Source organism: Tenrec ecaudatus, chromosome X (assembly GCF_050624435.1).
Source record: "Tenrec ecaudatus isolate mTenEca1 chromosome X, mTenEca1.hap1, whole genome shotgun sequence".
Taxonomy (NCBI): Eukaryota; Metazoa; Chordata; class Mammalia; order Afrosoricida; family Tenrecidae; genus Tenrec; species Tenrec ecaudatus.
In genome coordinates, this window is record NC_134548.1 from 128,508,245 (window position 1) to 128,796,602 (window position 288,358).

Here is a 288,358-nt window from a genome sequence, read left to right on the forward strand (position 1 = left end):
CTATACAAAGTGAAGATGGATCAAAGACCCAAATATAAAAACTAGAACTATCTAGATCATCAGTGACAAAATAGGGTCAAACTTAGGGGCTCTAACATATGTTATCAATACAGTATCAAATGAAATATACACCAACAAAAGGCAAACTAAATGACTACAACCTCCTAAAAATTAGATACTTGCGTGAATCAAAAAATTTTCAAAAGAGTGTAAAGAGAATGGGAAGCATTTTCAGTAATGGCATATTGAAATAGGCACTAATCTTTGAAATTTAGAGAAAACTTAAATACATTAACCCGAAAAAAGCAAAGAATCCAATTTAAAATCGACAGAGAACATGAACAGATATATCACAAAGGACACATTCAGGCACTCAAAAAACACAAGAATAAATACTTGTGAACATTAGCCACTAGGGTAGTGGTTCTCAAACTTCCTAATGCCATGACCCTTTAATATAGTTCCTCATGTGGGGTGCCCCCCCAACCATAAGATTATTTTCATTGCTACTTCATAACTGTCATTTTGCTACTGTTATGAATCAGGCGACCCCTGTGAAAGGGTCATTCAACCCCCAGAGGGGTCGCGACCCACAGGTTGAGAACCCCTGCCCTAGGGAGAAGCAAATCACAACAATGAGATATGTCACTTTAGCATTTATCTCAAAGTCTCCAAAAATAGAAAACAAATGTTGGCCAGGGTGTGGAGAGACTAGAACGCATTCACCTCACCTAGGACTGTAAAATGATGCCATTGCTCTTGAAGACAATATTCTGCTTCCTCAAAATGTTGGAAATAGAAAAACCACAGGACCGAGGAATCCCTTTATTTGATATGCATCCTTGAGAAGGTAGAGCCAAGACATCCATGTTAATGTCAGTACTAGTCACAATAGGAAAACAGGGAAATTATTTGAATGTTCATCAATGAATGTGTGAATAAATAAACTGTGGTATATACACATAATGGAGCATCATACAACTTTGAAGCACAATGATGAATTTGTGACATGTCTCACAAAATGGATGTGAACCTAGAGGACATTATGCTGAGTGAAAATAGTCCATCACAAAAGGACAAATATTGCACAAGGCCACCACTGAAAATAGTGAAAAGAATTTCATACTAAAATAAATATTCTCTTATGGTTTCTCTGAGGATAACCTAAGTGCAGAAAAATACAATATATAATAAAAGGAAGGCTGGTAAAAATTATGGTGGCAGAGGAAGACATTGAGAGGAGTTAGTAAATTACTGAGTATTAAAGACACCAGAGGTAAATACTGTTATACACACAATTCTTCAATAATGGTGATCTAGGAGTAGATGCATGGATAGGCTGAATGGGTATGGGAGTGAGAGTGAGTGCATACGCATCAATTTTTATAGATTTGAAAGAGGATATCTGCACATGCATATTTACCTTTGCCGCAAATATATCCATGAATGTAGTGGAGCATAGAGAAGGGAAGTTATGAAAACTTCTTAGATATAACCAAACACCTTGAAGGACTGAGTTGCTCAGGCAGGTGCTTAAGACCGTAGTCTCAAGGGATATCAAAGTCAATTGGCATAACAGTTTACAAAGACAATGTACTACATTGATGAATAGTGACTGGAAATGTGAAAGTTCACGAGCAACTATTGGTCCAAAAGACAGAAGAATGAAGCAACATGGAAGGTACATGGAAGCAATGAATCAAAGGAGCTGATGAGCCACATGAACATTGTTCTCCACAACCCTGAGAGCAGATCTCCATGGGGCTGAGTTATCATCACCAACTGTTCGGAAAAGAATCACATTAGAAAGTTCTGGGTAGTGGGGGAGAAAAATGTGGAACACAATTCAAATTCATGAGAAAGGTCAGGATTACTGGTCAGCTCAAAACTAGTGAAACCACCAGGATTATGGAGTTAGTAATTTTTCCAGCATGGAAATGAATGTATTCCATGCCTCATTTTCCAGCCAAGGAATAAACAGTTCTATAAGGGCATGCACCCCTTAGAACAATTCATCATTTGAGGTCAAACTCAAGGACAGAGTTCAGAAGCGTTAGGAGAGGAGGCATGAAACAGGAAGCGCAGGTAGGAAGTGGACTAAATGATGCTAAATTGCGGGGTTGTAATCGATGCCATCAAGCAATACGTATATTATTTGTTGAATGGAAAATTGATCTGCTCTCTAAATCTTCAACCAATTCATACTAGAAAGTACAAAAAAAGAAGTAAATTAAATACTGCCTGAGTTACATTTGATGCAGAGAGAAGGAATTAATGTGTGGCTAAGAATTGCTGACAACAATTTGCAAAATTTACCCTCTTCCTTTCACATCTTTCTGTGATGTGTCATGGTTTCTCCTACAAGAGAGGACCCTTGTACATTTTTTGTGTGTAATAAAGTGCATTTTCCCATAAAAATTTTGCTGCCTCCTCACATATGCCACATTTTACTTATGCACGTATCTTCTGGCCTTCTGTTTGTTAGAGTTTAAATTAGCCTGTGCTTGCAAAGGAGCCCTGGTGGCATAGTGGCTTATGCATTGAGCTGCTAACCACAAAGTTGCAGGTCAAAATCATCAGTCATCTCTTGAGAGAAAGGCAGGCCTATACAGTCTCTGAAACACCTAATGGCAGTTCTACCCTGCCCTGGGTGGGTTGCTATGAGTCAGAAGCAACTGGATGGCAGTGAGTTTGGTTTGGGGTGTGTTTGGAAAGTCAGAGGCACCTGATTTGCAGCTAGACATTCGTGGACATTCTGAGTTAATATGCTAATGATTGATGGTTTGAAGAATAATATTATAGTCTCCTTTTGCATTTTGTTGCTTATAGTCCTTTTTACAGCTTATTTTCCTGAGATCACCATTTTCAACTATGCGACACCCATATAAACCAGCCTCTTCACAGGATATCATTATCTGAAAGACTGACTACTGTTTCAGTGGACTTTCCAGTTTTGTTCAGTAACATGTGGTTGAATCCATGCTACTCAGACTTGCGATCCTCAACAATTAAATATATATATATATATTCTGGCATCTGGCCTGCCCCCATGGGTAAGTGCGATTGTTCAGATTGTGATTGTCATATATTATTTTCCTTTCTCTCTACTTCCATAAACTGTGTGTGTTGGCTAGTGAGGAAGTGGAAGACCTTGAGATAGGACAGGAAAAATAGGAGAAATCAACAATTTGCATCTTGGCTTCCAAGGATTAAAAACAATTCCAAAGAGAGTGAGTTGTTGGGGTGAAATCTTCCAAACAGTGCTCAAAAGAGCCCAGCCAACTCGAACTGGGCAGAACATTGGTGTAGGTCACTGGGCAGCGAGGATGTTCGGAGTCAGGCAGAGTTGCTGGTTAAAGGAAGCAGCCCCATTTCCTGAGGGAATGGCAACAGTTAAGTTGCAAGCGAGTAAGCTGGGGGTCAGGACCGGGGTTGAACTGGAAATTGAGAAATGGCCACAAATGAAGTATTCAAAGAAGCAGGCCACTTTTCCAGATTGAAGAAGCCTAGTAGGAATTAGAAAGGTCACTAGCTCAGGATTCACTGTAGGTATGCCAGTTTAAGAATTTACCATCAAGTCCCTAAAACTACTACACATTGGGTTATTTTTTGCATGGTGAGGAGCCTTGGGGGTGTAGTGATTGCAAGTTGGGCTGCATTAGCATACAACACCAAAAGGTTAGCACCACAAGGTCTGCAGTTCAAAACAACTAGCCACCCCACAGGAAAAAGGTGAGGCCTTTGACTCTTGTATATAGTCACAGATGCAGAAACTCACAGGGGTAGCTCTACTCTGTCCTATAGGGTCACCCTGAGTGGACATTGACTCGATGGCAGTGATTTGGTTTTTTGTTCTGCATGGTTTGAACTGCCTCATGGACTAGCAGGGCTGAAACGCAGTTTGAAAGTGATTAGTGTGCAAAGCCTCATGGGACTAGGTAAAAACATCTGCAAATATTCTATTTATATAATCATTTCCCAGGAATATCACGATGCTCAAGAAATATTTGTTGATGGATCAGTTGTCTCATATGACGTTTACCTGCGTTTTGCTCCATTGCTTATGTTGTGCTTCCTTGTAAATATTCCATTAACAGCACCTCTCCTCTGCTTCCCTCATCCCCTGGTTCTAGCAGAAGGCAAACAGAAAGAAATGCAGTACAGCTGGGAAACTTTCTATTAACTGCATTTTAAAACATCTTTGAAGACCTTCTAGCTTTCACTATGAAAACTCGACTATAAACATAATTTGTGGGAAAGCATTGACTTGAAAATTAAATGCTGACCCTGGAGGAACATTAGAAGATATTGCATATGTATTTGTTTGAGTCCATATCAGTTGTGAAAGCTTTTTTCAAATGACCAGAAGGGAAATACAGCAGTGTAAATAGTGATCTCATGCTTGACCAAGCCTTCCTTCTGGCGTCCTGTGCAACACAGCGCTGTGTACTTGCTTTTGGTTGTGATTTCTCATGGGACATACATTTTCTTTTCCAGTTATTTATTTTGTTAGCTCAATACTGATTAATACTCAAATTCCTGTGTGGTCTTGGCAGTGGTGTCATGAGAGTTGGTGTTACCTAGTGGGGAAATTCATGTTATCAAACCCACCCTCCCCCGTGGACCTTCTCCAATTCCAGACCACACAGAATCCTAAGTAATGTCTACTATCAACTTAATCATAGAATAATGTGATCAATGTAGTCATAATCACCTAATTATAATTTTTCTGAGATTACATGAGCATTAATAACATGTTTGACTTGCAAAATCTTTCTGCATTAATTACAACATTATTAGTAACTGAATGGAAGCCTGTTTTGGTTTTTCTCCATCTGGGGTTTGGAGCTAGGCATTGGGATGTTGACTGCAAGATTAGTGGTTCAAGTCTACCAACTGCTCTGAGGGAGAACAATTGTGGCTGGCTGCTGGTGGAAAGATTTACAGCCTCAGAAACCTTCAATGGACTGGATCTCTATGAATTGGAATCTACTCAATGGTATTGCCTTTTCCTTCATTTACTATTGATACTCAAAAAAAGTAATTGCTGTAGGTTCACAATGTAATATTTGTAGGGTGTTCTTGTAGGGTCTGCAGATGAGATCACATGATTCAAAGCACCATTGTAATTGGGTAATCAGACAACTCTGGCGCACATTAAATGGTTCAAAAAGTAAACGAGTGAAGTTTGATAGCCTTGTAGATGTATTAATACATGCAACTTGGGCTTACAAAAATATTTTTGTTGTCATGACTAAGTGCATGGATATTTTTATAGAAAATACATTTCTGCTGAAACACTGGACAAAAATTTTAGACAGTCATTTTGTTGTCACCTCCCTCATTCCAGGTGACAGTGTCACCCAGTGCAGTCCATATTCCCCCATCACCCAAGTAATGTCACTGGATCTTCATTCTAAAATGCTTTCTTATCCATCACATTACAAACACATTCATATAACTGAGAAATAGATGAGTTTGAAGTAACTTAAAATAGGAGCAGGCATCCTGTGACTTTAGTTTGGTCACTCTCTTAGTAACTAAGCTGTTAAATGTTGAAATCCCTTTCCCCTAAAGGCATTGAAATCATCAGTCGGGTTGGCGGTCTTCCTGGTGGGTGGAAGCTAGTGACCGGGTATGCTGAAAGCCTTCTGCTCAATCTACTGGTGTGTTTCTTTCCTCTGTTTTCTCACTTGTTCTTTCCACATGCTTATGCTTGTATCTTTTGTTTTCTACAAGTTCAGTTGACTTTAACATGTTCAGTAGAAAATTTGGATTGCTTGCATAGAGAAGGCTTTTTATAAAAACTGTCTCATGTGTATGAAATGAAAAGTGTGCTTTTAAACCTAATTTTCATTTGCTTGTAGTATATTGATGATGTTCTTGTATAGGACACATATGCAACCAGTATCTAGAACAGGGCTGGAGAAGATACTCAGCAAACATGTCAGTGAATTTAATTGATAAAATCTGAACAAAAGTTTTGGTTAAACAAACATGGCAAACAATGTCAACAAATGTTTTTATTACACCCCCCCCACACACACACACTTACTACTCCAAAATTCACACAAATGTGGTTTTGCTGATTTAGCTATACAATAAAATTATAGAGACACTCTCTTCAACAAATGGTGTTGGAAAAATTGGATCTCTATATGCTGAACAATGAAACGGGGCCCATACCTTGCCCCATGCACAAAAACAAAGTCCAGATGGATAAGAGACTACAATGGTTATGGATAATATCAACTAGACACTCCTGGGTAAGGGTGGGGTGGAGCACAATCTATCAATCAGGTCACAGCCTGATGACAACTTCTTATAAGAAAGAGATCAAGCAGAGCTGAATCCTTGTTAGCCTCCTTGCTTCTGCTGGAATTGGATCTTTTGTCCGCTTCCTGGATCTCCTGTTGCATTGCTTGTTGATCCCAGGAGCCATCAGCAAAATGCCAGTGGAGGATTTATTCTGCTGACTTCATATTAATTTACCTCTCCATCTGCTACCTTGTGCCCCTCTTTGCCTCTGCTTGGTCATCCTGCTTCCTGTTCATCAGCTTCCATGAGTCAGGAGAAGCCTGACTTGAAACTGACTTACCTACTTCTACAATTATCAAAGCCATTTCTCAATCGCGATCTCTTTCTATATACAAACACAGACAAGTGGCACTGGTTTCACTTCTCTTGAGACCCCAACCGAAAAAGAGACCTAAACCCCAGTGCTATAAGGAGTATCAATGAGAAAATTGGGACCACTTTAAGGGCCCTATTGCAGGGCATACAGAGACTACCAAATATGTGGACAATTTTGTGTCAACTAGAAATGCCTAACTAGGAGTGGAGTCAAACCTGTCAATAAAGTTATAGTTTGATGACATCTCCTTGGGAGTTTGGCCTTTTGTATGAAAGCAAAGGACTCTGGGAAAGCCTCTATCTCTGCAACTTTCATTTCCTCCTCTCTGGGACTTCACTGGGACCCTTCGTCTGCCTCCAAGGGTGTCAGCTCCTGGTCATACTTCCATTGACCTTTCGATCCATGTGACACGCTACACACACTGGCCTGTGATCTTTTTGCTTCCTGGTTCGCCATTCTGTGTTACTGACCTGCAACTGCATGAGTTGGAAGAGGGGTTCTAGATTCGCATTGGACTTCTGGACTTGAGTTGGATTAGACTAGGATGTCCTTCTTGATATAAAGTCCTTTCTTAGGTAAGGATGAATGTAACTAGTTTTTTCCCCTCTAAGACAACCTGGCCCAACACAAAATATAATAAAAGAAGCATATGCAGTGGAAGACAAAATAGATAACTGGGACCTATTACAAATAAGACACTCATGCACATCCAAATACCTCACCAAAAAGAGTAAAACAAGACCCCATAGATGGGGGAACAATATTTATCAGGGACACAGCAGGAAACCAAAAATCTTATAGCCATCGAGTCTATTTCAATTCATAGTGACCCTATAGGACTGGATAAAACTGTCCCTGTGGATTTCCAAGACTATAATGCTATATGGGAGTTGAAGGCCTCATCTTTCTCCGATGGAGCAGCTGGTGGTTTTGAACTGCAGACCTTGTGGTTACCAGTCCAATTTGTAACCGCTATGCCACCAGGGCTCCTCATGACACAACAAAGTAACTAATTACCAAAATCTACAGAACTCTACATTTCAATAAAAACAAACAAATAATCCAATTAAAAGGTGGGCAAAGGACACGAATAGACAATTTACAAGGGACAAATACCACTCAAATGGCTAACAAAAACATGTGGAAATGCTCACAATCACTAGCTATCCAAGAGATGCAAATCAAACAACCAGTAACATGTCACCTTAGATCCACAATGATAGCCTGATTAAAAAGCAAAAATCAGAGAACAGAAAATGCTGGAGGAGATGGGGAGAGATTGGACCTCTCACACATTGCTGATGGGCTTGTAATTATGTACAATCATTTTGGAAACAATGTGGCGCTTCCTATAACAAGTAGGAATAAAAATACCATATGACCCAGCAATGCCTTTGCTGGGCCTATACCCCAAAGAAGTAAGAGACAGAACATGAAAAGACACATGCTCTCTCATGTTCACTGTAGCACAGTTCACAATAGCAAGAAGCTGTAAACAGCCCAAATACTCATCAGTAGAAGAATGGATAAAGAAACTCCGGGATGTATCATATACACAGTGGAATTCTGCGCATCCGTATAAAACAGTGATGAAACCATGAAACCCCTCAGGACATGGATGGAGCTGGAACCATTAAGCTGAGTGAAGTTAGTCAATCGCCAAAGGACCAATATTGTATGGGTGCGCCACTATAAGGAGGAACACCAAGACCAAAGCGGGCTTCTCCTCTCAAGGCATGCCATCTTCTTATCTAGTCCCATCAGCAAAGAGGTAGAGAGCCTGTCTAGTGCCAATGAACCATCCATCACCCTCTTTATATGAACATTGTAAAAAGCACTTTGATAGAGGAGACCTCACCTCAGCTGGAGTCAGTTTCTCAAGATGCAAGAAGGGGAACACAATTCTGTTGCTGTCATACAACAGGGAGCTGAAGTCACCTCAAATCAACCGACGCTCCGACTACAGTGAAAGCAAACTTATTAGAAATTCAAGTCAAGATGTGAGGATTGGGATCTGTGTGCCTCAAAGAAGGGATTGCACGTCTCTTGGTGAATAAACCAGGTGGAACAACCTCTAACCAGAAAAACCTGCTTCACAGTACTTATATAGAACCCAAGAGGAGATTGTGCCCAGTATTATGTTTCTAATTGGATGTGCTTTGGACCTAGTTTCCATCTCTAGGTGACCCAGACTCTGTTCCTTTGAGGCACACACTTCATAGAAGACAGAACTCAATGTGGAAACCACACTCAGTGAACTTGGCTTTACCTCAAACTCACTGGTTGCAGATTTAAGGAACTGACACATGCTCTTGGACTTCAGGCTGAAACACCCTAGTGTGAGAAGAAGCAGATGATTGCTATCCCAAAGTTAGGGAATTTGTGGTTGTTAGACCTTGGTTCAGAGCTCTTGCTTTGAGGGTGCTCAATGAATGGTGACCCGGGACTACCATATATTTGTTATTTTAATACATTCCTTGCTTTTTTATGACATACATGAGTCTGGTAGGTATGGTTCTGTTTCTGGGAATGAGTGGTGTTTACACTTTTATGGAAAGTTTTGCTCTAACCCACATTGTACTTGCAAATAGTGTCCGGTCACTTAAGATTTTAATCTGTACAAGTCAACAATTCATGTATTGCAGTCTGAAAAGCTGGCTTATATTTGTATGATTTCCTTTTTCTCAATGGTGCTTTACATTATATGCTATTATCTAAATTAACGACAGTATCAAAAGAATCGCCTTATTCCCAGGGGGATATTTTTTATGTTCCCTCACATAAAATGATAATGATGTCTCTAAAGTTATATATATATATATATATATATATATATATATGAATGGATTTGGGCTTACCACTGAACCCTAGAGCTAATCTAAGAACAATTAGTTCTTGTGACATGACTCTACCCAACACTTGCCTACATGAAGACATCACTGAAGATATGGGTGCTACAGCAAAGTGTGGAGAAGAAACAAGATGGTGCCAAGCTATTGGAATGAATAGTGTTTGAGCCCTTAAAAGTGTGTCTTCAAACAAGCAGCCATTTAAGTGAGGAGTCAAGTAAGTCCATATAGAACCTTCCTAATGTCGCGACCTTGTAATGCAGTTCCTCATGTTGTGATGACGCCCCAGCCATAAAATTATTTTCGTTGCTACTTCATAACTGTAATTTTGCTACTATTATGGATTGGACAACCACAGTGAAAGGGTTGTTTGACCCCCAAACGGGTTGCGACTCACAGGTTGAGAAGCGCTGATATAGAAGAAGCCACAAGCCTGTGTGATTCAAGGATTCTAAACAATAAATTGAAATCATAAAGAAGAAACAGTAAAGATCTGGTTTGCAGAAGGCTATGAATGACAGTGGAAGCCTCAAATTCATTTGCAGCATCCGCACATGGATTAAGCCTCTGACCTTATACCAGAGATGTGAATGACCTTTCTATCAGAGAGCGAGCATTGTAACGTCGATTATGGCCGATGTCAACCAGAACAAAACATAACACTCAAAGATCACTGCCAGCGAGTCAGTTCTGATACATAGCACTCTTATAGGAGAGGGTAGAACTGCCCCTGTCATTCTTTACAGGAGTAGAAAGCCTCGTCTTTCTCCCTTGGAGCTAGCTGATGGTTTTGAATTGCTGACCTTTCAATGCATAACTAGAACATCACTGTGGCAGATATAGTTAGGTCAAAATGTAACACATTTATCATTTGCTCTCCCTGTAGACCCATTTTAAAGTTGTTTTCGTTTTTAATATTTTTGAGTTCTTTTAAAAATAGAGGAACTTTTAAACTGTATATCAGTGTATTTATTTTGAACCCTGTGGAATGATTTCTTATTTAAAAATTGAACTTAGGGGGGAAAATCCTATTTAAGAGATATTTACATGTTATCCCTTTTGACCCATTCTAAAGTTGTTTGATTTTTTTAAAAAAAGCTAAGGTGAAGTAAATGTGGATAATGCCCCTGGTGACCATAGAGCAGGGTTGGGAATAGCCTTAGGATCATGCAGCATGCATGGGAAAGTGGATTATTGCAGATTCAGGTAGGTTATAATTTAACACCTTATTATTTCATCTCCAATTTGATTCATTTTAAATTTGTTCGAGTTTTTAATATTTTCTACTTTATTTTCATTTGAAGTTTTTCTCTATTTTACTTTGTTATTGTTGTTAGCTTTTTGGTGTTTTGTGTTTTTTAAGTGTTGTTCGGTAAATAAAATCCAAGGTAGAGATTTATAAGTATACTTATACATTTATAGATATATAAATATATAGCGGTAGTAAATGGTTTAATGGCTCTTTGACGATATGGCAGGGAAGGTTGGGGTGTAATGGAGAGCAAATAACAATGAGTATAAGGAGGAAGAAAATGTTCTAAAATTGATTGTGGTTATGACTGTACAACTCTTCTTAAGTTGGTGGAGTTATTGAATTGCACATTTGTGAATTATAGGCTGAAAAAACTGCTAAATTATTATTTTTTAAGTAAGCCAAGAGAGGGATAAGTAAAACACATGACCAGAACTGGAAAAAACATTTCATGGAAACCAGTATAATAAAATATTGTGTACCCTTTTGAATGAGGACTGTTGCTATCTAAACGCTGAAAGAGGATAGAGGCATATACATATATTATTATTATTATTATTTATTATTATTATTAAGATAGAAAACAGACTATGGGTCTCTACTCAAGGCCTCCCTAAACACAAAACACTTTGTTCTAATAACCTGGCACTCTTCGATACTCATCTTCACGACATGATTGCTGAAGACAAAATGTGTGCATAAGCAAATGTGGTGAAGAAAGCTGATGCTGCCTGGCTATCAAAAGATATAATCTCTGGAGTCTTAAAGGCTTGAAGTTAAAACAAGTGGGGCCATCTAGCAGGGAAGCAAATAAGCACACATGGAAGAAGCACACCAGCCTGTGTGATCATGAGGTGTCAAAAGAATCAAGTATCAGGTATCAAAAGATTGAAAGCAATTTTACCGATGTGATGGTTGGAGTGGAGACCCAAAGCCCATCTGTAGACAATTGGACATCGCCCCACAGAAGGGTTACAAAGAAGGTACGATTCAATGAGGGTGTAGTATAGCACTGACGAAGCCTCTAGTTCCTGAATGCTCTCCCCACCCCCAACTAACATGACTCAGTTGTACCTTACAAATCTGGCTAGATCAGAGTATACACACTGGTACAGATAAGAGCTCTTGACACATGGCATTCAGGAGAGATAAAACCCTCAGGAACAGTAGTGGGAGTAGAGATATCATGAGGGGAGAGGGAGCGTGGGGGCAGGGGAGGAAGGGGGACCCCTTCATAGGTTGGATATCTATCCCACCTCCAGGGGGATGAATAACAGAAATGTCAGTGTAGGGAGACAACGGACAGTGCAAGACACGAAATAACAAAATTAATGTATAATTGATCAAGGATTCACAAGGTTGGGGGCAGAGGGAGGGGAAAAAAGAGGAGCTGATACCAAGGGGTCAAGTAGAAAGAAAATGTTTTGGAAATGTTGATGGCAACATATGTACAAGTGTGCTCAATACAATTGAATGCTGGATTGTCATAAGATTTGTAAGAGCCCCCCCCCAATATAATGATTAATACAATAAAAAATAAAAGCAAAAAGAGAGAGAGATTTACAAATGTCTTCATTTGTAATTTAGCCATCAAAGCAATTGAAATCCACCCATTTGGAATGGTGCGTTCATATATAGCAACTCTATTATGATACATATCGTAAAAGATAACTAAGGAGCCCTGAGGCTACCGTGTGAAAGTGCTGATGGTGGATCAAACTCACCAGTGTGAAAGACGATGCTTCGTACCGCTTCGGTAAAGATTTACAACCCTATAGGGTTGCTATGAATCAGAATCGATTTGACGGCAACCGGAGTAACTAATGCTAATAAATCTGGAAATGATCATTAAGATACTGTACTGATGAGATTTTGAAATCTACCAATTTAAACTGCCTAAGGCACCTTTGAATGATTTTATGAAATATAACTGCAATTAATTTAGATATACGGTAATGTACAAATTTTGATATACCTTTAAGCTTATTAAAATGGGATTCTATTTATAGATCTGTCTAGGTTACTTATTTCTGGATAACAAACTGCCCAAGAGCTGTAGTGGCTTAAAGCAACTTGATTTGCTCACTGTTATGTGAGCTGGGCGCGGGGCTGCCTTTAACTGGGGGGGGGGGAGGGGCTTGCCTCTGCTCTACTTGGTGGGTGCAGGGCTTTCTCCTGGGTGGGCTTACACTTCTGTCTGGCCGTTGGCTGGTGGTCAGCGGGGGTAATGGGGGTAAAAGGACCAAGTGTCACTCAGATTCCATCAGGCTAGCCTGATCTCCTTCACATGGTGTCTGCATTCTGCCAACAGCCTGAGAGAGCAAACTCCAATACCTAAGTGCTTTCAAATCTCTGTGACATGTTTTTGGTCAAAGCAAGTCACGGAGTCAAAGTGGGAGGCCAAGTTTAGAATCATTGTATTAAGCTCGACATGAGTACATGGGTACAGGGACGTGTGATTCAATGGGAGGTATTACTCTAACATTTAAATTTTACCCCATCTTTTTCTAAACATTTACACTGTTCTCTCAAAGTAGTGACAGCAAATAAACAAGACACACAGCCCGGCAATGTTTTACACAGTCTTTGACGTGCACTTGGTGATCTTGAAACTGCTCTTGGGTCAATTTGGACTAATGCTATATCACAGGAGAACCCTGTTCTGTATGGTTTTTAGTGGCAGAGCTTTTGGAAGCAGATCACCTGACCTTTCTTCCGAGGCACCTCTGGGTGTACTCAAAGCCCCATCTTTTGGAATAGAAGCTTGGCACATTAAAGATGTGGAGTCGTATACCACCCAGGTACTCTTGTGGGAAGTATAGCTATTGCGGCATTCAACATAAAGGTTTTGGAACTAATCCATATGGCCACCTAAAATCTTCCCATGGCTGTTTATTGCTGTTACACTATACCCACATTTCTTGACACGACTAACTCTGCTGATTCAGTTTAGTCTACCTTTTTTGATCTCGTGCCCTACCACAGTGCGTATAATTTACTATCCCTCCTAGAAGTGGGCTTTTCTTTTAGTCCTTTAATGCATCAAACGCATTCCCACCTCCGGGCTTTTTTACTTGCCATTCCTTCCCTGGAATGATTCTCCCTCAGGTATTTATGTGGGTGGCGTTTTCTCCTCATTCAGGGCTCAGGGAAAATTTTACTTCTTAGGTTAGTCTTTCTTGACCCCGGTTTCAGAATTCACTGACTTCACCCTTGCTGAAGTCACTCACTCTCTCAACACTTAAGATTAGTTGAATAACCTTATTTATTCCATAGTGTACTTGATTACGTTATCTGAGTCCTCTTACTGAAGAGTCCTGTGGCTGCAATGGTTAAATCGCGCAGCCGAGAACCAAAAGGTCAAGAATTTCATATCCACTAGCCACCATTCAGGGGCAAGATGGGGCTGTCTGCGTCAGTAAGATGACAGCCTTGAAAACCCCATGGGGCAGTGCTACTCTGTCCTACATGGTCGCTATGGTTTAGAACAGACTCCATGGCATTGGGTTTGTCAGGTTTTGGTTAATCCCTCTGCTATGATATAAACTCCTTCAGGCCTGATTCAACTCATCTGCAGCACCTAGAACACATAGTATGTTCTCAATAAAGATGTGAAGAATTAAATTCATTATGTAACCAAAGGAGTTCTTGGTATTGGCAAAGGAATGTGTGGGGTTTGACTAGAATCCGTTACTGAAACAGATTGACATCTGAAGATGACACTGGAAACGTGGTTGGTGTTGATGAATTGGAGAAGGAATTTTGATCTGAGGCGGTTCAGATACCTCTTAACAATAAGAGGCAAATCTTTAACAAGCCATACTTGTTGAACTGGGGTTCTTGTTACCAAGGAGATCCTCTGCATGTGCCTTCCTTGCAATCAATCTCTAGGGAAGCCCCCAAGAATGAAATGTAGGATTGTATCTGAAGAGAGTCAACATGAAGAAATAGAAGCTAAGCCTTTTTACAAAGCTTTTATGTTCACATTTCCTATCACCAAGAATTAAGAAGGCAAACCCTGTCCAAAATAATTTGCTATTCTGAAACACTTTTGATCAAAAGATCTTGAAGTACCTTATTAACATTAACTCAATGATTACAATTGCTCCCTGGATTGTTGAGTAAAAAAAAATCCCTGTCAATGAGTCAATTTTCACTCATACCAATCCTACAGGACAGACTAACACTGGATAAACGCCTGTGAATTTCCAAGACTGTAACTCTTTACAAGAGTAGAAAGCCTTGTTTTCCTCCCACAGGACAGCCAGTGGTTTTGAACTGCCGACTTTGCAGATCATAGCCCAATGCTTAACTGTTATGTCACCAGGGCACCTTCCAGAGTTGATTAGGGAGTATTATTATCCCAGTTTATGAAGGGAATGGAAAAGACTTGCCCAAGTTATATTATTGTTGGCAGAGCTTACTCGCCAGTAGGAAAGGGGTTCAACAGAAGCCATTTGCAAAAATAGTTTGGGGCTATTATTATAATGGAACTAGTAGAATAGCATATTCCAACTTTCTCCATTTCGTGGCTTAACATAATCGAACAGCTATGTGATAGTAGCGAACGGCATTTATTTTAACGTATCTGCAAGGCTTACTATTTAAAGCCAAAAAATGCAGAAATTTACTAATTTGTTTTTGCAAAGACAACTCTTCTACAAATCTAGTGTATTCAGAGTAGGGAGTACTTGTCCATTTAGAAACAATGTCTTTCTTTTTTTCACTTTGTAAGTATTTCTTGTGCACTCATTATTGCCAGATAGTGACTCGGGCATCATTTCTGAGGTCAGGAAGAGGCAGGCATGTAAAATAAGACCATATTTCAGGTATTTTGCTAAAGATTAGTTTGCAGTGGAAAGGTTGATGGTTTGAATGCACCCAGAAGTACCTCGAAAGCTGGACCTGGAAAGGTGCTTCCTGAAGGTCACAGCCTTGAAACTCCTATGGAGTCATTACTTCTAGTCGGCACATCTGGGGTCACTGAGAGTAAGGTTGAACTCCAAAGCAACTAACAAACAGACTTACTGAGTACTTCCTATGTAGTAGACACTGTTCAGTGTATAACACAGGCACCATAGTGGCTCTCGGGTTGGGCTTGAGCTCGGATTTCTCTCTAGGATATCCTATGGGGCAGCTGCTATATTGGCTTGCTATGAGTCCAAATGTACTCCTTGGCACACAATATGTATAATAACTTATTTAGCCTTGGAGGAGGGGTGGCTATTTGGAAATGGTTTACTAAAATCCCCAAAATACATACAACAAATGAGCAAAAAGGGATTTAATCATTTGCTCCAGGTCACACCGCTAATGAATGGCAGAGCTCAGATCGAAAGCCAGACCAAGTTCGCGATACAGATACCGTTGCTGTGTGCATTGCCACCTGGGTGGACAGAGAATGCTGCTCAGGAAATTGGCACTTGAGCGAGTCTGGTTAAAGAGAAAGAGTTTGCTAAGATGACAAGAGGAATGTGTTCCTATGGTCTGATGCCTAAAGACCTGGCAAAAATGCTTGAGAAACAGGTTCAGGAAAGAGTTGGAGAAGTGGGTGTGGAAACAGTGGTACGACAGTCGACCAGCTGGAGCTTCAGGGATGGAAAAAATTTGAGAAGGTGGAAACCCGAAGTTGTTGACAAAGTGAGTCTGGTAGACTATCTAAGGATTAACTGACCAAAGCCCCACTATTCCCCTTTAGTCAGGCAGCTGAGAAATGTTGACTATGTATACGTCACTCATTGTATGAGCCTGGGTAAATCACCGGAATTCTCTGGGCTTCAGCTTTATCATTGGTGATATCGAGGCCCAAGGCACATTTGTGTTCCTTTCCAGGACTGACCTCATGGCTTTGCATCTGCAAAGCAGAAGTCAATTTTAAAAGTATGAGGGGCATATTTAGATACGTGTTTTAGAAATATGGCATTTTATGTTTTCTTTTGCTTGAAATGGACTTGTATGTCACTAAAGACTCCAAGTGCACTTCAGTGTTACTTTCTCTCCTTTCTTTAGCCACGCAGACCAATATTTAGAGCTGAGGGGTAAGGAATCTGGGGGGATTTTGAAGGCTGTGAGCCTTCACATTTTATTTGCATATTTTTAACATTAAAATTATGTATATATTTTCACATTTAATTTACGTATTTATTTTAGGTATACATTCCACATAGTTGCACAGCCCATCTTAATAAATGAAACCTATAATAATATTCCATTCAACTCCCATAAATGATATTCTTTTGTCTCACCTCCCATCCCTACTTTCCTCTCTCTATAATTTCTTATCCCTCTCTGCTCCTTGATGCACCCTACCTAGTAGTCTTTAACTCGTATTTCTTGGTGTAAAAACCAATGTTCATGTTCTTTGTTTTCCCTTATAATAACAATTCCATTAAATATTTATCTATATAAAATTGACTAACTGCTAAGCACAATGGTCTCTAGTTTTGTCCATGTCTTGCAGTGTTTACGAGAGTCACCATTGTTATTTTACTGATATTCCATTGTTTGAATGTACCAATGTTGGTTTATTCATTCCTCTATAATCAGAGTTTTTAGTTTTTTTCCATGTTTTTGCTACTATGGAAATTGCTGAACATAGGTGTGCCTAGATGTATGTTTGGTTGTGTTTTTTATTTCTTTAGGGCAGTGGTTCTCAACCTTCCTAATGCCGTGACCCTTATTCATACAGTTTCTCATGTTGTGGTGACACTGAACCATAAAATTATTTTTGTTGCTACTTCCTAACTTTAATTCTGCTACTGTTATGAATTGTAATGTAAATACCTGATATGCAGGATGCATTTTCATTGTTACAAATTGAATACAATTGAAGCATAATGATTAATCACAAAACAATATGTAATTATATATTGTGCAATATTTATTTCTAATGACAAATAAATGAAATTTTGTCTTGAAGCATGTTGTAGCATGGGTAACAGCCTTCATGCCAAATACTCAAATGTGGGCATATCTACATGTGGGCATACCCTCCTGGAAAGAGACAGCGGCGTCTGGTCCCTAAGACCATTGGAAATATGTGTTTTCCAATGGTATTAGGTGAACCCTGCGAAAGGGTCATTTGACCCCCCCAAAGAGATCTAGACCCAGAGGTTGAGAACCGCTGCTTTAGGGTATATACCCAGTAGGGAAATTGTAGGATCATAAGGTAATTGTATTTGCATTTGTGTAGGGAAGCACCATACTGACTTCCATAGTGGCTGAACAATTCTCCAGTCCCAGCAGCAATCTATGAGCAGTCCAATCTCTCCACATCTTCTACAGCATTTATTATTTTGTTTTATTTATTGTATTTGGCTAGAAGTGTCCATGTGAGGCGATACCTCATTATTGTTTTAATTTGGGTTTCTATTGTTGCTAATGATCTCAACCATTTCTTCAAATGGTGTTGGCCACTTGGATGTTGTCTTTGGTAAATTGTTTATTCATGTCTTGTACCCATATTTTGATTGGGTTTTTGTAAGGTTATTGTAGTTTTCTGTAGATTTTGGAGTTTATCCCTTTTTCTGATGTCTCATTGCTGTTTTCCCCTCAATCTGTGGCTTCTCTTTTAACTCTTTTGATGAGGTTTTTGATATGCAATAGTGTTATATTTTATCTTCTATATTGAGGCTATTTTTTCATTGTGCTCAGTAGCGGGTTTTTTGCCTTGTATTAGGTATAATATGAAATTATTTTTTAGGCTTAATATCATGGTAAATAAAACAAAACATTTTGCTTAAACTGATAAATACAATACCTGTCCTGGACTTTGGACATTGTATTACCTTGTTCACCATGGGAGCAAGTTTAAAAAATTTTCTCTTCTATGTTTAATACAGTGGCCTCTTCATTAATTTGAATCTTCTCTTGTTTCTCACTTGGAAATTACCTCTTTTTACCCTCAGTCTTCCTTTGGTGTCTCCTGTAGCAACTAAACTCTTCCGTGTGACGGAGTGCCCTGTCATTTTCTTCCTAATTGTTTTCGCGGTTTTAACTACCACCCATATATAAATACCTTGCAATGAACTTCTCTGGGTCTGCATCCTCAGTGCATATGGTGCCACCTAAAAATGACATAACGGAAACGTGACTCGGCATCAAAATTTCTCCCAAACTTTATTAGAAGACCGCACTTTTCCTCCTTCTACTTCATTACAGGAAAATTGGAGATTGTAGACAAGCAAGAGAATATAATCACATCTATAAGTTCGAGAAATTGACACCTAGAAAGTACCATGGACTGCCAAATGAATAAACCAATCTGTCTTGGAAGAAGTACAGTTAGAATGTTCCTTAGAATGAAAGATGGCGAGACTTTGTCTCACGTACTTGGGACATGTTATCAGGAGAGACCCAGTCCCTGGAAAATGACATCATATTTGGTAAAGTAGAGGGGCAGTGAAAACAAGGAAGACCCTTGACAAGATGGATTGACCCAGTGGCTGCAACAAGGGGCTCAAATTGAGCAACGTTTGAGTGTGAGGCTGGCAAAGGAGCTGGCAGTGTTTTGCTTTGTTGTGCATAGGCCCATTATGAGCTGGAAGGGACTTGATGACACTTAACAACAACAACATACATTAATATAGTAAGAGTGCTAATCCCTGGGGATGTGTGCTTCAAATACTTATCCTAGTGGGCACTATTGCCAGGGTTGTCTTTTTGACATCGCACAAAAGTAGCTATGGATACGGCATGGGTTCCCCTATGCAGAGGGAGGAACATTTCCCAGAGATGGAAGCAAGCACTCCACAGAGGATGCTGTGGACCAACAGATGATGCTCACAGAAATCATGCAAATAGGAAAAGCATCCAATCAGGGAAAATAGCTAGCTCTCCGAGGAGACCATGATAGAGATAGAAGCCCTGGGGCTTAGACAGGAGCCTTGGAGAATGACCTCAGTTAGGAATGGGAAGAGGAGGAAGCCAGAAGGAGCACCCAGATGTATAGGGATTAAGAGTCTAGCACTGGGATTTGGGGGAGGTCATAATTCGAGGGGTCGATAATGACTTTCCACAGGAGAATTGTGGCCCAGTTATAGAGGTGAAGACTCAAGTCAGATAAACACTTGGTGGCGAGACTGAAAACCAATTTGTATCATTCCTTTTTGAAGACACTCAATGAGGGCTCTCCATGGCAGAAAGTCTACTCTGAGCCCTAGCCCCAGACATGTCTGGCCTGTTCTCTGTCTCTCCTGGAATATCTCACAGACAACATTTAAAATGAAACTCTTTATGCACTCTTCCTCCCCCCACAAAACACCCAGCGACACCCCTTTTGCTCCAATCTTTCTCATCAGTCAGTGGTGGCACTGGCTGACTAGGCCTTTTCCTACTTGAGAAGGCTCTTCCCCCTCATTGGGAATCTAAACAGAGAGGGCAGATTATTGAAAAAAAGGTTAAAAAGAAGGTTAATATTTCAAAACTTTGGCTTCCAAAGTGGTTGGGAAATTTTTGACTCCTAACTGCTTACATGTGAGCTCCAGTAATGATTAGCGAGCTGCGAGGCAACACTGAGGTGTCAGCTTTGAAAAGTTTGGGCAGAAGAAAGCGAGCTTAAAATTTTGCCAAAGACCTCCCGTACAAAATAGAGTCAGTGGAGTTCATGGCTAGGGTCATCTGTGGTATTAGAAAATGAACACAGATTTTTCCCCCCTCTTTCTGACCTTGCAAGCTCAATCCTGTCCTTTGCTGGAAGCCCAGTTTTTAATAGCTTGCTTGTCTGGTCTACACTAGTGTGCGAGCCCTAAGGGAACAGACATGCCCTCTTTTCCTTACTCTATACGTTCACTCTGGGGAATAAGAAAGGGCCAGACAGACGCCGTCTGGTCACCCCACAAATGCTGGTTCGAGGCAGTCATGGGAAGCAGCCCTGCTAGCTCCGTCTTGAAAGTCTTTGGTTGTTCACTCAAAGGGCTGTGGCTAAAGTCTGGCAGCTTCTCTGAGGGAGAAAGATGTGGGGTTAGAGGCTGGGAAACTCTGTGGGATAGTTCTACTCTGTCCTATTGGGTCCAACTATGTTTGGACTTGATGGAATTGGGTCTGCTCTTTGGTATTAGATAATGGAACAGATGAATGTTTCGAAGAGATTTAAATTGACCAGAGAGGAAGGAAAAGTGTCATATTTGTCAATATTCCCTGGGTGGTGCAGATTGCTATGCACTTAGCTACTAATCACAAGGTGGGAGTTTCTGGTCCTCCCAAAGGCATCTTGGAAGATAGGCCTGATTATCCGCTTCCAAAACACTGAAGCCATTGAAAACCTTATGGAATGCAATTCTATTCTGACACAGGAAGACAACCAGTATATGATATAATACTTCTCAATTTATTCTTTAATTAGACTTACTGTAATGGACACATTTTGCTTCCAGATCTATTTATACACATTGTAGGCTTACACATGCTTTTGACCAGTTAGGCATCAGCCACTGGCTTGGTGTGTATAACTGTGTGTGTGTGTGCCTACATACACCTGCATCTGCTTGCAAGGTCTTAGTGAAATTCAGTTTTTAATATTTTCTCCTTTATTTTTGACATTTTCCCGTGTTTTGTTTAGTTGTTATTTTTGTTGTTGTTGTTTGTTTGCATCCTGTGTTTTGTATGATTTTCTGCCTATAACATCCAGGGTAGATAGATCTATAGAGACAGCAAGTGGATTGATAATTACCTAGGGGGCATATCAAGGGAGAATGGGGGAAGTGGGGATCTAACACTAATGAGTATGAGAAAAAAATGTTCTGAGGTTGATTGTGGAGATGTTTGACAAATATTCTTAATACGATTGAATGCCTAAATTGCATGATATGTAAAGTATATGACAACAAAACTATATATTTTTAAAGTTCCATAATACTACTCTTTCAATTACATTACATTAATTACAAAGGAGTAGAAATTTTCTAGGTGTAATTAAGGTCTTAGATCAGTCGATTTTTTTGAGAGATTATTTTAGGTACCTCTAAAAAAACAAACCAAAACAAACACCAAACCATTTCCATCAGGATAATTCTGGCACATAATAATTCTGTATATTATGGATCATATACAGAGTTTTTGTATAGGGTTTCCAAGGCTGAAAATATTTTGCCATGAAATATATTTTAATAGTTTTATTGGCACTTCTTCCACATATCATACAACTCAATAGCTCAATCACATTAAGAAGAGCTATACAATCATTACCACAATCAATTTTAGAATATTTTCTTTTTCCTTATACACGTTGTTATTAGTGTGATTTCAAAAATATAGCAAAAATATACAGAACAAAGCATTCTCCAATTCAACAACTTCTACATGATGTTTACTTCAGTGTCTTTAATTATGTTCTTTGAGTTTTACAACCATTATTGATGTCCTTTTCCAAATTATTCCACCGCCATGAACATAAACGCAATGCTCCCCAAGCAAATGCTGTTTCTCCTGCACCCATAGTAACCATTGCTCAACTTTTGTTTCTTTCTTCATGAAGGTGAGTATAGAGCTGGGCTATATTATAAGAATAAACTGTTCTTGGATTGGGGCTAGAATTAAGTGGGAGACCAGAATCCATCTGCTTGTCCATAGGTTATGGTTGACTTCGGTGGTCATTTTATGAGAAAAACAATACAAAACAAAAAGACCAGCACAACTACCAACAACAAAAACAAACAACACAACAGAAACGAAAACAAAAAAAAACTGTTGCTCATTCCTCTGGGGTATCAGATGATTTCATTGATAGCATCAATAGTTTATTCAGTGGTCTAGAATTTAAGGTACTGTTGATACGAGGAGTTTATAAGAGTATCATCTGATTTCGAGCTGCAATCAATGAGTTGTTGATTTGCACAGTTTGATTTTTTAATTGATTGATCTCTGTTTACACATGAATGGGAGCTGGCACTAAGGGAAATTTTCCTGTAACATTTCTTACAGGAACAGATCGTGCCTACCAGATTAATACCTGTCATATTAATGCATGGGGACCATTGAGATATTAAATATACAGTGGTTCTGGGTCCCCTTTCTTTGTACACTCACTGAGCCTGTGAGCTCATCCAAGGTCCAATGATTGCTGTTTCCACAGTATTGGGGTGGTCATCAGGGAAGTTCAGTCCTCAATATAAGTGCTACAGGTAGTTTTGAGATAGGGCTCAATTCGTTCAGCCTGATTTTCACATCAAGTTTTATTTTTTGATACGGCCTTTTGGGCATGCTGTGTTCCCTGTAACGCCAGCATCTCAGGTCATCATAGTTCTTAGTCCATGGCATGGCTCATCGAGGGTTGGGTAGAAACTTAGTCTCAGTCTCTATCCAGGAACACAGAACTGGGTTTATTCTCCCCTTCGGTTCCCTACAATTGCTTATTGCTTAGCATCCCTTCCCGATGTGAGGTTCCCCCACCCCCACCCCACCATTTACCCACCATACCCTGCAATAGAAAATATCAGTTCCTCCTCTGAAATGTAGATGCTCTCCTCTCTGGTTTTGACCAGTTTTTCAGTTCGATCCTCCTCTCATTCCTGTGTTTCAAGGTTACATGTCACATGTATAGCAACACGTGGATGGGCTTCTCCTTTCTCCCCCTTCTTGAAGGAGTGATCCTATCCATTGTGAGGTCTTCTTTTTCGAGGTGGTTCTGATGAAGTGCACTTAAAGGGGCTGGTAGGCAGACTTTTTAACCCCCCTTTTTTGGAGATTGGTCTCTAAGATTAGTTTTGGAAATCTTTACAGGAGCAGACTGGCTCATCTTTCTCTTATGGAGTGGCTGGTGGCTTTGAACCACCAACTCTGCAGTTAGTAGCTTGACGCATAACCCTCTATGCCACCAGATTCCTTTTAGCCTGTGTAGGCCTGACTTAATCTGATGAAGGACTGTAAGGGAGTAGGGTCTCCAGGAGAGATAGATTCACCTGTTGGCCTTGAAGAAGCAGTCATGCTATCAGCTGTCTATGAAGAGGGCCATCCTCCACATGCGGAAGGCCTTGGTCCTGACCTGAACTCTGTCAACAATTGGAAAGAGTTTGGAAGAGACAGATTCAATGAGAAAACACTCCTGTTGGCTAACACGTTGGCTGCAGCCCTGGGAGACCCTTATGAGTGAACTATAAAACCACAAAACGATAAATGTGTGTTGTTTTAAACCACTAGGCTTTGGACCATTTGTCATGCAGCAATTAAAAAGTAATACTCTTGGAGTCCAAGGGTGGTAGAAATGGTTAACACCAACAACTATGAACTAACTGAAAGGTGGAAGATTTGAGTTTATCCAGTGGCCACCCTGGAGAAAGGTTTGATGGTTTGCTTGTGTAACATTAGCCATTGGAAAGGAGACAGAGCATAGGTCTACTCTGACAATACACACATGCGATCATCGTGACTCAGAATGGAACATGATGGCAAGGTTATAACATTTGAAATGTGTACCATCAAACATTTTTGTTTTGTTTTTGTTGTTCTAATATTTTCTTTCATTTTTTTCTATTACCCTCAGCCTTTGTTGCCTCTCCGTTTTCAGTTCTTTGCAAAACCACGCTATTGTATTTGAAATATTTTTTCTTGCTTTTGACATTTTTTTGGGCTTCGGATGGAAATATGTAAAGTCCCTGATAATTATCTCCTTAGTTTTACAGTAGTCAGCAGTTCTAAATCACCAGCTACTCTTCGGGAGAAAGACAAAACTTTCAACTCCTGTAAAGAGTCCATTTTGGAAACCTCTGAGGGCAGCTGAACTCTCTCTTACAGGATCCCTGTGTGGCAGGATGGACTGACGCCATGGCAGTGAGGATGGGTTTTTGTCAGTGAGTAGTTTCAAGTGGCCAGTCTGATAGCAAAAATGTTGCCTTCCATTTAAATAGATGTCTTATACTTTACAAGGTGCTTTCTGTGTGTTAGCTTATCTGATCCTCAGAAGAATGCTGTGCGGCAGGTCAGTCTAGTATTGTTATCCCCACTGAACATTCAGGGAAACAAATTCAGAGAGGTGAGGGCACTAAGTAATGTCACTTAGCACCAGGGTGTCTTCTAGTTCCAAAATCTAGTGTTCGGTCTGCTGGGTTAACTATTTAGATGGAGCAAGATCTACAAAGTCCTGCTGAAGAAGTACATTTAAGTACATTACTCTCCGGAAGTAGTTTATTCCAGTGTAGATTTCAAAACTGCCCTTTATCCCAACACCTCTTGCTATGGACTTGAGGGGTGAGGGGTTGGGAGTTCTACTGTGGAAACACAGGATTCCCTGTGTTTCCAGCTCCTGTCCAGTGTACAGCCTCCGGTCCGGTCTAGGCCGATTTGTAAGGTAGTATTGGGATCATGGTCGTGGGGGGATGGGGGAAGGAAGCATTTAGGAACTAGAGGAAAGTTGAATGTTTCATCATTGCTACACTGCACTCTGACTGGCTCACCTCCTCCCCAGGACCTTTCTGCAAGGGGATGTCTAATGACCCTCAGATGGGCCCTGGGTCCCCACTCTGCACTCTCCCTCATTCACAATGATAAGATTTTTTTTATCTTGATGCCTGATCTCTTTGACGCCTCCTGATCTCACAGGCTGGTGTGATTTTTCCATGTGGGCTTTGATGTTTCTCAGTTTGATGGCCGCTTGTTAATCTTCAAGCCTTTAAAACCCCAGACTCTATATTTACATCTGTATGCGCCTGTATTTAGGTCTCTATAAATGCCCCTTGCCTCCTAGTTCCTTCCTCTATTTCTTTTTACTTTCCTCTTGTCCCATTATCATGCTCAGCCTTCATTTTTGCTTCAGGAATTCCTTTCTGTTACATTGTCCTTGATCCAACCCTACCAGACCTCTTATATCCTCCTTGCCACTGATTTTGGACCACTTGTTTTTCCCTTGTCCCTGTGTTTGTTAACACCCACTTCCTTTCCCCCACCTCCCCCTCTCCCATGTCCCCATGGAACTGTCATCCCATTGTTCTCTCTTCAGACTTGTTTATACCGCCATTCCTTTCCAGGTAGACATGCAGCAACAACAATATATACCCTCACAAGACTAAGTACAACGAAGCAACAACAGAAAGTAAAACAACAGCTACAACAGCAATAACAACACACAAAAAACCCCTATAAATAGATCAGAGTCTATTTGTTGTCCTTTAGTAGTGCTTTCCAGTTGAGTCTGATGGGGTGCCATTCCCTGGCCCCACATCTATCCCTGGGGACTTCATTGCTCTGTTCCCCAAGCTGTTCTGCTTCATGCCCCCAGTGGCTGGCTTTGGCATAGTGGGCTCAGGGCTGGCACAATTCCTACCTTGTGTCTCTAGTTTTGTCACCAATAGTGCTATGGGTCAGTGAGGAACGCTGTGTCCCTTGGTGGGGCCTACCCTGTGGTCATCTCTGTGCATTGCTGCTCTGAGCAGGAACATTGTCCTCAGGGCTTGGTGAGCCAGGATGAGCTTCACTCTTTTTTTTCTTTCCCTCCTTCCCCCCTCGTTGGCTCCTGTGTGCTCTGATCAGACAAGTCCCTTTCCTTGAGCTGTGAATTCTTGGGGGGAGGGTGGTGCTGTCCACTTAGTGGGTCATGGGGCCGGCCCCTCAGGCCTATCGGTTCCCTGCTTCCACATGAATCTTTTTTATAGCAGGGATGAAGCAGTGACTTGGATGTAGATCAACTCTGATTTTATTTATTCTAGTAACCTATGATCCCAGGTTTTCAAAAACAACATCCTTTCTGAAAATATTATTATGATAAATATGTAACAAAATATTTTCTATTTTAACCGTTTAAAATGGACAATCCGGTGACATCAATTGCGTTCACCATGGTGTGCAGCTATTATCACTATTTCTAAAAAAAATTGTAAAGGTGTGATGATGATAAATATATATGGATGTATAAAAACATTTGCCACTTTAATGTTTTTACAGGTAAAACTCAGCAACGTTCATCATGTTCGTCACGCTCTTCAGCCATCACTGCTATCCATTTCCAAGGTCGCCATCTCCCTGAACAGCAGCTCCGTGTCCCTAAGCAGTAGGCTTCTCTCCCCCACTCTCCTAATGCCCTCAATATTGCTAATGCATGTAAAATCTGTACACGTGGTTATTGTAAACCATTCACATAAGTATTTATATAAAGTATTTTTTCTATGGGGACTGACATATTTCTCATACTGGTTTCAAGGTTCATCGATGTTATGGCAAATATTAGTATTCATTTCTCTTTTTGGCGGAATAATATTTTGCTGTATGCTTATGGCCCATTTTGTTGATCCAGTCATCTGTTGGTGGACACTTGTGTTGTTTCCTCCTTTGGGGTATTGTAAATAAGAGTGTGAACACTGGTGTACACACATCTATTTGAGTCCTTGATTTCCATTCTTTCAGGTATACACTTGCAGGTGTGGAAATGCAAGGTCGTCTATATAGCAATTCTATGTTTAAGTTGTTTCCCACAGGACTTTGCCATTTTTCAATTCCATCAGCATCCTTAGTAATAATACTTGATAGTTTCTGTTTCTGTAACAGTAGCTTTCCTAGTTGGTGTGAAAAGTCTCTGGATAGAATAAGTGGTTTTCCCTCATTTACTAAGGTCAAAGTTAGCAGTCTAAACGCATCCAATGACCTCACAAAAACGTCCTGGACATCTGCTTCCATATGACAGTCAGGAGGTCCCTCTGGGGTAACCCTGAGTCAGAATCAACTCACAGCCAATAGGTGGCTTATTTGTTTGACAGAGTGCACAGTGGCCATCTGAAGTTGTGGATATATTGTGAAATCAGTTACTTTAATAATACTTGGGGATCTTCAAAGAGTTTGTGACAAAATAGACCTGGGAGATAATTGAATTTTTTGCAGCCCTCTCTTATTTGCCCGATGAGATTGTAAGTTTCCGTAAGAAGCACTTTCCATATTGTAATAACCATTTCGTAAGGTAATACGGGTATACAACACTTATTTGAATGGGCACGGTGGAGAAGCTAATGCGTTAAAACCCAAAACTAAAGCTCTCACTGCCATCGAGTCAATTCCAACTCACAGTGACCCTAAAGGACAGAGTAGAATTGCCCATTTGGCTTTAAAGAGGCTGTAAATCTTTACAAGTGCAGAAAGCCTCCTATTTATTCTGCCAAGTGACTTGTGGGTCTGAACTACTGACCTTGTGGGTAGCTGTCTAGTGCATAATCTATGATGCCACATTCCTATGAATAAAGATTAATTGATTAGAAAACACCAACACAAACAGGTAATTTCTATGTGATTTGGGGTTCTGATCCCTTTGCCAGTTTGATAAAGCCTACCTCTGTGGTGGTGCCTTCAGTTCACGCACATTTTCTCAGAAGCTGATGAGTCTCGGGTCTATCTAAAGTCCACGACTTGAATTTCAGCATGTGGAATTTCAAAGCTCACACCAGCAATGGCTAGATCGCCGAACCCAGATCAGGATTCCGGTAGGCAGAAAGAGAAGTACCAGGAGACATAAAGAACTGAAGTGTCACAAAAGCCTTGCTCCTCGCACACTTAAAAATAAAACAGGCAACAGATCCAGTTAGGAAACTAGTTGTTAACAGCCAGCTGCCACTATTTTTCCAAGGAGGAGTCTGGATTTATAAGTAGCAACTGGGAAGAAAGAGGTGTAAGAAGTTGGCTACAGGTGGCAGCCAGTAAGAAGTCAAAAACTGAAGGAGCAAACCGGCAAGGGAAAACAGCAGTTTGGCTAAGGTTTGTGTTAGGGACATGGGAGGCAAGAAGGGGCCCTTGAAGCACAGTGTTTAACGTGCTGGGCTGCTAACTGTAAGGTGGGTGGTTGCCGTATACCAGCAGTTTGCCTGCTGAAAGATGTAGCTGGCTCCTGGAAAGATCCTTGGCCTTGAAAACCATATGGGTCAGGTCTTCTCTGTTGTCCTGGGTCACCTATGCGTTAGAATGGAATTAGCAGCAAATTGTCTAGTTTTTAGGTTAACAGAAGGAACTCTGGTTGACTGGAGGTCCACACAGCCGCTTTGCAGGAGGAAGGCCTGATGGATCAGCTCTCATCAAGATGCCTTGGAGTTGATGTCTCTTATAGTGACCCTCTTAAGACTGAGTAGAAACTGGCCATATGGGCTTCAGAGACAGTAACGTTGTACAGAAATAGAAACTCTCCTCTTTCTTCCACCGAATGGCTGGTGATTCTGAGCTGCTGACCTTGAGGCTCGCAGCCCAGTGAGTATGCGACATGCCGCCATGGTTTCGCTGATAAGATAAATGAATAACCACTGTGACATAGTAACGCTAGAGAACAGAGTGGAACTACCCACGTGAGTTTCCCAGACTAATTTTAAGGGAGTAGAACGCCTCCTATTTCTCCCCACGCCATCAGAGCTCCCAGAAAAACCATAGGGTGGTGGTGGTAACTGTTTCACATGGAGTCCCCAGGAATCGAAATCCACTCTATGGTGCCTAAGCATGTCTTGATGCAACCGGGAGGAGACTCTCAAGATGCTGGCTTGTCCCAGCAGAGGATGGAAGCAGTGTGACTCATTGGTTAGGAGCTTGGGTGCCAGAATCACCTTGCTTTGGGAGCTGGGGATCTTGCTTTGCCTCTCACTAATGCTGCAGCCTTGGACCATTAGCTGCAAAGAACACATCTCAGCAGCCACTTGTAAAATGGGGACAGGAATCTTGCGCAGGTCCCAGAGTAGCTGTGAGAGTTAAGGGAGTTCATAGTTTAGGGCTGGGTTCCTAGAGAATGCATGGTCAATGCTGAAAGGCTGTGTTTGTGGTTGCTTTTCTTCCTCTTTCTAAAGGCGCTGAATTCCAGTATGCAAAGTGTGTGTTGGGGGCGGTGGGGGGACGGGACTGAAGCGCTCAGCCAGCTGCCAGAGTGAATGAGCAGCTTCGAGAGGGCTCCAGGCTGACTTATTTGGAGGCGAGGGTCCCACGAAGGTGAAGTGGCCCCATTTCCAGAGCTCACCCAGTCCCCATGCCGGGGCCCCGCCCCTGAGGAGACCAAGGCCAAGGCTGCGGGAGGCTTCCTCTCGGAGTGGTCCTCCGGGGGGCTGGGCGCGAGGCTGCCCTGGAGACTTGACAGTTTTTACTCTCCGGTCTCCTGGGCATAGGAGACCCTGGGTGCTCGAACGCTAGCGTCCGGGTTTCAGAGCACGCCCCCCGCCCGGCCCAGGCTTCCCCCGCCCGGGCCACAGCCAGGGAGTGCCGCTCGGACCCCGCACGCTCCGTCCTAGCCCCAGCTCCCCTCGCCTCCGCGCAGGCGCCGCCAGGGCCACCCCCGCCGCCATGTTGCCCCCGCCCGTGCTCCCTCCCCCCACTCTCCTCCCCACTGGGCTCCCGCCCCCCGCCCGCCCTCCCCTCCACCCCCTGGTGAGGTCAGCCCAAGGCTCTAGTGCTGCGGCCGCCGCAGCTCCGCTCCGCTCTTGCATTCCGGGATCGCCTGGGCGCAGGACTGCTGGCAGTTAGTGGCGCGTCGTTCGGGTCCAGGGTCCTCCCAGGGCGAAGTGACCAGGGTTAGCACGGGGTGCGGGGGCCGGAGCCTCACAGCATTGAGGGAGTCCGGCTGATCGCAGCGGCTCAGGCTTTGCCCTGAGGAGCGCAGCAGCGTGCGTGCGGACGAGCGGCCGGGACCCCGGAGGAGGCTACACATCAGGTGAGCAGGGTCGGGCTTCATCCCCATGCGTTTGCCTCCTTGACCCTCGGACCCACTGCGGCCAGGCTGTGTGCGGCGTCCCGCTGGAGTTCGCATCGGTACGGGGGTCAGGGAGACTAGGGACTAGCCAGCGTCACTCCTTCCGTGCCCCGTGAGTTTCCTCACAGCACCTTGTCACCCCCCGCCCCCCAACCAGGTCTTCGGACCCCGCTGGACGCCCGAGTTCTTCTAGGGCTCCAGAATCATTTGGCTCTGCTTCTTTGTTATCCTTCCAAGATCTTGTCCTGGCTTCCTACTATCACTTGTCCCCCAGCAGCGTAAGCCTTGTGCCTTCCCGACCATCCGCCACCCGCCCCCAGTCTTACAACTTGGGAGACTCCGCTGCTGGCGGGACAAGCCTCTTAGTTGAAGCTTTCAACTTCGCTTGGAATCTTTGGACTTCTTTGGTTGGTTTCATCCGAGTGGAGTGCCGCTTTTCTGGGAAGCTTGCAGTCTCGTCCCTCGTTTGCTGAAAGTGCTGGGAATGCTCCTTTGATACATATCAGCGAAGGACCTTCAAAGTTCCTTTCTAGGTTTCTCTGATTTAGTCCAAGAACTATAGCCAGCTCGCTCTCTCTCTCTCTCTCTCTCTCTCTCTCTCTCTCTCTCTCTCTCTCTCTCTCTCTCTCTCTCTCTCTCTCTCTCTCCCTTTTCTCTCACCATCCATCTATCCATGCAATTCCAGATTAAAACAAGCAAACAAACCGAAAACCAAACTCAAATCCTTTGCCATCAGGATTGAATTGATTCAAGGGCTATAATCCTGGAACATGCTCCTAAATCTGCTCCCCCCCTCCCCCATCCACCCACCCAAGTTGGCCTGAGAGAAAGTCTTGATGGGGCTTTGATTTCTTGCACCATTTCTTCAGTGGTTCATTGAGATTTTCAATAGTTTCATATACCAAGAGAATTTTCAGTGGTGGGGAATAAAAATACGCCCAAATTTGGGTTGCCTGCTTTCTAAGGACATTGAATAGGATCAGAGAAACGCTAGCCTTTTAAGCCCTCTCTAATGAGGGCAACAGAGAAAAATATGGAGTGGTTTCGAGAGTTGGGCTGCTAACCGCAAAGCCAGCAGTTCGAAACCACCAGCGGCCACAAGCGGCTCTGCGGGAGAAACACGAGGTTTTCTACTTCCCTAAAGAATTACAGTCTCAGAAGCCCACAGGGGCAGTTCTACTTCATTCTATAGAGTTGCTGCGACTCAATATCTTCTCGATGGCCGTGAGTTAGATTTGGCTTAGCAACCCCCGAGAAAAAGCATTTCAAAACACCAGATTTTTCAAACCACTTTTTAGTGCATTGCACTGGAATTCGCTTATGTTGATTTCACAAGATGCCAGTTATTCTCTTATCGATATCACCTTCTCCCCAGGCAATTGCCATGTGACCTCCCATAGCGAGATTTTTCTGCTCCCTTCTATGCTATAATTAACAAGTGAGGGAGTTGAATGGAGAAGCCGAAACTGAAGACAGGTATGAGTGTTGATGCTTGAGGCAGTGTTTCGGGGTTAAATTCTGCATTTAATGTTCAAACTTGAAAACAGAGGGGAAAGAAATAAGAAATGAGTGAGCAGTTATGACATCATTTTCCATTAACAAGTTTAGCCCTCTTCTCTGCAGGTTTTTATTAATATCTTCGGACTTAACAGTGATGGGATTGTTCGCTTGATACGCGAGTGGGTACTGCCATTGACACCATGTGTGATCGGCAGTAACCTTAGAAGAAAGCAAATCCTTAGAGAAGATAATGGCAGCTGTCACTATTTGGGAAGCTCATCTTTTGACAGTGACTCAGGACAGTGGATGCCGAGGCTCCTAGATGTGAATTTTAAAATATCTAGGACCCTCAGTTTCCCAGGGTAGTTAAGCTACCATTTTTATTTATACACTTTAAGAAGTGTGATGTGACTCCCTGCGGTTTAAAGTATTACTCTGAAGAAAGTGGGTTTTGCCCTAAGAGTAGAGACCATTGATTATCCATTTACGTAGTTTAGAATGGCTGCCAGGTGTTTTTTACTTTGTCCACTTCTTTGGTCATTTTAAAACTTCTTTTTAGTTTTATGAAGAATTGAATAGACCCAGGGAAAGGGTCTGTATGGAAATATTGGAATTTTCTTCAAACTCTTTGCTCAAAACGAATTGGTATCAGGCCTTCTGTTTATTTCGTGATTTTTATTGATATTAAGTCTGAATCAAAGCCATCATCAAATGTTACGGTATAGCAGAACTGCTTGGACAAACAAAAGTAAGTGTGAGTTTGTTGTGTTTTCCTGAGTCCTTTCAGTATGTGCCAGTATGTATTTGCTAGCTCACCTACCCACATGGAGGATTTCTTGCTGGATATTTCTGATGTTACTACACACAATTGTGGTTTAGTCTTAGATTGCATCTCAAATGATTTTTTCCCTTCATGTCAGTTATTTTGCAATGGTAACATGAGATCAACCAGTTCCAACTTGAGTGATTTTGTGGATGTTATTTATTTTATTGTACCCGAACTTGTGACTGTGCACTAGGTGAGGGTTTACACCCCAGAGCATGGTGTTTGCATTCAGCAACTTAAACAACTTAGCAAACTGTCCCTTGACTCTCCCTGCCCCTTATTTTCCCCCATCTTCTTCTTGTACTGCATTACCTTCCCTTCACCCAAGTTAACAGTTATCTACCCTCTTCCCTTGGTAACAAAGTCTGTTTCTTTTGGCATGAAACTATTGTCTTCACTAAAACAAAGCAAAACATTGGTCTCAAATAGTATTTTTTTTATGTTTGACTAACTTCCACTCAGCATAATGTCTTCCAAATCCATCCATGCCATGAGGTGTTTCGCAGTTTCATTCTCCAAGGATGTAGAGTCTTCCACTGTGTGTATGTGCCAAAGTTTATTATCTATTCTGCTACCTATGAGCATTTAAGTTGTCTTCTTTTCCTTCTCCTTCTCCTCTTCCTCCTCCTCCTTCTTCTAAATAATTTTATTGGGGGCTCTTACAGCTCTTATCCCAATCCATACATCCATCCAGTGTCTCAAGCACATTTGTACATATGTTGCCACCATCATTTTGTTTCCCATTTTCTTGCTAGTGTGAATTGTTCTGTGATGAGCACAGATCTCTTCTAGCTAGGTTTCTAAAAATTTCTGTTGGGTGTATACCAAATAGGACCATTGTTAGGTCAAATGGTGTTTCTATTTCCAATTGTTTGAGGAAGCACCATTCTGCTTTCAGCAGTGGTTGCACTGGTTTGGAGTCGTCCCAGCAGTGTCTGAGAGTTCCAGTCTCTGCACCCATTCCAGGGTCAGTTGTTTTCGTCATTTGGATTTTCAACTCTCCAATGGCTGGCATTCAACAACATTTCTTAACAGGTTTCTTGGCCCCCTGAATGTCTTATTTGGTAAAATGTCTGTTCACATCCTTTGCCTATATTTTAATTTTTTTTTCTTATTGAGACGTTGAAGTTTACTATTGATTTTAGAAATTAGTACCTTGTCCAATAATGGCATTACCAACATTATCCCCAGTTTGTGGATTCTCTCTTTACTTTTCGGTGAAATCTATTTTGGCTCATAAATTTCTTACTTTTAGGACCTCGCAGTCATCTTTTCTGTCTTCTGCTAGGTACATGCTTTTCATTATGTTTGAGAGTGTGTTTATACCATATATTGGGTATCTCGAGTTTGTTCCTGAGAGCCCTGTTAGTTGTAATGGTTGTGTTTTGGACTGCTAACCACAAGGTCAGAGGTTCAAAACTACCAGCTGCTTCACAGGACAAAGATGAGGCTTTCTACACCCCTAAGGAGTTACAGTCTCAGAAATCCATAGGAATAGTTCTACTCTGTCCTATAGGGTTGTAATGAGTCAGAACTGACTTGATGGCAGTGAATTTGGAGTTTTTGGAAATTTGTCCCTATCTTTTCATTGATGATGTTTATAATTCTAGGGTTTACATTTAGGCCTTTCATCCACCTTGAGTTTGCTTTCATACAGAGAGTGCACCTTGGGTCCTTATTCATTCTCCTGCAAAGGGAAATCCAATTTTTTCCACCACCGTTTGTTGGAGAGACTATCTCTTCCCCCATTTAATGTGTTTCAATACTTTGTCTAAAATTAATTGTCTGTAGGTGACTGGGTTTATTTCCTGGGTTCTCTATTTTGTTCCACTGGTCTATGTGTTTTGAGATTGGGAAGTGAGAGACTACCTACTTTATTCTTCTTTACTAGTGTGTTGCTTATCCTTGCACATCTTTCCATATACTGTTGATTGTTTTTTTCTATTGATTTTGTTGATATTTAATGTTATTTAACTATTACAAAAACCTCCTCAATATATTTTTTCTGAAGTTCCTTGGTTGAAACTTTCATTTTTATTGCTGCTAGCTAACATGGCTTGGTAGACAGCATCTTATTTCAGAACAATCTGGAAAGAAAATTGAACAGTGAATAGTCCTACAGGACACATCTTCAAACTAGAACCATTGATTCCTCTAGTTACCAACACTCATAGCAATGTGGTCATAAAAATATTTTTCATTCATTTAGTAATCCACTTGACAAATTCTAGGTTTGCCATAAACATAGTGGTCAACCTTATGTGGTCCTTAGTCTTGCAGAGCCACGCAGAACTTATAATCTCCTGGAGGATATAGATAATAAACAAGTCAACACATGAGGAAAATACCTATAGACTGTAGCAGGGAAATGTGGTCTGGAACCTTACGAAAAGAGTCTACTCTTAGCCACCATGGTTAGGAAGGTGACTTTTGAGAAGAGACCTGAACTCGAAGAGTGAGTGGACCCACCCTGGGAGGAACTGAGAGGTCATTCTCAACAGAGGGAAGAGTGAGAATCAAGGCCTTGAGGCAGACAAACATAATTGGAGCATCTGCGGAACTGAAAGCGACCTAATATAGTTGGAGCCGGCTTGGACTGTGGGCAAGTGATTATAGAAGGGATTAGAGAGCTATGAAGTTACCAATAATGCAGGCTCTGAGAAAGAATTGGGGTTTGGTTCACCAAGGATTGAGGAACGATTGAAGAAGACCTGGTGGCACTTTGGGTTAAGCCGGGGTCTACTAACCACAGGATAGGCTCTTCAAATGCACCAGCCCCACCACAAGAGAAAGACGAGGGTGTTTGTACTGGGAAGGATTTACAGTCTGGGAAAACCTCAGCAGCAGTCTGTGCCCTCCAGCAGGTCACTGAGTCGAAGCTCGATAGTAGTGACTTGTTAACCAGTTTCTCATGGAAGGTCACTGACTGAAACATTTTGTCAGGGGAAATTAAAAAAAAAAAGTTTTGCCGAGGACAAGTGAAGTAGCCAGCTCCTCGGTTGTTTACATTAAGGCCTGGGAATAAAAAATATATATTTAGTAAGTAACATAAATAAATAGTTCAGTTCCTTGATTCTATTTAGGTGAGAGGGTGGGGGAATTGGAACTCCAAGCTTAATATGTTAACAAAAAGTAGCGTATTTTTCACTCTAGATTATCACCTGTGCTGTGAGGTAAGTTATCATCAATTCTCCTGAAAATCAAATTACTGTTACAACTTTAATAATTTGTATGTCAGAAGATGCTGTTCTGCTTTCTCATAGACATATGATTCCTTTGGTATTTGAAAGTTTGTGTGTGAAAAAATAAACTGGCTTTTAGAAATGGCCATTGGGATTTTCAGAAGGGTTAACCGCTTTCTTTAGCCGTTGCCTCTCTAACATTTTAAAATTACTCCTTCTTACGTACTTTGGACATGTTATCAGGAGAAACTAGTCATCAGAGAAGGACATCACGCTTGGTCAAGTTTGAGGCAGTGGAAAAGACGGCCCTTGGCAAGGTGGATTGACACAGTTGCTGCAATACTGGCCTCAACATAAGAACAATTATGAGGGCAGAGTTTCCTTCTGTTCTCCCTAGGGCTGTCATGCGTTGGAAAGAACTTGCCGTCACCTAACACCACCAACAGCAGCAGCAGCAGCAGCAATCACATACTTTTATTCTTTGGGAGATTAGGGTTGTCCCATTCTTTGGGGTTGAAATGAGTTTAGAATTTACATGCCTTTTATTGACTCCATCCTTGGCTAGAAAGTGATCCAGCCTGGAGGGCAATTTGTCTTCCTACAGGAATCTAGGCGCGCACTCGGGTATTCTATAGTGACGCATCTTAAAACCACGGAGGAGTAACCTCCAAATAACTCGCAGTGGCTCTGGCGCAGTGAATTTCCAACTCCCTCATTCAACTCTGAAGATCCTCCACAATGGACTCTCACTCATAGTGATCATGAAGGATGGAGTAGTACTGCCGCCTGTGGTTGGTTTCCAAGGCTGCTTCATCTCTCTTGCACAATGGCTGGCGGGTTTGCACTACTAATCCTGTTAGCAGCTGATCCTGCTAACCCCTGCTCCAGGAGAGCTCCTCACGGCCCCCAACCTACCTGCCTGCAGTTCTTTATTATTTTCTGATATAAATGCTCTGCCCTTTTAAATTGATTTTCTCCAGTTGGAACTTTTGTGCCTAGCACTATTCCTGGCATAGAGTGGGTATCACAGTAAAAGTGCTTGGTGAAGGGATGCCATTCTACCCATTTGAAAACCCACCCCTTTGGCAATCCACATCCCACCACTAGTCAAGGAACATCTTCGACTCTACTGACCTCTGCTCGCTGGAGCTTCTCCTCCTATGCACGTCAACAGCTTTTTAACATTTGCCTTGTTCTGACACAGTCATATGGGTATTTATTTGATGCCTTTTGGTCTCTGGCTCCCTGAGGGTGCCGAGGAGCTTGTACGGTGTGCTCGTCCTTGTATCCTGAGCATCTTGTCCATGGGAAGCATCCTTTCAATGATTGCTGAATGATGTATGAATGCTGCCTTGCAAGGGTTTTTATTGTGTGGGATACTTACCATGTCGAATAGTGTTTCACAGGCTTATCTGGGGTTCAGGGCACTTCTCTTAGGGATAAATGAGGTCATTAGTTGGGAAATTTGTTGTTTGCAATTGGTTCTGAAAGCCAATGCAAATTTTATTTCACCAAGTTTGGTGCCCAAACTCAGGTGCTGACAAAACTGTGATTTGAATTAACACGTGAGAGTTTGTAGTTTTTTTTTTCCTCCTTAACATTAATATTTATTTTGTTTGGGTGAAAAAAGATTACTGTGTTGGATTATGGGCATAGGATGGTAGATATTAAGTGGGGATCACATAATACACAGCATAAACAAGTTATCGACTCTTGAAAAATACAGATATTTCTTAATCTGGATACCTATCTGGCCCCATGGTTTTCAGATAAGAGACTGTTGACTGGTCCAGCAAAGGGCTCCAATCAGGGCGCAGTAGAGGGTAAGTTACTGCTTCTAGTGGAGACCATTGCGATTAAGTTCATTCCGACTCACAGCAACCTCATGTGAGAGGAGGACTGTCTCAGAGCGTTGCTAGGCTGTAGTCTTCATGCGAGACACTCGCCAGCCCTTACACTCGCCAAGCCAGAGTGGGTTCCAATTTTCAACCTCCTGGTTAACGGCCGAGCACTTTATCATTGGGCCTCCAGGAAGTAAAACATATTCCTCTGACCTTCCCAATAAATTCACTCCTAATGATTCCATTGTAAATCCATGTTGATTTATTCAGGCAACAGCTCTGTAAACAGGTCTGGCCACACGAGCCTCATTTTCTCTGCAGAGAATTGAACTCTGTCAAGGGGTAATTACTTATGTCCCTGTGATAGACATGAGACATGATCCAGGTCTGTAAGTGCTCACGCACCTAGTGTGGTTAAGAGTATTTATTTAAAATCCTTTTTCTTATTTAAACTTTTTAGAGGGCAAGGTGACAGGAGCTGGGGAGGAATTCAGTTACGGATTTATTTAGTATGACCTAGTTGCATTGTGGGGTAGAGATTTGGCTGCTAACCTCAAGGTCAGTAGTTTGGAACCACCAGTCAATCCAAGGGAGAAATAAGAGGCTTTCTACTCCCGTAAAGAGTTGCAGTCTGAGAAATCCACAGGGGCAGTTCTACCCTGTCATACAGGGTCATTCTGAGTAGGAATCGACACAATGGTAGTGAGTATCACTTTTTTATGCAGTTGTTAAAGCATTTATTGAACTCCTCATATGTCTAGAAATCAGTATTAAAAGCAGGAGAAAGGTATAAATAATATGATGCGGTTCCTGGCTCTCAGCATGGGTACATGGATGCCCATTGCAACCCTTGATTTTACTGTGGAAGGTTGAAATGGTTCATATAGAATAAATAAAACACGTGAGTGAATTGAAAACTCTACTAGAAGGAACCCTGGTGACAGAGTGGGTTACTAATTGGGCTGTTAAACTGAAAGGTCAGCTCTTCAAAACCACCAGCTGCTGCATGGAAGGAAGTTGAGCCTTGCTGCTCCCATAAAGAGGCACAGCCTTGGAAAGGGCAGTTCTGTTCTGTCAGGAAGGGATTCTATGAATCTGAAAGGATTCTATGAATCTGAATTTATCCAGTGACAATGGGTTTTTGTATGTGATTAAAAAAAAGTTTAAGTATAGATTTTAAGCTCTTAACTCCTCCTATGCTACACCTACAGGTTCATGTGTAGATATTAACTGGTTTTCAATCAATTGACTCCTCTTCCTTATGTTGGATTCCATGGGTGGTGTGAATTCAGTTGGTGTCAACTCAGAGGTGACTTGGAAGAAAGGCCTGGTTATCTTCCCACAAGTCGGCTATCGAAAACTCCATGGAGCACAGTTCCACTCTGATTCAGATCTGGTTGCCATAAGTTAGGGACAAAGCAATGGTAACTTTAAATATATATTTATATATATATATAATACCACCCCCACCCTGTGCTATCCCTGTAGTGCATAATAATGTGACAGTCTTCCTTTTCCAACTAAACTGAGAAAAATTAGGCTTCTGTTGTTCTCCTATATTAATGTTTACAAATTACAATAGGCATATTTAGTTGGTAATAGTTACATATTTCAATGGATTTTCCTGGAAAGTTCTTATAGTTGTAAACTAGTCTTTTAAACCATTCTGCCAATTTAGTCAACATGTATTTATTGTCTAATCCATTCCAGGCAGTGAACTAGTTTGAGAAATAGAATCACCAAGTAGTGATTCTGCTACTTTAAACTGAAGGACAAAGACAAGACAAAACAGCTTTCCATTGAGTCAATTATACCTCCAGAGCTCCTGCTCCACCACTTTGTCAAAAGGCGCTGCCATAGATTCAATGCCATCTCATAGCGACCCTATAGGACAAGGTGCAACTACCTCTTTGAGTTTCTGAGACTGCAACTCTTTATGGGAATAGAAAGTCTCCTCTTTCTCCCTCGGAGCATCAGGTGGTTTTGAACTGCTGACCTTGAGAGTAGCAGCCCAGCTCATAAGCACGGTGCCACCAGGGCTCCTTGCTCCATTACTTTCAGCTCTCTGAAACGGAATCACATGCACTTGAGGGAGCAGGGTGATGATTTACAGTGGGGCCAGGAGCCACAGACAAAACCCAAACCTTGTGTTCCCTTGAGGCAACTATTTTAAACAAAGATTAAGGACAAAATCTTTAAGCATTTGTATACATTTAAATAAATTCTGCTGTATTCTGTTTCAGAATGCAATGCTTATATGGGCTTTTGAGATGCAAGCCCAGTATTTCAGAGAAGTCTCAGCTTGCCATTGTAATAGTGCTGGCATAGCCCTTTGTGAAAAAAAATGCTGAGGACACACTGCACTGGCCAAATTTATTCACAAATGTTCATAGCCTCAAAATCCTCTGACGATCTAGTGGGCAAGTCATAGACATAGATTTCTCCCCTATGTTGTCTAGTATTCTTTTAGTTCAAGCTGGTTGTTTGAGAATGATCTAAGTCTTAAAATGTGTTGAGTCTGGGAGAATTGTTCATGTTGGTGGTTATAGCTAAGATTGATAGTGAAGGGCCTGCCAAAGGATTAGTACCTTCAGAGGTGCGATTGTTAGAACACAGAGGCCATGAACTTCAAGGAGCAGAACTGACGGAGTCAAAGCTTTGCCGAATCCTATGCGCTCCTTCCCATCGCATTACTTCAGAGGTAAGTTTTGGTAACTTTAACTCTGCTTTAGTTTATAATATATTAATTACTTTGTGAACTGCTGGCCACTGAGATATTTACCTGTAGAAGCAAATAGTCAAAGATCACGAACCTCGAGGGTGATAAAAGGTTTTTTAGAATTTGAAATGGTCTTGAAATGGGATCAGTAGCTCCTTGGAGAAATGTCTGATGTTACCAAGCAATGGTTCAATTTGATTGAAGTGAGACAGATGGAGAGGTTTGAGAGTGAAGATGAGTGAGAGTAATGGGGTAAGTCAAACACTGGATCTTTGTGCAGGTTTTCCTTGTTGCTCTCGCAGGCCAGACATGGCTCACAGGGTCCCACATTGTTGTAATTACCGGGTTACTGCTCAAAGCTCATAAAGGATAGGTATAGAAGGTAATTAAGGGATCATCTTTATATTCTTTATGTGAAATACTTTTACAGTTTATTTCTTTAAAAAGTGCAAATGTTTTATTTCTTTATCCTATTTTTAAGAATTTATAATATGCATATTTAGAATTGTGAATTAGGTGAAGATTTATAGAATTGATTGCTATTTTTATATTCAACATTTCTTCAAACCTCCTAATGGCTTTCCCTTTTTCTCTCATTGCTTGCCCATGTCCCTCGTGTTGTATATTATTTTGCCCATTACCCACGTTAACACCTGTCTGTCTTCTTGATTGATGCCTAATTGGCTCCAATAGCAAGCCCCTAAAAAAAAAGAAAAAAAAAAAAGGAAACCTTTCACATAGTTAAACCACTGGGAGAGGGCCAATTGTGTTTCAGTAACGTTTTATTTTCTACAGATTGTGAGTTTTTATGGTTATGTTAAGGGTGGGGAACATCTGGCTATGGGCCATGTAGGGCCGAGAATCAGCGAACAGCACACCCCTCACCAAAGACAAGTGGTTCCAGCCATCGCATAGCGGGTGAGTTGATTAAATGTGTGATCACATGTAGCAGGCTGATTTTTAAGTTGATAATTTTATGTGGTCCTCAAATGATGTTATAAATATCCAAATAGCCTTTGGCAGGAAAAAGTTTCCCTACCCTTGTCCTAGCAGCACGTCAAATAATACCGTAGATATGCAATGATTGGACTTCCATAGGCCCTTTGCTAAATTACTAGATGAGTCTAGATGAGTTATTGAGAGCACCTTCAGGGCTAGCACGTGGAGGCAGCGCTCCTGCTTGTTTACACAATGCCCTCTCTGGTTCCCAGTGTCAAAAGCGTTGGAAGGTCTCCACAGAAGGAAGACCACAGAGGTCATAGGCAGTGCCTTCATAGAATTTTGTAACAATTACGACAATGTACACTTAAGTGTCTGAAAAGCCTGGATCACTATCTCTCTGCTATAGAGTCTATGTCTACTCATAGTAACCATATAGGATAGGATTGAACTGCCCCTCTAAGTTTCCGAGATTATAACTCTTTACAGGAGTAGAAAGTCTCATCTGTCTCCCTTGGAGTGGCTGATGGTTGCGACCTAGTGACCTTGCATTTAGCTGTCCAAAGTGCAACCACTACGCCATCAGTGCTCTAATGGTATACATTATTACCATTGGATGCATTTATGGATGGTATTCTTAGCATCCTATTTGAACAGGAAAAGATAGCAGTTACATGTAGCTTTAGAAAATTCAAGTTTATTCTTCCCTCAGATCATTGGCTCAAATGTAAAATAAAAATAATGCTTTTTAGTCATAGAACGCTTAATTTTGAGGCACAGTTAACTGTCCTCATTTCTCTTATTCCCATAACATTCTTTTAAGGTATGACAAAGGTGAAGTAAAAGAAAAGGGAGATTTCAGCAGAGAGGTGAAATGACTCAGAAGGGTCCCTCATCTGAGGTGGAATATAGCAAGCACCCTCAGTTTCGAACCCAGGGCTTTGCCACCCCCACCCCTTGCTACAAGGCTCTGGAACCCCAAAGGGTACTTTACTAGCTCTAGCCTTTCAGTTGATAGGGTGATACCGAAATGTCATTCATGCAAGTGGAGAAATACCATTCATAATTCTATACTTGTAAGCCCCTTTACATGCTTTGCTCTTTAGCAAGATAAGTTTTTTGGTTTATTAAGGAATTTTGTAAATGATTGCTTTCATATCAAATACACGTGGTATCCGTAGAAACATCCAGGAGCTACGTATCAAGTGTTGGCCTGCTAACCACGTGGTCAGCCAGTTGAATTCCCAGCAGAGGCTTTATTCTCCTGGAACAGTGGGTCAGTACCACTCTGTCCTATGGGGTCACTGTGAGTCTGCATAGACTGGATGACTGTGTGTGGTGGTAGTCGTAGAGCAAGGATTGAGTAAGTCCTTAGATGAAAAACATACTATCAGGAGTGAGAGCATCAGAAGTAACTTCATACTCAATGACAGTAACATTTGATGGTATTTAATAAATGAACTATTGTAACACTCGCTATAAGTCTTGCCCCATTGTAAATGTTCCACATGCATTAAAACATTTAATCCACATAACAATACTAATTGAGAAACTATTATTAGAGCCATTGTACAGACAGATGGAATCCCAGGCTGAGAAATTAGATAATCGCACAAGGGGACACAGCTGTTAAATAGTAAACTGGTAATGAGGTGATCCAAGTAGTCTGATGCTACAATCTATGATTTTAAACCTCAGACTGTTCTATGTCGTGCACATGGGACATTTCATTTTCAACGAAGATGACAGTAATAATAGATCCTTCCATTCTTTCTCTGCCTGGTTTTGTGTTTGGTTGTGAACGCAAGGATAGCAGTTCCAGATCACTAACAACTTTCTCCTCCTGTAAAGAGTTATAATCTAATAACCCCCCAGAGATAGTTCTACCCTACCTCCTAGGGTCACCATGAGTCAGAATTGACTTGATGGCAGTGATTTTGGCTTTGGGTTTGAATAACTTAAAAAAAAAGCATGTTAGAAAAAATATTCTGGAGGAATACAGAGAAATAACTTGAGTAGGGTAATTAATATTTTGAACAAAGTCTGTTTCTGAAACAGATATTGAACTGAAAAGTGAGGATAATATTTTGATTCTCAATGGTGCATATGTGTGTGTGTGTATGTGTATTTTGAATTGGTTAAAAAAACCTTCAGGGGTAAATAAAGTGAGAATCCTTTATATTGACAGTCAATCAGACTTCTGCTTCTGTGTGTATTGTTTGACTTTCAGAGATGTGTGTTGAATTGTTTATTGAGATTAATCCACAGACCATACCCATTTCAAGCACCTGGTTAATCTTGGTTCTTTTGGTTTTGCATATTCATGAGTTTTCATCAGCACAATTAATTTTATAACATTTCTAGCACCCCTAAAAGAGAAATGTGTTCTGAAGCCCATGTGGCTATTATATTATAGGAGTAGAACTGTATGCTTTGAGTACTGTTGACTCCCTATCATCAACATGTTCATAAGCTTCCTTACTAAGATCTTAGGATTTTCCCTTTTTATTGAAGCCTTGGTTCCAACTGCTGTTGAACTCCTTAGAAGTTCATTTTGATTAGTGGCTAAGATTCCTTTTTTCTATGTATACAATTATCTGATCTTGAATTCTTGATCCAAATCAGTTATATAAATTTACTCATTATGTATCTCATCAAAGTATTGATACTGGTACAAAATAGCTATGTCAGACATGTAGGCATATTTCAAAATGAAACTGCCAAAGTCACTAGTGGGAAGGGCTGCCTCCTTCACCTCTGTATTCTTCTATGGTAAAGCCAGGACCAGCGACTATTGTCCCATTGTATGTGCATATACTGGTGTTCCTGAATGTTTCTCAAGCTTATGTCTGGCCTAGGTGGCTAGTGGACGGAGGGGGTGAGGTCAAAGCAACACTTTCTCTTTGGATTGAGCTATATTGGGATTGTGTGTTAGGGGAAATCTCTAACCAAATGGATTCTCGTGATACTGTGTACAGACAGTGTGAAATCATTGCCTTTTTTTGGCAAAGATTTTCAAGCCATTTGCTTTTCAGTGGCTTTACTAAAATGTAGAGTAAATACGTACAAGCAATGATGCCTTTCTGTACAGTGGGTTAACCAGACCGGAGATCTGTGTGGGTGGGTGTGAGGAGGAGGCTGTTTTTAGTTCTGCATTACAGTGATAAATTATAGTCTGTTAATCTTTCAGGATACAATATTATTTACTTTATATATGTATTTTGTCATTATTGTGAAGACACACAACAAAGACACACACACAACATACCAAGTCAAGTTGGTACATGTGACTGTCAGTGACATTGATTGCATTCTTTGAGTTGTGCAATCATTTTCCTGTTCCTTTTCTGAATTATTCCTCCCCAATTAACATCAGCCCACTACCCCCCTGTGTTTTCTATTTCATCTTTTGATTTATTATTGTCAACTAGGCCCATGTAGATAAATTGTTTAAAAGCGTAATGCCCAAGGCAGGTAAACTAAACTATGGTGTGGTTTTAAGAAGGCAGGAGGTATTTTTACTTAACGTTTAAAGATTATCTCTGGGAGTTCCACAGACTCCAGGACTCCATTAAAATCTAGATTCCATTATCGTCTGAGATTATGTTCTGAGTTTTCCTCTTTGATCAATATTTTTCTGTAGAGTCTTTGAAAACCAACAATCTCTCTATGTATACAATCCGATGTCTGAATTGACCTTAGATGGATTTCTTTTTGCCATTTTTGATGTTACCTACTTTTTTCTTTCAAAACGATTTTAAATTTTATTTTAGAAATCCTCGGTGTTTTTCTCTGCTTACTATTTACCTGGGTTAAGTTTCTACGCATGGACCAAATTCGTTCCAGTTGTTCTAAATGTGAATTGATTTGCTAAAAATGGTTTGCTGTTAATCTAAGTGTACTTTTCATTTGCTCAAATGCATTCTTTATTTTGTCACAGGTAACAAAGGGGTAGTGACTTACCAACTAGAAGGTAGGTAGACTAGAAGATGCACTGGTGGCGCAGTTAGTCAGGCCCCAGCTACTAACCAAAGAGTTGGCAGTTGGAAAATCTCAGCTGGTTCACAAGAAAAAGATCCATCTGTTCCCATAAAGATTATGGCCTAGGACACCTCCTGGTGCAGTTGCAGTCTGTTCTATGGGATTACAGTGAGGATGGCACAATCCCGGGCAGTTTTGTTCTGGTGCACCTGGGGTCTGCATGAGTTGGAACTGACCAGAAGGCAATCTGATTCCTTAAAGATTTATAAAAACTCAGGGACCCTCGGAGTTGGGATTGACAAGATAGAAGTGGGTTTTTTTGATGTGTCTGCCATGATTCCTCATCCTGAGCGGATCATTAATTAATATTGGCTGAATGAGAACATCAATGAATGAATACATAATTTACTAATTATGACTGCTTGCTTAAGTGGACAACTTTTCCTATTTGCCACCTGGAATTGACAATGCTTAAAGAGTACTGTCCAGTAGCCAAGACTGGATAATTTTAAAATAGACATTGGTGAAATCAGTCAGTTAGGAATATTTATTACAGGATTGCATTATACAAGTTATAAGAGGTTCTAAGAAATTGAGATCTAAAATTATAGAGACATGAACACCAAAGATCACTTAATGTAACCATTCTGATTTTTAAAATGTATACAAAGGAATTGCAAAATGTTCTTGAAAAAATGGAATGCAAACAGAATAGGATTTTTCCACGAATTCCACTCCCCACCCCTCAATTTTGAAGCCCTCTCATATAACATGGTGGAGGAAGTTACGTTAAATCACTTGCTCAAGGGATTTTGTCTTTAAGGAGCTTGCAATATGGCTGGACATATGATATGTACCAACTTGGAAAAGATGAGTGAGGGAAAAGGTGCCTAAGGAATGGAAAAGCCTCGCACCGTAAAGGGCAGTTCCGCCAAGGGCCTCGGCTTCATGGAGAACCTTGGAAGTTGGGTTGGAGCTTCCTCTGCGAGGCTGGTCTGGGTGTAGGCCATGTACGAATCAAGGTGGCGAGCTGAAGTGTGCAGAGGGAGTTTGAGGACCTGTTCCGTCGAGTCGTTGGAACCGTCATTGAGAAAGCAGGAAACAGAATCAGAAATGGGAAGGACTTGGATACTATGCTGCGGGGAGACCGTTGGCAGGCTTTGAGTATGTACATGACGGGATGGCCGTGCTTTTCGCATATTTTATCTGTCTTAGAGTTTGAAGGCTGAATGGGTCACAAGACTGGCACATTGTTCCATAGGCCAATTTAAAAGTACAGGCTTAATGAATGCTAAAGATTTTGCTCAGAGTGAAAACATGATACACCAACCAAAATAACTTAATTATTAATGTAAACATGTCCAGGGTTTTCTTAATGAAAATAGTAAGCCCAAGTATCATACTTGTAATATTAGTAATATGCATGTATTAGTCATGACATACTGTAGATAATTGTATAAACTCTCCCATTACACCAATAAACTGTCAACATTCCTGAAGTAACTGAGAACAGGGTAGCAGCTGCAGCATCGGCTCCTGCGATTTTGGAGGCAAATGAGCATGGTGTGGTGTGAACCCTCCCGATGGGAGCCATTTTCTAAAAAAAGGTTTGTAATGTTAAAACCATGTACTGTATTTTGGTACAAATATGAGCCAGCATGGGAACAGCAGGCGGAGATTTACATTAAACTATCTGAAAATCAAAAGGATGAAGGAAGAACCTTTATTTCCTGTGTCTCTGAGAAAACTCTGGCCTTGCATAAACAAACCAAAAATAGTGTGCATATAAGTCATATAAGTCACATAGCTCCTGTGTCCACTTAGGGATGAGTGGATTTTTAAGGGCAATAAATGTTTGCACACGGAAGGGGTCTGTAGATGACGGTAACCTAGGTTCTTATATGTCGCTAAGTTTACAACTTCAAAAGCATATTTTGAATGCTTACTTCATTTTTGAACCCATATGAGAAGAGATTGTATTCTTTCTTAAATTTTATTTTTAATTTGGAGTTAATCCATATATCATACCATTCCATACTTCAATCACGTCAAGTGGTATTGTACAATTGCTACCACTATCAGTTTCCAAACATTCTTTTCCTTCCTGGACTCTGACATCATCTCACTTCTTAAACTGCCCCACACCATTGTACCCCCCACCAAAAAAAAAGGCCCTTATCATTTGTCGTTCTCTTAAGAAGTAGAGGGGAAGTGGCACATAAGTGAAATTTCTTTTTCAGTTGTGTTGATTTGAACTTGGCATATTTGTGAAATATTTTTAGGAAGCCTATCCAAATCATATATATATATATATTTTCAGATGTCGCATAGTTAAATGCATAAACACATATTCCCTAACTTCAACGTCATTTCAAGCTAGTTTTATACAGGCTTTTGAATATCAAATATATTTTACCAGTTACCAATGTCTACTTTTCAGAGTGCATTTCAGTGGGCAGGACAGGTACCCAGCACAGGATTGACTCATAAGGACTATGTAGATCTCAGCCAGATCTCCGGATTCACCTGTGGCTACACTACAGGGGGGCTTGACGCAGGGAGATCAGTAGCATTGGGTCCCGTGGTGCCAAGCAATAGCTTCAGGCAGCAGCATTTGGCCCCTTAGTTTTTAGTTCATTCCTTCCACAAATATCTACGGACAACTGGTCACCAGCAGCTCCTGGAGCAGTGGGCGATGCAGACAAGGCTTACACCCTTACAGACAAGGAAATATCTAAACAACATACTTACAGGGTGAGAGGCTTGATGTTTTCAATACTAGTATTTTTAGGGAACATTTAAACGATTTTAGGAATGTGATGATCATTGTTTTATGTGTTTCTGTTTCTGTTACTCATTTTTTCTCTACTCTGGTGGAAAATTAGAATCCCTGAGTGGTGCAAATAGTTAATGCACTCAGGCCACTAGCTGAAAGATTGGAGTTTGAGTCCACCGAGAGGTGTCATCGAAGAAAAGTCTGGTTATTTCCTGAAAAATCAGTCATGGAAACCCCCAACAACCATAGTCTACTCTCACACACATAAGGTCTTTAAGAGTCAGAGCTGACATGACAGCAATTGTCTCTGAGTAGAAAATCTGACTAATTTAAGCTCATCAAATACTTCTTGTGCCTGTCTATTAATCCCAAACCCACTGCTACCGAGTGGATTCTGACTCATAGTGACCCTGTATAGGGGTTTTGAGATTTTTCAGTCTTTACAGGAGCAGCCAGCCTCGTCTTCTTCCCTCAGAGTGACTGGTGGGTTTGAACCTCCGACTTCGCTTTTAAGCGCCGTGTGCTTAAACCTGTAACAATTAGTTTACCTCATCGTAATGTGCTATTAGACTTATTGTCATAATGTGGAAGGGAAATCATGCAATTGAACATGCCTTTAAAACAAAATCAGTTCTTATGATATCCTAGTTCTAAGCTATTGAAAAACATGTGTTCTAGTTCTTGTTCTCAAGGATCGAAATTCCAATGGAAACACTTAAAACAATGTGCAATGTATCATTCAATAGGATTCACTCAATATGTATAGGCACACGGACTCTTTATCCATGACAGGAAATTGTACTTAAACAGTGTGCCTTTTGAGTTACATTGTAGTACGGGTTAACAGCATGGGTCTCATTTAAAGTCCAACTCTGCTTCTTGCTTTTTGGGTGGCGTTAAGCAAGTGACTTCATTTCTTTGAATTATGCATCTCAAATGGGGCTTTCATAGGAATTAGAAAAGATAATATGATAATGAGTATTAGTACAGTACCTAGAATATAAGATTACACTATGTTAGCTATTAGTAATTTATTCAAGTAGTATCATTTGATTTTCAAAGGAACCTTTGGTTGATGTTTGTTTAAAATAGGGTTTATTTTCTTTTAGCTGTTTTCTTCAAACAAACTAATAGACAACATCAATAATGTAATAGTTATCAAATAATAAGGTGCATTTATTTGAAAATTAAAATGACAAAAAATGACCACCCAGCTTTGCCTTTAACTTCTCTTGGTAAGATTTATTTAAAATTATCCCTGGCTTATAAAATAGCCTGGTTGTTATTATACTTTCAAAAATGATTGTACTTTTAAGCAATTACAGATTCATAGGAACTTGCGAACATAGTACATTGCAGGGGTCCTCAAACTTTTTAAACAGGGAGCTATTTCACTGTCCCTCAGACCCGTTGGAGGGCCGGACTATAGTTTTTTTTAAAAAAAACTATGAACAAAATTCCTATGCACACTGCACATATCTTATTTTGCAGTAAAAAACAAAACGGAGCAAAAACACCCGGCAGGTCGGATAAATGTCCTTGGTGGGCCACATGTGGCCCTCGGGCCTTACTTTGAAGACACCTGATACAGTATCTCTCACTGGTTACATCTTTTGTAATTTTATTGCATTACCAATGCCCCGAAATTGACATTAATGCCATATGTGTTTTTAATTCTATGTCATTTACTTGTGTAACCAGACCTCAACAACAAAGCTACTGAACTATTTCATCAGCACCAATATAAGTTAGGGAATTCAAGAGAAGGATCTAAAGCAAGTCTGAAGTCTGTTGTATTTAGCCATAGTGTTTGTTTCCCATGTTCTTTCCCTCTTCCCGATAGTCTCCGAGTTCTTCTGTTTTCATTTCCATGTCAAGTAAAGAACTCCCTTTAGCTACTCTTTTAGGATAGGGCTGCGGGTGACAAATTCTCTTGGCTTTCTTTCATTTTATCTTCATTCCTGAAGGACATTTTCTTTCTTTTAAAAAAATCATTTTATCGGGAGCTCTTACAGATATTATAACAATCCATAATTCAATTAGATCAAGCATAATTGTAAAATGTCTGCTACCATCATTTTCAAAACCTTTTCTTTCTTCTTGAACTCTTTGACATCAGATTCCCTTTATCCCCTCCCTCCCTCACCTTACCACCAAGAAATCCTTGTTATTATAGTATGTATTATAATGATTATTTTATTTTGCCATATTGTACACCATCCAGTGTATCTGTTCACCTACTATTCTGTTATTTATTCCCCTCGAGTGGAGTTATATAGTCATCTTCTCTGTCTGCTCCCCCTTTCCTCCCTGTCTTCCCATACCCTCAGGGAGTAATTACTCCCATTACTATTTCTGAAGGGTTTATCTATCTTGGACTTCATGCATCGAAAGATCTCAATTATACAAATGAACATGTGCAAGTCTAACAAGATTAATGAGGTAAAGCAAATACCATATTAGTAAGGGAAGGCAACATTAAAGAACTAGATGATAGTTACATGTTTCATCAGTACTGTACTGCACCATGGATATCTCATCCCTTCCAATGAGGGACTGTCCAATTATCTTACAGGTGGGTTTAGGGTCTCCACTTTGGCTATGCTCCCTGAAGGACATTTTCATGGGATAAAGGATTGTTGGTTAGTAGCTGTTTCAGTACTTGAACAAATTTGTGGCGATTTTTTTTGGCCTCCATGATTTCTGATGAGTAATTTTCTTTTGGAGAACTGGTGGCACTGTTGGGTAAGCGTGGGGCTGCTAACTACCAGCTTCTCCTCTAAATATAGATGAGGCAGTCTGCTCCTTTCAAGATTATAGTCTCATAAACCCAACTGAGTTGGAATAGTCTCGGTGGCAGCAGGCTTGGCTTGGTTTGGTGGTTCAATTAGCAGTCCTGGAACTTGTTTTCCCCCTAAAGGTACAGTATCATTTCTTTCTGACAGCTTTCTTTGCCATCAGTTTTCAGAAGTTTCACTATGCATGGATTTCTTTGAGCTTATCCTATCTGTGGTTTGCTCAGCTTGAATACATAGATTTATATCTTTTATCTAAATTTGTAAAGTTTGTATTCATCATCTCTATAAGCATTCTTTCAGCTCCACTGAAACTTTTAAATTAGGTTCCCCACTTGACTGCCATTGACACCAGTGAGAGTGACTCTTGGGGAAGTCTTGGTGCTCCACTAGATCTACAGAGATAACGCCCTGCCTGAGAGGAGTAATAACGCCTTGTTACTACATACCACTGGCACCATGAGAAGAGTGGACTTGTTGCCCCTGAGAAGTGAGGACGATTCTGACTCTCCTCTTGGGCTCTTCTGATACTATCTCGGTAGAGAAGAGGTGGAACACTACGGCATAGTCTCAGGAGGCTGTTCCTCAGTAGGCATTTCACATATATGCATAGAGCAGGTGGACTCATTTTTGTGGTGTGTGTGTTTACCTGGAGTAGAGTGGTTACTGCTTCTGAAAGGTTTCTATCTTGCTACGCATTCTTTTTTTCCCTGCATCCTTTGCCTAACAAAGCCCAGGATTTTCTTGGAATTTGTTTCTGTTGTCTATGCCCACTGGCAATTCCCAGTTGCTAGATCCTTCAGTTGCTCTATGAGTCAGCCACCCTTCAGGAAAAAAAACAAGGAAAAAAAGGCCCAGGGCATTCACTACTATGTTGTGCCTTGGGTATTCAGGTCCTTAGTCAGGCTTCCTATTTTTCTCAGCCTTTCTGAGCTTACTTATGTTTGTTTTACATGTAATGGTGTGGCTTTTAGATTAACTTCATAGGAGGAATACAGAAAAGTATATCTATTCCATCTTTCAATAAGTCAGGATGTAGGCTCTTTGGGGCCTTTTCGACTTCCGGTAGACTAACTAAGGAGACATTTTTTGGAATGGCATTATTTGCCACCTGACTGTCAAACACAATTATTTCCAATCGTCTTTATGGAGGCGACATTTCCTTAGATGGTCAGGCATAGAAATGCACGAAATCCAAGACAAAAAGTTGATGGCACATGCCACTATCTTTTGATTCCATTTTTCTACAACCTTTTCAAAGCTCCCGCATGCAGACCAAATAAACAAGAGTCTGCTAAGTCCTTGAGAATTTCCTTCCTTAAAAAACACACACCGAGATAAGGGTAATATAAGTGGTGGACTGTACAGATGACAGAGCTTTTTACTGAGAGAAAAGTCTTGGAGACATAGAGTCTCTCTTGTGGAGAGAGAAAGCGTGGGGATTGGTGTCATACTGCATTTGGTAAACGAATTTAATCCCTGAGTAACAGTTAAATGCACATGCTATTGCAACACCAGTTAACTAGCAAGCCCATAACTCTTGTTCAAATCCTTTGGAGACATATGCTATTGGCACACATTATTGTTTTATATGCCTTCAAACAGTAAATATAGATTGGGTTGATTGAAAGGCTGTAAATTGTAACAATAAAAGTCCTAAGCACGTCAGTATCTTCGTGTGGTTTCACTTTGCCCTTTCCATTGTATTGCTCTTCAGGGAGCTGAGGCGCATGGCTTCACAGAAAGTAAGAGCAGCAGCGGCAAGACTGCGTCCTCTTTCTCCAGCTCTCAGTGCTCCCTGATACAGGCAGGGGTGGCCGGCTGCTCCACTGGGGGCTACAAAAAGAAAATGAAACTTGCGATAATAAGCTATTCGGAGAGAAATATTTCTATGTGGGAAATTCACATCCACCTCCTCAATGTACACACGAGGAAACTGACACCCCAAGATGTGACTAGGAGAGGTGACATACTACTTGGAGAAAACTGGGACTGAATCTCAGATTCCATGATTTTAGGGCCACTGTTTCTCTATGAGCTGGCATGATGACATGAGATTCAGACATGTAGCCTGCTCTCACAGTCTGGTGAGGAAGACGATAAGGACAAAATAAACTATATTTGGTACAAAGCAATGTTTCATAAAGTTAGTTCAGAGGTTCCATGAAGTTCAACTTATCAGCCATTAAAAAATATACTTCAGTGCGGTACGTACACACACACACACACACACACACACACACACACACACTCGTCACCTACCACCTTGGTTAAGCTCCAAAAACCAGATTGCTGCTATGTGAGCATCAATGTTATGGGAAATTTCAGCAACCAGATGCTTCTAAGGGTCAAGGAGTCATTCTGGAGGTGTCCTGTGGTAACGTTCCCTCCTCTGAAGCCACTGTCTATAGCTCATTCTCAGAGCTGTGACTGCTGTACTTCAGGCAGGCAGGCTTGTGTCATTTTGAATTTCAACCACAGGTAGAGAGAATTAGGTGAGTATTTGCAGTCAGGAGGGGAGCCTCTAACCCCGAACTGACTCACATGGAGGTCCTTGCTCTCCATGGAAATGCCCATAAACCTAGCATTGCCACCTGCTGACCTCAGTATCCACAAGCGTGAAAATTTTGGATCTTCAGATTTGTGTTGGAGTGCCCTCTGTACCTTCTGTCTGCACTTCTGCCACCTGGAAAACTCCAGGACGGAAGAAGCTGGTCTGCTCAAACAGCGGAGCAACCACCAGCTTGCAGACTGGCTGGGAACGAAGAGCATAGGTGAAGGTTAATGACCTTGGTTCCCCCCACCCCTTGCTTTTCTTTATTTTAACCTGATTTGTATCCGAGACTGGGGAGAAAGGTGGGGTGGGAGAGATCAAAGACTTGTTCAGTAGGGAGGCACTGGCATTCGAACCACATGAATCTTTACCTAGCTTTAAGTTGATTTAAGTAGATTTTTTACACTATTCCCATGAATGTAAAATGTTGAATAGTGAAAATAGTCAATAATTAAGGAGTAGGTCTGTGTGTTTTCTACTTCTCTATATGTGCTTTCTAGACTACATGTTGTAGATAAAAGCTGAAAGAGAGAGATGTAAGGAGGATTTTCGAATGAGGCTACTTAAACATGAAATGGGCCATCTCAAGGCATAGGGAGTGACCCATCATGGGAAGCGATCAAGAGAAGACAAATTGACTTCTTGGCAGGGGTAATGGCCAAGCGAGGGAATTAAGCATTGTATAGCTGTGGGACCCAGATGATCACTAAAGTCCCTTTCAACTTTGAGATTCTATGAATTGAATCACTTCAACTTACCTAAACATCCTCATATCCTGTTAGAATTTCACTAAATCTGTGCTTTATCACAGGTGCATGTAGGGCTACTACATGTTAATACATACCACAAGGACTGGAAAAATGTAAGCAAAAGGCCAGGCATAGCCTGAGTGTGAAGGATTGCTTACGGTAACAGGATATGAGGGTTGGGGGAAGGATTATTTGGAAAGTGGTGGTTAAAGCATCCTGATGTTGGTCTCTCTGACTTTATTTCCAGCTTCCCTCGATAGATGTTATTAATTTCTAGTAGTCACCGCTACTGAATTCTCCTTGATGATATGCTGGGCATGTCATGCTAGATCAGATCACATTGTTTCATGCCTGGGAGAGACACCTTGCCAACCTGCATTGTACTTGACGCGAGGACACGTGTCCCCAGATGTGAGTGAGCGTTTTCAGCATTGCAACTTTGAGTAGAACAAAGTCTCTTTCTGATGCTAGTCCTACTTTTTCCCCATTTTTCCCCATTTTAGGTCTCATAGTTACAGAGCAAGCTCTCTGCAGATTAACTGGAATATGTTGCCTACTTACATTGTTTATGTCTTCTTTGGCTTCTCTCTGGTGCAAAGGGCACCATGACCCCAGCTGAAATGGGAGCTCCACCTAAGGGTTTGTTTGTGAAACAAAAGGCTCAACCATAAATTTTTCCCACTTTTTTTATTCTAGCCACTCTTGCAGGATGAGGACAAACAGGTTCTCACAGGGTCCGGAACCTCTGTGAATGCATATTTATGAGCCTGACCTGGCAGCAAATATTCGTACATATTTCACCCAGCGCAAAAATGTGCTGGCCTTGTCCTGCTAAAAGTTTCCACCTACTAAGCTTTGGCGTTCATAAACTGCATTTTCTTCATTTAGCATGGAAACATTCAGGGCATTTTTTTCATGGATGGTCTCACTCCTTCGGAGTATGCCAATGCTTGGGGTTCTGCCCTATTGGAGTATCTGAGCTAGTTATGGCAAATGGACTTACCTCTGTGTTACGTGTCATGTGCCCTTCAAGGCAGCCATGGAAGTTATGGCCAGGGCAGTCATTTTCCACTGGCGATTTTAGTGTCGCATTGTAAACTTAACATACGATCATTGTACCTTCTGAAACTTGACTGTGGTAAATTGATTTTTAAAATTCTGCTACCCTCTAACTCTCTGGATAAAAACTTGAAAAGATGTCCTTCAGTTTGTGTAACTGGTTCGTTTTATTGCCTTTCTTCTCTCCTACTCCACTTAATGATCCCTCTATGCTTCCATTTTGCTTCTAGAGAGAACCTACATTTTAGGAGATGCTACTGATGGAATTCATTAAGCCTATGAACAGTATGGAGAAAGATCATACTTCGAGCATTTCTGGTTCTAGTCCCCTTTAAATGGGAAGTTCTTTAGGCAGACTATGAACATTTTGGATTCATTATCGCAGTTTCTTGCTCCTCTCTCAAGCTCAGTACACCAGAGTGAACACACATGTGTCCTTGGAGCTTACAAAAGGCGATAAAAACTGATCTCAGACTTTTCAAGGCTGTGCGCAGGAATTATCTAGGCTACACAAAGGAGAGGAGTACTTACAGGCTGAGTGAGCCACCGTAGGAGGATGAAACATGCACTGGAGCAGGGAGGACAAGGGTGATGACAAGCAGTGGGAGTGACCAGGTGTGTACTGAAGGGTTTTACTTCCCAAGAGTGTGGAGTCCCTGCTGACGACAATAGGGAGCCTCTGTAACATGTTAAGCACAGGAGTGACTTCACAGTGGCTTCCTAGGGTTATTACTCAGGCGGCACTTTGTAGAATGAATTGAAGCCACTCTTGTCCCAAGGTTACGAGATATTGAGAAGTTCGTGAAGTAATCCAGAGTAGACAAAAGAGGGGAAGAAGGAGGGGCTAGAAAGACAGTTGAGGGCTCCAAAACGGTGGAGTGTGGTATGTGCTCACAATGGAATATTACTTAAAAGACAAAGAGAAAAGTCTTAATGCCTGCGACAGCTTGGACGGACCTTGGGAACCTTGTGCCAACTGAAATAGGTCAGACGGGAAAGGACAAATATGGAATGCTCCCACCTGTACAAAATATCTAATATAGGCACATGCATAGAAATACAAGGTTAGCAGGGGTGGGAGGGAGGGGAAAGAGGGGAATAATTGCTTAGAGGATACTGACTTTTGGTGAAGAGTGATGAAAGAATGGCAAGCTCATAACGATGGTGATCGCACAGCATAATAAATGCCATTGATGTAACTGTATTTTGCATATAAAATGTTCCATTGACAAACATATATATATATATATATATATTTTTTTTTACCACAATGACAGGAGAAAAAATAACTGGGATGGCTGATGGGTGTGGAAGAGAGTGGAGAAGTTTGCTGTGAACCCCGGTTTCTGGCTTGCACTGCTTGGTGGGTGGTGCTCTCCCCAGTGCCAAAGAATCTATGAGGAGGGGAAAGGAAAGAACGCTTGAGGCCAGGACGAGGAGTTTAAATGTGGGCATGTATAAGTCTAGGCACTTGAGTGATTTCTAGGTTATCTAGTAAGCAGTGGATGCATGGCTCTGGAGATCAAAAATGAGAGCTTGCCTTTTAAAAAATAAACATTTCAAATGTTTATTTTGAAAACTGACAGGAAAAAGGGAATGTGTGAGAGAGGTTGACCACATACATAAAGTGAGAAGGCAGAAATAGGGGACCCAATCTAAGGGGATCCACAGTGTTATTGAGATATGCAGAAGGCAGAGGTGATGTGAGAGAAAGCTGTGAAGAAAATTAAGAGGCCAAGGATGACTGGATTTTCTCACTGAAGGTAAAGAAAAGTGATCTTTATTTACTTGTTTTTTAATCATTTTCTTGGGGGCTTATGCAACTCTTATCACAATCCATACATACATCCATTGTGTAAGGTAAATTTGTACATTCGTTTCCCTCATCATTCTCAAAACATTTGTTCTCCACTTAAGACACTGGCATCAACTTCTCATTTTCCCCTCCCTCCCTGCTCCCCCTCCCTCATGAACTCCTGATAATTTATAAATTATTATTTTCTCCTGTCTGACGTGTCCCTTCACCCACTTTTCTGTTGTCCGTCCCCCAGGGAGGAGATTATATATAGACCCTTGTCATCGGTTGCTCCTTTTCAACTCACCCTCCTGATATCGCCACTCACACCACTGGTCCTGTCAGGATCATCCGCCCTGGATTCCCTGTGTTACACCCTCTGGTAACAGTTTTATTGATAAAAATTTCACATATCACACAATTCAATAGTTCCATCATATTAAGAAGAGTGGTACTATCAACACCACAATCAACTGTAAAACATTTTCCTCTTTCTAGTGCTCATCGCTGTTAGCTCCCCTTCCCCCGACCTCTCCTCTCAAGAGCGGTCAGTAGGGTCACTCTAAGCGTTGCCTATTGGCTTGAATTTAGTTATTGGAGTACCTCGGTGAGCTTGGTTAGTGAGAGGACTCTCTTCTAATATACTGTTTTGCATTTATGCTTTGACCTGTCTTCTCTAATCTTTTGCTATTGTCCACGGTACCTAACAATAAATACGTTGTTGAGTAAAAAGTAAACTTGAATGTGATCTGTAGTTACTATTAGGAAGAATCCTCATTGAAGACTGGATGTGTTTTGCCAAAAAGTATTTGGTAGATGGAATAATAATATTTTCATGAAAATATCATTAAAATAAAAAACAATAAAAATAATGAATTATTAAGATATTATGCTCAATGAAAATAGTAGGTCAGCAATTCATAATTATGCTATAACTCTGTTTACATGAAACAGGCAAAGGCATAGGTATCAAAGTCTATCACTGGTTACTAAGAGAGTGGGAGGGAACAAGAGAGCGCCTTAGCTTGGGCGACATTGCATGTACGTTGCTGGAGGTGGAATCATTTGGAAATGGATCATGCTGGTGATTACACAGCTTGATGAACATAATCAGTGCCATTGAATTGCACATGTACAATGTGGAATTGACCGATGTTATATGTTTTTACTACTATAAAAGAATTAAAAAATGATACTATGCTTACCTCACATACCTAAGGCTGTGTCTAATTTTAGGTATAGTTGAGCATGAGGGGATATTAGCATTAGTGATTATTAGTATTTATTCTTTATTTTGCAACAATTTTAGTTTCTTCTTCCTGGATATGGGGAAAACTAAATTTCAGGTGTGGTTAGTTGTCCCTTACTTAGAAAGAGCAGCATAAGAAGGGAATGATGTGGTGTTTTCTCAAAGCAATATTATTTTGAATTTAATTCTGCAGTAGGCTTTTCAAAAAATATGTGGCTGCAGTGTAACAACATTAACATCACTTGCCATATACTGCTATATAGAAATTGGACTTATTTGCAACTTCTTAAATCCTTTTGAGTGCTCTGGCCTACTCAGATCTCAGTCCCTAGGACATCTAGAATGTTATCATTTAGTTAGCAATTGTCAATTAAGATGGTTAAAAATTAGCAATTAAGATTGTAAAGCTTACCTTAGATTTTTTTTCTTTTAAATAAAGAAGTGACTTCAACTGTAATACTTCCAGTAGGGAGAATCCTGAGAGGGAGAGAGATGTGAATAAAGAAAGGAGGGAAGTATACTTTTACTGTATTCTTTTGAATAATTTGCTGTCCATTTCTATTTCTGTCTCTTTCCTCTTGGTTTGGTGCTTGGGACGCTTGATTGATCCTGAGACTTTATAGTATGCATAAAGCAGGGCACCCAGCTTGGTGGCCTCTGCCTTTGAAACCAATATGGCTAGAAGGAACCCACCATCAGAGAGGTATTAGGGTACAGACTGTGACCAGTGCTGTAATGTAGAGCTAAGCAGTATGCAAACAAAATCCACCGGGAGTAATTTCTCTTGGGGCAACTGGGTAGGTTTTTGTCTGGTTCCAAAGGATGAGTCCAGTTTAGATAGCTGCTTTGTGAAGATAGTTGGGGTGTAAGATCATGTCCTAAGAGGAGGGAGAAGAGGTCTGGGACTAAGGGAGTAGGGGGTATATTGTGAATAAGGAAAGATGTTACATATTGTGCACTAGTTGCTGTTGGGGAGCGCCTTCCAGGGAAATGCCCTTGGAGTTAAATGGATCTCTGTGAAGGGATAGCTTGCTGTTTCCTGTCAGCAAACGCAGATGCACATGGATGCGCGTGTGTACAAACCCACATATAAAGGTATTTTCTTTCTTTTCCACGAGAGTTAAATTCTGTTTGGGGCCACAAGGGTTTTACCATCTACCCTTGTCTGTCTTACTGTCTGGAACGGATTCAATTTTGCCTGGCTGTTTAATGCCCCCCTCAGGGATGGCGAGAGAAAGGAAACTTGGAGGCTTGGATGACCTCTTCTTCACGATTCCACCTCTTTTCAGTTTGATGTACAGTTGTGGCTTGTGTGTTGCTGTGCTGCTGGAAGTTATGTCCCTGTTATTTCAAATGCCAGCAGGGTCACTCATGGTTGACAGGTGTCAGAGGAGGTTCGAGACAAAGCTAGACTAGGAAGAAATGCCTGGTGATCTCCATCTGAAAGCTTTATGGATCACAACAGAATGTTGTCCAAGTTGCACTGAAAGAAGCAGTTCCTTAGCTGGGAGGCATGCTATCAAAGCAGCAACAATGAATTTAAACATATCTGTGGTCAAAATTAAAACACAGGACCTGGAAAATGTTTGTTTTGTTATGTGTAGGGTCACCATGAATCCGAGGACATTTGCTGGCAACTAAGAGCATAGAAAGAAAAATGAAAATGCCTTGTTTGCAAACAACTGTGTTGACCCTGACCAGCAGCAACTACATATGCCTAACTAAAATAAGTTTCATGAAAAAACTATTTTCAATACTAATATTTTCCCTTATGACTTTTTTCATTAGTTCTGTTTCATTAATAAATGAATGCTTGTCTTGACTCATGAGTCGATTTCATGTTCTTGAGGTCAGATCATTTGAAAAACACACTGACTTAATTCTCTAGTCGGAATGCATAATTCTTACCACCTCCACTACTACATGTTACTGGCTCTTCCTCTTCTCTTACTGCTCATTTCGTGAGAATCCTACTCATATTTCCCCCTAAACACCCCCAAAATTAAGTCATGCCACCCATTGGACTGTCGGGAAGATAAAACGAACAAAACCAGTAAAGAGAATGGTCGAAATAAGTGAAAGTTATTTTCGTTGTGTGAGGACTTGACTATCTGTTCAGATGGAAATGCTGATGCCCAGCCCTTGAGAAGCTGTAGTCCTTTGGGGTCTGTGTCTTTCATTATCTATCCCTGTTTAAGATTCTTTTAAGTAGCACAAACACACTGGACCTAGCACTAGCCTAGGGGGTTGTGGGTGTGTGGGGGGGTATGTGTGGAGTGGGAGTAGGGAGGCCAAGGGCAAGGAACCTCCTTTAAAAGGACCTTGAATAGGGGGCTGGAAAGCCTCAGAAGCTTTGGCAGGCATCCTCACATTCTCTTAGGATTTTTATTTTTGGCTGCAAGGTTTCATCACTGCTCTTTTCTATGTGACTCCGTCCTCTCTCTCTGCCGGCTGACTGCTTTTCTCTGCTTCTCTGCAAACGCGCCTGCCTAAGAGTCCGTGTTTACCTCTTCTGGTCAGTTTAGCATGGTCATGCCCCAATTCTCATTTCCCAGAAGGAACAGCATAATTATCTGAGTTTAAGACAAATGCCACTCTGGTCCAGTTAACTGTGTCCAAGTGTGGTGGGATCAGAAATTAAAGTGTATTCCATGTGTTTGTCTTTGGGGGAAACAAAGGGAAGGTAGGCAGCAATGAACAAGCGTGTTGGATCTAAGCTGATGCCTTAAATGATGTTCACATACATTTTACAAGTGCTGGTTGGCATGCATTTATTTGTTAAAGTAAACTTCAATTGATTTCGTTTTCACAATATAGACATGCACACAATTATGCCCATCTAGACGGCTGGTAATAGCTTCCGAACTCTCACAGCTATGATGTTGATACCGACTCATAATGACCCTGTAAGATAAGGCAGAACTGCCTCCTGTGGGTTTTCCCAAGACTGCCATTCTTTACAGAGGTAGAAAGCTTTCTCTTTCTCCCATGGAGCTGATGGTGGTATTGAACTGCTGATCTGCCATTAGAAGTAGAATACAAAACTCACTAGGCCACCAGGGCTCTTGGTAACAGCTTCCAAAAAATCCATACTCACTGCTACTGAGTCAATGCTCACTCATAGCAACCCCCTGTGAGTTTCTGAGGTTGTAACATGGGAGTAAAAAGCCTACTCTTTTCCCCGAGGAGCTGTTGGTGGTTTCGAACTGCCCAACTCATTAAAAACCATAAACAAAAAAACCATGCTAAGCCAAAGTTAAGCAACAGAAAACAATCTCATGGTTATTGTATCTATTCCGACTCTCAGCTAAATTAAAGGACAGTCCAACAGGCCTACAGAGTTTCCCAGGCTGTAAAATCTTTACAGAAGCATTCTGCAACATCATTGTCCCATGGAGCCACTGGCAGATTTGAACCCGCCACCTTTATCGTTAGTCGAGTGCTTAAGTGCTGTGCAACCAGGGCGCCTCAAATACAACGTACAGGATTGCAAAATACTAGCCTGCAAGTATTATGCACTTCCGTTTCCTCTTTCTTTACATGATTTTATTTATGTTTGTGTTGCACATATACCAGCTCAACAATACAAGTATGATTCATTGATATTGATTGTGTTCCTTGAATTAAGCAACTTTTCTCACCTTCTTTTTCTGCGTCTTTCCTTCCCTCTTTAGTGCAAACTCAGTCCCCGCTCCCCACCCCCAGGGTTCCTGTCTAAACTGTCCAGTTACTGTTGTCAATTTGGTCTCATCAAGATAGATTTTAAAAGAGCACAATACTAAACAAACCCAAACTTATTGCCACTGCGTTAGTTCTTTTTCATAGAGACCTTATAGGACAGTGTAGCACCGTGTCTATGGTTTTCAGAGACTGTAACTGTTTACCAGGAGTAGCCAACCTCGTCTTTCTCTTGTGATGCAGCAGGTGGTTTTGAACTCATGACCATTTCATCTTAGACCAAAGATATCCTATGAGGATGCCAAAGCTTCCATTTTGGTATGGGGTAAATCATAGACCACTGACTTCATTGGCGGAAGGTCGGGAAAAGGGAGACCCTTCCTGCAGAATTGTGGAGACTTTTATGCGAGCCTACTCGACTGCTGTAAAGAGTGACAGTTTCAGAAACCCTGTGGCCCTCTAGGGTCGCTCAACTTGGAATCAACTCGATGGCAGTGAATTGGGCTGAGAAGATGTAAAGATTATCTTAGGGGAGTAAATTTTTTGCGTGTGTTGGGGGGTGTTGTACTTTATTTTTAATTTTATCATGTTAAAATATATATACCAAATTTGCAATCTTAACCATTTTAAGTGTAGTCATTTACCATATTGTGCTATCATCACATCTATGCATTTCCAAAAGTTTTGCATTCTTCCAAACAGAAACTTATTGCCCCTTCAGCAATAACTCATTTTCCCCTTTTGAGTTCCCAGCAACTAATAAGCTGTTGACTGTGTGTATTTGCCTATTATTATTATTTCATATAAATTGGATCACACAATAGTTGTTCCTTTGTGTCTGACTTATTTTACTCATAATGTTTGTGACGTAGATCTGAGTCACAGTATATAACAGAATTTCATTTTTCATTATGGGTGAATACTATTAGCTGTATATTTATGACATATTTTGCTTATTTATTCATCTGTTGATGAATGTTTGAGTTGTCTCCCATTTTGGGGTCTTGTAAACAATGCTTCAATGAATGTTGGTGTACAGTTATCTGTTTGAGTCGCTGCTTTCAGTTCTTTTGATTTGCATTCCCCTTCTCTTCATTCATTTTAGTGATTAAACTTATATGAAAATTTCATCCAATATTTTGACCACACACAACTCTTAAATTTTAAAAGACATTAGTCATTAAAACATAGAATCTCTAGAATGTCTTGTGGATCTAACAACTGAGAATGTTGAAGGTTAAAGAAAAGAAATATTTTAAAACCGCACTAAAATTATATTTTATTAACCTTATTGTTCTTGACTTGTATGAAAGCAGTTTATTTGGACAGATTTTATTTAGAAACAGGGATACATAAAAACGTATTGCTGTGAAATTATGGAAATATTTGTTAAAAACACCAAAAGATGATACTGGTTCTTGACATGTCCTCCATCTAGGTCTATACACTTTGAAGGAGGCGTCTCCATTTTCTAACCATCCTCCAAAGTTTTCTGTGGTCTTTGATTTATACCTAATCAAAATGGCAGTTTTGGCACCGTCATTGGACTGCGTTGTGTTCCTTTAAATGTACTTTGCATTTTAGGAGCAAGGAGAATTCTAAAGCGGCAAGTTTAAAGTTCTTTGGTGGATGGGTTACAGTTCCACAATGAGATTCTCACAGGACAGCCCTTGTGGTCCTACAAAAATGAACTGGTATTGTCATGATTAAAGAAAGAACTCATTCCCAGGCACAACTTTCTGGGCCATTTTTCATTTTCTTACACCATCTTCCTAATTAGCCTCAGTGGTTGTCCCTGCAGAAAATCAATCCAGATTATTCTTCTGGCATCCCCAAGTTGCTGTAACCTTCTGGGCTATCCCCCCACCCCCAAGCTTGATTTCATCTTTAAGATTTTCCTGACCTTCCTTAAAATGTTTGATCCAACTAAAAAGCTATTTTGTTTAATGTGGGGTAGCAGTCCCATAAATTGTTGTAAAGGTTAAATGATTTGGGAAGAGATTTTTTTGAGTTTGATTAAAAATACTCTATTTTCCCTGACATCAAAAATCATTTTCCCCCACAGTATAGAAAATATTCTTTTTACTTGTTGAAGGCAGGTTAAGAAGAGTAAGACAAATGTATTACTGAGAGAACTTGTCTGCAGCCATCACTGGTCTCAGAGACCGGTTTAAACATGTTTTATTTAGAATAAATCCATGCATGGAACTCTAGTACCAATATTTTAAATGCCATCGAATATTAAGATTTTAAATTTATTAAATAAGGGAGATTAGAGTCTAACATTTACTATATTTCTACTTCACCGGTTATCATATGCATTTATTAATCTTTCTAATACCACTTGTATTAGTCTGGGTTTTCTAGAGAAACAAAACAGTGGCACACATAAATGTATATGAAGGAACTTTATATCAAGAAGTAACTTTATATCAAGAAAGCAGCCCAGCCCACTCAGACTCAAGGCCATGGGTCTGATGCTAGCCACAGCTTCAGGCCAATCACTCAGAAACGTGAAGTGTGATACAGGATGATCACAGGCCACTGGGGACAGACTGTTGTAGACTCAAGATCAGTGGAAACATGCCAGGGCACCGACAGCTCTCAAGGTTGGACGCAGGGACAGAGTCCCAGCAATCAGGAAGATGAAGGGGCAGAGAGGGAGGGCAGAGGTCCCCAGTATCTCTCTTACAGAAAGGCCACATCTCCCAGGGGGCAACATCAGGCAGTGGCCTGATTGACAGGTTGTACTACAACCATACACAAATGACAGTTGGCATAAAATCTGACAGTCAGACCACCTTTGAGAGTAAGCATTATAACCCATGATCAATAAAGAAATTGAAACTAGAGAAAATAGCTAGTGAATACTGATATATGGGTCTTCTGGTATTTGAAACTCAAGTCTGTATGACTTAGAAATTTTTCTCTTGCCATTCTCCCCTCCAGGAGGATGAAAAGATAACTTACACTTTTCTTTTCTGAGGGACCTATAGGTATGACCACATAGAAGCTATTTAGCTCATCTTCTTGTCTGTTTCATACCTGAAAGAACTCTGATGATGCAGTGATTAAGCCCAAAGGAGGGCGAACATGGAGTTGGCTGTGTGGGAGAAAGATGCGCCATTTTTTTTACTTCTGTGAAGATTTCAGCCGTGGAAGCCCTATGGGCCTGCCCTATTCTGGCCTAAAAGGTTGCTACGGGGTCTCGATCAGTTGAAAATAGTTCAACAACAAGAGAGTTATATTTTCTTTTTTAATAATTAATACTCAGTCTGAGAGTCCAACATCTGGCAAACTTTTCTCCATACTTAGAGATAAAAGAAAGTCCTATCCTTTATCCAATATTAGTAACGTAAGCACCTGGACTTTCCAGGGGTCATTAGTACAATAAATCAATAATTAAAAATAGCAGGAGCTTCTTCACTTTGGAAAAATGTTTTTTGCCTTATAGTCTAAAGATTAATGCATGCTAAATTGAGAATTAGGAACAAAAAAAGGGAAAGTTGCCCTTTCTCTTTTAGTCTGAATAAACAAGGAGAGAATCGAAAAGACAGGCTATCAGTATAAGGCAGTATTTTAAGCTATATTTGTTTATCCATTTGAAGCCTGTTACTTTTCAACAACATGATTTCAATATGAAAAATCAGAATAGTATATGCTCTGGAAATTGTGTTGAAGATGAAGGTCCATAACATAGATTCCTTGTGTTTTAACGAAAATAAATTTAGGTAGTCTGTTATTAACGATGTGAACCTGATAAAGGCAAAACTATGTCCTATGCATGCAGAATGTTTACCTTCTACCTTATTAACCTATAAGGCTTTAGCAACTGAAATTAAAATGGCCAATCATTACGTTCATTGCAAGTTCAAAATTAGCTTGAAATAACATAGGGTGTCTTCCTAAAATAGCCATTTTTCATCTTTGGGTGGGGAGAATATCCATGAAGATTCTAGCAAAAGATAAGGTCAGACGTTTAAACGTGGTCCTTGGATGGAAGATGAGCAAATGAGGTCGTCCTAATTTATCACTTAAGGTTTCCTTGATGGAAATAAAATCCAGTCTAATAGTTTACCAAGGATGCATGAACATTCTAAAAACAGAGAGACCGAATGTAGGTGAGTTTGAGGATCTAGAATTTATATTGTGGTTGTCCTTCAGGGTATAAAAGGAGGGACCAAGTGATTTCCTTGAAGTTCTCTGAGTCCTTGACTATTCCTTTAGAAATTATATTTTCTAATTAAGGGACAGCATGACATACTGGTTGCCAGCAAACATCAGAGCCATCTTGAGTCTTTACCAAGCTGCTTTCAGCATTTTTGTTTTAAACATAATTAAAAATAGCTCTGAGTTACGGATTCAGATGTTGATCTGGAGTAAGGAAAACCAAATCCACTTAGAGTTAATGGGTTGAACCAGTGACCCTCTCTAGATCCCTTGAGTGTCTCCCATGCTTTTCTCATTGATATGCTTGGAGTTGATTGGTGACAGCATTTACTTTGAAAGCTAAGCAGTTGGTATTGTGTGCGCTTGACCTTTAATGCCTACCGACTTCTTGACCCCTCTGAAGCTTTGCACATCTGTGGGTGTACCCCAAAACAACCAGAATTTTCCCCAAAAGCTAGGTATTTAATTTTTTAAATTTTTACAAAACAACCTATCACCTTCAAAGCACGTTCCATTCCACTTAATACATTTGCCAAATCTGCGATTCCATTCTTGGTAACATTTTCCAAGATGACTGACAGCACCTTTCTCATTTTTCCTTCAACTCTTCTACATTCACTGTCCTTTCAGGTCTCTCTGATTCCGCAGAAATGAAAAGAAGTCACACAATGCGAGGTCAGGAGAAGAGGGTCCTTGGGGGCAAGAGAAGCATGCTGTTTCTTTGCCAAAAACGGGTGCTCTGAGATGGCTGCGTCAGCAGGTGCTTTGTCGTCGTGGCAAAACCAGTCCCCGCCACAAATCAGACCTTTTTTGTTACACACGGCTATGCAATCTTTTCAGGACCTCTAAGTAGAAAGCTTGATTAACAGTCTGATCTGGTGGAATGAACTCCAAATGCACTTTGAGTTGACATTTTTGTCTGTTTGGGAAGTTGACGGATGTCCAGAACGAGGTTTGTCATCAGTTGACATTTCACATTTTTTGAAATGAGAAAATCACTCATATATTTGAGTTTTTCCCATAGGGCTCTCTGTGTAAGATGTCTTCAACATCACAACATTTCTGTGGCATTTTTCTCGAGCAGGAAAGAATATTTCACAGCCTCACGCTGTTCTCTTAATTTGACCATCACAAAAAATGAGGTTCGAGCAAAAATGGTTTTAAGAAAAAATATACTATGACCAGAGAGAATCTTCCCTGGCTTTCCATATTTTTTGGGGGGGCTACCCCCTCATATACAGGTTAGTTGATGTACAGCTAGCCTTTACTGTAGTGGTGAGCATATTATCTGGGTCATGGCTTGTAGTTAAAGAATTGATTTATGGGTCAATTTCAGCTTCCCGACACACTTTCAGGATTGAAATTGTGATTAGTTCCTTACCAATATTCCGTTTTGGCCCCTTAATCAACCTTGATCCTATGACTGCTGCTGGATAAGATTTGAATGAATTACAAGGAGACATCTTTGCATATTCACATTTAATTATTTTATTTCTTATAAACCACTTCTTCATTAAAAACATTCTTCTTTGCTTCAGGGCCAGATTTTGAGCTCTCCTCCTGGTTCAGGACACTGCAAGTCATTTTATGTGGCCTTCAACTCAATGCACTCCCTTTAAACATGTGTCTAATGTCTGGCAACATTCTCTATAATGAACTGGAAAAATAGTTAATAGATAATTGCACTTACCTATACATATAATAAAATAAAAATGAATATAATGTATAATAAAATTACTATTACAGTATGTAACTGCAAGGATGTAACTATATTAGAAAACCAAATGAAGTGGTCAAGGCTTGTACCTGCTTTTAAATAGTAAATTCAGGTTTGAGAGAAGTAGAAGTAATTAGGGAATTTCCTATAAGGAATCCAGAGGACGAAAGAATCAGCAATACAAGTGGATTATAAAATAAAGCTGTTAGAATGAGTCATAATAGATTATACTTATTTCTTTTTTGTGATTATACTTATTTCTATATGATAAGAGAAAGAAGGAAAAAATAGAGATAACATTCCAGGACAGATTACAGACTTTCTATGTTGAGAAAATGAGGAAGTATATTCTCACAAATTATCTAAGCCATATTTATAAGTTTAGTATCATAATATTTACCTATGCTATGATATGGGATTGAGTAATTATGTGACATCACAGAAAATATATTTCTTATTTTAAGATATCAGTAACTGTCAAGGCATATTTTGGATTTCCAGTACTTATAAAAACATTGAAGACCATATTCTTCTCTAGACCCTGAGCAATAGAAGAAATATTAGAAAGTGAAACAGTAAAACAAGAAGCTATTAAGAAGTTGGGTGGTAATTGTTTCTGTTCAGAAACAATTATGTCAAAAAATAGGTAACACAGAAGTACTTTCAATATGATTTTGATAGCATGGATTTCTTAGTGTCACCATAAAAATATACAGACTAATTGTGGGAAGATGTCACATGAGCAGGTGGAGATTCCCGACCTTCCCGACAAGAACACCAATAAATGTTTTTGCCTGGGTCAAAGGGACACTGAATCCAGTTGAAAGGAATTCAGACAGACCCAAGGAAAAGTTGGGTCTATGTCCAATCTCTACACCTTTCCCTCTCTCAGGAGGATAAAGGGGTCCTGATGGCTGACTACAGAAAGGTGGACCCTCACCTGATCATTCTGTGTGGGCGTCCTGTTCACAAAGCACATGATAGACGACAAAACAAGTTTCAATAAATTTTGAAAAGAATGAAATCAAACAAATTATTTTTTCCAACCGTGATGGAGATAAATTGGAAATTAATAGCAGTATAAAAGCTAGAAAATATACAAAACCGTGGAAATTCAACAAAGAATCCCAGAAACTGGACTATTTTAAGAAGAATGTGGCATCAGGATTGGAGGAAAGCTTACTCGCAACCTTTGTTATGCAGATGACACCACCTTCCCTGCTGAAAGTGAGGAGGACTTAAAGCATCTGCTGAGGAAAATCAATGACTGCTGTTTTTATTATGGATTGTAGCTCAATGGAAAGAACATTGAAATCCTCATAACTGAATAGCATCAAGATAAGCAGAAAAGATTGAAGTCGTCAAAGATTTCACAAACAGCAGTAGTCAAGGAACAAATACTGTGTGGCATTGGACAAACCTGTTGCTGAAGACATCTTTAAAATGGTAAAGTGCAAAGATTTCACTTCCAGTACTAGCGCGCTCCTGACCCAGGTCATGGTATTATCACTTGCCTCATATGCATGTTAAAGTTGAGTAATGAATAAAGATGACAGCTGAAAACTTGATGTATTTGAATATTCAAAGAATATTGACTTTGCCATAGGCGCAGTAGCAATCAGCCAAAGGAGATGAGAGACACAGCATTTGCCTAGGGCTAAATCTCTGAAGGCAGGAAGGAGTGGGAACAAAAGGATGAGTGGAAAGGGAAAACACAGGGAGGGAGTGCAGAGTGTGCTGTTTGATACACGTGGGGACTTCATACACAAAACAGAATTGTGTGTGAATTATTGAATGGAAACGGTGCTTGTTCCAAATTACAATCAAAGCTTTTATCCAAATTACAATCAAAAGTGGACTTTTAAAAAAGTCATCCCTTGAGTCACAGTAAGTCTATGCAGGGTGGAATGTTACCTGGATCTGTGACATGCTCATGGGCATTTGGGATCCCAGAGGATTTTCATTGTCTGATTGCTTACTAGTCATTAGTCATTGTTGTTGCTAGTTGCTGTCGAGTTGATTTTCAGCACATCGCAACCCCATGTGACAGAGTAGAACTGCCTATATGTTTTTCTAAGCTGTAATCTTTATGAGAGCAGATTACCAGATCTTTGTCCTGAGGAGTTCCTGAATGTGTTTCAGTTTCCAACCTTTGATGGAACAGCTTTATGCCTAACTGTTATGCCACCACGGTTGTGTGCATGTGTGCAAATCTCAACAACAATAAGAAATCTTGACTACTAAAACTCACTGCCATCTAATTGAGTCCGACTCATAGCAGCCCTATCAGGCAGGGCTGACTTCTGATGGTGTCCAAAGCTGTAAATCTTTACTCAAGGTAGAATTGAGACCATGCTAGTGGGGGGAGGAAGCGTTTAAGAACTAGAGGAAGGTTGTGAGTTTCCTTGTTGCTACACTGAACCCTAAGTGACTCATCTCCTCCCCACTACCCCTCTGCAAGGGATGTCCAGTTGTCTACAGATGGGCATTGGGTCCCCATCATGCGCTCCCCTCATTCACGATGATATGATCCCCCCCCCCCCGCCTTTGGTGCTTGAAACCTGGTCCCCTTGGCCCTTCATGATCACATATGTTGGTGTGCTGCTTCCATGTGGGCTTTGTTGCTTCTGGACTAGATGGTCGCTTGTTTACTTTCAAGCCTTTAAGTCCCCAGACGCTATATCTCTCGATAGCTGATCCCAATTCTACCTTGCAAACCTGGGTAGACCAGAGGATGTACATAGATACAGATAGGAACTGGAAATACTGGGAATCCAGGTCAGATGATGCCTTCAGACCAGTGGTGAGGGTGGCGATACCAGGAGGGTGGAGGGAAGGTGGGTAGAAAGGGGGAACCGATTACAGGTATCTAAATATAACCTCCTCCCTGGGGGAGGGACAACAGAAAAGTGGGTGAAGGGAGACGTCGGACATTGTCATTGTAAGATATGACAAAATAATTATTTATAAATTATCAAGGGCTCGTGGACGGGAAAATAAGGAGCTGATATCAAGGGCTCAAGTAGAAAGAAAACGTTTTGAGAATAATGATGGCAACAAATGTACAAATGTACAAATGTGCTTGACACAGTGGATGTATGTATGGATTGTGACAAGGGTTGTACAAGCCGGCAATAAGATAATTAAAAAAATGTTAAACATAGAACATAAACATATGATCCAGTAATCCCAATCTCAAGTGTATGGTCCAAAGAATTTGAAGTAAGGACAGCAACAGAAACGTTTACACTATGTTCCTTGCAGTGGTATTCACCATAGATAAAAAGTAGAAACAATCAAGATGTCTACCAACTGATGAATGGATAAGCAAAATGTGGCCCATACATACAATGGAATATATTTCAGCCAGTAGGAGAAATGAAGTCTTGATACATGTTACCACATAGTTGAAGCTTGAAAACATCAAGCTGAGTGAAGTAAGTCTGTCACAAAGGGATTAAGATTGTATAATCCCATTTATGAGAAATATTTAGAATAGGGAACTGTAGAGACCTAAATTTATTAGTGGTTATGGGGTGGAGAGTGGTCAGTTGAATTTGTTAAAGGCGATGGGAAAATTTGGGAATGAGTATGTTGATTGCACAGCATGATGCATTAATAATATTGATACATATATGTGAAGAATAAGAAATGACACTTTATCATATATACATTCACCACAATTATAGGTAAATATAACATGACAGTAATGGGAAATATTTTTATTTTAATTTTCACATTTTATTGAGCTATAATTAACATCATACAATTCAATAGTCGAATCATATAATGGAGGTTGTGCAATCAGCTTTGTAATGTTTTCTCTCTTTGTGGAGCCAGTAATGTTGTCTCTCCACTTCTTCCACCCTTCCTTTCCGTGCCCCCAAGCAATCATCAACCTAGCAACTGCTTCCATATGTTTACCCATGCTGGTTTCCCTATAGAGATAAATATACAAAACAGGGACAAGCAACAGATAAAGACCCAACACCAGTGACCACATAAAACAAGGGAAGACCCCAATTGAGAAAGCAGAGAATATTTCAAATTTAGAATAAATTAACATTGGGTCCAGGATGAGATCAAATTGCAAGGTGTTACATTCCATTCTAAGTACAGCTGCTAAAATCACCTTTACAGTGCTCTTTTGGTCGGCTATTAGGGCTGCTAGCGTTCCATTGGGGATTCACCAGGGACTTAATCTACATAGGGATCCTGTAAATGGATTTTGGGCTACCACTCATAGGAAGTGTTTTAAAGAAACTTACTAAGATTCATGAGGTTCATGTGTCACTATTAATAACATTTGATTAAAGTCTATTCAACAGACACTCTAATATCCTCTGTGGCCTATTTGCAGTAACTGCACTATTATGCTTAGACCACTTTCAATGGATATGTAGTTGAAAATGTGCGTATGTGTAGGCTCTGGAGTGGATGGCTCACTCAATCAGGTGAAGATAGTCTTTCTTTGATTTACAGAAAGACTTTATCTTAACATATTAGGATTTTCATGTGACTTTTGTAAAAAAAGCTTCCTATTACTAATCTTAAGAGTGCTTCTGATATCTATATGAACAGTTCATGCCTCTTTTCTGGGACTTGAGGGCAGCTAGTTTCCTCTTGTGTAGAACTGCTTCACAAAGTCTCTGCTTCCGACCTCTGCTTATCAAACACTAGTGGCACCCCCCAGCAATTATGAGCAGTAAAAGCACCCCAACACATGTCCAAATTGCTCCCCAGGGTATGTTAGTCACTGATTGTTTTGTCCCACAGCATTATAAGTACATGCCCGTGGTTCTGAAAACAATCCCCATGTTTTCATTTGTGATTCAAAATCAGTGAAGTCGTTTTACCAAATTCTCTTGGAAGAGGGTTCTTTGTGACTACCTCTTACCCCTTAATGTGTGTTACCTTCATGTTGGTATGCTAGGGAAGCAGTGTAACCTAATGATGCAGCTCAAGATTTCAACTTTGGAATCCTGACTCATCCACCTGATAGTTGTGTCCTTGGACACATTATTGTTGTTAGATATCAAGTCATTAGATTTTTTTAAAACACGGTTGCATGTATTTAAAATATAGACCAATGGCTCTGTGGTCGGATATCCTTGTAGTTTTGTGCTGCTTCTACAAACAAAACTGTCACGGGCTCACAACTACCTTATGGGCAGAAAGTAAGAGTCCACAGAGATGACGGCCAAGGAAGAGCGACTTCAGTCACTTGTGATGAATACTTGCTGGAAAATGAAATGTGACATCATTTACAACGACACCAACATTCCCAGAAACAAAGTATCAGAGGTAAAAAGGGTTGAAATATGACGACAAAAACTATTTTCAAATTTCCCAATTCAGTTTATAGAGTTAGTCAATCGCTAGAATAAAAATTTGGCCTTCACAAGCAGAATTTTGAAGTCCATTCAGAGAAAGTGTCTGGTAGATCTTTCTGAGTCTATTCATTTGCAGATGGGAGGAGAAAAATGGAACCAGGTTCTTCATATCAGACATTCTCATTTGATGCGCCATCTTCATGTGCTATCAAATTTCTTTAAGATAAAAGGAGTGAGTCATAGCAGGGCCACGTAGATAAGAAGGTCCCCTATGGAAGAGAACACATCCTCAAGCATCATCCATTTCATTTCCAGCTTCGGTACGAGGCCCTCAATCCGAAACATCGTGGCTGGGCTTTAGCGACTTCTAGCTGGGGATCTAGGAGCTCCTCGGGTTGCCACTTTGCACCCAGATCTTGGCCCCTCAAGTCAGTTTGACTCACAGAACAAACCACTGCCCACTCATGAAGTATTTCTCCAAAGATTGGTCTCTTCAACATATCCAAAGTACATAAGAGACTTCTCTATCCTCACTTCCAAGGAATGTTCTAGGTGTTTGCTCAACAGCCCTGTCATTCACAGTTTAAATTCATTTTATGATCTCCTTTACTAAGCATCCAACTTTCACATGCTTTTGAAATTACCACGACTTGGCCTGGCTTAATGCCCCCATAAATTGATCACTGAAGATATAGGTGTTATACCAAAGTGTGGTGAAGAAAGCAGATGCTTCCCGGCTATCAGAAAAAATAGCATCTGGAGGCTTAGGCTTGTCTTAAAAACAAGCAGCCATCTAAGTGAGACGTCAACTAAATCCACACAGAAAAAGTGCACAAATCCCTGTAATCCAAGAACTGTAAAAATAGAAACCAAGCCTAGACGAGGGAACAATATTATAGCCTAAATTCTGAACACTCAGTTTGCAGAAGTCTGTGGATAACAGTGAAAACCCAAAGCCCATTCGCAAGGCCTTTATGTGGATTAATCAAGGTTCAGGTGAATCCCCTCCGACTATGCACCAGGGACGGGAAAGGCCTAGATATCAGACTGCGAACATTGCAGGTGGATGACTGCCGTTGTACTTAGGTCCAAATCTGACCTCTCTGGATCCAATAACTCTCTTTAACATTTTCTACTTCATTTTCAATCGAGGCTTTTCTGTTATTGTCTGTTATTGGGCTGTTTGTGTTTTGTTCTGATTTTGTATGTTTTTCTCCATGTGAAACCCAGGTAAGGTCAACCTGCAGAGACAACAACTGGTTTAGTAGTTTCAAAGGGACAGGGCAGGGGAGGTGGCGGGAAATGGGGAGCTCACAACAGCAAGTACAAGGAAAAAGAAATGTCCTGGAATTGATAGTAGTGACAGTTAGTTGCACAACTCATGAATTGTGATTAAACTATTGAAATGTATGCTACATGTATTTTATGTCAGCAACACTGTCAAAAATTAATAAACTAATAGAAAAAAGAAAATACCACACAGTTTAGGTCAAGCACACTTCAGTCCTCAAAGTGATATCCTTGCTCCAATAAACTAAAGATGTCTTGTGTAGCAGATTGGCCCAATGCAGTCCATCATTCGATTTCTTGATTGCTGCTGCCACGAATACATTCCATGGCCTCATTAGTTAACCTGTAGAATGAGGATGATAATACTTTCCTCATTGTTTTGTCCTGAGGATTGGGGGAAATAACCAATATAAAAATATCTGGACCATAGAGGGCTTATTATATTAATTCTCTTTTTACCTACTACCATATTAGGTGTATTTTGCATTTAAAAATGCATTCTTGGTAGATGGGTTTTTATTGTGGGAATTTCACACTGCTCATTAGGTGGAAGGAATTGAAATAAGGGGGCAGTTGAGATTTTTCAATACTTTTGTACTCAACAGTATACATTTAATCCTTTAAAGTTTCCAACAGATTTGAATACAGTATTTTAAATTTAGGGATATGTGATTCATAAAGATTAACTCTAATTGTAGCCTTCTCCCCCTCCCCCTGTTTGTCTAACTTTTACTTTTAAGATGCAGAAGACATATCCCCTGGGAATCCATTTATCTTAGAGATTTTTTTGTACCATCTCACCACAGCGTACAATATGTTCAGAGTACTGACTGTGCCTTATTTAAACTGTGTTTTCCCATGAGCTTAGGGCTTTTATTATTAGAGTAGCAATAGTTTTTCATTTATATCTGTGTCTCTAATGCCTAGCACAGCCCCTGGTTCATTATAGGTGTTCTATAAATTATATTTTTGTGTGATGCTAAGTGGTAGGTATTTTGTCTCCTTTTTATAGAGGAGCAAACCGTGGTGCAGAGAGGTTAAGTATTCAAGGTCACACAGTTCAGCAGTAGAGCTAGAATTTGACACCAGGCTGATTATCTCCAGAGTGCAGGCTCTTAATATTTTAACGCCTCTTCTCTAAGAATGGAGGGATGCCACCTGGAATATGGGGCAGGGGTTTCCCCAAAGGCAGTTAGAAGTATTTCAATGGGAGGACTAGGAGCCTGAAGCATATTTCATCTGGAAGAGACTGGGAGCGTGTGTGCATGTGTCTGTGTGTGTGTCCTGAGGCTTGGAAATAATATTATATATTAATGTATATCCTATTTTACATATAATTTCTATTTTTAGTATTGGAGGTTTAGACAATCAACTGTTCCTTTGGAATGCATTTTGTTCATTAATGTGTATATGTTATAGAAAAGTAGAGGGACCTTTTTATTGCAACCCCCCCACATTTCTTAATAGACCTATTATTGTCAACTTCCCATTCCTTTATAAAGATTTATTTTGACAGTTTGCTTAAGATAGTTGATATAATTTTAGGGAATCTACTATATTGTTAGTGAAAATCACATGTGATTAAGAGTGAAGATGTTGCTCATAACAGCGAAAATTTTGTGTCAGTAACTACTCAATTTTTCTTGAATCTTTGGAAAATGAATCTTTGTAGAATAAAAATATCCAGCAGAGTTTATCCTGTTAACTCCAATTTATTTTTCATTTCTAATACTCGGGTTAAATATTTTTCTTGTTGACTCAAAAACCATCATCATAGCTATCACTGGACAATGCTTCAGAGATGACCATAGAATCTGTTGGCATAGTGGTTTATAAATTGGGCTGCTAACCATAAGTAGTTCCAACCCACTAGCTACTCCTCTGGAGCAAGATGAGGCAGGCTGCTCTCGTGAAGATTTCCAGTCTCAGATACCTGCAGGGATAGCTCTCCTCTGTCCTGCAGGGTCTCTATGAGATGACATTGACTGCATGGTAGCAAGTGTGATTTGGAGGAGTATCGGTGGATCCTTGTAAGACTATTCCTTCTACAAATTGTAATCCTGGATTGTTGTGCTTTTCTTGAGCTGCTTTTAAAATACTTTTTTTTTCCTCTTCTTGCTCTCAGATGTCGTATCTTACTATTTTCAGTGTGCCCCCTTCTGATGTGTCACAGTCTTAAAATCTAGACTTTGTTGCCAGTTTTAATTGTACCGGAAGGATCCAGGGGTGTATCAGTTAGTAATACAAATACGCATCGTGCTTGAACTCTGGGACACATGTTGTCTATGAGGCAACTTATTTAGTGTGTGTTTGCTGTGGTTTGAATAGATTAAGTGACTATGAAATTGGCACGATCTAGACATTATGAACAGGTAAGTATTCATTTTATGTGTTAAAAAGTATTAAGTCATAAAAAGGATTATTTGACTGCATATTCAGAAGTTCAGATAAGTTGCTAGTGGAATGTGTCCGTGACGTTTCTCATTGATTTTCACTGGGAAGCACGGAAAGATGTTCTAGTGCATTCTATCTGAAAGGGGGAGGAAAGCCAATGAAGACTTCAGGTGACAATTTCATGAGCAACATCGGCTAGACACCTCGCAGGTGAGTAGACGAGCTATAGTTGCTGACTCAGGATGACAAACATTTGAGGGGTACATTGAAAACAGCAAAGGAGAGTTAAAGCTCTAGGTGTTTAGGAAAGGTTTTCAGGAAAGCTGAGAGAAAAGCTTTCGAATGAAATGAAAGAGGGCAGACTGGGAAGGTGGAAACTGAGAAGGAGAATGAAAGATCAAGCAAAGTAAAAGGAAAGTGCGAGTTTTGTGACAGAGAAGAGAAATTAAAGTGAGGCATGGGGCTGGAGCAAGGATTTCCTGGGAATCTTAGTCAGCAGGGTCATATGTAGAAGCAGAACAAGGCTGGTAACCGCTTGTTGACTTTAAGAGGCAGTCATTGGTAACACTATAAAGAATAGTGTGCCAGAGTCAACATGCAAAGTTCAAAGAAGAGAATGTGATTACATTTATAATAGGAAGAGGATTTATCACCGGACAGCTCTGGGTTAGATTTCTGGCTTCATCACTTCAGTTTTGATTGCATGGTTTCTCTGAGTCTCAGTATCTTTGCTGACATATTTCAGAAGTGATGTCTCCCTTGAAGAGCGGTAAGAATCTCTGGAAATGTTGCCTAGGAGAGTGCTTGGCAATTAGTTGGTGCTTATCAAATGCTCACTAATGTTAATAAGTAACTGTAGCCTGAAGAAATAATATTATCTCCTATTGTTGTAAACAGGTGGCATATAGTCAATTCAGATCTATAGTGAACATGTACAACAGAACGTACAGTGCACAATCAAATGAAACATTGCCCGGGTCTTGGCCATCCTCATGACTGTGGTTATGTTTGAGCCCATTGTTGTAGCAACAGGCTATCTCGTTGAGGGTCATCCTCTTTTTCAAGTAAAATCAAATCCTTGAAAACTTCAAAATTGTTTTCATTTATCATGATACTTGTCTTTGGTGTAGTTGTGAGATTTTAGTTTTCTCTACATTGAGGTGTAACCACACTGAAGACGTGGATCTCCCTAGTGACTTAAATGGTACAACTATTTTTATGCGATTTTATGCTCGGGCTTTCAGTTTCCAAATCACAATGACATGATATTTGTTGAATGGCACATCTTTAGCTTATTGTTGTTGTTACTTCTCTGGCTTCTACTTCTACTGCCATTGTAGTCTAAAATTGGGTGGCTGGATGGGCATCTTGGACATTAAGGAGTGCAAATAATACCTGTTTTAAAGATGAAATTACTGCAGCTTAGAAAAGTAATTGGCCCTATGTCAAGAAATTAGTAATTAGCGGAGTGAGGAGGACACCCCAAGTCTTTTATACTCCTCGTTCTGGTAGCAATGAGTATAGATCATTTAGTAAAGTCAACCTTTTGCAAATCTTTATTTACATTGGAAGTAAAATTAATGGGCCTTATAGAAAAGCAAAAATTCGAAGAAGGGCAACACCAGCACGTGCTTGATTTTGACCTAATTTGCTTTTAAGTACTTGTTAAAATGTTACTTTGGAACACAGTAGGAATTTGATTGTGAGTATTACCTTACCTAAGAGTCATCACTTTGGGTAATGGCCCACCAGCCATTAACCTAACAGCTAAGATACAAAGACTTAGCAGTATAAATATATATATATATATATATATATATATATATATATATATATATATATATATATATATATATATATAACCTCTGTTTCTCTTATCTTTCCATTTAGTCTATTTTATTTATCCCCTCATCTTCACTTCTTTTGCCACTATTTTCCATATTACTTTTTAAATTATTATGGGAGTCCACAAACTCTCACCTACTACTATTCCCTCTATTTTCCCATTCATCTTTCACACTGTGCTTAGTTCTCCGCAACTACTCTAACCTGATTTAAAAAAAAACAGTTTTATTGGCACTTCATCAAGGTATCATACAATTCAGTGGTTCCATCATATCAAGAAGGGTTGTACAGTCTTTGCCACAATAAGTTGTAGAACACGTTCTTATTTTGTTATTGATGTAAGTGTTCCTTTTAACTTGTGGCATAAATATGCACGACAAAACACTCTCCAATTAAGCAGCCTCTGCATGTCGAATTCAGCATCATTGATCATCCTCTTCGTGCTGTGCAGCCTTTCTCGACATCCTTTCCAAATGATGTCCCCACCAGGAACATCGACTCAGTGGCCCCCACGCCAAACTCTTCCTCCTTCACTCAGGGTAACCATCGGTCAAGTTTGGCTTCGTTTGGCAGCTTTCTTGATATAAAATTAACACACCGCACACTTCCATAGTTGAGTTCCTTACAGAGTTGTATACAGATAAGCACAATCAATTCTTGTGCTCTCTCTCCCCTCCAGCATTCACTGTTGACTCCCAATACCCCTCACTCTCTCCAACCCAGTTATTGTTTCTGTGCATCCACTACTTCTGTGTTTCATAACCTGGGGAATCTAACAGAAAATAAAAATCAAAAACAAAATGAAATATAAAGAAGAAAATAATATGAGAATATAAAGACAAAAATAAAGAGCAGGAAAGAAAAGATTACCAACAGTACTTAAAAAGCCAGAGAACAAATTCCTGTCATGGAAAAGTGAGAAATATTTGAGCTTAGAGAAAATTCAGGTTGGGTTAAGAGGGAGGTCATCTGACCATGTATCATATTATACTATAGTTCGATACGCTATGATAAAATTACGATAATCTCAGGTAATAAAGTCGTTAGAGTCCTTCGCCTGTGGCCAGAGGCTTAATCTGACTAGATGGGCTGCAGAAAGATTTTGGGCTCCCATCATCCTCTATGGGATGGAGAATGACAAATTGGGTTTTCATAATTGAAACTCTGAAAGTTTTCCCTTCATCATATGTGGATTTTGTTGTTGCCATCTCTGGATCACACAGGCTGGTGTGCTTCTTCCATGTGGACTTAGTTGATACCTTACTTAGATGGCTGCTTGTTCAATACAAGCCTTAAAGACACCGAACACTATTCCGATTGATAACCTGGCGCCATCTGCTTTCTTCATCACGCTTTGCTGTAGCACCCTTATATTCAGTGATCGCTTTGTGGAGGCGAGTATTGAGAATGGCCCTGTTGTAAGAACTAAAATGTTCTTGGATTGGGGCTAGAATTAAGTGGGATCCCAGAATCCATCTGCTTGTCCATGGGTTGTGAAAAATTCTGGTTTACTTTGGTGGTCCTATTATGACAAAAACCACCACCACCACCACCACCACCAACAAAAACAAACAGACACCCCCCAAAATACAAGAACAACAACAGCAGCAACAAACAAAAATAGAGAAACATTGTCAATCATCTTGCTAGGATATATGACAATTGCATTGATAACATAATGCATCCAACGGTATAGAAGTTAAGGTACTGTTAATATGAGGAGTTTATGGGACCATAGTCCAACTACAAGCTGCAACCCATGAGTTGTCGCTTTGCACAGATTGATTTCTTAATTCATTGTGCTCTGTTTATATTTCTTAATTTATTGTGCTCTGTGAACATGAGGGTTAGTGCTAGGGGAAATTTTCCTATAACATTTTTTTCCCAAAACATTTATTATTAGTTGGGAGATAATACATGTATCATTCCATAGCTCAGTCACAGCAAGCAGTATTGTACAGTTGCTAACACAATCAGTTTCCAAACATTTGTTTTCTTCCTGGACTCCTTGACATTGTGTCCCTTCCCCCCACCCACTCACCACAGTACACCCTTCCCACCCCCTACCCCTAAAATCCTTATTCTTTTACCTATAGTTCATCAATCCTGGGTTTCACACACTGACAAACAAAAAACATATAACACAACTTCAAGAGGGTGACCCCCAATGACATAACACCCCGAAATAAACCCTAATACGAACAAACAAAACATAAGTATAAAAAAGGCTGAAAATCAAATCCTGTCCAGCTTGCATCAAAGGCGGAAATCAGCTGACTGTGTAACATTTCTTATAACGGCAGATACTTGCCGCTCAGATTAAAACCTGTCATATTAATGCAAGTGGAGCATTGAGATACTAAACATGTGGTGGTTCAGAGTCTCCTTTCATTGGACACCACCCAGAAGTGAAGGGTCCCCCCTGAGGTCCAATAACTGCCATTTCCACAGGGTTGGGGTGACCTTCCTTTGCTTCCTCTCCCATCAGAGCACTTCAGTCTAATTCCAAGCATTCAGGTAGTTTTGAGGTGGGGTCCAGTTCATTCCATCGGCTTCCACGCCAAGTCTTGGTGTGGCCATTGGGGGATGACATGTTCCCGGTAAGGCCAGCGTCTAAGGTCACCGTAGTGGTTCACCGAGGGTTGGGTAGAAACGTATTCAAAGGGTCTACCCAGGAACTTAGAACCTGGGTAATTCTCCCCTTAGATTCCCTACAGTTATTGCTTAGTATTCCTTCTCAAGGTGAGGCTGCTTCTCCCCAGTTATCCATCATACCCACCGACAGAAGATCAGTGCCTCCTCTGAAATGTGGATGCTCCTCGCCCTTGGTCTCTCTCTCTCTCTCTCTCTCTCTCTCTCTCTCTCTCTCTCTCTCTCTAAACATCATTTTATTGGGGGCTCTTACAGTTCTTATAACAAGCCACATACATCAATTATAGCAAGCATATTTCTACACATGTTGCCATCATCATTTTCTAAACATTTACTTTTTATTGAGCCCTTGGTATCAACCCCTCTTTTTTCCTTCCCCACTTCATGACCCTTTGATAAATTATAAATTATTATTATCTTCATATCTTACACCGGCCACTGTCTCCCTTCACTCATGCTTCTGTTCTGTCCCCCTTGGGGGGTGCAGCATTCATTGTGATTGGTTCTCCCCCACCTTCCCCCCACCCTCCAGGTATTGCTACTCCCATTTATGTTCCTGAGGGACAGAAATCTGACCTGGATTCCGTGTCTCCTGAGTTCTTACCTCTACCAGTGTACATGCTCTGACCTAGCCAGAAGTGAAAGGCAGGACTGGGGCCATGATAGTGGGGGATGACATAGCCTCAAAGACACAGAGGACCATTGTCCGTTTCATCGGTGCTATACTGTGCCATGCTTGACTCATCCCTTCCTTGTGACCTTTCTGTGAGGGGTTGTCCTATTGTCTACAGATGGGTTTTAGGTCTCTGCTCCAACCCCCCTCATTCTCAACAATATGTTTTTTTGTTTTGTTTTGGGTCTTCAGGTGCCTTTTACCTGATTCTGTCGACAACTCATGATAGCACAGGCTCGTGTGCTTCTTCTATGTGGGCTTGTTGCTTCTCTGCTAGTTGGGTACTTGTTTAACTTCAAGCCTTTAAGACCCCAGACACTTTACCTTTTGATAACTAGGCACCATCAGTTTTTTTCACCACATTTGCTTATGCACCCATATTGTCTTCAGCAATCATGTCAGGGTAGGGAGATGTAAGTATCACAGAATGCCACCTTGTTAGAACAAAGTGTTCTTGCGTTGAGGGAGGGCTTGAGCATAGGCCCAAAGTCTGTCCACTTCCTCAATGTATTGCCATATAAATATAGGTACATAGGTACATGTATTGCCATATTAATATAGGTACATAGGTACCTCTATTTTAGTGAATTAATATATTTACATATGTACACACATGTTTATACCTCTCGCCAAAGCTTTGCTTTCTAGATCTTTCTTCTGTTTCCTTTTTACCTTCCTCCTGTGCCATGCTTACCCTTCTTCTGTCTCTTAGTAATTCCTCTCGGCTAGATTGCTTTTGCTCCAACACCACCAGGATCTCTATTTCCTCTTTGTGTTTGATTTTAATTCCCTAGTTGTTCCCCTGTCTATTGAGTTGTTTGCTCACCGCTCCTTTCCCCTGCTTCCTCCTTCCCCCAAGTCTTCTAGAACCATCAGTCCCATTGCTTTCTCCTCAGGCTTGCTTCCCATTCCTATCTTATGTAGGCAGGCAAAACAACAGTAACAGAAACAAAATTAAAAGAAAACAAAAGATTGAATAAAAAGAGAAAGAAAACCTAGCAAAAAACCCTGAAAAAAAAAGCGTACATAATTCCAGGTGTATTCCCTGAGCTTTATGACTATTACCCCACCAGTCCTGGGGTGTTCTGGGAACTGTCCCTCTTAGCCTGACGTGTTTTGGGGGGGGGACTCCAAAGGGGTTTTGTGGCTTTGCTCCCGTTGTTGACCTGTTATGTTTTCTTCTTGGTTTGCCCCACTGTATGGGTGGAGTGTGTGTGTCAGACCAGCCTCACTCCCTGCCCTGTGTCCCCAGTATTCTCCTCTGTGTGGTGTGCTCCAGCGAGGGGACGTCATGTATCCAGCTGTTATTGGCCCAAAAGTCCTCTCTCTGCCTTAGCAACTCCGTGCAGGGACATCGTCCTCAGGGTTTGGTGTGCTGGTAAGGGGTCTAGTTACTCGCTTTTTCTTTTACCTTCTTGCTTTATTTCCATGTGGGCGTCACAGGCCGGCCCCTCTCCCCAACCTGTAGGTTTAGTGTTTTTCTGTAGCACATACTTCTAGGGAGGGGGTCAGTTTGGCTCTGATTGGGGAAGCCTTATAGACCGCTCTGTTCATGAGTTGCTCCCTTGCTCTTAACTTGCTTTTCTATGAGATTCTTCTCTCCTTCCTGTGGAGGGCCTGTTGATGGTTGCGGCCTTGTCTCAGTGTTGTACAGCATCAAGAGAATGGTCTTCTCCCTTTTCCCCCTTCTTGAAGGAGTGACCCCAGCCAATGTGAGGTCTCCTCTTTCAAGGTGGTTTTTATGACATGCACATAAGGGGAGTGATTTATGGTTCATGGCCAGTAGGCAGACTTTCTGTTGTTTGAGCATTGGCCTCCAAGATTTGGTGTTTCTCCTTATAGTAGTGAACTCATACAATATTTACCCATTTGTGATTAACTAACTTGTACTTAGCATAATGGTTTCTAGGTCCTTCCATGGCATGCAGTGTTTCACACTTTTCATTGCTAATTTTTTAGAGATGAAAATATTCCATTATATGTATGTACCAAAGTTTCTTTATCCATTCTTCCACTGTTGGGCATTTATGCTTCTTCTACTTTCTTGCTATTGTGAACTGTGCTGCTATGAACATGGTAAAGCATGCATCCACTCATGTGATGTCTCTTATGTCTTTGTGGTATATGCTCAATAGCGCATTGCTGGATTGTATGGAATTTATATTCACCGTTTCTTTACGCAATCACAATATCGTTTTCCATATTGTTTGTATAGATTTACAAGTCTTCCAACTGTGCATATGAGTTCCATTCTCTCAACAACCTCTCCAGTGTTTGTTGTGCTCTGTCTGTGTGTGTGTTTTTTAATGGGCTAGCATTGTGAGTGTAAGGTTGTATCTCATTGTGGTTTTACTTTGCATCTCCTGGATGACTAGTTATCTCGAGCATTTTTTCATGTGCTTGTTAGCCATTTGTATTTCATTTTTGGTGAACTCTCTTGATATCATTTTCCTACTTCTTATTTGGGTCATTTAAAAAATTGAGCTGTTTTGTAGTTCTGTAGATTTTGGTCATTAGACGCTTGTCCAACGTGTCATTGGTAAAAATATTTTCCCCATTCTGTGGACTCTTGTTTTACTCTCCTGAGGAAATCTTATGATGTGTGTGCATGAGTGGTTGCATTTCAATAGAATACACTGTGGAGTCAGTTTATTTAATTCTAATTTAGCTTTTGAAGACTATTTTTAATTTAAATATGTTTTAAAATTATGTAAAATAGGTACACAATTCTAAAGACATATCTTCAAGAAAAGAAAGAGTCAAAGAAGTCAAATTTGACCCCTGCCTTCTTCTCGTATAGATAGCCATCCCACTCCCCTTTTCTTAGATAGATTAGGTACACTATTTTCTTTCTTTTAAAGTTTTATTGTGAATTATATGAAAGTTTCTAGACCAGATCATCAGTTCTCTAGTCAGCATTTCAAATATAATTCTGATTTAACTCACCCATTGCATTCTTATCAGTGTGACATCCCTTATCGCTCTGTTTCCGTCCTTCCTTCTTTCCTAATGCTATGCACTTTGTCCTTGAGTAAATGCTGCCCTGTTGGTCTTCAGTGGCTGATTATTCTAATGTGGGGGTGAGTTCAGTTCCCAACCTGAAGGGTAGAGTCCATAGTCTTTATGATTTTGAGTTTGCTCCACTTCTTTTCCTGCTGTATACAAGACCTCTGTGATCCTTTTCAGAGAAATTGTTAGTGCTAATGGGCACACTATTTTCCATTGAAATTTTTTTGGCTTAGGAATATATCCCGGAGATAATTCTGGAGCAGTACTTTGATTTATGCCCCCTTCTGTTTCGTAGCTATATCCTACCACCTGTCTGCCATTCTGGGGTTCTATGGTGTTGTGTGTTATGTGTTGTTAGGATGCTGCAAGCTATCCTACTGGTATTTCAAATATCAGCACAGTCCAGCCTGTTGCAAAGGTTTGAATGGTGCTTCCAGACCAAGACAAAGTAGGGGAAAAAGCCCGGAGATCTACTTTGGAAAATTAGGAAAAAAACCCCTCTATGAATAACAATAAAATATTATCTAATATAGTACTAGAAGATGAATTCCATGGATTGGAAGACATTCAAAACACACCATAATTTGAACATACAACAAGTATCAGGAAGATGGTACATGGACTTCTGGTAGTTTCTTTTCTATTGTCTGTTATGGCTATTGATTCATTCTATCTCATTGAGGATTCTCCTAAAATTCCTTGGTCCCCTACTGATGTCATTTTATATTGATTGATGTGTTCAAAGTAAAGGACCCCAAATCTAGCCATCTTTCCTTCAAAGCAACCTTGTATTTCTTATAAAACTGCATTTAAAACAACTCCTCTAAAGGCCACAATATATTAAATAGTCTTTGCCAGTGCCACAGTTCAAACATATCAATTCTCCTTCCATCTTGCATTATCATATCCAGCTCCAAATGGAATCCTATGGATTATGACAGAAAAGAGAGTAGTTATAAAGAAACCAAGTTAAATGCTTTGAGATGAATTTTGACAGTCCAGCTGCTTAGAGTTTAATAAACTATTGCTGCAAAAATTAATAATATTGATGCTGTCTGAACTAAAATTTTCATCATACGCTTTTGGCCTTAATTTGGATTTTTATCTCAAACATTGAATTGTCTTTTTGTTTTGATACTCCTAATGGCATAGTAATGAGCTCTGGTGGCACAGCGGACTAAGCATTGGGCTGTTCACTATAATGCTGGCAGTTCAAACCCATCAGCCACTGCACAGGAGAGAGGTATGGCAGTCTACTTTTGCAAAGATTTACAGCCCTGGAAATTGTATGGAGCAGTTCTGTGTTGTCCTAGAGGGTCCTAATATGTCAGAATTGACATGCCGACAGCAGGTTTGGTTTGATTTTTTTGAGTCCGAGGCCAGTGGTTTACTCACTTCACCCCAGCTCTGGCCCTGTAATTATACCAGATTTTGGATACAATTTTAAAACCTCTTAAGGATTCTGAAGTCGGTGCGTCTTGCAAATGTCTTTAGGTTTTCATTCCACTTTCCAGTAAACAAATCGGTAAATCATAGTCCATGCAGTCAGCATGATGGTGAGGTGAGCTTCCAAAATAATATGCCAAGATCCAATTAGCAGGACTGTGCTTGAAGAGAAAAAGAAAGCTTGGTCCAAGATCAAAAGAGTGATGGATAAACATGCATGGCATATTTTAGGTTGAAATGATAAGGAAAGTCATAAATTATTTCAACTTTTGCTTTTCTGAGTCATCAACTAACTACGGACCTGAATGTACCCCAGAAGATTGCTTCTGTGGTGGTGTAGAAAGACTAGAAAAAGCATAAAGGTTTTTGCACTGCCCCTTTTATTTTGCCTTGCTTCATTTTGTTAAATTTGCAAAGTGAATTTAGAATGATGTTGGGGACCTGGAAAAAGGATGCCTTTTATTTGGGCCCGAGTGCTCTATTCCCTTGGGTCCTTCGCGCAGTAAAAGAAGAGTGACCTAATTAGTAAAGTGAAGATTTATGTTGGAACACTGTGTGTTTGCAATGCGACTTTCTAGGGAGTTCATATTGGTGCACTGCCACATAACATTTCTCATTTAACCATATTTGAAAGTCACTTAGGAAAAATACATGAAACAAAACACAAGAAAATGGATTGCACAGATTGTGATCAGAACAGGTTTGGGTTGCTATTGTTTGTAATTTAATTAACTGACATGGATTATGACTGAATGGGGATGGCAAATAGCACTATATCTTTTAAAGAGTAATTTTGGTCTTTACAATGTAATGCTGAAGACTGTGACAAACACTTAAGGAGACAGTATACAGTTAAATAAAATTTTCTCTAAGCCTGATCATCTTTAGATTTCAATAAAGCTAAATAGAAGAGGCTTCTTAATTCAGTATAAATAAATCATCATGTAACTAGAATTCAATATTACTTTATTCTTGGTCACAACAATAGGTATTATATATAATCTAAATGCATATGCTTAATAAGTGTCTTTAGTGTGATTTACCTTTTTATTTTTCACAAAAAATCATCTAATTAAAAATACAAGGAGGCTTCACAGAGTTTGTAGAATTATTCCATTATGCTTCATTCAATTTTTTTTGAAGCCTCCTCAAATACTCACAAAAGTTTCAGGCATCTTTTACTCATATTGACTTAAGTAGTTTTTGGAATTAATGACAGTTTTGTAGTTAATGTTTTCTCATTTTTTAAAAAACCCACTGCAGTTCTACCCTGTCCAATAGGGTCACTGTGAATTGGAATTGACTCTATGGAGATACATTTTTTTGGTATTAAAATATTTTATGCCCTTTTGTTGTTTAGATATTGATGTGAGAGTAGGTTTGAGATTTCAGTTCTAGATTGAGTTACATTTTCTTCTTTCTTAAAAAAATCACTTTATTGGAGATTCGTACAACCTTATCACAATCCATCAATTCATTGTGTCAAGCACATTTGTACGTTTGTTGCCCTCATCATTCTCAAAACATTTGCTTTCTACTTGATCCCTTGGTATCAGCTCCTCATTTTCCCCCTCCCTCGCCTCTCCCAGTCCCTAATGAACGCTTGATAATTTATAAATTATTATTATTTTGTCATGTGTAACACTGTCCAATGTCCCCCTTCCCCCAATTTTCTGTTGTCTATCCCCCAGGGAAGGGGTTATATGTAGATCCTTGTGATCTGTTTCCCCTTTCTCGCCCACCTTTGCTCCTCCTGGTATTGCCACTCTCACCACTGGTCCTGAAGGGTTGAACTGTCCTGGATTCCCTGTGTTTCCAGTTCCTATTTGTACCAGACCTCTGATCTGGCCGGATTTGTAAGGTAAAAATTGGGATAAGGATAGTCGTGGTGGGGGAGGAAGGACTAAAGAACTAGAGGAAAGTTGTATGTTTCTTCGTTGCTACACTACAACTAGACTAACTCATTACCTTCCCGCAACCCTTCTGTAAGGGGATGTCCATTTGCCTACAGATGGGCTTTGGGTCCCCAATCTGCACTCCCCCTCATTCACAATGATGAGATTTTTTTTGTGGTCTTTGATGTCTAATACCTGATCCCATGAACACCTCATTATCACACAGGCTGATGTGTTCTTCCATGTGGGCTTTGTTGCTTCTGAGCTAGATGCCCGCTTGTTTATCTTTAAGTCTTTAATTCCCCCAAACACTCTCTCTTTTGATAGCTTGGCACAATCTGCTTTCTTCACCTCATTTGCTGTGCACCCACTTTGTCTTCAGCAATCATGTTGGGAAGGTGAGCATCATGGAATGCCAGTTTAATAGAACAAAGTGTTCTTGCATTGAGGGAGTATTTGAGTGGAGGCCCAATGTCCATCTGCGACCTTAATACTAAACCTACAAATATATGCACATAATCTATTTCCCAATCATCATATAAAATATTTACATATATATGTGCATGCCTGTATTTAGACCTCTATAAATGCCCTTTGCCTCCTAGCTCTTTCCTCTATTTCTTTTACTTTCCTCTTGTCCCACTATCATGCTCAGCCTTCAATTGGGTTTCAGTAATTCCTCTTGGTTACAGTGCCCTTGATCAAGCCCTACCAGGTCGCCTACACTCCCTTTCTTGCCACTGATTTTGTATCTTCTGTTGTTCCTTGTCCCTGGGTTTGTTATCACCCACTTCCTTTACCCTGCCTTCCCCTCTCCCATGTCCCCTTGGAACTATTGGTCCTGTTGTTATCTCCTGCAGATTGCTTTTCCCACCTATCTTATGTAGATAGACCTGCAGAGATAATAATATGCACCAAAAACAAGACAGAGTAAAACAAAGCAACAAAAGAAAATAAAACAACAAAAAAACAATTGACCAAAAATGTAGAAAATCCTGTAAATAGTTCAAAGTCTGTTTGTTGATCTTCAGACATGTTTCCCAGTCGAGTTGGATGGGGTGCCCTGGACCCAAAGTTTATTTTTTGGTATTCCTTTGGGACTTCCTTGCTCTGTTCCCCTGCTGTTCTGTTGCACGCCCTAAGTGTTTTGCCTTGGTGTGGTAGGGTTAGATCATGCACAATTCCCACACTTTTTCTCCAGTGTTGTCCTCCATAGGACTATGGGTCACTGAGGGATGTCGTGTCATAGAGGGGCCAGCCATATGGTCCTCTTTGTGCATTGGCTGTTTTGAGCAGGGATATTGTCCTCAAGGGTTGGTGGGCCAGAATATGCTCTGTTCTCTCTTCTTTCCCGTTCATGTGTTCTGATCAGACATGTCCCTCTCCCTGAGCTGTAGCTTTAGTGCTGTCCTCTGAAGTAAATTCTTTTGAGGGGACGGCTGGCTGTCCACATAGTTGGAATTGGGGCTGGCCCTTCTGACCTCTCTACCAGTTCCCTGCTTTATGCCAGTATGCTGTATTCACATCATGGAGATATAAACAATACCTTCCCCTTAGGTGGGTTAGGGCCCTGTTTCCCTGCTACCTATTTATTTATTTTTCCTTTTCTTTCACCCTCTCCTGTTTAGTTGGCTACCATATGTATCCCTGAATTTGATCTGGCTCCTGCCATACACCTGGACCTCACCTCAGCGTTGTTTCTATACAGTAGCTTTTTCCCTATAGCCCTATTGCATTTTTTAAAGTGGACTCATGTTGTGCTTGTCCTTTTGTACTTGGCTTATTTCACTTAGCATAATTTCCACAGGCCCTCCAACATTTGATGCTTTGTGATTTTTTGAACTGGGCTAACTTTGAGGTTGTTAGGTGGAAACTCATTGTTTTAATTTGCATTTCTCTTATGGTTAATGATTGCGAACATTTTCTCATATGGTTTTTGGGCATATGGATTTTTTGCCCTTGTGAAACTTCTGTTCAGGTCCTTTGCCCACCTCCTCAATGGGCAATTGTTTTTTTTCTTTTTGGAAGCTAGCAGAGTATTGTAGATTGTAGTAATAAGGCCTTTGTCTTATGTATCATTGCTAAAGATGTTTTCCCAATCCGTGGCCACTCTTAATACTCTCTTGGTGAAGTCTTTCGATGTACACAAGTGTTTTATGTTCAGTATATGCCACTTGTGAATTTGTGATTCATCTGTATTTGTTTCCTTCCGTATAGCATATGTTTTCCCTGTACCAAGTTCTCAGGTTTGTTGCAATTCCCTAATTGATGGCCCTAATAGTTTGGAGTCTTACCTCAAGGTCTGTGATCCACCTTGTGTTTATTATTGTGCATAGAGTGAAATAAGGGTCTTACTTAGTTTTTTGGCAGGTAAATATCCACTTTTCCAAGCTCCACGTGTGGAAGAAGGCATTTGCTTCCCAGTTGCTATTTTTGGGGCCCTTATCAAAGATCAGTTGTCTGTATGCTGATGATATTATTTCTGGGTTTTCAGGTCTTTTCCATGTGTCTGAGTATTATCTGTCATTATACCAATACCATGTGATTTTCACCATTGTGGCCGTATAGTGAGTGTTAAAGTCAGGTAAAACAAGCCCTCCCACTTTGTCCTTCTTGAGGAATTCTCTGCTAATTCTATGCTTCTTCCCTCTCCATATGAAGGTTAAAATCAGTTTTTTCATTTCTCTGAAGAAAGATGAGGGTAATTATATAGGGATTGCATTAAACTTATGTAGTGCCTTGGGCAGAACTGACACCTTTACTATATTGAGTCTTCCAATTCACGAGCATGGGATAGTCTTCCTTTTGTTGAAGTCACTCTTGGTTCCTTGTAATAGTATTTAGTGTTCTATAATTTTCCTCATATAAATATTTTAGTCAAGAATATCCCTACATATTTCAATTTGTGTTTGGCTATTGTGAAGGGTACCACTTTTATGATCTCCTCTCTGTGGTCTTGCCTGATGTGTATAGAGTCGGTAGACTTCTGTTTGTTGATCTTGTATCCTGCCAATCTGCCATATTCCTCTATTGCTTCCAGTACTCCCCTTGTGGAGGTTTGGAAAATTTCCATATATACAATCATATTATCTGTGAATAATGATAGTTTCACTTGTTTCTTTCTGATGTCTTTTCTTTGCCTTATGCTATTAGCTCATACCTCCAGTACGATGTTAAATAAGAGTGGGGACAGGGGCCTTCCTAGTCTAGTCCCCTTTTTCAGTGGGATTGTGTTCATCTTTTCTCCATTGCCTACCACGTTGGCTGTTGGTTTTTCATATATATCTTGTACAATGCTGAGGGATTTTCCTTCCAGTCCTATCTTCTTGAGTATCTTAAAAAGGACTTTATGTTGGTTGTTGTTGAATGCTTTTTCTGCATCAATCAATTTTATCATGTGGTTCTTATAGTTTTTCATGTCAATGTGGTGAATGACACTAGTGGTCTTTCATATGTTGAACTATCCCTGTTTTCATGATATGAATCCTACTTGGTCATGGTGAATAATTTGCTTTATATACTATTGTATTCTATTGGCCAGTATTTTGTTAAGAATTTTTGCATTGATGTTCATTAGGGATATTGGTTTGTGGTTCTCAATTTTTGTGGGATCCCTGTTTCGGTATCAGAGTTATACTAGCTTCATAGAAGGAGCTCAGGAGTTTGCTGTCTTTTTCCTTTTTCTGGAAGAGTTTATGTAGGATTGATGTCAGTTCTTCCGAGAATGCTTGGTAGAATTCTCCTGTGAAGCCATCTGGTCCACAGGAGTTTTTTGTTGGTAATCCCTTTATAACCTTGTCTATTTCTGTTATTGTTATGGGTCTGTTGAGATTATTGACATCCATCTGGGATAGTCTAGGGAGGGATTGTTTATTCAAGAATTTGTCCATGTCTTCCAAGTTGTTGAATTCATTGGAGTACACTCCTTCATTAGGGTCTGTTTTAATGTCCCCTCTTTCATCCCTCATCCTTGCTTTTGAAATTTGTTCCCTCCTTTCTTTGGTTAGGTTTGCCAGTAGTCTGTCAATTCTGTTTATCCTTTGAAAGAACCAACTTTTAGCAGCATTAATTTTTTCCAGTTTTCTTGTTTTCCCGCTCCTGAATCTCAGCCCTCATTTTTATTATTTCTTTTCTTTTGCTATTAGTAGGATTGTCCTGTTGACTCTGCTCTAGTTGCTGTAAATTTTGTGCCAGCATATCCATCATAAGTCTCTCTTCCCTTTTCAAGTGTGCATGTAGTGCTATGAAAGTTCCTCTGATAAACTACCTTTGCTGTGTCCCATAAGTTTTTGGTATATTGTGTTTTCATTCTCATTGGTTTCTAGAAATTTCCTAATTTTATCTCTTATCTGCGCCAGTATACACTCCTTTTGTAGATAGACAGCTATTCATCCTCCAATTATTTGTCCTTGTTTTCTTCATATTTCTTTTGTTGATTTCCAGCAGTAAGGCAGAGTGGTCAGAGACAGAGGTCTGTATGATATCAATGTGAATAAATTTATGCAGATTTGCCTTATGCCACAGCATGTGGTCTATATTCGAATATGTGCCATGTGGACTTGAAAAGAATGTGAATTTTTTTGTATTTGGATGAAGAGTTCTGTAAATATCTATTGGGTCAAATTGTCCAATTGTAGTGTTTAGTTCTATGGCTTCCTTGTTGAGTTTCTTTCCCTGTGATCTATCTTTCTCAGAGAGTGATGTATTGAAGTCATTTACTATAATTGTTGAGGTGGTATTTTTTCATCTTTTGGAGAATTTGGTTGACATATTCAGTGGGTCTTTCATTTGGGGAATATGTTTTCAAAATGCTTAGTGGTTCTTTGTCTACTCTTCCCTTGAGAATTATACATTGCCCTTTCTTATTTCTTTTTATGGTTTGCACTTTGAGGTCAGTTTTATCCAAGATTAGGATTGTAACCCCTGCTTTTTTTGAATTGCTGTTTTGCTTGGTATGATTTTCCGCAGGCTTTGATTCTCAGCCTATTTTTGTCTGTAGTCTTGAGATGTGTCTCCTATAAGCAGCAGATTGATGGGTTGTGTTTTCTAAGTCAGTGTATTAGCCTCAGTCTTTTAATGCCTGAGTTCATTCAATTGATTTTCAGGGCTATTATCTCCATTTGTGGACTCTGTGATGTCATCTTATACACTTTTTGTTTCTCTGTGTTGCCCTCTGTTGCCCTCTAGTTGGGGTTGTTCTATGTAGTAGTCCCTTCTTTATCCTTGGTGAGTGTTGTTCTTCTGCCCATACTGGATCGGCAAGAATCTTTTCTAGGGCTGGGTTTCCTCTAACATATTCTTTGTGATTTTCCTTGTCTGGGAATACTCCTACTTCTCCATCTATCTTGATAGAGTTTGGCTGTATAGAGTATTCTTGGCTTTGCATCAATTTGCTTCCATTTTTGGAATATGTTACTCGACTCGCCCCTCTTCTTCATAGTGTCCACTGATAGGTTTGAACATATTCTTATTTGGGAACCTTTATATGTGATTGTTTTTCCCTAGCTGCTCTCATGATTTTCCTCAAAGTTGGATAGTTAAACTATTATGTGCCTTGGTGTTGACTTCTTGGGATTAAGTCTAGCTGGTGTTCTTTCAGCCTTCTGGTTGCCTGGTTTTCATTCTTTAAGCTGGGGAAGATTTCCTCCAAGAATTCTCTTGCTATTGTTCTGTCTTCCTCTGGTAATCCAATTATTCTGATTTTGTTCTTCATAGCATCAAACATAGCTCTTAGGTTTTCTTTGCCTTCTCTGATGATCTTATTAGATTTTTATTTACATCTGTTTAAGTCTCCTTGGCTGTCCTCTAGGTCAGTAGTACAGTTCTCTGCCTTCTCCAATTGATTAGCCAAGTCCATGAGTCTGTTATTGGCTTTTGTTATCTCGTCCCCAAGCTCTTGTATTTCCCTTGGGTGTATGGTCTTTATTTCCTCTATGATTTCATCATTTTTCTGAATTGTTTCCCTCATATCTTGTATGACCCCAAGCAGCATTCTGAAAATTTCTTTTTGTGGCAAATCAATGTCTGCTTCTTTTATTCCTGTCATTAGATTCAGGACATCTTCTGCCATTGCCTTTTGTCTCTCCTGGTTTTTTTTTTTTCCATTGAGGTCGGTCGTTGGGTCTGATTGGTGTTTGTGTTGCATTGTTTTAGAGGAGCCAGATGCCATTTTCCAGGGAGTCAAAGAGCACTCCCTCTCTCTGGGAGACACATAGGAATGCTTCCTCGAACTTCCTACAGCTAATTTCACTATGGAATTGGCCTACCATTTTATTCTCCTGTGAGTTCACTCTTTCCCTATTCAACCAGTAATCTGTTATTTGGACTGCAAGTTGGATGGTCCTCTCGGGGGACGCTGGTTGGGTGGTTGTGGACCCTTGAGGATGGTGCTTTACTGGGTGATCTCACAAGAAGCTGTGATGGTGTGGCACATGGCAGCTTGGGGTACCACAGAGGGGTGCCTGCTGCAATTGAAGTGCCACAAAAGGCTGGAGAGTTTCCTGCTTTGGTGTAGAGCACCGAAAATGGTGGATGGATTTGCCCTGGTATGGTAGATCGATATGGAGGTTGGGAAGAGGTTCCTGCAGTAACATTGCACATTGGCAAGTTTTGGCTCAGTTGCCTTAGGCTGTGTAAGACACTCTGGAAGGTGACAAGAAGTTCCCTCAGTCACGTGAGACCACGAAGGACAGGTAGGAACTCCCCCAGTCCCACAGGCAGTATTTCTCCAGAAGATGGTGGATGGGATTTCCACGGCCACGTGTTAAATACTGCAGAGGGTGGTCAGGTGGAATTTAGACCAGAGGAAAATTAGTGGGATTTCCCCTTGTGGAGGGTGGGCGAGCTTTCCCCAGTCTCAGGTAAAGCTGCAGAATATGGAGCTCTTCTAGCTGGGTGGAGGGCAGGCATAAATGCCCTATGCTAAGGTAAGTGGTCTAGAGTTCAGCAGTGGAGTTTAAAAGAAAAGGGAAGAGAAAAAGAAAAAAAGTAAGGGAAACAACAACAACAAAAACTACCCTAAGCCCACTGAGACTGTGGGGGTACTGAGAGAATAAAGGTAAGCAAAAGTAATAATATAGCTAAGCCCTGATCACTAACCGTGGCGCTGGAGGGGTTTAAACCCTTCTTCAAGGTGGCAGCAAGCCGTGGCTGTGTTAAGGTAAAGCCCCTGCACTGGCTCAAAATGATCCCTGCTCCAGCTGAGACAGTGGTGGGGCTAAGGTCAAACCCTAGTCGGCTTCCACTGTGGTAAGCCAAAAGCCCCAGCTCCACTTACCTAGTGGATCCGTGCCTACTTATCTTTATGATGCACCTCCTATGACCTGGAAGTATGGAATTTCCCTCTTAGTAACTCCCCTATGCTGATTTCTGTGGAGTCCCTCTAGTATGTGTTACTCAGTCACAATTTTCCGGGAAGTTCCAAGTTACTTGTTCAAAGGGTGTCAGTATTCTCATTGTTTGTCCTATTTATTCTATTTCCAGCAGTCTAATTTCCCTGTTCTCTTTGTCTTCTAATCTTAGCTTTAGTGTAATTATGAACTTTTGTTTTCATATAGTTATATTTTAACAGGACTCTGTACTCATTAGTAATATAATTTATTTATATTAAATTATATATATAAATTATATTAAATTAATTTATTTATATTAATTATATTAAATTAATTTATAGTAATTATAATTTATATTAATTATATTAAATTAATTATATTATATTAAATTAATTATATTTATTATTAATTATATTAATTATATTAAATTAATTATATTAAATTTATATAAATTATATTAAATTAATTTATTTATATTAAATTATATATATATAAATTATATTATATTATATTAAATTAATTTATTTTATTTGCCGATCTATTATTGTGCTAACATGATCTGCGGATAGTTTTGGTTCAAGGCTTAATGGATCCCTTAAGTCAGGAGTTAAATAAGAATTTTCTCTGATTCTAGCTGGATCCAATTGTTGCCCTGATCAGAATGGCCAATAGAGGTTGCCTGGCACATCAAATTCTTTTGGTCTCAGGGTAGATTAGATTATAGCTTGTGTAGGCTATTAGATCTGCATCTAGTGTTTCCCCTGAAACTTTAATTTTATTCTTTCTTTTGTTTATAATGTGACCAATAGTTGTATCTTAGATGGACACTCTTTAGAAAGGAGGATGAACAGACATGGCTTTATATACTTTGAACATTTTAGTAGGAGAGACCATTCCCTGGAGAAGGATGTCATACTTGTTAAAGTAAAAGGGAATTGATACAGAGGCTGCAACAATGTGAGGATGGCGCAGGACCCAGCAGTGTTTCATTCTTTGTCTGTGAGGACGGAGCAGGCCACCATGAGTTGGGACTGACTTGATGGCACCTAACAAGAACAACCACAAAAAGTGAGATTACTGGAGTTATACGGGGCTTTTATTTTAACCATTTTATTGAGGGTTCTTATAGCAATCCATACATCTATTGTGTCAAGAACATTTGTACATATGTGGTCATCATCACTTTCCATCCACTTGAGCCCTCCCTCATGAATCCTTGATAATTTATAAGTTATAATTATTTTCATATCTTACACCAATGGCTATCACCCACCTTCTCCCTACCCTCATGGTATCACTACTCCCATTATTGTTCGTGAGGGGTTTATCTGTTCTGGATTCCCTGTGTCAAGAGCTCTTATTTGTACCAGTGTATATATTCTGGTCTAACCACATTTGTAAGGTAGAACTGGGGTCATGATGGTGGGGTGGGCGGGGAGGAAGCATTAAAGAACTAGAGGAATGTTGTATGTTTCGTCAGTGCTATACTGCACCCTGACTGGCTCATCTATTCCTTGTGATCCTTCTGTGAGGGGATGTCTAATTGTCTGCAGATGAGCTTTGGATCTCCACTGCACTCTGCCCCCCACCCCACAGTTATTTGTTCTGGGTCTTCTGATGCCCGATACCTGATCCCATCGACACCTCATGATCACACAGGCTGGTGTGCTTATTTCATGTGTGGGCTTTGTTGTTTCCCAGCTAGATGGTCGATTGTTTATGTTCAAACCTTTAAGACCCCAGGCGCTATATCTCTTGATAGTGGGACACCATCAGCTTTCTTTACTACATTTGCTTATGCACTCATTTTGTCGTCAGTGGTTGTGTGGAGAAGGTGAACATCACAGAATGCCAGATTATTAAAGCAAAGTGTTCTTGCATTGAGGGAGTACTTGAATTAAAGTCCAATGTCTGTCTACTAAGGTAGTTTTATTTCTAGCTTTTGCTTTATTTTAGTAAGTGCCATACCATTTTTTCATAGAATTATGCAATTTTATAGCCCTATTCAACCTTTTTTGGTTAGCGGTCAAGCACTTAACCACTACAAGATCAGTGTTCTTGAGATAAAGGGATGGGCACTGTAAAAATAAAACCAACCAATGTTGAAAACTGAGTGGAACACTAACTGAAATGAAAGTTGCAAGGGAAAGATTGACCATCTTATGTAGTATTGGTTTTTCACTGTATAAATATTAAGTCTTTCAAAGAGCATGGATTGTCATTTCATTTAAGTCAGTCTTTTTTATTCTCTGTAATAGTGTTTTCTAATTTTTATTTTTATGTATTTCATGTCCCTAGTTAGAATTGCTTACAAGGAAGTTTGATGGTTTGAGTTTATCAAGGAGTACCTTGATTTTGCCCTCATTCTTGAAAGATGCTTTTCCCTGATTTTATCTTCTTGGTTTAAAGTTCTGTTTTTGCAGTTAGCAGCCCAACAGATAACCACGACACTGCCAGTGCTCTGGACAGTTCTGTTCTTTTTTGAACTTTGTGTTATTCTATTGCATTCTCTGTCTGAGAAAAAATATCATATTAGGAGCCCAGGTGGTTTATGATTAGCTGATAATCTGAAGGTTGATCTTTTAAACCCATGCATGAATTATATGCTTTCATAAAGATTACAACAAAGAAAACTTTATGGAACAATTCTACTTTGTAACACATGATGTTACCATGGCCAGAATTGACTTGATGGCAACTAACAAAAACAACTGCAGCAGTGTTACAGGGGATTACTTGTATATGATTTTTCTATTTTCTCTTCCTTCTTTCAGCATTATCTCTGTCTTTACTTATAGAGAGCTTAATTATAATGTCTCTTGTGGTTTTGTTTATTCTATTGGAATTCACTGGCCTTAGAGTTATAGGTTCATTTCCTGTGTCATAGTTGGAAAATTTTTGTCATTATTTTTTCAAATATTCTTCCCCCCCTTTCTTTCATCTCCTTCTTCAATTATCAAGATGTGCATTATAGTTCTATATTAGATAGAGTTCTCTAGAAAACCAAAACCAGAATGCTAATATTTTATATATATATTTATATGGATAGATAGTTATACAACATAAGAAATAAACATTTAATTAATCTATAAAGAAGTACAAATGGCTGAGTGTAACTCACTCCCATGATATAGCTGTGATACACTGGCAGTCCTTCAAGTCTTGTGGGCTGCCAGTAGTCCTCTAGAGAGCAATTCAGGTGATCCGGCCACAGGCAGCAAACAGCAAGGCAGGTCACCAACAATCAGCCAGATGACAGGAGCCGGCAGTCCTCAGATCAAGAGATGTAAATTCTAATAGTGTGGTGAAGCAGGTCTTGAAGGAACCTCAAATTACAGCAACACAGTCCATGGGTTAAGTATCCCACAGGTAGTGTAGCTTGCAAATTGAGGCACAGAACAAGCAAGGCAGCCGCACACTGGTCCGATGATCATAGAGCAAGATACAAGAAAGGCGAGGCTCACCAAGCCATTTATCCTGCCACCTTTAAATTAATCCCACATGTGTTCATTGGCCATGTTGGCACAATAAACCTAACTATCACAATCCTCCCCTAGCAACTTGGTACCTGTACAAATTCTTTAGCCATATATAATTTCTAGACATTAATGAAATCACACTTATACTTATCATCAAACATCTATCATACATATAAATGAAAACACACCGAGTCCCATTGTATCTGATATATCACACATGAACAAAGGAAAGATATTCAATAAGCATATACACTGACAATCACAAACCACGCTTTTGCAATTGATCACGTGGTCATAACTGATAGGTAGAACTACCTTCTTCTACTACCGATTCTGTATTGCCTTTGCCCTCGGCAAGTACATCAGCTGGCTGTGGTTTTTTGCCTGGTGGGGTGACCCATACCTTCATTCATGGGAGTTTTGGTCATCAGACATCCTGTCAGGATTGGGTTGCTGTAACTTGCCATTTACTTTAGTCACAGGGCATGGTAACCGTAAGAGTCGGCCTATGGAATCTCCTGCATTCTGGACACATTCTTCTTTACCTCCATTATGTTGCACCAGTCCAATTTCTCCTTGATAATCAGGATCAATCACACCACTCAGTATAGTGACAATCTTCCTGATCTGTTGCTCAAAAGACATGAGAAGCTCAAAGTGACTAGGGAGCATTCCCAGCTGCCAGTTAAGTGGAATCCATGCTGTGTTTCCAGGTGGGAGAGTTCCTTCCTTTGGGACCAGGACCTCCAGGCCTGAGGAACACAGGGGTGCTGGGACGGGAAACAAAATGCTGCAAGAGGATCACTAGGAGTAATAGTGAGTGGTGCCGCTCCAGCTTCTACCCCTTGGTTCCTGGACCCATGAATTCTGGCTATTGGAGACACATCTGCTGGTTGGGAGCATATACAGCTTCCTGGAGAACATTGTCCCAGCCCTTCAAGTTGTTGCCATCTAGTTGGTGCCGTAATTATGTCTTTAGGAGCCCATTCCATTGTTCTGTCAAGCCAGCTGCTTCAGGATGATGTGGAACATGATATGACCAGTGGATTCCATGGGCATGGGCCCATTGCCACACTGCATTTGCTGTGAAGTGAGTTCCTTTAGTTGAAGTAATGCTATGTGGGATGCCATGCTGGTGGATGAAGCATTCTGTAGGTCTATGGATGGTAGTGCTGTAAGAAGCATTGCATGCAGGGAAGGCAAATCCATATCGAGAGTAGGTGTCTATCCCAGTAAGAACAAAACACTGTCCCCTCTATGATGGAAGTGGTCCTATGTATTCAACCTGCCACCAAGTTGCTGGTTTATCTCCCCAAGGAATGGTCCATATCTTGGACTTAATGTTGGTTTTTGCTGCTGGCAAATCAGGCACTCAGCAGTGGCAGTGACCAAGTCAGCCTTGGTGAGTGGAAGTCCATGTTGTTCAAGTGCCCATTGGGCGATAACAGGAGTGGCGTAGGAAAGAGGAGGACCAGTCTCCACAGTGTGTGTCATCTTATCCACTTGATTGTTAAAGTTCTCCTCTTCAGAGGTAACCTTTTGGTGAGCGTTCACATAAGACACGATTACCTTTACTTTCTTGCCTTATTCAGAGAGATTCATCCACATAATTCTTTCCCACACCTTGTCACAAATTTTCCAATCATGTTCCTTCCAATTTCCTGACCATCCAGCCAAGCCATTAGCCACAGCCCATGAATCAGTATACAGTCTCACATCTGGCCATTTTTCCTTGCAGGCAAACGGAATGGCCAGGTGCACTGCTCGAAGTTCTGCCCATTGGGAAGATTTCCCTTCACCACTGTCCTTTAGGGAGATCCCAGAAAGGGGCTGTAGTGCTGCTGCTGTCCACTTACGAGTGGCACCTGCATATCGGGCAGAGCCATCCGTAAACCAAGCATGACTTTTTTGGTCTTCACTTAAAGTATAGTAAGGAACTCCCCAGGAGGCCATAGGTGCAGGCTGGGAGAAAGGAGGCAATGTGACAGGAGTGGAGACTGTGGGCATTTGGGCCACTTCTTCATGCAGCTTACTTGTCCTTTAAGGTCCTGCTTTGGCCCGATCCCATATATACCACTTCCATTTAACAATGGAGTGTTGCTGTGCACGTCTAACTCTATGATTCTATATGTCAGACTATATCCAGTTCATAATGACTAGTTCAGGTCTCATGGTGACTTAATGGCCCATGGTGAGGCGTTCAGTCTCCACCAAGGCCCAGTAATAGGCCAACAGCTGTTTTTCAAAGGGGGAGTAGTTGTCTGCAGAGGATGGCAGGACTTTACTCCAAAATCCCAACAGTCTATGCTGTGATTCACCAACGGGGCTCTGCGAAAGACTCCACCCTGCATCTTTATCTACAACTGACACCTGTAGCATCACTGGGTCAGCTGGATCATATGGTCCCAGTGGCAAAGCAGCCTCCAAAGCAGCCTGAACCTGTTGAAGAAGTTTTTCTTGTTCTGAGCCCCACTCAAAATTGGAGGCTTTTAATGTCACTTAATAAATATGTCAAATTAGAACACCCAAGTGAGGGATATGTTGCCTCCAAAATCTGAAGGGGCCCACTAGGCGGTACGCTTCCTTTTTATTTGTTGGGTGGTGGTGGAAAATACAATAGCTTATTCTTCACTTTAGTAGGAATGTCATGACATGCCCCACACCACTGGACCCCTAGAAATTTTGCTGTGGTGGAGGGTGCCTGAATCTTCCTTGTGTTAATTTCCCAACCACTTGTACACTGATGTTGTACCAATGAATCTAGTCTTTGATACATTTTCCTTAGTGGGTCCAATCAGCATAATGTCATCGATATAATGGACCAGTGTGATATTTTGTGGAATGGACAGGCCATCAAGTTCCCTTTAGACTAAATTATGGCACAGGGCCACACACTGTTCTGATGATCAAAGAGCAAGAGACCAGAAAGGCGAGGCTTGCTGATCTATTTACCTCTGCACCGTTCAATTAATCCCACATGTGTTCATTGCACATGTTGGCATAATAAACCTACCTATCTCAAGTTCATTTGATGCTATTTACGTTATGCTATCACATAATTACATTACATTGAATCTTCTTCTTTGCTGTTCTTCGCTTTCATAATTTTGATTACCTTATCTTGTAGTACATTGAGTCTTTTTCTGTTTGCTCAAATATCTTGTTCAATCTTTCCAGTGTATCTTTCATTTCAGCTACTTTTTCACTCAGTTTTCAACATTGGTTGGTTTTATTTTTACAGTGTCCATCCTTTTAGCTAAAGAACACTGATCATGTCGTGGTGAAGTGCTTGACTGATAACCCAGAGGTTCATGGTTCAACTCACCTTGTGGGAGAAAGTTGTAGCAATCTGTTTCCAAACATATTACAATCTTGGAAACCCTTTGAGAGGTCAGTTCTGTGTTCTATAGCGTCATACCGTGTGTTGGAATTGACCCTGTAGCAATGGATTTGGGTGGGTTATCTATTTATTTAAATTCTCATTTTATTCATGCGTAGTTTTCCTAATTTCTTTTATTTTTGTGTGTTTTCCTTTAATTATTTTCATTTGCTTAATATTGTATTCTTCTTAGCTCTCTGTCATTCAAGCTTCCATAATATGATTTTTCTCCCATCATCTTGTTCACATGCAGGAGTCATTTCCAGTTTGTGTGCTTTGTGATGTTTTACGGAAGGTAAGGTGCTATTATTTTTTAAGGTGTTCGATTTCTTGATTCTCTCGAGGATTTAGGGGTATTGAGAATGCCGCTTTCTGTACTCTATCCTTTCACTGCCTGTGATACCTTTATTTCAAAAATTTCATATCAATTTTTTCAATCTTCAGTGGTTCCCAAACAGACTTCTCTAAAATGTTCATCTCAAAAGATGCACAATTCTTTTGCTTTGATTATTGCCCCTCTTCCCTTCATGTCTGCAACCATGTTTTCCATTTTTAACAACTTCTAACATGTTCAGAAAGGGCATACCAAATGAATCATCAGTGGGGCTGTTTGCAGACCTCTATCCTTGTTCACTGCCATTTTTCCTTCTTTGTAAAGGCCCACTTCTACCAGGACAGAACTGGGACACTTCTCATGTTCAGGCAAGCTCTGGGCTGACTGGCACTGTGGGAAGTTTCTTTCTTCCACACTGATAGTGATAAGGGCAGGCACACATTGAATGGAATCCCAGAGAGGTCTTTAATATTAATTGGAGCCAGTGTTGGTGGCTTTTCCCTCTACACAGCTAAGAAGGGCGTTGGTTGTAGGAATAGCCTTTGTTGAAACTGTCAGTCTGCGTGCCTCCCAACCATCTGTCAGTTCCTAGGACCAGAGATGGGAGGGGTGGGAACAGGGGAGAAAGCATTTTTTCCTACAGTTTTGAACTAAATCTGTCTGTGGCTCCTTGTCGTTATCCTCCACATCATCCATATCTATTTAGAATCCTACAGGGTGAAGCACACAAGTCTTGTGTTTCTTGGTGTCATTTGGGGAGAGTCTGCAACTTATCTGCTTTGGCTGCCATTTTCTCAGAAGTTGGGTATAATTTTTTGTTGGGAATCTAGACATAGAAGCAACTGTTATTATTTATACTACTATAGGCTACTAGATTTTACTATGAGATGCTGGTCAAGGAAAAACCAGACAGGCTTATCACTTAAATAACATGTTATGTCCTCAAATAAAATTAGTTACAGACATAATACTGTGCAACTGTTGTTGTTCATAGTTATAGATCTTGGTAGAGGAGTAGGTGTGGGACCTTACCACATAGACCGAGCCACTTTAGATTAATGTGGGACACAATCAAGACTTATTCAATGTAACATGATTGCAGGAGCATGGTATCCTTGTAGACCCATTCAGTGTTACATGATTGAGGGAGTATGGTATCTTTGTCATATGTGGAAGCAAAATGATTCGATAATCGAACACACTGTGACATTTTAAAAACTCAACTTTGTACACTATATCCCAGAGAACACAGTTCAGATAGCTTGAATCCAAATTTTGTGATTTTAATATGATTTTGAATTTTCAGTGATACTGCTATATATAGCTTGATGTAGGAAGGTCAATTATGTCCAATTTTGCCGTTTTTTAAAAAAAATTTTGTAGTATATAGTACTTTTCACTGATCATTTCTGCCAGTTTTCTTTTCTTATCCCAGTACCTAACAGAATTTTATTTGAAGACAGACTGTTATAGAAGAATTCTAAAATTTATTTCATACAACATTAGTTTAGTTCACAAATTGAGCTTACCTCATGTGGATGAAATTGGTTAGGCATATCTCAAATCTCATTAATTTTTAAGCCATGGGCTCTTGGACAGGATCAGTGAGATGATGGGTTTTAATTAAAGCTGTCATAAACTGTAATCTCTATTTGAAATATAACCTAACTATAGAATAGATACTTGAGAAGTACTAGGTTTGTGAATCGAAATAAATTTTTAGGAAAAAAATTCGTTTAATTCACGTAACATAGCTCAAATATTAGAAGTAGTTTAATCAGTTTTATATCTGATGGGCTAAGTAGAATGAATATGTGTAAGGGCAAAAACACAATTATGTCTCTGTCGGTATTTTTTTTAATGTGAACGATGATGATTAGTTTCCCTTTTTATTCATGCAGGACAATCACGCATCTTTCAAAATAATATTCTTGTCCGGTTTTGTTTTTGTCTTGTGTTTTCTTTTTCCTATTCCTTAAACATTTTCCCTTTTGATCCGGTTGCTGTCACTGTTAGGTGCCACTGAGTGGCTGACTCAACATGACACTATGTGCAACAAAATGAAACCCTGCCTGGTCCTGCTCCAGCCTCGCAATCTCTGCAATCTTTGAGCCTCTTGCTAATGCCACCATGGCAAGTCATCTTTATGAGGGCCTTCTTCTTTTTCACGGACTCTCCACTAAGCATGTTGTCCTACTCCAGGGACTGGTCCCTCCTGATAATATGTCAAATCATCCTTACTTCGGGGGAGCATTTCGACTCTACTTCTTTCAAGACTTGTTTGTTCTTTCTTCTGGTAGTCCATAATATATTCAGCATGCTACATCAGCACCATAATCCAAAGAGAAGGCGAAGTACACATGTATGCTAAAAACCAATCTACCACAATAGAGTATATCTCTTGGCATGGTTTTCATCACTCTGACTGCCATTGAGACAATGCTGACCCATGGTGATCCCCAGTGTGTTTCCTAGATTGTAACTGTTTACCAAAGTAGAAAAGCCCAGTCCTTTTCCCCAAGAGCTTCTGGTGGTTTGGAACTGCCAACCATGCAGATCACAATCCAACATTTGACCACTCTTCCACCAGGGCCCCAATTTCTATTACTAAGACCATATTGTCCAACTACTGATTATTCTTTGTTTCCAATTTTTACTTTTTAATCACTAGTACTTATCCATGCATCTTGATTGCATGTTTGATCAATTTCAGATTGCACAAGTAGGTAGAAATCTTCAATTTCTTGATCTTTGTTATTAATGGTTGGCCATACTCACTGCCATTGAGTCGATCAATTCTAACTCATCGAGAGCCCATAGGACAGAGAGAAGAGTTGCTCCGTGGGGTTTCTGAGACTGTGAATCATTATGCGAGGAGATAGCCTCATCTTTCTCCAACAGAGTCACTGGTGGATTTGAACTGCTGACTTTGCAGTTAGCAGCCCGGTGAGTAACTTGTGATGCCACCAGAGTTCTCCTTTATTCATTTAGTACACTCATGAAAAACCCAAGTAGTTTTTATGTTGGCTTATCTACTCACATAGTTCCTACAGCCTCAGAGGTCATATCTTATATTGTTTTGGTTTTTAAATAAAATATTTTAAACATACCGTAAAACTTTTTAAGAAATACCCATGTAACCATGTAATGCTATGAACTATGTAAGAAGCACATATGTAATTGCTATGTAAAATACTATCCATTTGCCATGGATGCATCACATCATTAAAAATAATTAGACACAAATGAAGCTTCTCCTGTATCCCTCTCTGAGTGCATTCTTCTCACTTCCTTTCTTAAGGTAGCTGCTATCCCAAATTTGGAGTTCATCATTTCCATTTATGTTCTTATGCTTTTTTACATTCATGTACATATGTGCACATATGTAATATGTTTGTTTCTTATATATGAAAGGGCTTCAGAAATTTGTGGGAAAAATTGTGAAAAATTTTCATTACTTTTTAATTCCATTTTTATATGAAGTGTTTGAATTCACTGTACATATTTGAGACTTATATAATAAATATTGTGCTTATTCAGTTGACCTTTTTTTGCTTCATGTCATACTTTTGAGATTTGAGTTTTATATTTCCAAGGATAAAAACTCCTTCTACTGTATACCCTTCTCCAGGGACAGTCTATTTTTCTTCTCCTTATGAAAGGCAAACTATTTAAAGAGTTCTGTCTACTTGTCTCTGTCTATTCCTTTTCTCTTGAAACGATACAAATTAGCCGTTCTCAGTGTCATTTCGTACACCACGCTTATCAACGTCTCCAGTGACCTCCATGTACCGCATGCAATGTTTTTCTCACCGAGCCTCTCAGCAGCATCTGACACACTGCATTATTCAGTTATTAATATGACATTCATTCAGAATCCCTTTCACTAATGGAGGATATAACCAAATCCACCCCACCCCCATTATGTCAATTCGGACTCACTCTATGAAGGTTTCAAGGCCGTACAATTTTCCAGGAGACAACAGCCACATCTTTTCCCTGAACAGAATACATAAACAAGCTTTCTATTTTTCTATGTGTTCTCCAATTTCACAGCCAAAAACTTGTGCCTCCTTTTAAATTGCAGTTCTTTGTTAATTAATGATTTGCATTTATTTTATGTGCACTCTTCCTGTTTCTAGTATTTTCCGTGGTTTTCTCTTGGATTATATATATTGCTTTATAGATCACTTCATCTGCGTGTGAGTGAAAATTATTATCCTTTTATTGCCTGTCCTGTGTGTTGTAGATAATTCTTCCCCCTAGTCTCTGAGTGCTTTTTGATTTTGTGGTATTTTTAAAGCACTGAGTTTTAATGTTTTCCTCTACTCAGATATAACACGTTTCCTTCATGATTTGGGGTTCTTGAGCCCTTTCTGTTTCTTCTTTAAATAATTTCAAAAGTATTTTATTCGGACACCCTTTTAGCTTCATTTTTTACTTTGACCTACTGTGAATTTATTTTAGTGTCAGAACTGAAATTATGTATCACCTTTTGATTTTTTTCATCCTAAATGGCTTTCCAATTTTCTCCAAATTCTTTTCCCTTACTGGTTTAAAAGCTCACTCTCACCATACAATAATCACCTGATGTTTATTTAGTTCACGCATGTTCCTCAAATGAAGAACTTATTTTGTTTCTTTTTTACCCCATTGCAATCTTCACCCCCTTCCCTTAGCACGTTCTTCAGATGAAGAACTTATTTTGTTTCTTTTTCACCCCATTGCAATCTTCACCCCCTTCCCTTACGGAAATTGCTTTTAAAAAGGGTTACAGAGGACCCTGTAACTGTCGTATCAAGTTGCCATATTTTCCTTGATCTCAACAGAACTTAGTACTGCTAAATACTCCCAAACCACTCTTCTTTTAAAATTTTTACCTCATATTTCTCTTGTGTTTCCTCTAAAATGTTCTCTTTTCTTTGTAGCCTTTCTTCCTGTTCCTTTGTTTTATTTTTGCATGCAGTGTTCTTTGGGATTCCAATCTCTCATGGCCAATATTCCCCTGAGTAATATCTGCTAGGCTCATCTTTTTAGCTTTCACTTAAGTGGCTAACTAATCCAATATTTACATTTCTGTTCTCAGTGTAACTTCAGCTGTATCGTTCTAAATTTCTATTAGGCGCTGTATGTTTGCCCCTGTGGTTTTCAATATACTCGTATCAAATTCTTGTTCTCCTTTTAATATTTTTCTTCCTTTGTCTACCCTGCCCCACTTGATGCCATCACCATTATCCCAGTTACCTAAAAAAACTTGTCTTGACTTGTCTTTGATAGCTCCTTATTCATTTACCATCTGCTAATGACATGCCAGTTACTAAGTTCTAGTTCTGCCTGGCTAGTCTCATCGCTTTTTCCAGCACCCTTAACTCATGCCTTGACTATAGAAGTAAGTACTTTCTTGGTCTCTGTTCTTTTAGATAAGGGGCTTTGGTAGCAGAGCATGTTAAGCACGAGGCTTTCTATGCACGCTCAGTAGTTCAAACCCACCCGCTGCTCCAGGGGAGAGGGATGAGGCTGTCTGCTCCTGGAACATTTACAGCCTCTGAAACCATAAAGAGCAGTTCTACTCTGCCCTCCTGGGTTGTTACGAGTCAGGCTCCCGAGGGAGGGTGATGCCGCACAGACAGCCACTTGGATTAGAAAAGCAATGGGTGTGGTGACAGCCACATGGGACAAGTCACAGAGCTCCTCAAGATTTTGGGGGCCCTGGGGCCCTGAGACAAGGAGACCAAGGCCTCTGGGCAGTGCCTCTGAGTGTCCCATAGTGGAGGCTTGCTTCTCAATCCAGACCCGGTAGGATGACACCGTAGCTTACAGTTGCATGGGGCATCCCATCTTGGCCTATTGCTTGAAAAAAATACATTTTGATTCCCAATATAAATAAGTACATTTGAAATGAAAAACGCACTCTCTTCAATACACTATGACATTACTTGCAAAGTGCACATTAGATTCAGTTCATTTGATCACACCTTAGATCCAGTTGTTGAACCAGGGTGTGGAAGATTTATTTTTCACATCGCAAGATTCCTAGTGGGAATCTAGCTCTAGTAGTTCTTTTCTGTTTGCACCTCTAATAAGTGGAGAAGCCTTGCACAAAATAATATTTTTAGAAGCAGCTATGAATCCTCTCAAAGGTTGATCAAGTTTGAAATGTTGAGTCAGCTGTTTAGGCTAACTTGGTTTCTTATAATAATGGGGTTTTAGGGAGAAAAGGGTGATTGCACAAATAAGCCAAAGCGCCATATTGTCATTTTATTTACTTCTTAGAGGTATGTAATCAAGAGACATGGAGTCCTCCTCCCTTTTCTATTTTCTTTTGTATTACCCCTAAATTCAGGGGGGTAGGAATAGGGCTCAGGACAATGCAAAATGCTTTCTCCCCACTTGCTGAATTATTTATGATCTTCACATTGCTTACTAAAAACCATAATTTTATGAACAAAGTAAACTCTATATACATATGAGGGGGCTCCAAAAAGTTTATGGGAGAATTCCATTATATTTTTCCTTTTTAACGTCTTATTGGCATATGGTTCATGTATCATACAATTCAATAGTTCAATCATATTAAGAAGAGTTGTCCAATCATTTTTAGAACATTTTTTTCTTTCTCAAACTCTTTATGAGTTCCCCATCCCACCCCCATGCCCCATGATCCACCTCCTTTTCCATGCCCCTAGATAATTATTGATCCAGTTACTGCCTGTTGATTTATGTATCCTCAATTTCACTTAAAGAAAAATCATAGAAAACAAAAAGAAACAAGACAATATCCTGTAGTTTTATTTTGCAATAAGCTTTCTGAAGTACTCTGATAACCTTTTATCTTCTCAATGCAATAATTTAACATCATTAAAAAGGAACTTACCATAAAATCCGCATTTTACATTCTCAGTTCAGTGGAAAAAACATTTTAAATGAAACACGGGTTCTCTCTCTCATGCAATATAACATTACTTATGTATTAGCTATAGCTCCTCTTATCACACCAACACCTGCTGCTCTTACATACATCAATAACCACCAAATCAAAACATTCAATTCAGGTCAACAGAACAACATTTCTATGTCAAGACCTATTTCATGCCCTTAATATCTGGTTGTGTTGGACTCAGGCTCGCTATGAATTGGAACCGACTCAATGACTACTAATCCAATTTCCTGTGTACTTGATTGTTTTTCTACAGTTATTGTTGAAGTGAACAATTCCACACTAACTGTCATAAGTATTGTTTAATGATTTAGTAATGATTATGGATACATTTTGGTTATTGCAATTTTACAAAGTTTCTGTTTAATTTCCATAATATAACATGACTATTAGGTACATGGATATAAGTTTTTCTTTTAAATTGTGAATAATATAAAATATTATAAAGGCAGCATAGTTAAAAATTCTAGTATTGCCTTTCATAGTAAATATTGGTTTCTTTTCCTCCAGAACAGGTCATCCATTACTCAACTTGTAGAAGTGATGGACCTTCAGCATAGAGGAGAATTGGTTGCTGCCATCCTTCGTAACCGGTACATTTATGGAAACAATTTACTTGATAAATTATATGTCTCTTCTGCTTATTTATATACCTAACATAGTAAATACTCAGTAAGCATCTGTTAAGTACCTAATGTAAAATATATAGTCAAACAGTGTTTGCAACCTGAACAAATGAAAGAGTGAGTGAATAAGAAAAATTGGAATAAGGAACATATTAGCAACAGTGTGTCCTGAGTTAATGAAAACTCACAGCAGGTAATTTGGAAATCATAACTGGGACACATTTGAGCACACGAGATTTAGTCAATGGAAATACTGATTTACATTTTATCATTTGAAATGTATCCATGAATAAATATAAGTATCCATTGCTCAAGAAGAGAAGTCAAATGCAATGTGTTTTTAAAAAGTAGAATTGCCAAGTGGGTGCATGCACATTCTTGTTATTGAGACATCCTGTCTAAACCTTAGGAAGTGACCATGACAAATTTAGAGGCTTCTGATATGTTAGGATTTGGAATGCACGATTGCAAGGAAGAGAAAGTCTGTTTAGATGTGGAGTAGTACTCCCCTTTTGTCCTCCATCACTTGATTGTGCATTTTGAGTGATGCACTTCCAGTCGTATGAGAGAGTTGTCTGTATCTTGACTCTGACATTTACTAGTGCTGTAGTCTTAGTTGCTATATACCTCAGCTTCTTTATCTGTGAAATCATAATGATAGCGACATCTAAGTGTTGTTGGAAGGATTACCTAAGTATGTGTGTGTGCCACTAGTAAATGGTAGATAAGTGCTAATGTACTTATGGAACTAAATTTAAAACTATGTCTGTTATTTGTGTTCCTGGAATACTTTAAAGTTTAGGTGTGTCTTAAAAGAATCCACAATGAGGGGGAAGGTTGAAGCACACAGGAAACAGTCATTGTTAGTTGGAAGACATCATACTGGGCAGTTTACATAACAATCTCATTTAGGAAATATTATTTGAAGGCTGCCTGTTTGTTTCAAATGTGTGCTATTATCTGGACAAAGGTCAGATACTGACCCTAGGGACTATTGAAGTAGACTTGCTTACAGATACAGAAAGCAGAGCTGAAGAAAATAATAGCTCATAGAATGTGTGGCCATGTTGACTGAAAAGATAGAAGAGGAGATTGGGACATGTTGACAATTCAGAAAGGTGAGTGGAGTGTGTAGCATGCAAGCATTGCTGGGATAAACCCAAAATGCAAACCCCTGCCATTGAGTTGATTCTGATTAATTTTGAAAACACACACACACACACAGAATAAGTGAATGCATATGACTACAATATAATTTATACAATAATATCAATAAGAGCTTTGTTTGTAATTTAAAACTATTGGATATGACCTAAAAGTCTATGAACAGAAAAATAGATAAACAGATTTGGCATATTTAGACAATGAAATATTGCACAGCAATCAAAAAGAAAAGCAGCTGATATATGCAGCAATAGTAAATTTCAAAAACATTATGTTGAGTAAAAAAGGATGCACTCTATGAGCATATACCTCTGTACAGCAGTATAACGCCCCATCTTTCTCATGAGGAGAAAGTGACTGGTGGTTTGAAACTGCTGATCTTGCAGTTAGCAACCCAACTCATAACCACTATACCACCAGGACTCTTTTGCAGTACCCTAGAGGTAGGCATATGTTTTTTTAAAAAACTAAAATAAAATAAAGCAAAGAAATCAATATATGTATTTAGATGTTTGTGTATTTTACCATAGGTAAATTAGATCATTATATCTTAATGAAATCAAGCCCAGCCTGGTCTCCCAAATTTATCTCTCAAATTGTATATTACGTTGCTAGGTGTCATCCAGTTGGCTCTGACCCATAGTAACCATCTGCGCAACAGAATGAAACACTGCAAGGTCCTGTGTCATCTTCATGTTTGTTCCTATGCCTGAGTCCATTGTGTACGATTGATTCTCTTATCCAGAACTCTCATGCGAGATTTCATCTTGTAGCCCTGACCAGTCTGTAGTCACTTTCCCTCACCTGGGGTCATCGCTATCTGACTTGCACATATTTACACTGGAAGGAAATACTGTCTGGTCCTGCGCCATCTGCGCAATGATTCTTATACTTGAGCCCATTGTTGCAGCCATGGTGTCAGTCTGTCTCCTAGAGGGCCTTCCTCTTTTTCGTTGATGCTCTACTTTCTTAAGCACGATGTACTTAAGTAGGGACTAGTCTCTACTGATAACGTGCCCAAATTACAGCAGACAAATTCTATCCTCCCTTCAAAGAAAAATGCTGACTGTATTTCCTCCAAGACAGATTCGTTAGTTTTACTTGCTATCCAAACATAATAACACATAGCAAGTAGCAATTAAATGCATATTTTGTTGACTTTAAGGAAAATGAAATTTTGACAGCCATCAAAGATAAGTCCTTTTGTTACTATTTTCATAACTCTGACTTTCTGAACTTTAATTAAAACCTTTTTTTCCCTGTGCTTTTTACACATCAAGATTGTGAAGGTTTAATTTTTGTTGAAGTATGAGAGAAAGTGCTTGATTATAAAGTCAAATAATAGGATAGAAGATTCCTAGAAGGATATAATCATGATGGTGATGCCCGATATTTGGGGGCCAGTTTCATTTGATAGTATGAGCGTCTTTTGGCTCAGAAATTTCCTAGTTATTGGGTTACACATTCTTGCTGTCATAAAACCTTGCAAGAAATACACTTTCATATTATGTACATGTTTGTGCCTTTCACTCGAGGGTTGCTAAATTTTATAAAAAAGGATACAAATGTGTTAATAATGTTGCAAAGTTTACTAATTTTAGAAGGATTTTCTGGACCTTAGGCAGTGTCTCTGTATCTCTAGAGCAGAATTACCACCCAGCTTGACTAACTCTACCTGTTTCCCAAATGCTCATTGTTTTGCTAATATAGTGTCCCCCTTTTCCCCTGACACTCTCATCTACCAAACCAGACCAAAATAAACTCACTGCCATTGAATCAGTTCAGATTCAGTGACCCTATAGAACAGAGTAGAACTGCCCCTGTGGTTTTCTAAAGCTATAAACCTTTATAGGAGCAGAAAAATGTCTATTTTTTTTCCTTAAGGAGTGGCTGGTGGGTTCGAACTGCTAACTTGGTGGTTAGAACCCAATGTGTAACCCTCTAAGCCATGTACATGCCCCAAATTTTAACTTCCCTATCTAAGGTCTAAATCTTTTTCATGTATCCTAGATGGAAAGATTTATATTTCCTCTCCCCACCTTTTCTGAGTTTACATGTTTTGTTTCCCCTGAGTCTATAAGCAATTCATAATTATTATGGAGCAATTTAGATAGACTTTAGACTATTTCATTGACTATGCTAAAGTGCAGTGCTGTCTTGTTAGTGACAGGATAATATCCATATGCTTACAAGGATGACCTGAAGACTAAGGTGTCCCGACCCAAGTCATAGCATTTTCAATCACCATTGCATTTTTTACATGGTATTTTCAATTACCAACAATTCAAAATTGGACCTTGAATAAGGAAGACTGAAGAAGAATTTGTTTGGGCCTGGTCCGGACTAGGCAGTCTCCATCTTCTCTCTGTCTCCTCAGGAACATAGAACTTCAAGGCCCCCCTTTCCAACCTCTGGGGAAGATAAATGACCTATTGAAGTCTACATCTTCTGCCCCAACATTCCAGGGAGCTTATCTCTCCACACCAAGGTTGTTTGGCCCCTGTCCCAGCACTCCAGGGAGTAGGCTGGCAAACAACAAAGGCACTTCCCAGGGATCTCACCCTGACTCAAGGTCCTGCAGCTGCAAGCAAGAAATCTCCCTTCTTGTTGTCAAAGTACACCTCCCTAGCTCAAGCCCTACATATCTTCTCCCGCCTCACAGACAAGCTGCGATTTCCCTGACCTAACTCCCTCTCAAGAGCTCTTTCCCTCCCATAATAAAGCGGCTCTTAACCTCATGTTCTTTGTCTCGATCCTATCTCCGTTCAGTGGCTCAGTGTTGACCTCTCAGAATTGATGTGTTTGAATTGTGGTATTGATTAAGAACATTGACTATTAAAAGGACAAACAAATCTCTCTCAGAAGTACTTCTTAGAGGCAGGATGGCAAGACTGTCTTACATATATTGGACATATTGTGAGAGACTTTTCCCTGGAGAAGGATATCCTGTTTGGTCGAGGGACAGTGAGAAGGAGGAAGGCACTCAGCAATGTGGATTGACACAGTGGCCACGACAATGCGCTCCAGCATAGGAACATTGTGAGGCTGGTGCGGGACAGGGCGATGTTTCCTTCTGTTGTGCACAGGGTCGCTATGGGTCAGAACAGTCTTGATTGCATATAAAAACAATAAGAACAGCAACAAGGAAAAGCAGTTAATGCAACTGTTATTCAAATTTACACACCAATCCTTAATGCCGATGGTGAAGAATGGAAGACTTTTGCCAACTTCTGTAGTCTGAAATTGATCAAGCATGTAATCAAGATTGACCAATGCTGGTGATTGGAATATGAAAGCTGGAAACAGAGTAATCAGAAAATATAGCCCTAGTGATACAAAATATGGTGGAGATTATTATGTGATAGAATTTTGCAAGACACATTACTCAATCATTGCAAATACCTTTTATTCACCAATGCCAACAGTGACTAAACACATGGACCTTGATGGATGGAATGCATAGGAATCAAATCTACTACACCTGTGAAAACAGTGAACAGAGAAACTGAATGACAGTAGTCAGAATAAGACTAAGGCTTGACTATGAATGATCAAGCTGAAGGCAAAGAAAGTTAGTATACAAGAGCCAAAAGGCAACCTTGAGGATATCACACCTGAATTACAGACCATCTCAAGAACAGATTTGATGCAGGGAACTCATATCATGAGCTTTTTCTCATGTCAGTGAACAGTTTTAATAAACATTATAGCTGCACAGCACAACCATTACTTAGTATGAACAAGATGATAATAAATATTTAAATTGCTTGCACTTTTAGGTGTTGAGTTAATAATGTTTTCTCCTGGTATCATATTTTCTCTCTTTGCTTTAAGATGTGTTATCCCTTTGCTTTGTGTTCTGGGAGAGTTGTTCAAATTGGTACTTCCATTTATGGTGTTTGTTTTTCGCAGTGTCAGATGTTCTCTTTACCTTCTCCAATGTGCATTTTGGTGGTTACACAGGTTTAATTTCCTTGCACTTGACCAAACATCATTGATATCTGGTTTCCTCGTTATCTTATTTGCCTTTCTCTTCCTGCTTCAACATGTTTTCCCAACACGTTTTTTGAATCAGAAAGCTTTTGCAGAGTTCGACTTTTTCTGCGAGTCTTTAGGATGTTGGCTACCTTTTTCTTTCATTTTCAATACATTTTCATTGGCTTTATGCTGTTTTTTTTTTTTCAAAATAAGACTGAGTCTGAATGTTTTTTGTACAAGCTCTTTCTTTGCTTGAAATTTTCTTCTCCCGGGTATTTGTACGGCTAATTTTTGTTCTTCGGTTCTCTGCTTTAATGTCCTCTCCTCCCTATCGAAAGTAGCTAGCTCTTACTGTCCCAGTCTCAAACCAAACTCACTGCCATCGTGTCGATTCCAACTTATAGTGACCGTATAAGTCAGGATAGAACTGCCTGCAATTCTTTGGGTTTCCCAGCCTGTAATTCTTCGTGGAGTAGAAAGGATCATCTTTTTCCCACAGAGCAGATTGTGACTTTGTACTTCGAACTTTGTAGTTAGTAGCCCAATGTAGCAATCACTGCACCAACAGGGCTCCCATAATTCAGTTCTCTGCCCAACGTTCGTCACTATCACTATGACTTAATATATTTGTTTCTTTGCTATCCATCTCTTTTCATTAGAATAGATACTCAGAATCTTATGTTTTGAAGTCACTGCGTTAATATTAGCAGCATAAGTTCCTTCATGAAGGATGGTCTGCCTGCCACATAATAGTCTGCCTGCCTTGTAATAGTTGCTCAAATATTTTCTGAAGGAACAAATGACCATTGTTTCATTCTTTATGCTCTTGAGTACTGATCCAATTTCTTTATCAGCTATAAAGCAGAAGAACAAGTTGATGTTCAAGATTCTTAGCTATGCATGAACGACAGAATAAGGTGGCTTAAAACAACACAAATGTATTATTTTGGCATTCTGAAGCACAGAAGTCTAAAATCAAGATGTTGGCACGGAACAAGAGAAGAATCCTTTCTTGCCTTTCAAACAACCACCCCCACCCACCCTGCCCAAATCCATATCCTAAGGCCTGAGCCCTGTGACTAAGTTACTGTACCTTACTTGGAAAAATGGAATGTGCAGGTGTGAATTAATTAAGGAACTTGAGATGGGGAGAATATCCTGGGTTTTCCAGGTGGGCCCAGTCTAATCACAAGGGTCCTTATAGATAGGGGGAGGCAAAAGGGTCAGTGTCAGGAATAGGAAAAGCTCTTTTGAAGTTGGTGGAAGGGGTTTAGAGCCAAGGAATGCAGGTGCCCTCTAAAAGCAAGAAAGGGCAAGACACGAGATTCTTCTCTTGTCCCCTGCTACCATCTTGAGTTTAGGTTTCTAAACTTCATAATGATTAAATAATAAATTTATGTTGTTGTAAACTACTCCATCAGTAGTAATTTGTTAGAACACCAATGAGAAACGGATGCACCAATGTGCTTGCCACCCTGGATGAATGCATGGAGTGTGATAAGAGATGTAAGTGTCCCCAGTGAAAGTAGGAAAAAGGAAAGGAAAGAAACGGATGCACCACGTGTCTAGAGCTCCCCACACAGGGTGACTGTCAATTAGCGTCCTGGGGTTGCAACTTCTGGCTTGATCCAAACACAACGGAGGTGGGTCGTGATGGTGAAATGATCAACGTCCGAGGAAACAGTGCTCTATCTAATGTAAAATCGCAGTTCCTTGGCCATATCTCACGTTCCGTTCTGGCCCTACTTTTCCTATAGCTTTCTATCTTAAAAATGTTTTTAGTGGGAAGTTGAGGGATGCAGCATCAGAGATTACTACCAGTGTGTTATTTGAAGTCGGACATTTTCCTCCTCCTGTTGTATAATGTATGCTCATTGTGAAGGGTTTGAGAAAATATGAAAACTTATAACAACATTCTCTAAAACCCCTGTGAATATTTTGGAACGGATAAGTGAACATGCCCCAGTACTGCAAAAGCAGACATGGCCAAACCCATCTAATCTCCCCCCCAGCCACCTACCTCACTTCCTCACACCTCTCAGGTGAGCCGGCCAGTTACTTGGGCACCATCCTGGATTCCGCATTCTTTCTCATTGACCACATTAATCATTCATCAGCCACCAAGTCTTATTTTTCCTCTTTAATTATTATGCAGAAAATTGAAAGTACCACGGGCCGTCAAAAGAACAAATAAAATTGTCTTGGAAGAAATACAACCAGAAGCCAGGACGGCGAGACTTTGTCTCATGTGCTTTGCACATGTTGTCAGGAGAGATCAGTCCCTGTAGGAGAGCAACGGGGTAAAGTCAGTGAAAAAGGGGCAGACTCTCAATTCAATGGATTAGACCCAGTGGCTGCAACAGTGGGCTCAACCAATGGGCTCAGCCATCAGAACGATTGTGAGGAGGAGGCAGGACCAGGTAGGGCTTCCGTTTGGTGTCTTAGCATTGCTATGAATTGGAATCAGCTCGATGGTGGCTAATAAACTATTACTCCAGTTGGTTCCTGTGCCACTGTTTGCTTCTTGCCACCACCTTATTGGAAGCTCGTGTAGTTTTTCTTAGAGACCATCATGATATCCTTTTGATCTGATTTTCTGCGTCTGGTTTGACTTCCCCTTCCTTTCCCACTCCTCTCCTGTCCATCTTTCCCATGACAGCCACAGTGACCTTTCTGAAATGTAAATAGGGGCCTTCAAAAAGTAATTCCATTCTCCTTGAATTCCATTTCCCCCCAAACATTTTGAAGTCCCTCATATGATTCCTTGGTTAGGTTTCCTTAGTGGCTCCCATGGGGCAAAGACTTTTGTGGTAGTTATATATAATTGTCAATTTGAGAGGATTATGAGCGAATGGGTGGAGTCTAGTCTGCCAATCAGATCATAGCCAATGAGGCTTCTGTGTGGGCATGGCCGCCTCCTGAGAATTCTGGGAAATCTGGAATTTCCTCCTCGGAAGTAGGAGAGACTATGCTCACACCCGGGGAGACATAGCAGCTGACAAGACACATGGACCCACCCCTGCCAGTGCTGAGATGTTTCCAATGACACTTGATCCAAAGACATTCTATCCACTGACCTGTGATCTTCTTCATTCGGCATCATTACTTGTGTTTCATGAGTCTGAAGAGGACTTTATAGAATGGTATCAGACATATGGGCTAATATTAGACTTATGGACTTGATCTGGACTGGGCTGGGATGTTTCTCCATGTTCAATTGCTCTTGTACACAAATCTCTTTCTTATACACATATGTGTGTCCATGGGGGTGTTTCTCTAGTCTACCCAGACTAACAGCTTTCTCGTGGCTCTTCTTCCCCCACCAGTTTGATCTCCTGTCTTGAGCCAATTTTGAAGCCTTCCCTAACTTTGGAAGATGACGTGTCGCCCCAGAGTCCCACACTGCTTTATGGAATGCTTTCTGCCCTATATCTTGACTTAACCAATTCTTGTTTATCCTTTAAGACAAGCATGGACATTAATCCCCCTGGGAAACTCATTTACATGTTCCCCCATGCCCCTCCAAGCATAGGTTCTTTCTCATGGCTCCTATAGCATTGACTCTGTACTTCTGTGGTTGTGGCATTGTTGATACAAAGTCCAAATAGTTGTAGTAACTGTATTTGTAATAATAATTATAATGGTTAACATTTAAATCGCATTGACTTGGTACCAGGTCCAAACTCTTTTGATATTTTATTGTCGAAGCATCCCTGAAAACAGGCAATCCCATTATTCACATTCTACAAATGAAGAAATTGAGGCACAGAGGAATTAAGTCAATTGTCCAAGGTCACAAAGCTAATAAACATGGATCTAAGATTCAATCCCATGAAGTTTGAAACTACAAGCTGGTCCTCAGGAGAAAGAGGAGGTTTTCTACTCCTCTAAAGCAGTTCAGCTCTGCCCTGTAGCGTTTCAGTGAGTCAGCATTGGCTCAGTGGCAGTGAGTTGTGGTTGTTTGTTTTTGATGTCCCATTTGCAGGACAGTGAATTATTTAATGTGGCTCTTTTAGCCAGTCTCTAACTTCCATCAAATGATCTTTTCTTGAATGAGTCTGGGAAGAAGGTGAGGGAAGCGACTGAAGAGATTTCACCTGTGAGTGACTGTGAGCAGGAGTGCCCGGAATGCCCCCGTGCCCTGTAGAAAAGGAGCCCCACCTGTGAGTGACTGTGAGCAGGAGTGCCCGGAATGCCCCCGTGCCCTGTAGAAAAGGAGCCCCACCTGTGAGTGACTGTGAGCAGGAGTGCCCGGAATGCCCCCGTGCCCTGTAGAAAAGGAGCCCTCTGGAAAGCAGGAGGAGGGATCTTGCTACTAGCAAGAGTCAGGAGGGGAGTGTGTCCTGTGGAACAGAGCCCTGTGCAGTGAACCTCCTGGATCTGGAAGATACCTAAGGGGACTAGCAGCAGAACCACGAGCCCGAGCGTGGACCAGAGCGATGGGCTTCCTCACCCAGGGTGCAAATACAACTGAGCGCTTTTGTGCAGGAGCATGACTTCTGTAGTGGGGAGCCTCTGGGCACCTAAGTCAGGAAGGTGGCTTTGCTGACCACAAGTGGAGCTGAGTGAACTTTGAGCTGAGGCTGACTGGAGTGGAGTGTCTCTGGGCCCTTGATTCCAGTAGCTAGTTTTGCTGACCTAGGGAGCTTGAGCTGAATGCCTTCAGGTTGAGGCTGACATTGGAATAGTATGTCCCTTAGGGCGTTTATTAGCAGGCCTGAAAGAAGTTTGTAACTTGTCTGATAAACAATTCTAACTTGAGGATTTCTCACTGGCATCACAACTTGTTAACATCCTTACTAATTTAATCATGAATTTTGACGGTGAGGTCTGTAAAACAGACCAGGAATTAAGGCAGCATACCCTTGTACATACATGTCCACCCCATTTTGCTTACTCATTTATAGACTATACTTAATACATTGTCAATGATCTGTGTACCAGCTGAATGAAGTAGAAATGACTAACTCAACTGGGGGAACCTTTACCAGAGACAGGATCAAGAGGTAGAACTTTGAATGATTTTAGGAATTTGCCAGGCAGAGAAAGAATAGGGCCTTTTAGGCAGAGTAAACTGCCTACTCTAGGTCTCTGTATATGAGTTGGCCCTCTCTTTTCGTTCATTTCCCCCCTGCCTCTCCTCAGGGCCTTGTCTCACACCCCATTCCCACCATCTCAAGTTTACCTCTCCTGCCTCATGCCTTGAAACATTTGCATTAACTGGTTCCCTGATCTTGAATAGACTAATTCATGGTAAGTAGTTAATGGTTAAACAGTTCTCAAGATGATCATTAAAGAGGGCAGTAAATTAATGAAAAGAAATGACTCTAATTCTTGAGCAGAGCTCTGTGACGTTTACCCTAAGGCCAAGCCAGTTCTGCTTATTCTGGGTGTGAGTATGATTTGACTGATAGCTTAAGTGCGGTTAATGAGTTAGGCGCCTGGAAGTTTGATAAATGATTTTCTTTTTAGAAAATCCACTGCTTTCATTGTTCAGTCTTTCCAAAATATAGCTGTAAAGACAATGTGAGGAAGATTCTATAAAATTTCCAGAGGCTCTTGAACCACAATGTTCTGTTTTGGATTACATATGCACCCCCCAAAAGAACAATTACATAATTTATAAACTTAATAAATGTAGATACTTAAAAAATTATAGCCAGAGGACAACTGTTTATCCATTATCTTTCTGGATTATTTTCACTTGCCCTCACCATGATACACACAATCGCCCTGTCTCCAACTTCTTTGTCCTTTTGCCATTGCCTGGTGTAGTGGGTTGCACATTGGACTGCTAACACCAAGGTCAGCCGTTCAAATCCACAGATTGCTCTACAAGAGAAAGAGGAGGTTTTCTGCTCCCATAACTATTTACCATATTCCAAACTCTAAGGACCAAACTCATTGCCATCGAATCGATTCTGACTCTTAGCAACCCCATAGGCAAGAGTGGAGCAACCCCATAGGATTTCCAAGGCTGAAATCTATGGGAGCAGATTTTTTGTCTGTGGATTGGTTGGTGAGTTCAAAACATTGACCTCTCAGTTAGCAGATGAAGCTTAACCATTGCTCCTTACAATTGCCTAGTTTCCGATCCAAATGAACAGAAAGAGAGTGATACTTTTCTTTCTACAACTTTGCTCTTTCATTGGACTATAGTTTCTGTGCCTGCCTTTGAAGCTTGGATTTCTTTGAGTCTGTGCCCCAACCCCTCTCCCTCTGTGGAGCTCTCCTCATCCAAGTTCATACCCCTGAAGATGGAGCTATTTTCCTGGATCAGCACAGCATGGCATAGCTGACATGAATACAGGCTACAGATAGCTGTAGAGAAATTCACTAGTGATCTTAGCATTCTGTTTTAGGAGAAGCAAAATAACAGGCAGAAGAACAAATTAAAAGTATGCTTAGTGTTTTTCTGGCAGGAAGACTTGTGCATAGATGTAGAATGTGTCATTCCCCACCCTCCTTTGGCACATTATTGAAAACGATAATAAGTAATTTTGTCCAACTTGTTTGAGGTCAGTCATTGTCCAGAGATGGCAGGTCCTCAGGGTTGGCTTAACTCCCACTTTTGCCTTCTCCGACTTGGGTGGGAGACTGTAACAACATTCTTCTCTCGCAGGCAATGCTAACTAACACTGCTATGGAATCTGGCAAGAAGGAGAGCTACAGTTGTCCCTTGGTATCTGAGAGGGATTGGTTCCAGGACCCTTGAAGACACCCAATTTCCTGGGTGTTCAAGTCTCTTATCTGAAATGATACGGTATTTGCATATGACCTACCCACATCTGGTATACTTTAAATCATCTCCAGATGACTTATACTATCTAATACCATGGACATGATGGCAGTATGTAACTAGCAGTTTCTGCTACCTCTTTGCCTTTGAGTGATTGCTCGGACCACTGAATGGCTTTTCAGTGAGACTCCATGTTGAAACAAGAAGTGCAGGAAAGAGACTGCGGGCTATGCCTATGCGTTTCATTCGGGTGAGCTCTGTTGAGTGCTCAGCACATGATAAATCCAATTTTTCCTTCTGGAATCATGAAATATTGTCCATTTGCTGTTCATTAATTGCATGGAATCAATGTAAAACATCATAAACAAAGGGCCGACCATATTTGGTTCTCACTCCCCCAAACCTACTATTTAAGGATATATTCATCCTTTGATAGTGCGATAAAAAGAGAAAATGTACAGCAAGCACAGCTTTCGATACCATACTCCTTCCAATACCACACTCCTTCCAATGTCTACTCTTTGACCTGATTTACCCTTCTATTGAAATGTGGAATACAATCTCAAGCTTGGATTTGGAAAATATTTTTCTGGTCCTGACTTTGTCAACACAAGAATGGCAAGTTATTTAATCTGCTACCAGTTTCTTTCTTTCGCTCTTTTATTTTCAGAACAGAAATACTTTCTTCTGTCTTGAAAATTAACGAGATGATATGCTTGAGTTATTTTGTTCTTCTTGGAAGGTGGAACCTGAGTAAATTCAAACTGATTTTTTGCAAGGAGTTGAAAGCTAAGGCTATTTGTTTGTCTAAGAATAGTTGTGGGTCCAGAAAAAATATAGTACATTTGTTGAGAGCTAGGGAAAGATGATCGAGATAGCACTCCACCTACTTAACAGTGAAAAGACAGGGAATAGATGCCCAAAGATGAGAGGCCTTCTCCAAGGTCACATAGCAACCGGACTCGCCCAGTCTGGGGTACATAGGTATTCTGCACAGTTAGGTAAGTTTAGTATTGTTTCAACTTTAGAAGTGTGCATTTCACTTATGTAACGCAAAAAAAGTAGCTATGGTAAACTAAATTCTATCATTTTCAGTACTATGTACGGCGTATGGTATATTTAACATATGTAGATTGTTGAAGCCTTTATCATTATTTTAAACCAAATATATTTCTTCTTAAAAAAACACTTTTGTTCACTGTGGGTTGGATAGGACATAACTAGTGATATAGTAATCAGTAGGCAGGAGATGGAAGACAAATATAGAATGGAGGTTCAAGTCCGTCTGCTTTGCAAGTCTTGCGATGAGTACCATGCTTGTGGAATACACATGCTCACTGTCTTATTTGACCTTAAACATATACCTGAGGACACATAGACCTCTATCTAGGTGCATTGTTTGCTCTTAGAAATTTTGTTCATTCAAGTTTAATTCATTTTCCTGTCTCTGTTATTTTGTTTTCTATAGCTCCTTCCCCCACCCTCGCCCTCCTCCTCATCTCTCCACCAAAATAAACACATAAAGCTCATTGCGACTCATAGTGATCCTTTAAGATCAGGGTAGAGCAGCCCTTGTGAGTTTCCGAGGCTGTAGATCTTTACTGGATCAGAAAGCCTCATCTTTACCCAGAGTTAGTTATGTAGTCAGTGCCCTATAGGACAGAGTTAAGCTACCCCTGTGAGTTCCAGAGACTAACCATTTATAGGTGTACATAGCTCAGTCTTTCTCCCAAGCAGCTGGTAGTTTCGCTAACCTTGAGAATCGCAGGCCAATGTGCAACCGCTACCCCATCCATGTTCCTTCTGTTACTCTTGGAGATGCAGGGATACACCTTTGTTCTATGACTCCCGCAGGAAGACGTTCCGCTCTTTCCACAACTGCTCCGCCGAGCCCAACCTCAATCTTTTGAAGGACTTACTGTGTTCTGCATTTTTTCTTCTTATGAAGTTATTTCATGTTCACAGTAGAAAATTTAGAACATTCCTAAAACTAGAATTACAAAAGATAAATCATAACCATAATCCCGACATTCAAATTTAATATACTATCAACATATGTTGATATATTTATTTTGTTATTTTTCTCTCTTTTTTTAAGAAAGAAAAATAGGACTAATATTTTTGTTAGTAGTTTCATGTGTTTTCATCGAATAATAATGTGATTTATATTTTCTATGTTCTCATTAAATAATACTCAAAACAATTCATTTTTCAAATAAACCTTATTGAAAAATTAATACATGGTCATTAATTTTTCCCATGCTAGAATAGACATTTGAAAAAAGAAGAAAAGACAAATCATTCATAATTTAATCATCCAAGAGCAATGCTTCAGCTAATATGCTGGTCTGTATTCATTTAAAATGTGTGTACATTATTTTTATGAAAACAGTCATTTGTACTATTTTATATTTACATTTATGACTTCATGTATTGAGAGTAGCTTTTGGTGTCCCCTTACCTCTTCCTCATCACTCATGACTGCTATGTAGTTTCAAATGACATAAGCTTATAAATGCATGTTATTGTCTGGGAACGTACTAACAGACAAATAGTATTTTCTGTTGTTACTGTGCTATTGTTTTTAGCCTCCTCTCCAGTATTACTTTATTGTATGATTATATGTCATTACTTTGTGTTAGTACTTGACTCTGTAAAAAATTTTATTTTGAAACAAATTCATGTTTACAAAAAGTAAGTACATAGGATGTTTTACCCCTGGATGATTTCAGAGTAAGTTACTAACAGTATGCCTCATCAGTCCCTAATACTCTAGTATAATTCTTATAAAGAAGAACATTCATTCTCTTACACAACTTCAATACAAACATCCAAATCAGGAAATTAACATGAACACATGAATACCTGCTGATCAAAACTCCTCTTGTATGGAAGGTTAACATTCCCCTTGACAAGGCTGGAAGAAGCCCTTGCATGTATATAGCTAAGGCGTTGCCACCTACTTTGTGACATGTAATCAGTTTTGGGAGAGCCCTGGTGGTCCAATGGTTTAAAGAAGTTGGCTACTAGCTGACAAGTTGGTGATTTGAACTTTACCCATAGCTCCTCTGGAGAAAGACGTGACAGTCTGATCCTATATAAATCAATCCAGACCCACCGCCATCGAGTTGATTACTGCTCATAGTCTCGCTACTGGGCAGAGCAGAACTGTCCTTTCAAGCTTCTGAGACTTTTCCATCTTTATGGGAGCAGACAGCCTTTCCTCTTCTCCTGTGGAGCAACTGGGAGGTTTGGATCAGGTAGCAGATCACGTGGTTACCATTTCAATATATAGCCCACTATGCCAGCAGAAGGTTTCCAGTACCCTTGGAAACCCTATAGAGAGATTCTACTTTGCCCTACTCGTTAACAATGAGTAATCAAAGCTCATTCCAATTTTTTCACATTATTCCAAAAATGTTCTTGACAGCAAAAAGTTTCGGTTTGAACGATACTTTGAATTTTATTGCCTGACATCCTTGGTTTTCCTTCACTCTAGATCAGCTCCTCATTTTTTCCATGATTTTTGTGGCCTATACCTTATTGAAGATAACAAGTAGTAATTTTACTGAATGCCCTTCAATTTGGATTTATCATAATGTTTCTTTGTGAATATTTGAAGGTTTTAGTTCTTCAGCAGGATTTGCACAGAAATGATACTATATTTTTCTTTTTGCATCTTATTATATGGCATTTGGTTTTGCCTTGTCCCATATTGTTGATGTTAACTTACATTGTTGTCTATCAGGCTTATTCATGGTAAAGTTATTTTCTCCCTTGTAAGTAATCAGTGTGGGAGAGGTTTTTGAAAGTATATAAATACCCTATTCTTAATAAAAGCTTTCAGAAATATATTTCTTATATCAATTCAGAGTCAATGATTCCTGTTTTATCCAAAGGGTTATAATTTATTACTTATTTTGACACTTAAATGATCTCAGATCTTGCAGGTGGGAGTCCCTTCAAGTTGATTTCTGTATACTTTTGACATGTGCCAATTTTTGAGAACTTCCTTACATTGTACTTCTTATTGTGCTTTCTTTGACTTAGCCTTGGGACTAGTTATCCTGGTTCCTTTTAGTGGAGAATGGTGTCTGAAAATGAGGCTCTTTCATAGAAAGAACTGACTATATACACACACACATACACATCCTTAAAGAATATATACATTTGCATCTAAATTGCCTTGTCTGTCTTTATATATTGAAAACCATGAGTTCATACCAATACCTCAAATTCCAACCCATTAAAGGTTTGTTATAGTTTCCTCCTTTTCAATCTTTCAGCCCTTGTCATTAATGTGTCTGCCATTAGCCTATTAATTTGGTTAATCTCCCTACATGTAGCCAACCCCCTGTACACTTTTCTCTCCCTTTCCCTTGAATGCCTTCATCAGTCTGCTTGGTCTCCAACAAACCTGGGCTCAGCTATGGCTTCTCTTTTGATCCTGCTTCATGAGTACACATGGTATTTGGTTCAGGTATCAACTCACCATGCTTCGCTGCAGCCGTTGCTCCCTTCCTACAGAAGTAGTTTCCTTATTCTCTGAAACCTTCCAAGGCTGGCTGTTTTGCTTGGCTCACCTAATGATTTTTGGAGGGAAAGGGAAAGAGAATTCTCTATATCTTTACTGAAAAAAATGAAACCAAACCCAGCAACTTGTTTTTCTGTTTTAACAAGTTTTTTTAAAGAAAAATCATTTTATTAGAGACTCGTACAACTCTTATCACAATCCCTACATACATCCATTGTGTCAAGCACATTTGTACATTTGTTGCCCTCATCACAGAATACATCTTTTTTTTCAAGCACTTTTGTACATTTATTGCCCACATCATTCTCAAAATATTTGCTTTCTACTTGTGCCCTTGGTATCAGCTCCTCATTTCCCCCCTCCCTCTCTGCTCCCCTGCCTCACAAACCCTTGATAATTTATAAACTATTATTTTGTCATGTCTTGCACTGTCTAATGTTTCCCTTCAACCACTTTTCTGTTGTCCGTCTCCCAGGGAGGGGATTATATGTAGATCCTGGTAATCAGTTCCCCCTTTCTACCCTACCTTCCCTCCACCCACCCAGTATCACCACTCTCACCACTGGTCCTGAAGGGATCATCTGTCCTGGATTCCCTGTATTTCCAGTTCCTATCTGTACATCCTCTGGTCTAGCAGGATTTGTAAGGTAGAATTCGATCATGATAGTGGGGGTGGTATGGGTGGGGGGAGAAAGCCTTAAAGAACTAGAGGAAGGTTGCATGTTTCATCATTACTTCACTGCACCCTGACTGGCTCATCTCCTCCCTGAGACCCTTTCTGTAAGGGGATGTCCATATTGCCTATAGATGGGCTTTGGGTCCCCACTCCGCACTCTCCCTCATTCACAATGATATGATTTTTTGTTCATTGATGCCTGATACCTGAACCCTTCGACTCCTCATGATCACACAGGTTGATGTGCTTCCTCCATGTGGGCTTTGTTGCTTCTCAGCTAGATGGCCGCTTGTTTACCTTCTTGCCTTTAAGACCTAGATGCTCTATCTTTTGATAGCCGGGCACCATCCGCTTTCTTCGCATTTGCTTTTGTATCCTCTTGTCTTCAGTTATTATGTTGGGAAGGTGAGCATCATAGAATGCCAGTTTCATAGAACCAAGTATTCTTGCATTGAGGGAATACTTGACTGGAGGCCCAATGTCCATCTTAATACTAAACCTATAAATATATACACATAGATCTATTTCTCCATCCACATATATAAATATATTTACATATGTACATGCCTATATTTAGACCTCTATAAATGCCCTTTGCCTCCTAGTTCTTTCCTCTATTTCCTTTTACTTTCCTCTTGTCCCACTATCACAGTCAGCCTTCATTTGGGTTTCAGTAATTCCTTTCGGGTACATTGCCCTTGATCAAGCCCTACCAGTCCTCTTACACCCTCCTCACCACTGATTTTGGATCACTTGTTGTTCCTTTGTCCTTGTGTTGGTTAACTGCACTTCCTTTCCCCTATCTCCCCTTCTCCCATGTCCACCCCCCCTGGCCCATAGGTTCCCATTATTTTCTCCTCCAGATTGTTTATCCAGCCTATCTTATCTATAGCTAGACCTGCAGAGATAATAATATTCACAAAAACAAGGCAGAGGAAAACAAAGCAACAAAAGGAAACAAAACAACAACAAAATAAACCAATGACAAAAATAAGACAAGTCTGTAAATAGTTCAAGGTCTGTTTGTTGACCTTTAGAAGTATTTTCTGGTCTAGTCTGATGGGGTGTCATGCCCTGATGCCAAAGTCTATGTTTAGTAGTCCCTCTGGACTCCCTTGTTCTGCTCCCCTTGCTGTTCAGTTGCACATCTTTAGTGTTTTGTCTTGGTGTGGTGTGGTCAGATTGGGCTCAATTCCCACACTGTGTGTCCAGTGTTGTCCCCTGTAGGGGTATGGATCACTGAGGGATGCTGTGTCACCTAGTGGGGCTGGCCATATGGTCCTCTCTGTGCATTAGCTGCTCTGAGCAGGGATATCATCCTCAAGGCTTGGTGGGCCAGGATGTGCTCTACTCTCTTGTCCTCCCCCTTCATCTGCTTCTGTGTGCTCTGATCAGCATGTCCTTCTCCCTGAGCTGTAGCTTCAGTGCTGTCTTCTGAAGTATATTCTTCTGGGTGGAGGGGCGTCTGTCCACATAGAAAACAAACAACATTTTTTTGCTAACAGGTGAAGGTTTATAGAATAGATTCATCTTTCATTCAACAATTCACACATATTTCATTTCATCTTATTTATTGCAGTCCTCTCAATGTGCCACCATTTATCCAATTTCCTCCCTGTATTTCTGGTTTCCATTTCTCCTTCTCTCAACTCTTCTTAATTTTATCCTTGGTTAAGTAGTTGACTATTCTTAGGTGTTTGTACCTTTCTAGTGTTATTGTTCCTTTTGTAGACTAAAATATATTTGTCACTTTTTGCTCAAAAGGATGGCTATCATTGATCACTCTTCCTCTATTGGATTTATAATTATTTTACATTTTTGGATATTGATATAGTGATGCCCTCAGTGAAAATTAAATTTTTTTCTCATTAGATGTTGTGCTTTTGTTTTTCCTTTTAGCTTCACTACTTTTCTTCAGATTGTCATTCATTTACTGGTGCATTGCTTTGCTGGCTTGATTTTTATCTACCTGTATTATGGAAGAAAAAAAAAAGAGGAAGACCCGCTACAAGATGGATTGATACAGAGGCTGAATATACCAGTGAGGCATCAGCTAAATCCGTAGCACACCAGCCTATGTGTCAAGAATTGTAAATCCAAATCTAGAAGAGGGAATGGTATTAGATCTTAAATTCTGAACAATTCGTTTCAGAAGGCTATGGATGACAGCGAACATCGAGAACCTCTTCACAGGATCCCCATTGCAGATTAAGCCTCTGGTGAATCCCCTCTAACTATAGACCAGACCTTGTTATCAGAGTGTGCTGTAGGGTAGATTGATGTAGCTATAGCTAGGCCAAATGTGACACCTTGTTATTGATCTCCCTCCTACATAATCATTCTAGTTTTTAATCTTTTCCACTTTGTTTTCAATGGAGGCTTTTCTGTGTTTCACTTGGTCATTGTTGGGCCATTTATATTTTATTTTGATGTTGTATGTTTCTGTATATGAAACCAGACTAGGTCAACACAACTGAAGTAGTAGATTCAAAGGGATATGGCAGAGGATGCTCGTGGGAGTTAGGGAGCTAACAACAACGAGCACAAGAAAGAAGAAATGTCCGGAATTGATAGTGGTGATGGGTGCACAGCCCTTATGAACGTGATAGAACTATTGGAATGTATGGCATGTGAATTTTATGTCATGTAAAGTTTAAAAAATAAACAAACTACTAATAAAAAATGGTGTGCAGCCTCAGAAACCACAGGGATATCCCTACTTTTTCCTGTAAGCCTGGTATGAGTCAGAATAGACTCAATGGCACTGAGTTTGATTTTGAGTTATATTACAGAAAGAAGTTGTGAGACAATATGGAAGTTGGAAATTAGATGATTTTCAGTTGAATACACTGTGAACTGTAGAGTTATGACTTCTTTCCTGGTGATTGGCGATGAGCCACAAGCATTTTTGAATGGTAAGAATTTGAAAGCCCCCTGCACAGCAATCTATGTCTGGTTATTTATTAGCTAGACATGAGTTTGTAAAGTCTGAATTCCTTGCCATGGCCATAGAAGGCCCTTCATTATCAGGTTCCCAAACTGTCTTTCTAGTCCCAATAAAAAATAAAAGTCAGTCAGGGAATTATTAACACAGGATATCCAGATTCTTACAACATTCACTTTTTACCGTTTATTGGCATGCATTTGACCTATCATACAATTCAGTGGTTCAATCATCCAATCATATCATGGAGAATTGTATAATCATGACCACATCAATTTTAGACCACCGCTCCCCATCCCAGTTACATCGCCTTTAAAGTGAGTTATGCAATACCAATCCGTTCCAGTGTCTAGCCCCACTTTGAGCCACTCTCATTTTTGGCACCCTATTGTGTAGCTGTGTCATATTTTTTACCTGCTTCCGATGGACCATGCTCCCGTCTACCTCTATGTTAGTGATGGGCTACTCAGATTGCAAATTAAGCACTTAATCAGGAGGACAATAGACAGGCATTCCACAACATAAGGGATAAGGGACATTTGGCATTTTATAAGCATCATATTGTCATCCTCCAAGAAATTAGATGATTGTTTGAATTCCTTATATCTAATTTATGTCTTTTACATGTATATGGGAGGAACCATAGCCTTTTCTGTGGCTAAGTCCTTTAAAAATTATTTACCTTTATTCTTGTTCAGTCTTAGAGCTGTGAACTAACAGAATTGCAAGAGAGTCCATCCCACCATACTTTATTGCCCATTTATTGTAGCACTTAGAACATTGCAAAATAATTACTTGGTTATAGTTTCTTTTTCCTTACTAGACCATGAAGTACATGAGGAAAATGACCTACTCCTATCTAGCCACCCATTCTTTGCTTCTGACCCTTATTGCAATGTAGAGACTCATTAAATGCAATTGAACTGCATAATGAATTGTCTTGTGATAGATGCAGATGGGGGCCCTGGTGGGTGTGGTTATATCATTTATCTTAAACTGTAGGTCACCTGATGTATTAGCATCTGCTAGCATAGAAAGTTACATGCTAGGAAGTCCGATTTTGTAATTACATCAAAGTGTACAAGGATTAGGAGGAGTTCAGAAATAAGCCAGCTGCTGAAAAAGCCATCCATTATTCTTATACGACAAGGTGGTTTACTGTTGGTTCTCCTTCCAGCTTGCCCTTGGATACGTGTTTCCATTGTCTAGATGTATTTCTGCACATACGTGTTAATTCAGACCCCTACATATATATATATTTCTATATTTATTTTTTAGGGAGAAAGACTGGGCTTTCTGCTTCCACAAAAGGTAGTCTTGGTAATGCACAGGGACAGTTCTACCTATCTTCTAGGATCACTATGAGTAGAAATCAACTCTATGACAGTGAGTGGAGATATATATATATATATTTTTTTTTTCCAGGTAGATCTCAATTGATGGCACCTTCTGATATGTTCCCTAGAAGTGAGGAAACCTATAAAAACCCTCTGAATGGAGGGGTTCTCCATGAGCACTGGCTCATTTTCTACTTAAAGATCCTATCTTTATGATCTTCAGTAGCCATGGAATGGTTAACTCATTCCTACCTTATTGTGACAATTCTGCTGCAATCTACACAAAGGTTCCAAATGTATTTTGAGTACGAAGCCTCCTGAGCTTACTAGCTTCCAATGGCCGTCGTTCCCAGAGGTTGGTTTGTCATAGGGGGTCACAGGACTGCAGTCAAATAAGAAAAGCAATAATTTAGTGCTCCTCCCCAAAGCCAACTTTATTCATTGTAATGGACCAGGTTTATTCTGAGATTGTTCTTGTGTATACACTTTTTGATAATTATTCTGGGATTGTTCTTGTATGTACCCTTTTTGATAGTTTAAATGTGCTTTTGCCCTCTCCTTAAGGAAGCAATAATGAACTATCTGTACACTGACTATCTGAACACATTATCTGAAATCCTTGTGACAAGGCATGTTCTAGGATTTAGGTTCTTTTGGGATTTAGAAAGGCAAATATCTTCTATTATGTAACAACCCCAACAGGGTATGCTGAGGTGACTCTCCATAATCAGTTACATTAATAGTTCTGCACTGAAATGTAAGAATATTTATACTAAGTGAAGCAGAAAAGACCTATGAATAGCCTCATGTCAGTTCAAGTCAGATTTTACTGCTAGAATAAAGTCAGTTCAAACTTTGCTGTCAAATGAATTATAGGGAAAATTTTTTGATTTCCAAATACCTTGGGATTCTGAAATTGTAGAACAGAGTTAATGGACCTATAGTTGCCTTAGAAAGCGTTCTTTCTTTGAAAAATAAATTGGCTACCCTATGTAGAACTCCCAGAGAAAGAAAGAAACCAAAAAACATGGGGAAACATTTCCTGAAAGCTATTGAAACGAGTATAACTTTACTTTTATTTTTGTTTTCATTCCCTGAATGATGACACTCTTTCTCTCTGTTTGGTTTACAAAGCAGTACATGGTTTTTGGTAAGCTTTGAATGTGCCACGATACCCCAAATATAATGTTATTTGAAGTTTACTAGAATCAAGTTTATTTTGTAGCAATTTTAGGAGGATGGTATAAGAGAGAATGTTTCAGCAGGAAGCCTGCTGTAATTCTCAAATACGTATTGGAATTTTGTGATGAAGATTAGCTCTTACCTGAAAAGTCTTCTTCGTTGCTTTTTTTTCTTTCTAAAATCAGTCAGTGAATTTAAGACACCAGAAAACCAAATTTTCATAAAACCTGTTAGATTTTTTTTTGCTTATAATCTTATCTTCTCCCTAGAGTACAAGGGGTAAAATAATGCTTTATGGGATCCAGTTTATATATGCAAGGGGTGATTTCAAACAAAATATGTTTGAGTGTGTCTTTGTGATCAGTCTCAATAGCACACTTACATAATTTTAGTGTCATTAGATTATCTCACACGCACCTGCACACTGTGGGGGAAAAAAGGTTCCATCAAACCAGTGCCTGCCTTCTGGGGGAAGCTAATGGGTGAGTACAATTAAGATAGAGAGGTCAACTCAGAAGGTTATAGCAATTATATGCTGGAATTCCAAAAGGGTAACCTTGGTTGATGTTCTAGAAAGACTTAGGATGATCATGGGGGCATATTAGGAAGGAGTTTTAAGAAAATTCGAAGTAGTAAGGGCTTTGGTTTAGTGGGGAAGTTACTCCATCCACTCTATAATCCTGATCTTGCCCCATTCATACTTCTTTTAATTCTCTAAACACAATTAACATTGAAAGGGAAGATTATTTGAGTTCCTCAAGGTAGCCCAAATTACTGATTTGATGTGCTGTAAAAAAAACGTCTCTGTGGAAGGGTGCTTGTCGTTAGAAGCTGTTGAGTTGACTGACTCAGAGTGACACCATGCACAACAGAAAGGAACCTTGCATGGTCCTGAGCCATCCTCACAACTCTTTTCTTGTTTGATGAGCCCATTGTTACAGCCCAGTGCGCCAACCCACCTCACAGAAGGACTTGCTCGCTGTCACTGATCCCCTGCTTTACCAAACATTATTGTCCTTTTCCAGGGATTGGTCCCTCCTGATAATATGTCCAAAGGCTATGCATAACCAGTTTTCTATGTCATGATGGTTTTGTCTTTTTAAGAATGTCGTATCATTGAGTCATGCAGTACATTGTCTTTTGAAATTGACTGCTTTAACTTACTGTGGTACCTTTGCATTTCAGCTATGTTATTGGGTACATGGGTAGTTGTTTTATTGCTGAGTTGTCGTCTATGGTTTAGATGTAGCACAGTTTATGTAAGCATTCACCTAGTGAAGGATATTTTCTCATTGTTTTCAGTGTTTGGCTATTATAAACAAAGTCGCTATGAACATTCAGGTACAGGTTTTTACGTGAACATAAGTTTTTATTTATCTAGGGTAAGTACTCAAAGAGTAGAATTGAAGTGTATATGTAACCATTCAAGAAACTGCCCACATTGCAACTCTGTTGTACATCCTCTCCAACATTGTGTGAAACTTTCCACTCCCGTGTGTTCTTGCCAGCTACTTGTTGCTGTTGCTTTCTATCGAGTATGTTCTGACTCATGGTGACCTTATATGCAACAGAATGAAACACTGTCCAGCCCTGCCCCTTCCAAAGAATTGTTATTTTTGAGCCCATTATTGCAGTCACTCCATCATTCCATCACCTTGAGCGTCTTGCTCTATTTCACCAACCCTCTACTTTACCAAACTTTTCCAGGAACTAGTCTCTCCTGATAATGTGTCCAAAGCATTTGAGACAAAGTTTTGCCACCCTCACTTTTAAGGAGCATTCTGATGATACGTCCTATAAGATAGACTTATTTCATTTTTCTCTTAACTTAGTATGATGCTCAATTTATTATTATTATTATTAGGGAGAATAAGAGATATGAAAACACCACTTTCAAAAGTGCTTAGAGCTAGATGGAGCATATTTTAAGAGACAACAGCTTTATATTTTTAATCACTTTAAAGGGGGCTTTTACAGCTCTTATAACAATCCATACATCAATTGTATCAAACTCATTTGTACATATGTTGCTATTATCAGTTTAAAAACATTTTCTTTCTGCTTGATCCCTTGGTGTTAGTTCTTCCTTTTTCCTTCCCTCCCCCACCCTCCCACACTCATATCTTACGCTGCCTACCTTTGCCCACAAACAACAGAAACATTTTCATATTTTTAAGAAGGGTGTGCTTGCCTGATTTGTTGACATGTAACACCTCAGTTTGAGCTCTTTAAGATGTTCATTTTCTTTAGTCGTAACTGCCTGGAAAAAATTATTTTAAATTGATTTTTAGCGATCACGTCTTCTTATTTCACTGTGTTTTTTCATGACAAAGCTGGAGTGGAATTATAGTATGTGATTGGGCATGTCTGTTGGGGTGAGACACTGGTTAAAAAACAAACAAACCAACTTTGTGAACTTGGTTAGTCTAATAACCCTCGCTACCTGTGATTTATCAGAAGGACCAACAATTTCCACATCCCAAGTATAAAACGAGTTAGCTGTGTAAAAGCACTTTGACAATGAATGTCACTTTAATGTATAAAATAATTATTTGAAAAATATGTCTGTGCTTGAAATCTATGAGCTTTCAACCACACATGGGTTTTATGTAATCTACCTGGCTTCAGGGTGGGTGGAGCATGGCAATTTGACCTCTCTGTTCCATATGGAAGGAGTCCCAGTGTGCAGTGGATTATAGCTTGGGCTTCTAATGACAAAGTCAGCAGTTGAAACCCACTTTCTGTGTAAGGAAAAAGATGAGGCTTTCTGCTCCTGTGAGGATTTACAGTCTCAGAAACCCACAGGAGCAGTTCTGCTCTATCCTATAGGGTCACTGTAAGTCACAATTTATTTGATGGCAATGAGTTTGGTTTTGATTTTATGTAACATGTGCCCTTTTTGTGAGAGCAGACAGCGTCATCTTTCTTCTAAGGAGTAGCTGGTGGGCTTGAACCTCGAATCTTGTGATTAGCAGCACAATGCTTATCAAACCGAACCACTAGCATTCTCTATATATTACATATGCAGCGGCCATCTATCTGGGAAGCAACAAAATCCACATGGAAGAAGCACACCAACCTGTGTGATCATGGGGTGGACAGTATCAGGTATCTGAAGACCCCAAACAAACAATTATATTGATGCAAACAAGGATGGGTGGAGTGAAGACCCAAAGCCCATCTGTAGACATTTGGATATCCTCTCAGAGAAGTGTCGCAAGGAAGGGATGAGTTGTTGGGGTGCAGCACAGCACCAACAAAACATACAACATTCTTCTATCTCTTTAATGCTCCTCCCCCCCCCACTATCATGACCCCAGTTCTACATTACAAGTCCAGATACACCATAGCATATACACTGGTACAGAGAAGAGCTCTAGACACATAGAACCCAGGACAGATAAATTCCCCGGAACAATAATCCATGGGGTAGGGGGAAGATGGGTGGAGAAAGGGAACCGATCGCAATGATTGCCGCATAAGCCCCTCCTTCCTCACACACACACACACAGGGTGGCAAACAGCAGAAACATGGGTTATGGGAGACAGGGGATAGTATAAGATATGAAAAGAATAATAATTTATAATTTTTCAAGGGTTCACGAGGACGGGAGGGGGGTAGGGAGGGAAAAAAGAGGATCTGATACCAAGGGCTCAAGTTGAAAGAAAATGTTTTGCAAATGATGATGGTCACATATGTATAAATATGCTTGTCAAAATGACTGTATGGATCGTTATAAGATCTGTAAGAGCTCCCAATAAAATGAGTTTTTTAAAAAGAGAGATTATACCATTTGCCCATTGTGAAATTACTAAATAAAATAGCACCTAGATAATACCTTTTATGGAAATACTTTGTGCATCTGAAGTCAGAAAATAGAAAATTCAATTTTTTGTACTTTCTCTCCTCTGTTTTTGTATTTGAAAAGCTATTTGCCTTCTTTCTATACAGAAGTAGATACAGAGTCTGTGATCATCTTTGTGCTAAAAAGGGAAAAATTATTTTATTCGTGAGCAATAAAATTCATTCTTTCTTGTTTGCCAGGAGAGTGTGTTGATGGATGTAGATCATTCCAGTGAATGACATGTATGATTGAACTTAGGCAGAGGTGTAGAACACGGTTAAAAAGCAAATCAGAGATGGTTACTCATCGAGTTCAGAGCATCCTGTGGAAGCACAAGAGAAGCGCATCTCCCGGTGGAGGATTTTGTAAAGTACACGTGACCTAGTCCTCACTGAAGCCCCTCTTTTCTCAGCGTGGCTTCTGAGACAACCGCCAGAGCCAGTTAGCCATTCTCCTATGAAGTCAAAGGCATAGCTCTTTAGATTTCTGAGAAGCTACCTTCTTCGGTTTTGAATTCTTTGGTACTGAATTCCACATCTTTGTTTTGTCACTTGCTTTCTGTTACATTGGCTCATACAAATAGAGGAACCTAACATGCATGACTTTAAGAAAAGTAGGTCCGAGTAGATCACTGTTTTCTGATGTCTCGTGTCCGTGTTCTGACGGCGTGCAGGCTACCGGCGGTAAACAGACAGATACTTTCAGTATGAATAGATCTGCTATTAAAAAGCACACACGATGTTTATTAGGGGAGAAAACAACACCCCTAGTGTGTCACATTTGTGCTTCCATGAATATCATTAGCGGAGGAAAGTCTAGTCTGGGGTAAGTAACAACAGATCCCCGACACGACGTGAGTTCTCAGGGCAGTGCTTAGGCATGCCCAATAGGGACTGCGCATTCTTTTCACTCAGTCAGCACTCCATGAGTTGGTCCGCTTCAATATGTGAAATATTCAGACCATTTCTCCTGGAGCATTAGCGTCAGGCCTGTGCCTTTTTGGTTTTGTTTCCTTCTTGTTATTGATGAGCACGAGATGAGCCGTGTGTAAAAAGAGAATTTAAACATGTATATCTGTGCCGACGATGCGGACCATTTTGCTAAAATTAAGCAGGCATCATCAGATAGATATGGACATTAAAATGTGCAGTTGCCTAAAGCATCTGATACTGATGTTGAAGGACCAACTTTAAGGGGAAAATAATATATAATTATGAAAACCATTTGAACTGTGTATTTTCATAAACCTGGTCAGAATGAACCTCTGTCCTTCCATGCCATATGTTTAGAACCATGTATGCCATGTGGTTTGGAACCTTCAGCTTTAATGAGTGTCATTTTGAAACTCTGAGAGCTCTGCAGAACCGATCCTAGAGTGTGGTGGATGTGCACTGTGTGAGGCAAAGGATGATGTTCCATTGAACGTGGGCATTTATCATTTGAGGAGTCTTGCATGAATTTGTACAGTTGCCGGCTCTTTATAGTGATACCAGTTTCCCATTTGTAGTAGTAGGCATATGTTTTTCTCTTCAAATAAAGAAGTTCAAGTAGATTTAAAGGAAAAGTCATAAAGGCAGTACTAAGGTAGGACAAAGATTTTACAATGAAGGCAATTCACATAATCAAAGATTGGGAGACTTTAGAAAACATTATATTCTATGGTCAAGCCATTTCATTTCTGGTGGGTGCCAGGGTCTGTTCATCAGTATGTTATATGTCTTGCTTACTTATCTTCACCGGATTCAGCAGAGAGCCACATCTATCACTAGTTCTCGGGCAGGGGTGAAGAGAAGTGCTAAAACAAAGGCAGTGCAGATTGAGAGCAATACTGGGTTCCTGTTGGATTGCCCGTCCATTCAGGGAAAAGCTAACAAATGTAGGGGCAAAATAACTGCGGTAACAGCAAGACAAAAACAACTGAGGTGTTGTTGGTTGGAGGAAGTGGGGATTAATGCTGTTGTTAGGGGCTGTCTTGTTGGCTCTGATTCATAATAACCCTACGCTCACCGGAGCAAAAGTTTTAGAATTTGCTTTTGAAATGTACTCAGGTTCCATATACTCTGATTCTTTCTGCCTCGCCCTTTCTATCCCCTGGTAACCTGGGAGTCATCCTGTGCTCCACTTATCCCTTAGACTGCATCACAGTTTAAAAGTAAATATAGTAGAAGGCTCAAGAATAGGTATTCTTGAGTCAGAAAATATGTGCTCTGGGGTGGGGAGGTGGTGTTGGTGTTATGAGTGAGCTGCTAAGTGCAAGATCAGCGGTTCCAACCCACCAACTGCTCTGTGGGAGAAAGATGTGGCTTTCTGCTCCTGTGAAGATTTACAGCCTTGTAAACAGCTTAAAGAGGCAGCTGCCTGTTGTTCTATAGGGTTGCTATGAGTTGAGGTAGACTCTTTGGCAGTGAGGTTGGCTTTTTGGTAGGTAGCCAGACTCCCTGGTCTAAAATTCCAATTCCAATGCTCATTGTGTGGATCCTGATCATGTCAATTCCATTTTTCTCTCAGTTTTATCCTGTGAAATGGGGATGGTAATGGAACCTACATTATAAGACCATACCCAAAACAAAGAAACACACAGAAACAAAAACTTAAAAGCCCAAGTTTAAGGTCTTGAAGTGAACTCTAACTCATAGTAACCCTATAAGGTCATACACAGGATTTACAAAGTTAGAATAAATTGTATAAAGCATTTTGTTACCTAATTAATTGGATAGCACCACCCGACAATGTAATTCCCCATGAAATATTAACCATTATTGTGAGCACTCACTATGTTCTATTTCTTCTGTTTCCTAACAGCATTTTGATGTCTCTCATGTATACATTTTGTTGCCACATGTCCATAAATCAACAGCAAAAATATGAATACCCCCATTAAAAACAGGCAAAGGACAGATGTTTATCCAAATAAGATATAAAAATGGTCAATAAACATGAAAAGATGCTTAAGGTGTTGTTATCTATCTATCTATTTATTTCTAACAAGGTTCTGTTATTGTGATGTGCAAATAAAAATCACAATGAGAGATCACGTGACATCCACCAGGATTGCTATGATTAGAAGAAAAAAGAAGGACAAAATACAAGTGTAGATTACAGTGTGGTGAAAGTTACGGTTCTGTTTCAGCTTGGCTGGTTTGGCAGTTAACTTCCAGTAGTCTCCCATGAACCGATTTTGACTCAGTGTAACTACAGACAATCTGTTGCAAGCATCCATAATGGAAGCAGAATGCAGCGAGTTCCCCGGGCCTGCAAGCAGAGGGTCACAAAAGACCCAGTGGACTGCTCATTGCAGCAGTCAGTGAGTGATATCGCTGAGCTTTGATGAGAATCTCTTATGACTCTTACTATCCTCCTTTTAATTTTCTCATTTCCACATTTCAAATTTCTCACTCCAGAGCCTCAAAACCCTCCTACTGTTAACCTTCTTGAAACAACACCCCACTCTAAGCTGCCAAGGTTCTTAAAGGCCCTCTCCCACTTGCAGCCAACCCACTGCCCCTGGGCCACAGCTCTTTGCTATTTGAAGAAACTTGACTGAACTCATTCACACCAATGTGTGAATGACTGATAACCACCTGGTCCTGGCAGCTGTATGTATAATGGTAACAGGTTTCTGGTTAGCTCAAATGAACCTGTACTTGCTGGAATTTTTGGCAGTGGTACAAAACAAACGATGTGTGAGTGAGTGAGACCAAAAGAGCTAGAGGAAGGAAAAGTGGGAGGGGAGAGAAAGGGGCTTCCTTTGCAAGAGAATTTTCACAGTAGGTGCTATTTTGGGACCAGGAAAGTGCTGACTAAGAGTTTTCTTGGCACTCCACCTCCCAGATCCCAAATTGTTACTGCACGCCTCTCTGGAATAAGCTGATAGTTGTTTAATTGATTTTTCAAATAACGCCTTTGGCATTTCCAGAGGAGGTCTTTTACAGTTTTGCACCCATCTGGGACTGCCTATAGGGGAAACGGTTGAATGGATAAGGTGAGTGTAGGGCTGAGAAAGATCTTGAGAGGGAAGTCAACAAATACATCTAGAAAAATAAGGATCCCTGAAAGGATTTTGAATAAAAGATGGAAGTGATGAAAATCATAAAGAAGTCATAAATAATTGTAAATATTCAATTTGAAGGGATGGGCTGCCATTTCATAATTGGCTCATAATTTTTGGGTTACTGTTTTGTTCATTGTCCTGGGACTTCTCTGATTTGCCAGTATCTGTCTCTTGAAACCTTATTGTAAAAAGGATTTTTCCAAAGGAGAATTCATTCTCTTTCATCTTTTACATTGTTCCTTATGTTTTTGTCCTCGATATTTGTACCCTGCTAGGAGTCCTGGTGGCATAGTGGTAAGCATTGGCTGCTAACCACAAGGTCAGCAGTTCAAACCACTAGCTGTGCCTCTGGAGAAAGAAAGGCTTTCTCCTCCCACAAAGTGTTACAGGCTTGGAAACCCACCGGGCAGTTCTGCCTTCTCCTATATAGTTGCTACGAGTTAGAATCCATTTGATAGCAGTTAGTGAGTCTTGTTTAATAAAAGACCAGAAATTTGGATTGAGAAAGGGATTTATAATTCTGAAATCAAAGTAGTGGGTTTTAAGTCTTTTTTCAGTTACGTACATCTTTCTCTGTTTTGAAAGCTACACAAATTTGTTTGCATTAGGCCCTCCTGTGATTCATTTGAGTGCTCATCTCTTCACTGCTCACCGTACCAGGTGAGTTCCTAGGCATTGGTGATGTGCAGTGGCTTGCTTGGTTGAATTCACTGTTTTATTTTTTGCTCCATCTAGTGGAGTAGTGGTTGTTGAAATTGAATTTTGTGGTTCACAATTTCAACATCACTGGTTGCAGTGATATTTTAATAGGATCTAACAATTCAAAGAATATGCTTTCCCCCTTTCAATTAAAAGTTGAATCTGTAGAAATGACTGACTGGTTTTAGAAGAGTCTCATTTTTCAACATTCTTTTTTTTTAAAAAACATTTTATTAGGGGCTCATACAACTCTTATCACAATCCATACATATACACACATCAATTGTATAAAGCACACCTGTACATTCTTTGCCCTAATCATTTTCTTTTTTTCCCCTTTTCTTTTTTTTACATTTTATTAGGGGCTCATACAACTCTTATCACCATCCATACATATACATATAGCAATTGTATAAAGCACATCCGCACATTCCCTGCCCCAATCATTCTCAAAGCATTTGCTTTCCACTTAAGCCCTTTGCATCAGGTCCTCTTTTTCCCCCCTCCTCCCCGCTCCCCCTCCCCCATGTGCCCTTGGTAATTTATACATTGTTATTTTGTCATATCTTGCCCTATCCGGAGTCTCCCTCCCCGCCTTCTCTGCGGTCCATCTCCCACATGGTAGACAACATTCTTATTGGGCTGGGTATTTTGAAGCTTATAAAATGTATTTTCTTCAGTTTCTATCTTTACTAATATGACTTTGGCTTGGCATAATGATGATCAACATTCCCCTTCCCTATTGAAGCAGTTTCCTTAACCCAGTTACGCTCAGCAGTCACTAAAATGTTCATCTGCCCATCTTCCCATCATTAAGTTGTTTCATATCTACTATTCCAGACACCTCTCCACCCAGGTCTAGCATACAAACATCAACAAGATTCACTTAGGTAAACCTTTTTGGTTACATATCTGGCTGGACCGGAGGATATTCACAGGCATAGATAGGAACTGGAAATACAGGGAATCCAGGACAGATGAACCCCTCAGGACCAGTGGAGAGAGTGGTGATATCGGGATGGTGGAGGGAAGGTGAGGGAGAAAGGGGGAGCATCTACATATAAGCTCCCCCTCAGGGGACTGACAGCGGAGTAGTGGGTGAGGGAGATGTCGGATGGTGTGAGATATGACAAAATAATAATAATTTATAAATTATCAAGGGTTCAGGGGGGAGGGGGAAAATAGGGGAAAAGCATGAGGAGCTGATGCCAAGGGCTCAAGTGGAAAGCAGGTGTTTTGAGAATGATGATGCCAACATATGTACAAATGTGCTGAACACAATGGATGTATGTATGGATTGTGATAAGAGTTGTATGAGCCCCCAGTAAAATGATTTTAAAAGATGCTATGGGGGATAGAAAAACTAGCACCCGAGTCTGCTAAGAATTGCTAGCGAAGGTTGCATGGAAGCAGGTGTGTTCCAGTAGTGAAGTATGGCTAGACATTTGCTTGGTTGACAAAGAAGGCAGGGGGTTCCGAGTGGAGGGAGTATCTAATGCAAAGCCACGAAGGCATGGGAGAGGATGGCATGTTGGGGTTAAGTGTCCCAAAAGTACGCATTGAGGGAACAGCGAGAGCTCCATGAATGGCACTGGGGAGATGTTGTTGGCTCTGGTGTCAGGCGTCATGCAGCTTCTACATTCTAGTCCTCTTCCCCTCACACCGCTTACTCGCCTCAGTTCAGTGTGGGGAGAGAATTTGTGTGTGGTGTTTAGGAGTCATGTTTCTGGTTTACCCTCTGATCAATTCTGCCATAATTTCAATAGCATACAAGGATGATCAGTGAACAGAAAGTTGGGAATCATTGCAATGGGTGTTAGGGGTCCTGGATTCCTGTCTAGTAGGTCTCTTAGCAGTTCTAGCATTTGAGCCTAGTCAGTTAACAATATTGCCACCTGCATTGCCAATCTCCATGTCAGTTTGCAAGTGAGAAGGAGATATTTACATATTATTATTAAGAGGGACAATAAATGATTTTACTTGAAATGATGGTGATTGAGACTACTGGCAATAAACAAAACATATACTGATTAAAAGTATTTTGTGGATAAGCTAGATGGCAAAGTAATTGACAAATAGAAGTATTCTTACTTCATGAATTTCACATATCTGTCCTGTGCTAGCGTGCCATTTGGTGTCTTGTGAGGTTTACAGACTAACAATTATGATGTAAAATTTCTGATAGCCAACATTCATGGTAGCATTGGTCAAGAAATGAAGTGCCCTTGTATTGAATTGGGCAAATCTACCACAAAATATTTCTTTAAATTTTTCAAAAGCAAAGGAGTCATTTTGTTTATAAAAGTGTGCCTGAAAAAATCCAGGGCAATTTTAATTGTCTCATGCGCATACTAATATTGTATAACATAAAAGGAAGATAGAAGGATTGGAGCGTTCAAACTGTGGTGTTGGTGAAGAATATTAGATATATCCTACACTAACAAAAGATTAACAACTTAGTAGTAGAAGAAATAAAGCGAGAATCTTCCTCTGAGGGTGGGGAGACTTCAGCTCACTAACTTTGGATCTTATCAGAAAAGATCCAATTGCTGGAAAAGAACATCTTGTTCGGAAAAGTAGAGGGCCAACGAAAGTGAGGGAACTCCCTGTGTTAGTCCCGGTAGTGTAGCGAAACAAATCCATAGAAACTCATAAGAGAGTTTTATATGAAGCGTAATTGTACATTAAGAAAGAATTCCAACCCAGGCCAGTCCAAGCTCATAAGTCTGATATTAGCCCATATGTCTGATACCAATCTATAAAGTCCTCTTCAGACTCATGAAACACATGAAATTATGCCGAATACAGGATGATCACTGGCCAGTGGGTAGAAAGCCTTCGGATCTAGTGGTGTTGTAAGCATCTCAGCGCTGGCAGGGGTCTCTACGTACTTTCACTGGCTTCAGAGGTCTGGTTGCATCACGGTAGGCCCATGTGGCTTCTCCAGCTCAGGGGACTAGCTTAGTCCCATGTGTCCTGTCAGCTGCAATGTCTCCCAGTGAGTGAGTGGAGTCTCTCCCGCCTCCAAGGGGATATACCGGATTTCTCTGAATTCTCCAGAGAAGGCCATGTCCACATAGAGGCCTCATTGACAGAGGCTGATTGACAGACTAGACTCCACCCCTTCACTCTTAATCCTCTCGAGTCGCAAATTGACACCGGATTGTGTAACTACCACATTCTCAGTGAGATGGATTGACACAATGGCTTTAACAATGGCCTCAAATGTGAAACTGAAGCAGGAGGAGGTGGTATTTTGTTCTTATCCCTAAGGTGGTTATGAGCTGTCACCGACTTAATGGCAACTACCACCAATAACAGTAAGTACTTTGAATTATTAATGAATAATTCCTCAGTCGTTTGTGTTTTGCTACTTCTTAAGGATGTATAAAAAGTACAGCAGTTCTCAACCTGTGGGTTGCGACCCCTTTGTCGGTCAAACGACCCTTTCACAGGGGTCACCTAAGACCATCAGAAAACACATATTTCCGATGGTCCTAGGAACAGAGACACTGCTTCTCTATGGGTCTCCAGGGGAGTCCGCCCACATGTAGATACGCCCACTTACGAGTACCTGGCCTGAAGACTGTTACCCATGCTACACCATGCTTCAAACAGAATCTCACTTATTTGTAAATAGAAATAAACATTTCACAATAAATAATGATATATTGTTTTGTGATGAATCACTGTGCTTTAATTATGTTCAACTAGTAACAATGAAAATACATCCTGCATACCAGATATTTACATTATGATTCATAACAGTAGCAAAAGGACAGTTCTGAAGTAGCACTGTAAATAATTGTATGGTTGGGGGTCACCATGACACAAGGAACCGTATGAACGGGTTGCGGCAGTAGGACGGTGGAGAACCACTGCTGTAGTGGGACTGGGGGACTATGAAACCATGACTTTCTCTTGCCTTTGCCATTTTCTTTCATCTAATGATAGTGCTGGCAATATGTATTAGCAGCACTAAAGCCATTCCCATTCATATTCCTTCTTTGACCACATGCTTCCCCCATTAAATTGTGTGGTTTTATGCTTGGAATCTGAGACATTAGCTGAATTATGAACTTCTGGCTTTTAGAAATATGAGCTTAGGTCCACGTGTCTTCTCAACAGGAATGTCTCGCAGGGAGTGTGTGTGTCCCGTGCCCAACAAGCTATTTATCTCCTTAGAGGCTCCAAATGAGGTCAGCAATTGTGACCTGATTGACAGGCTAAACTCCACCCCTTCACCCCTTCACTCTTAAGTCTCAAATTGACAACAGATTATGTAACTACCACATCTCGTTTGAGTTACACCTGGAGTAAATGGGAACAATACTGCTTTGGATGAGATGACATGATGAAGCTATTTAGAATGTAATGTAAGTGAATTATTTACATGAGGGCAGACCAAACAGCATTACTATTAAGGTTCCAGTTCATATATACATAAGAGTTCTTCCAAACAAAGCATATTTAAACATTTGTTCTGTGGATGCCTGCGGACAAGTTATCTCAGTCATACACCTGTTTTACTTTCCTTAGGGTGCTTTTACAAAAAGGTCCAATCAAGGCAGTAGCTTCTAAGAGGATAATCTGTGCCAGAGAAATTCAAGGCAGCAAGGCCAGGGTCAGAAGGAGATAGCAAATTTTTAAGGGGCTCCAAAGGGGGGGGGTTATCTAGATAGATTTTCCCAAATGACACAGAACAATCATGGGCTGAGTAGGAAGAAAATGGAAAGTTTATTAGTGAGAAAAAAGCCAGGAAAGTTGTACCCAGAAAAATAATTCCCCGCCCCCTACCCCAGATCACATTGTATCTGTTCATTCTTGGAGCTGTGTACTAATTCTTTGAGAAACCTTACCCCATTCTGTCTACAGCTCTGCTCTTTCCTCTTCAGACTTCTGTTTGTTCCCCAAACGCAGAGAAATGAAAAGGTCACAACTTGAGTACCTCGTGGATGTCCAAACTGCCATTTTGATGTGGTGTACATAAAAAAGTGCAGAATTCCTCAGGAAAGAGTCAGAAACCAAAACCCACGGCCATTGAGAAGAATCTGACTCAGATACAGCCTATATGGGGTTTCTGAGACTATACATCTTTATCAAAGCATCTGTCTCTCTGGTGAATTTACACTACTGACCTTGTGACTAACAGCCAAATAGTTCGACTAGAATAAGTAATTTTATCCAAATTTACATGTTTATCTAAAAGCATAGTGGTTCCCAAAATATGCTGGATTAGTCATTCATAATTTGTCAGTGTCCTTCTGATAATACACAAAGAAATCCCTTGTAATATCAGTGACTGTGATTGACAGGGTCCAAATTTTCCTAAAAGAAGGTCAGTATAAAGCATTGCTACAAAACCATAGAAATCATTATTAAACAAAATTACCAAATGTGAAGCTATGGTTTCTTGACACATCCTCCATCTAGGTCCATATAAAGGAGGCCTGGTGGTGTAAGAGTGGTATGTGTTGGGCTAACCGCAAGTTCAGCAGTTTGAACCCACCAGCTGATCCAATGGAGAAAAATGAGACTTTTTTGCTGCCACAAAGATTTACAGCCTCAGAAACCCACAATGTGAAATTCTGCCTATCTTATAAGTTGCTATAAGTCTAATTTGACTGAATGGCAGGGAGATACTGATGAAAGCAGCATATTCATCTCTTTAACCCTTCTCTCAGGCTAGCAATACCTTTTGACTTTCCTTCTTACTAAACAAATATAATGACTCATCTAGCATACTTTGAGAACCCATGATCTTTTTTCCTTTTAAAACTCTTAGATGAACTTTTGTAAATTTGCATATAATTCCTTCTTCTGGTGGAAATATTATATGATTGTTGTTATTGCTTTTTATGCCCAACCTGAAGAAAATCTAAGCAAGTGGGCGCATGACCAGTTTTCCATAAAAGGAAATAAGAAAATGGTCTGACTTCTTTTTCTTTGTTCCAACATTCTTGGTACTGTTTATATATCACTTTAAAATATTCTTATGAGGACCTGATGGGTTCACTCATTTTTATAGCCTTCCAAATTCCAGTCCTTCTTGAAGGTTCCTTGGGGAAAGGTGGCACACATCCAGAATCATATTTCCCATTTGGGGGAGGGTATCTTTCTCCCTTTACAAGTTAGTGGAAAGGAAAGTGGTCAGTTTTTACTCATCATCAACAAGAAGGCAGGGTTTAGACAGTGTTTATCTTGTACATTTTTAAGAGATTTTTCGAGAATATTTTCAAGAATTAACTGTTCTTTGAAATTACTGGCTGAATCCTCTAAACCCACTGTAGCATAAATTGTTTGACTAAGATGAAAAGATTTTTTTATCATCTACAAAAAGGAAAACATAAAAGCTGTTTTTGCATCATGACGTCAATCTGAGAGCCTACATACCAAGGAGAAGAAAAGCTGAATGTCAACTGCTGGACCCACTTTGATGCCGAGCATAATGGGATTCTATAGGGAGATAACACTAATTACTCCCAGGGACGTGAGGTTTTCTGATGAAGCTTCTTGTCGTAGCTTAATCTCCCAACTCACATCACTAAGGCATTTCAACAAACTCTTTCTGCTTACATGTAGATATCGTCCCATAATCGCCCATCCTGGGAGATTCTCTACCTTGTCAATCCGATCTTCTACCTGCACACTCCCATCTCTTTTGGAGGCCTTTATTGTTTATTGTATGGACTTTCAGTTACATTCTTTTGATTTACGGCAAGCAATAAAATATAATCACAGTTTTCTTTCTCGGCTTACCGCTCTATTTTCCCAACATCCTGAAGCATCATCCCACTACTTTATCATCAGTTCTCTGCCATTTTCAAACCAGGGATATAGTGCATAGTGCTAACAATGTTGCATAGTAATGCAGGATTACTGCTCAACACACGTCCAGCTCTCTTCACAATTCATATATTCTGTACAGATGTGGTGATAGTGCAAAGCATTGCTAAGATTGGTGTTTCTGTGCAGTCTGGGCAGCTGCACTTTGTTAGTCTCGCTTACCCTGACAGTCTAGTGTAATCTTTGCTTCAGTGCCATGGTTTTACTACTTTGTTCTACTTTTGGGGCAAAGGATTAAAAAAAAACCCCTTGAACATGTGTGATAGGCTTTAAGAAAAGTGCCAAGAAGTTCTCATGGAAGGTGTTTTATATATAATTTTAATATAGACTCAATTTAGCAGGAAAATATCCCAGAGAATGGAATGGAATTTGAGTAGGAGCAAGGAGGACAGGTTGAGTTCAGAACACTCAAGAGTGAGAGAGGCTTCGTGGTAGTGGCACCTGAGGCACAAATGCGGGGATAAGTAAAGCAAGTTTACGAGACAGAGGGGGAAGTTGGTGCTATAGCGTACTAAGACAGTACACTGGATGAGTAGGTGGGGGCAGCTTCTAATGAGTTCTAAGTGACAGGTTCTAAAAATTGATTACTTGTTTGGTTGCATGCTTGCTTGCTTGAAATCTCTGATAGAGCCATACATTCGACAAATGGCTTCTCATTGCCTGTGGGATGCACACAAACACCTTCATGGACATATCAGGTCTTCTGAGATTTTGTGTCTGCACACATTAAAAACGACTCCTCTCGATGCTATGCACTCTAAACTCTTCCTAGCCATATGGAGAGGTTTCCCAACCCCCACCATGTTGTTCTCCCTCAACTCTGGATGCCTCTGCATGGACTATTTGCCTATAGTTCACTTCCCAAAGGTCTCCTTTGTGTCCTGCTCCAGAAGGATTTTCATTATACCTGTGTTGTTGTTGACTTGGACAGATGCTACTAAAGCTTCTATACCATATTTTGTACTATCACTGTACTTCTCTCTGTTTCCCTTGCTTTCACTAGGAGCAATGGATTGTATCTTATTCACCTTTATAATCACACCCCTCAGCGCAGTGTCTAACAATCAAGTCATAACATTTCTTGCATGACATATTTGTGGACATCTTATTTCCGTCAGGTATACTGTTATTTCCAGAGAGTCATCTAAAATCAATTTGATTGACTGAATTGGGAGAAGCCGGAAACCAGTTATGCAGCTTTTTGTTGTTGTTTTTCAATAGCTCATTTTGTTTCAAAAATGAAAACCGAACGTAGAGATTGGATTCCTGACAAATCACCAAAGATGAAAGGATAAAATTGAATGACTAGGAACCAGGGGGCAAGGAGCAGAAGGAGTCAAAGATAGTGAAGATTTCAGAGAATATGAAAATAGCAGGCGACTCTCAGGTAAACATGTTTTCACCAGGTCAGAGCTCCTGCTGCTGGTGTCGATCTTTGCCTGACCCCAATTCTCCGCTGACGATGCGATGAACACGTTGTTCCTACGCAGTTTAATGGCTCTCTAATCTTCATATCTGATTAGGAGTTTAGATATGAAATATAAATAGTTCAACCACGCTGACTACAATTCCTTATCAAGGGAAGGTGTGCAGCGCATAGCTTTTTGAATGCATAAAGCCTGCTTCTGCTTTTGAGAGCTAAAATTGAAGTGTTATACCAGCCAGAGGCACTGGGGTGCGCTACTATGTAACAGAGCCTAGCTGTGCATCACAGCTCTTAACTTTAAAACTCCAGAGAATTTGATGAGAGAGGGATCCACAAGAACATGACAAATGATGAGAGTTCAAACCTTAAGAGAAAAATGGGCTTATTGGTAAGAGACCTTCTTTTTCCTTTACTTAACTGCTGTTATTTTTTCATTAAAAGAGCAAGCCTGTAATTTGCACTTGTGGCTGTGAAGCGGTATACAGAAATCAATGTTATATGAATTGTAGAATTCAGGAGACATATTGGTAACCATACAGAAATCCTAGGAAGCATGTGTACGGCGTGTTCTTTTTCTTATTAAAAAGTAGCTCAGAAAATGTTGCTTTATTTCAGATTGGGCTAGAGGTTTATTTCTATAGCTTAAATGTATTGCAGGTTAAAAAAGATGTTTATATTTTTTAAAAGTTAAAATAAAAAACAGTGACTTATGCAGAGATAGATACTTTCACTCAGTTACCAGAAGGTGGCACACCAGATTCTCCTTAAATACACAAAGAAAAGAGAGAATAGTAATGGGGATAGAAAATAAGCTGTCTTTAAAGGTATTTTAATGTATATTAAAACAAGGAAGTCATATAATTGTTATTTATTTGGTGAAGTTGCCCTCCGTGCTAAAACTTGGCAAGTGTGCATTTAACCCATGGTAGCTTTTGGCGATTCAAAAATTGTCCCTTTTATGTACATCGCATTTTAGAAGTCGACTTGGAAATAATATTGTCATTAAGGGGACGCTATCCTGAGTTTCGTATGCCAAACAAGAAGTGAAATACTTGACATGTACCTTGAGCATATAGAGTCATTGGATTTAGGATAACATTTTAAGATGAGGTCTTTTTCAAAGTCCTTTAGAAGATACTGTTAGGCTGTGACTTTGATTTTAGTTGTGACTTTAATAATTCAATAGTGCTTATGAAATGACCCAGAAAAAAACAAAATAGTTCATTTGGAAGAAAGGGCTAGATAAAGGGAAATTTTTACTTCTTGGCAGCTAATAACAAACAGGAATGAAGTCAATGTAAATAAATCCCATTTTGTGCTCCTAGTTCTCAAACATCTGCCAGCATACTTTAATTTGTTAAGAGAGTTGACAGTGTTTCCGTAGTAGCCTCTATTTTTAAAACTGCATTCCCCAAACTGTGTGTGTTCCATGTTGCCTTTTGTATTTGCCCAAAGGAGTTCAACGTGTGACAGACCTTCACAAAACTAACATCTCCTGGTTAGAAAACAGTGCATCTATTTATATGTTTTTATTAATTACACACAGTATGAAAATAAGAAAATTGGTAGTAAATGAACCTAGAAGAACATTAGCCATCTGCTCTCCGAAAGCTGTAATGTGTGTCATGTGCTTTCAGGTTTTTATGGCAAAACAATATATCAACAAAGAATTGACCTTTATAGCTTTTTAAGGGGGAGAGGAGAGGGGAAAAAGAAAAGAAAAGCTAGAAATGACAAAGCATTCCAAGGGCTGAGTATATATTTACTGGTCTCCTTGGGTCCAAATTTGGGCTGGTTTAGTCTGTTAGATCAACTGCCAATAAATATTTTATTTAATGTCAATATTTATTCCATATTTTATTAAATATAAAGAGAGCTTCCAAAGAAGAATCTTAATGACTTTCTAGTTAAGGTTTGGTCCTTTTTCAAGAATTAATTTAGGTATTAATTATTTTCTTAACAGTTCAGGGTTTTTAAAGTAGAGTTTTATTAATTTATAGCTAAATATTTGGGGGGGTATGCTTTGGAAAATCTAAACTAAATACAATAGTGCCACAATTAACCAGATTTTTTTTTTACACTCCACTTTTAGGAGACGGAGGCAATTGTCTTTAAAACAAGCCGATTTCAAGGATATATTCAAAAAATCAACTTCAGGGTATGTCCAGGGGTCTACACTTTTGCTACCTTTCTGTCAATGATGATTTGTTTTCATAAAAAGACCCTGAGGTATCAGAAGACATTCTATCATCAAAGAAAGTTTCAATGATGTCTAGGGTACTGGCTTTATTAAGACCACAAAATGAAAAGATAGTAATGGTTGCTATTGTTGTTAAAAATATCACCCATCATCATAGTGTGCTCTATGTGTTTCATTGTGCTTTTGCAAACCTAAGTTCACTTGGTTTTCATAACACTGTTAGGAAATGGGCAAAGGGAACTGGCATTTTCCGTTTTGTGGATAAAGGAGAAGAACAATGGAAATCACAAGGCTAATCTGTGCCAGAGCAGTAACCAAACTACAGGTGTCTGAAGTGTTTAGCTCTGCCCTTCTGTATTCTACCTCATGGAAGGAGTTTGAAGCAGGTTTTCAACTTTTAAAATCTGTACTGCGCTATCAACATATTTTATACAGCCTTTGTTTTCTCAGTGCTGTACCTCACAATCTCCCCTTTTGTATCTGTCTGTCTGTTTGTCTCTGTGACTATTTATCGGCCAGCTGGAGACCTTGCATTCAGACTCACCCAGACCTGGAAGGATCTGGAGTGTGGGAGAGCAAGATAATGGCATTGGGCTGTACAGATTGACCACCGGTGCCTGGAGGAGTAGCTTTTGTGTGAAAGCTTGGAAATAGGCTGGTGATAGAATGGGGAGGGGGACTTTTTTAATGAAGTGAGGGGAAGAAAGGAGGGGGGAATCACATCAGGCCTCAGTAACAGTATTAGCAATTAGAAGCCACAGGGAGGGTGGTGAGCAGGCCTTAGTGATGAGCTGCAAGAAGGCCAGGGACTGAGAGAGAAAACGGAAGCAAGGACTAACAACCTTGACTTTAAAGCTGAGTTTCGGAGGCACTTGTTCAAATTGCAGAATCCTGGCCTTACCCCAGACGTCTACATTTTTAACATTCACCCCATGTGATTTTTGTGCATACTCAAGTTTGTGCCTTAAAGGGAGAGGGCTTGTATTTTGGAGAGTAAAGAAAATAACTGCTTTCTCTCCATAGCATCTGCATTCCATGTCAAAGGTAGCCACTAGCGCGAGGGAAGGTGGGGAGGAAGGACAGGCAAGGGTGAAGAGTGACAGCTATGACTTGCACACCGTGCTGTAACCACATATAAAGAACATCCTAATAACAGAATTATGGTGATCGTAAGGTATTTATAAAAGCCCATTGGGGGGAAAAAAGCCCATAGGAATCATTTTAGACTCTTGAAAATGGTAAAGGATAAAAAGATTTCCATCAAAAGTTGAAAAATGCGTAAATGTTGGGATCTTTTAAAAGCTATCCTCTTTAAATTGCTTTCACGTCAAAGTAATTAAAAAAAATCGAGACAACCAGGTTACCAAGAGTCCTGGATGGTTAAGGACTTATGGTAGCAGTGTCTTTATGCTCATGATATTTTCATATGTGAATATACAGTCTGCTGAATTAGAATACAAGGGCATTGTGGCCAGAGAAAATGTGTTATGTTGTTTACTTGTCACATTTAGCAAAGTCATTATTTCTCCATACTTACTGATCATTGAAACAATTCAGCAAGCACCTACTCTCCGGGTTCTGGACCAGTGGGTTGATTGAGTTCAGTGTTTGTGAAGTTCAGGAAGTCTCGCTTACACTGTTGGTAATGACTCATAAATTGAGGCGGCCACAATAGAAACACATGCATCTTGGTTGACACGTCTGAAAGCATGGTCCTAAATAATACACTTGGTAAACTTGGTTTCATCTTGCGCGTGTCAGTGTAGGTTCAGCCTTGCTCCCACTCTTCCCTCTTTGAGACACAAGGTATGTGTTCTGTGCTTTTTAAATTTGAATCTCAAAATGTGGCATTTTTGAAACCCCCTAAATGTTAATATGACTGCAAATTAAATCAAATGTAAATGATTAATGACTGACTGAACAGTGTCATAGGAATTCAGACAAAAATGGTCAGACCTTATAATAGAAAACTCCTAAAAATGCTCAATATTGCCTCTGACTTAGATCAAACCACAGAAAGAAGGGATGAATCAAAGTATGCTAGGCAGAAGGAAAATATATTTTACTAAAGAATGACATAGTTTCAGAATTTTTAAAACAAGTAATTGGCTACTTAAGACATTATTTGATTTTGAAGATATTAAACCATTCTGAACTTATTGTTTACAGTAGAGAGCTTTAGTAAAGCAGTCAGAAACCCCTATATTAAACTACATCTAACTTAAGTCTAAGGAACTGGAGTAGTGCTGTTAGGTAAGGATTGATGGGCTAACAATAAGGTAAGTGGTTCAAAGCCACCAGCTGTTCTAAGGGAGAAAGATTAGATTGTCTGCTCCATAAAGGGTCTCAGAAACCCTTTAGAATGTTGCGATGAGTTGTAATCAACTTGATGACAGTGGGTTTGTTTGATTAGCTTAAACATAGGGTCAATCCAGAAGATGAATTCCATTTTTATTCCTTCATATCAAAACCATATTTACCCTAGTTAATAATGTAGCATGAGATAAGAAGAGGTTCCCATCCCACCCCTCATTTGGATAGCCATTGGCTCCAATGGTGGTAAAGTTAGTTATAGCACTAAAAGTATATTGTGGTTAGAGTTCAACTTATAAAAAAATTAGATACAAGGGGGTACCCCCCAAACCCAGATTTTTGACCTCTAAAGCTATGTATTTAAATAATTATTTTTTTATAAAACAACCTTATCACCTTCAAAGTATTCTCCATTACACTTAATACATTTGTCAAATCTGTGATTCCATTCTTGGAAACATTTTTCAAACTCATCTGTTTGGATAGCTGACAACAGCTTTTTTTTTTAATTCACCTCTTCTACATTGTCAAATCACTGTCCTTTCATGTCTCTCTTCATTCACGGAAGCGAAAAGGAGGGAGGTCAGGTGAGTAAGGTGCGTGGGGCATGCTGTTTTTAGCCAAAAACTGTCACACTGCGATGGCTGCATGAGCGGGTGCATTGTCTGATGGCAAAACCAGTTCTCTGTCTGCCACAAATCAGGGGCCTTTTTTTGGTCACACACTCCTCTGCAATCATTTCAGAACCTCTAAATAGAAAGCTTGATCAACAGTCTGACCTACTCAAACAAAATTAAAATTAACAAGTCAACATTTCCATCTGTGAACAAGGTTTGTCATCAATGGACATTTCATCATTTTTTGAAATGAGGAAACCACTCATACACTTGAGTTTTTCCCACAGCGCTGTCCTGGAAAGCTGTGTTCAACGTCACATCAGTTCCTGCAGCATTTTTTTCGAGCAGGAAACACAATTTCTCTTACATTGGCCACCACAAAAAAAAAAAAAATGAGGTTGGAGCGAAACTGCTTTCATAAAAAACTTTGCTGTGAACAAAGAGAACTTTCCCAGGTGACACTACTTGGATCGGTAACTTAGAGGAAGTTGCTCAGATGCTCACACCTAGTACGAAAAATACCTACTATGAAAGCTCCAACCAGTGGAACATTTTGCCATTTTTTCGGATCCAATGATGGTTTTATATTATAGGATTTTCATTTAATTGCTAAATTTATTTTGCAGCTACAGTCATTTTAAATGACACACTTTTACCACATCCTTGGCAATTTCCACCATAGTGCAGTGGTTATGCGTCTGGCTGAGATCCCCATGGTGGAAAGTTCAAAACCAGCAGCCACTACTCTGTAGGAGAAAGACTAGGCTCAAGGGGGCACTGTAAGTCAGCTTTGACTCCATGGTTGTGAGTAATGTTTTTTTATAGGTTTTAAAACTTATTTTGAAAAAAAGCAAAACAAAACTTATTTTGTAAGAACTAATAATGACCAAGAAGAAAAATTCTAAGGTAGAAAATGAGAAAAATCTCAGTTTATGAAAATAGAGATATTGATTGGGCAACTCTGAAAATCCCTTGGGCCCAACCAGTGGAGGAAAATATTGTTTCTATACACTGCACCTTTAGGAAAACTGTTAAAGGTGTTATGGTTATAAATCACAAGGTTCAAGTGTAAAATTTAATCTTTGTTGATGTGTAGGCTTTCTCCTTTCATTCTAGAGTCACACTGTTTTCAGTCATCAATATTATTTATGGATGTCTGTTTAGGGATCTAAAGCTTTAAGGATTTAGAATAGGAAGTAATTTACAAAGCAATCAAACCTAAAAAGAACCTATTTTCCTGGTGGTGTAGTGGTTGCCCATTCGGGTGTAATCTGCTCTGCAGGAGAAAGGCGGACTTTCTATTCCTACAGGGTAACTGTGATTCGGCACCGACTCAATAACAGTGAGTTTGGAATTTGGTATTTCATGGGAAATTTTAAGTAATTCTTTGTAATCTTGGTGAATCATTAGAGTTAGATTACCATGGGGATAACCATTTCTAGTTATTTTATTCTGATTATAAATATTTGTAACCAAGATAGTCATACACTAAGGGAAAGGAAGCATGAGGCACCCAGGTAATCAAAATTTCTTGCTCTAACATTTATAGTGCCTATGTTACTGCCACAATTACTCTGTCAATGAAATTGTAGAAATTTTTCTTCAAAACAGCAGCCCTATTTCATTATTTTGATCTGGGATGCTGTGAAATAAATCTCTATATAGCAATCTAAAGATGTTTTCCATGGTCTCAATTTTTTGTAAAAGAATAGGTATTTCTGAAAGAATATAAAACATAGCAAAAGTTTAAATTTTTTTGCTAGCATGCTTTTTGGTTGATATATGATGCGCTTATTGCTGAAAAGATTTTCAGCGGTCGTAAATAAACCATGTTTATGTTGCTTACTCTTATTAAAATAGTGCAGGTCTTAAGAAAAATACAGACTGCAGTATTGCTTCATGTAGATTTTATAGTTTGTTTCTCTATTTGATGTTGCCACAGTTAAGACAAAGTAGTGAAACGATTTCAAAAGTTTATATGAATATCTCTTTTAGTCAGCGAGGCCATATTTTAAACCTCTCGTTTAGTGTACACTGTACAATGTAAGTCATTTTTTATTTTGGTAGCTATGATTTTATTCTTCAGGAGAAAGATGTGGCAGTCTGCTTTCTGAATGGTTTACAGTCTTGGAAACACTGAGGCAGATCTCTTATGCTCTAGAACAGTGGTTCTCAACCTTCCCAATGCCGTGACCCTTTAATACAGTTCCTCATGTTGTGGTGACCCCCAACCATAAAATTCATTTTGGTACTGTTATGAATTGGGCGACCCTTGTGAAAGGGTTGTTTGACCCCAAAAGGGGTCGCGAACCACAGGTTAAGAACCACTGCTCTATAGGGTTGCTATGAGTTGCAATAAAGCCCATGACAGTGCTTTGTTTCTGATGCAGATTTAATGTACAAGAAGATCAGAAAATCTAACAAAGGCGTGACTCTTATTTACTCAAGGTTATGTAAGAAGATGCTTAGAAAGTTGCTGAGAGCTGACAATCTTTCTTTGAGTGAGGGGGATGGGAGCAGGAATTTTTTTCCTCAGCATAATCCTTCATCACTACATGGAACGCATTTCTTTCATTTCAGAAATAGTGTGTTGGGGGTGGATTTTCTTCAGCATATACTTATTTTAGCAAGATAATGTGCAGTTATCCCTAAAATTAAGGAGCCTTGGTCGTGCTGCCAGTTAAGTGTTCAGCTGTAAACTACAACATTGGAAGTTCAAACCTGCCATGGGAGAAAGAGTTACGGCCCTGGAAAACGTAGACAGAATTGTCTCAATGCCAGCGGGAGTGGAGAATGTGTACATTTAATTATTTTTACTTTAAGGCCTTTAAAGCCTAAGTTGATCAAGGAACAGGTAGATATTCGTCTTCCTTGAACTCTGCTTTTAGTCCTAGCAGATTCAATGACAGTGCTTATTCAATGTTCCAGGATGTACCCCGGCCTCGGTGAGATAGCTTGTAAAGCTGAGTTTCCATCAACTCAACGGGTACTTTTGAGTACTTGCTGTTGTGCTAAGAATGGTGCTTAGTTAAGAGTGTGTTTGTGCATCTCAGCCCGCAAGGTGGTTACAATCTACTTGGTCATTATGCGGGACAAATGACAAAAAAAGACCTACATGCCAAGTCCTCCTGGAACAAACTGGAAACAGAAACTAAATTAGCTGGGATTGTGAGGGGAAGTCAGGGATTTCTTCTCAAAGGAGGGGGATGAATCTGACAAGGACATGTCAGGGCACAGTAATAGTTAAATACTTTTAGTGGAACATTAGGTATATTATCATTATTGGTGATGATAAGCTGTCTCAATATATTGATTTTGAAAAATAACTTAAAAATGATAACGTAGACTGAGGTAGCTAAATGGTATCTATTTACAAATCATTGATTCTTCTTCCTCCTTGGTACAAACAAATACTGGCTTAGAGTTTAAGGCAATTTCAAATCCATGGAAATACTTAAGAATTGATTTCATTTCTGGGTCTGATAGATGTAGTGCCTTCACAGTAGGTCTGCAAGGCCATGTGGATTTGGAAATCGTATATGAAAAACTCAAAATTGTCTGCCCCCACCTTCTGCAAAGAAGAGAGCCACGCAATGATAGCTTTTACCATAAAATAAGGCACAATTTTCTGACTCTCCTAATCAGTTCCTTCTTTTCTCAGCTTTAGTGGATGCTAGGAGTAATCCAAATCTGTGGACCATTGGCTCCCCACCACCTGAATTGTTCCTGTTCTCTCCTTCGTCCCTCTGCCAACCCTGCTCCTCTCTTTGCCCCAGAAGCTCCTTCATCCGACCTCTGTACTAAAAAGTGCCCTACCCGTCTCAAGAACTAGTGCCGCTGTGGAGTTCCATTTTCCTTCCAGTCAGTCTCCATTCTGCTTTGCCATTTCCTCTGCTGGTCCTCTTCTCCAGTGGCTCTTGCCTCATCACAGCTAGCCCCCCCTTTAAACTTAGTACCCTTCCTATTTTATGACAGTAGTAAACATGGGGAAAGTGCCATCCTTCATATTAATGACCTCTGCCATTTTGGTATTTGTAATTCTAAATGTGTATGTATGAAGGAATATGTACCTGGAAAACAATTGTATAGGGAAAGAAGTAGACATAATCTTAACTCAAGGCATCATCCTAGCTACAGCAGTATGTGACTTACTGTGTCCTTTGGGGGGACGCGATGGAGTCACACAGTTGTCATGGAAGTTGACACATGAGAAGTTGTCTGTAAGAGATGAAATGATGACTTCCCAATGTAGATATCTTTGAGAAACATCCGAGGTTTTTCATTTTGCACTTAGTAAGACTGTATATCTGAATATTTAATTAGGAATATTGACTGCATTTGATATTTAATTTTAGGAAACAAATACGAGTTATATAGGAGATACAGTGTATAGAATCTCTGGTACCCTAGTGGGTTGTGCATTGGACTTCTAACCACAATATCCACAATTCAAGCTCACCAGCCGCTCCCTGGGAGGAAGATGAGGTTTTTGCTCTGGAAAGCATTAACTGTCACTGAAACCTACAAGGGGCAGTTTCTATTCTGTCCCGTTAGGGATATGATGAGTCAGGATCCACTTGATGGCAGTGAAAGCATTATTTTTTTCTTAGTGGGTGTGTATTCATAAATATGTACAGTTCTATTTTTATAATTAAGAGGAAAGCTGAAGCTGACCACCTATTTAAAGATTCGATGGTCAGAAACCCACAACGGCAGTTCCACCCTGTCCGAGAAGTTGGCTATGATTTGGAATCGACTCAGTAGCAGTGAGAATATATTTAGAATTTTGGTCTGCTATCCAGAAGTTAACATTATTTCTGTGTATTTCAAAGGGTTTAACAGCCCTCCTTGGTCAACATCTAAGTACTTTTGCTGATTGGGAGAACATAAACAGCATACAATTTGGCGTGATTTGCTGTCTTGATGGAGCGACATAAACAACATGGATAGTTGAAATTAGACTTAAGAGATATTGTCAAAATGGAAAAGATTACATAGTGCCTACTCAAAAAAACTATGAGTAATGCTTTAAAACTTTATCTGTACCTACCATTAAATTAACTAAAGTTGTAAGGAAAAGGTAGGTCAGTTCTTAGGGCATAACAGAAAAAAATTAGCAATTTGCTTTACACGACATGAGCCAATTTATCTAAGTAAGCGGTACTGATGACTAAGTAGAAAATCAACACGTTAACGTTTATTCTGAAGCTATTCAGGGATATTTCCCTTGAGAAAATCATAGGTATATTTTACTGTTCTCACCCTGTGACTGACATAAGTCTTGCTTTTATTCTTCTTGATTTTTTGCAATGCTTTCTGGAAGTAGTGTGTGGGAAATGATTCTTTCTGAGGTGTTTTGGTCCTTGTGCTTATGTTCGAGTGTACAGAGAGTTGCCGTTCTTGTTCTTTCAATCCCACTGAGACATGTACAGGATGCGGTCCACTTCATATGGAAACATGCATCTGATGGACCATTCTTATTCACACGAGGGACAGTAGGGGTTCCAGAAAAGAATTATTGGACCAGAGGAAAGAGACGTGATTTCATATTCTAGTTAGGCCACTAACAAACAATGTGACATTGGGCACGGTAACTTCTGTGAGCTTCAGGGATTTGATTTGTTTGTTTTCATCTGTACAATAAGGGTGCTGAGCACAATAGTTAATACGAGGTCTAGATGTTCTAACAATCTCTTTCTACATTGGGAGCCAAGGAATTCTGTGTCGTAAGCTTTGCCCCAAACGGACTAAATTTTAGGGCGTTGTCCTTTGTTATTACAGCAGTGAACGTTTCATTTCACATGTATTTTAAGTAATTCATTAATGTTCATAAAATTCTTCGAGGAGCTTTTGTGTATATGGCATTTCCATCTTATTATATGTAGTTGTCCAGAAATGGAAGGTGTGTTCTCTGTTAATGAAATCACCATTTCTTATGACGTGACAGAGGGTTTTTTGACACTTACCAGTCTAAAACGTTAAAGTAGTTGGACTTTGAGTCTGCATAGAATTATATTTGAAATATCATGTCTAATAATTTTCTTCCCTGTTTCCTGTAAGTCCTACCTCTTAATTCCCAAATGTAGTTGTAGTTAGGCGTCACAGTTGCTATTGAAGACTCTGAGGATTGGTAAAATCATATTAATGTGAACTAGGTGATTTTGTATTTGGGATGTTTTTACTTGACGGAAATTTTTTCCCCCGAAACTATATTTGAGGAATGGCGTGGTTAAGCCCACGGAGGTGAAAAGTTTATTTTATGAACCATATTTCTCTACTTCGGCATGAAGTCTTGATTCAGTAGTCAAGTGCTACGAAAGGTTGGCGGTTCAGACCCCTCCAGAGGCTCCACAGGAGACCGACGTGGTGATCTCTCACCAGAAAGGTTGTGGTCTAGGACTCCCGGGGGGAGGGGGGAGCTGCCCTCTGCCACATGCAGTCACTCTAAGGCGAAACTGATTACACAGAACCTAGCTATGACAACAACAACTGTTCGAACTGTAACAGAATAGGTTGGAAAACCTTTGACATGTTACTGTTTATTCATGGAAGATAATTGCAACTGATGCTTAGCAAGTTATTAAAGCAAAAGCAAGAACTGGATATAAATACATGTTCATCATCAGATTGGATGCTTTTTAGAAGGTTGAGTCTTTAAGATGTTGAGGATGGGGTGGAAGAAAGCTCTTTTCTTTCTTTTCACTTTGGATTAACATCCAAAGTATTGAGCTGTTAAAGAAAAACTAGAACTAAAATTAAGTTGAATAATTCCACCGCCATAGATGATGTAGTGACAAATTGTCTTTTTTAACAACTGAACGAGCTAAGACAAGAATATGTTTGTGTTGGTTCTAATCAGTTGTTGGTTCACAGAAGAGTAACGAGAATCTCTACAATAAGTTGATCTTCACCTGTTTGTCTTACTTCAGTCAAGTTGATTTTGGCTCATAGCATCCATATAGGACAGAGGAGACCCGCCCCTGTGGGTTTATGAGACTGGACATCTTGAGGGGAGTAATAAAACTCTTCTTTCTCCCAAGGAGCAGCTGGTGGTTTCAAACTGCTGCAGTGTGGTTAGCAGGCCAACAATGTCACCCATTAGACTTGTCGCTATCCCCCCCCCTTATTTTTTGGTCTGTGTTTCAGAGTCTTTACTATCAAAAGGGGAAGTCCATTGTCATTATTACTTTGTAATGTCATGAGCTGGAAAGTGGCTGTCTTCTATGTTATGTTTTAAAATTGACAATTGCTTTAACTTTTGAAAATCTGCTTAAAGTTAGTCCAGAATAGGACATTCTGATCTTTGTGTGTCTGTGTGTGTTTCTCCTACTCTGGGTTTCTAATGAACCAGTTGATATTGTTATTGCACTTATCTACCCCAGTAACTACTACATATTAAGACCACAGAGCCCTCTAATGTATTGACTGCAACTTATTAGTATTTTGAGTAAGCTTTTTTTGAGGGGGGGGGATTTTTATTGTCTTCAGTATATTTAAAGCACAAAGGTAGTCTTGTGCTTCTGTGATGATTTTTATGAGGCAGTGTTGCATATAGAAAAGGAGTTGGGATTATAAATTAACCATTAAGTAGCATATATGTGTTTCTGATAGATTCAATAAACATTATTTGGGAAGCAGTGATGGCTATTTAATATTTAATAAAGTTCATATATTACCCGTCAATATCTCAAAATAAGCTTTCTCACCCCCCCACCCACCCCCACTCATTTGTATTTTATAGGAAAATACTACCTGTCTTAAAGGAAGGTACTTCTTATTACCTTAGCTGGTTGCATCTTGGATTTATGGCATTTTAAATGATGTATTTTGGAACATCCAGCTGTGCTCTTTAAATATGAATGAATAAACCTCTTGAACTAAATCTCAATCCTGTAAAAACTAGGAATAATTCGGAAAGAAACTCTGAAAGCCAGTTCGTAAAGTTGGAAGCACAAGTTTGTCCTTTAGATGGAAACCTGAAAGAGAGGACGAGCCTTTTGTCCCAGGCATGATTTTTTTACTGGTAAAAGGAGTGGATTTGGTACCGTTGGCAGTCAGCCTTGACTAAGCTTGCGCTGATGAAGACTGATGATTCTGTTTTCAGGAAGAACTTGAAAGGTGCTATTTCCTGCCCTTCTTAGACCAGCAGTAACCCCCCCCCCTCCACTAGTTTACCCTATTTTCACTTTTCAGAACTGTTTAGAAAATGTGTTAGTTGGGTGCTTTCAACACCAACTGAAAAGGTGTTAGTTTGGTGCTTGAAAGAGACACTCTAAACACCCAGCCGCTTTCAGGCGTGCATGACACTCATTCTCTGGCAGCATTTTAAAACAGTACAGATGAGCCCTTTATTTACCATGGCTTTCAGGAAATACTCAAACTGCCTTTGACAGTCGCTCGATTTTTTCCCCCCCTGAATCGCCTCATTGCCAGCCACTAACCAACCCCTAGAGGTTACCTGACCTGCCATGGAACCCTGGCGTGGTCCCTGTTGGACACCTGCTTGGCCAGCAGCATTGGTCGGTCCTTTCTCCAGGCAGTTTGTGAGCCGCTTGGGGGCGGCAGGAGGGGGGGGGCGCTTAATGGGTGGGAGGGAGGGGGAGCGGAGCACGAAGAGGGAGGGCAGCTTTTGAATTCCATTGTTGACAGCGTCCCTGAGGCTGCTATTGGGAGCACGCTCCTCGGTACTTCCCGGCTGCAGCAGGCAGCGTGCTAGTGGTGTTGCCACAGCGTGGTGTAAGTGAATGGGAGTGCGCTCCCCCGCCTTGGAAAGCAGAATAGGGAAAGGAGAGCAGCTTGCCGCCGAAGCTACTAGAAGAGCGTGCAGAGTTCTGCAGCAGTTCATGCTCGGTCTTACATTTGCCGCCTTCGAACGGGGACACAGAGGGACTGGCCTGTTTTTTTAATCGGGCTTTTCCCATAATGGCATTCTTGCATTGTGTGACCAGAGCTTGCACAGGAGGAAAGCAGGCGGCTGCATTTAGTCACTGAGCTCCATTAGCTGTGGCCTAAGGCTATGCTGAGGTTTATAGCCCATTTGTATTGTTGCAGCTCAAAAGAAGAATGTTCAGAGGATGACAAGTGTATTCTGAGTAGGTATGTTGTTTCATTTTCATATGAAGCCCATCCATTTGTTTCTTCCTGATACTATTGGACAGAAATCAGGTGAATAGGTGCAGAATACAGTAAGGACAGTGCTGCAGGAACCCTGTTCAGAGAGAACAATGGCATTGCAAGCGTGAGAAAAATAAAAACCCTAGCCGCTTTTTATGAAATAAAACTGCATTGTGTGATACGCACCGTGTAGTCAAAAAAATAAAATTATTGTAGTCAATGCTTTCCTAACGAGGTGGCACTATTGTTAAGTTAGAAGGATAGAATCATCACAGCGCTTTAGGGCACAAGAGGATGGACAGGAGGTACCCTGCAGCCCTATTTTGCAGAGTGCGAGCATCGGGGTTAGGGTGCTGGCAGAGTCCGTCCGTCCGCTTGTTCTCCGTGTGCCACTGCTGTGGGTCACTACACTGTGGAATGGAAGTCCTAGTTGGTAGTCCGTTATGGAAACGCTGTTTACTGTTATTGTAGTACCGCGGTGACAACATGCCATTGAAATGGAAAATGAGCTCTCCTGCTATCTGGAAATTCCCAGTTCCTGTGCTTAAAACATCCAGGTCAACGCCACTTTCTCCAGCATACATGTAAGTGAGAGAAAATAGGATACTAAAGTGGGATTTCATTCATGAGTCAATCTTGTGGCAAGAGGGGGGAGGGGAGGCAAAAACCCCAAATAGCAAACATCCCCAAACCCCAAATTTACAAATCAAGCTTGATTACATTTGAAAGACATTGGCATGCCCACATTTTACTATCGTTTTGTTTACCTAGAACTTTATGTTTATTTTCATCTAAGTGCTTCATGCTACTCAGAAAACCCAAAGATTTGCTAAAGGAATTGCAGAAGTATAAACTCTAATGTTTAAAATTTGTTGGATTTTTCTTTGTTGGCTTACTTTGAATTTTTGTCTGGGGGAAACATTTAAGGTAAATCTCTTTTGTAACAACACCGATGAACTGCAGATGATGGGAGTCAGTGTTCTGTTAAACATGGAAATGCCTTTTATACTTTTTTCCTGGTGCATTTGAATACGTATTCTGAGTTAACACGTTGATCAGAAAATGAGTCTTTTAATCAGGACCTTTGTAGTTGAGTTGTATATGAATATTAATAACTTTGCTAGTACATCTTCCCCAAGTTCTGCAGTGGAAGGTTAAAATTTTGCAAATTGTACATCTAGGTGTTGAAAAATGAACTATACAAATGTTTAAAATTTTTATTTAAGTAATTATATACTGAAATTAATATTAGGAGGTCCTAGAATTCTTGAGGAAAAAAATAAACTATACACAAAGCAAGGATTTAAAAATAAAACCCAAGAGCAGTAATAAATAGATCTTTTCAAATATTGTGTTTGTGATCTTTTTTTTTAAGTAGAGGAAGGAATGACAATTGGACTACCCCCCCACCCCCCCACCCCCATTACCATCAAAAGAGTGAATTAAATTGTTTTTCAATAAGATGGGGAAAATGTCTCTCATTTTAGGTCAATTGCAGGTTTAGAAATCTGGTGCGTTTTCATTATACTACCTAGATGATTACATTTGATTTGAGATTCAGATGCACAGGCATAGCTGGTTCTTTGACCCTGCTCAGCTGCTAAGGAACTGTGGTGATACCCTCAGTCCCAAAGAAGCAGTGCCCTGGAAAGCACTAAGAAACAAGGACCTGTCAGAGTTAAATCCTCTCACTCTTTTATTTGTAGATGATTTTTAAATGTTCTTTCTTGGAGATGCTTGGTTTATTTATCTGTTCATAAGTTTACACTCCCCCCACCCCCTCCCTCCATGAAGTGGAAAATCCTAACAATTTTTGTTACTTGAAACTCAACAATATTTGTTTTCCAACACTGTCTTTGTCAAAAGCGCTAGTTAATAAAGTAACAAGTTATAGAAGTCTTCAAATAATTAGATGAACTAGGTTGTGCCTGCTGATTTTATGAATTTTAGCTGGTGATCAATATCCAAGGATTTACCAAAAGCAAATTTATAGGAAAGAAATGAAAAGAAAACAGACCCTCACAATCAGTAGGTTAAAATTCACTCGTTGTGAATGCCTCTAGTACTCTACTGTACAGTACTATCCCAACTATTCACACTATGGCTCTTATTGCAGCTGATTTGCCCATTTTTAGGGATGGTTAAAACATCCATATTTTATTAATTCACATTTGTACGAACTTAGGTAGGACTTAATATCACATCTGTAATGAATCATCTGTACCACCCTCTTTAATCTGATGATATGAGTGGACTGATTTAGAAAATAGAAACTGGAAAGGCCCATAGATTTTGCATGTTTACTGTTGATAAATGCTAGAACACATTGGTAGAATGGAGAGATACATTTGAAGATTTAGGGTTAGGCTAGACAGTTTTGACAATGTATTATCCCTTACAAATAAAGTAACACAGGATGTAAATATTAGGTAAATATACACAGAGAGAAATATGTTAAATATGGCAAAAATTAGTTTGGGAGAGTTTAACTTCAGGGTTTAAAATAAACTGTTTAGAGTGGGACTGTTTTTGATGAGAAGAATTCATTGCTTGGCCAGAAATAATAAAATCTTGATTAACATGCTGTTCTCATCAGTGCTTCTTTATATTCTCGAACACTTCTACACACAAAATGATATTTAAATTTAGCATAATTTGCTTTCACTAATTATAAAGACTAAGTTACAATGATGGGTCAATTAGCATTATATTTGTTCTTACTTTTGTGCAGTTTCCAAACATAAGCTAAATGGTGATTTGAGTCTTTTGAATCTGGCTGATGTCTTTGCAGTGAACTGTAATAGTTAAACTTGTCACACACGGATAATCTGCGATGTTCTAGAAATCTATCTGTAAAATCATGTATTCGTCCACAAAATACATATTGTTTAATTTAGTACTTGTCACAATTAACAGCAACATCTTTCTCTATGTATACTCATATAATATTTGTATTGGCTTGTAGGGGTTTTCCATCACTTACTGTAATTTGCCTTATACGTTACCTAATTGAAGATGGGTGCATTTTCAAAGACAACTCTCTGTATAAAATATTCTTGGTTGTAAGGCAAATAAATTGCGGTAAATGAATAAGTATGGAGGAAATATAAAAGCCTTTTATGATCTCTTTCCAAACCCAATGTAGGTGCTGTTTAGCTGTAGCTCTTCCATTGATAGGCTAGTGGAAGCTCCAGGAAAACTTATCCCTGAGTGCAGACAGTCAAGAGAAAGGCTAATTATTTTCCTTGTGGGTTTAAAGTCCAAGTTTGTTTCCTTTCCAGTTGTTTAAAATTTGAATGTCAGGTGAAACATCTCCATAGTTTTAGGATAGCTTGATGATAAAGACAATGTTGCTAACAACTTTAGGGAAAATAGTTTCTTATATAGCATATAGCATTTTACAAATAAATATATTATACTGTGATATGTGCAGAATGGTGGGTCTGAATGAGAAAAGATTTATGAAAATAATCCTTTGGTTTTCAGATAGATTAATTACCTAGTAGTTAGTTGATATAGGGCAGATAGAATCTTCCATCAGCTTCAATTTTGAACACTTGTAAGGTGAAATATGCCATCCATTTGGACTTTAGAATGGATTGTCTGCTAGAAATGAATCCCAGAGGACATGTGGTTGTTTCACTCTGCTCAATAATAGGTTGAAATTCAACCTTACCCTGAGGGAGGGCCTCCCGATCAGAGTAAACTTAATTAATCGAGAGTCTGCTTTTGACAGGTAGACATTGACCTGCCATTTAGCCTGCATTCATAAAGCTGATCGGGCCATCAAAGCTAAATGGTTGCCGGTGTTTCGGGTATTAATTGTTCACAGACAGCAAATGTCCCCTTCAGGCTAATGCTATAGGGCGAGTGCCTTGTTGGAGTCCAAGGACACTCTGAAATTGTCATTAGCGCTAGCAGTCCCTTTATCTTTCCGGCAAAGTTTGACACCTCATGGTGGGACAATAATGCGGAAGACAGGCAGGGAAGAATCACCTAGTGCAGTGTAACAATGAATTCTAGAGAGACGTCCATGGAGTTGGGTTCCCCTAGAATTTTACTTTTCCCAAGCTTAAAAAGCAAGAAAGATGGAGTGATGGTTAGTGAAATAGACATGTGCTGCTTTAGCCCTCTTAACCTGCATTCACTTTGCCTTCTGTTTGCAATTATTATTGTTATTTGACTGTGTCAAACATATGTTATAGTAAATATCAATAGCAGGGTAGTTTGTTGCAATTACTTTTCTGTCCTTTCATCATTAAAATTCACCCTCTCCTTCTAGAAAGAAATGCGGTCCCTAGTGGACAAAAGAAGGCATATTCTTGTTTGTGAGTGATTCAAATATCAGGACAAATAACAATATGCATTTTCTAAATTGTCAGGTTTTCTTTCCCCACAGTTGTCTGTTTCGTTCCAACTTAAAATAAACCATTTTGCGTTGGGAAATCTTTATGAGTTGGTATTGTTTGGAAAAGTACTTATTAAATTAATAATCTTATATTTTGTTGCACTCATTCATGATTACCAGATGCATAAACTTTCATTTGCTGGCGCCTGCTTAATTTGTTTGGGAGCCTTGGTGGTGCCGCAGTTCAGAGCTCAGTTGCCAGTGGTCGGACTCACCAGCTGTTAAGAGGGAGAGCGACGAGACAGTCTGCCCCCAGGGATGGCAGCCTTGGCAGTCCTGTGGAGCACTCCCACCCTGATCTACAAGGTAGCGGAGAGTCATAACTGAGCTGATGACACAGAGACTTTTGGTGTGGGGTAGAATTGGGTTTCATGTCATATGTTCAATCTTAACAAAATGATATGGACAAATGACATAGCTAGAACCTCGGTGTGATTCAGTATTATTTTCTGTAACTTTCAGGGTATTCTCTTTGGGAATTTCCATTGCCCAAGCTTGCAGAAGGTTGTTTGCATGGTAAATCAAAGTGATAGCCCTACAGGTCATCTGCAGCATCCAAACTCGAATGTTTCCAGTGGCGAAGACCCCATTGTTTCATAAGGCAGCACTTTTCATTTTAGGGCAGCCCTTTCAAGCATTAAGCAAAACCCATTCTTCATATCTTTTATCTCATCTTCCTATGATTTATAAAAAAATTTCTTTTAAAGAAATCAGTCTTCTCTGTTGCATACAAAGTTGGAAATCTTACTTTAACCATCACTCATGGGCCATAGTTCCAGACTTCTCACTCACCTGCATGGTTTTTCTCTTATATGGGACCGTGAAACTTAAAGCAGGCCTGACCTCCTTGTGCGGCCAGACTAGCAGAAGATACCACTTTCTTTTGTCTTGATGCTCCATTTGTCTTCAAAAAGATGGGATTATATTATTTTTTAATCACATGAGTTGCACGGTCCCATTGTAAATTTAGAGTTTATAAACTTTCTTTTGAGATTTAGGGTTAGATGGTTTACTCCTCATTGCCAATGTTTCTTTTCTTAATTTAAAAAAAAACCTACCATGTGTGTTTTTAAGGCGCATTTGTTTTTTCTCTAACACACTGAAGTATTTAGGAGACTGGATGTCCTTATTCAAGGTGCAAGATCTGGAAGAAAATTTTCTATCCCTGTTGAATCTGGGAGAAGGTCCACATATCGCCTTTCAATATTGGTGGGGGCTCATCTCTTTGGGAGCTCCATGCCTTGCCATTGGTCTCATCCTGAGTTGCGGAGGAGCCTGGATTCCAAGAACGTGATGCATTCATGGCTGTTCTTTCTTGGTGGTGCTGAGATCCCTCTTCAAAATGCACAGTTTGATATAACTGAGAAAATATTGTTCATAAGGTTGCAATGTTAAACCTCAAACTGGTTGCATATTTGACACCTACAACAGAAATCTACTGTTTTGGATGCTTTCAGATGGTCAGAGAATGTTAATTGTGAACAAGTTCTGTAAAATCTAGATAGCTTGTTCACAATTAGAATTTAAAAACTGATCTTGAGTCTTGATCAATAGGTCTTTGCATTTAACTTGAGTATTTCTTCAAAGTATCACTCCCCCAAAAATATTTGTTGCAGAGGTGAGAGATGTAGAATTGCAATTCTACTATCATTATGGAAAGCCCAATATTACTAAGAATTCTAAAGATTTCAGGCACCCTGCTTGAAATTTAGAATATTTACAGGAGTTTCAAGACATAGAGCCAAATTGGGGAGAGAATGAGGGAAAAGAAATATAATAGGAGATGATGGACAAGAGTTTGTGTGAATAACTCTCTGCATATACCGGGGTTTCAATAATCAAGAAATACCAGCCGAGTTGGTGACATTTTAAATGGAAATGGCGGCCGTGATGTATTGTTTCATTTCCTCAAGGCCTTGAGAATCTTTACATGAAGAATTTAGGGATTGATTTATTTGGGGCATGAAGTGCACTGTCGGGCAAGCATTGGACTGCTATCTGCAACACCTCAGCCAGTCCACAGGAGAAAGTTGGGGTTATCTGCTCTTGGAAAGGCGTAGAATCTACTTCTCTCTGTTTGTCCATCATCCCGAGTGTGCTGGCTTTCCATCTTCACAATGTCTTCTCATAAGACTTTCGGGATCAAGAGATTCCTGGCCAAGAAGCAAAATCAGAATTGGCCTATTCACCCAATAGATTAGAAAGAAAACTGGTAATAAGATCGGCACCACTCCACGAGAAGATATTGGAGGACTGAACTGGGTCTGTTAGGAGCCTCTGTGGGATGGTGCACACAGTCGCATTTGCTCAGGCTCACTAGTCGTCTGCCATGCTGAGTTTAAGACTTTGCCACCATGTGATCAATTGAACTTGAATCAGCAAATATCTGGTTTCTTCCTTGGTTTTCTTACTTCTGCATCAAGATGCTAACGATAAATAATATAAGGCCATTGGTTTGGAAAAAAAAGATTTATCATCTAAGAATGTCTTATAGGGGCTTTATGAGTTGGAATCAACTCTATAGCAGTGGTTTTCAATGCCTCTTAACAAATGAGTTCCCTCCTTACCCTCCAACCGCCACTAATAACCTCAGGTCTCTTATATCCTTTCCTATTCTACATGTTGCAAGTAAGAAGATTCATACACCATTGGTAATGTTCTTTTTAACACAAATGATGGAATTTTACCCTGTTAGGTGGGCAGTGAATAATGTATTGTTTAGGTTTGTTATAAACTTAAATAAAAAACAACCCCAAGCAGCAACAATTTGATCCCAGACTATTAGATAGAATATTAAAATTATATTTTATAGTGTTTCAACTGGAGTAAAACATATTCAATGCCATAACTTAATAGGATGAAGGTATTTGTCGTTTAATAGTAAACAGGGCAAACCCTATTTTGCCCCATGCATGTGAAGACAGGGGAAAGTGATTCTGATAGATACGGTTCCATAGAGAAGTGACATAGCATCATTCCGTAAGAAAAAAGAGAAATTAAAATAGCTCTCAGACATCTCATTGTTTAAAACTGGTATCTAGCCTCTAAAACACATTGTCAATGTTACAGGAAAGGAATTTAATTTGCCAAGGAAGCTAAAATGTCTCGGTGGTGGTTTGTGAGTGCCGTCCAGTCAGTTGCAACTCCTCCCACGTGACAGAGGAGTACTTTGTCGTTGGGGTTGCTGTGCTGTAATTTTGTCAGAAGCAGATTGTCAGGTCTCTTTCTCTGGGTGGCGTTGAACTGCCAACCTTTGGTTCAGCAACTGTGGCCTTAATCATAACACCACCAGGGTTCCTTTGGTAGAGAGTAGTTCTGTAGAGTGCTCAAAAAGCGCCTGGAAAAGGTCAGGGCTTTCTACTCCTGTAAAGAGCCACAGTCTTGGGAACGCACAGTACTCTCCTGTCCTGTAGGGTCGACTCGAAGGCAGTGAGTTTAGTCTGGCTTTCGAGATTAATTAGATGAACCCTATTAATAAGGACACCCTGATGGCATAACCCAGGAAGTCTGGTGTTGTGGTGGTTACTCTTTGGGCCGCGATCTGTATGATCAGGAGTTTGAAATCACTGGCAGCTCTGTGGGAGAAAGACTGCACTTTGTACTCCTGTAAGCAGTTACAGCCTCAGAAACTCACACTGGGGGTTGTTGTGAATCAGCAGACTCCATGACAGTGCGTTTGCTTTGGCTTGGTTGGTATAGTGGTGGCAATATGAATATTGGGCTGCTAACTTCAAAGTCAGTAGTTTGAATCCACCAGCTACTCTGAGGCAGAACGATGAGTCTTTCTGCTCCCATTCATAATTACAGTCTCAGGAACTCATAGGGGCAGTTCTGTTCTGTCCTCTAGGGTCAATATGGTTAGAATATGCGTTGGAATCCAGTTGGAATATGACTCGATGGCAGTGAACTTGAGCTGTAGTTAGGTAATATCTCACTAGGATTAGAAGGACAGGACATTATGCAGGATAGATGAGAAAGTTTCTTCTGGTGAGGGAGGTGGTACAGGGAGGGTTTGAGAGTTTTACTGGTGCCATCAAGCTATAAATCATAGGCAAATCCCTGCACTGGCCCAGTTTTCTGTACTTGCTGGCTGCTATATTAGGATTAACCTGTTTTCTGTTTCTCTTGAACCATTTCTCTACTTTTATTGACGACCTACCTGTTTGGTTCCCTGGAAATTTGTCACTATGGACAGTGCTGTAGATTGTGTGCTCTTTTTAGCTGTTTCTAAGTGTACGTGCTACCCAGCGAATCTGATCAATAGTTTCTTGTACATACTACTGCTTCCTTGTATAATTTTGCACAAGCACTTCATGACACAAATACTGTGTACTCATTTTCTATTGCTGCCGTATCAAATTATTGCATATTAAGGATGTAAACAAACAAACAAAACCAAAACATTCCCATTATCTTTCTGTTTCATAGACCAGAGGTGGCACCAAGTCTCATGAGGCTAAAATCAAGGTGTCAACAGGGCTGTGTTTGCAGGGCTCTAGGGAGGATCAGTCTTGGCAGAATTCTTGTTCTTGCAGCTGTAGGACTGAGCTCCTGTCTTCTTGTTCACTGTACCCTGAAGGAGGCGTATGGCTTCTCGAGGGCTTCTCTATTCTGTGATGGGGAGGCCCCTTCCTCCATCTTCAAAGCCAGCAATCGCAGGTGGAGTCGGTCTTCCATCACATTTTTTCTGATTTCCCTCTTCTATTTTTCAGGAGTCACGGGATTAGATTGTATCCATTCAGATACTACTCATGCTACACCATCATCCTACCTCAAGGTCCATGACTTTAAGCACATCTGCAAAATCCCCTTTGCCATGTAAAAACACATTCCTGTGTTCTTGAAGTTAGGACGTGGACATCTTTGGGGAAGCATTATTCTACCTACCATTGTGTGGGTACTGCACAAAAAAACCTGGATTTTTTTCAAAGTCATGCTTTTAACTTTTTAAAATAAAACAACTTACCACCTTAAGTACTCCCCGTTACACTTACAATAGTTTGCAAATCTGTGATTCCATTCTTGGAAAGCTTTTTCAATATTTTCAGTTTGGATGGCTGACAGCACCTTCCTCATTTTTTCTTCACCTCTTCTATGTCATCGAATAGCTGTCTTTTCTGTCCCTCTTCATTCACTGAAACAAAAAGAAGTCATATGGAGAAAGGTCAGGTGAGTCAGGTGGGGGTGGGGGCAAGAGAGGCATGTTATATTTTTCCAAAAGCAGGTGCACTGAGATGGCTGCCTGAGAAGGTGCACTGCCTAGTGGGAAAAGCAGTCCCCTGTCTGCTACAAATCAGGCCTTCTTTTGTCACACAGTTATGCAATCTTTGCAGAACCTCTAAATAGAAAGCTTGATTAACAGTCTGACCTGGTGGAACAAACTACAAATGCACTATCCCCCTTCACATAAAACAAGCAAACAAACAAATGATCATCATCTTGATTTTTGACTTCAATTTTTTGGGGTGAGGTGTCTATGGTGTCTTCCACTGGCTTGATAGATGTTTGTTTCCAGGGTCGTAAGAATAGCACCATGTCCCCTCACCAGTGATGACCTCGGGGGGGGGAAAAAATCTGGGTCGCTTCGGAGCTGTTCTTTCAAAGAATGGCATATTTCTACTCGATGCTCTTTTTCCTAGTCAGTCGGAACCCAAGGCACAAATTTTATAACAACCCTTCTCATTCGCAAATCTTCTGTTAAAATTCACTGAACCAAGCTCTGAGATAGTCCAGGTGACTCCCCCCAACTCTCCGTCGCTGGTCTTTGAGCACAAGTGCACAGATTTTGTTGACATTGTCATTTGTTCGGAAGTTGCATGAGGCTTGTCATCAATCAACATTTCACCTTTTTTTAAAATGAGAAAACCACTCTACACTTGAGTTTTTCCCTTGGAGTTATCCTTGTCAGCTATATTCAACGTCACAGCAGTGTCTGCGGCATTTTTCCCGAGTAGGAAACAGAATTTCATAGCCGCATGCTGTTCCCAGAAGTTAGTCATCACAAAAAATGAGATTTGAGCGAAATTGCTTTCATGAAAAAAATATCCACTAGATCCAGGGAAAACCCTCCCAGGCATTGCCACTGGGTGCACTAACTCAGAGAAAGTTACTTGATGCTCACCTAGCAGGGAAAAATGCTTCCCATGAAAGCTCCACCCAGAAGAGCTTTTTCTTTGTTCTTTTTAGGTGGTGGGGGGCAGGAGGGAGGTGCCCCCTCGTAGTCTAGGTGAACACACCACAATAGGTTCATAAGAGCATTGTAGGGAATTGTTGCAATGAAACCAGTTGTGTTGTTGTTGTGAATTTCAAAATCTTATTACTATGCTATCTCTATTCATCTCTAAACCAGGGGTTTTGTTCTCGACAATTGCAGAAGTTTAAACACTTCTTCGACCTTTGCAACAATTATTTACAGGAAATCTTATTACAAATTAGAATCATCTGGAGCCAGAATAGCATTTCGGGGTGGTTTGAAAGTATCAGCAAAACAAGTTCTATCATTTAAAATGATGCTCTATGTCTTATGCAGTAAGCCTAAAGGCACCAAACACATGGCTTTCATAAGTATCCATAGATATACAAACTGAGACGCCAATAATGTTAACCTTTATTGCTATTTGCCTTACAATACAGGCTGTTTTGTGAATAGATTGCATGGAATAAGTGGTCTAAGTCTCTTTTTAAAAGTTGATAAGTCAGCCTTAGCCATCTTTGGATAGACTCACAAAATTCATCTAAATAAAGTTTGTGTAACAAGTGGAAACATTCAAAATCATTCTATTGAGAAGTCTAAAATTATACTAAACTGAGTGCATAATATACACCAGTTGATTGATAATGATTGCAGTTTATTGCATTGAAGGATTAAAGTAAAACAAAATTGGAAGGACGGCACATTTCTTCTTACCTTCTTAACAACATTATCAGTCTATCCAAAGGATCAGATGACATAAGGCTGTCAGAGAAGGATAACAACCAGCAGGTCCCTGGCATAGTGAATTACTTGTCAGGCTGCTAGTGACAAGGTTAGCAGTTTGAAGCCACTAGCTCTGAGAGAAAAGATGAGGCTTTCTACTCCTGGGGAGATGTATAGCTCTGGAACCCCGCAAGGGCAGTTTTACTTTGTCCTATAGGGTTGCCATAGTTGGAATCCATCCAGGGTTTGGTTTGGCATATGCCCCTGGAAAGTCATATAAACAATACAGTTTTCTGAGAACCTTTAAAATTCAAGTTGCACAATCAGCTCCTCGTGGCATAGGATTATGTGTTTGTTGCATTGCTAATGCTCTTCAGTGCTTGGGCTTTGGTAGGTGTCAGGAGCAAGCCCTGACATTCGAGTGCTATTTCGGTAACATAAGAACAGTGAAAAGGACTGTCAGTATCACTCAGTCCCTGGACATTAAACCTTGTTCTGCACCAAGCTGGCCATGTCCTGAAAAGTGCCATTTCTCCACTTGGAGGTGATGATAGGGTCTATAGAATCTCTCTCTCTCTCTCTCTCTCTCTCTCTCTCTCTCTCTCTCTCTCTCTCTCTCTCTCTCTCTCTCTCTCTCTCTCTCCCCTCCTCCCCTCCCATGATTTCTGAATGAACTACATTGAGCCAGGAATTTGTGGCGCTAGAATCAAAGTTTTGATCTCCCATAGACAGGTCACCTGGGTCATTAGCTTTTAAATCAATATAATGAGAGATCTTTTTGCTTACATTATCATAAGTTTTGGGTTCTTGCATATAATTATAATTACAGATTGTATTGTAGAGTAGTGAATATTGTCTAAGTGCTTGACCCAGGTTAAAGAATCCTTTAAAATAAAATAATAGGATCTTGGTGCTCTTTTTAAAAATGGTGTTCATGTGTGAAATGGGAGCTGAGAACCCACTTAGCTAAGCAGTAAGTTCGTTTAGTTCCAGTGCTTTCTGTGAATCAGGAACACGGTTTTCTAGGATCTAATGGTGAGCTTTTATTATCATTTTGTGTGTTGGAAAGTAAGTGTTCCTTTGAGCGTTCTTGTAAACAAGAATCCTGTCTGTCCTTTGTTTTTCTAACTTTTGCCACAATTTCGAACACATAACAGGTGCTCAGTAAATGTTGGGTGGATGAGTGAATTGCGAGAGAGCAATTTTTAGATCTGTAGCCCTATACAAATATTTCCCATAAGGGTGCTGGCTTTCTTCTTTTGGAATGTAAGGAATGAAACATATCACAGTTTTGTAAGAGAGTAAGTTATGGCTATCTTTCTTATGAAAAGGAATAATCCAAAATCGAGATTCTGGTTCCTGCTTGCTGATAAATACCATGATGCTGGCACAGACTGAAAGTAATTTTTGTAGAAGCAATTTACCAGGGACCAGAATACTTTGGTCATGGTTCATCAAATTGTAATTTGATCAAGAAACTAAGGTTATAATCTGTTCCAACACAGTAGCTACTCGTAAAGTTAAGAGTTATTTGACTTCTCTTATGTCCTTTATCACAATGAGGAAACTATTTTAGAGATATTTGTGTTTTAGAGCCAAGATTCCAGCATTTTAGGGAATAATATGGTTTGTGTATATCGTTCGAAATAAAGGAACGGCTGACTAAGATGAAAGAAAATCTGCGTAGGGCTTAGAAGAAATAAATTAAAAGTTAGTACTGAAGAAATCATCCACAGTTACTTATACTCGAAGATGAGATGTATTTGAAAGGCTTTCATCTAATTGCAAAGGTTTACAAATATTAGCAATCAACTAAATAGGCTTTCTTACATTAAAAATGTTTTCCAAATGGATTTCCCTATTGCTTGGCTAACAATAGAGAAATCATGGCTGTGATTATTATGGAAAATGGTACATATTAAAGGAAAAGAACCTGTTAGTTTGCAAGTACATTTTGATTTTGACTGATTTCCTAATTATCACATATATAATGACTATTTTACTTAAAAAATGACATTACTTAAGGAAGACTGACCAAGAAACCTACACAGCAAGAACGAGGAACGCTCGTTTCTTTTTTTTTTCTTCAGTAAACAGTGTGGTGTTGGAAATGAATTGACTTTCCAAGCTAAAATCAAATCCCAGTATGCTGAGAAGTGACACCATAATATGTATGTAATTCAAAATTTACCAGAAGGTCAGCAGTTTGCAACCATCGGCTGCTGCACCAGGCACCCACGAGGCGTGCTCACATCAAGAGTTAGTCTCAGAAATTCACAGAGCCATTTCTACGCTGTCCTATAGGTAAGTCTCTAAGAGTAGCAATCGATTTGATGGCGCTATGAACAAGGATCAAATCAAACTCTAAGGTCTTAAAGTGACTGAGTAGGGGTGGAGAAAGGGGAGAGGAGGAGGAAGATATGTGCCTTCCAGAGATTCAATAGCACTTGTCAGTTGATTGGAAAAAAGGGATGAGAAAGGATCACGGACCAAAGATGCCCTAAGGATTTTTTATGGTTACCATTGTATTTTAGAACCCAATCTTCATATCCATGTATCTCTCAAATGTGTGGCATCTGGATACTTTGGAGATTGCTAGCTTGCTTCTAAATGACTAAGCTTTCAGAAATGGCCATTAAGGACAACGTTGTCATGTTCATTTCATGGTATCTTTGACTAAACCTACTGTCGTTTTCACACATGATCTCTTGGAAGATTGCATCTCAGCGACTTCCATCTGAAATATCTGGTGGACATGACAAGAGTGAGAGTAGGAGCATCTGGAGGGGGTTTTCAACCACCTGGGTCAACTTTTAATACCTTGGCTGTTCCCCTCACCTGCCCAGTGACTCTTCTTTCCCCCTGGCTTGGCCACCTCTGCACTTGGGAAGGGGGCAATTATAATTTAGGTTGCAAAACACCAATGCAAAGGATTGTCTGAAAGCGAGGGGAGTCCCTAGAGGGTGCACACGATTAAAGCACTCGCTGCTAACCTAATAATTTGCCACTGATGGAGCACAGGTCTACTTTTATACAGTCAAGATAAACTGGAGTTCATTCGTGGAAATGGGTTGCCTAAAAGGAGGGAAGGGAATAACTTGCTCTTTTTTTATTGAATATTCCTCTTTCCCTAATCGGAGGTGACCAAGGCAGTACTTCACTGTTTTTGTTGTTGTTAGGGACTGACAAGTCTGTTCTGACTCATAATGAGTCTTCGTACAACAAAGGGAAACAGTGCCTGGTCCTAGACCCGCCTCACAATGGTTCTTATGTTTGAGCCCATTGTTGCAACCACTGTGCTAATCCATCCTGTCGAAGTATTTCATTGCCACTGCATAATTCATAGATATTTTTTACAGCGCGCACACACAATCTGAAAATGCTTCCATTATCTTCTTTTATAAAATTCCCATTTAAGTGTCTTGGACATGTGAATGTCTGACACTTACTGAGTCATTTCATTAAAATGATATGGTCTGCTTCTGTCATTTGTCAGTTCCACCCAGGAGTACATACTTTCTAAGCCAGAGGCCCTGACACTCTTAAAAAGCAACACTTAACCCACGAAGATGCAAACTCACCAGTGATTCATATATTTATTACCAAAGTCACTAGTTACCTTTCCAGGAAAATATGACTAATTTTATAAGACTGCATAACATTTTAGATAATCAACTATTGTCATGATACATAAGAATCCTTCACAAACAGGACTTTTGCCTTAATGTTTCCCCACCAGGAACAAAGACTCATAAAAAATTTTTTAATAGAGTAATTCTTAGTATTCGCATTATCAAATCTCTGTCTAGTTCATTAAATGTCTTTGTAATATGAAACTGAACATGACAGTGATCTTAGTTGAAATGCTTTTGTACTGGTGTAGTGAAATGGTTAGTCTTGGCAGCATTTTAGGAATAAAATCAGCAAGATTGCATTTATATGCTTAGAGTATGATAACTATATGTATAAATTGGTGAATGGACTGTGACAGTAAAAACAAAAAGTTGTGTTTTCTAACAACCTGAGCACTTAAAACCAGTTTCGTTTTGGTAAGAACTGTGTAACTTAAATTCTTATAAGAGCATTTTCTGGGGCAAGAGAAAGCCAGAACAAGGCAGAAAATTACAAAAGGAAAATACTTTAAATATGAAAAATTAGACTCAAATTAGACTCCACGTGTCTGAGACAAAGAGCTTAAGAGAGTAGCTCAATGCCTGCCTTAAGATTTGATTTTTTGTATCACTTTCCCTTGTCTTACAAAGACCGGCTATTATATTACAACGTATTGTTATTATGGTAGCCATTTTTTCCCACTTCCATTGAAGTAATGAAAGCTGCCTTCAGGTCATTACAAAATCAAAATTGAGATTTGCTATATGTATTTTAGGCTTAATGATAGAGTTTTGGAGACTTTTAAATTGCCAATTATATTTCTGAAAACATGGAATGCCACAGCTATTATTTTCTAAATTTAAATATTACTCTCCCCCACCCCCACAATGTTTCCTTTTTAAGGAGAAACTTAAGACCTAGTTTTAAGTACTTAAGACCTGTTCATGAGTTGTGACTGTGAAGTTGACTATAATTGAGAAAATATGCAAACACAGAGAAGGAGGGGATTTTCACCACTTGATTAATGAATCTCCTGTTCCCTAAGGGATTCGTTTCAGTGATTTCTAATTAGTTTTGAATTTGTGGAATTGGCCTTTATAATACACTCTGAAATTGGACAACTCAGATGTTTGAATATTTAAGAAATAGAAATTTATGGCAGGCGAATGCCCACTTTTTAAATAGCAAACATTTCCTTTGAAACACACCATCGCCCGATAAATAGTCAGATTTCAAAGTAATGAGCTCTAAATTATGGGAGAAAAATGGCGCCATAGTAAACGAATGCTCTGGAAGTAAAGACTCTTTCAAGAGAGTTGGCTTGATTATCGAATGGTGTTGGGGTGCATTCCAGTTTCTTTATCTAGGGATTGAGGAAAGCCAAGGCAAATTCACTGTTGCAGGTACAGTTAGATTTATGAATTGGCAGGCAGATGCTGGCTGTATTGTGGCTCCTCTTTCCAGAATCATTCAGTCACTTGGATTCCAGCTATTTCCTCCGTGTACTGAGAAACGGGCTCTTGACAGCGATGGGAATATATATACATAGTAGTACCTCCATACTACTACCATTTGGGCATTCCCTTCCCTCAGACAGCCTTTTAAGGCAAGGGAGCTTCAACTTAGTTTTTAATATAGTATATATGTAATCAACGCCTATAAAATATTTCTTAATTTTTATTTCTATCTATCTATCTATCTATCTATCTATCTATCTATCTGTCTGTCTGTCTGTCTGTCTGTCTGTCTGTCTGTCTATCTATCTAATCTAATCTATCTATCTTGCTTTCACCAGAATATACCAACTTCATAAGTTGAAGACTCACCTAAGGCTAGGTATAACCTGAGATTGGATGTAATTTAATTGATGAAGGGAGACTAAAGTCTTGAAATATGGGAGGTAGAGAGTGCAAATATTAATTTTGAGCTTTTTCAGGGATGTGATTGAGCTCTTCAGTGCAAACGCTTCAGGGTTTGGATAATTAACTTTCATCCTGCTCTAACTCGAGTGTCATTTGTCATTCCATTTGTCTAGCCCAAGTCTCTGATCTGTGGTATAGCACTATTTCTGTGATTGTCAAGTTAGGCTTTGCAAATCAGAGGAAGTTGTTCTGTTAAGTACTGATATCAGTAATATATCTTTAATTTCATTTAAAGACATTTCCCTAAAACTGACCTATGCCGCCTCCATACTTATTATATGTGGCGGGAGACTGGCAAGAAAGATTTTTAGAATTGGTATTTTCTAAGAGAAGTAGAGTTGTAATGTGAATAGGTATTGTGGATAGTCTTGCTAACATACAAAATGCATTGGAAAGTGTTTTTTTGAAGTTGCAATTAGATTAAAATTTAGCACCCTATCATTTGATCTCCTTTATGATCCATTTAAATTTCTTCTACTTTTTAATATTTTCTGATTTCTGTTTGATTGAGACTTTTATCTGTTTTAATTTGTTCTTGTTTGTTTTTTTTAGATGTTTTTCTGTGTTTGAAATCCGTGATAGGTAAATCTATAGAGACAGTAATTGGATTACTGGTTCCTTGGAGTAAGAGAGGTTGTGGGGAAATGGATAGCTAATAGTGAGTACAAGAATGTAAAAAATGTTCTAAAACCAATTGTGATGGTGATTGTACAACTCTTCATGATGTGATTGAACTACCATATACACTCTTGTATAAGCCGAGTTTTCAGCACAAAAAATGTGCGGAAAAATGGGTTCGACTTACACACAGGTCAGTGGTACCCTGGCGAGTGGTAATGTATCGCTGCCCCCCTCCCCCAGGTAACTGGATGAGCGCCCATTATCTTGTGGGTGATTGTCATTTTTCCGTTGTTCGTTCAAAGCCCCGCTGACACTGCAGGGCTTTGAATATTTGTTTACTTACATCTAACCAATCAGAGCCGTCCTATGACTTGGACGACTCCAATTCGCAGAAGCATCCATAGTGATTCACTTACACAGGCATCTGAACTGCGCTCTGTCTCTCCCCTCTGATCTCTGTGTTAGTTCACATCCTGCATTCCCTGCCCCCACCGACTTACCACCCTCCTCCCGGCTAAGACGTCGTGGTGGGGGGGGGGGTCATTACCATGAAAGTGCTTTTTCAAAGACTTTGTTTTTATCCTATTAGAAATGGACACTCGTAAACCGAAACAAAAATGCTGGTCATATGAGGCTGGTTTCAAAATGAAGGTTGCGTCAAGAGCAGAAGAGAGCAATAACAGTATTTCAAGTAGGGAATTCTGTGTTGACGAAAAGCAAGTGAGGAGTGGCAGAAAATGAAGGCTGACTTGGAACAGATTCCAAAAGCTAAAAAAGCTCGTTGTGGTGTAACGTCTTTTTATGGGGCTCTAGAAAGTGAATTGCATAAATGGATTGTGGCGTGTCATCACGATTGTTACTGCATAACATGCATGGGAATCTGCATACGTGCTCTACAAATGGCTAAGGATGACAAATGTAAAGGACCAGGCATTGAAAAATTTGCTTCATGAATAGGTTTGGCCTACTATGTTTGATGCAAAGAACAAAGATTTCCCAGAAATTGCCACAAGACCTTGAAGAAAAAAATATGTCATTCCAGTCATGTATTATAAAACAAAGAAGGATTTGTAATTATGACCTGGCAGATATTGGGAATATGAATGAAACTGCCATGACTTTGGATCTTCCAAGCAACAGAACTGTGGCAAGTTTAGGAGAAAAAAAACTATTTTTCTCCAACCACAGGAAATGAAGAAAAAACACTTTACAGCTGTTCTATCATGTTTGGCTAATGGAACTAAGCTGCATCCTGTTATTATTTTTAAAAGAAAGACCTTACCTAAAACGATCAATATCCCACGAAGAATTACTGTGCGTGCACATGTTAAAGGCTGAATGGATGAAGATAGAATAAAAAAATGGCTGGAAGAAATTTGGAACTGACGATGAGGAGCAACCTTAAAGAAAAGCCATTGTTACTTGTTTGGGATATGTTCAGAGCCCACCTATCGGATGACATAAAAAAAATTGGCAAAATCTAGTAAAGTTACTTCAGCCATTATTCCTGGTGGACTTACATCTGTACTGCAGCCTCTGGATGTATCTTTGAATAAGCCTTTTAAAGACTGTGTGTGAAAGATGTGGCATGAGTGGATGTCATCTGGTCAAGCCCGGCTAACAAAAGGAGGAAATCTCATGAAGCCTGACATAGAGTTAATTGCAAAGTTGGTTCGAGATGCATGGGAAGACATTTCAGAAGGCATGGTGCGACGTGCTTTCCAGAACTGTAATATTAGCAATGCTATGGATAGCAGTGAAGACTGCACTTTGTATGAGAATGACAGCAGTGATGGGGATGACGGCGATCTCAGTAAGGACAGCTTCTATGATGACCTCACACCAGCTGAAGCTCTGCATTGGGATGCAGTTGATGATGAGGAATCCAGTTTTGAAGGATTTTAACTCTTTACATTTTAGCTTGGTTGCTGAGTGAGCTCAGGGAATAGTACTCTGAAGGTATCATTGTTGATACCTTATTGTTTTTATTGAACCTATTTTCCACGTACTGTGCTGGTTTACTAATGTTAACTGACTTGTTGTCCTTTTATTTATGTTTTTATTTAAAATAACTATTTAAATACATTACCCCACTGATGTCTCAATTTTTAGTAATTTTTTTCATTTGTTTTGATTATTGACAGTCACCAGTAGCTTCTGCATTTCCCACCCTAGGCTTATACTCGAGTCAGCTTTTCTGTTTTCCAGGTAATAATTAGGTACCTCAGCCTATACTCAGGTTGGCTTATATTCGAGTATATACGGTTACTTGTATGATATGTGAATTCTGTGCCAATATATTTGATGGGGGGGCAAAGTAGCGTGGTAAAATACATAATTTTGTACTGAATATAGATAACCTGAAAATTCCTTGCCTGTAATGGGATTTGTCACCTGGATATCTTCCTTGTGTTTGTGAATTAGGAATGGCTAGATTAATTGCTTTATGAACTCTATCTAGTGTTTGCAACTTTTAGTTTAAGTTGGGTGTAATGAGAGCAATGTGGGCTCTCATATCAGACTTGGCCTCAAATCTAGTTACTTTTGGTGAGGGCTTAAAATCTCTGAGCTTCAGTTCCCTGTCTTTAAAATGGGATTGTTATGAGGTTTGTGTAACATACTCGAACATACCTGGCCCCTTGCCTAATAACAGCAGGTGCTGGGGAAATGGTCTTATTAATATTTAAATTATTAAAACCAACATCAGCTATTTACTAGTGTGATTTCATTTTCATGGTGGTGGATGTATATACATACAAGAGGCCTGTGCATTTGCCTCTTAATTTTGGAAAAAATCATTTTACAGCCTGACCTTATCACCTAGATTAGCATCCCCCCCCCCCTTTATGCACTCTGGTATTGCTGCAGCAGGAAAAAGGCTTAGAAAGAGTAGGAGGTATTTTAGATTACCCATGATAAAAATTTCTGTTGCTGAAATAATTGCCAGTAGACAATAACTTAATTGTATTTATGTCATTAAGAAAATACAAGTAACTAACCAAGCATTGTCTTTCTTGATCCCTCCAAACACTCAAAGACAGCAGATGTATTCTTATCGAACCTTATTAAAGAATTCGCTGTGACACTTAGTTTCCTTAGGAAATGAGATGATAAATCATATGTGTGAGGGCACTGTTTTTAAAATGTGAAGGTTTAAGGTCCCCCCCGCCAGTGAAAATACAAGGCTCATTTTGTGCATGTTGTTAATTTACTAGTTCAAAAATTTGTTTCTGATTTTTTATCCTTTCCTCCTATTTTTTTCTTAATAGAGGTTTTGCCTCTGTGTGTCCCTGTGTGTGCGTGGTGTGTGCATGGTGTGTGCGTGGTGTGTGTGTGTGTGTGTGTGTGTCTAAGAGAAAGAGGAGAGAGAGGTATCTCACTTAATTTGGAGGACAGGTGGAAAAGGGGAAGTAAAATTCTAAGTTTTTTGAGGTAGGAGAAACCCGTTGTCTTTAGATTTCTGTGCAATATGTTTACAGGAAAACTAATAGGAAATGACTTTTATCATCTTAAACTGTTAAATTTTGTCAAGGGTGGAGGGCAAAATCTTGACAGATTTAGCACAGAAATGCAAATGTGTGTGAGAACAGGTGGCTTCGTTTCTCCTGCACCTGCCATACAAGTTCATCACAAGAAATGATGCTTTTCACAAATGCTGCTGTGAGCAGACATCTCTGTTTCTGAGCCGGGGTGGGTGCTGGGGGGAATGAATGGTGTGCTTCTTTGAAGAAAACAATTTTTCTTGATTTTCTTTTTAACTTGTGAATTTGAGAAGGAATGTACATATTTGTATTTATTTGCAGAGAGACGGGTGACAGAAATCATGAGCCGGGCGCTGATTAATCAACCCATTTTGTGATTAATATTGCTATACTAGTCAAGGTTTTAAAAAAATTCTTTGTCTTGTTGTTGCCACCACTCGTTTAGACTGACTTTCCCTTAATAATTATACTCTGGGAACTTACAAGATTTGTACCATATCTTTGACACGACTTGAGAGACCACTCTCTTATTGCAGTGAAATTATGCGATTTGAAAACATTGCTGGTTGTAACCTCGTGTAATGAAATGGTAACAAACTAAGAGAAGTGTTAAGAAATGAATAGAGAAAAGATGAAGTTGTTTCTTATTTTCCCTTCAGAAATGAAAAACAATACAGACAAACCCAGAACACTATTTGACCCCCTATTCTGATTGATTTTAGGAAGTACTTTTTGATAGTGCACATATCCAACTTTCGCCTTGTAGCCTTGGTGGTATGACATGGAATTTGGTGTGGGCGAGAAGTTAGTGTTGGTTGGGACACATAAACTCTCTATCAGGAAAAGACTTATTTCACCATACTTTCATTTGTATTATGAAATCATTTTATTGGGGGCTCTCACAGCTCTTATCACAATCCATACATGTGTACATTTTGTCAAGCACATTTGTACATTTGTTGCTATCATCAGTTTCAAAGCATTTTCTTTCTACTTGTGCCCTTGATATCAGCTCCTCATTTCCCCCTCCCTCCTCTACCCTCTCTCCCTCACGGACCCTTGATAAATTATTATTATTTTCATACCTTACATCATCTTCTGTCCCCCTCCACCCACTTTTCTGTTGTTCTTCCCCATGGGTGGGAGGGTTATATGTTGGTTATTGTGATGGATTCCCACTTTCTCCCCCCACCTTCCCCTCATGGTCTCTCTAGTCTCATTATTGGTCCTGAGGGGTTTATCTGTCCTGGATTCCCTGTGTTGTGGGATCTTATCTGTTTCACCATATTTTCATGCTAATGTCAGCCACCAAGGAGCAAAAAATGCCCCCTTGCAACTTGACAATTATGTTTGACCTCGGGTAGCTTTTTAATGAAAGAGCACTTAACTACTAATGGAAAGATTGGGTGTTCAAATCTACCCAGCAGCTCTCGAAGATTACAGTCTAGAAAACCATATGGATCCAGTTGTGATCTGTTACAACTGAGTAAAACATCGGTTTAATGGCTCCTAAAAACAACAAGAGCTTTGTCTGTATCATAAACTTTCTGCTTGCAATGATAGAAATTAGGGCATTCGAATGTTCATTTTATGAACATCTTTTAAGTACAGAATACTATGTTCAGGGTAATCTCTCCACCAAATGATGAAATTCTGGGATATTCTTTTTCCTCAATACCAATAAACACATTTTCTGTAGTGAATTCTGTGAGTATAGGGTTCTTTATACAAACTCTAGCAAAATATTAATTCTATGGACTTCTTCACTGTAGACAGTATATCTGAACCAAATCAATAGAACACTCTTGCTGTGGTTTTTCTGAAGGGCACAAACATAAATATTACACAATCTTTTGTTGTCCTGGTCTTCTCTATGAAAAAGAAAGAGGTTTGCTCATTTGATGATTTTAACATTTCCTTGAAAAAAAATCCATTTGGATTAACAGTGCCACGCAGATAGCAGGGACTTAATACCATGTTTGCACTAACAATTTTGAGCACATTAGTTCTACTTTTTGATAATTTTATAGGTTCCAAGATGAAATCTTTGTTCTAATTTGCATGCTGTGGAATACAAGTGAGGTTGGACATATTTCTCCCAGTTAACTTCTGTTGGTGTAATGCATCCTCCTATCAGTTGTACATGTCTCTCTGATGACGTGTTTTTAACATATGAATATTTTGATGGGCGATTACAATGTTGGTATGATCTTATTAACATAGGACAGCCACTTATTCCTGCTTTGCTTGGTCTTCAACGAATGGTATTAAAACTGCCGGCAGCAGTAGTCCAAGTGAAAATGAAGCGGCTCTGTTTGACCCTCCTTTGGGAGAGACTTTTACAAAAACAATCAGACAGTGCCTAGTAATCTTCAAAAAAGTCATTGTTGTCGTTGGAAATGGCACGGCTGACTGATTAATGCCCAATTTGTGAAAGATTGCTTTCATGACCTGTGCTTGGCCATTATTTAGAAAGCAAGATGTGTCCGGAAAAATTAAGCTTTCTATTCCCGTAAACTGTTACGGTCACGGAAACTTACAGGGAGAGTTCTATCCTGTCACCTTGAGTCAAAATCAACTCGATGTTAGTGAGATTATATATATATATATATTTTAGTGGGTATGGGGTGGATGCATAGCAGCGATGTGCAGACACTAATGGAGCCCTGGTGGTGTAGTGGTTAAAACTTTGGACTGTAATTCACGTGGTTGGCAGTTCAAAACCAACAGCAGCTCTGCTAGAGAAAGACTGGGCTTTCTCCTGTGAACAGTTACAGTCTCAGAAATCCATAGATTTTCTGAGCCTTGACTCGATGGGAATGAGTATTGTGGAAAGTTGTTGAGAGAGAGAGTAAATCCATACAAAGAAATTCAGCAAATCCAAGTTCTCCTGTGAAAAGTATTATAGTGTGGACAGAATATGGTTAGGATTTTCCAGATTCTAACATAGCATATAAAAGTGAACCTAAATAACAGAATTAAGACCGTATTATTCTTATATCAGCTTATCTAAAACTAAGCCTTTGGCTGTATAATTGTCTTATAAACTTCAAAGTCATTATCATCTTATCTGTTGTAAACACATTATTTGTGAAATTGATGGACCAGAGGAAATAAAGGCATTCTATTAGGTAGGAATAAAACAATTAGTGGTAATTAATAGTCTCAATGTGCTTACTCACTGCTAGCATTACCGCAGAGAGTCAATTCTTGAATTGAGAAGCTGTTCAGAATATGAAATTGCTTAATTTAAGGGAAAAAAATCCTGAGGTAGATGAACTTTCTAAATCAGGGTTTCTCAAGTTTTGGTCCTATTGCCATTTTTACCTAAAATCTCTGTTTTAAGGACTCTCCTGTGCATACAAGGTTATTTATCAGCACAACTATCCTATTCTACAAACATGACAAGAGCATCACCTCCCACACATACACACAACCAGTTGTGATGATTATTATCGTAAAATTCCCCACATGACAGTTAGGCCCCACTGTTTGTGTAAATAGCATCTGGCCACTACAGGATTGATTTTAGACAGTGAATAATTCAAGTAATGTGATATGGAGTTAGCCTATATAGGCCCAATATTTCTCTCTGAAATGGGATTTAAAAAAAGTAGTACCATTGGCTAATCAAAGCAATATTAACAGAAAATTGTTATGCCCCAGGGGAATGATCGATAAGACTCTACCATAAATTACTGAGGAGGTTTTGAAAGGGAGCCAAAGGCAGATAAAACAAATCGAGATCAAGGAATGGACTTTGGGTTCGCACTAAATCCTAGCTCCAATTTAAAGAACAATTAGTTCTTACGTCATGGCCCTGCTCAATACTCGCCTTCAGGAAGGGAACACAGAAGATAAGGATGCTATAGTAAAAAGGTGGTGAAAAAATAGATGGTGCCGGCTGTCAGATCAAATAGTGTCTGGGGCCCTAAAGCCTTTTCTCCCAACAAGCAGCCTTCTATGCGAGATGTCATCTAAATCCACATGGAAGAAGTGCACCATCATCAGTCACCGAAGGACTATAACGCACACAATCCGAAATTGAAAAAGGGATTAGGATCAGAGCTTAAAGCGTGAGAATCTGGTTTGCAGAAGGCTATGGATGGTGGTGGTATCCCAAGAAACATTTATGGAATTACATAGGAAATAAACCTCCAGTTATACCGTTCTATCCAAAATTGAAGGATGGGAGGAAAGTGGCTACTAAACAGAGGACACTACAGAGATGAGTATAGAAGGTCACCGGGATAAACCTGGCATGAACTGTTAACCTTGTCATTTGATCCCCCTTCTGATGCACACTGGATCAGATCTGGTTTTCAACATGTTCTGTATTTCTGTTTGTTTGGTTTTTGTTTGTTCCTATTAGGGTTTGCCTCAGATGCGTTATGTCATTGACGGGCACCCTCTAAGCTGTGTTATGTGTTTTTCTGATTTTAGGTAGATGAAACCCAGGATTGATGAACCTATAAGGGCAGCAAGTAGAATACGGGTTTCGGGGTTGGGGGTTACAGTGGTGGTGGTGGTGGTGGTGGAGGGTTGGGTAAAAGGGAGCTGATGTCAAGGAGTCCAGGAAGGAAAGCAATGTTTGGAAACTGATTATGGTAGCAATTGTACATCACTGTTGGACGTGATTGTTGGAATGATAAGATCTATGCATTAGCTCCCAGTTAAAAATAAATTTTAAAATATTTATTTGCTTCACTAAACGGGCTCCTTGTGGTTGTAGGTGAGGGTTATTGCTTTTAGCAATCCCAAGGGGCAAAGGTGAAAGGCCCCATAGGATTTCCAAAGTTGTACATTTTTACAGAAGCCTAGTGCCACATCTTTCACCCACTGACCACCTGGTGGGTTCTTGCAGCCAACACTTTGGTTAGCAACCCAGCGCTTACCCCCCGCTCCACAGAGCCACCGGTCTACATTACTGTAGCTATGTGATTGGGCTACAAGACAGTTTTTGAAAATGTCATGGGTTTTTTGAATTATTCAAATCACTTTTACTTTAAGGAGAGTTTGTTATAATTGCACCCCAAGGTTTGCAAAGGGGTGTCACTTCCTTGCAATATTGAAGAACAATCCCTCTTTCCAGCCAGTCATTAACCTACATGAAAAGCAGACAGGAGAGGATATTGAATCAGCTAAGAAAGTTGACAAGGCATGTCCTGTTACTGATGCAGAAATAATCAGGAGTGTTTTGAATGCTAAAAAGTCACACAATGCTGACAGAAAGTCCTGTCGCTGAAGGCCTCTACAGCTTTTGAAGTAACCAATTAGCAGACAGCTCGCCTTATTTTGTTGCCACGTGCACTTTCTCTGAAAAAAAAATTAAGGGAAGAGACATATGATAAGTAAACATATTGTTATCTAGAGTTAGTTTGAAAAAAGCAATTTCCAGGATATGTCACAGGATCAATGTGGTTTCAGCTTTATTCCCGTCTCTTTCACATCTGCGGTCTATAAAAATGATAATTGATGGTCCTTTAAGCATTTCATGCTACAGAAATATCTTTAGAATGATCCATAAAAAATGGGATTTTTGTCTCCATTCAGAGAATTTATATTAAGCCTCCCATGTACCAGGTTTGCCCTGGGAATAGAGAACCTAATAAAACAGTTTGCTAGAATAGCCTATTAGAATACTTATAGATGAATGAACATTTTCTGGTTAGAGGTCCCAATCACCATCAAATCTTATTCTTACTTTTTCAATTTTTTTCTTTAATTTAATTTTAAATGTCTATATGCAAAATTTTTAAAAGCTTCTGTGTGTATATGTGTGTACAATGTATATACTCTGTGTGTGTTTTTATGCATGTGCTTCAAAAAGTTTCTGGGAAAATTCCCCTTTTTCCATTAACTTCTTGAAGCCTCCTGATATGCACACATGTGTGACTATAGGTGTGCCTGCCACATCTGTGTTTATGTATTTCAGTTATAAAGCGATTTCTGAAAATCTGGTGCAAAGCTATGTCCATTTTCTTTTATGCTGATTAAAATCCTATTTAAATTAGTCTCTTCTTTATTAAATATCTATGAGAGTTGAATAAAACATGGGTATATATTATTAATTCATTTTTGGTTATACTGCGGCACTAATATCATTAAGAAGAATTGATGTCCCCCTTAAGGCCAGACTTTGTGCTAATTACTGCAGGATTTAAAGTCCTTTGGCTGTTGTCAGAATTCAAAAAGCAGGACCTTTATTATAAATATGGTAGGCTTAAAACTATTTTTTCTTGTTTAAATTAATCAACTTTGCTGATAGGTATGAGAGGAAAGAAAAGTGAAATATTTTTGCTAATAGTTTAGAGTTAGAAAAGCAAAACAAGCCAACTGTGGACTGGTACATATAAACAAATGAATAGATGAAGATTTCTGACACTTGATAGCACATTCTCCCTCCTTTTCCCTCATTGTTCATTGCAGCAGTCTACATCATAAGTACACATGTCCATTCACAACCCTTGGCTCTTACCCTCAGATCATCTGGCAACCAAGCTAGCAGTATCTGCATTAAAAATAAAACATGTCCACTGTACGCACTCGGGAAATGTTTCACGATGGTCTCGAGGGATGGTTCATTAGGCATAATTTTTAGTGTTGACTAATTGATGTCTTTAGGTTCCCTATGAAGCTAACCAGAGGGTCTCCAATGCTGTGCTCTGGCTCCTGAAAAATTAGTGTCATTATATGTGTGCATAGCTTCAGTTTCTCTTTTGATGATCAATTTCTTTGAAAAAATGGAACTGGAACTATTTTGCTGAAAATTCCGAAATGTTAAAGGAGTGATGCTGGCGGGAAAAGGAATGGCTTTTGGTGCATCATGTGCTCACTTGGGCTTGATTAGAACTAGAATGAATGACTGCAGCAGAAGTAATGTGTGTATATATCATGCTCATTTTGGACTCTTCAATGGGAACTTTGGAACTGAAATTTGACTAGACCTAGATTGAGTTTCTAGTCTTTAATAACTTTATGACCTTGGGTAAATTATTCACATTTTCTGTAGCTCCTTTCCCCCATTCTGTATAAAAGAGATGCTAATCCTAACTATTGATCGATGGTTAAATGGTTCATATATTCATTCTGTTGTGCATTGGGTCGCTATGGGTCAGAACTGACTCGATGATACCAATAGACAACAATAACAGTATCTATTGCAGTAGTTGTTTTAAGGATTAAATGAGACAATGTGTGGGAAATTCTTAGTAAGGGCCTGCTACACAGGACCTATTCAGTCAATAAGGGGTAGCTGTTATTTTTATCTTTCTCAGATCAGGTGCTCCAAAATCATTTTAACTGCAAACAGCAAAATCTGATGGTATTGCTAGCCCTTGTGGTGTAGTTGTTAACTACAAAGTCTGTGGTTTGAAGCCACCACCCACTCTGTGGGGGGGGGGATGAGGCTGTCTACTCCGGTGAAATCTCAGAAACTCACAGGGGCAGTTCTACGTTGTTCTACAGGGTTGCTATGAGTCAGAATTGTGAATTTGAGTTTTTCATTTGATGGCCTTGCTACCAAGGCAGTAAAATACCAGAAGCAATTACTATGACTCTAAAAACCATTTTGATTATAGTTTTGAAACGGTCTTTACCACAATTTCTCAGTTCTTTCTTTTTTCTGACCTTAGATTTTTTTCTCTCTCACAATTGTTTTCTCTCTCACAATTGTGTATATCTTCCATGATATAGAATGATAAGACCCTAAAATAGAGTGAAACGAAATTCAGAATATTCTGGAGTCAGATGATTGACAAGAGTGATAAGTTCTTTCTCTAAATAATCTTGTCATTGTGAATGATGTGACATATTTTCATAATTTATCTTTCTTTCTGCTTCTTCCTTCTTTTCAGATCTCTGGTGGAAGAGGAAGACCAGCACATGAAATTATCCCTTGGAAGCAGCGAGATGGGCCTCTCATCCCATTTGCAGTCTTCCAAGGCAGGAGCTACACGGATCTTTACCAGCAACACCCATAGTTCTGTGGTGTTACAGGTAATCGCAGCCTTTCCTTTTTTTTTTTTTTTACCAGTATTTATATGGCTTAAAAAAAACCCAGTAGGGGAGAAATCTTGAGGACTAGGGGCGATGGGTATGTTCCCGATGATTTTTTTAAAAATTGTGCTTGGTTTTGTGTACAAAAAACAGGTCTTCTTATCATGCTGCTTTCATACAGAAGACTTTATCTGGCAACGTTAACTTTCTATTGTCGAGTTGCCAAAGTAAAATCCCAAGGTCCCTACCCCACATTTTTAATGTGCATTCATAATCCTTTTTTGTTATCACACTCAGCATAGTTGAAACGATCACACTGATGTGGTGGTGTCTCAACCCACAGTGACAATAATGGGAGTGAGCATAAGGATGTGGGCTGCTGGATGTCATGACAACAACAACATCAACAACAACAAGGCAGCTATTTAGCATAAGGATTAGGAGATCTGGTGGCACAGATGGTTGGATGGTTGGTTCCAGCTTGGCTGCTAACCTAAAGGTTGACAGTTCAAACCTCCTCAGTGGCTCTGTACGAGAAAGACCTAGGGATCCATTTCTGTAAAGATTATAGTCAGGAACATCCTCTGAAGCAATTCTACTCTGCCATATGGATTCACTTTGGGTTGGAATCCATTTGACTTCACACAACAATAACAGCAGAGGGATCCACAACCCATGCAGTTTTGAGCTCTGTTCATATTCCCTGACATCTGTGGACATTGCTGATTTGAGAACACCACAATACTGGATGTCCAGAAACGGCTGTATTATATTCGTATTCTTTCTTTAGTAGTAATATAAAGAAAATATGAAGGGTCTTCTAAAAGTTTGTTAAAAATTTCCTTTTAAAAAAATCGACACTTCATCTTCATATTGTACAATTCAGTAGTTCAGTCATATCAAGAAGAGTTGTACAATCATTACTATGATCAGTTTTAGAACATTTTTCTTCCTTATACCCATTGATATTAGTGTAATTATTTTTTTAATCGTGGCAAAAATAGACACAAAAATTGTCCAATTCAACTTTGCACATGTAATTCAGGGCCGTTGATAATGTTCTTCATGAGCAACCGTTATTGAAATCCTTTTCTAAATTATTCTATCACCATTAACATAAACTTCGTGTCCCCTAAACAAAAACTCTTCCTCCTTGGTAACCATTGGTCAGCTTTTTCTTGATATAAAATTCACACATCATACACTTCCATAGTGGTAGGTTTTACAAAGAGTTATAGGTACATCATCACAATCAGTTCCCGTGCCCCCTCCCCTCTCCGACATTCATTGTTTGCTCCTCAAATCCCCTCCTTCTCTCCCCCTCCCCTGCTTTGCAATAAACCATTTTGCATCCGTTACTGTTTGTATGCATCCACTCCTGTATTTCATTAGCTGGCAAACCCAACAGAAACAATAAAAAATAAAACTAAAATGAAACAGAAAAAAAAAGGATAGACGAATAAAGTAGAATAAAGAGTGAGAAAGAAAATCCGCCAACAATATTAAATTAGTCAAAGAAAAAGTTTCTGTCATGGAACAAGCAAGAAATATTTAGATTCACCATAATCAAACCCTGGTATAATACGATACTTAGTCAGTTGACCACCCTCTTGACTCAAGCAAAATTTGATTCAACCTGATTTTGCTCTAGGTCTAAATATTTCTTGCTTGAGGTAGATTTCAATAAAGACTGGAAACGTATCAGGATAATTTTCAAAGTGTAATCCATCTATTTGTAGAAAAATTGGGCAGCATGGGTACATCTACATCAATATATATGCATACTAAAATGTCTAGAAATATTAGGGAAGCTTGTGAGTGAAATCCTACACTTTTTGTTCTATATAATCATATATTATTATTATTTTTATACAAAGGGTGTATTTTTGCATATGACTTATGTAATTAAATAGGAAGATGATTGAAAAAGCAGGTCTAGCTGGGTCCCATTGGCTTTGGCAGTCCCGGTTTAACTCAGACTCAGTTGTTCTTGGAGGCAGGTAAGAGCACAATGATGCGAAAGCCACCTGACAGTTGGCATGACCTGAAGATGGAATTTCTCCCACTGATGGTTTTGCTGATTGCATTTTGTGTGGCAGAATCCAGCTACCACTTTATAGCGCTACTGAGAAATTGTGCATGCTCTGCTGCAAAGTGTGTTTATAATTATGTTCTCAATAGCGGAGATTTTAAGTCCAAATACTATCAGAAAATGTTTTGGTGTCTACTCTTAGGTATGCCATTGTCAAGGGAGCAAACCAGAGGTGTGTTTAATGTATGAAGGTCCCATTGTTTTACAATTAGCGACAGATCAAAAGACACTGCAAGCAGCTGGGAGAGAAACCTTTGTAACAGGTCTCACTCTGCAGGATCCCCGCTGGATAACTGTATGGGTTTGGGCCCCAACTCGAATCCTAATTTTGGCACTTCCCAGCTCATTAATATGCCTTCGGAAAAAACCACTTACCTCGCTGGGGCAGCTTCCTTGCCTTTAATCTGGACACAAGGGTTGAGGATTTAATGTGCCGTCTCATAAGAAAATGGGGTGCATAATAAAAAGTCCATTTCTCCCCCACCCCCACTCCAGTCAAAGCAAAGAAGGTATCAGAGGAAATGTAACCAATCAAAGAATGATGGGAGTGCCGAATAAGGCATCTATCTCATCAGCTTGCAATAGGCTCTATATCTAAGAGGCTTGGATTCCTGGAGCCTTGACCACACTCTAGGGGACGCCATGATGGAGTGAAGCAGTATGAATCACTGCTACCCAAGCAGGGAATTTCAACCAGCTTAGCTTAGGCGCTACTGGTCAGGCTAGTGATTTATTTTCTTCACTCCATTATGGTTACTACCATTTTGGTTACATCTCATGGAAACCTTGAATACTTGACTCCCATTATCTTGGGTCTGCAGCTTTCTTTGACTAGCCCTTTCTGTGGAAATTCATTGGCTCACATTCGTCCTAGCGTCTTCACTTTTTTGCTATTTGTATAACAGCTGGGATATGTTTCATATAGCATACCATTCACCCACGCAAAGCATACAGTTCATTGCTTTTAGAATGGTCACCGAGTTGTGCTACCTACACCAAAATCAACTCCAGAACATTTTCATCACCCCTCCCCCCAAAGAAAACCACTACTCTTTCGCTGTTACTCTGCTATCTTCTGGTCCTTTCCCCGCAATCTGAAGCGGATCATAATCTCCGTAGATTAGGTATCTGTAGATTCTCCCAATCTGGACTCTGATATGAATGTAATCCCTTAAGCTATAGAGTTTCACTTAGCATAGTACTTTCCAGGTTCATCCATGTGCCATCATTCATTAGTGTTTCATTCCTTGCTTTGCACGGAGTTGCTACGACCACATTTGGTTTATACGTTCATCAGTTGGCGGGCTTTCACTTTGTAACGACCGCGATGAATGCTGCTGTGAACATTGATGTACAAGTTTTCATATGGAATAGGCTTTTAATGATCACATATGTATATATGTATATATATATATATATATATATATATATATATATATATATATATATATATATATATATATATATACCTAAAAGTCGAATTGCTGGGTCATATAGTAACTATTTTGAGGAGCTGACAGACCGTTTTCCAAAGTGAGTGCATCATTTCACATTCCCATCAGCAGGGCAAGAAGACTCCAATTTTCCACAGCCTCAACAACACTTGTTATTTTCCATTAAAATTTTATATTCAATCCAATAAGTGTGAAGTGATATTGTGGGTTGGATTTACAGTTCCCTAATGACCATTTTCTTGTCTACTGTAGAGAAATGTCTTTTCAAGATATTTGGCCCATTTTTACATTGAGTTATCTGTCTTTCCCTTACTGCATTGTAATAGTTCCTTGTAGACTCTAGATACAAGTTCCTTATCAAATATAAGATTTTCAAACATTTTCTCCCAAAGCCTTCAGTTTGGTGGTCCCTAGGATAGACTGTCATGAAAAGTGACTGGGAGACATGTGATTTTTCACTATGTCCCAAGCCTATATTGTCCCTTCACACTTCATTGTCTTTGCCTCTTTCTGAACCACCTCTCTTTTATTGGTCCCGTCTGTTAATTTTATTCATTCATCATGACCAATCTGAAATGAAGCCTCCTCTAGAAAACTTTCCTTTAGTCAGGCAGAGTTAGTGGGTTCTTATTTTCATACCTGTTAAATGTAAAACCAAACCCATGCATGTTCAGTGGATTCTGACTCATAACTTATCTTTTGGCTATTATTACTATCATCTAGCAGTGAGCATATCTAGGACTAGGTTCTAACCCTAGCCCTGGTTTTGTATGCCTAGAATCTAGAGCTGAGGGCCAAGAAATGCTTAATAAAGTTCTATTGTTCTAATTACTGTTGAAAAGTCATAATATACATTAAGAACTTCATGCTGTGTATCTTGCACAGAGGAGTATTCAAAGCAGTTTGTATGGCACATGATAAGTCACTTTCATATATTTGAAACAGGGAGGTTAGAACACTTTACCCAGGTGACATAGCCACTATGGAAACTACACCACAAAACTAACACTGCAATCCCAGCTTTCCAACTGTAATTTTGTATTTCCTCAAATCTTACCATAAACAACATCTTCTTTTTAACATATACTATCTACAATTATTAAGTGTTGACTGGATATAAATGCAAAAGTATGTATTAGCAAAGGCTAAAATATCATTTGACGTGATGAGAGATGAAGATGTTATTCTTAAAATAAATAGTAGAATTTTGAAGGATGCCTTCCTGCCTGCCTTCCCTTCCCCTCGGCCCCAAAGAAAACAAACAAACAAAACAAAACCAGAAATGAATGTCATTTGGAAGCAACTGGAGTTCTTCAGCTGGTGGCAGTGTTCATGAATTATTGGCTGCTTACTCAGGTGGAAACAACTCACTTCCTGAGTGTGAGCTATGCTTACTCAAACCCATAAAGCTTCAAAAGGCCTCCCTGCAAAGCATGTCTAGGCTCCTAATTGGTGCTTTCTCATCTTAATCTCAGTGCCTGTCAGGTTGGTCCTCTCATGCTTTCTTCTATTTTATTTATTAGTTCTCTCCATCCACCTGTAGTTGTAAAGTTGATGAAAGATATCATTTATACTCTCAAAGTATTACCTAGGTAATAGAATGGAAAAGAAATACATTATCCCGAGAGCCTCTTCATATTGATGTACATTGCAGTCTAGTTTAATCTACTCAGAAAACTTTGAGTAACTGATTTGTTCATGGTGCTGACCTCTGCCCTATTCTGAACACTATCAAGGGATCCTCTCTCTCTCTGGCAATAACCTGTACTTTGGTATATATTTGCCTCATAATAAAACTATATCAGCTTTCTTTTTTGATGTTACCTTGGTATGTGTTTTACCATATTTTCACTTTTTATGTTATCTTATAAGGAAAATGACTTTTGATCTTTCTTTTATATGTTTTAACAAATGATATCGATTTGTGGAATCGCCTGCACTATTATGATGCCGAACAATTCCATGACATCAGCAGATTCCCTTCGCTTTGTCCATGGTAGGCCACTAGGCTTCCAGCATTAAGCAGAGGCAACCACTGATCTTTTGTCCATCACTCTATTTTCGTTGTTTCAACAATGCCATATAAATGGTCTAAGAGTCTGTAAGTGGTCTCACACGCTGAGAGTCATTGGTGTTAAGGGTCTCAGTAGTCGGCCCCTTCTCATTGTAAGTGGTATTCCATGCTGTAGAGCACTGCGCTCTAGGATTTCTGACACTGTCAATCATTATGGGAGCACAGAGCCCCATCTCTCCCCCCTTGATCAGCTGCTGGGCCTATACCATCACCCTGGCAGTAAGCGCAGTACTTAACTCACCGTGCCGCCACTTTTCCTGCCTATCTTTCTCTGTGCAGTCTCTGATACTTAGCAGTTTCCTAAGCCTCCCTTTTGGGTCCTTTGGGGCTTTCTTTACCTTGCTCTGTTGCACAGTTACCAGACCTACACCTCCATCCACAGGAAGAGAGGACAAAGCGAAACCAAAGCAATGGGAACTCTCTGAAGAGAAGTGATCACAGCTTCTCGGGTCAAAGAGAAAGTTTTGTTTCTCTTAGAGTGTTAGGTGTATGCTGCTCCCCCAGTTGTTGTTCCTGTCATTGCTTCCACCACATTTCTGACACCTTTTATGGGGTTTCTGAGTCTGTAACTCTTTATGAGAGCACCTAGCCTCTTATTTCTCATGTGCAGTGGCTGGTTGGTTCGATCCACCGGCCTTACAGTGAACAGCCCACCACTTACCAACAGTGACACCAGACTTCCTTTTGGTTGCTACTACCAGTGCCTGCCTTACTTGGGAGCTGGGATTTATGAGAACAGAGAAAAAGGAAGAAAAATTTAAAAGGGGTGGCACAATTTTCTCCACTTTCTCTGAGCTTGAGAAATGTCTTTCACTGTTCTTTGAGTCAGAACTAGAGGGATTTTCCTGGAGCTCTTTCTAACTGTGCCCGGATGACTACTCCCAACTTCCAACATGCTTTAAGACCAAGGCAAGTTATACTAGAAAAAGGGGGGTGAGTGGACTTATCAGTTGCGTTGTTCTTTGCATTCTAATCTTCCGCTCTAATCCTTCTGGTAGTTTTCCTTCCTCCCTCCCTCCCTCCCTCCCTCCCTCCCTCCCTCCCTCTCTCCCTTCCTTCCTTCCTCCCTCCCTCCCTCCCTCCCTCCCTTCCTTCCTTCCTCCCTCCCTCCCTCTCTCCCTTCCTTCCTTCCTCCCTCCCTCCCTCTCTCCCTTCCTTCCTTCCTTCCTTCCTTCTCCTCTTCTCCTCCTTCTCTATTTTTAAACTTTGTTGGATGGAACCAGAGATGCTTTTATTCTAGGGCCATCTTTTCTTCCGTACTGAGGTAGAATCATCCTTCCGAATTCTCTGCTGACTGTTTTGACTGAGTGACATCGAGTCAATTTCCATTGGTAGGGACCCCGAGGACAGAGTAGAATTGCCCCACAGGGTCTGATGCTGTAAATCTTCAAAGAAGCTACCTGCCACATCTTTTCCCCAAAAAGTAGCTGGTGGGTTCTAATCAGTAACCTTTCAGTTGGCAGCTGAGTCCTTAAGCAGTCCACTAGTCCCTGTACTCTGAGGAAGGCCAATAAAATATAAGGTTTTCCACTCTTGGGGTTCATATGAGGACTCCGCTAGCCTTTTGTGGGCTGCGGGCACTATTCCTTATGCTCCCTTTGATTGGTTTTGTGTATCGGTATTCACCTGAGTACATGAGGTTGACCGTTTGCGGATATCCTGAGTTCTGCCTCTGTGCAACTCACCTCCTCTCTGTTTTTTTTGAGCGGTGCCAACTCCCCACTCACTGCCCTTCTTCCGGAAACATTCCAAGCAGCAACTTGTGCAATCCGGTGACTCACTTAATTTGTTTTTCGTCCCTCACCCATCTCTCTCCTTCATCCTGACATGTCAGTCTTAAAAGTGGTTCTGTCTTCCATATATATATCACCATTTTATCAGGAGCTACTACAGATATCATAATGTACCTTACTTCAGTCACATTGTACAATTGCCACCCACAAGGAGTTTCAAAAACAATTTCTTCCGTCTTGAACTCCTTGACATCAGCTCACCTGCACCTCCCACTCACTATACCCTCCCCCCCCCCCCCCGGAACCATCATTCTACTGGCTGTTTCCATAGGTTCATCTTTTGTCTGTCTGGTTTTCAAGTTTATCTGAAGAAGTTAAAGTGAATCCAGTCTCTGTTGCTCCATTGTCACTGGAAGCAGTTCATTGCTGATTATTAAATACAAAATTGTATGGCCTAGACCATTTAAAAACAAGTACTTGGGAGGAGAGTTGGTTAGCTATTGCTCTATAAAGGAGACTGAGCCTAACAAGACTTTGGAGAAGGAAGGTGTTCTATATGACAAAAGGATGGCACAAATAAAAACACTGCAAATGATAGATCTCCCCGCCCCCCCCCCAAACAGAAAGGAGTCAGTCTTGAGAACAACCCGCTAAGATAAAATGGTGAGGAAGAAGAGTGAACAGTCAAGCTGAAGCCAGGTTAGAAACATCTTTGAAAACCAGGAGTTATCCGATGATCCAGTAGGACGGATCAATGAGCAGTTTTTAAACACTAAGTGCTATATGAGGAGAGCAGAGTTTAATTAAGAGCACATAAACTTGTATGTCCCGCCTGTATTTCTCTTTGACCTTAAGTGCATCTGTTCCTTTTTTGTACTCTGAACTACAGGAAGAGTCACCTCCTAAAAGCATGGTTGGTATTGTTTGGATCAAACAAATTGCATTTACGTAAAGACTGGAGTAACGCCATTCTTTAACCTTCTACTCTTTAGTCCCTCAGCCTTTATTCACAAAACATAATTCCCATGAAGAGCTTTTATGGCTCTCCTCAGGATACATTTTTTCTCTCTCCCTCTGCTTCCTTTTCCAAATGACACTAATCAAAACCTCATAGTGTGCTCAGATGTTCTTTCTGATGGCCAATCTAGTGGAAAGATTTGCTTATCAGATTCCTTTTTAGCACTTGATGTTATCACAATGGCATCATATTTAATTTGACAGCTATTGACAGCCAACCAACTTTGTAGGAATTATTCCTGGCTATTCTGGTTTTTGTGTTGTAGTTATGCAATCTCGGCTCATAATTGCTCTTCTGTTTTTATATGAGAATATTAATGGATATCACACCCATTTAAAATCTCTCAGTCTTTCAGGATATTGCAAAGGGCCTTCTCCTATTTAATAGCATTTGAAATTTTGATGCCTTGGCTGAATTTAATACAGAGAAGATAAAGATGCTTTGCGATCCTTTTTTGTGGGGGAGGGGGTTAAAGAGATACGAAGGGAAGGGTCGCAAAAGATAGGAAGAGAATTATGGAAGCAGGAATTGTCATGGTCAGAGTAAAACTACCGAGGCCAGACTTCAAGCTTCTCTTAAATGGAGTCTAAGTCAAGAAGAAATGGAAAACACAGCAGAGAGCTAAGATAAGTATTGGCACACAAGTCAGTTGGACTGACATCACTGGAAGCAGTTGGAAGCACACCCCAAACGACAAATGGGACACTTTGATCAATTTACATCATGCCGAGCTGGAGTCAGTGGACTAGTACTTGGAGACAGACAAGCAAATTTATAAAATGCAGACAAGAGAAACAAGTACAAATTTGGTGTAAGATAATGATTTTACAAGAACAGGACACATTTTCAGGGTACAAAGAATCGATTAAATAAAAAACAAAACAGCTCAAAGAACAAATTCGGATTCAGAGTCACACCATGAGATGGAGTAGAGCTACCCCCCGGGTTTCTAAGGCTGGCATCTACATGGAAGCAGAATTTGTTTGCCACAATCAATCAGCAGTGCAAGTCAGAATCAACTATAGTTGATTGATTGGTTTATTTTTAGTGCTCGTATTCAAAAAAATAAAGAAAGAAAACTACTGAAAAAACTATAGTATAAAAGGTGTTTAGAGAAACGACTACTTCTATAAAACAAAATCTGCTGTATAAAGAAAATTAACTTTGTCTCTTCAGTCAGAGGTTGCTTGCATACAAACAATAATAATCAGTCCAGGTTACAGAATGGTTAAGCACGTGGCTGCTAACCAAAAGGTTGCCAATTCAAACCCACCGCCCAGCTCCATGGGAGAAAAGACCCGGTGATCTGCTTCTGTACAGAGTCCAGAACACCGAGCCCACTGCCTTCAATGCAGACTCATAGCGACCCTGTAACACACTAGAACCAGAACTGCTTCCGTGGGTTTGAAACTGTAACTCTTTCAGGGTGTAGCAAGCCTCCTCTTTCTCTTGCTGCGTGGCTAGTGTGTCAGTTCTGTTCTGCCACGGGGGGGGGGGGGGGGGGGGGGGGGAGGGAGTCACTATGAGTTGAAATCCACATGATGGTCCCTAACAACCGGACTCTGGGATGACGATCACAGATACAGAGTTGGTTGGTGGTGGGGACCATTCCTGAATGCATAGGAAAGCACAGAGGGTGCAGTAAATAAATACAAACCCGCCTGGGAGCAGACGCTTCTCCCGAAGTAGATAAATTGGGCTTATGTAATAGAAGATCCTGGAACTGCCATACTCGGGAGGGTCTAGATGTCTCTCTTTCCGGACGCCGGGTTGTCAAGGTAGTGTGGCAGAGGGTGGTGCAGGTGCCTGCTACCCTAACTGGGCATGCCCGATTGTGAGGCCTGCAGCCGAGTGGCTTGCTGGACATGAACTAATCAATGGAACTATGCAGAAGGCTGAAGCCTTTCCCACCTTGATTTTCAAAGGGAGGAAGGATAACGACTAGTCAAATGGGGTGCCTACTGATAACACGCAATTGATAGTACTTTGGCAGGATTGTAAAAAACGGGTGGGCAAGCAAACGATCCAAGACATTTTGTTTTGTTTTTGTTTGTACTCAAAGAAAGAAAAACTGGATACAATCATTGCTTTTAATTGAATAAGCTGTGATTGCCATTGTAAACACATTATCTGCATATGCTTTAGAGGAGGAGATTCAGGTATTTGATGAATACATACCAGGAAGGCATACCATACCTGAGCTAATATCATTAATACATTGGCACATAGCATTTTTTCCTGTACACAGGTATAAAATTGCCCAATAGCTATCAAAGGAGTCAGAGGAACTCTGCGGGATAGTGGGTTATGCTTTGGGCAGATACTCACAGGGTCAGTAGTTCCAAACCACCAGTGACTTCCTGGCCTGGGCCAGGATGGGGGGGGGGGGCGTGGCAGGATGAGGCTTCCTACTCCTGTAAAGAGATAAGAGACTTGGACACTCACAGGGGCAGTTTTACACTGCCTTCTAGGGTCGCTATGATTCAGCATCAACTTTATGGTAGTGAGTTTGGTGACTATGTTGGGTCAACTGTGGATTACTCACCTGCTAGCTACTCCCTGAGAGACAGATGAGACCTTGTCCTCTTGTAAAGATTTTTAGCCTCAGAAATCCTAGCTAAGGGCACTTGGAGACAAAATTGACTTGCTTGACAGTGGCTTTGGCTTTTGTTTTATCACAACTTTAAATGTTCTTATTCTTCAAACCATTAATTCCACTTATATAAATATGTTATGCAGATATAATTACACAAGTAAATATGTGTGCAAGTAGTTCATTGAAGCATTAGCTATAATGACATGAATCAAGGAGCAACCTATATGCTCAGCCAGAGGTGACTGAATGAATTATTTATGGTATGTCCACCTTAGGAGTATGTCCACCTTATGGAATATTATACTTTCATTAAGAAAGAATGAAATGGTCTGTGTATACCAAGATGGCAGGAAGTTCATGTCGTTTGCTCAAGTGAATTTTAAAATGCAGACTACTGTAGATAATATCCCATTAAAAATCCATATACATATAAGCATAATGCAGATTATATATGTATAAAAGGATCTGGAACTCTATAGAAATATGTGTGTGTGAATAGTACTTACACCTGGTTAAGAAAAAGAGGCTAGTTTTTATTGTCAGTTTATATATTTCTGTATTTTGGATTTTTTACAATAAACATTTAATTTTGTTAAAAGAAAATGAAAATTTGTCTAAAAACAAAAACTCACTGCCATTGAGTAAATTCTGGCTCATACCATAGCTGTAGAAGAGGGTAGAATTGCCCCTGTTGAATTCCCATACTAGAAAACCTCATCTTGATAGAAAAACAAAACAAACGAGTCCTTGAAGTCAAGCATTTTTTCTATTCCTTTTCCTTTCATTTAACTTTTACATTCTAGCAAAAAGGGCCATGTTTGGACAACATATTTTATTATGGGTGAAGACATCACAGGTAAAGTTCCTGTGTTCTTGTCAGTTTGTCAAAAAAATAAAATTCTGCCCAATGTAAGCAATGGATTCTGAGTAAAATCTGGTATGCTTGTTAACGTGTTAATGGAACGTGGATAAAATACTACCTGAGTGCCAAGCACTGGGGAATTAAGATATGCTAGTCCTTCATTTGTACCAGTGTATGGTTACCTCCTTCCCTATTACTTGATCTCCTCACCTCAGTGTCCTAATTTAGTATTTGCCAAGACTTTTGTACAGTATAAAGACAATTCCCACAAATATCTTCTTCTTAAAACCCATACATAAAATTTAGCCGAGCTACTTCTTGCCTTGTGCATGAGAATACTCCCAGAAAATCAACATATCTTTTTAAAAAGATAAGGGAGATGTCAGACAGTGCAAGATATGACAAACTAATCATTTGTAAATTATCAAGGGTTCATGAGGGAGGAGGAGTGGGGGGGGAGGGCAAAAATGAGGAGCTGATGCCAGGGGCTTAAGTGGAGAGCAAATGTTTTGAGAATGATGACGGCAATGAATGTACAGATGTGCTTTGCACAATTGATGTATGTATGGATTGTGATAAGAGTTGTATGTGCCCCTAATAAAATGATTAAATAAAAGAAAGAAAATTAAATAAAAGATAAACTATGATTCTTTTGTCCCCAGATTTCTGAATAACAAGGTCAGTCAATGATTTAGCAATGTGAAATCAAAAATTTCAGGGGTGGGGTGTGTTTGCAAAAAATATATCTAATATGTGCATATTTTGAGGGGTCCCCCTGGCATTCAACTGAAAGGCTAGAAGTGCACACCTACCAGCTTCTCCTTGAGGAAAAGACGTGGTGGCTGACGTCCATGCCAAGTACAGCCTTGGGAAGCCTATGCGAAGTTCCTCGATATTCTAGGGTCAATAGCGGTCCAAAGCGGCTCAACAGGCACGGAGTTAGTTTTAGTTTGGGTTCAGATATTTATGAACTAACAAATTATCCAAGGGTCTGGATCAGATCAGATACTCTCTTTGAAATTCCAGTTCTGTAGAATTAAGCCATTTATTAAGAAAACAAACATAAAAATGGTCATTAAACATTATTCCGACTGAGGTTTATGTTATACATATGTAGAGGATCAATATTTCTAGCATTGCATTCTTTAGTATGATATACTTTTGCTTCTTAAGGTGGTGAAACTACCTTGGAGAATTAAAGGGTTTGTTTTAGGTAACTGAAACCCTCAGAGGATAACATATGCCTTGCTATGGTGGATTATGCCATGCTTTGCTAACTGCAAGGTCACACACAGGAGAAAGACGGAGCTCTCTACTCCTTTGAGGATTTACAGTGTAAGAAACTCAAGGGGCAGTTCTACTCTGTCCTGAAGTGTTGTTATATGTCGGAGTTGACTTGCTGGCAGTGAGGTTTTGGTTTCATACACACTGCTCTCAAGGTGATTTTGATTAGTGGCGATCCTTCAGAGGTTTTCTGACACTGACACTCTTGAAGGAAGCAGACAGCCTCATCGTTCTCTGGCAGAGCAGATGGTGGTTTTGAACCGGCAACCTTGCAACTAACACTTACCTGGCAATGCCACTGGAGCTTCTTCTTTTTTAAAAAACATTTTTTTAGGGGCTCATACAACTCTTATCACAATCCATATGTACACATATATCAATTGTATAAAGCACATCTGTGCATTCTTTGCCCTAATCATTTTCAAAGCATTTGCTCTCCACTTAAGCCCTTTGCATTAGGTCCTCTTTTTTCCCCCTCCCTCCCCGCTCCCCCCTCCCTCATGAGCCCTTGATAATTTATAGATTATTATTTTGTCATATCTTGCACTATCCGGCGTCTCCCTTCACCCCTTTCTCTGTTGTCCGTCCCCCAGGGAGGAGGTCACATGTAGATGCTTGTAATCTGTTTCCCCTTTCCAACCCACTCACCCTCCACTCTCCCAGCATCGCCCCCTCACACCCCTGGTCCTGAAGGTATCATCCACCCTGGATTCCCTGTGCCTCCAGCCCTCATATGTACCAGTGTACAACCTTTGCTCTATCCAGTCTTGCACGGTAGAATTTGGATCATGGTAGTTGGTGGGGAGGAAGCATCCAGGATCTGGGGGAAAGCTGTATTCTTCATCGGTTCTACATCGCATCCTGACTGACTCATCTCCTCCCCTAAACCCCTCTGTGAGGGGATCTCCAGTGGCCGACGAATGGGCTTTGGGTCTCCACTCTGCACTTCCCCCTTCATTCACTATGGTATTTTTTTTGTTTGGATGCCTTATACCTGATCCCTTTGGCACCTTGTGATCGCACAGGCTGCTGTGCTTCTTCCATGTGGGCTTTGTTGCTTCTGAGCTAGATGGCTACTTGTTCATCTTCAAGCCTTTAAGACCCCCGGCACTATCTCTTTTGATAGCCGGGCACCATCAGCTTTCGTCGCCACATTTGCTTATGCACCCGTTTGTCCTCAGCGAGCGTATAATCTTATATTATTAGAAAGCATTTTTTGTAGAAAGAATTTTTATACATATCTTTGAAACTGCACACTGAAATAGGCCAGATGTCTCCAACTGGGCCTCGTTATTATATTGAACATCGGTCCCAGCCAATTATAATCGTCAAATTGTTGCATTCTCCCAAGGGAAAACTGCTAATTTGTCATTAGTTAGGATCACCAAGGGAGTGGTTGGAAGAACTCATCAATAGTCATTCTTTTCACCAGCGTCCTGTCCTTCCACTGATCTGTGGATGCTAGCCGATTCCTTCTCCAGTAAAGCTGTAGGCATTTGGGAACAATTAAGTCTCATGTGGGAACTCACTGGGCTCCCCTTTTTTTTACAACAGATAATAAAATGTCAAATTTGAAACTTGAAAGGTAGAGGGATGTCTACAGCACCATCTCTAATTTCTAAAGACATGAAACAATGTAGTTGTTGAAATAAGAGCTGAAACAATCCAATTTCAAAGAGATGGTCTGATCTGATCCATATACTTTGAGAGATTTCTAGTCCATAAATACACCAAATACAAACATTAAATCCATTCGCCCCTGGCACATCTCGACCCTGTAGAAGTTATTACAGATATTCCCTTATTTTCTTTAAAACACAATTTAAAAAAATGTGTCTTGGGGTAAAACTCTAGAAAATTACTATTAAACACATACCCACTTATTTTGAAGAGGAGCATTAGAAGGTCTAACATCTTACTTTGGCATATAGGAACTAGCAGTACATGTGCTAATTTGCTTTTCAAAATAAGGTGAAACTGAATGGTTGCGTCAATAAATGAAGGTAGATCAACCTTCCTTCTTTAGTTTTACCTTAAATTCGTCTTATTTTTATGCTTTTCCAAATTTGAAGTAAAATCTACATTGGCACATATCTAGTATTCTATTAGGTTTTTCTCTCATAAATGTAATTTCAACACAAGTTTATATAGCCGCTTCACCTGGAATGGCTGCTTACCTCATGTTCTTGCTTTAGGGCTTTGACCAACTTCGACTTGAAGGACTGCTTTGTGATGTGACCTTGATGCCAGGTGACACAGATGACTCCTTTCCCGTGCACAGAGTGATGATGGCTTCTGCTAGTGACTACTTCAAGGCTATGTTCACAGGTAATTTTCTTTTGAAAATTTTATATCTATATTAAAACCACACAGAAAAACACGTGTGGACTTCCCTGTATTTGTAAAGTGAAATTCAGATCTTTCAGACTGTGCTTTTTGCCTCTTTCACTTTTTTAAAGTGGGAGTTAAGTGAAGGTTGAAAGAACAGATCAGTTTTCCAGTCAACAATTCATAGAAGTTTTGTTTCACCCCACCGATTGCAGTCCTTACCATGCAACATCATTTATCCCTCTCCTTCGCTGTATTTCTCATTTTCATTCCTCCCTTTTGAATTCTCCGGGAAGGTTAAGTGCTGCCCCCTTCATCTCAATGACTGATTCCTCTAAGGTACTCATGTTTTACCTTTGTTATAGCTCTTCTTATGGGCCTGTCTCTTGTGTAGCTGAAAATAGAGCCATGGGGTTGAGTTCATTCTCAGACCTGGAGGCTGGCTAAGAGCCATAGTCTCCTGGGTTCCTGCAGTTTCTATCCTACCAGTATGGTTTTCTTGTTGTTGTTGTTGCTTTTGTTTTTTAATGATGTTGAGTTTTATTCCACATTTTTACATGAGGCATAATTTCCCAGAGCTTATTCATCAGAAGGATGGTTAGAGGTGGCATTAAAAAAGCCTGTCAGCTGGATGTATGCCTTCATATTTCTGCCCATTTTTATTGCACAGCGTTTCTTTCCCACGCACACGACTTCATTTGCCATGGGTACCACTAATGCAATCTTTAGTCATCAAAAGATATGAAGTGACAGGAAAAACGGTTGGAAATAGTCGCATCATATACGACCTCTATTAGTATGGAGACGTTCATTTTAAAATACTCCCTTTTAACTGCAAATTATGCAGAAGTCTGGCTCTGTCAGGAATGCTTATCTAGAATAAGACTTTTCCTTGATTTTATTGCATCTAATTAGCAGCAGAAATGAGTTTGACCTTAATTAAATTATCCACCTTCATTTAATTGAATGTCTTTTTACTTAAGGTGGAATGAAAGAACAAGATTTAATGTGCATTAAGCTTCATGGCGTGAACAGAGTCGGCCTAAGGAAGATTATTGATTTCATTTACACGGCAAAGCTTTCTCTCAACATGGACAACCTTCAGGACACACTGGAAGCTGCGAGCTTTCTACAGATTCTGCCGGTTTTGGACTTCTGCAAAGTGTTTCTCATTTCTGGGGTAAGACATCTTCATATAGCATCTTTCCTGTAGTAGATCCTGATGCAGCCTTTTTTGAACAGCACTCATTAATATGTGGTGTAGGTATATAAAATATTTCCCATGAGAGAGAGCTGACATGCAGTATGTGATCTGAAAGCTAGCTGAGAAGGAAAAAATACAGGTCTATTCCGAAATGGAGTCATTTAACAAAAACCTTCTGTGTAATCGAGTAACAGCAAACAACAAGTGTTTGATAAGATATGTAAATTACCATATGTGATAACATTATTTACAATAATATTTTTACTCTACTTATTTTATATATGTAGATTCTTAAATCAAATTGTGCTGGTGCTGTAGGCTAGGCATTGGACTATTATTAACTGCAAGGTTGGAGCTTCAAAATCTACCAGCTGCTCAAGGAGATAAAGCTAAGGCTGTCAACTCCAGTAGAGATTTATGTCTCAGACAACCAAAGGGGGAGTTCTACTCTGTCCTTTGGGGTCAAAGTTGGTCCCTTGGAACCAACTTGATGGCACCCAGCAACAACAACAATCAACTTGATGGCTCTGGCTTTGTTTCTGGATGAGCATAATTGACACTTCTAATGGTCTCTGAAAATGAAAGCAATCCTTTTTTTCTTTCTGCAACATGTAAGCAAAGTCTGAAGAACAACTAACACTTACACTTGAAAGGATATAACTCTCAATTCCACAGAAACATGGCACCCACCGAAGTGTTTTAGCCTTTCTTTTTTTAAAACATGAGTGTAAGAAGACCCATACGGCCATGAATCAATCAGTTACTTAGCAGTCAGTCACCCAGTTCCCTAAGAGCAGTACCTTTTCTTAGTGGAGACCCTTGTATTTTATTTGTGATAGGGCTTTCTCCTCCAGATCTGTAAGCATCTTCTTTCTAGTTTTGTTCCACAGATCATCATCTTATTTTTACATGAAACTTCTTACTTTCAAGGCAAAATGAATTGTGTTGAATACAAGTTTTTAAATGTCTCAAATCCAGTAGGTAATTTGCTAGTGACATGTAATACTTATATTTATGGATTCCTTTCATGGTTTTACTTTGATCTAACTGCTGTGGGAGGCCTGGTGGCCTAGTGTTATGTGTTTGCTAACCACAAGGTCAGCAGTTCAAAACCAGCCACTCTGAGGGAGAAAGACAGTGCTTTTTATACCCATAAAGAATTATAGTCTCAGAACCCACAGAGGCAGTTCTACCCTGTCCTACAGGGTTACTATGAACTAGCATCAACTCAATGGTCATGAGTTTTTAGAAGCACTAACTAGAGACATTATCTTTCTACCTTCCAATGCAGAAGGTTAATCTTTTCAACTTCAGATGTCAATTGTGACCACTTCATTTACCTGAGAGAAAGAGATCAAACTGAATTCATGAAAAGTGATAGTAGTATGTAATCGTTAAAATAAAAGGATTAGAAAGCACTTTTATGCTGGCTAACTATTAAAAATTTAAAGACAGTATCACAGAATCAACAAATGTCTAGCAATTCAACGGTTAGTTCCTTCATCTGTTTGAAACCCTACAACTGTGTCTTTGTTATAACTGCTCAGTGTCGCCTTTCAGCTCATGTTCTTCATGGTGCAGGTCTCCCTGCAGGCATTCTAAAGTAAAGTAGACATGTGGCGGAGTTTCTTCCAGTCCCTCTCAATTATGTAACAACTCTTTGTCTGGCGCACTCTACTTAACTTCTTTCTCTTTGCTGAAGGTCTGTCAGCATGGCGTTACAGGGGGAATCTTTCTTCTCTAATTCCATGATCTTTCTCAAGAGGAACCCTGGTAGCACAAGCTCAGCAGTTCAAACCCACCAGCCATTCCTTTGAAGGAATATGAAGCTTTCTGCCCCCATATAGATTTACAGCCTTAGAAATGGAAAGGAGCAGGTCTACCTATTATATTGTTGCTCTGAGTCAGGATCAAACTTGATGGCAGGGGCTTTGGTTTTGATTTATGTCATCCATGTCATTTTTAGAGGTTAGTTTAAGTTCAGCCTTGCACTGTTTACTGACTTTCCTTTTCCAGTAATTGAGTAGATCAGGAAAAACAGTAGCCCTGAGGATCCTTTGGATTTGCAAGAAGTGAAAGTTTCTAGTTATTATACGTACTTTTCCAATGAGCATTTTATTTTGAAATCTCTAGAAGTTATCATAGATCACGGCCGAATGTCGTGACCTCCTGTTCTAAGGAGTGGGCTGGAATAAAATGCTTTAGAGTTGACAGGCTGGAAGGGTCCTTGGCAGTGCGCAGCCACATCATGATTAAGAAAGCTACATTGGCTTTCTCAGTCTTTGCATTTCTCTCCAAGGGAAAATAAGAGCTACACAACCAAAACATTACTTGGGTTTGAAATTTTAGGTAGAAAACTCTGCTTCTAATAAATTCTATTGCCTGCCATTTGTTCATCATTTGTCTGGAGCACCATTACATGTAATCTGAACCAATAAAGAATGTGCATTGTGTTTATACAGTAGGTTTGCATGATAACTTTAAAAACACTGGGCGTTTAGTGAGATACAGACCTCTATTTCCTACCAGGGTATCCGGCCCTTTAAAACAAGGACCAACCCCTCCTCACGTTGCCATCCTTTGCAGTAATATGTTCTTTTAGGGTGGGAATTATTATTCCCGCTAAAAGAATCTAGAAGCTATGCCATTTCTTGGTAGTTGTGGAAAAGAACAGCATTAAATGAAGGATGCCAGTGAAAGATATAAAAACCCACTACTATCAAGTCAACTCCAACTCACAGTGATCATTTAGGACAGGTTAGCACTGCCCCTTTGGGTTTCCAACACTAAGTCTTTATTGGAACAGAAAACATCATCATTCCCTTTCAAGTGTCTGGTGGGTTCAAAATACTGGCTCTGCTGTTAGAGGTCCAATGCAGGGCTCCGTCCAGGGTACAAAGCAGAGCAGTCAAACTTTTCACTAAAACCAAAGAGTCGTACTTTCATGCTCCATGAATATAAAGGGAAATTGCCTTTGTTTAGTCTATACTAACTGAAATTTCCATTAAATTTTGTCCTTATGACATTGCATAAGTAAACCTTGCTAAATACTGAGCATATGTGATTGACAAACAAATCGGGATTAAGACTTTTGTTTGTTATTTGTTTGCAATTTGGAATTTGTAGCATCTAGTATTTGCCCTGCAGAATTAGTTAGAGAGGATTATAGGCCAGCACACAGAACCTGTTTAATGTAAAGTTGCTGAAAACATTGGCATTTGCAAATGAGCTAGAAAGACTGTAATTTGCATCTCTAGTCGAGTGCAATAAAGATGAACAAGGAAAACAATTTCCTTACTTGGAGATAAAAGTATATTTAATTGGAGAATGAAGATGTCATGATATTGGAGAACATCCTTCCATTATTTTTCAAGTTATGTTTTTTCTTCTCAATGCAGGTATACATTTGGATCCACATTTACATTTGTTATCAGTATTGGGACTGGGACACCCACAGGAAAGTCACTAGAAACTTTCATTTAGATGGCTGGGTATGATGAAGTATCAAATCCAGAAAAGGAAGGGAGGTGAAAAATCAATATATGTGAGTGAGAGGCAAAAGACGGAGCAAAAGGGGAACTTTTGTTTTCTCAAGGTAAAAAGTGAGAATCAGATGGCACCGGAGAAGTCATTTTCTTTTGGATGAAGTAGAGTGATTTAAATAACAGGAGTGGATAGAATGGTCCCCAAGAATTGTATTTCTAGTTCAACCCGTACTTGTTCAGAAAAAAAAATTCTCATTTCTTATTTAATTTAAATTGGAATCATTCTGTAAGAATTAAAACATTAAGAGACATTAAGGCTTGTCTCTTAATGTTAAGTGAGAGTGAAAAGTTGTACAGAAAGTTCAAAAGGAGTCAAAATTTGTTTCCTGCTCATCAAACCAACCCTGACTTCCTTATTCAGATAGTCCATGAGTACCCAGAGAGCCGTACTGGCTGTTTATGGATGAACATCTCTTCTGATTGCTTTGTACCCGGGATGTGGTGGTGGTTCTCCATTTTAAATATCATGCTGAACTATAACCAAGACCATTCTCTTCTTATTTCCCTCTTAGCCAGACTTCTGTGCAGGAAGGACTAGAGGCCTGGGTTTTGGTTCTGGTGAACTACTCATTTCCACTGGAACATTTGCAGTAGGAGGTAAATGTGGAAGCCCAAATATTGCAATAGCCAATATTGTATCCAGCAAGGGAGTACTCGAAGAACCAACCTCATTGCCATTGAGTTGATTTGGACTCACAGTGATCCTGTGGCTGGGTTAGTGCTGCCCCTGCAGGTTCAGAGGCTCTGCATCTGGACTGGAGCAGAAAGCCTCCTCTTTCTCCCTTGGAGCAGCTTGTGGGTTAGAACTGCTGGCCTTGTGTTTTGTAGCCCAATTTGTAATCTGCTATGCACAGAGGGTACCTTCTAGTAAGGGAAATACACGTAGAATACAAAGGAATGAAAAGAATTAGGTTCCCACAGGTGGATACACCATCAGACTCAGGATACAACTCTTTAATCATCTCAGATGGCATTTAGAAATTGCTGGGAGCAAAGAGAGAGAGGTTTGTGGTTTGTTTCTTTCTTTTTGTAAATCATTCCTTTGTTCGCACCAAAAGGCCCCTCCCTTCCCTCTGTCCAGCACTGTTCCCACCAGTGTAGTAATAGCAGGTAATCTTTGGCTTGGCTGTTACATCCAGGCCCTCCCAAAGGGGCGTGTTTACTTTCTTCCCATTTTTCCCCTTTGCATGTTCTCTCTGCGTTGGTTGCACCCGAGGCCAGACTCTCATTCTATTAAACTATGTGGCACCCAGGAGAATATGATACATTGATTAAGAAGTCTCCCAAATATTGCCAGTCTTTGCATTTCTCTGGAGAGTAAAATAGCACTGATTATTTAATGAATATGTCTTTGTATGTATAAGACCTTGATCATCAACAGAATAACATCACAGATATCTGATGAAACCTGTCAGTCATTCAAATGCCAAATTATGGTAATAACAATGCTTGGCTGCGTCAAATGAAATTGGAACAATTTAGTATAGCTGCGGTGAGTGCCGGTATGTTAACGAGAAAATATTTTTAAAATTTTGTTGCTTGGAGCTGCCTTGAGGATGACTGTGGAGGTTACTTGATTAGAGTATGGCAGTGGGGCTGTGAACTGCAAGGCCAGTAGTTTGAAACCACCAACTGCTCCACTGAAGAGTCACAGTCTCTGAAACCCACTGGGGCAGCTCTACCCTGTCCTGCAGTGTCGCTGTAAGTTGGAATCCACTGGATAGTACTGAATTTGGTTTTTGGATTGCAAGTTTTCTATGAACTTTTGAAGCTTCCTCCTGTGTTCTACTGTTGTACATGCCCATTATTTGATACTATATCGGCTAAAGAAATATTTGTGGGTTTGCTAGATGAGGTACTTTTAAGAATCATCACTGAAAAGTGGATTGAAATGAATCAGAGTTGAATTCTCCTGTTTTTGATTTGCCAAAAATGGCTTATCATTCCACCATTATTGATCTACTCTTAGTGTTCATTGTTATTCTAACTTTTACAGCTTTATTCCTTGCATTCTGTGATTTATTTCTGTGGGTGTGCTTATAGGTACTTGATAAAAATTAATTTCCTATTACATATTTTTCTTATCTGAGTCTCATTTTTAAGTGAATACATATCTAGGAATTTTCTATATTAGTTTGATAGGTGTTCTATTTTTAGATAGCATTTATCATGGCTTCTTTGACTTTTTCCATTGCTATTCTTTATAGTGTATAACCCTTGTTATAAACCCACATTGTGTGGTAGCTGTCGAAAATACTTAATCCTCTTGCTACCAAGAGGATGGCAGTTCAGGTTATGGAAGACTCCTCTCTGGCAAGTCTTAAGACAAGGGTAGACAGCTACCTGCAGTGACTGGGTAGTCTGTCAAGGTCTTCTCCAGTCCTGTGACTTTGCCTGTCTGCGTGTACTGCTGTAGGAAAGGTATTTTACGTATTACGAATTTCTTTAAACAGAGAAAGAAGGTAGAATTGATTCTCCTGTTAGTCTAATAATTGTTTTCTGAAGTTTAAGAGGGAAAGAGGAAGGAATGACAAATCTTGATTTTTTCTTAAAGTATAAATATTTCTTCTGGCCTGAAATCTTTGTTCATTTCACATTTAGCTTTTTTGGGTTACCGTTACATTTTAGTTTTTATATGTGAAGTATATAATAAGCAACTAAGTAGATATTTTAGATGACTTTTGTAAATAAAACCAGCTGAGTTCAAATTCATTTTGAGTAATACATATATGAAGAAAGCTCTCTGTGTGTGTGTGTGTGTGTTATCCTTAGAGCGGACTGTGGTATTGTATGTTATCAGTCGTATTTCAGCTTTTAAATAGAAGGATTAGCGAAAATTTTAAACTGTTTGTTAATCTGTTAGCAGTATAGTTGCGTAGTGCGACAAATTGCATTTGAGTCCTGTGACCTGTCTCTGTGTGTCAACACACACACGCATTTGTGTTTGTGATTTATTTCTTGTGCTATATTTTTCTGTGCTATATTCCCGTTTTTGTTTTTGACTAATCAGTTGTTAGAGTATTGAAAAGAGGTCTTCTTGAAGAAGTAGCTCTCTCTAGTGTCTGCCTTTTGCCTAAGCCCTCTACACGGGAGTCAATTATGACTCCTAGTGACTTCGTAGGACAGAGTGGGATGGCTGCAGAAGGTTTACAAGACTGTCATCTTTACAGGAGCAGGCTGTGGGCATTTGACCTGTTAACCACTTGGTAGCCAAGTGCTCACCTACTGTAGCAGCAAAGATGTTGCTACAATTGAACCTCACTGCCATTGAGTTGGTTCCAACTCATAGCGACCCTAAAGGACAGAGTATATATAACTGCCCCTGTGGATTTCTGAGGCTGTAACTCTTTACAGTAGAAAACCTCATCCTTCTCCCAAGGAGCAGAATGGCTGATGGTTTCGAACTGCTCACCTTGTGGTTAGGAGCCCAATGTGTTCGCCACAATGCCACCAGGACTCCTGCTGAAATTGAATAGCTCTTTGTTTTCCAAAATTTCCATCTGGCCCGATGGAAAAAACCTCTCTCATTGTCATCAAATTGATTCCAACACACAGTGTCCCTAAAGGACAGAGTAGCACTGCCTCTGTGGGTTCCGAGACTCTAAATTTTTATGGGAGTAGAAAGTCCCGTTTTCCCTTGCAGAGAGGCTGTTGACTTCGAACTGCTGACCATGTGGCGTACAGCCCAATAGATAACCCACTATGCTACCAGGCCCCGGCCAGAGTATAGTATCACGAAAGGACTGTGTTGTAAGATATGGTTTTTGTTTTTGTTTTTGGCTTAATAGGTCACTTTAGACAATTGCGTCGAAGTCGGGCGGATTGCCAACACCTACAATCTGACAGAAGTGGACAAATACGTGAATAGCTTCGTCCTGAAGAATTTTCCTGCATTGCTGACCACTGGGGAGTTCTTGAAGCTCCCCTTTGAGCGTCTTGCCTTTGTGCTTTCCAGTAATAGCCTTAAGCATTGCACTGAACTTGAGCTCTTTAAGGCGACCTGTCGCTGGCTACGCCTGGAAGAGCCCCGGATGGACTTTGCTGCAAAGTTGATGAAGAACATACGATTTCCACTGATGACGCCGCAGGAACTCATTAACTATGTGCAAACCGTGGACTTCATGAGAACTGACAATACTTGTGTGAATCTGCTCTTAGAAGCCAGCAATTACCAAATGATGCCCTTCATGCAGCCCGTGATGCAGTCGGACAGGACTGCCATTCGGTCGGATACCACTCATTTGGTTACCCTGGGAGGAGTGCTGAGGCAGCAGCTGGTGGTCAGCAAAGAGCTACGCATGTATGACGAGAAGGCCCATGAGTGGAAATCGCTAGCCCCCATGGATGCCCCAAGGTACCAGCATGGCATTGCCGTCATCGGCAATTTTCTCTACGTCGTCGGTGGACAGAGTAATTATGACACAAAAGGAAAGACAGCAGTCGACACCGTCTTTCGATTTGATCCTCGATACAACAAATGGATGCAAGTGGCATCTCTCAACGAGAAGCGCACATTCTTCCACCTCAGTGCCCTCAAAGGATACCTGTATGCAGTCGGTGGACGAAATGCAGCTGGTGAACTACGTAAGTGTGGGCACAAGCCTTAATCATCGAAATCAGTTCTTTCGCACACACATTCCTAAGTAGGTCTTTCAAATGAAAGACCGACAATGTAGCTGGGATTATTGAAAAGTCCGTTTACTTATTTTTCAGTTTCAATCCCTTTCAGAAGCTTTGCACAACAAATACTACTGTCAATCCCACAACATTTCTTCTTCCTTGTACTAATTATTGTCCGCTGTCCATTTTCTCACCCACCTCCATGTCCCCTTGAATGTAATAATGCAGTGTTTGCGCTAGAGGTTTACCTCCACTGAGCTTCGCATACAGAATCAAAACAACACACAAACAAATGGCCCAGCCATAAAGACAGAATGAAACCAAAAAACCTCAATCGAAAACAAAATAGAGAATATTATACATCGGATCAAGAGGGAGAACAAATGACAGCAAATCACATTTGGACCTAGGTGCAACTGCAGCGCATCCTCCCAGCAGTGGCTTCTGTCTGACAACAAGGCCTTTCCCGTCCCTGGTGCCTAGTTAGGGGAATTCATGAGAGGCTTAATGCACACGTGGGACCCTGTGAATGGGTTTAGGGTTTTCATTGTTAATCATAGCTTTCTACGTGCCAGGTGTTCTGAATTTAGGTTCGAATATCATTCCCTCTTCTGGGTTTGGTTTTTATTATTTATAGTTCCTACATCACACAGACTGGTGTGCTTCTCCCATGTGGACTTAGATGGCATCTCACTTAGATTTTTTTCCTTTTTTAAACCATTTTATTTGGGGCTCATATAACTCTTATCACAATCCATACATACATCAATTGTGTAAAGCACATTTGTACATTCATTGCTCTCATCATTCTCAATATATTTGCTCTCCACTTAAGCACCGGTCATCAGGTCCTCATTTGCCAGCCCCTCCCCTCTCTCATGAATCCTTGAAAATTTACAAATTATTATTTTTTCATATCTTACACTGCCCGACATCTCCCTTCACCCACTTTTCTGTTGTTTGTCCTCCAGGAAGGAAGTTATATGTAGATCCTTGTAATCGGTTCCCCCTTTCCAACACACCCTCCCTCCACCCTCCCAGTATCTCCACTCTCACCACTGGTCCTGAAGGGATAATTTGCCCTGAATTCCCTGGTATAGACAGTTCCTATCTACACCAGTGTACATCCTCTGGTCTAGCCAGATTTGTGAGGTAGAATTGGGATCATGATAATGTGTGTGTGTGGGGGGTGGAAGCATTTAAGAACTAGAGGAAAGTTGTATGTTTCATCTCTGCTACACTGAACCCTGACCGGCTTGTCTCCTCCCCGAGACCCTTCCAATTGCCTACAGATGGACTTTGGGTCCCCACTCCACACTCCCCCTCATTCACAATGATATGATTTTTTGTTCTTTGATACCTGACACGTGATCCCTTCAACACCTCCTTAACACACAGACTGGTATGCTTCTTCCATGTGGGCTTTGTTGTTTCTAAGCTAGATGGTCGCTTGTTTACCTTCAAGCCTTTAAGACCCCAGATGCTATATCTTTTGATAGCCAGGGACCATCAGCTTTCTTCACCAGATTTGCTTATTTACCTGCTTTGTCTTCGGTGGTTGTGTAGGGTAGGTGAGCATCATCGAATGCCAATTTAATAGAAGAAAGTATTTTTGCACTGAGAGAATACTTGAGTGGAGGCCCAATGCCCTTCTGCTACCTTAAGACTAAAACTATAAATATAGGCACATAGATCTTTTCCCCCATCCTCATATATAAATATGTTTGCATATGTACATGTCTTTGTTTAGATTTCTGTAAATGCCCTCTGCCTCCCAGCTCTTTCCTCTATTTCCCTTGACTTTCCTCCTGTCCCACTATCATGCTTAGTCCTCACCAGGGTTTCAGCAATTTCTCTTGGTTACATTACCCTTGATCATGCCCTATCAGGCCTCCCATACCCTCCTTACCACCGATTTGGATCACTTGTTGTTCTATTGTCCCTGGGTTTGTTAACACCACTACCTTTCCCCCTACCTCCTCCTCTCCCATGTCCCCCCGGAACTGTCAGTCCCGTTGTTTCCTCCTCCAGATTGTTCATCCAGCCTATTTTATTTAGACAGACCTGCGGAGATAATAACATGCACAAAAACAAGACAGAGCAAAACCAAGCAACCCAAAACCCCAAAACAACAACAATAAGCCGATGACTAAAAACAAACTGAAACTCAAGAAAGGAAAACTTGTAGTTATTTAGTTATTTCAAGGACTGTTTGTTGGCCTTTATGAGTGTTTTCTGGTCAAATCTGATGGGGCACAAAGCCCTGGCCCCAAAGTCTAATTTTGGTATTCGCTGGGGACTTCGCTGCTCTGTTCCCATTGCTATTCTGTTGCACTCCCTTAGTGCTTTGCCTCGGTGTGGTGGAATCAGATCGGGCGCAATTCCCACACTGTGTCTCCAGTGCTGTCCCCTGGGTCAATGAGGGATATCGTGTCTCATAGTGCTCACTTAGATTATTTTATCATTTTATTGGGGGCTCGTATAATTCTTATCACAATCCATACATCCATCCATTGTGTCAAGAAAATATGTACATTTGTTGTCATCATCATTCTCAAAACATTTGCCTTCTGCTTAATATCTGCTGCTCATTTCCCCCCTCACTCCCCACTCCCCCTACCTCATGAACCCTTCATAAATTATTATTTTGTCATATGTTACACTGTCTGATGTCTCCCCCCGTCTTCTTCTCTGCTGTCCATCCCCCAGAGAGGAAGCTATACCTAGATTCTTGTAATCTCACTTCGATTTTTAAAGATAATTCTTTAAGACTCTAGATGGTTTATTTGTTTAAAATATATGTAGCCAGGCGCCATATGTTTTCTTTATCGCACATTGCTACAATCCTCATATCTTTAGTGATCATTTCATGGGGGCAGACATTGGACAGGGCCATGTCATAAGAACTAATTGTTCTTTTATTAGGGTGGAGCTATGATTTTATCTTTTAAGTGATTTTTTTCTAAGGAAATGTTAGAGACATTCTGTAAGCTTTATCTGGGGCATATATTGTTGGCTTGGCACAAATTGTGTCTTACAAATCAATATTTTGCAGAATATTTTATATATGCAGTGTGTGGCTTTTTTCCTTGAAGGTACATCAATAAAAAGATACTCAGCTAACTTAAATTCTGAAGAATCTTGAGCAATATTTGCCATCTCTCCTGATTTTTTCTATTTTTAATGAGCCCACATGAATGTTCAGCAAGCATAGTCAGATCCTCCATTACAGAGGATGCACTATTATTTCTTCTTGTATATAATCTGTTACTTATCAGAAGCCACGTGACAAGAGATTTTCCTTTCTAGGTCAATGTCCAAAGTTCAATTGTATCCATAGCTTATTCACTAGCAGTATGACGATTTATAAGTAGTATGTTTAAAAATATCATTCTTGATAAAATATGAAACCGTTTTCTTCACTTGGAACTGATTTGGTTAGCTTTATTTGATGATCACTTTATATTTAATGGTAACCTTTTGTCTTTATGATGTGCCATGATGGTGTATTGGTTATGTATTGGGCTGCTAACCACGAGGTCTGAAGTTCAAAACCACCAGCTTCTCCTTGGGAGAAAGAAGAGTTGCATTCATTAGGGCAGTTCTACCTTGTTCTGTAGTGTGGCTGAGTCAGAACAGAGTGGATAGTATGAGTGTGCTCATAAAAATATTGTCTTTCTAATCTTAGTCACCAGTACAGCAAAACTTTGTATAAATTCACTCTACCTAGAAGGTACAGTTTTCTTACTTTGACATGCAATTGGAATAAGCCACTATATAGCTTTCCAAATGAAAACCAAACCTTGTAGCTTTCCCTTTCTTCTTTGAGTCTTGTTATCAACATGTAGTCACTCATTCTTCCAGACTCCGCAATGCTAGAGAAGTTTAAAATATTGCCATCTGCCCTGGATACGCTCCAAGTCATTCTCAGAATCTTTTCTATTCAATATTCTAGGAAATGAATGATAATTTAAGGGATTGGGGACCAAGCTCTTCATTGGCAAAGAAAATATTGCAAATCTCTTTCTTGTGAGTGACATTGTATTAGTATGGCTTATCTTTCCTATTCCTCCCTTTGTTGTTACAATGGGTTTTTATCTCACATAAGACTATCCAGATTGTTGGACTAAGCGGTAAAAACATAAACTATATACATTTCCCAATATATTTTCATGATCAGACTTTCAAAAGTATTTCAAGCTTGAGTACCTGCAGCTTGGGATTTGTTTTCAGCCTGCATTCTCAACATATTTTAATATATTAAAAACTCATTTATATTGACAGGGTCTGGAAATATTCAGTAGTGACCAGAAGGTAATTCACTGGAGTAACTGCTTGCATAAAAGAATCCTTCTGAGTTCTTTGTGGTCATTACCCCTGCAGTCTGGGAACATTTTGAAGTACCTTTTCTTAGAAGCAACACTCCCAGCTTTCAAAGTCACTAATTGTTTTCTGGTGATTGTTACCCCGGGCAACAGGTAGCTACTAACTTTTCAATAACTTATGGTTCATTTTTAATTAGAGACACTTCTTTTTTTGTCTGAGAGTGTATAATCTTCAGGCCAAAGAGAGTCCTTACATAAAATTCAGAAGTTAGAGGATTCAGTTTTGTGACCCATTCCCGCCTCCATTGCTATACCCAAGTGGGAACAAGAAGTAGCTGCCTCAATGAGCAGGTGACCCTTTCAGACCTTCCAAAGCCTCCCCTTGCTCTCTTATTAAAAATAGCCTTCAATGTTTCCTTTTGAAGATGAAAAGATACATTTTGAAAAGTTAATAAAAACCAGTGATATATTCCTAAATTTCCATTTATTGTGTGATTATATTTAAGCTTCAAAAAAACAAAAACCATAGCGACCCAAAGCTTAACCTTGGGATGATGATTTTTTCAAAAATTCTTGCTATATGGCATATATGGGTCTATTTTTGTTAAATATGCAACTAAATTTTCACAAATGCATGTATGATTATAATATTTACTTAAACATGCCATATCTCGAAATAATTGTAATTCCATTTATAGGTCAATCAGTTGATATTTTTTCTTTGGGATTATCATCTAAAAATCTGTAAGTAACTGGACTTTTATTGAAAATGATCATTTCATTGAAAATCGGCATGCTCAGCAAATGTCTTCTGTACTACACATGTAAATGAAAACATATTGTAATGATTTAAAATCACATAAATGACTTATGAAGTACATACAGATCAAGAGCTCCAATTTTTTAAATCGTTTTATTAGGGGTTCATATACAACTCTTATCACAATCCATACAGACATCAATTGTGTAAAGCACATTTGTACATTCATTGCCCTCATCATTGAGACCTCCAATTTCAAGGAGTGTTTGTAGGTGAAAAAGAATCATAACACAAACCTAAAGAGAAAGAGGCTCATTTTTCTGACCTATTCCACCCTTTCTATATATACCCAATAGCAGCAAGAGGGATCTTGTCGCATTCTTTCATCAACGCTTGCTAATGGAATAGAGTTTACAGATGGTTATTCTCACTATCCCTAGCTAGCGTAGTTGGTGGTACATTGGGCTGTTAACCATAAGGTCAGTAGTTCCAACCCAGCAACTGCTCTTTGGTAGAAAGATGAAAAAGTCTGTAAAGACTCACAGCTTATTGTGATTTGGATTGGCTGGATGGCAGTTGCCAGCACAAAAGAACAATATCCGGGCTCATCTATATTTCATCTCTTTCTGCTTCTCTTGCTGTAACTAGGAAAAGGATTGTGTTGATTTCCCTTTTCAGTTTTATAGGGCCAAGTGCTTTGTAGAACATCAATTTCTGGTTTTAAAGACACCGCTGCTCATGATTCCGAAAGTGCCAGCTAGAAGCTGTTTTCAGTTCTTCTCTGGCTCCACAAACAGCCTGTTTTCTCTAGATGCCGTGTTTGTGTGGGGTGGGGAAGGGCTCATTTTTTCCCTAACACTAACATTTGTTGTAATAAATTAACATTCTAATATCAATCTCCACAGATTACATTAACATATTCATATGCCTGTATAGAGAAGGGGGTAGTAATGGACGACAGAAAAAGAGGATGGATGGGAGAGTCAGTTAACAATCTAGTAAGTTCACTAGTACTTGGACATCACTCAGTCTTTTCACACACAATTAGCATCGACTGGAAAGCACCTAACAACAGCAACATCTATAATTATAAAAAGGAAACAGTGACAGCTTAATTGTACCACACATTACTGTATTTGACCTTTTAAAATCCTTTAATGAAGTGTCTGAATTGGAGGAAAACCTAAGTCCATAGTACATAAAGTAGAGGCATAAAGTGTGTGTGTGCACATGCCTGTTTTTTTCTGGAGAGAGAATTCCACGGAAATACCACTTCCCTTTGACACCTGTTACAATGGGAAATGAAGGGGACCTTAGAGTACCTGTCACTTACGTTAGAAAGGAGTCAGTTATTTCTGGCATTTTTCCAAATTAAGTCATCTAAGACCCACCTTCCACTGAGATTTTCTATATTAAAGTGAACTGTGACACGTGGTATCTTTCACTTGTTCGTAAGCCAACATTCTGAATAGTGAAAAAACTTATAGAAAATGCGTTATTTCTTCCAAATAAATATCCAATAAAGGTATGGAGAATTGACAAATACATCAGTATGCCTTAATGGATTTGGAGTTTTCTTGACGAAAGCAGTGCATCACCAATTGACACTCTAGGATCCAGGGGTCCATCCTTCTTCTATTAGAACCATCATTATTTCAAATGGTTTCCCTAATTTCAAACACCACAGGTGCCACTGTGGGTTTTGGCGCTTATCTGGGCTTCCATGTGATTGCCTTTGGTAAAGTATATAAACCAACCAACCTTAGTGTAATTCCTAAAATAGAGAGTTATGGTGCTGTCAGGTGAATGTTAGACTGCTAACTGCAAGGTTGATGGTTCAAAGCCACTAGCTACTCTGCTGGAAAAATAAGAGGCTACCTGCTCTCATAAATATTTACAGCCTCTGAAAGCCTGTATAGGGCTACTGTGAGTCAGAATTGACTTGATGGCAGTGGGTTGGATTTTCCCTCCACTTGGGTTTAAATATGAGGCCACCAGACTACTCACGTCGAACTTCTAGATTAGGTGTTGGCAGAGTTTTGTTGTTGTTGTTGCACTGGACAGCAAGTCAATATGTACCGCTTTGCAGGCTGCATAATCTTTGTCGCAGATACACAAATCTGCCATTGTATTGCAAACAAGCCATAAACAATTTGTAAACAAATGGGAGTGGCTATACTCCAATAAAGCTTTATTGGTGGGCTTTGAAATTTGAATTCTATAATTGTCTCATGTCACAATATTATTATTATTCTCACCCCCCCCTAAGAAATACAAAAAGATGCTGGATGCGTTTTGGCCCCTGAAGTGTAGTTTGTTGAGCCCTGGTCTATGTTGTCTCCTTTCCGCATCTCAGCCATTTTGACGGAGCCCTCACTCCTACTGCAACTCTTTGCCTTGTATCAAATCTTGTTGGTCTCCTCCACATAGTTGTTGGCGTTTACATATATTTCAATGTCTTGTCAATATGGAAAATGGAAAGAAGGGCCTGCACATATCTTTTTATAAAATAGATGCATTCATTTGATAAATACTATTGATTTTACTAATTACGACAGCTGTTCTACAGAGAGAAAGCCTAAACGAGTAAAGGACTGGAAAGGCTAACAGAGGGGAATTGCTTAGTCAGAAGAAGAAAAGTTTAGGGGTGACTATTGTATAGCTGTCATGGTTACTGGAGTTTGAGAGTCAGAGAGTGTAGATGGGCTCTTAGGAAACTTTTTATGAAAAAAAATGTGATTAACTCACTGACAGGATCAGTATTATCTTTCTACCTAGGACAAATATTAATCATGAAGTGTGATTAGCTATTCGGTTTCTAGAGCCACTGTAAAAAGAATAACAGGAAATTAATTGCAATGCCATCAGAAGAGATTGAATTAGAAGTGAGGAAGGACTGCTACACTTTGGAAATGTTCAATTAAAGTTCAAAACTTTAGTAAAAGTATCAAACTATGACGAAACCTATCATATGCAAGTGCTAACAATGATCTCTGAAGATAAAAAGAAACATCCCCTCCACTCCCCAATAGAATGTGTGATTATGCTCCTTCACTTAACCAGATATAATCTTCCTATTAATTACCTCTCTGATGCCAACTACCAGTCAATGTGGTACGTCCTTTATATGTCGAGAGAGATAATAGTGTGCATTCAGGAGACTTTTTCCAGTCAAGTGTGTCAAAGTCATGCTACAGGCAAAAGAAAATGAATTTTTAAGAAGATATTCATTCACTGGAAATAGTTAAAAACCATATTGGAGCATATGACAGATGGAGCTTGCCTTTAAGGATGGCAATAGCCTTTCTTTGGGGGAAAGATGTCCCAGAATCCTTGACTTAAGGGTTACAAGAAACCAAGTTGATAAGGGTCTGAGCTTGGAGCAATGAACAAAGTTTCCACAAGGGTAGATCATGAGGAGCTGAGGCCAGGGGCTTAGGTGGAGAGCAAATGTTTTGAGCATGATGAGGGCAATGAATATACAAATGTACTTGACACAATGGATGTATGTGTGGCCTTTCATGAGTTGTATGTGCCCCTAATAAAATTATTTTTTAAAAGTGTAGATCCAAATTAGAATAGTAAAAGCATTTGAAAAAAAATTGAGATTCTAAGCTAAATAAAGTGGAAAATTAAATCAGTAGAGTGATATGAAAAGTGATTTAATATGGGATGTTTCAGGGAAAAATAAGTCCTTTGCACTGTGATTTTGATGAAGACAATACTTTTTTTTACAGGACATTATTGACTAGAGTAGAAATTAACCTCTTATGTGTGGCCAGGTTATTATTTTACTAAAATATTATTCAAATGATGATATATCATTAGGATTGCACTTGGAGGCAATTAGCCAAAATCTTATTCTACTGCTTTTTTCCAAATCACCCATTCAGGAGACTTTTGCTTACGTGACTGGCTAAAAATGTATCCTAAGGTCGACTTCGACTGCAAGGTGTTCTGCTAACTTAAATTTTGCTTCGAAATGCCTTGGGCAAGGATGTGGTTCTGTTAATAAGAGAAAAAATAGAATTGAGGGAGATGAGAATTCGAGTTAGCAAAGGGCATTATCTTCAATAACAGTGTGCAGTTGATAAATAATAAATAGTATGTACTTTTCAAGTCAATCTAGACTTCATGCGTTACAGATTTCCCAACAGCTGTCTTTTCTACCTTTTACATAAAGATTGCATTTTCCTTCTGTCTAGATATTTGTTACTCCCATAGAGATTTTAACAGATTAACTGAAAAATATTTCAGTAAGTTAAATTCGTTTTCCTAATAATTTTTGCACCAAAATCATCCTCAGGTTAAGAGTATGACTAGTGGCAGTGGCTATATACAAATGATTAGTTTTACCACAGAAATACGGAAAATTATTATTATCATGTATTTCATAGTCTGAATATAAAATGCCTTGTGCCTGCAGAATGTAAATGAGGTGGAGGGCATACTTTCATTCCTTAGTCGATCTAACATCTTGCTTCATTTATCTTAATGTTTGTTCTAATGTAATTGGTCAACTGGGGCAGCCTAAAATTGATTTTTATTTTTCCTTCCTCATGATCCTTTTCCCTCATTCCCGCATTTTTTGAGAAAAAAAATCAATATTTAAATTGAAAGAGATGTTAAATTATAAAGACTTAACAGTATGTTAGAATAAAATAAAATCCAGAATGTCAGAAATGTGTTAAATTATTAAATTGTTTCTAGTCTACCATAATATGTGTGAATGGTTCCTATTATTACTGTAGTCTTAACAGTTGCTCTAAAATCAATGTTAGCTAGTTCTTGATATATGGAATAAGTGTGTTTCAATTATTTGGATATTATGTTTCACTTACAATTAAAATGATCCATTGCTATCTTTGAGATTAAACATAATGTTCTTTCTTTCTTTTTCTGAATAATAGCAACAGTAGAATGCTATAACCCAAGAACCAATGAGTGGACCTATGTTGCCAAAATGAACGAACCTCACTACGGACACGCTGGAACTGTCTATGGAGGAGTAATGTATATTTCCGGTATGTGGCCACAATTCATATCCTACCAAGGGGCTTCAAAATATTCGTGACAAAAATCCATTTTCTTTTAATTCTATTTTTCCATGAACTTTTGAAGCCCCCGTATACATAATCTTTTAATTGTATGGCTATCTTTCCATGTCGTTGTAATAGTGAAAATACAGAAACATAGCTAATGCTCATCTGATTTGTGTTAAGTTTCGAAGGTCTTTTTAGATGTCTATATGCACATGAATGCATTTGACATTCTACAAATTTATGAGACTAGTAGCAAACTGATCCTGCTCTAAATGTATAATTTAGAAGTAACTGAAAGCTGTTCAGATCCTCCAAATTGTTTTCCACCTCTTTATTTTGAATTAATCAACATGCATAGTTTATTCAAATGTTAGCTATGCTGAGGAGTTATCCTCATATTATGATATAACATATTTATTGGTAAGGTCTTTTGAGCTGCACAATAATGTTACTTTTCTCATTTGAGGGCAGCTCATAATGTGGCTGTTTTCTTTTTCTATTACTTTCTAGTGAGGTTCTATTATGATATCTTTGAGTAAATAATTCCACTCTACGCCCTAGAAACCCTTGTTCTGCTTGTTGTCTCTACGGGTTCATTTGATCCTGGGTTTCATATACAGAAATCCAGAAAAATATATAACAAAATTTCAAGAGGGTTACCCCCAATGACAGTGTTGCCCAATTGCTAACAGCGATAACTCCCAATATGAAAACAAGCAAAAACGAAACACAGAAAATATTGAAAACCAGATCAAGCCCAATGTGCATCAAAGTGACAACGCTTTGATCATCTGAGTCAGGTTAATCCTACTCTCTTGTTTGGCAACCAATGGGAAATCACCGGAGGCTGATTTCCTGTGTAGATCTCACAAATGTATCTTGGGCTACCGCTGTCATCCAGAGCCTTCTGCAAACTGGAATCTCACAATTGAGGCTCTGATCCTCTTCCCTCCCTTGGCTTCGGATTATCTAATTTGGGTCACGAGTGTTGGTGTTCTTCTTCCATGTGGGCTTAGTTGACATCTTACTTAGATGGCTGCTTGTAAAGAGAGCTCCAAAGATTGGTGGGAGAAATCGTGTCTAAATTGTTTTTAGCAGTGCTTGAGCATAACTAATAAATCTTGCCAAAATGACCTTTCCAATCAAGAGTAGGCTAGGAACTACAGCAGATTTTGAAATACTAAAATAGTCTCTACGGAGCCTCAGTGGCACAGTGAGTTAGGGTTGGTCTGCTGCCCAAAGGATCTCAGGTTCACACCCAGCAGCCCTTCCTCAGGAGAAAGGTGCCAGCAATCTGCTGCCGTGAACAAAGGCAGCCTCAGAAACCCCACAGAGCGGTTCTGTTCTATCCCGCAGGGTCATTATTTGTCAGAGTCAACTCCATGTCTGCAAGCTGCTTAGAACATTGTTTTGTTTTCTGGAAAGTATAGAATTAGTATTCAAAATCAGAAGAAAACTTAGTGATGGCCACCTGCCCTTCAGGATAGCAGAGCTTTAAATACTGCTACTGAAGCGTAGCTCTATAGTGACTGTTTTCCTGTCTGCAGAACAGTCGCTAGAGAGACAGATTTCTGGGTGGCTCAGAATACACTTGTTGGTGATCGGGCTCAAAGGATGAGTATTGCATTGTCATAGATATCAAACTCTGCATATACTTAGCATTCTATTTACTTAGCTTTCAAAAAGAACATTCTCGTGGCAGATGGCTTTACCCACCCTCATTCGCCACAAAAGCAAAACATGATGGATAATGTTATAAACTTGTCCATTTGAACAGCATTTTCAACTTCATTAATTCATTTTTTGGTTAGTCACAAGCCTAATGAGATGCATAATGTAGAAATTCACAATTGTCAGGTAAAGATATGAACACCTAGATGATGTGCCCCAACCCATGGTGCAGCATTCAGAGAGGGTGCCCACTCAAAAGCTAGGAGTAAGCAGTTAATTTTATTTTCAATTTACTGTGGACTTTACTCTAAAAGTAACCAAGACATATATTTTGATAAACTATCCAAGAATTCACATGGATCTCCATTTGCAAAAGCAGAAGTAATCATATAAGCTAAATTTTAGATCTGTGCTTTTAAAACATAAGCTAATTTAATATCTGTCTTAGAAGTACAACCCAAATGTGCCTACTAGGCAAGGATGCCCAGAGGTGGCCTCAGGTACTTTGGACATGTTATCAGGAGAGATCAATTCCTGGAGAAGGCCATCATGCTTGTAAAGTGGGGGGAGACAGAAAAAAGACGAAGACACTCAAAGAGATGAATTGACACGAATCGCTACAACAATGCCCTTAAACGTAAGAACAATCGTGAGGGGGACGCAGGATCCGGGTGATGATTTGTTCTCTTGTGTTTAGGGCCGCTATGAGTGGGACCTGACTCGACAGCACCTACCAACAACCATTTTTAGTTCTTTCAGAAGAAAGGATTGATTAGTTTATTTCTAACGTCATTAAAGTATAGATTGGGTAGCCATTTATGAGAAACCTTTTTTTTTTACTTAAAACAACACAAATTTATTATCTCGCTATTTCTGTGACTCGGGGATATGGATACAGTTTCGCTGATTACCTCCACCTCAAATCCTCTCATCAAGCTACAATCTAAGTATTCGCCAGGGCCGCAGTGTCATCTGAAGACACGGCTGTAAAAGCACATGCTTCCAAGGCCACTCAGGGCAGCACTCCGTTTCCCAGGACATTGAACTGAGCGCCTCTGTGTCTGGCCTGCTGTTGGTTGGTGCCCTCCCTCAGTGCCCTGACACCTAGATTGCTTCAGCTGACTTCCCTCATAGTGCAATTAAGCAAGCAAGAAAAGAGTCTGTCCTTTTTGTCCCAGAATCCCTCCAGTGAGCTCGTCATTGTTGCCATGCTTGCCATATTTATTGATATGTTTTAAGGGGTGCCTAAAAGTTAATTGTCTATCGCAGAGCCTGGTACTTCCTTTATAAGTTAAAGAAACGTTGCACCATTCTGTTTACTTCACACCTATTCTTTTTATTCTTTAGGAGGAATTACTCATGACACTTTCCAAAAGGAGCTCATGTGCTTTGACCCAGATACTGACAAATGGATCCAAAAGGCACCAATGACCACGGTCCGAGGTCTGCATTGCATGTGTACAGTGGGGGAGAGGCTCTATGTCATTGGTGGCAATCACTTCAGAGGAACAAGTGATTATGATGATGTCTTAAGCTGTGAATACTATTCTCCTATCCTTGACCAGTGGACCCCCATCGCTGCCATGTTGAGAGGCCAGAGTGATGTTGGGGTCGCTGTCTTTGAAAACAAAATCTATGTGGTTGGTGGGTATTCCTGGAATAATCGTTGCATGGTTGAGATTGTGCAGAAATATGATCCCGATAAAGATGAATGGCATAAGGTGTTTGATCTCCCAGAGTCCCTGGGTGGCATCCGAGCTTGCACGCTCACTGTTTTTCCACCTGAAGAAACGACACCGTCACCTTCGAGGGAGTCCCCTCTTTCTGCACCTTAAGCTCCTCACGGAAGCTAAGATGCTGTAGTCTATCTCTGCGATGTGTCTTGGATTATCTTCTTTCCCCCTTTTAGTAGTATATGTTAGAATTAGTCTCCAGTAATTGATGCAGCTATTGGGGAAAAGATGACGTTGCTGTTGTTTGTGCTGTCTGTTTGGCTTCGAATGTTTATAAAGTGGTAACACAAACACTCCGGATTGTATCCCATAGAAGCTGATGTTTAACATATGAAAACAATTAAGCTATTGTCTATACAGTGTTCATTCAGTACTTTTTTTGATGCTGTGTACTGAGTGTAAAGTATTTGTCATCTTTCATTAGAAAGCCCAATAAGTCAAGTTGGAGGTGAATTATAGTAAATGTACAACTGTGTTCACTAGGCTTCAAAGTTAAAAGTTTTCCTTTCATCTTTGAGTGTAAGATGTCAAAGGGAGGAAGCCTGCGCCAATGAGGAATGATATACAAAAGGTTGCCAACTCGCATGAGCTACCTCCCTCTTTTCATAAAGTATTTTTGACATATCTGTCAACCCACCTGACTGTGTGGGTGCATTGAGAACATATAAAGTTTCTTAGACACACAGGAGAAAATAACAAATAAAATTCACCAATAGTAATAATAAGAAAAATAAATTAGTAACAGCAAAACACCTCAAACTTATAGGCAAGAGTTTGGGGCTTTTGAAGTGTGTTTAAATTCTTACACACACACTCACACGCTATAGATATGAAATAATGAAATATAATTTTTAAAATTGAATGATACTTCAAATAAATATGAAACTTTTTTTTTTAAAGAATTCTTCCAAAAAGCAGCTTCCATTAACTGGGAATTCAGTATGTACATATAATGGTACAACTGTAGTGAGTTTAGATGGATAAGGGCTAGAAATTTTAAGCAACTCAATTTGTCACTTGACCAAATTTTACATTCAAAAATTGTATTCTACTCCTTCTCCTTTGCTGTTGAGGTAACTTCCATCTAATATGTATTCTCTATACTCTCCGGTCATAAGGTTATTTAGCACAACGTGCAGCAGCTTCATGTGGAGAGCTGCCTTTGCTCAGTGAATTCAACTTCCATGTTTTCTTTTTTTTGGTAAATAAAAATCATTTAATGTCAATTTGGTCTAAGGATTTTCATTATTGTCTGATTCAACCCCCTTCGATTCTCTCGTTTCTCTCTCTCTCTCTCTCTCTCTCTCTCTCTCTCTCTCTTTGATCTAGCATAATTTAATTGATCACAACTTAGATAATTGGAAAGCAGCTTGGAATAATAGATATTTCTGAATTTCTTTCAAGGAAAAACATGTTTGATGCAGTCTAACATCATTGATAGTTGCCAACTTGTCTGTGGAAAATGCCAATGGGCTCTTCTTCATCCTCACGGAAGAAGTACCATACATGTTGTCTTATACGGGGTCCACAGGAGTAGCAAAACCAAGGATGCTTACACACACACACACACACACACACACACACACACACAAAGAGATTTCAATCAAGAAAATGACTCACACAGTTATAGAAGCAGACGTGACCTGTCAGAGTATTTCTGTCAGATGTTAAGCTGGGCAAATCTGATTGGTGTAGCTCTGGTGGCTGATGAACCCCAGATGAGCAGGCCCACCCCAGGCTGGCAACTGCAGAGGAAGAGGAATCCGAGGTCGGCAGGTCAGGCGTGGGGTTGGAGGAGGAGAGTGAATACATGACCAGCAGGTCGGATGTGCCAGGTCAAATGGTAAGGCTCTTGATGGCTTCCAGGAAAATCAGCCGTTGACCCAAATCCACCTTAGCGGAGGTCGATGAGCCAGATGCAGGGTCTAGAACTAGCAAAAAGCAAGCATGTGTTCCTACAGTGGCCAATCATGTGCAAAAGAGGCCACACCTCCGAGGAAACTTCCAATCCATTGTGTCAGGCCTGGATCCAGAGTAAGGGGGTTGAGCTCCACTCTAATCTTATGCTTCTTGATTTCTCACAACTGAGGCTCTCATGGAGTCACTGGCATGATGCTAAAGTGTGGGGGCCATTTTACTAGGCTCCACTAGGATTTAAATGCCAAAAACAGTCCTGGCCCAGCCCGGTTGACACAAAGCCTAACCAGCACACCTGTCAAGCTCATAAGAGCAGATGAGTTTCTGAAATTATCCCGATCATTCCAAAGACCCATTTTACCAAATTTAAGAGATTGGCGAAATAACCTCAGCTTTATTCTTAAGTTAGGACCCTAAAAGAAAAATGTTTTGGAAAATAATTATTTGAGAATTGTGTTAGGATCATCTACAAATGACCAGATTAAGCTTGAACACCCCTCTCCACCCCCCAAAATGAGGTTGTTCCAAAAGAACTAGGATGTTACTGCCTTTCTTCACAAGCGGACAATTAGCAGCGAACAAGTCACTGCCTCTGTCCTGAGTTAAATATAATGAAGGATGAAGGAAATAATTTTTTCATGAGGGTTACTTTTGAGAATTCTGGTATGATTTGGAAAGCCCTTCTTGGACCAGGAAGAATTTGTTCTTAAATCAGAGCACAGGGCCAATTGTTCCTGTTCTTTGCTATAGACAGGGGGTATGTAGCCATTTGTGCATAGTTGCCACCTGCCTTGCAATGGGGAAGTGAACAGGCTAGACTAATCATTACACCACACTCTAGTTCTGGCTGTTCTTGGTGGGCCAGCTCTTGGTGGGCCAGCACCAAAGGCTCTTTCCATCTGGTGATTTCTCCTTCCTGCACAATCACCCTTAGAGTCCTTTCCATTGCATCCGCAGCAGGAAAACGGAGGATTGTCAGCTGGAAGGCTGTAGGAGTCAGTCTTTAAAGAAGCATCCATCACTTCTACCCACAGCCCATTTGGGCAGACGTCAGGCCTGTACCTACAAATAAATGCAAATGTGATTAAAAATATAGAACTATGTTTCCAGAAGCAAGAGGGAATATGGCTGGGGATCAGCTGGCAGTTTGCAATGGGGATTAACACAAAACATACACAGTTCTGTTTGACAATGTACCTTTTCTGAATCCACGCCATGTGCTATTTAGAATAGCAATTAATGTCATACATAACTGCAGGTGCTATTATTAAGCATTTCTAACAGCTAGGAAACTTTTACACATTTTCTGTCACAGTGAATTGGCTTTTTTTCTTTATTAAAAATATCTGCCAGTAATTGGTTGGCTCTACAAATATTTCACACACTTGCCCTTCTTGGGTTCTTGATCTACTTGAAACTGGAATTAGAAAATAGCTTTTCGCTTTGATTCAGTAAAATCTCAATACGTTCATAATATTCTATCATGATCCAGCTTGCTAGGGTGGAAAGCAAGAAGAAGAAAACAAAAAAGATAAACTACTTTGCAAATATACATATATTTATATATATGTAAAAACTAATAATCAGATTGGGCCCTGAAAAGTGAGGTTCAGAGCTGAAATGATATCCTCTCTAAATTACCACACCTATAAAACCCGCTACCATGAAGTCAATTTATTCTCACAGCAACCCTATTACAGACTTTCCATGGTTGCAAATCTTTTTTGGGGGGTAGGTGGGAGGAGGACATGAGATGACTCCTTTTTAAAAAACAGTTTTATTCATATTTCATCCACATTTCAAACAATTCAATCATATCAAGAAGAATTATACAATCAGCACCGCAATAAATTCTAGAACATTTTCTTCTCCTTTGTATTCATTGTTATTTGTATAATTAAAAAATTGTGGCACATATACACAACCAAAGCATTATCCACTTCCACAATTTCTACCTGTATAATTCAATGCCAGTGATTATACTCTTCGTGTTCTTCAACCTTTATTAATATTATTTTCCAAATTATTCAATCACCACTAACATAAACTCAAAGCTCCCTAAGCAAAAACTCTTTCTCATTCAACCATGGTAATCACTGGTCAACTTAAGTCCTTTTTCTTTCTTTTTTAGAAGTTTTCTTGATTTAGTAATCAGATGTGATGCACTTCCATAATTAAATCGCTTTTAAAAACTGTATACACATCATCACAATCAGTTCTAATGTTCCCTCCCACCCTCACGCATTCATTGTTCCCCAAATCCAGTCCCCACTCCCACCTACCTTCACAACTCCAATAAGCCATTGATTGCTTCAGTTATTGTCTCTGTGCATCCACTCCTTCTGTGCTTCCCAAACTTGAAAACCCAACAGAAAAAATTTAAAAAAACAAAATAGCAGGAAGAAAATGATAATAATATACAAATAAAAACTGTGTAAAGAAAAGACCGCCATCAATATTTTAAAAGCCAGAAAAGAAATTTCCGTCATGGAACATATGAGAAATACCTGAGCCTAGCGCAAATTCAGATTGGGTCAAGGAGGAGGACACCTGGTCAAGTATCATATGAAACCATGGTTCATTCCACCATATTCAATTTTGCAATAATCCTTGTCTGATAGTGAAACTGTTTGAGCCCCTCAACTGTGTCTAGAGGGGATCTGTCAGAGGCTTCACCTGCCTAGACAGCCAGTTGCAGATGGATTTTGCGGTCACATTGCCCTCCATAGCTGTCTACAAAGTGGGTATTCACAATTTAAACTCTAATATTTTGCTCGTCACCATCTTTGGATTTTGTTATGATCATCTCTGGATCACACAGGCGCATGCGCTTCTTCCATGTGGACTGAGTTGGCGTCTCACTTGGATGATTACTTGTTTGAATACAAACCTTTAAGATGTCAGACACCATTCCAACTGATAGCCGGGCACCATGTTGTCCTCCCCATGTTTCTGTAGCACCCTTATCTTCAGTGACCTCTTCATGACTGCAAACACAGAGCAGGACCATGTTATAAGAACTACGTGTTCTTGGATTGGGGCTAGAATTAAGTAGGAGCCTAGAATCCATCAGGATGTAAATCTTTATGGGAACAAATAGCCTTTTCTTTCTCCCACAGAGCAGCTAGTGGTTTTGAACTGCCGACTGTGTGTTTAACAGATTACTGCTTACCTAACAAAGCCACAAGGGCTCCAAAATTACCTTAGATAGTCCTGGTGTAGTGGATTATGCATTAGGCTGCTAACTGCAAAGTCAGCAGTTAAAACTCACTAGTCATTCCTTGAGAGAAAGAGGAGGCTTTCTTCTCCTCTAGAGATGTACACTCGCTGAAACCCACAAGGGCAGTTCTATGAATTGACTGGATGATAGGACTTTTTAAAATCAAAATTGAGTGTATTTGGGGGACAAAGAGTGGGTTTATAAAATTATTTCTTTATATTACTCCATGAGAGACTGCTTCACAAGGTAATTGAGTAGTATTTTATTAAATTTGACCATTTGACCTTTTCCTTTTTTAATCATTTTATTGGAGGCTCATACAGCTCTTATCACCATCCACCATCCATCCATCCATCCATCCATCCATCCATCCATCCATCCATCCATCCATCCATCCATCCATCCATCCATTGAGCCAAGCACATTTTTACATATGTTGCCATCATCATTTTAAAAACATTTTCTTTCTGCTTGAACCCTTGGTATCGGCTCCTCATTTTCCCCTCCCTCCTACATGAACCCTTGATAACTTACAAAGTATTATTATTTTTCATGTCTTACACTGACTGATGTCTCTCTTCACCCACTTTCCTGTTGTCCACCCCCTTGGGAAGGGCTTATATGTAGATCATTGTGATTGATTCCCCCTTTCTCCCCACACCTTCCCCTTACCCTCCTGGAATTGCTACTCTCATTTAATAATGAGAGGTTTATCTGAGGGAGTTATCTGTCCTGGATTCCCTGTGTTTCCAGCTCTTATCTGTACTCATGTACACGCTGTTGTCTAGCCAGATTTGTAAAGTAGAATTGGGGTCATGATGGTGGGGGTGGGTGGGGCAGGGAGGACGCATGAAAGAACTAGAGGAAAGTTGTGTGCTTCATCTTTGCTATACTGCACCCTGACTGGCTCATCTTTTCCTTGTGACCCTTCTGTAAGAGTATGTCCAATTGTCTACAGATGGGCTTTGGGTGTCCATTCTGCACTCCCCCTCATTCACATTGATATTATGTTTTGCTCTGGGTCTTTGGTGCCTGATACTTGATCCCATCAACACTTCATGATCACACAGGCTGGCGTGTTTCTTATTTGTTGGCTTTGTTGCTTCTGAACTACATGGCTTTTGTATCTTCAAGCTTTTAAGACCCCAGCAGCTATATCTTTTTATAGCCTGGTACCAATAGCTTTCTTCACCACATTTGCTTATGTATCTGCTCTGTCTTTGGCGATTGTGTTGGGAAGGTGCGCATCATGGAATGCCAGGTTATTCGAACAAAGTGTTCTTGCATTTAGGGAGTATTTGAGTAGAGGCCCAATGTCTGTCTGCTACCTGAATACTTATAAATATATACTTTTTACTTTCCTCTTGCCCCACTGTCATGTTTGACCTTCATTCAGGTTTCTGCAATTCCTCTCGATTACATTGCCCTTGATCAGGCCCTACCAGGCACTCTATGCCGTCCACCTCATCAATTTTAGTTCACTTGTTTCCTTTTCCCATGTCTCCCCGGAACTGGTCCCATTATTTCCTCCTCCGTATTGTTTATCCCACCTATCTAATCTAGATATACATGTAGAGACAATAATAAGCACAAAAACAAGACAGAGCAAAACAAAACAAGACAACAATAAAAAGGTAATACCTATAAATAGTTCCAGGTCTGTTTGTTGACCTTTAGGAGTGTTTTCAGGTTGAGTCTGATGGGATGCTACACTCTGGCCCCAAAGTCTATTTTTGGTATTCCCTGGGGACTTCATTGCTTTGTTCCCCTTGCTGCTCTGGCATCCTCCCACCCCCACCCCAGTGTAGTGTGGTCATATCTGGCACAATTCCTGCACTGTATCTCCAGTGTTGTCCCTCAAAGCACTACGGGCCAGTGAGGGACGTCATGTCTCGTGGTTGGGCCAGTCCTATGGTCCTCTCTGCATTGTCTGCTCTGAGCAGGAATATCATCCTAGGGGCTTGGTGGACCAAGATGTGTCACACTGTCTGTCCTTCTCCTCTCATTTGCTCCTGTCTGTTCTGATCTGATGTGTCCCTCTCCCTGAGCTATAGCTTCAGTGATGTCCTCTGAAGTAAATTCTTCTGGGGGGGGAGTGGTGTGTTCATATAGTTGGGACTGGGGCCGGCCCCTCACATCTGTCTATTGGATCCCTGCTTCATGCTTATGTTGCATTCATAAGGGGAAAAGAAAGAAAGAAAAGACATGAATAGTGGGGGAACAGGGCACTAACGAACGCACTCAAGGGGAGGGTATTGTCTATATCTCTGAGGAGAGGGAGAGAGGGACTAGAACTTTTCCTTTTTCAATGACCCTTATATCCCATTCTATCCAGAATAGTAAATTGACTTACCAGCATGAAACATTGATTCTGTCTAATTTTATCCTTGATTTCTGTTGCTTTCATTTTGTTTTTCATTTTCAATTTCAATCCTTTACCCATCAGATAACTCTTGACCAGCCGGAAGGCAATTAAATGTGAAGCAAGTTCTCAAGGATTAAAGAAATTTCAAATTGGTCAAATAAAGCAACATTTATTAACTTTCATACGAATGATAAAAAAGTTAAAATATAGAAATGTTTGGAAACACCAAAGAGAAGGAAGAGAAAAATAGCACCCAAGTGTCTCTTGATATCTATGACATCAACAAGTTGTTTCCAAATCTATATGAACCTATTCTTTTCATTCAATTATAATTTCAAAGAGATTACCAGGACTTTTTTGTGAGGCTCTTCTAGGACTTGAACTCCCAACCTTTTATTTAGCAGGCCAGAGAAAATCTTTCTCACAGGTTCCACAGCTTACAGGCTTGGTTAAATTGAGGCTCTGTTTCCTCAGAGGAAAACTCATTCAATACATGAAATTTACTTAACTTAATTGCCTGGCATCAGTTTGTCCATTAAGAACTTGGGCTTTCTCTAGATTCATGGTTTTCAAGTGGTCACCGTTCAGTAGCACAAACATTCTTCACATGTGATTTAGGTGTCCAAGGATTCCCATGACCCTATCAAGGCATTCACAAGGTCAAAACCATTTTCTTGATAATACTACAGCTTCATTTGCCTTTTCACTTCCAGTTTCACATCATACAGTGGAGTCTTCCAGAAGCTAAACGTTTCTTGATACCATTGCTCTGGCAGCTGATGAAATAGGGGTTTGTATACTCTTGTGTGTTTATTTTAATTCTTATTTTTTCATTTCAAATACATTAAATATCAGCAGAGATAACCACCCATAGTAACAAAACTTATTTGTTGTTCTAAATTTTTTTCAAGAGTATCAATGAATCCTGATACAAAAGCGTTGACCTACTAGTCAAAGATTGGTGATTCACACCCAACTACTGGTGCCTCAGAGCAGGCCGTGGTAATCATGACTTTCAAAACTTGATGGAGCAGCTGTGCTCGCCACACATAGTGTCACATGCATTGAAACCGATTCCGTGGAGCTAATAATTTCAGTTCATCAAAAAAATACCTTTACAAGGGAGAACCGATCTTGGAGATCTATGTGTAACCTCCTCTCTGGGAGATGGGCAATGGGAAGCTGGTTGAGGGGAGACTCTGGCCAGTGTAAGATAAGATAAAATAATTATTTATAAACTATTAAGGGAGCAGGGGGAAGGGGGGAGCAGGGAGGGAGGGGGAGGGGAAAAAGGAAATCTAGCTGATTCCAAGAACCCAAGTGGAAAGCAAATTTTGAGAATGACGAGTACAGCGAATGTTTAAGGGTGCTTTGCTCAATTGATGTATGTGTGGATTGTGATAAGAGTTGTATGAGCCCCAATAAAAAGATTTATTAAAAAAAAGAAAAAGATAGTAAGGATGGAAAAGTAGACTTTAAGCAAAAGACAGCATTTATCAACAAGTTTAGAATATACACTTTTTTTCTATCTGGCTCAAATATACTCTAACATTTAATTGATTGTTACTCCTTTTTCTCTAATGACGTTTAGCACCATAAGATGAAATATATTTATAAAAATGTCAATAACATTCTTATAATTTTCATATGTATTACAACTCAGATTTTTTGGTTGCTATTTTTCAATTTGGAAAACCCAGCTCTATTATGTCAGTATCTTTTAATTATTTAGTTTGCAGATATAAGTAAATTATGGTGTCTATATATTTCCATTTTTAATTAGAAAATGATAATTTTCTGATTTTTCTTTACATCATCCCCTATCATTCTATCATATGTATCTTTTTCATAAATGCCTCCAATATAGCAAATGGGATATAGAACTGCAAAGCAAAAGAGATATATTTTATACTAAAAAAGAAAGTGAAACATTAGTTTGTTAGTTGTTTATGAAACCCATTGTAATTTCAGATAAACCCACTGTAATTTCAGATAATACATTTAAAATATATATTATTTCATGTATGTATTCACACAAAAGTGCTTGTTCTATAATCTTAAACATATATTTACATAATCATATGAGAGGCTCTATGGTAATGAAACAAATAAATGAGATTTATAACAAAAAAACCTTTACAGAAATGGAACAAAAATTATCTGAGTGTACAAGACATCATAACTTTAATCACTATTTCATGCAGTTGTCTTTTATTTTTATATTATATTGTCCAGTAGCCATATAAAATATGTCTTAATGTAGGCCATGATTAAAAAAAAAACAACAGTTGAAAACCACTAGTCCCTGACCATATTCCATTTAACAAAATCTATTTTTCCACCACCATCCAGAAATGCAGTCAAACTTTCTGGATCATTTAAGATGCTAACAACAACCTCAAGGACAACAAAGATATCACTCTAAAGTCTGGTTACTCAGTTCTTATGCCTCATCTGAGAGCCTGCCTCTTCCCTGGCTCATTTAAACGGGAGGGCCCCAACAATAGACAGATTCCTCGTGGCGTGTGAGAAGTTGCAGGCTAACCGCAGTGGACGCACAGAGCCGCACACCGTCAGGGTTGCTGGCTTTTGCACAGGAGCAACAACAATGGGCGGAAACATGACACTTGTGGCGATGGTACCAGACCAGGCTACATTTTGTTTTGCTGTATGATGAATTACGATGAGTGGGAGCTCACTGGACGGCAAGAAACAACACACAGGTCTCTCGATCGGGGCAGTTCTCTAAGAGAAAAGACCGTTTACTAGACAATAATAAAGATGGGGGTAGGGGAGGGTAGAGCCCATTGCAAACCTCAGAAACCAAAAGCCAACCAACTTGCACTAAGAGGAAAAAGAAAATTTTGACTGGTAATAGGTCTGTCCACTAAACATTAGCGTCACAGCTGGCAGTTGGAGGAAACTAGAGAAAACCACTGTGACTTTTTGTCTCTGACCGTCAGATTCGTTGCCTCCTTCTATAGACTGGATTCCTGGCACATTAGTATCTATGGCTAAGAACTCCCCTAAATCACCACTCCCAGGTTGCCCAGTCAACTTGAAAATGCCTCCCACTCTTCATCAGCTGTGAGCAACTCACTGTTAGCTGCCAAATCACTGCAAGGCATTGATCTGGGGTTCCCCATGTGACAGGGGAGAATTCTACCATTGAAGCACATTGCTCCCCACTAATAATGCTAGTAATTGGGACAGTTTAGGTCAGTTGTTTGCCGTAGATACAATAAGAAATGACCTTGCCAAAGGAAGCTGGTGTAAGTGCCATCATTACAAAGGGATGATGCATTCCCAGGTAACGGCGACATTATTCTGAGCACAGGGGGCCCTCAAACGGATGCCCCCAACAGTAGGAAGGTCACTCTACACAGTAACCCCGCTCATCTATCAAGAAAAATGTGTGTGTTTCCCAATCAAAGAGCCAGATATTTGTAAAGTATTGGCCAAGTCTTTCCGTGAGCAACCTTCATTCAGCAAGCCCTGCGCATGGGCTCTGGCAGAGCTCTGGGGTTGCAGTGGCAATGTGTTGGTCGGCCAGCTGCAAGGGCAAGAGTTTGGAACCTGAAGGGAGAAAAATGGGGCTGGTCCTCGTGTGAAGAGCTTCAGTCTTGGAAACTCACACGGAAAGTCCTACCACATCCTCTGTGGCCACTAAGAGTTGGCATCCACTCAATGGCAGTGAGTTTGACTTTTTGGTTTGCATGGATTCAAGGCTGCCTGTATTCAGAAGGACATTAGAAGGGCTGTCCCGGAGGGACAACGGACTCTGCTGCAACTCCTAGCACAGTTAACTTTACTTTATAGCATCCAGTCCCGGTGGAGAAACCACTGTAAAATGATAAAATCTGGCAGACTCTGAGTGAGGATCTCAAAATGTTTGTTTTATCCTCTATTTCAAAAGGGAGCCCGCAAGCTGTTAGTCAAGCCCAACAAATGTAAGCAACGAGGTTGCCTCAGCTCCATCTGGAATAACTGAGACTGGCAGCACAACCAGACTCCTGGAGGATGCCCTGGTGTGTCTTTGTTGTCAGGGGCCGTTGAGCTGGTTCCCATTCATAGTGATCCAATGGCCAGAGTAAAGCACTGCTTGGAACTGCGCCATCTCTACAATCATTGCTCTGAATTCTATTGCATCGGTCTTTAGGTCATTCCTGATACCAGTAAAATTAATGCAGTCACTGTGTCAGTCCATCACCCTGAGGGGGTTTCTTTTCATCACCGACCCTCTACTTTACCAAGCATTACCTCATTCTCCAGAGACCAGTCCATAATAGGTCAGGTTAAGTCTCACCATCTTTGCTTCTGAGGAGTATTCTGGCTATACTACTTCGTCCAAGACACGTTGTCTGAGCCTAGAACATTAAACTTCCTGCTCTGTGGCAGGAAAAATAGAAGTATAGTGTCACAAAGAAAGGGTTGGCAAACGTCAGAGAAAATATCTAGCCCTATAGTTGTGTCCATGAGTGCTTAGAGTATGTGGCGGTCAGAGACCTCAGGAACAAGTTTCTTGGTGAATACAAGAGCTGGTAAAACCGGAACATCTGTGACTTTATCATATTTGTTACCTCCTCACAAACCATCAATTGCTCATATGTAAGTTGTGGATAAAGCTGAAGAAAATTAAAGCAAGTCCACAAGAGCCAAACTAGACCTGAGTCTATCCCACCCGAAGTTCAAGAGAATCTCAAGAACAGATATGACTTATTGAGCATTAATGACAGAATACCGGATGAGCTACAGGAGGATTTTACGACATAGGAAGAAAGCAAGAGGTCATTAGAAAGAACGAAAAGATCAGAGTGGATGTCCAAAAGGACCCCAAACAAGCTCTACGTCATTAAACAGCTAAAGTAAATGGAAGAAAGAAGGCAAAGGGTTGAATAGAAACATTCAAAGAGCAGCTCAAGAAGACAAATATTATAGTGAAATGTGCAAGGACCTGGAATTAGAATCCCAAAGGGAAGGACATGCTCAGCACATCTGGAACAGAAAGAATTCAAGGAAGAATTTAAGCCTCAAGTTGTAATCTTGTAAGATACTATAGGTAAAATCACGAATGAACCAGGAAGCAACCACAACAGATAAAAAGAACACACAGAATCACTGTACCCAAAAGAACTAATCGATATCACCCAATTTCAAGAGGTAGCATATGATCAAGAACCAATCGTGCTGAGGGAAGAAGGACAGCTGCACTGAATGCATTAAACCCTAAACCAGGATCCAGGAATTGAACTGTTTCAGCAAGCTGACGAAGCACTGGAAGGACTCACTCATCTATGCCAGGAAAGCTGGAAGATAGCTACTTGACCAATTGACTGGAAGAGATTCATATTGGTGCCCACTCCAAAAAAAAAAAGGTGATCAAACAGAATGCTCATACTATGGAAGAATATCATTGGTATTCTTTGATACTGCACGCAAGTGAAATTATGTTGATGATCGTCCAACAACAGCTGCAGCAGTACATTGACAGGGCACTGCCACAAGTTCAGGTCCAATTCAGAAGAGGATGTGAAACAAGGGAGACCATTGCTGATGTCAGATTGATCTTGGCTCAAAGCAGAAAACACCAGAAAGATGTTCATTGTGTTTTAATGACTATGCAAAAGCATTGAAATTATCCATAGTTTATAGATGGGCCTCGCATCATAAACTATGGATAATCTCAAAAGGAATTGGCATTAAGGAACACTGCCTTGTGCTCATGAGGAACTTGTACATGGGTCTAGAAGTTATCTGTGCAAACAGAACAAGGGAATACTACATGACTTAATTTCAGGAAAGGTGTGTGACAGGGTTGTATCCTCTCACCATACTAACTCAATCTGTCTGCTGAGGAAATAATCAGAGAAGCTGGCTTACATGAAGAAGAGTGTGGCATCAGGATTAGAGGAAGGCTGATCAACAACTTGCAATATGCAGATGACATAGCCTTGTTTGCTGAAAATTAGGAAGACTTGTAGCACTTGCTGATGAAGATCAAAGATGGCAGCCTTCAGTATGTATTACTTATCAGTGTCAGAAAGACCAAAATCCTTACAAGTGAACCCATAGGTAATGCCATAATAAATGGAGAAAAAGTTGAAGTTGTGAAGGATTTAATCTTGCTTGGATCCACAATCAATGCACATGGAAACAGCCTTCAAGAGATCAAAAGACGTACTGCACTAGGCAATCTATGGAGCAAGACCTCTTCAGAGTATTAAAGAGCAAGGATGATACTCTGAGCACTAAGATGTGCCTGATCCAAGCCTGGTATTCCCCATTGCATCATACGCCTGTGAGAGTTGGACATTAAACAATCAAAAACGTAGAGGAATTGATGCATTTGAAATGCGGTGCTTTGCACGAATACCGAAAATACATGGACTGCTAAAAAGACAAACACACCTGTCTTTGAAGACATAAGGTCCGAGTGCTCCTTAGAGGGAAAGATGGCAAGATTGGGCTTACATACGTGGGGGCATTTGCCAGGGGAGGCCAGCCCCTGGATGAGTGCATCAGGCTGGGTAAAATGGAAGGGCAGCTAAAAAGAGGAAGACCTCGACCAAATAGAGGAACTGTTGTGAACATGGCACAGGACTGTTCAGTGTTTCCTTCTGTTGCTCATGGGGGCGCTATGTGTCGGAGCCCAAGTGATGGTACCTGACAAAAACAATGACAATGCTGTCTCTGAACCAGCTTTCCCACATGAAACTCAGGCAGTCATTGGAACCACCACGCAAGTGAGGTGATCAAATACGACCCGGCGGCAGGAACTGAGGGATTTGCTTTGAAGACGTGTATGCCTTAGAAAGACTTCCATAAGCCAGAACTCCCGTCCTTTGGAAAGTTCAGGATAAAATGTTTTGTATAGCTGGTTTCGTTTTAAAAAAAACATTTTATTGGGGGCTCGTACAACTCTTATCACAATCCATCCATCCATCCATCCATCCATCCATCCATCCATCCATCCATCCATCCATCCATCCATTGTGTCAAGCACATTTGTATATTTGTTGCCATCATCATTCTCAAAACATTTGCTTTCTGCTTGAGCCCTTGGTATCAGCTCCTCATTTCCCCCTCCCTCCCTCCCCACGTATAAATGGTTTCTGAAGCATTATCCTGTGTTTTCTTCTAAGTGTTTTCTGGCTTGAACTCTTATATGTACGTTGTTGCTCCAATTTTGGTTAATTTTTATAAGAGTCTAAATTCTCTGTTTTGCCTGCAGAGATCCAGTTGTCCCAGCACTTTTTGTGAAAAGACTATTGTTTCTCCATTAAATTGTCTTGGTAATTTAACTTAAGAAAATCAATTTATTATAGACACATAGTTTTATTTCTAGACTCAGTTCCATTTCATTGGTTTATGGGTCTTTCCTTATACATGTACTGTAATGCTTTACTTATTATGGACTTATTATATGCTTTGAAATCAGGACATATGTCCTCCATTTTTCTCTTCTTTCTAAAGATTATTTTGGCAATTCAGAACCCCTTGTAATTCTATATGAATCAGAGAGCTGCCTTTCCTTTCTGCACAGAAGGCTCTGGGAGTTTTTATTGGGACTGTGCTGAATACATAGATTGCTTCAGACAGTACTGCCTATTTACAATATTTTGCCTTCCTATCTATGAATATGGATTTAGTGCTCTTGCATTTATTTAAGTCTTCTTTAGGTTCTTTTGGTAATGTCTATTGTTTGTATCATACAAGTCTTTTACCTCTTTGGCTAGATTTATTCTTGAGGCGCACCAAGCCTGGAGGATAATATTATTGCTCAGAGCAGCCAATGCATAGAGAAGACCATATGGCCGGTCCCATTATGAGACATGACATTCCTCACTCACCCATAGCCATACAGGGGACAACACTGGAGACAAAGTGTGGGAATTGCACCTGATCTGACCCCCCACCACACTAAGGCAAACCACTAAGGGTGTGCAACAGAACAACAATGGGAGCAGGGCAAGGAAGTCCTGAGGGAATACCAAAAATAGACTTTGGGGCCAGGGCATGGCAACTCTTCAGACTCGACCAGAAAACACTCCTAAAGGTCAACCAGTAGACCTTGAACTATTGACAGGCTTTTTTTTTTGTCATTGTTGTTGCTTTGTTTTCTTTTGTCGCTTTGTTTTGGTCTGTCTTGTTTTTTTTGTGTGTGGATACTAGTATCTCTGGAGGTATATCTAGATAAGATAGGTGGGATAAACCATATAGAGGAGAAAACAACGAGACCAATGGTTCCTGGGGGACAAGGGAGAGGGGTGGGGTGGGGGAAAGGAAGTGTTGTTAACAAACCCAAGGACAAGGGAACAGCAAGTGATCCAAAATTAGTGGCAAGAAGGGTGTAAGAGGCCTGGTAGGGCTTGATCAAGGACAATGTAACTGAGAGGAATTACTGAAACGCAAATGAAGCCTGAGCATGATACTGGGACAAGAGGAAAGTAAAAGGAAATAGAGGAAAGAGTTAGGAGGCAAAGGGCAATTATAGAGGTATAAATACAGGCATGTACATATGTAAACATATTTATACGTAGTGATGGAGAAATAGATCTATGTGCATATATTTACAGGTTTAGTTTTAAGGTAGCAGATGGATATTGGCCTCCACGCAAATACTTCCTCAATGCAAGAACACTTTTTTCTAGTACAGTGTTATTCCATGATGCTCACCTTCCCAACACAATCACTGAAAACAAAGCGGGTGCAGAAGCAAATGTGGTAAAGAAAGCTGATGGTGGCCGGCTATCAAAAGATATAGTATCTTGGGTCTTAAAGGCTTGAAGGTAAACAAGTGGCCATCTAGCTGAGAGGCAACAAAACCCACATGGAAGAAGCACACCAGCCTGTGTGGTCATGAGGTTTCGAAGGGATCAGGCATCAAGGAACAAAAAAACATATTATTGTGAATGAGGAGGTGGGTTCAGATTGTCGACCCAAAGCCCATCTATAGGCAACTGGACATCCCCTTACAGAAGGGTTGTTGGGAGGAGATGAGCCGGTCAGGGTGCAGTGTAGCAATGACGAAACATACAACTTTCCTCTAGGTCTTAAATGCTTCTCCCCCTCACTATCATGATCCCAATTCTAACTTACAAATCAGGCTAGACAAGAGGATGTACACTGGTACAGATTGGAACTGGAAACACAGGGAATCCAGGACAGATGATTCCTTCAAGACTAGTGGTGAGAGTGGCGATAACGGGAGGGTGGGGTAGAAAGGGGGAACTGATTACAAGGCTCTACATATAACCTCCTGCCTGGTGGATGGACAACAGAAAGGTGGGTGAAAGGAGATGTCTGACATTGTAAGATATGACAAAATAATAATAATTTATAAATTATCAAGGGTTCATGAGGGAGGGAGGAGTGCAGAGGGAGGGGAAATTGAGGAGCTGATACCAAGGGCTCAAGTAGAAAGCAAATGTTTTGAGAGTGATGAGGGAAACAAATGTACAAATGTGCTTGAAACACAATGTATGTATGTATGGATCGTGATAAGAGTTGTATGAGCCCCCAAAAATGATTTAAAAAGAAAAAGGAGAGAGAGCAGAAAGAGATAGATAGTTAATGGAACAAAAGAAATGGTAAGCAAGACCGGAAGAAGAGCATTTATCTATTTATGTGTGTTAGTGGATGGCTGTATAGATGATAAGTAGATAGCTAGATAGTGTTTATATATATACATATATATAATTATAGGAGAGAAAATAAAGAAAGGAGAGAAGGGAGGGAAAATGGAGAAGAAGAAGATATAAGAAAAAATAAAAAGACAAGAAAGTGAAGGACAATTAAATATGCAAAGAAGAGGTGGAGGAAAATAAGATGGCGATATGGCTTGGGTGTAGATGTGAGGCTCTGTTCCTATGGTAGTGTGGATACAGATGGGTTGGTGCGCTGAGAGGTAAAGAAAATATACCTGGCTTAAAAAAAAATAAACCTGGCTTTGGTGATTGTGCCTGGACCTGCAGGCTTGCAGGTGTGTGTCTGAGAGTTGTACACATCCTCAGAGGAACAGCACTGCAAAGGAAGAGAAAGAGGCAACAAGGGGGAAAAAAAGAAAGAAAACTGAATGAAATTAAAATGAAAAAAAAAGTGAAATATCAAACCCAAGTTTGGTTTTGGATTCCTGATCCTTTGGCAGTGTTGGTGCATGCACGCATCCGTCCCCCTCCACCCCACAGGGCTGGGAGAGAATGATGCCAGCGAAGGAAGAAATAAAAGGGAAACATTTTTATGAGAAAAAAGCTGCTTGGGTAGTGAGGATGTCTGCACTAGGCTGCCCAGGTAGTCTGCTTTCCATGTAATACCAGAGCCAGCAAGGCAAAAGGTTTAACTGGCTGTTTTGGAGCCAGATAGGGGACGGGGAGTGCTCAGGAGTTGCCTGGGCACTGGTCAAAGGTGAGAGAGAGTCAGCAGCAATGAGCAGAGGCTGCTCTCACTGAAAGTACTGCACTTTCAAATGGCTTTCCTGGCTTCCAAGTAACGCAAATTTTCCCTCCTGATGGGCATCTCTGGAAGTTGTTGAGATCTCCCTGTTATCTGTTGGTCAAGTTCCTAGAGTTCTATCTTTAAGTTTTAAAGTTAAAGTAAGGGTGGAATCTTACTGAAATATTAATCGTAGATTTTATCTTATTATTTAAGGCGTCATTGCATGAAATAAAATTTAGCACTTCAGAAACTAAGCTTTTGAGGTTAGCATTCATTATCAAATCTATCTTTAATTTTTCATGATATAAAGTTTTTGTAGGGGGGAATAAGTGATTTTAAACAATGTAAATTAATATTATAATGTATTCTGATATATTGCTATTTATTAACTCTACAAATTTTGTTATCAAGATATATCACCTTGAAATTATTATTCTACCATTCATTTGTTGCATGGTGTAGATTTGATTTTTGTCATCTTTTTCCAAAAAGTATTGTCCAACATTATTCAATTAACTCTTTTCTGGTTTTGCTTTATTTTTAAATTTTTTGACAGATTCATGTATTCACAATTTGATAAAAATATAGTCCCATGTAAAGAAAAGAATCATCACTGAAAATACTGCACAATTTCAATTATTTCATCTAAATTTGCTTTATGGAATAGGGTGGATATATATTAATCAACAGAAACATAAGCAAGATACGTGTAACAATTTGACAGAACCTGATTATCTAATTTCTTTAAACTTTACTCAAATTCATCTATAAATCTTTTCAACATGAAGCTCATCTGAGAATTCACCAACATAAGAATACTACAGTCAAATGCCAAACCGTTTAAAAGAACTTTTTGATATGTTAAATTTTCCCACCATTTGATTTTGGAGAAACTAAGATCTTTGTGTTTTGTCTTCCTTTTTCTTTCTTACCTATTTACTCTTGTGAGAACTTCCGGTACAATGTTGACCCCCTAGTAGCAGCAGTTGCCATCAAGTTAATTGTGATCCAAAGCAACTTCCTGTGCTTCAGAGCAGAACTATACTCCATCAGCTTTTCCATGTGATCTTTCGGACGTAGATTGCCATGCCTTTCTTCTGAGGCACTTTTGAGTGGATTCAAACCACCCATCTTTGGTTAGTAACTGAGAGCATCACTGTTTGTGCCAATCAGGAGCTCCTGATGTTGAAGGGCAGGGCCAAAGGGGGCATCCTTATCTCTTTCTGGAGGTTAAGGTTAAAATGTTAAGCTCTCATCATTAAGTAGGATGTCAGCAGTGAGTTTTTCATACATGTTCCTTAAAAAAGTTTACACGCTTTTATTGGTACATAGTACACATAACATGAATTCAATAGTTCTATTACATATAAAGGCTCTTTTTCATACTGAAGAAGTTTTCTTTTAGTCTTAGCTTGCTGAGATTTTTGCCAGGAGCTTATGGCCACCAAGTCAATTTCAACTCAGAGTAACCTTATCATGAAAGGATGTTGGATTTTGTCAAATGCCTGGATGAATTGAGGCAATCTTTTGTTTTGTCTCTTATTAATGTGTTTCTTAAAAAATGATTAATTTTATTTCTGTTGAACTACTTTTTTATTTATGTGATAGATTCCACTTGGTCATGCTGCATTTAAATTAAAAAAAAAAAGCATGAGTGCCTTGTCCCCCTCACCTTGGATTTAGAGCCTTAGCTTTAGATCATGGATCTTTCCAATAGGGAATTTACCCTCTCAAGTGGTCCATTGCATGTCAACTTATCCTGGTAAGTGAGTGTCTTGGCTGGCTGCTTTCTTGAACCCACATCCTACTTATCCTGCAGGTTAAATTCCTACCCAATTTTCTTTCATCTTATGAATTTCCTGGATTTAGACCAACCTCCTCCTGTTAATTGGCTTCTCTTTCCTAGTAGCATCCCATCAAAAACCAATAGCAGCCACAAAGGAAACTAGTTTCCTAGGAAACTAAGCCTGTCATTACTAGAAATGATTGGGGGGCTGCATGTGGTATGCTACAAAACACACTGTAAAACTAATTTAATAAGGTTTTCCCTCCTCTGGGTTCATTTTCCTTTTCTCTAGCTCCACTTGAAATCTTGTGATCACCCAGGGTTTAGAGTGGTTGGCCAATAACTATCTGTGCTGTAATCTTTAAATGACAGTACAATGAAGCCTCTGGGTCTGCTGACTGACCCTCCTATGGAGTATGAGCAGAAGTATGTGCCAAAGGAACTAAACTCTAAGATCTCAAAGGAGGTATGACTTAACGATTAAAGTCAAGGTTCCCAGGGTCTTCTGTGAACAAAGGATAAACCAGACTCTGACCCTTTCAACATTTGGTACCTCCTCTTGTTCTTCTCTCCCCAATTTTAGACAGTTCCTACAGTAGTGCCTCATGGAGCTAGAGTCAACCTTACCTTTCTTACGATCAGACTCAAGATAAATGCTTGGGCAGAAAAAGCCAGATGATATTTGGAAAGCAACAGAATTTCTATCCATGTTTCTCAGGAATACTCATCCTTTTCCCCCAAGCAACATAGACTGTGAGTGCTCAGTGATCGCAGGTTAACATATATTACCAAGTATTTGACAGAATAATGCAGGTGCAAACCCATCAGGAGGACCAGGTCCTGCACGAATGGCAGACAAAGACTTCCCAGATAGAGATGTGCTTTTCAGGCACCTGGGAATCCTACTTGATGGACAAAAGAGGCCACTTGTCTAATGGGTCTGGCAGAGTCTAGTGGAGTTATAGGTCAGGTACAGTTGTGTGTGTAGGGTCATGCTATGTGGACTGAAGTGTGTACAAAAGGATTGTCCTTGGAAGAAAGACGCTCCAACATCCATGAGAAGGACTATGTTGCTAGCAGACTCCATCTGCACAAGCCTGGAGTCTATGATGCAGATCGGTAAGTGCTTCAAGTCTTCTTCACTTACAGCTAGCAAGGTTAAGCCGTCTGCATATGGCAGGCGGTTAGTAAGTCTTCCTCCAATATTGAGGCCACCTTCCTCATCAGATGGTCCAGCTTCTTGAGACTTTACTCCACCTGAGGGTGGTGAAAGGATACAATGCTGATGCATACTAAGTTGGTTGCCACCGATGTGTGAGCACTTCCAGGTTTGCATTCCTTTGCTATTCCCTCCATTCCTGGAAGCTTGTTTTTGATCCATGTCTTCAGTGGAGCGCGAACTTCTTCCTTGAGTGCAGTATTCTACATTCTTGATTATATGCTACTTGTTCAAATAGGTGACACTGATGGTGTTTGTAATACTGGTGGCATGACTTCTAACTTCAAAGTAGCTCACAAACCATCACAGTGTGACAAACTAACAGATGAGTGATTCCATGCATATATAACAAACCAAATAAAACAAAACCAAACCCACTGCCATTAACTTGATTCTGACTCACAGCAATCCTTATACAGAGTTTCTGAGGTTATAAATCTTTATGGGAGCAGGTAGCCTCATTTTTCTCCCCTAGAGCAGCTAGTGGACTTGAACTAACAACTTTGAAATGAATAGTCCAGAGCTTACCCGACAGCACCACCAGAGCTTTTTATGTAGAGGGAAATAAGTAGTGAAATTCCATCTTCCGCTATAAGGTTTCCTGGTGTGTACATGGTAGAAAGTCGAGCCTTCCTTGTTTATTAATATAATGTACCTTCAAGCTGATGTAAAACCATACCATGATCTCAGGCTACAGAGCTTCCTAATTACTGGTATCCTACACTAAGATTAAAAAATCATGGTCTCACAGTGCTAAATTAAGTGTTGGTTGCATGAAAGTAAAACCAAGAGGGAGGTCTTCCAGTGGAATCTTACTTTTCCATTTGCCGTCCTTTTGTGGTGAGAGGAAAACATTCCTATTTTTGACAGTCTGTCTTAGAGTTTGCTGAGGCACACATCTGGTATGCATTAAGGACTTTTAGCAAGCTCATCACGGATGGTTACATGTTCTATAGCTTTAAGTGTTTTAATCTGAACACACGGCTTACTTGATCGTGGGTTTTCCAATGAACCCTATACATCTTAAAAATAACTCCTGCTATGACTATATTTAGGACAAGGGACCTCTTGGGCACTTCCTATCATGGGTCTTCCTCTCAGGACATACTCGTAGAAGTAGTTAGGTCTGTGGGTCTATGGAGCTGTTGAGAGGAGGCCCTGAGGCCTGGGCTCTAGTGCTCCTTTCTTTTGGTTGCCCTCATATCTCTATCGGTCCAACTCCCCAGTTCTACCCACTCATCCAGACCACACAGGAGCTCCCCAAAGTGGCGTCCTAATGAAGTGTGTAAATAAATCCACTGCCAACAGATTGATTCCAACCCAGCGCTCCTATGAAAAATACATAACAAACTCCTGCCATTGATTCAATGCTGATTCATGGTGACCTCCTGTGGGTTTTTGATATAGTAACTATTGATAAGAGTAGAAAACCAAGTCTTTCCCCTGTGAAGCTATTTCACCATGCAGATTGCAGCCCCAAACAACCACAACAACACCAGAGCTCTGGGTGACCCTATAGGACAGGGTAAAACTGCCCCAGTGTGTTTCTGAGATTGTAAATTTTTTCCTGGCATGGGAAGCCTCATCTTTCTCCCACAGAGAGCCTGGTGATTTTGAACTGCTGATCTTGAGGTTAGTAGCACAACAGGCTCCTCTGAGAAAATAAAACTGATTTCAAATGATGGATGGTTTTATCCCCTTGCAATAAAAAATATCCATCGCAGTGATTGCAGTGAGCGTATTTCCTCAACCAAAATTGGCGACATGCTTTTTGGCATATGGATTTTAGAAGCACGGCTACTTTGGGACCTCTGGGGCTTAAAGCATGAGGACAGTTCACCAAAATGAGTACAACGATATGAACTAGCCTGTATTAGGTCAATGCTCTACGTTGTCAGATCAGTCTTTCTATCACCCCATTCCTCAAGAGAATGCCAGAGATTATTTTAGCTCCACAATGTTATAAGAGCCACAAAATAAAATAAACTCAACTAATACCACCAATGCTCCCTTTGGTTTCTGGGGCTGTAAATCTTTATGGAAACGGAAGGCCTTCTGTTTTTTTCTGTGGATAGGCTGGTGGATTTGAACCATCGACCTTTTGGGGACTAGCCCTGTACTTTACCCATGGCGACAGCAGATCTGAAATGACAACCCGTGCAACAGCTGGAGTCATAGGGATGCTAGTGACTAAATAGCCCGAAAAACTAAGTAAACATGCTCAGTCATTTACTTATGGGATGTACAGAGTGATTATGCATCGACAATGACTCAGTGGTAATGACTTTGGTTTGGGATAGGTTGGTTTGTCCAAGCGTCTTTAAAGTCAAAGCATATGGACTGATTTTCCAAATGAGTTGGTGGGGAGGCACTGTGGTGAAGGCGGAAGTAATTTAAAGTGGGAATACAGAGACTTAGACTATGCTTCCAGTTGTTGTTAGGTGTCTTTAAGATGGTTCCAATCGCAATGACCCTATGCACAACAGAACAAAACACTGCAGGGTCCTGCACCATCCGTACAACTGTTCTTATGCCTGAGCCCATTGTTGCAGCCACTGTTGTCAATCCATCTAGTTGACATCCTTCCTCTAGTTGACATCCTTCCCCTTTTTAGCTGTCCTTCCACTTTACCCAGCATGATGTCCTTCTCCAGAGACTAGTCACTCTTGACAACATGTACCAAGTATGTAAGAAAAAAATCTTGCCATCTTTGCCTCTATGGAGCACTCTGGCTATACTTCTTCCAAGACACATTTGTTGTTCTTTGGGCAGATCATGGCACTTTCAATAACCTTCTCCAGCATCTCAATTCAAATGCATCGATTCTTTACAGTTTTCCTTATTCAGTATTCCACTTCCACATGCATATGAGGTCATGGAAAATACCCTGTTTGGGTGAGGGAGACCGTAGTCCTCACAATAACAGCCTTGCTTTACAATCCTCTAAAGAGGTCTTGGGCAGCAGAATTTCCTCTTGCAATGGGTCTTTTGATCTCTCGAATGGTCCTTCCATGTGCATTGATTGTGGATCCAAGAAAGACAAAAGCCTTGACAACTTCAACGTTTTCTCCATTTTTCATGATGTTAACTTATGGGTCCAGTTGTGAGGATTTTAATCTTCTTTGCATTGTGTTGGAAGCCATACTGGAGGCTTGATTGTCATCAGCAAGGGCTTCAAATCCTCCTCACTTTCAGCAAGCAAGGTTGTGTCATCTCCGCAATGCAGATTATTAATAAGCCTTTCTCTGATCCTGATGCCACATTCTTCTTCATATAAGCCAGCTTCTTTGATTATTTGCTCAGCATGCAGATTGAACAAAATTGATGAGAGGACGCAGAAGTAAAGTGTAGTACTGTTTAAAATCAGGAAAGGTATGTTCTGGTTCTGTTCACAGAACTGCAACTTGATTCATATACAAGTTCCTCAAGAGCACAAATAAAGTGATCTGGGATTCCCATTCGTCTCAAGGTTATCTATAGTTTATGATGGTCTACACAGTCATATTCTTTGCATAGTCAATAAAACACAAGTAAATATCTTTCTGGTATTCTCTGTCTCCAGCCAAGATCAACCTGACATAATTAATGATAGCCTTGTTCCATATGTGTTTTCAAAGTTCAATTGCTCTTGTATATGAAGCTCTTTCTTATACACATGTTCCTGGATTTGTTTCTCTAGTCTACCCAAACTAACACACATATTCTCTTCTGAATCTGGCCTGGACCTTTGACAGCTCTCAGTTAATGTTCTGTGGCAATAGTTATTGAGTGGTCTTCAGCAAAATTTTACTTGCGTGCTCTATCAATATATTGTTCTGTAGTTTAAGCATTCTGTTGGGTCAACTCTCTTTGCAATGGATACCAATATCAATCTATTTTAGGCAGTTGGCAAAGTAGCTGTTTTCCACAATTCGGGGCATAGATGAGTGAATGCTTCCATTGCTTCATCAGCTTGCCAAATTATTTCAATTGACATCCCATTAATTCCTGGAAACTTGTGCCTGGCTAATGCGTTCAGTGCCACTCGAAGCCCTTCCTCCAGCAGCATGCAAGCAATCCTTGCTACCTCCTGACATGAGGGATTGTTCTTTTTGGTACAGTGACCCTGTGTGTTCTTTTCATCATTTGTGGTTGCTTCCTGCCTCATTCAATATTTTTCCTATAGTATCTTTCAAGATTGCAACTCGAGGCTTGGATATTTTCTTGAGTTTTTCCAGTTTCATATAAGCTACATGCGCTCTTCCCATTTGGTTCTCTAATTCTAGGTCCTCACACATTTCATTAAAATACTTGGCTTTGTCTTTTGAGCTACCCGTTGAATATTTTCTATTCAGCTCTTTGACTTCATCCTTTCATTTGCTTTAGCTACATTATGCTTAATAACAAGTTTCAGAGTCTCTTCTGAGATCCACTTTGATATTGTCTTTATTTCCTGTCTTTTTAATGACCTATTGCTCTCTTTATGAATGATAGTTTTGACATTCTCCCACAGCTCATCAGGTCTTCTTTCATTAATGCTCTTTGTTAAACTATTCTTTTAGATATTCTCGAGATTCAGGTAGGATGGATTCAAGGTCATTTTTGACTCTTGTGGGTATGGTCAGCCTTTTCTGAACAAAAGTTTTCATCAGCTTTATCTTGAACTTCCATATGAGCAATTGATTATCTGTTCCACAGTCGACCTCTGGTCGGGTGTTAGCTGCTGATATTGATCTTTTCTCTTGTATCTTCCCACAGATGTAGGTCATTTGATTTCTGTGTATTCCATCGGGGTAAGTCCATGTGTATAGTTGTTTTTTGTGTTGTTGGAAAAAAGGTATTTGCAATGAACAAGTAGTTTTCCAACAACTGTTGTTTCCTCTTGTTTCCAAACTTTTGCATTCCAATCACCAATAACTTTCAATGTTTCTTGATTGTATGTTTGGTCAATTTGTGACGGAAATCATTGGTAGAATTCTCCAATTTCTTCATAATGAGCTTTTGCGGTTGGTGCATAAATTTGAATATAGTGAACAGGTTTCAGTGGAGCTTTCAGACTGACAATGACAAAGGACTCAACTCCCCACTTGGAAGTAAGAGGCGCTGAAAACCTTACGCATAGCCTAGAACCATTGTCAGATACTGAAGGCCTATGGAATGGGTGCAGACTATAGTGACATTGTCAGACATAGTACCAAAGGATGGACCCATCAGTTGGAAGAGTTGACCTCTCAGTGTGGAGTGGAGCCTGGTCGATGTCAGTTGGGTAAAGCTGGAAAGTTTGGATTTTCACCTGCAAAAGAATGAAACAGGACCCATATCTCACAACAGGTACAAAGAAAAGCTAAAGATGCATTAATAATCTACATGGAAAGCCCATAACCATAAAGATCATCAATTAAAACATCATATCCTACCAAACACAATGAAAAGCACTCATGCTACAGAAGACAAAGTAGAGGACTGATACCTTCTAAAAATATAATATCTATGTCCATCAAAAGACTTCATTAGAAGAGTGAAAGGAGAACCCACAGATTGGGGGAAATATTTGATAATGGTATATTGGATAAAATGCAATTTTCACAAATCTCTATAAAACTGCACCACCTTAATAAGAAAAATACAAACACAGTAATAAAGATAGGCATAAGACATGATTAGACAATTCATTAAGGATGATATCCAAGTGGCCCATAATCGTATGAAGAAATGCCCCCATTCATTAGCAATAAGAGAACAGCAAATTAGAAAAACAGTGAGGTAGTGCTTCTTAACAAGACACTTAGAAAAATTTAAAAAGCAGAAAATTGTAAAATCTGGAGAGGATGTGAAGAGAATGGGAAACTCATAGATTGCTGGTAGAATTGCAGAATTGTTGAGCCACTAGAGAAAACAGTATGGCTCTTCTGTAAACAAACGCAAATACAAAAATATCTTATGATTCTGCAATCTCTCTACTTGGCATATACCCTAAAGAAATAAAAATAAAACATAGACATATGTATACCCATGTTTATTGTGGCAACTTCTATAATAGCAAAAAGATGGAAACAATCAAAACCCGTCTGTAGACCAAGGGATAAACAAATTCTGGTACGTACACACAGTGGAATATTCTGCATCATCCAAAAGCAATGAGAAGTCTGTCAAACACCTCATGCTCTTTGACATGGACGAAATGGGAAGACATTATGCTCAGCCAAGTTAGAGAAATACCGTATGACACCATTATTGTAAAGGAATGAAGTGAAATGGATTTTCATACCAATGGAAAAGACTTCGAATGCTCCAAAGAGGCCAGGGCTTCTGGGGAGGGGACAGGTGGGGGACAAAAAGGTAAGGAGGGAGAGTGGGGGAGAACGAAAAGAAGTCGAAGAAAGAATGAGAGGCACCGAGGGGTTCCTGGGGCACTGTCATTGCTTGGATGAGATCGGCCATGCAACCACCTAGAGTCTGTTTATGTGTGTATGAGATCACATAAATAAAAGGGGGAAGATAATAAAAATTAATAAAATTGAAATTTAAAAAAGAGGAGGATCACAGCCTTAACCCTCTCTCCCCCAGCATTCTAGCTCATCACATCTAAACACTGGAGGCTATGAAAGGAGGAAGGGTAAAATTGAAATGGATTTAAATTCCTTTGTGACACACAAGCTAGTTTCAAACAAAGCAAAAGTGTATGGTACATCAAAGGATAGATGGGGTACGAAGTTTTTATGGCTGTCCATAGTGTGAAATATCAGATGATTAAATTAAAAAGCATTGCCAGAGAGCCAAGGAAATCTCCATTAAGCAAACATATCCAATTGATATATATATATATATATATACACATACATATGCTTTTGCAGGTATTGTTTCCATTTTTCTAACCCCTTCCCATAAAATTATGCAATTTTTTATTTATACCACATCAAAATGACAGTTTTAGCATCCCCGACGGACTCAAATAATGTTCTGAATGGAGTATGGTCAAGGATGTAGGGTGAATGGAGTAAGGTTCTGTGGTAGTTATATAATCTGGTGTCAATCTGGGACTTGAGAAGATTAACAGTGAAGCAGTGGAGTCTAGTCTGTCAATCAGGTCATAGCCAATGAGGCCTCTGTGTGGGCATAGCTTTCTCCTGAGAATTCTGGGAAGTCTGGTATATCACACTCCTTAGTACAGAAATTGGATACTCAAAATTTGGGGAGATAAAGCTATGAAGTGGTTGACTTACAAACCTTTATAGGTGGAGGAATAAATTCACAGGGTTCTAGGATTAAGGTGTAGGTGTTACTTAACTGTAATTGTTAGGCATAGGATATTTTGTTTAGTCACTTACAGAATATTATGTTTAAATGAGGGTGACACATACTGAACTGTATGCATTTTAGTTTTATCCTATAATGTAAATATATGATTTTATTATTATTTTTTTGAAAATTATATATGGTTAAAGAGCAGTGGTTCTCCACCTGTGGGTGACCCCTTTGGGAGTCGAATGATCCTTTCACAGGGGTTGCCTAAGACCATCAGGAAACATATATTTCTGATGGTCTTAGGAACCAAGACACTGCTCCTCTGTCTCCAGGAGGGTCTGCCCACATGCAGATACACCATATATGAGTAGCCAGCATGCAGACTGTTACCCATGCGACACTGTGCTTCAAGACAAAATTTCATTTATTTGTATTTAGAAATAAATATTTTACAATATATAATTACATATTGTTTTTGTGATTAATCACTATGCTTCAATTGTGTTCAATTTGTAACAATGAAAATACATCATGCATATCAGGTATTTAAATTATTATTCATAACAGCAGCAAAATTGCAGTTATGAAGGAGCAATGAAGACAACTGTATGGTTGGGGGGTCACCACAACATGAGGAACTGTATGAAAGTGTGGCGGCTTTAAGAAGGTTGAGAGCCATTGCTAAAAAGTTATGGAAAGTGCCAAATTGACAAGGGGTGCTCTGTGGTAGTTACATAATCTGGTGTCAATTTGGGACTTGAGAGGATTAAGAGTGAAGGGGTAGAGTGTAGTCTATCAATCGGATCATAGCCAATGAGGCCTCTGTGTGGCCATGGCCTTCTCCTGAGACTTCTGGGAAATCCTGTATTTCCTCCTTGGAGGCAGGAGACACCCCTCTCTCTCTATTCACTCCCTGGGAAAATTTTCAGCTGACAGACACATGAAACTCCGCTAGTGCCCTGATCTGGAGAACCCACATGGACCTACCCTGATGCAACCAGACCTGTGAAGCCAGAGAAGCCACATAGAGACCCCTGCCAGCGCTGGCATGCTTACAACGCCACTGAATTAAAAGACTTTTTACCCACTGGCCTGTGTTCCTTCTGCATTCGGCATAATTACATGTGTTTTGTGAGTCTGAAGAGAACTTTACAACTGGTATCGGACATATGGGCTAATATTGGTCTTATGGGCTTGGACAGAACTGGGTTAGGATGATTTCTTAATGTAAAATTACCCTTTATATAAAATTCGTATACACATATGTTTCTCTAGTCTACCCAGACTAACACAGGTATCCCTATTAAAGTCTTGTAGGGCATCCTTTGTTACTCTACGTATCTCCCCTAACAGGTGAAACTTCCCTGCCTTACCTCCCCACCCCACCATTAATTCACTTTTCTCTTTACCTTAAACCTTCTTTCTAATAAGTGGGCATTACAGCACTGGGTCCTTCGAAGGCACCTCTCAAAATGCCCCCTTTGGAATCCTCCCAAACAGCCATCATAACCTTCTAAGCTGACCTCTCCGCCTTAAACGGAAGGGGCCAAGCAACTCCCTTCAGAAGTTCAGCTTTTAACTGGACTCATTTTTTAAGGCACTTCAGCAAGACGAAGAGAACTTTATTAATGAAAGAACTTGTCCACCGATCACAGAGACACATTTAAAGGCCTTTTATTGTTTGGAATAAACTCCTGCACTAAGGAACTGGAACTTTTTTACCTACCCTCATACAACACGTGGGAGGCTCTGGTGTTTTGGGATATGAGTGGCGTAAATTAACATTTTCCACGCCTCCAGTGGTTTGCACTTCCAGAGCTATTCATGTAACTGTAGCACATCATCTCTTTATGGCTTTTGACTGAAGCACTGCACCCAGTTGTTCACCTTCACCACAATACTCTGTCATAATTAAACCAGGGAAGATAACAGCGGAGACACATGATTAACATATTAATAAGCTTCCCATCTTATGTCCTGACAATGTTTCTCATTACTCATGATGCATCACACAAGGTGATCCTCCAGAGACACTTAAAGAATAGCAAACGCCATCTCTGCAAAGGAGAAGTGACAGATTTGATTACATTCATCTAGGAGATCGTTATCAGTGAAAACAAACAGCAACACAGCTTCTACTTCCATACGCCCAAACGCAAGTCTACTGGCATGGAGTCTATTCGGACTCGTAGCAACCCCTCAGGACACAGAGAACTCTCCTCGCAGGCTTCCCAATGCTACTGTCATTACAGAAGCAGGCTGCCCTGGCTTTCTGCTGTAGAGACTTGTGGGGTGGAACCACTTACTTTTCAGTCAGCAGTTGAGTGCTTAGCCCCTGTACCACCAGGGATCCTACTTAAGTAGCAGTGAGTGGTGAAATGCAAAACAAGGGGAAGGGAAGGTGGGAGGAGAAAAGGGGAACCAATCACAATAACCTAGCTATAACTCCCTCCAAGGGGGATAGACAACAGACAAGGGGGTAAAGGGAGACAGCAGACAGTAGAAGACATGAAAAAATAATGATAATTTATAAATTATCAAGGATTGATGAGGGAGACAGGGAGGGAGAGGGTGGGAGGGGGAAAATGAGCAGATACCAAGGATTCAAGTAGAAAGAAAATGCTTTCAAAACGATGATGACAACATATGTACAAATGTGCTTGAGACAATAGGATGTCTGTATTGATTGTGATGAGTTGTGCGAGCTCCCAATAAAATGATTTTAAAAAGAATGCAAAACAAGGACTCCAATTTATTTTTCTTTTAAAATGATCTGAAATTATTGAGGGCCATATGACCAAATGACTGATCAGTATTCATCCAAAGGATCAAGACTGGAGGAGACTGGGAAGACACAAATAGAACAACTCCCTGAAAGCAAGCCCATTATCCCTCAAATGGCCCTTTAGGACAGAGTATAACTGCCCCTTTGGGTTTCTAAGACGGTAACTCTTCCTGGGAATAGAAAGTCTCATCTTTCTCTGGCTCAGGGGCTGGTGGTTTTGAACTCATAACATACTAAGCCACCAAGGCTACTCTAATGGGAGTGCAAGACTGAAAAAGGGTAGTGTTGCCAAAATAAAACCTGATGAATTCCAAGTAAGCTCAGAGTTTCATGAGGTATATTGTATGTTCTTGGCTCTGATCATTTTACTTAGATTTTGTAAGCTTGGTGAACCCTATGAACCATATTTGGGGCAATATATCTGATAGTCTTAAACGTATAAAACATGTCAAAAATGATCTGAGTGTAAAGACACAATCACACTGGACAAAATCAAGTGGATAACCACATTAGAGCTAAACTCAACATTTGCTGTAGAGCATTAGCTTGATTCAGGTTTTATAAATCATTCAATTTTGTTGTCTGTGACACACATGATTGACACTCCTAGACAAGGCTGAGGGATAATGCTGATTCTATGTCTGTGATCAGGTGACAGAGCTCTATTGACCTTAATCTGTGTCAACCAATTTTTATTTTAAAAAAATTTATTTTATTTTCTGTTGTTGAGAATATACAACAATTCAACCACGTTTACATATAACTCTGACATTGTTTACATTCTTCAAGTTTTTCCACCATTCTCACTCTCCTTTTCTGAACTACTCCTCCCCATCAACTTATCTCTAATCATTTTATTAGGGGCTCATAAAACTCTTATCACAATCCATACATACATCAATTGTGTAAAGCATATCTGTACATTCATTTCCCTCATCATTCTCAAAACATTTGCTCTCCACTTAAGCCCCTGGCATCAGATCCTCATTCCCCCCCCCCTACCCGCTCTACCCTTCCTCATGAGCCCTTGATAATTTATAAATTATTATTTTGTCATATCTTGCCCTGTCCGACGTCTCCCGTCACCCATTTTTCTGTTGTCCATCCCCCAGGGAGGAGGTCACATGTAAATCCTTGTAATCGGTTCCCTCTTTCCAACCCACTCACCCTCCACCCTCCCAGTATCGCCACAAACACCACTGGTCCTGGAGGGATCATCCTCCCTGGATTCCCTGTGTTTCCAGTTCCTATCTGTACCAGTGTACATCCTCTGGTCTAGCCAGACATGCAAGGTAGAATTCATATCATGATAGTGGGGCGGGGGGAAGAAACATTTAGGAACAAGAGGAAAGTTGTACTTTCATCGTTGCTACATCACCCCTTGATGTTTGATACCTGACCCTTCGACAGCTCGTGGTCACACAGGCTGGTGTGCTTCTTCAATGTGGGCTTTGTTGCTTCTGAGCTAGAAGGCTGCTTGTTTACCTTCAAGCTTTTAAGACCCCAGATGCTATACCTTTTGATACCCAGGCACCATCAGCTTTCTTCGCCACATTTGTTTATGCACCCATTTATGTTTAGCGATCATATCATGAAGGTGTATACCCAATGATATGATTTTTTGTTATGCCTGATAACTGATCCCTTCGGCACCTCATGATCACAGAGGTAGGTGTGTTCTTCCATGTGGGCTTTGTTGCTTCTGAGCTATATGGCTGCTTGTTTACCCTTAAGTTTTTAAGACCCTAGACACTACATCTTTTGATAGCCGGACACCATTAGCTTTCTTCAATACATTTGCTTATTCGCCCGCTTTGTCTTCAGCGGTTGTGTCGGGAAGGTGAGCATCATAGGATGCCACCTTAACAGAAGAAAGTACTCTTGCATTGAGGGAGCACTTGAGTGGAGACCCAATGTCCTTCTTCTACCTTAATACAAAACCTATAAATATAGGCACATAGATTTATTTCCCCATTCTCACATATAAATATATTTGCATATGTACATGTCTTTATCTAGACCTTTATAAATACCCCTTGCCTCCCAGGTCTCTCCTCTATTTCCCTTGGCTTTCTTCCTGTCCCACTATCATGCTCAGTCCCCACCTGGGTTTCAGCAATACCTCTTGGTTACATTACCCTTGATCATGCCGTACCAGGCCTCCCACACCCACCTCACCACCAATTTGGATCACTTGTTATTCCCCTGTCCCTGGGTTTGCTAACACCACTGCCTTTCCCCTCACATCCCCCTATCCCATGTCCCCCCGCAACTGTTGGTCCGTTGTTTTCTCCTCCAGATTGTTCATCCAGCCTATTTTATGTAGACAGACCTGCAGATATAATAACATGCACAAAAACAAGACAGAGCAAAACCGAGCAACAATATGAAACAAAACAATAAAAACAACAAACCACTGACAAAGAACAAACAAAACACAAAAAGAAATAAAAGCTTGTAGTTAGTTCAAGGATTGTTCGTTGGCCATTGGGAGTGTTTTCCAGTCCAGTCTGTTGGGGCACCACGCCCTGGCCCCAAAGTTCACCTTCAGCATTCCCTGGGGACCTTGCTGCTCCATTCCCTTGCTGTTCTGCTGCACTCCCCCAGTGCTTTGCCTGGGTGTTGCGGGATCAGATTGGGTACAATTCCCATACTGTGTCTCTGGTGCTGTCCCCAGCAGGGCCATGGGTCAGTGAGGGGCTTCATGTCTCATAGTGAGGCTGGCCTTGTGGTCCTCTCTGTGGACTGGCTGTTCTAATTGGGGTCATCATCCTCAGGACCTTATGGGCCAGGATGTGCTCCACTCTCTCCTACTCCCCCTCCATCCAAGGCAGACAGTCTTTACTAATTAAGGTAAACTATTGTTTGGTTTAAAGATGGTAAGATTTTAGGATCGAGGCCAATTAGGGTTGGATTAACTAGATGTTTTTATTTATTTTCAGGCAAGTTAACTTCTCTGTAGCTCAGTTAGCTGAAGGGCCATAATAATATCCTGTTTATAGTTTTATAAGTACTAAATGAGCAAAGATCTGGGGTTAGAAAGCCAAAAAGGGAGGAAACACTCAGCATTTATAAAGATGAAAGAACTAAAGGAAGAATTCGGGCCTCTATTTGCAATATGTTCAGATTCTGTGGGCAAATACAGAACGAACGATGCAGAAAGCATCAAAAGAAGATGGAAGGCATACAAACAGTCACTGTACCAATAAGCATTGGTTAACATTCAACTTTTCAAGAGGTAGCATATTATCAGGAACCATTAATGGTACTGAAAGAAGTCCCACGGGAACGGAAGGCAATAACAAAAAATAAGGTTCCAAGAATTGAAATCATAGTCATAGAACTGCTTCCACATACTGGTGATGTACTGGAAGCACTTCCCCATGCTAAGGAATTTTGGAGAGATCAGTAATTGTAACCATTCCAAAGAAAGGTGATCCAATAGGAGTCCTCCCCCATTTCGTTGGAATGGGCAAAAAGACAGATATCATCCAGTTATCTGATCTTCTGAATTTCTTGGCACAGACAAGTGAACACCAACCAGCCCATCATCCATTCGTTGAGACAGTGCAGTGGGTACTCCTTCAATTCCTAGATCCTTGTCCTTCATCAGTACCTTCAATACGGCTTGAACCCCTCCTTCCCAGCACCGTTAGTTCGTGATCAAGTTCTATCACATGCTTCAATTAGTAGGGAGCAGCATCCAATCTCCCATGTTCAAAAAATATGGAAGACTTCATGAATATGTGTGTCGTCCTTATGCAGGGGCTTTGATAATCTTCTTTGTATCTTTCCAATTTTAGTGTATGTGCTTCCAAAGAGAGCACATGACCTTAGCCTTTTTGCATCACATTTTCCTCATTCCCGAAAGGTAAGTGGACCCAATTTCAGAGACCTCTTTAAAGTTTTGAAATGTTATGATGTTACTTCTTTGTTTTCAGTGCTACTTCTAATTCCAGTGGCAGGAAAATGGACCTAGAGAAAAGTTGCCGCAGAATGTCAATGAAGAGGTCATGCCCTTAGAAGTAGCAGGACTGGAAATGATTCTGAGGATCCTGGTGACAATGTTCACTGCCAAGTGTGGCAGTGCAATCTCACCAACTACACTGGGAGAGGAATATGAGGCTTTCTCTTCCCATCAAGGTTTATAGCCTTGGAACCCCACACAGGGCAGTTCTGATCTCTCCCATTGGGTCACTTTGAGTGGGCTGTGATTTGAAGGAGTGAGTTTGGATTTGGAGTTAATTGTCCTCCGAGAAATGTTTGCATGAAAGCCAGGGCCAGTCTGAGAAGTATGTAACGAGGGAGATCTTCTGTCAGATGCTGGAAGCTAAATCAGAGGATAATCTAAGACCTCCGCTTTGTCAGGCACAGTGCAGTTAAGGGCCATTTTTTCCCATCTAAAGCAATATTGGTGTCTATCAAAGGAGGAAGCTATGTAAATTATAAGTCATGCTTTATTCGAGGATTATTTATACATACAATGTCTCCATTTTCGAGATGAGGAAATTGCAGAGCAATACAACTAACGGGTGGCTTTCCGTGAAGGTACAGTGATTCAGTAAAGAAGGAATTGCTTCTGATCAGGGTACCATAATAATAGTAATCATCATAATTATCACACCTTTGACTCATGCGGCACTTTTAATCTTTCAAAGGAGTTTCAAATCATAACTCTTTTGTTCTTTCACACCCATTTTATGCTCCCAAAGTTGGTAAGGCAGATATAACTACTTCCTTTTCGCAAAACAAGGGAAACATGCTTGGGAACATTAACACGTGAACCATCGATGGAACTATGTTCACCGAAGGCTCAAAAATTCTCCAGAGGATGATCAATACTCACTGGTCTCCTAGGGGTCCCCAAGATGCAATAGCTATCATTTCCAAGAAACTACAAAAGAGGGACGTGTGTGTGTGTGTGTGTGTGTGTGTGTGTGTGAAATCTGGCATTTTGCGAGTTAGCTAGGTGAGAGTAGAAAATGTTATCATTGCTTATTAATGTAAAATGTAATGTTTTGCTATTTCCTTTTTTCTAACCCCACTGGGAATATTATTGTTTGCTTTATTTTTGGTATAAAATGTTAAAGTATTGCAATCTATATGTTCGTTTACTAAGCTATATGTTATAGGCACACAAAACCCATCCATTTGACACTTCCCTTCAGGTTTTTCACTGAACATTAGTGTGGCATATGTTCATATCATTAAATGAGTAGCTGTGATCTTCTAATCCCTTTCAATAGTGAGTTGGCAGGAAAAAAAAGATCTTTAGTTCTGGGATTTGATTGGTTTGCTGTGGCTAATTGTTATCTCTAGGGGGCTTGGAATGGCACACGTGCAATTTATCAAAGTATTGGAATTAAACTGTAGGAATGTTTCCTGCGGAGGCAAGACCTCTTTTTATAGAACCCCAAAGCAGAAATGGCCTGAGCCACAAAGCTCCGTGGAAAACAGAAGTAGCATAAGTAGCCATGATTAGATATAGAAAACCACTTGAGAAATTTCAAATCCAAATATGGTCCTCTAGGACTTCCCATTTAGCCGCAGAAGAACGGATGCACTTGAATTATGGTGCTAGTGAAGAATATTTAAGCTACCATGGCCAGCCAAAAGAACGACAGATCTGCCTTGGAATAACTCTAGCCAGAATGGTAAGGCATTGTCAGGAGAGAGCAGTCCCTGGAGAAGGACATCATGCGTGCCGAAGGAGAGGGGGAGCGAAAAAGAGGAAAGTCCTCTCTGAGGTGGACTGACAGAGGGGCTGCAACAATGGGCTCAGACATGGACACAATTGTGAGGATGGTGTAGGACTGGGTAGTGTTTTACTCTGCTGTTATGGGGGTCACTGTGAGTCAGAACAAATTTGATGGCACTAAGCAATGACTTTCATTCATTCTTTTAGAAGTCCATGCTATATTTAATATTCTTTCCCACCATCACAATTCAGACATATTAATTCTTCAGTATTCCTTATTCATTTTCTACCAGGGGAAGTTATATGAGGCAATTGAAAATGCCATGGTTTGGATTAAATCCCTTTATTCCTGAAGGGGACAGCAACCTTTACTTTTTAATATGTAAACGTCTGTTATAAGGTGTTTGCTCAAGGCAATACGTACTTTGTTATCTTGACTACTTCCATGAGCATTGATTGTGGATGAAAGGAAAATAAATCCCTTGACAACGTTCATCATTTCCCGGTGTATTGTGATGTTGTTTATTGGCACAAATGGGAGGCCTTTTTGTTTTATGCTGAGGCATACTCCACACTGAAAGCTGTAGTCATCGAAATTTATCATGAAGTTCTTGGAGTCCGCTTTGTTCTTAGCAAGCAAGGTTTTTCCTTGGGTCCTAGGTGACCTGCATGTGATGTGGTATCATCTGTCTTCCCCTATCTCTGCTTTCTGCTTTGTCTAAATCTGCTCTTTATCTTAAAATTAATTGGATTAATTTATACTCTACTCTGATAGGGTCTCTTCACCTAACATAGAAACGTTACTCCTAAATGGGATTGTAACAACACGTGTAGGAGTTCAGATTCACATCATATAATCTGGGGAGACATAATTGAATCCGTAACCATTTTATAGTGGCATTACCGATTGGGGGGGGGGGCTTAAGAAGTTCATGGAAGAATTCATTGTCTGCTAACTCTATGGATCCCTGACCATTTTGAAGCTTCTTGTACTTTCACAATGTTGAGCAGCTTTCATCATTTCACTCACATGCATTCCCTCTCTCTCTCTCTGCATATGTGCATGCTCATAACATGATAAGCGAAAAGCTGAGATGTAGTATATGCAAAGGATCTCTTGTGGCACTAGCGGGTAAGCCTCGCATTACTAACTACAAGGGCTGTAGTTCAAACCCATCAACCACTCCTTGGGAGAAAGATGAAGCTGTCACTTTTGTAACGATTTACAGTCTCAGAAACCCTATATGGTGTAGCTGTGACGCAGAATCAACTCATTGAAATGGGAGAGCTTTTCTGAATGCATCATGTGGAATCTTGTTAGTACTTCTCATTTTATTATATGTCCTTGCTTGAGTTTTCATCTTGCTTTTTGCTTCTATAGGTAGGCTCTGGAAGCACTCACTCATTTATGCCACAAAATTGAAAGACAGCTCCTTGGCCAACTGACTGTAGCTATCCACCTCTGCATCTATTCCAAATAAAGGCGATCCAACAGAATGTTGAAATTATAGAACAATATCATTGATATGGTAAGCAAGTAAAATTTTGCCAAAGATCATGCAACATTGACAAAGAACTGCCAGAGGTTCTGGCTGGATTCAGAAGAGGATGTGGAACAAGGTAACTCGTTGCTGATGTCAGGTGGACCTTGGCTCAAAACAGAGAATATCAGAAAGATGTATACTTGTATTTTATTGACTGGGCAAAGACATTTGACTGTGTGTACCACAATAAACTATGGATAACCTTGAGAAGAATGGGAATTCCAGACCACTGGACTGTGCTCACGAGACACTTGTACATGGATCAAGAGGCAGTTCTGGGAACAGACTAAGGGAATACAACATGGTGTAAAATAGGGAAAGGTGTGTGTCAGGCTTGTATCCTCTCACCATAAAAATTCAATCTGCATGCTGAGCAAATAATGAAACTGGTTTATATGATGAGCAACATAGCATCAGGGTTGGAGGGAGGCTTATTAACAACTTGCACTGTACAGATGACACAGCCTTGGTTGCTGAAAGCGAGGAAGACTTGAAGCACTTGCTGATGAAGATCAAGGATTGTAGGCTTCGGTACGGATTGAGACTCAATGTAAAGAAGACTAAAATCCTCACAATTAGATCAATCGGTAACATCATGGTAAATGGAGCAAAGGATGAAGTTGTCTAGGCTTTTACCTTGCTAGGATCCACAATTGGTGCTCATGTAGTCAGCAGCCAAGAGCTCAAAAGATGTGTTTCATTAGGTAAACCTACTGCACAAGGACTCCAAAGAGTACCGCAAAGTGAGTGTGTTACTTTGAGGACAATGGTGCACCTGACTCAAGCCATGGTCTTTGCCACAGCCTCCTATGCATATGGAAATTGGATATTGAAGCAGGATGACCACAGAGTAACTAATGCACTTGGTTTGGGGTGCTGGAAAAGGAGATGATGGTACCACATACTGCCATGAGGACAAACAAATCTGTCTGGCAAGAAATACTGCCAGAGTACCCCTTGGAGGCAAGAATGGCAAAACTTTACCTCCTTGAGCCGCAGTTTCATTATTTATTATTATTATTATCATTATTATAGTGGTCTTTACCTCTCAGGATGCTGCTGCTGCTGTTGTTTTTGTGCTTAAATGAATTGATAGGAAGCACTTAGCACAGAGATAGCTTTTCAACAGACATTATGTAGTGTCACAGCGGTTCATCAGCCTTATGCTTAAATCCAGCCTCAGCATCCTCCAAATGACATATTTGGCCTCAGAGGAGGAGGTCATTGTTTGGGGATGGCAAGGCGACTTTCTGCCCACTGGGATGGAGCGAGGAAAAAGCACCATATGAGTTAGGATCCGTTTGTTCTCTCCCTTTACATGTTACCAAAAGATGCATTGCCTCAAGAGGAAACAGTTTTAAAGTTTAATTTCGTTATATGATTGGAGAGTGTCAGTCTCATGAACAGCTGATCCATTCCTGCATCCATAAGAAAGGGAAAAGAATAATTTCCGTGAGAGATTCTATTGGTGTTTTGCTATAGAACGTTCTCACATTCCAGACTTCCTCACCTTTATCACGCTTTTCAGATGATGGCGCCAGGGCTTCCTAAGAGGTTGAATCCCAACTTTAGAGCGCAGTCTCTATAGAGTTGATTGTACTGCAAGCTCCTTAGAGACCATTTGGGGAAGACTTAGTTCATTATTGTTTGCTCACAGCATGATGCCATTAGGCAAGACCATATCTGTGACTTAAACGCTTCCAGGGCTTTAGAAGAAAGTGTCAAATGAAATGACAAGTTTTGTCTATACAGTGCTTCCTAATGTTTCTGGCAGAAATATTCTCCATAGGAATCTTTTCATTTGGCCAGCCTTTGGGCAAATACTATGCTCTATTGTTTCTGGGCACGCTAGGATTTCTCTCTGGCAATTTATCCCATTTGAGGGTTTTAATGGTCTTTGGAGTTTACAAAGCCACCTGCCTCTCCCTTTTCCTTTTATTCAAATCTGATGCTGTGAGGATAAGAGGAATTATATTGTTGTCTGTTTAAATGGCTCCAGAGAAATGGATGTATACTTGAATGCACTCCAACCCTTGATACGGTTTCAACTACTAACCCAAAATATTATGAGAGGTTTGCAAAAGGTCACTTTCATAATGCTCCTGGCTACATCCAAGAAGACCACATAGGTATCTTATAGAATAAAAATAGTTAGGGAGTGCATTTTATAGAGAACAACTCTTTCAGAAGGCAATTTAATAGGTGGAGCTGAGGCCTAAAATAGATGTTTAAGGAACACCACTAACAACAATAAAACTAGGTACTATTTTGCTGCTTCTGACTCCTGACAACCAGATGTATGTGCAGCCTATGCTTGATGGTGTCTTTAATTGCTGAGTTGTTTCAGAAGGAGATTTCCCAACCTTTCTTCTGAGATACATTTTAGTTAGTAGTCAAATATATTAACTTCATAGGATACAACCTACTATGAAGTTTCAGAGTCCCTCAGTGACTCCTGTGAAATAAGGGCGATTACTGTAATAAGCCCACATGGAAGAAGCATACCAGCTTGCTTTATCCAAGGATTGAAAAGAGTACAATCCAAATGCAAAAGAAGGAACTGTATCAGAGCTTACATTACGAAATTCTGGTTTGCAAAAAGCTGTGGATAACAGTGATTCCCAAAATACATTTTCAAGATCTACAAATAGAACATGCTTTTCTGGTGAGTTCCCTCTGAGTAGAATCAGGAGATGGGAAGAGCCTGGTTATTGGACACAGATATTGTAGAGATGATTATAGCAGATTCAAATGAAAACTCTGACTCGAACGATTAAAACCTTACCAGATGAGCTCCCTTTGTAAACATTTCGAGTTTGATTTGGCTTTTAATATTCTCTCTTGTCTTTCAGATGGGAGTATATCTCTGTTGTATGTTATAGCACTCTTGATTCTCTGTTATGTGTTTTTCTATACTTTTTGGTATAGGAAACTCAAGATTGGTGAATCTATAGAGAAAATAAATAGATTAGTAAGTGTTCATGGGGGTACAGTAGGAGAGGTGGGGTCACGGGGAGTGGGTAACAAGGAGCACAAGAAGGAAGAAGCTGCTTTGAAACAGATTCCAGTAGCAAGTGCACAACACTTCTCAACACGATTGAACTAGTTCATAAAGTGGTTTAAAAAAAGGAGCCCTGAACACACTGCGTGGTGCTGAGCTAGTCACTTTCATTGGCCCTCAATTTCCCGATTTTTACAAAGATAAAGCATTCTAGATGTACTCCAAAAGCCCCTTTAGTTAAAATGATCTGTGCATCAATAATTCGATAATACAAGCAACAAGAACCAGAACAATTCCGTCAGAGTTGGCTGACCAGAGTATTTGGGGGTTTGCTACAGTTGATCTGAGTTGCCTGCTTTTTGCTTCTGTGAAAACTAGACCAGAATGGCCATTTGTGTCTCCATATTCCACCGAAGGTTCTCAGATCACATTTGACTTTATTTTCACATTCTCTTATCTTATTGGGGGGTGGGAGTGGGTGGGTACTATTTGACACTTTTCAAACTGCTGTCTTCATGTAACAACCCGTCAGGCCAGGTATGAATTGGCGATGAAGAAGGTGGGGTCCAGAGGAGCTAAGGTGTAGTAAACACGGGAGCTGGAGCTTTATCCCAGGTCTCCTGTCTTGTTTCTTTTCTGCTCTAATGCTTTAGATGATAATGATTATGTGATTGAGAAATTGGCTTACACGAGAGCTTGTGTTAAGAGCTCTTCTTTGTTACCTCATTATTCTCCTGGCTTTGCTAACAAGGAAACGAATGTACAGTGAGGCTATGTAACCTGGTCCAGGTCAAATTCCTTGATTGAAGTTGAGCTCATGACAGATCCCACTCTCACTTGAACTCTTGACTTTTCACCAGGGCGCCATATGTCAACCACTTCGGATGCCCTACAACCGCATAGGCAAGAGTGGAACTGCTCCACAAGTTTCCAGAGCTGTACGCTTCTACAGGGGAGATTGCTACCTTTTGCTTGCAAGGAGCAGCTGGTAGGCTGCCCACCAACCTTAGAGTTAGTAGTCACCAGTGCTCTTTCACTGTTCCACATAGTCTGCTTTAATGACTACTAACTACTTCTGGTGCTAAACAAACCCCTTTCGTAGGTGGTTGAGCTGAGAATGTGACAGCAAAAGGCTCAGAGCACTAGCTCTGAAGATGAAGTGAGGTTCACATGACCTCCTCTTGTCTCCAACTTGCACAGCTGCGGCATTAGTTCTGCCTCAATTCCCTCATCTCCAAGGGAGACATTGGAATTAGGCAGGGTGGCTTGAATAAAAACCTTCTAGTCGATCTCCCTGGAATATTCTTCTACCATATGGCAGTTACATAATCTGTTGGAGGAGTGGGGTCAATGAGGCCTCTGTGTGGGCCTGGCCTTCTAAGGATTCTGGGAACTCCTGTCTTCCTCCCTGGAGGTGGGATACACAGTCTCTCTCTGCTACAAAATCCTGATGACAGGTCACATGGAGCTACGCTACTGGCAGCCAGAGCCCTGGAGCTGGAGGAGACACGTGGAGAATCACGCCAGCGCTGAGATACTCCCACCACCACTGGATCCATAAGACTTTCCACCTTCTGGTCTGTTATCTTCCTACATCCATCATTATTGCACGGCTGTGGGAGTCTAAAGAGGAGGACTAGTATCGGCGTATAGGGTAATATCAGACTTATGGACTTGCTCTGGACTGGGCTGGGATGTTTTCTTAATGTACAATTTCTCTTTTATATAAAACTCTTTCTTGTACACTAGTGTCTCTGGATTTGTTTCTCTAGTCAACCTAGACTAACGCATGCCAAATGATCTTGATATTTCCTTTCATTAATCCTTTGCTCAAATACCAACTCCTCTGAGAGATTTCCCCTGAATGTATTGTCCAAAATGACCCCCTCCGCTCTGACTTTTTCATCTTTTCCTCTGTAGCACTCGACACAATGCGAGAGAGTAGGTATTTGTTCTCTCTCTCTCTCTCTCTCTCTCTCTCTCTCTCTCTCTCTCTCTCTCTCTCTCTCTCTCCTAGGGTATAAGTTCCATGAGGTCAGGATTCTGGTTTTGCTTTGTTTACTGTAATAGTGCAGTGACATATACCTAGTACCTCCTCAATGAATATTTGTTCAATGAATTAAAGGAAGAAAGGCATTGTGGCTCACAGAAGTGAGCTATGCCTGAATAGAAAAAAAGTAGGAAGAAATATAGACTATAGCCAGTAGAAATTTTGGTTAGTGTCAGGAAACCATAGAGTGGGGCAGAGTGCCTGAGTGGGAAAATCACAATATATTGAAAGTAGATGAGGTGTAAGGAATTTACTAATGGACATTTCAGTTGGACAGTTCTAGCATCCAGTGTATGACCAGTAAAGTTTTCCAGCTTTAGGTTTTTAATTCTATGTATCATTTCAAGGTTTAAGGTATACTCGTACTTTACATCCTGGGAAGACAAAGTTAGTTTAGATTTGTAGAGCTCATCCAGTTCTCTTGCATAATGAGGAGAGTCGAATTCAGATAAGTAGCTTGTCCAAGTTCAAACAGGATCACTTAACAATCTATGTACTTTAAGTGCCCAAAGTATAAGACAACTATTTGAGCTAATAAAATTTCAGAAGCATTTCAAGATCTCTCTCCCTATCAATCAATAATTATCTATCAATATTTGGCAGGTGTGGGGTGGAGGGGGAAATATATGAAAACACCTGAGGGACTTTTAAAGATTACTGCTTCCTGGATCCTACTTTCAGAGATACAAATTCCATTGTGCAGAATGGTTTAAGAGGACATGGTTTTGGAATGTAGAAAATGCTATGCCCAAGTATCTTTCTTTAACTCACTAACTGTGATGGTACTGAATAAGTTAAAAAAAAACAACTTTTTTTCTGACACTGAGCTTCCCCATTTATAAAATGAAGGTAATCACAGGGGTTTTGTGGGAGTGGATGGAATAAAGTCCATAAAGCACACAGCCTGGTCTCGGAACCACTGTAAGCATTTGATACTTGGCAGCTGCTGTTATTATTTTTAAAAACATTTTATTAAGGGCTCATACAACTCTTTTTAAAATCATTTTATTAGGGGCTCATGCAACTTTTATCATAATCCATACATACATCAATTGTGTAATGCACCCTTATACATTCATTGTCCTCATCATTCTCAAAACATTTGTTCTCCACCGAAGCCCCTCCCATCAGCTCCTATTTTTGCCCTCCTTCCATGCTCCCCCTCCCTCATGAACACTTGATTATTGATAAATTATTATTTTGTCATATCTTGCCCTGTCTTATGTTTCGCTTCACCCACTTTTCTGTTGTCTGTCCCCTAGGGAGGAGGTCACGTTGCAGTCGGTTCCCCCTTTCCAACCCACCCTCCCTCTTCCCTCCCGGTATCGCCACTCTCACCACTGGTCCTGAAGGCATCATCCACCCTGGATTCCCTGCATTTCCAGTTCCTGTCTGTGCCAGTGCACATCCTCTGGTCTAGCCAGTCCTGCAAAGCAGAACTGGGATCATGATAGTGGGGGAGGAGGAAGCATTTAGGAACTAAATGCTGTTTAGTTCTGATAATGTTTAGATAATGCTGTTATCATTATTATTATGACTCTTGTACCAAATAATACCAATTACTTTGAATTATGGTATTAGCAAAGAATACTGAATATGCCATGGACTGCCAGAAGGAATGAACAAATCTATCTTGGAGGTGCGAATGCTAGAAAAGAAGAGGGTGAAACTTTGTATCACATAATTTAGACTTATTACCAGGAGGAACCAGTCCCTGGAAAGGGGTTCTTGCTGAATAGAAGGCCAGTGAAAAGGAGAAAGGTGCTCCGCATGAAGGATGGACACAATGGGCTGAATGGGTGAAGACTGAGTGCAAATCAGGGCTGAAATGTTTGCCACAGGTCTGCCCAATTGTTATGCTAAGCCTAACCAGTCAAAAAATTGGTTGTTCCGATTCACCCAGAAATGCTTCAGAAGAAAGTCCTGCTGATCTACTTGTGGAAAAAAAGAGTCATTAAAACCAGTTTTATGTGGACACACATGAGCTTGCCATGAGTCAGAATAAACTTCATGGCCATGGATGTGGTGTTTTGTTTTTATAGGTAGGTTATAGAAACCACAGCTCTGAATTGTGTGGGATGCACATTCCAATATTGCTTGTTTTATTACATTCCACAACAGTGCGTATTGAGGCATTGATCAATGCTCAGATTAACTCTGGGCATGCTTGGGGCAGCTACAAAGCTAGAAGCAGGTCACGGTGAAGCACCTGGACATCACCATCTCAGGCACTTTCCAAAGTCCTATTGAGCAAGGGAAGAGTTGCATCCATGAAAGCTAGTTATACAAGGGCATGGAGAATACAAGGAGGAAACTTTAAACAAACTCCTCTGTTTTCTCCATTCTCTCTACTAGAGAGTCTTGAAATATAAAAAGGAAAATAACAACAGAAAATCTTCTTCAATTCACAAGAGAAAAGGACAAGCCACTTGACCACCAACAAGCTATACAGTCTATCCAGCAGGAACGTGGTTTGCCTATGAAGCCAGATAATCCGTTCGCAAACATCTGTGCTAGCTAACCAGAGCTCTGTGATGTGGAAGAGAAAGCATTCTAGTGTGACACTTAAAATGTATGTTTTCATTTGAATGAATCCCCTTCAACATGGAAAGATTGGTAACAAACTCCTAGTAGGAGGCATGTCAGCCTTCCTTGAGTTTGCCAAAGAACGAATGCCCCAAATATCCACCGGTTGGAGGTACCCAATGAAAAGTAAGACACACACATGGATTATCTGCAGCCACCTCCAATTTAGGGTGTTTTTCAAAGGCAGATCCTTTGCAGGCATCAGCTATTAAAAACAACCACAATAGCATGTAAATTAACTTGCGATTGTGCTTTGAAGAACGCAGTGGAGCACAATCACAGTGGAAATGAGAGAGTACATCATCCTAGTTTAGAGAATAATTTCAATTGAAATGATTTGAATTTCACTTGGCAAATCATGTTCATTATAATACTGGACCTCTGCATACAGAAATATTGAAAAAAATATTCCTTCCTTATATAATAGAGCCAATTTTCCTAACATCTCCAATCATTTCCCACAATTATTAGTCAAAATGTACAAATGTGCACACATTGCTGGCAATAAGTCTCAAGAGGATGGGAATTAGCTTGTACATCTTCCATGTGGGCAAGCACATATTTTCCAAATGCCTTTGTGGAACTGACACAGACAACTCTGTAGGCCTGTTTTACCAGAGATAAGGAGGAAAGCTAATTAAGATCTCAGATACTTCTTTGGTAAGTATAATAAAGCGCCAAAGTTTTTAATTGGGTTTTGCTTCAGTTAATTTATATAAGTCTTTCCTCCTCTATGTTTGGGCAACTATTTCTTCCATTTCCTTCCAAAGAGGCTCGTTTGATCTTAGTTGTAAACGACACATGATGAGTAAGCTTCCCTTGCCAAATAAAATAAATTGGGAGATTTTTGTTTGACAGACTTACAAAAAATAAAACAACAAAGAAACGGTTTTAATTTTGCACTAATCATTCACGTCACACACGGTTGCGAATGGCTGTCTGGATCATTGCACAATCATGTGGGGCCTTCAGCCTTGTCTGCTGATTTGCATATTGTCGATGATAAATCGCTTTGTGTCCCATCCATCTGCCTCCCCCCGCAGTTCCAGTTGCAGGATAAAGAGCTTACCTTATATGGTGCCAATGGAATTTTCCAAGTTTAAGTAAATTTCAGCACACCCAGTACTATAGCTAACTCCTGTCACTCAGAAGAAGACCGTGCGTAGGCATATCACTGTGAGTAATGATCTTGAAGGGAGCCATAGCAAAGCTTTGGATAATTTGGACAAGAAAATGGGAACAAGTATACATTTCTCTTAAAAAAATATTGTCACCCTGATTTTCTGCTGAGTGGGACTACACAATTTGTTAATGCAAAAAAGCTTCCCAGAGGACTAGCTGCCCCTCCCCCCAACCAGGGAGGGTGCATGCCTATGTGCTTATGTTTGTGTGCTTCGGGGTTCGTCACCCAAACATATTTATGTCCCCAAGGATGACAATAGATCAGCAGTTTTCTTAGAGACTCGTGGAGACTAGCCAAAGGCGGATCTCTAATGTTTCTTGGTGGCTCCTGAGATGACTGTTCCTGGCCTTAAGCATCATCGGATGCTCTGCCAACTTGACATCACAACACTTGCGAGTGAAGAATGTTTGTCTTCCGGCGTTGAGTGATGCCCTACTCAGTGCCTCTTTGACAAAGCCACGGTTGGTTGGTTTTCTTTCCATTTTGTAGTGAGCTGTTTTAGAACAAGGAATCTCAAACCCCAGGAAAAATCCCAGTCAGAGGCAGAATATCTCTATGAGATAGGAGAGATAGAGACAGAGGGAAGCCACTGTCTTTCTATTCCAAAGATTTAAATGTTCTTACCTAAAGGCTAGAAAGGTTAGACCACTCAGTGTAGATGTGGGGGGGGGGGAGGTGGGCTATTGCAGGGCCATATTATATAAATGAAAAGGAAAAATTGCCTGAAACTATCCCTGTTTATGACTGAATGCTATAACCACCCTTTTACAGATTCAACCTCCTTATTCCTCAAGAACTTTAGGAAGTTAGCGGGACCAATTGAAAATTCCCATTTTATAGATGGCAAACTGAGGCTCAGGGAGGTGACTCAAGGTAATATCACTAGTTTGTGTTCATACTAGGACTACTTTTGTTTTCAGTTCTTCTGATGGTTCTGTCTACAATACAAAAAAACTTGTTTGTATTTTTGAATATATATATATCTTTAAAATCAGGATAGTTATGCATTAGGGTTGTTGCTTATCACCATACTTATTAACTATGTATGCTGACCAAATCTGAGAAGTAGAAATATATTAAGAAGAAAGTGGCATCAGGATTGGAGAAAGGCTCATGAACAACTTGTGATCTGTAGATGACTCACCTTTGCTTAGAGCGAAGAGGAACCCCCTGATGAGGATTAATGATTACACGCAGCCTTCAGTATGGATTGATTCTCACTATAAAGGCAATGAAATCCCTCACAACTGGGTCAATAAGCAAAATCATGATTCACGAAGAAAAGTTAGGCTCATGGAAGCAGCAATTGCGAAATGAAACGAAGGCATTGGACACATCTGTTGCACAGGGCTCTTTCATATGAAGCCGGCTTCCAATTAGCGCCCTCTCATTTGATTTCCCATGTGGTCCATTTAAATTGGTAGCAGTTTTCAATATTTTCTGCTTTCTTTTCCTTTGAGGTTTTTATCTGTTTCACTTGATTATTCTTGTTAGTTTTTGTCTGTCTGTTTTTTAATGCCTTGCCGTGTATGCAATCCAGGAGAGGTGAATCTGTAGAGGCAGTCACTGGATTAGTGGTTCCCTCAGGCTGTGGCGGGGGAGGTTGGGAGAAATTGGGAATCTAATAACAATAAGTACAAGGATAAAGAAAATGTTCTAAAACTGATCGTGGTGATGATTGTACAACTCTTCTTGATGTGAGTGAACTATTGAGTTGTATGTGTGAAATATATATATATATATATATATCCTAAAACTGTTGGAAAAAATAATAACCTGTCAAAGAAACAATCTATCACCTGGAGGACTAAGGTACGCATGGCCCTAGCCCTAGTGTATTCAATTCCCTCATGTCCATGTGAAAGTGGGAACTTGAGAAAGGAAGTCTGAATAAGAATGGGTGCATTTGAATTGTGCTGCTGGCAAACATGCAAGCAATAATAGGAGCAAAGTCTAAGGAGTGAATGCAGGAGGGCCCAGGACAGGCAGTAGTTTGCCCTGTTTTCCATAGGATCATATGAATGGAAACCACTTGGATGGCCCCTCACCGCAACAACAGCAGATTCTCAAAGGAGGTCAGTGTCACCAATATGAGGGGGCTTTTATTTATAGATGTTTAATATATTTTAATAGCAAGCTTACAGGAACAGCATAGAAAACAGAAAACAGTAAAAACATGTACTTGCATGTAGGACAACCTAGTTAGAACAGTACAGTGAATGGATAGTATCTACTGTATGATAAAAATGCTATAAACACCTGCTGGGAGCTGCTGTCAATACAAAATGTACTTTTTTTCCTACAATCCAAATATTGGCATTGTCCAGAAACACTTAACAGGTTTATTCATAACTGTTACAAAGCAGAACTACTGAAATGTGCGCGTGGAAACATTTTGACTTGCATTGATGCCCTATGTCCTAGCATTATATTAAAAAATCAAACGCAAACGACAATGGGAAAACTGCCAATACCCGATTTCTCTCCCCTATTTTTCCATTCGAATCATATACTTAAGTACCGTTTTACCCCACAGGAAAAGCAAAACACAATCAAACTAACATTCCGAACCGCCAATAACAGAAAGAGGAGCTTCTTTTTTTCTTTTTAAAGAATGAAACCTTTCCCGTCCTCATGGATTGCGCAGCACGTTCTCGTGATATGCGGCGTGCTAGCTGGGTGTCTTTGGTGTAATTGTTCCAGGTTTGGCATGGATAGTCCACTGGTTGGTGTATTCAAAACGGCCAACCAGGTCGTCCTCCCTTGCCTCCAGCAAAGCACCAGTAGCTGCGCTCAAGAAGTGTAGATCTGTTTTTGAAATCCCGAGCAATTTCTTGCACCAGACACTGGAAGATTGGTGTGCAAGTCAGAAGTTGGGTGGACTTCTGATAAAGTCTAATTTCAGGAACTGCCTCAGGACCAGGCCTGTAAAGGTGAGATGTCTCACCCATGCAATAGAGGGTGCCCTCTTCTGAGCAGCTTTTGTAGCCAGCTGCATCCTGGGTGCTTTACCAGGCTTTGATTTGCTGGCAGTCTGCTTTGCACACCTCACTTACCCCCCTTCTCCTGCTGGAGCTAGGCGAGCTACAGGCAGTGGCACGGGTGTTAGGGAGCGAAGATGGCAGGGCAGTGATTGGGAACACAATTCTATAGGCCTGTTTCAATGACTGCTGATAGAAAGAAGCCAGGGCTTGTCTTAGTCCTTTCTATTTCTAGTCCAGAGCCCAATATGCTAGCTGGGATATAGGTAACAAGCAGTGATTAGTCATTTAAAGAATGAATATGAGAAACAGCGATATGAAATAGATGTACAGGTATTATTTACATGTCCATGTCTACTGATTATCAGACTACAACCCGAAGGGTTAAGTTAAAAAAACTAAAATCACATCCACTTTGAATCTTCAAAGGCAAGTGCTTGTGGACAGTATCTACCTGGGGAATCTGTAACTGTTCTGCTCCCCTAAGTTTAGGAGCATCCGTGAGTTTCTGAAGATCTGCAAATCGCTCTCTGGCTGTATAAGTTTCCATCTCTAGGAGAAGCTGGATGATCTTATAACTTATTCATTAATTCAACACAGTTTCAGGAAGGGAGCAGAGATGTCGAAGAAAAGTATCACATATGCTCGAGTGAAATAGGTGAGGGCACAGTCTTTTTTTTTTTTGCTTTGGACCTGTCATGGATGTCTCGAGATGCTTCTAGACGTGTACACTGCATGGCCAACATCGCGGAAGCATCTGCCTTCCATTCTCTTTCAACTTGTTTGCACGAGATCCCTTCTCATGGTGAATCAAGTCCACTTTTACTGCTGCCAGGAGGCAGGAGGAGGGCCTTATCCTAGTACACAGGAAAGGAGACCACTTTGAACTTCACAGTAGGCCCATCTGATTATTCACAGGGCTCCCTTAGGCTGGAGAATAGGCAAGTTTCACTCACAGATTCCTTCTGTATACTGACCATTTGGTGATTCAGCAGCCAGTCCTAGATTAGAATCCAGACTTCCATAGGCCTGATCTGGCTCTAGATGTGGTTCGGTGAGTGACGACAGCTGCTCATGCAAAGATGTTTGGCAATGGTTTTACAGACCCTGGGGATGAAGAAAAAAAAAACAGACTTATTAAGATGTAAGCTGCATAGCTACTTTCTGTGTTGCATAAAAATACTTTCTATCATTTCAATGCCTTTTAAAGCCCAATAATTTTTTTTAAAGACAGAGCCATTTTAAGGCAGTTGGTGACTTATTGCCCAAAGAGGTTTATTTTTCCAGCTTGTTTTTGTATTTTCAGGGACTTGACATCATCAGAACTATAAAGAACCCCCACCGAGACACACACTCTAGCCATATCTCTGATGCTGTGGAAACCCTAGTTTGCCCTGCTGTCAGTGACACCATGGGACAGGTTTATGTGGTCATGATTTATAAGGCTGACATGAGATAAATGGTGTCTTCTGTGCCTCTCGCTGGGAAGTACCTTGATCTTCCGTATGAAAGACTCTTTCAGATTACAAGGTACAGTCCCATGTAGTCTGACAGCTAGCTGCACGCCACTCCTGGTCAAAACAAAGCGATGCTAAAGGCACTTTTCCGATGAATGCAAGATGATACCTTCAAATAATTCTCCAGCATCTAGACATTTCTTATGCAGAAGATATGTTGAGGCAGCAATAATAAATGTGTCTTTTCCATTCCATGGGTGGCGAGTGAGGTCGGACAGTGCACGAGGAGCATAAAGAATGGTGAAGAATACATGATTGGGTGTCAGGGAAACGTGGGTTTATGGAGAGCAGAAAACCTAGCTGTTTGACTTTGGGCAACCCGATCATTAACACTTAAAAACGGCCTGAATAATGACTACTTCACATTACTAATGTATGCCTTCAATATAGCATATGCAAAACATCCCAGCACAGTAGCTGATATACAATAGGATCTCCAGAAATGATCTTTGTCATGAGACCTGAGCTACATTATGGGTCTTTGCAACCCCACACTGCAGTGGGACAGCTATGACTGACCGATTACCCAATAACCATGGCAACGGGTTATTGGTTTCTATTTAATTATTATAGAGTATAAGGCATTGAACACTTTCTATGCCTCAAGTAACACTTTAGCATATACAGTACTTGGAACAGTGCTGCCTAGAATATAGATACATGTTTGCTGTTAATATTTATTGAGTGTAATTTTACACCAGACAGTCTATGAAAGGAAAACTTTTTGAGGCAGTTATCTTTGTTCGCTAAGAAGACTGAGGCACATGTGTGCCACTGGTCATACAGCTGGTGCATGACACAGCTCGTATTTGAAACTAGGTTTGTGGGACTCCATATCCCATGTGCTTGGCCATTACGCAATTCTATGAGAGGATGGCCACTCTGGGATTAAAGCGTGAAGTAAAGTGGAATTGCCTGGACCAAAGAAGCAAAGACTTTGTAAAACCCCTGGACTGGGGTTTGGTATAGTCACACCATGCAGCTTCTGGTCGAGTGTCCGAGACCCAGGACTAAGCAAGCAATTGATTGAATTGTACTCCCTGGGCTTTATGCAGAGGGATAAATCAAATGACTGATTTTGTTGATCATTTGCAGAAGAAAACATTGCTAGAATTTATGGACTCGAGCATGTACATGGCATGTGATTGTATAACCTTCTCTCTGTCTGTTTACTGTAGTGAAACCGGTCTATTCCTCAATGAGCCTCAGTGGATTTATCCCAGTGAAATATAATCAATTTAGCACACCCTTCTGGATTTTGTGTCCTAGTGGATGGAACTGTCAGGATTAATGTATTAGTTCCTGAGGGGACCCTGGCCTTGGAAGATACTCAATCTCTGCCCTATATGAGGCTGTAGCTTTTGAAGATAACAATAATAAACACATCAGCTCTTCCCGAGTGACTGTCAAGAGGTTGCTTGAGTATTGGGGCGCTTTCCTCTCCCCAACAGCAAAATAGACTAAATACGGATGCAATCTAGGCAAACTCAGTGTACTTGTTCTATTATCCCAGCTTTCAGTCTGCATCCCTCACTTGCCCTCTTCAGTCAACAACACCCCTGAAGCCCCTCTCTCTGACCACTCATCTTCATTAGATTCCAGGGTTAATGCTATGCTTCTTAGTATCTATATAGGGGTATTATTATTTCATTGTCCCCATTTTATGTTAGTTGCTATCACATTGCTTACACCTCATGGCAATCCCAAGTACAACAGAACAAAGCATTGGCAATTCCTACACCATCTTCATGCTCATTGGTATGTTCCAGTGCATTTGGGTGGCCAGCTTGTCTCCTCAGTGCCTCTATCTTAGGAGATTCATCTTCCAACCCTGGACAGGACAGTGTTCTGTTGTGCTTCATACAGTTTTCTTTGGCTAATTTTCAGAAGTATACTACCATACTTCTCTTCCTTATTAGTCTTAATCTGGAAGCTCTTCTGAAACTTGTCCACCATGGGTGACGACGCTGTTATGTGAAGTATCACTATAACGATTCCTAGCACCATAGCAACATGCCATTTACCACAGTGCAACGAATAGACAGATGAGCACTGGGTGCTCATTTTGTAGATGACAAAATGCCGTCTCAGGGGATTAAGTGACTTGCCTGGGCAACACAAGTAAGCACTGAAATTTGACCCAACACTCCTCTCTTTGTTAAGTCCACGCGTGTTTCACTGCACTAGGCTGGTGAGGGGTTTGCAGAGCTGCTTATAATCAATGGAATGACATCGCGGTTTTTCTGCCCCTGAAACGGCAGTTACTGGTGATGGAGCATTATTCTGAATTCATTTGATCATTTTTCACTGATTCATGTAAAGGTGACAAGAAAAACTAATACTTTTGCATGATAAGCGCATTATAGGATCTGGGACCACTAAATCTAACAGGTGCTCAAACCCTCTTGCATACATTACTAGCTGCTAGGGGATCACTTGCCAATAGAAGAGCTCTCGTGGTATCACAGGGAGGGGCCGGGGGTGGGACTATAACACACCATGCGGCATCCTCCTGGCCATTGTTGGTGGCCTAGAGTGTGCTTCCTAGCTCAAGAATGAAAGGACTTGGAGAGCCTCAGGCTCCAGTGGGTTGAACATTCTGTCGTGATAAAAGGACATTTCATTAACGTGCGACATGCCTACACTGAATATTGTGGTTGTTTTGAAGGTGAGTAATGCATTCAAATGGTCACCCTTTGGGGTAATTTCTTTTGTTCTAGTAGTAAGCCAAGACGGTGGTGGAGATTTCACTGCGAGGAAACAAGAGTAACTGGAAAGGGAGAACATATTTTAAAGTTAGCAGGAGTTGCAAACATGTCTCTCTTTCAATTATACGGTGGCTCCTCCCACAAAAACCTAAGGCATGGCTTGACAGTCACCCGTCTAAGGGCACAGTGTGGCCACATTTGGAGGGCACAGCATGAGGAAAACCAGTCCGGGCTGTACCCCCCGGGTAGAGATGTTTTCCTTGGTGAATTCTGAAGAGAAACGGAATGAAAACTTGTTGGAATCTAGCCAAGGAACTCTACCAGTGATTCTGAAACCGTTGCTGGGTTTGGGTCTGGGTTTCCTTTGATTTCGTCATGATCATCCAGATGCCAAAGCAGATTAAGATTGTGGAGCACAATTAGTTATCTTCTAAAATTTGATTGCTCTTTCTTATTTAGGTTCATCAAGTTTCCTCCCTGCCTGTGACTTTCACCTTTTCCACCGACTCTTCTTTGTTCTATTGCAGTTCCCCCATTTTACTCCTCTCGTGCCCTGTATTACTGATCAAGCGTATTTGTTTGTTCTTTTAGTACACAGCCACCCTGCTACAATGCTGACATTTTACTGGCCCTTTTTGTCCCCAGGTCTGTGGGGGAAAAAATCACTGACATGAAATTGCATTTCATCTGTTCACACGCACGCTTGCTTGTTATACAGCTGTTTTTTTATGAAGAAGCTGTTATATGCTGCTTTGTATCAACATGGCATATTTCCAAATGATGTCTCCTCTTTGAATATTGAGGTGCCCCTTTCTTCTTCTTTTCCCAGACACGGGTAAATGTACATTTAAAAGAGAAAGAATGAAAGATATTGTTGACTGGGAGTGGGGAAGACATGTATTTTATAAAAATTTGGTATCATTCCTTGCCATGGAAATTGTCTGCCCGTGTTACTTTTAATGTAAAAAAATACTAATAGACTTTACTTCAAGCAATTTTAGTTCTTTAAAATGATGCCTGCATATCAACGCTTATTCAGTAGCGAGAACTTGGTCCCCGCAAGAACCAGGCACCAATAGGCTGCACATTAGGATTGGGCCACATAAAATGATAGAGTCATAGCGTAGGCCTTTTATCAGGAGACCATTTTCATCAGTAAACAAGTTTATCCAGTGTTCTGCCGCAGCCTACAAAGGATTTTCAAACGGTCACATTCAGTGGGCATCACGAAACGTGCCAGCGTTGTACAGAAGCCGAATTAAGGGCAAACAAGAACTAGGCCTATTTATAGAACCTGAAATGGAACGATGTGCCCACTCTTTTTGTTGAGGTTTGCTTTACACAGAGAAAAACCGATTACCATGGAGTTGATTCAGACGCATAATGAACTGCCCCACAGGGTTTCTGAGGCTGGAAATCTTTAAGGAGACAGACTGCTGCATCTTTCTCCCAGGGAGAAGCTGGTGCGTTTAAATGCCAGCCTTTTCCTTAGAAGCTGAGCACTTCAACATTGCACCACCAGGGCAATTTCACACCGAGTGACTGTATAGAAAATCTTCACCGAGAAGGGCAGGGGTGGTTTGCATCTTTTCAGCTCTGGGGAAAAACAACAAACCTCTGGTCTCTTAATATTAAGTCAGCTCCCGAACGGCAAATGTGTGCCATGTTTTCAACTCTGCTCTCATCTTTCTCCGGAGCGCGTATGACATCTATCTGTCTGGCTAGCCTAGCTCCAACTCGCAAAGTAGCGACGTGGTGAGCATACTTTCTAAATCGAGAGTCAAGACACATGGTCTGACAGAGTCCAATTTACTTCAGAAGACAATAGAATGGGATATTTAAAGTCCAAACTGTTCTGGAATATATTGACACTGTTCATGCTAAAAATAAGCACGTTCACACTTCGTCAACATGGGAATACATTGTGAAGCTCTCATTTTGTATGACAAAATGCACCCCGCTGCCATTGCATTGATTTCCCTCATAGTTACCCTGTGCAGCGTTTCTGAGGCTGTAAATCTTTAAGGGTGGAGACAGTCCCATTTTTCTCCCAAGGTGTCACGGGTAGGTTTGAGTCATCTACCTCTTGGTTAACAGTGCACAGCTTCCCTGACAGCTCCAGCAGGGCTCTGTATTTTGGGGGATGGGGACTGCTCCGTTTCACACATCGCCGTCTGCTGTTGTTCCTCTGGAGTTGCTCTCGTTGCAGGTAGAAGTCGACCGGCTCGAACTGCTCCCGCGCACACTGTGCTGAGTTTTAGATGTTCACGAGCTCAGGTACTGCAGCCGCTTGGCCACAGCACCTGCACGTTGTGAGAATAACTGGTGTGAAGATAGCAAAGGTAAATGAGCCCACTGAAGTGTGAGTTACAAAACAGTACAGAGCCTGCCCCGTGGCTTGTGCAATCAGCATCCTTGACTGAATCCTTGTCACTGACAAAATCGTGTCCCTCTAAAGGTTAGGTTGATATCCTAAACTTGATTGGAAATGGGACTTTTATTTTGGTATGTTAAGGCAGCCCAACTAGAGTAGGATGGGGCCTAAATCTAAGCCAATTTGAGTGGTGCCTTATGAACTGAGCAGCATACACAGAGAGGACATGATTGAAGCCATGTGAAGGCACGTTTACAAGCTGCCGAGCAGGCAAGGGATGCCAAAAGAG

The 288,358-nt window shown here is 40.0% G+C and overlaps 1 protein-coding gene, 1 non-coding gene and 2 pseudogenes across 6 annotated transcripts; 2 read left to right on the forward strand and 2 right to left on the reverse strand.

The window, feature by feature from the left end:
* Positions 1 to 30,078: 30,078 nt before the first annotated feature.
* KLHL13 (kelch like family member 13) lies at positions 30,079 to 232,703 on the forward strand. 5 transcript variants are annotated; one of them, XM_075538214.1, is made up of 9 exons: positions 30,079 to 30,320; positions 110,397 to 110,479; positions 152,026 to 152,091; positions 192,995 to 193,136; positions 208,445 to 208,577; positions 209,561 to 209,757; positions 217,115 to 217,910; positions 227,942 to 228,055; positions 231,092 to 232,703. In XM_075538214.1, the coding sequence occupies exons 2-9, from the start codon at positions 110,430 to 110,432 to the stop codon at positions 231,577 to 231,579; spliced, it is 1,986 nt and encodes a 661-aa protein (XP_075394329.1). In that variant the 5' UTR covers positions 30,079 to 30,320; positions 110,397 to 110,429; the 3' UTR covers positions 231,580 to 232,703. The 5 variants fall into 5 exon arrangements, with proteins under 5 accessions (XP_075394329.1, XP_075394330.1, XP_075394332.1 ...); XM_075538215.1 differs by having other exon boundaries at positions 110,402 to 110,479; XM_075538217.1 differs by lacking the exon at positions 152,026 to 152,091.
* LOC142433717 (mitochondrial import receptor subunit TOM5 homolog) lies at positions 73,421 to 73,567 on the reverse strand (annotated as a pseudogene).
* On the forward strand, positions 125,275 to 125,379 carry LOC142435502 (U6atac minor spliceosomal RNA; annotated as a pseudogene).
* A 33,444-nt stretch (positions 232,704 to 266,147) lies between the features above and the next one.
* Positions 266,148 to 266,254, reverse strand: LOC142435220 (U6 spliceosomal RNA). Its single transcript, XR_012781324.1, has one exon. It is a non-coding gene; the product is annotated as a U6 spliceosomal RNA (small nuclear RNA).
* Between the last annotated feature and the right edge of the window lie 22,104 nt (positions 266,255 to 288,358).

Bases quoted from the DNA above. Each gene is read 5' to 3' on its own strand.
- KLHL13 (XM_075538214.1), top strand. From the start codon at position 110,430: ATGGACCTTCAGCATAGAGGAGAATTGGTTGCTGCCATCCTTCGTAAC. The intron at 152,092-192,994 runs GTATGTCCAGGG...CCTTCTTTTCAG, and splicing joins TTCAAAAAATCAACTTCAGG to ATCTCTGGTGGAAGAGGAAG. The intron at 228,056-231,091 runs GTATGTGGCCAC...TTTATTCTTTAG, and splicing joins AGGAGTAATGTATATTTCCG to GAGGAATTACTCATGACACT.